This window comes from Xiphophorus hellerii, chromosome 23, assembly GCF_003331165.1.
Source record: "Xiphophorus hellerii strain 12219 chromosome 23, Xiphophorus_hellerii-4.1, whole genome shotgun sequence".
Lineage (NCBI taxonomy): Eukaryota > Metazoa > Chordata > Actinopteri > Cyprinodontiformes > Poeciliidae > Xiphophorus > Xiphophorus hellerii.
The window spans coordinates 15063406-15348634 of NC_045694.1; the positions used below are offsets into that span (position 1 = coordinate 15063406).

The following is a 285229-nucleotide window of genomic DNA, read 5'->3' on the forward strand; positions in this document are numbered from 1 at the left end:
AACTTGCAAATTCTTTTTGTTCTCTCTCAGATCAAGATGTATAGTCACCTAGCAATCAGACTTCCTCTTGGGTCTGCTTGTGTGACTACAATAGATAGCGGCATCTCCAGCAGATCTGAATCAGTAGTTGTGTCCATGTCGCTCTACAAAATGGATCGGCACTAACAAAACCCCCAAGTAAGTACAATTTTCATGTCTAACAGTTCACTATTAGACACTTTACTTAATTCAACTATTTAATTTTGTTTTAGTTTATAAGTTTATTCGTTTAACACCATGATGCCCTTACATGAACATAGAATTATGTGAAGTAGATTGTATAGGAAAAACTACTTAAAATTTTTGCTACGTGTAAGTAGTTCCAGGGAATCAGCTGTAGCAAATCGTTAAATGTGTTCGAAGGATAATCGTTATTTTTGGCATTTAGCTGGTTTCAGTTGATAAGAAGCATGTGAACTGATGACAAGCTGATTTTCTTATGGAAGCACAGTAGCTTTTTAACAGCATGACTGAGTTTTTTCAGACCACAGCCTGTTTAAAAAAAACTCACCTTTATGTTTTCAAGCAAAGAATTGGGTAAAGTCTGACGACACTTATAAGTCAATGTATTGATGCTAATGCTAACAGTCCACTGTTGCTGTGTGCTCTTTCAGGAGAAGTGAATGCTGCATGCAAGTCGATAACTCAGTGCCATCTGCTGGGTTTCCTTAGATAGAAAACTTTTTAAACAAATTTGAATATTGAACTGAATTTAACTCACCGCTTGATAACTAGGATCAATTGGAATGTATGTGTGACTGAAATGAAATGATTTTTTTGGTAAGTGCCTCGAGATGACATTAGTGGTGGATTTGAACTATGTAGATAAAAATAAACTGAATTTAATTGAACATCCCCTTTTTGTACTACTTTTGCCATCAAAGTGTAATTCTTTACTAGTTAATATAAAATGAAATCCTCTTCAAACTGATCTAGACTGTGTGATTTTTTTCAGTATCATAAAATAGCATGTTTCCTTGAATATAATTGGTATATTTGCAACAGGTAAAACTGAGCTAAACCTAATTAGTGTCCTGTTCAATAGTCTTACACTGGTCCTACCCAATCCTAAAAATTACATTTGTAGTTGGCACTTTTTTAATGGTTCCTACTCCACTCTTCTGCTTCTCCACCTCCTTCTCTCCTCCTCCTTCTTCTCCTGTCCCTCTGCATCTGTCTCTATCTCCTTCTCCTCACTGCTACTCTGACTGGCATTATCCTGTCCCTCTTTTTCCACTCAATAACCACAGCTAACACAATCCTTCTCTACTACCTAACATCAACAATAATTAACTTTGTAGCCCTTTTTTCAAGAAAAATAAAATGCAGTGTTAGAACATAAATAAAATGTAAAAGTCAAGTTTAAATCACTAAACACACAGAAAGTGAATCACTGACTTTATTTGTATCTTTCATGAGCTAAGAAAAAAAAAAATATATATATATATATATAGTATATATGAACATGCCCACAATCTGTTTTCAAAAGTATGTATATATGTTTTTTTACACAAACATTCTCATAATAAATTTTCTTCTCGAATAAAGAAATGTATGCGTAGATTGACTTTAAGTGAACAAACACATTAATTTCTTATGGACATGGAGTAACATTGCTGATAGGTTGCCTTTAATTTTCTTTGTCCCAAATCACAGACACACTAGAGGGCCTATGCCAAGTGACTTGGATGGGATGATTGATGGGATTATATAGCCATGTAGGCAGTGTCTGCTAACCTGGTGTAGTCTCGCTACATCATCCTGTCGTCATTGACCAAAAATACTACTTGTTAATTTGACACATGTGGCTGCATCCTGCTCAAATATCTTCATTTTTTTTCTCACAAAGTTTTTCAGCCCCACCCCTCATCTTTCTCCTTTCTTTTTGGCATGTTAGCTACTTTAATCCCCACCTCCTTTATTTTCAAATTAGGAGTGGCTGCTCATCTCCCCTTGATATGCAAAATACCAGATTGACACTTATAAACAGAAAATAAAAATAATAAAAATACATATAATCAATGTAACACTATGTATTATCTTTATTTTCCTTAGTGTTTACATCTGCTAACAACCTTACACCTGAAAGAGTGATAACAGCATAGAGCACAATCCACTTGTGATAACAATGCAAGTGATATGTTCCCACAAATAGTTCTAAGGAGACATAACTATAAGTTCTTCACATCTGTTTTTGGTTAAGGATACAGAATAAATGTACCGTTACTTGTGTCTATCTGACAATATTAGAATTTCTGTCTTCAGAATTCATACGCAGACATTGTTAGAGAGAACTACAAGACTGATGGTGAATAAAATTTAAATAAGGTCAGTGTCCTTCCCCTTGTTATGAGAGGAGAAACTGCTGTCACACTGTGTATTTATGCCCTGCTAGAAACAGTAAATAGATTAGATCTGCCTGGCTCTTTTGTAGTACAAGGCAACACATAATTAACACAGTCCTGGACACCAATGACTACTTAGAGTTTTTATTGTCACTTGTGTGTGGCACATACACCAGCCCATCCAGCCCGATGTTGCATAGGGTGAGACATAAACTGAGAAAATAGTCATGCATTTCAACAATGTAACAAGTTTATTTTTGATTAATTTGATCCGTATACCAAATAAACTAACAGCAACTATTGCCTAATGTCAGTTTATTGTAGGCGTTTGTTCTTTAGAGAAAACAGCCATGTTGTTAAAATTCATCTTCTCTTGGCTGCCACAATGGATCATCTGCCTCAATCTCATCCTATCCTGAGTGTCCCCATCTGTCACAGTGACCATCTGCATGCTATCTTCCTCTTTACACATAAACCTTCTCTGTGGACTCCCTGTTTTCATCGTCCACGTTCAGCTTCACACATTATAATTGTCCACTATATAGAAAATATTTAATATTTGACATGTCCAAACCATTTCAGTATTGTCTCTTTTTGGTCCTCCCAACTTTTTTGGTTTTCCACTGATTCAAGTCAAGTGCAAGAATCTTGCGATTAACGGATTAAAAGTTGGACTCTTACCTAATGTATTGCTTCAGATGCGTTTCTGTAACACAAGTGCATCTTTAAAAAATGAAAGTATGAATTACTCAAATAAATGAACCTTTTAAATTGATTTGGAATTTAGATTATAAAGAGAAACAATATGTTACATACTGTAGATTCCAGAAACACAAGCATTCTTTCTGTTACTTTTGATGATTATGGTTTGCAATTATCCATCCACCCATTCATTCTCTGTATCTGCTTGTCCTTGCAGGGCCATAGGGTGGAGTACATCCTGGACAGATTGCCAGGCCAACGGTTTGCAACTAATACGACAAAGTATTTACAAGCTGTGGACTGCAGCCACCCCACACAGATGTAACCAAGGTATGGGCTGTAACTGAGTTGTGTTTGTTGAAACAAACCATCAACCGCATTAGAGTGTCTAACCTGGGACAAGGAGAAAAAGACTTAGACTGTTATACAGTGATCCAAACTCCTATTTACAGATGAGAGTAATGTTGTACTTAACTTGGAAATCAAGGTCAAGACCAGAGGAAGAGTGCAGAGGCATGGTGTCCACAATGCTTGAGGTTCAGTAAGAAATTTCTATAGTATGGTACAAGTTGGGGAGCAATGTCATCTGCCAGGTACCATTCTTTTTAGCAAGTACAAAATAAGCACAGCTGTCAAACTGAAAGTTTTAGAGCACTTGGTGCTATGCTGACAACCTTATGTTGCTGATTTCATTTTCCAGCAGGACCTGGCTTCTGCCAACTCAGCAAAAAAGTTCTTACAATTGCTTTAATAACAGTGATATTACTGTGTTTGATTGGCCAACAACTTCACGGACACCGGACACTTCACAGAGAATATATCATTACTGCATTATTATTGATAAAATAATTAATGCAAAAGGAATTATTACATTATTGCAAGTGTTGAGTGCTTACTCTTTTACAGACAGACATATTTGTTATTACGCTGTCATTGCTACATTTATTCATTTATTCTTTTCTGGTCTCATGACACTTACAAAAAACAATTGCCAGGATAAATGTCATTAAAATGTATTCAGTTTTCCGTTGTTTTTTGAATTGTGTGTTTTTGATGTGATATTTTGAGCGTCTCTATTCTTTTTTAAGAGACACATCAATTTCTTAGCAAAGCGCGGAGAGCAGAAAAGCTACAGCCGGATGTGGAATCTTTAGCATCAACAAAGCTCCGGTGATCTTTCATTGCTTTCATCTTGGCCTGGTTTTTAATGAAAGCAGGGGTTTTCAGAGTCTGTAAGAAACCAGGTGTAAACATAGTGGTACATTCCAGAAAGTGAAATACAAGCAAGATATAAAAAGAAAGAAAAAGGAAAAAAAGAAAAGGCCTCTGGGCAAATGTCTGTTTTACACAGGCTGAGCCTCTGGGTCGCTGCTGGCAAGATACTTTGACAAATGACAGCACTTGGTTGGTTGTTTCGGGGCTTCCAGGCCATTTGCTTTCATATGACAGTGTGTATATCTTTTTCGACACTTTTAGGAATAACCTTGTTAAATGAAGTTTGTTGTTTTGTTTTGATTTGCTATAATCAGTGGAGGATGAGTGGGAATGCTTTTATGCTCCTCTTCTCAAATTTCTGCTTCCTGATTGTTTTTGGGTGCCAGCAGTGCAACCATAAGGATAGTAATAATGGAGAGAAAAAATCTTTGTTCTTAAACAAGACATTTGTAATCTGGCACATTATATGCTATGCCACAGATATTCACATACCTGTAATATTTTACACTGTTATTTTAGGCAACACTGAAAAATCAACTTTAAATAGTTTTTGTTCATATGGGAAAAAAACACTATTTATGTCTTTATTTTTGGCAATAACAATGCAAGTGATAGTCCTTGTAATTTTTCTTCTGTCATTGGATGTGAGCTCTACTAAATATATGAAAACATGTCTAGAAGTATTTCACATCCACTGCTGGTTAATGTTGCAGAATAAGTGTACCGTAACGTGTACCTTTCTACAATAGTACAATTGTATAATTGTGCTATTCTACAAAAGTATTTTAAATACATCTACTGTATAAATACCTTGCTGATGACAGATAGTGTTTGCTGTATAATATGTAGAAAGCATTTGCAAAACTCAGATGGACACAAAGGCAGTGGACATATTTTAGTAGTTGTTTAAGGCTGCAATTCAGCTTCCATATGGGTTTGAGCTGACGAAGGGTACTAGATGCCAAAGATGAGAAAGCACATCAAAGGTTTTATCAGTGAAATATTCAAAAGGCAGCAACTATGGGGTGCATCAGTGCCCATGGCATGGTGTATTTGCAAGATACCTTTGATGCAGAGGAATTCTAGAGAACTGTGCTGCCCATGTAGGTAACTTCTTTCCCCCTGGAGATTATTTCAGCAGGAAAAGCTTGCCTGACTTACAAAATAATGTCAAAGTGCATTTTAGATGGCAGGTCTAGACTAGACTTGTCTCCTTTTTTAAAATTAATGGGTCTTAATAAACAGGAAAAAATACTACATCATTAGAAGATGAAGTCATGAACTCTGCAAGGATACGGATTGTTGTTATCAAAAAGGCATGAACAGGTTTCCAATTTCCAGTTTTAAAAATGTTATGTAACACAATCTTTACTATTGTGTCAGTCAGTCTTTTGCTAGAATCAGAAACATAATTGTACTCTTTTTTTTTTTTCTAAAGCACATTGAATTAAGTAACAATGTCTTTAGATAAGTAAAGACATTATTAGTTTTATTTTTTACTCTTCAGAGTTTTGCACCAAACAGTTTTCGAATGGAATATAAAGCTCAAGAATTAAAAGGTAATGTGCACATAATGCAATGATTACGATATGAGAACAAGTAGATAACAAAACCAGAAGAATGGGTAGGCTGCTTGCCTCATATCAGTACAGTGTGATGGCCTTTTTTTTTTGGTCTGAATACAAACTGTTTCGTGCTACAGAAGAGATTCATAGAGCTGTTGGACCCGCTCCTGAACTAACTCAGCCTACAACTGTGGTGAGAACCCATTAGTCTAGTTTATGGTTGAAATTGAAGTCAGTCAAAGTCTATTTATATAGCATATTTCATGTGCAAAGCAACACAATCTGCTTTCCATCAAAAGACAAAAACATCAATAAAGTGCAAATGCAAAAACACATTTGCTTTTTCATAAAACAAGGTAATAAAATTTACAAATATGCATCTACACCTGCATGCACCCCCACCCCTCACACACACAATATTTATCAAAACAAGACTATAAATACATTCTTTCAACAATTAGATCAGCATATTTTTAAAAATTAACCATAGGCTTGTGACGACAGTTTATTACACCTATTATATACTGAGAAGCAAGACCTTATTTAGGTTTGTATACAAGTAATATGACTTTAATAATGATTCTTGTTTCTTTAGGTAACCAGCTGCAAAGGTTGGAGAGATGGAGTTATATGTTCATATCTCTTAATGCCTGCGAGAATGCAGGAAACTGCATTTTGTTTTAACCATATTCTATGTATTAGACATTTGGAGAAGGAAGCGAAGAGGCCATTAGAGTTATACAGGACAAATAAATGCATACTTTAGTATTTCATTCATTTTTTGATAAGAAAATGAATGAAAGATAAGAAAATAATAAATGACAGATTTCGTTATACAGTTATTTTGATGATTAGTTATTGAGGCATTTGACATTTGGATCAAATTTCTTGCTCTCTATTTGCAATTCGTAGACAGTAAGCTGAGATGTTTTGTCTGAGGTTTTACACCAAAGAGTTTACTGTTAAGTCTTTGCTCAACTGTAAGAAATTGTCCGACCTCCACGTTTAAGAATAGAGTAGCCTTTACTGTCCCAGAAAGCAGAATTCCCACTTTTTTGTGCAAACCCTTAATCCTCAGATATATAGGTATGCACAAAAGTTACCAAACTAAAAACTGTCTTCCTGTTAGATAAGCTTCATCAATGCTGGTCACATGGCAATCAAATGCCACCGATGACCGTTTGAAAGTTGAAAAACATACCATTGCGATTGTTGGACGTGCGTGTCGGCCTGATTCAAAGCTGAGAGATGGAGCTTCATACAGTCTGCACTACCAGCCAAAAGCTGCTGATGCTGCACCAACCAGAGCTAAGAAATTTCCAAACATTGCTAGCCAGGCATGCTCTTTGCTGTTCAATTTGTTTGTAGGTCTTGAGCTGAGGAGGAGATTCTGGATGTAGATGTCACTACCAGTCTCTTGAAGAGTAAACAATCCCCTGAAAAGTGCTGCGGCCCTTTTTTGGGACTTGAGTTGACCAAACCACATTCAGAGCTAACGAGCAGTTAGCAGTTTCTAACAAGAGCTGAGCCAGCTGAGTGCCAAAGTTCATCTCGCCCATCGAAGATCTATTCACAGTAGGTTTTCCCTGGCCAGAAAGAATAGATTAGAATGATGAATTAAGTGTTTTGTGTATTTTAATGGTGTTTCCAGTGGTCTAAGTGGGTGCTTACTCTTCTTGTGGGTCAGGTGAGATGCGTTGCGGTTTGTCAGCCACTCCATAAAGAGCTTCATCTTAGGGGTGTCAACTCCCTTTTACCACGGGCCTTAATTTGCAGTGATCTTGTTTGTGTTGTGCACATTTTGGCAGCTTATTGTGAATAGCACTGTGTGAGCAATTGTTAGTGAATGGTTAAAAAGAAGTTGTTTTTTGTGTGTTCACAGTGGAAGCTGGTAGGGGTTCTCTGCCATTTTTATTCCAGACCTTTTTCTCCTGTTTTGAGGATAGCCTAGGAGCTCAGCTTCCAAGGCCTTATTGAGCAGATATTTATGAACAATAATTAACACTGAATTATGTAGCTATTTTCTGAATAATCAACTTAGTAATTTTAACATAAATTACTAGTTTTATAAATATTCGCCCTGAGCAACTATTTATAGTTGTTCATAGCCCAAACTATGCAGCCTGTTGTTGCACAACATTGTGAAGTTAGAAAGGGAATAGTTTTTGCTATGCTTCAATGTATTGACAGACTCTTTTGAGTACGTTTTGGGTTTGTCTGGTAGCATACTAGTTAGAAAAAGGGAAAGTGTGATGATGAGAAAAAAGATACTTCAAGAATATCACAACTAGCCAACCAGTACACATGCTGTTGGTGCACATTAAAGCAATATTTTCATAGTATTTTTTTCATGATGCACGTCAGTGTCTCAAATTCCTTAAAAGAAAGTCGTAGTGCAAATTAGAGCTTTAATTTCAGTTTTGTAAGGTTTTGTGGCACTGGTGACCTTCATTCATTAGTAGCTGGACAGAAAAAAAGTGGAGTAGTTTAGGTTGGAAATTATACCATTACAGCTGTGCAAATCATACCTTTGTCATACCCATCACTGGTATGCATGAGTACCAAATCATATTCTGATAAGACCATTTAAGTTTCTACTTTTTTTAAGCTATGAATACACTTAACAAAATAAGAAACACTTTGTTCTTTTATGAAAGTCAAAAAATTATTGTGCCTTCCCATATATTTCCCTGAAGTCAGGTCAATTCTTGTGTGCCTCCTACAAACCAACTCCCTGCCATCCACACACAAAGTTTTGAAGGCAGTCAGACACCCACAAGATTTTATTACTGTGCTGTGTGGAAATATGTTCAAGAAACCTGATTCAGCAAGATGCAAGAGATCGAAAGTATACAAACTAAGGTAAACAAAGATAATTTCATCATCCAGCATTTCACTGGCTATAGCAAATGTCATATATTTGTTGAGGAATCAAAACTGAAGAAAAATAAAACGTTTCTGATAATGTCAGAACAATTAAGAAAATGTGTTTTAAGACATTAATTTGGAAAAACAAAAATGTTTTTGCAAATTATATGAACTAAAGGAGTAAGCAAATACAAACCTAAATAGATTAACAGGCTAAATGGATGCGTTATTTCAGAATAAATTACCTACAGATTACCTACAACTTGTGATCCCTAAGTTACAGTCACCAGGAATAAATTACAGAAAATCATGGAATAGATTTACATTATCTATATGTCAACAAAACAAGAAGTTTCTGAAACCAACATCAACCACACTCTATAGATCTAAATTAAAAATGTCTTTGAATATTTCATGTTTTATGCATGCTGACAGAAAATGAATATCATATATTGCATCACAGCCTTGTAGGATTTTATAAAACTGTGAGCAATTACACGTGACTACAAGCTGTAGGATTTTGGAATTAAAACTGCAGATTAATGTTGTCACCACACAGAACCGAATTATGAAACCTTGTCTAACCCAAAACACTTTTAGTTAGTGTAGCGACAGACCAACACTCTGAGTTGCTACATTTAATCTTTACAGTTATGTTTATATATTACATACACAAAAAGTCATAATGTTCAATTTACTTAGTCAATATAGGCAGTTAAAACTGATAAAATCTTCAGTAGAATGATTTTAGTTATTTCCTTTTGACACTGAGAGTGAAATAATATTGTAATATGACAGACAGAAAGCCCCAAAAAGTTATTACTTAATAATACTTTTTAATTGTGAAAGTCATTGTAAAGAGAAAAAAAATTATCATTTTATATTGACAAAGTAACTTCAATGAACATATTACAGTTTTGCAGATACGCGAAGGAGAACTGATAATGACTTGTTATAAATCAACATCTCACAAAATGTGTCTGTGTGGCTTGATGAGGGTCAAACGGACAAAATCACACATTAGATCAACCAAGAGACGGCAGGAGCTGAGTTTCCTCTCTGACTCTAATGCAAGTCATTTTTTAAAAATCCTGATACACCTAGAGGTGTATCAGGACATCCGCAATAAGGAATGTCCAACAATTTACTCATTGGACGGATGAATACATTCAATTTGTCAGTGTATTGTTGTCATTATAGCTTACACTGCAGCCTTCAGGTAGACAAAGGATAGGACAGCTGCTGCTCAGCGTCTAACAATGCAATGCCCTCCTGCAGTGTGGATGAAGTGCTTTCTCTATTTCTCCCTCTCTTCTGATTTCTATCTTTCTACCTGTATGTTATATCCATAAAGCAGGGCCCATGCTCGACTGCATTTTGCACATCTGTACATAAACCAGAAAGGACTTGAATGTGTAGATCACGAAGATGTGATCCAGCCACTGTCACAGCTGTCGGCTGAATCCCTTAGGGAGCGCTCCACCAGCCACCCAGTAAAAAAGTGCCACAGCACATCTGGGACCCAGCAGGTGCTCTGTAGTCCCATGATAGATTGTTGTTTGTTAGTAAATCTTTGGGCTTGTGTCCTTGTACAACTCTGTGGAACTTTCTTTAATTTTGTCAAATAATAGAACAGTTTAATGGACTGGTTTAAACAACAGCATTTTAAAAAGTCCTTCATGTGTGAGTAGAAAAAATAATACCAGAAAAAAAAAAAAAAACAAGCAACGCTTATGCTTATTTATGGTCATCAGCCCTGTTATAAAAGCTGCTTAATTTTTTTTTTTCAAGTCTGTTGTTTTTAATGTTTTGCTACTATCCACAAATTTTCATTGAGACATTGATTTAAAGTCATCCGTAAACCTTTTAAGGGCAAGACTGTGTATGATCAACTCAGAAAAGGACAAAAGAAGGACTGAAAATTATTTGATGTCTTATCATGATTCTCTGCTGCCATGTGCAAGCATCTTCAGAGATAAGAAACTCAAGCATAATTACAAAGATTACTTTGATTTCAGCAAACTCTAAAACGTGTCTGTATTTCTTAATAGGAATTTTTTTTCTTCTAAGAGTCACTGACCCCTTTATCACAAAAACCATCAAAATATTCCTGACAATATCAGTGATAAAATGCTTGATTGAACAATTGTGAAAGTTAATTTTGTACTCAAAATATATGAAGAAATCACCCAAAGAGAATCTTGGTGTACATAAAAGGATGGCAATTTACTGGTAGCATACAGATGATAGTAATGAGCATGATTTCCACAGCGAGTAACAAAACACAAAGGCAATATTAACTGGTATCCAGTCTCTTCAGGTACCATAATCTATTAAAGATAAAATGCTGAAGAATCAAAAGTGTTTGCTGGAGTGAAATGCAAGACTTATTCCTAACAAGAACGCGCAACTTAAGTTTTAATTTAGGAAATCTTTCAATGTGAAATTTATTTAAAAGATTCAGATTTTTTTTTGTCCGTCTTTGATACATCATTTCAATGTATCACAAGCTTACTTTCAAAAAACAGATACTTTCAAAATAAATGTTTAATAGTATGTTTTAAGTAAATAAATCAGAGCTGAAACAAACAAAAGCTATTCTGTTTTTCTCAAAATAATTTTTTCCTCTTTTATCTTTCAAGGAATACATGGTGTCTGTCTTTAGGCTTAACATGACAGATTTACACATAAGTGGGTCATTTACAAGCCAGGCCATCCCATTCTGAGCCACAGCAAAAGCAGCAAGAGCATGCGAAAGTATGAAAATAGCTAAGCGGATTTTGAGCTGCGCTCCTCCACCTCTTGGTCTCAGAAAAACAGTGTATGTTTGTGCATCTGATCCCTCTTTTCTCTTCAACTTGTCTGGGCTTTGATTTCTTGACACATTCCCTCACCGCTTTTTTGCTTCAATGCGCTGCGCGCTGTGTTGTTTCCCCGTCTTCTTGTTTCTGTCGCCTATCTCATCCCACGTGTGCTTCCAGGCAACGCAAGGCTCACAGACTGCTTTCCATAAAGATAACATTGCTCTGTTAAACAGATGGAGTGTACATGTTCTTTCAGTCATAAGCATAGGCTTAGATACACCAAGAGATAGAGGAGATTTTTTAGAGCATCTTGAATTTTTTAACAAACATATATTCAAAGTACTACTACTACTTTTTGGGCATTTGTACATTGCATGTTTGAGAAGTTTTTTTTTTCTATTTTCTTAGACAGATGTGAAATTGCAACACAAAAGAGAGATTCTTTACCTTTAATCGTTATCACAATTAATTTGATAATAGAAGTATGGCCATTCTGCATAAAGGTTAATCACTGTTGTATGTGCCAAAGAAATGGCTTTGTAAGCCTTTTCAAACTACATATTAGCTGCTGGGGTTTTTTTTCAGACCAGCTTTGTTTGTCATCTGTTCCTCAGTTTCTTGGGGCATGATGTGTTGCTCTTAATGATTTTGAGTACTTCATATTGTCAGACATACTATTTAGTAGATCTTTGATTAATGGGTCTGACAGTAATCACCAAGATGTGGCCAGTTGAAGTCATAAGTTGAACTTGGGTTTCTAAAAAAAATGTGAGTAATCACAAATTAGCTTGGATATGTTTTTTTTTTCTTTATTTAAAAAATATTATTGGTAATTAGCATTTTTATTAAGTCTTGTTATCTTTTTCAGATACTAAAAGTTTTAGCTCAAACAGACAAGTGTGGCAAAAAAAAAGGAAGAAAATTGTACAGGTCAAATACATTTTCAGAATACTGGGAAACAAAATACAATAAATATAATATTTTCTTGATCTTTAGTACAATAAAGATCACATTTCTGTGTAGATACATAAAAAACCCTGTTTGGAGAAATTAAGTTACAAGTGAATTTAATCTAAAACATCTTTTCTTACAGTTTATACAAGCGATACATATGGAGGCAAACTAACCACACAGTCTTGTCCTAAATCCATTCTGTCGTAGCATTTTTATTCCACTCTGGTAGCTGTAACTTAATTCTGAATTCCCTGTCAAACATTTTGTGTTGATGAATCTCCTAGTTATTCTTAGATCAATATGAGGGTAAGGTGGTGGGTGAAAAACCTTTTATAATCCTCGCCCTCAGCAAACCTTTGCACACAGGCCAATTTCACTCTGGTTTTATCATTTGAGCCTGACAGTTTGCCGCTTGTTGAGTGGACCAAATCCATATTGTTTGATACCACTCTTGGCTCACGCCCATAATGTATTCCAATCAAAGTTGCAGCAGCATGTTTTTAGTGTCAGTGGAGAACCTCGCTTGTTTGTGCACTTGTAAGATCTCCGCATAGAATATCAATGTGGGCGGCAGTAGGGCAAGTGCTGATCAATTCCCACCATCATGACAAATGTTGCAGGAGCGTTTGCAGTAGCAGGAAATATTATATTTTTAATGTTACTGTTGAATTTTGAGTTAATGAGTAATTTAGGAATCAGAATAACTTGTACAATTCTCTTTCATCCATGTTAGCTGTGGTGTGTAATCTGAAAAATGTACTTTTATCTTCATATTTATGAAGTTGTGATATGTCTTTTAAGCTTGATTGAGAGACCAGGATCAAGAAGGGGTGTAAAGTTACACTAGAGCAAATCTGGATTTTTAATGCCACCCGGACTACGTTCAGATGGTTAGACGTCCTGGACTCACCTGTGATAGCCAACAGAAAATCCTAAATACCAACTGGACTAACAGAGTCCACGTGCAAATCTAGATGCCATTATTTTGAAGAAATGGACTTTCACTATGAAGCCAAATGCTGTTGCTTTCTATGGCTACTGTAACTGTAAAGAGAAACTGCTGAATGACTTTGAGTTTTAATTCATATGGACATCAAAGCATGGGCTGCAACATAAATCATCATGTCAATATGAGATTGCCCATTGATAATATTGCAAAGGACTGTAAATGCAATATTTGTCAATCCTTATTTCCACTTTACATGCTGATATGTTGTTCAGTCTATTGGATGTCTCACTGCATCATGCCTCGTGTCATGCCTTCCTGACACAAGCCATGATGCTTTAGATTGTAAAGGTCATAGAGTGGGCTCAGTCTGATTTCATAATGTCATACAACCCTACTCCTAAGTGTTGATTTACTGAAATTAAGGGGGACGTGTCTGTTTGTTGAGAACAAACTTCTATTCTCAGGGAATACAACATAAATTTACATTTATTAAGTTAAACACACAGTGGGATGAGCCAGAAAGTGGAAAAAATTCCACTTTCTGGCTAATCTTAAGCCTCACCACAGCATACCAGAGCAACACCTGCATTACTGGGTGGCAAGGCCCCTGTCTGTCTATTCAATCATCGATTGCAAACAAATCATCAAGATACTTGAATTCTCATCCTGACTATGAACTGCTTTACTGTATGCTAAAGATTATGGGTTGAAGAAGCCAGAAGAACTACATTATTTGTAAAAAGTAAATGTTGCAGGTTTTATTTGCTGCTTCCGTAATTTATATCAGTTAAATAATAAAGAAAAAACTCTCAGAAGAGAAAATCATTACTAAGTTAGTGTTTCTAACTTAGTAACTTCTAAAAGTGAAAATGAAATGTTATTTGTTGCTAAATAAAAATAAAAATTAGTTCAAAACACATGAATAAAGTTACAGGTCAGAGAAATTGCAGTCACTTCTGAAAATAGCATAACAGAGTCAAAACACAGGCACTGCGGATGCTGAAGATGACAGCCAGTTTACTACTTGAAGCAGCAAAATGAGTTTTAAATATTTCAATAATCCAGATGGGACACAGCGGGCTAATATGGTGCAAGATGGAAACAGCAGTGGTTATGCAGAGCAGAAGCAAAATAACAAAAATCTAAATAAATAAAGATCCAGATTTACAATCAGTGAGCGAAGTTTCTTATGTATTATTATGTGACTCCTTCATGTTGTCTAGGCAAGTAACTTTGATTCAGAATCTCTGCACCACCTGTCAAACATGGGTATGAAGGAACATGAAGGAAGCATTAAAGAGAAAAGAGAATGAGCCTCGCTCTTTGGAGATTCAAATCAGCATTTACAGCATTTTCTTCTGCCGCACGTCACATTAAATAACAACTGCCGCTGCGCTATCTCGCCACGTCAGATTGCTCCATCCTCGTCCGTCTCGCACAGAGCATTTGCAATTTGCGTTGACAGGTTGGCAAGTCTTCAAGAAGTTGCATTGAACATCATTGGGACGTCTTGTTAGGGTTTCTTTTTTTTTTTTCTTTCTTTTTCTTCTTCAGCTGAATCCCATCTCACAGGTTGCAGGAGACAGAAGCAATCTTAAAAAGCTTCTCTTAGGCTGCAAAAAGCAGCATCAAATGAGTGAAGGGTCAGTGCACCAACACTTAGAGGGAAGCCTCAGGGACATGTATAAAATTGGATCTGCCATTTTCTGAAAAATGTGCTGTTGATTTGATACTTTTTGGGTCTGGATTTTGTTCCTGAGGACGTCCATAATACTTGATGAAGATAAATTACATGTGCCTCCCTCTATAGTAAAGGAAAGGAACAGAAAGCAATAGGGTCACTTTCATCTTTTTTTATGTATTTAAAAAGGAATGTCCATACTGTAAATTGGGGTCCACAAAAGAGCCCACAAAAGTGTAATGCCAGTTTTCAAGTATTGGTGGATTATTTTAATGTCCCAGGATAGTTTGGGCAATGTCTGTGAACTTGCATCAGTATTTCTTAAAGCCTGACATCAAAGGGAAAAACCCTTGAATTTGTGATGTCACTGGGGTTTAAAGTGCTGATTTGTGGGTGCTGACTGTCTGCAACTATGCAAAGCTTTCAACAAAAAATTAAAATTCTGTCCCTCTGAAGCAGTTTAAGCATCATTTGAAAGTAAACTCAAAAATAAGTTGGAATCAAAGTCAGAGCATGCTTTCAACACAACTTTCCAAGGGCAAAAGAATAACACACTGTTCTTGAAATGTGTTTCCTTTCCTCTTTAAACTCACAGTTATAAACTCTGTTTGTTTGTTGCTGTGTGGAGTTGACAAGTACAGAGCTTTCTTTAAACTTGTCCAGTGAAAGTCAATGGGGGTTAAATTAAAGAGAGACGGCGCCCTTATGATATGCCGAGCTAAGACCGATTTACTCTTCAGAAAACGATATTTATATCCATGTTGAATAAGCCAGAGAGTTCACAAGTAAAAGCATATTTTTTTGCCGTCTGTGTGTATAATTTTCACTGCTGATGTGTTTGAGTGTGAGCCCATGTCTGTAGCTGTTGGCTGACAGCCTTATTGGCATTTTCTACGGTGATTTCTATGAGCTTACTCTATTAGAATCACAGAGGGCTTCCATCTAGTCAGCAGCCGCCTGCATGCAAAAACAGTGTCCCTGGAGCCTCTGTTTACCAACCAAGTCGGATTTGCTGCTCTCTAACACAGCCAGGCTAAAGCTCAGCTACCCAGCAACAGCAAGCCCTTCCACTGCCCCCCATCCCTCTTTCGCTTCTCGCCCCGGAACCAACAACCCATCCCCACTACACACAAACGCGACTCCCCCATCCCCACTCTCACCCGCTGGGCCTTGAGGCTTTCATTTTGTTGCTCATCCTTAGTCTACTTTCACCAGAATCTGTTTTAAAACTTTCCCAACTGCAGGCTTTTTATGTAAATGCTGTTGCACGAAAAAAAAAAAAGTGAAGCTTTGGTTACAAATCAAATCCACATTCTTATATACAGAAAAAAAGTGACACTTCAAACAGAATTGTTTAGGTCCCCAAATAAAATTGAAGCAGGATTGGACTGTTGTTTTGACAAAAGCGAAAGTAGGGATTTCAACAACCTGTCAATAAACATTGAATTCAGCCCCTTAGCCTCTGTGAAAACGTCTTTCTTTCTTTTTTTTTAAACAGAAGGAAAAAATATATTTGTGTATGTTTTATTGCATATATTCAAAGCATTTTTATGTTAAATCAAATCTACAAACTGACTTTGACATTTCTGTGTCTCTCTCAGAAAAAAATAGAACATGAAGAAAAGAGTTGCTGGCACTAAAGCTCCATAATAATAAATGATTAAACAAATGTGAAACTATATGTTGGGCACAGTTACAACTAAAAGTTTAGACAGAAAATTTGTGTTTTACAAATTTTACTGATTCTGTGTTTTTAGATCTCTTTTCCTGGGTAAGTTTTGTGAGATGCTAAAACATTTATTGATGAAATATTTATCATAGAACTTTAAAGGCTTCTATGAGAAAAAAAAATTTAACTGGTTGTTGAAAAATTGAGCCACTGTCTTTTGACAATTTCCTCCATTGTTTTTAAAAAGCATTGTTCATCACTAATTTGCTCCAAGATTGTATTCAAAGTTACCTCTAGGTTACGTTTTTGATCCAGTCTTTTGTTCAAAACAGTGTTTTCATGTTAGACTATCGTTTAGCTGAGAGGCAACCAATTATGCTTCCCAGTTGGCATGACACAACTCTATTGTACCAATCGCCTTCTTTTCTCGTCAATGGACAAAATAACTTCAACACAGTCCTCTCTAATATTTTCTAATCCTGGTATGTACATCAGTCTGACCTTCATGTTTTTTCTATTTTTTTGTTTCATGCAGACCCCCGTCATATCTATAAGCTGCCTTATATTATCAAGCTTTCTACTGGTGGCCAGTCTGTTGAATCCTCTTTAAGAGATGGTCTTGGGGCATCGCCTGGAAGTCGTGCCTTGAAGTACTATATTTTTCTGCAATCTTTCTGGTAGCAACATCCTTGTCTTTGAGTTTGTTATTTGTGTAAAACAATGAGGACAGCATGTGTTTTACTGCAGTAACAAAGTTTGAGAACATTTTTTTATTACAAATCCCACTTCTTTTTAAATCAAACATTCTGGTCTTCTAATTTAATCATGTCTAATTAAAAGTTTCTCTTGAGCTAACATTGATGGAAGCAATATTTTTGGCATTATTAGAATAGATTTTCTGATTAAGTATTTTTTTTTACTTTCTTCAAATTAGAAAGTCTTAATTTCTTACAAAACAAAACAAAACAAACAAAAACACTAACATCTATCAATCTTAAAACTTATAACCTTAGTAACTTTGAAGAATCCCCAGTTGACCCTCCAGAACATGCTGTATTCATTCCTTTGTCTATTTAAATTATTTAAAATTTGTGTTGGACTCTTTTCCAGGCGCAAACTGAATTTGAGTGCAAAAATAACAGTGAACCATCTAAAATATAAAAGATGTTGTATCCTGATATGATTCAAAAGAACATTTATCAAATAAACACATAGAATCAGTAAAAGTGGAACAAATTGCTGCTAAACTCAACAGAACGCTTTGTTTATCATTTCTTTTTGGCAGCTTGTATTTAGCGTTTAACTTGACAGACAGCACAAACTTGGCTCTGTGTTTCCACACTGTGGCCTTTCTGTTTGCCCTCATTATAAAGGTTTGACCTGCCAACATTCAGAAAACAATATGAAGTAAACATAAATAGTCAGCTAGCAATATGGATGGCAAAAAAACAATTATGAAAACAGGTTGGTGCTGATAACATCATTTTGTTTTTATTTATTTTTTTCTCGTGTTTTTTTCTCTTTTTTTTTGTTTTGATTGTTTTTTGGCAAGAGGAATACTTTGAATTTACTCAGAGCTGCTAACTTGGCATTCACAACTGGCAGATTTCCACAACCCTGGTAAAGTATTGCCAGTCGTCTTATCAAAAAATCAGACAGTTGTGAGTTTGCATATGCTTCTTTAACTGCCTGGCACCAACTGTTTGTGTGACACTATCAGGAAGAAATTATTCTTTATCTGAACAATAAACATCTGCTTGATGGCTTTCTCATTCACCTCCGGAGCTGTTTTTCATTTAGCATTAAGTCTGTCACCAGAACAGATCTGAGTCACTGACTGCCACTTCCAGCTTCAGTCTGTAGGTTTTCCAGACGTGTAATCAATACAACATTTTCTTTCTGATGGACACACACTGCGGACAGAAGGATTCTTTTCACAAAGACTACAGCTGATTGAGCAGCGCTTGGACTGCTAATGTGACTGATAGACTGACACATCTTTACAGGAAGTTACTCTTTGATCTATCATGGCCGCCTCAAGCTGAAAGCACTGTATTTACACAGTATCTTACCCTCAGTTTTTTTTTCCACCCCTTTCTACACTCAGGAAAAATCTTGGCTGTATTTCTTTTTTCAAAATTACTGCTGTTCAATGATTAGGGAAGAAAAAAGTTCAATAATTAAGGTTTGTGTAATTGGCATTGAGTCTGACAATAAAGAGGCTTAGTACATAATAACAACCCAACACAGAAAGCATTCTTAAAGTAAAGGAATAGGCAGTGTTTTAGTGACTCATTAGCTGCAGCATCTGCTGTCTGGTGAAGGAAAAAGCAACACCATATACAGTACCTGGAAACTGCACTGAAACATTCAGAAAAAATTCTGAAATTGCAAACTGTTGAGCCTTTAATCATTGTTGTTGGCCAAGCCTTGTGGGTGATATAAATACTGTATAAGCAACCGTATTTATATCACCCACTTCTTATCCTGTGCTGCACAGGATAAGAAGTTTTTTTTTTTTTGCATATATAGCTGCTACACACAGAGAGAAGCTGAGAAGACATTTTGCATTTTTGAAAATCATCTGAAAGCTGATCAATTAGAAACAAGAAACTTTTTGGGAGCAGTTTGAGCAGTGCTCAGCAAAAGTCCCATTGTATGCTAACAAAATACCCCTCACGCTATTACACTACATCATCATTTTGATTTCCTTTTCATGTTGATAACACTAAATTCTGTCTCCACCTTCTTATTATCACAGCTGAAATCAAAACTTGTTACAAAAGGCAACTCAGATCCCATCTCTTACCATTCTGATTCTCTGCTTTTACTTCAGCTAGTCTTCTTCACCATGTCTATATGCCACCCAGCATTAAGTTACTTTCATTTTAACAAGAGTGTACATTATTTGCATTATTGATGCTTTCCTCTGAATAATGCTTCCTTCTATGGAATGACACATATTACTGGAATGTGAGCTAAATGCTTTCATGATGTCAAAGCCTGATAAGATGGAAGTTGTGGGAACTATGGTAGTTCTTTTGTGGAGGAAAACAGCTGTGTTGAATAATTCATTCTAAAGTTAATGATCATTAGTGGATGAGCATGATTTTTCCTGTGCTCCTTGTTTATCTGCCAATTTATAAAGCACATTGTAAACAACCCTGGCTAGACCAAAGTGCTGCACAGCAAAGTCAAAATATAAAGACATTATTATATATATATATAATAGAAAATAAAAAAAAAGGTCAGTTCGAAGAAGACAAAAATATCTTGGCTACACCAGGAAGTCAAGTCATTTTAGAAATAAAAGCCATTTAAAAGTATGATTTTATGAATTGTTTTTTTTTAACTATCTAAAGTCTGATTTTTTAATTTGCCTTGGCAGTACAATAAACTGACATTAATCTATGCCAAAGTGTGTGTATTGTCAGTATCTGACAGTTTTCTATAAATCGTATCTACATCTGGAACAGAAATTCTACGCATTTGGCTCAACACATTTATTGCTTCCTCCCTGCATTATGTTCATAAAGTTCCAGATTTGTACTATATATCCTGGCATTATTTATATACCATGCAGCTCTTACTGTATTATGCTTCCATATATTTTTTTCAAGGTGTTTAACAATTTATTTTCAAATGTTTATAAACACAGTGACAAAGGCATTTTTTTAAAATGTAAATTTTATAATGTCAGAATTTTTTTACTGTAAGTGATTTTTATACTGCCATTATTATTATTATTATTATTATTATTATTATTATTATTATTATTATTATTATTATTATTATTATTATGTGCGTGCTGAGAAACCAGTCTTCTAGTATATAAAGTATAAAGATTTACATATCTAGTAATGGTTTTAGTGTTTCACTCTGCATGCATCAATTACTGTTTTAAACTATCATTCAAGGTTGGATTATACAGCATAATATATCTGATATTTTTTCACTTCCAAGTACACAGAGAGATGACTCTTCCAATTTGCTCATGGACTTTAATTATAGGGACGTACCATCACATCCAGTGAAGGATAGCCTTACAGATGGCAGCAGTGGCCCTGAAGGGAGGTATCTAGCACAACAAAAGTCTCCATTCTGCCGTTGGTGCAGACAGATTTTATTCATTTGATCATCAGTGTCATGGCAGTGGCATGTAGCCTATTGCCCTCTCTCCATTTTGCTACAATCTATTCCTCTCCATCTTCAGTTCTGTCACCTTCCTGCCAGTTTCCAATGTCACAATAATTCTGTCTACAGTTTTAAAAACTTTTTTTTACTGTAACAGAAGGAAACAAGGTTAAAAGTTTAGACGTAGATACATATTAAAAAATTTATATTTTATTTGGTTCACAGAAAAAAAAAACATTAATTTAGTCAAAATTTCAATCTAGGCAACAAGTCAAGGAAAAGATTTGCATTTGACATGACAGTTCAGTCACTTTGCACTTTGTAATTAGAGTGCTTGTTTTTAACTCTTTGTTTAACAACCTCTCACAGCCCTTAACACTTTATACATTTATAGACATTTACTTATTTACAAGCTTGTTCTGTTACATACACTCTTAGATAAATGAGACATGAGTGGCAATTTTGGCATTCAATGTCTTCTGTATGTGGACCATCCACTTCTCCTCCCATCAAAGCAAACCTCTTGTGTGTTAAATATAGAAAACCAAGAGCAGCGATAATGATGATGAACACGTGGATCAAGATAAATATTGCAAAAAGAAAACTAATAGAAAGAATATGCTCAATGCCATCTTCTATGTTGCCTGTAATATCAGCAATAGTGGTTTAGTGCTGCTTATTGATACTACATTTTAATACTAAAATATATATATTTATATACTAAAATATAGCTTATGCTCATGTAAGTTGAGGCTACTCATGTTCTGGTCTTGCAGTGACAGGTGACCCTTATCTTCCTCTCAGTTTAAACAATATTGCTGCAGAATCAGAAGAATTGGTCTGAGTTACCATTCTCCATATGTTGCCTTCAGATGGGAGTTGAGGGAATTTGCTGTTGTGTCCTCAAACTAAAAAGTGTTTTTCTTCTTTACCTGCAGCTCTAACTTCTGCCATGAACAGAGGGAGAAAAAGAAGCAGAGACCAGGCTTCTCCATGGGCCGCCCCCTTCCAAAATGGTAGAAAATTATTTTGTAATCTGCAGGGCCTTCTTTTACTGCCTGATTTCTTTTGTGTGACTTTTTTTTGTCACCTGCAGAAGAAAAAGTTGAATGGGAATATGTTTCATCCACATTGAGTCCTGCGTAAAATGAATTTGCGGTAGTTGTAGATATTTATCAGCTTCAGCTCTGGTGGACAGCGACAAGAACACAACATGCACACAGTCATTTTCTATAAGGGCACTGTACTCAGGTCTGCTACAGTGAACACCTTTCAGTTTTACTTTTCAGAAAAACAAATTTACCAATTGATCAGTTGAAAGAACTCCCTCTTGATCCAGCTGTTTAGGGCTGATGTCTACAGCCTTAGTCAATGTAAAATAAAAAATGTTCCTAATTATTTCAGAAAGGTATTATCAGAAATTGTTCTCATACAATATGCAGGATGCTGTGCAACGCCTACCCCACATGTAGCTCTCAGGCTTGCCCCTGGGAGGTAGCTCTGGCTCTCCGTACAGTGGAGCTGTCAAAACCTTAAAGGTGAACACACAAAGGAATGGATTTAATCACCTTGGTGTAACCCACATAAAGTCAAAAAAATCTCATCTGAACTCTGTGCTTTTGGTGTAACTGTATATACAGTGTATGTCCTCTGTGAGAATATCTCTCCGTTTAATTCTCTGGAGAATGTTTGCTGGTGAATGAATGTCAACAACATAGTGGTCAGTGCTTGCACAACAAGGACACAGCTGTAAAAAGGAGGGAAAAAAAACATGCTTGTTGAATGGTTCAGTTGCCCTAAGGTTAAAGTGTTTGACTTTCATGGACAGGTGTTTTCATGAAAATAGCCATGTGAGTTTTTGTCAAAGGTACATGTGTATGTACTGTGGCAGAGGGCGGTCAGATATTTGCTCTCAGCTCAAGCAAAGGGAAATTAAGCCTGGTGCATTTTTTATCGAAAAGGACATTTGCTGTAGCCTGCTTGCTTTATGATGACATTTTGTATAAACAAGATTGAATTGAAGTGAATAAAATTTCACAGTCCTAGAACATGATCAAATATTTCTCGATTCACAAGGACTTCAAATGATTTAAACATACTGTCATGCCATTGCATAAAAGGTGTTGTTTGCATGCTCAGGCTTCTGGGAACTAAAACATGGCAATTATATAAAGCTGTGACAACTGATGTTACTGATGCAGTCCTCTAGCAATTTATCTGATTTAGGACTTCAAAAGTAAGCTTCGGTTTCCAGAACATCAAATAATACTTAATAATAATAATAATCCTTGCTATTATGCGGCAGGTTTTTATGTTTCTTTTTAAATGACTGCCTCTTTGTCAGATCGGTCAACCACTGGGAGTCATGATCCACTAATAAAGCAAGATTATGGGTCTTTTAGAGATAATCTGAAATAACTGTGCAGTCTAACCTCAGACAATACACAAAAGTACATTACAAATGCTAAATAGGTGTGCAAATCAGAACACTGAGTGCACTCTTCTGGCACCACAAAGTAAATCCTTAGAATCAAAGTATCTTGTCCTTTTTGCCCTGTTGGAACACCAGACTGTGTACTTGGATCAAAGGGGCAAAGATAGCATTCACATGTTGGCAAGTTATGTATTGGTCTCAGTTTAAAAAAATATCCTAAATGTCTTTGAGCTTTCTTCAGATTCATCAGCTTCTGAACACCTGAGACAGTGGTCAGCACTGTGTAAACTGAACTTTAAAGTCATTTATGTAAAGTCTGAATTCATAGACTAAAATTAAACTGTTCCTTGTTGTCTCCTGTCTTTAACACGTTATACGTATATTTACAGACTGTTCTGTGCCAATTAACGTTTTTATCACTTTGCAGGATTCTGCTTTGTACCAACTCATCACCTTGGTCTGATTGCCCTGGTTGAAATTCAACTGGAGGAATCCAACTGAATGGAAGAAAGTCCAGACTGAGCTGTAAGCCACGTTTGAATCGAGCGGAATAACACAGGGAGGCAATGACCAAACCAGTGTAGTTCAGTAGATAAATACATTTTCTTGTATCCCTTTTGATTATTTTCCTTTGGGTTCTCCTTATGATATTCTTGCCATTCTCTCTCTGTGCCTCGAACCACACTCTCTCACAGCTGTCATATATTTAGTTAATTAGCCTCACAATTTTCTTGTAATCACCAGTAATTACTCCCTCCCTGTCTATATATGCTTCCTGTTTTTTTTTTGTCAGATCATCTTCTTGACATTAGCCATTTCCCAGTTGTTATTATTTCTTTTGTCTTTCCCATTTCAAAGTTCATTTTGTTTTTGGCTTTAAGGGTATAAGAGAAGAAGATAGTGACTTTTGTTTTGCTGTCCCTCTTTATGCAGTCTGCATACTCTGATTCAGTCAAACCTCTTTGCTGAAATAACCTAGGCATTCACCCACCCTACTGTGCACCCTCAACTTGTCTTTTAAATTTAATTTAGCTGGATTTCTCACAATTTACTTTTTCTGAAAAAATAAAGTCACAGGGGAGATGACAGCGAGGAAAACCATAAAATCCTCAAATTGTCTCGGATACCAAATAGTATCTTCACTCTTACATCTCCTGTAGTGCATACTTTCTTAAATAAAACTTTTTTGTAATTTCGTATATGATCAAGCATGTCTGAAACAACATCCTGCTTGTTTTTGTTGCTCCCGCTACTCAAGAAGCCTGGAAAGCTGTGGTTCCGTCACTAATCTGGATAAAACAATAAGATCATAGTTCAAAAAGCCTATAATGACATACTAGGGTGTTGCAGACCGATCCCCATTGGTAATGTGATCAACTTGACTTGTAATGTTGTGGAGTATTTGCTGGCAGTGATCATACTTTTCACATTATTCTACTATTTAGGAGAATAATGTGTACCAAGGTCTGTGCTTTTGAGCCAGTCTTACAGTTGTTTGTTGTCTTTTGTTATTTTCAGCCTGTCCTCAGTGGGGTTCAGATTAGAACATGGTAGCATACCTAATTTGATCACAAATTAAACCAGGCTACCACAGCGTTTTTGTAGTTTTGAAAACTTCCACAGCACAAGTAGCGTCTGTAGAGCTGAAAACGCAATGTCAAAAACTGCCGATCAGTGGGTGGCAGTGGGTGGGGTCACAAGAGTGACCTTATCGCTGATATTGCTCCATGATTTTCCACATTCTCCTGTATTTTTAAAGGTTTTTGTGGCACAAGTGGACTTTATTTGCAGTGTGTTAGATAGGAAATGGGTAGAGAGACAGCTGATGAGATGCAGCAAAAGTACCAGGGTTTAAAGTCAAACCACAGAGGGTGGAGTCTAGGACAAACTGTTAGAGACGTTCCATATATGGAATGTCTGCTCTACCTCTATTCCACCTGACAATTTTTTGTCTCGCTGCTTGTAGCCTACTCTGATTCTCTTTAACTTTGAATGCTAATCATAAAAAGCTGTGTGTGTGTGTGAAAAGTCATGCAACAATCCTCGATGTGTTTCTTGTAGAGAACAAACGATGTCTCTAAAAATAGCTATAAAATTAGCTAAATCCCTTAGAAATATATGATGCTTTAACTTACATTTGAAGGTGAGAGTGTTTTCTCCAAGATGACTCTTAAAATACAGCAAATTTTTTTGATAACCTAAATGCGCAAAGGACCTTTATGCTGTATTTGATTAGATTTTAATTGGGCATTTTATGAACAACCTTGGACCATTTTACAATCCATTGCTGTTAAATCAAGACACATCAAAATGCATGCCACACATCCTCACCTCACCGTCACCCGCCTTGAGTTTCGGATTAATTGGATAATCATTTAGTACATTTGGCTACTCCTCTTCTGTGACCAAGGTCAAAAAAGTAAACTCTGCCCTCAGTAAAATGCCGATAGTCCCTCCCACTGTAGCAGAGACATGCTGAAAAGTTTGCATTGCTGATGATTAAACACACTGATTCCCCATCAGGCAATCACTTCATGAACTCCTCTACTTTTTTTTAATATATCTAGATCCAGCAGTCACGTAGAGGAAAAGTTTGCACTATAATTTCTTTATGTGTCTTTATGAACTCAAACATTCATACCATAATTTCTGACACAAAATAAACCACAGATATACTGGATTTAATTCAGATCTTTGCTAGCCTTTCAAATAGTGTTTTTCTCAGGTCCCAAAGCATGTTCAAGATTTATTAAGGTCTACGCAAAAAAGTATTTTACAGTATTACTTCTGCAGATGTTCAGATTTCTTAGATGAGGTTTTGAAATAGTAGGTACTAAAATGTTCTAAAATAATCGTCTAAAAGAACAAGTAAACATAAAAAACAAAACTTTATTCTAAACTGTCTAGTTATCTTGTACCAAGTTATAATAGGTATCTGAAGTCACATTACAAGGAATTTTGTCCAAATAACAAAATTATACAGAATACATTCATCCATCCATTAGCTAAAACACACTTATCCTTGCAGGATCTTAAGGAGGCTGATACTTCTCCATCGGGTGAGAGGCAGTGTACACCCTGCACATGTTGCCAGTCTATCACAGGGCTTCAGAATACAATTACATTCAGATGAAATTCAAATCAATCCACTTTATTTCAATACAATCCAGTCAAGCATAATGTCAAATTGAATCCAAACTATAATAAATACCAGTATTGTCTTTCTAGTTTGTAACTGTGACTTGGAGATAGAGTAATTGTCTTGTAATTGGACATTTGTAGGTTTCATTCCAGTTTCCATATATCAATATTCTGCAGGACAGGGATCTTAAACTTAAGTTTCCTACATGTGAATCTGTGCGTGAATGTGTGTGCGTTTCTGATTATGAATGGGTGAATGTAAAATCCAGTGTATAGTGCTTTGTGTGGTCAGTATGGCTGCGTTCACACTGCAGCCTGAAGTGACCCAATTCCGATTTTTTGTTAAACCTGATTTTTTTTGCCGGGGCCGTTCACACTGCCAAACATTTGCGACCTGTATGTGTTCTGCAGTCTGAACGTGCAACGACCTGAAAGTGTCATTAAAAGAAGTAGTGCTCAGTGTTTGCAGAAGTAAACATACAGTAGATGCTAACGGTGGAGCATAACTTACACATTTGAAGTTGTTGTCCGACCAGAACATCATATTAACAACTTAATTCTCATATAGTCCATCATAGTTGTTGCTTTTCTTCACGCTTGCATATATCAGGACACAGAATAGTGAGATTTGTTGAGTTTCAGTGACGTTCAGTTTGGATGAATGCGACCTGGACGTTAGGTCGCATTTGAATCGGATACGAATCAGATATGGGTCGCATTCGAAAAGAATCCGACCTGTGCTGTTCAGACTGTCATGAAAAGATCGGATACAGGTCGCATTACGTCAAAAAAAATCGGAATTGGGTCACTTCAGGCTGCAGCGTGAACACAGCCTATGACTGGAAAGGCCCTATATAAATTTAGTCCAAGTATGAGTCCAAAAGTAATTTGAATAAATGCAAAATTAGGCTTAGGGGTATATAGTGGATGCAAATGTTTACATGAAAAAGTTGGTGGACCCTCAAGTCAATAAAGTGAACATATTTTTTTTAATCACTTACTCCAGATATTTGTTTTCATTTGACCACAAGAGAAATTCCAGGGGTATTACAATAAGTAGTTCATTCTAAAAAGTTTTGCTGGGTGGGGCTCAGTGTTCAGAACTGAAATGTCATGCTGGACATTATTTGCTGCATTGTGATATTTGAGGATTATGTTGTTATAAAGATTATTCTCCTATTTTCTAAATCAGCTTTGTCCTATTCAGGGTTGCAGGGGCAAGGGCCTTGAGCCTCTCCCAGCTGTCACTGAGAGAAAGGCGGAGAACAAATGGTATAGGTCATGAGTCCATCACAGAAACAACCCAGATACACACAAGACAAACAGCTTTTAGGATGAAAGTGTGCACGGTCACACCCACTGCCGAGGTCAGTATAGAGTCATTGGTCAAAATCAATCATGTATGTTTTTCAACTGAGAAAAAGATGCACACGCCACACTGTTACCATGATTTTACACATTTAAAAATGTATGTGTCTTTTATTTTTTATTTTTAATCTGATTTTTATATATTTGCACTTTGTACTTTGGCACAGAAAGCTAAAACAGAGGCTTTAATAGATAAACAGAGTCAATGGATGATGATGTTGAAGACATCATTTTAAGTGAAGTTTATTGATATTAGTTATGATGTACATTCATGCTTTATGTTTATGCAGTATTTGCAAAGACTCCAATTTCAGTAGGAATACCTGATAAATTAAATTAAATAAAGTATACATAAACAATAAAAATGATCAGATTTTCTCTCAGTGGCTCTGCAAGATATGCAGCACAAATAAGTAAACCTGATTTCTATGAATTGAGAGAGTATTACGTGAGTTGCAAAGAGTCAACCCCATTCTAAGGAAATCATTGGCAATTTTTACATGTCATTTTTAGTCACTCTATATAGTGTTAGGGTAGGTGAATAAATTGTACAACATTAAATTTAGTGTAAATTATATTGACCAAGACATGAGGTCATAGAGCATGAGTGTCAAACTCATTTTTATTTGGGACCACATTAAAATCATGAATGTCCTTCACAGAAGGTTTTTAGCTGGAAAAACATTGTTTATCAAATATATTAAATATCAGTGTTTAATTGAAATTGCTGTCATTTTAGCTAATGTTTGCATTTTAATGAATGCTAGCACTCAAGTCACCCTTAGTATGTCAGATAATGTTAGTGACTTTGAGTTAACATGTTCTTAGTGCCTTGATATTTTACACTTGCTCATATTAGTTAATGTTTGCTACTGTTAGATGTCTGTCTTCATTGGTTCTATGGTACTGCAAGTTTGCGTTCTGATATTAGCATTTTCCAAAAATAGTCATTCTTTCTTATGGATTCACTATTAAAAAGGTAGGCACCAAGTTTCTAATGTGATCTAAAGCCAAACATCTATTTTTTGTTTCTCTCTGCAATTAAACCTTTATTGCAATTAGGTATCACAATATTCAGCAAACAATCCGATTTGATTTAATACATTTTTAAGATTTTCTGAAACATTTTAGAGGGACAGCGTGATTTTAGTGACATTTTGTGGCTGTTCCATAGACTTGGATTGAATTAATTGAACTGATGGTCTAATCCTGGTGTAATAAATGTTATTTTTGTTATACATTTGTTATACATTTGCTTTGTTTTTAAATGTTAATTGTGTGGTTTTTTGTATTTGGTTATGCAAAAAAAGAGCCTTTTTTGCCTTATTCACTTATATTAGATAATGTAATTTTTCTATTTCACTTTATTATTTAATTAATTGTAACAGGTTGTTTCATTACATGTCATTTTAATGTACATGTGCAGCTGGGTAAAAATGTCATGTGTAAAAGATGTCATTTAAATTATGTGGATTTGATATAAAACTCAAAGTAGGATTTAATGCATCGACACTTGCGGATGAAAAATGTATACTTTCTAAAAAAATATATATTAGTAAATATCATAGAATCAATAAAATTACACAGCTCTAGTTGCAATGTTGTCATTGGATGGTATCTCAGACACCATCAGTTATTTTTCCTGAATTCCTTTGGCCAAACTTTTTCAATTGATGTCGGAATTGTTTTTGATGCATGTTACTTGCATTTTCCCGAAATGACCATTTTGTGTTCAACTAGTAATTATAGAAACCCTGATCTACAGGATTTTGAATACCTTAAAGGTCTTTTTTTGTACACACATAACAGTGTACAGTTTTTATGCATCTTGCTCAGAAAAAGTTGACACATATTCCTGCACAGAATACAATCATTTCTCCTTTTTCAAACCGCAATTTGAGTAGCATTACATCTCGAGAGAACAACAGAGATGACTGCACACATTGTCTTTGCAGTTCCATGTCTTTGGGAAGGGGGCACCCACAGTTTACAAGCCTTGCCTTCAATTTTACTCATCAAACACTGGTTGTGTACACAGCCCATTGAAGACGGAGAAAACGCAGCAGAACGTGACAAGAACATCAAGTGTTCGGCTATCTGGGTAGGAGGGGTTCTAAACTATCACTCCTAAGTGATCATGGACATGTTATTCCTATTTTGGCTTGGCACACTCCAAGAATATCTTGAAGGACAAATATGTGCAGCCTCTGATCCCATGTGTTTCTATTACGCTGGTCAGATTCTCTGTGTAAAAAACATGACATTTAATGTTTAATGAGCAGCCATTTTAAAGATGATGATTGATTTAAAGTGCCTGCTACTATCTGAAATCTTCTACAATGCAATTTAATTTCCCCTCCGTTCTGTTACCAGTAGGCCTGTCTTATTTGTGACCTAACAAAGGCTCATCATTAAGATTGAAATCTTCTGCACATAAATTTTTATTTGAAATCAATGCAGTGACCTTCACCACGCACAAGCAAGCTCAGTGTCAAACATATCTCAATTGGAGGCACTGTGTTAAACAAATGTTGCATATCTTTATTGATGAGTTCATTATGAAAAATAAAGAAAAAGTTAAAATCTATTTTAAGAAATCAAAATAAAGCTCTTTAAAGAGTGTTTTATACTTTCTTATATGAACAAGAAAGTAAGGTGGAACATCTTTCAGGCTGAACATATAGAGCCAAAAATATTGTTCCTGTTTGAGTGTTGCCCCAGGCTCTGCTTCATAGTAGACAGATGGAAGCAAGCACTGCCACAGCATGTACTATTGTCTTCATCAAACAACACACAAAGGACAGTTTAACAGTCAGTTACTTCCATGGAAGGGCAACATTTTCCAGAGAGATGTGCCGATAAAACTTAAATATCAGTTTTAGAAAACATGTATAAAAATGACAACAGACTTTGTTTCTTAATCATTTCCAAGCATATGTCTTCATACGACAGAGATAGTAAGTGGATGAAAAATGTTCCTGTTATGACTGCTGTCTTAAGGTGCTGTGTTTTTTTTCTAACATGTAAATTTAAGTGTGTAGGTGCCCTTCTGCAATTAGTAGATTCAGAAGGAGAAGACAAATTGTGGCTAAAGTAAAGATGATGCATAAGGACTGCTGTTCTCTGCACAGAGATCTCAAAGTTTGTTCCTGGAGTATTTTAGCCTTTCTATCAGTTTGGATTAAATCTTCCATGCATTTTGAATAAATTCTTTGTCTTGATATCAGTGACTTTTATTTCCTCACCTTGTCCCTTCTGCCACATGTGCTTTAGTCCAAATGACATTCTGATATCCTTACTGTCTATCCAGGTTAGGTGGATCAGTGAATTGATGTCTCACTCATTCTTGGCATACAGCTTAATGTTATCCATGTAAAGGAGGTAACTGATGGTTTTAACAAAATGAGTATCTATAACAGCTCTTCGCGATGATCTGATAGAGACGGTTCAGATCTATGCAGAACAGTAGCAGAAAATGAGCTTCGCCTTGGTATAACCAACACTTGATGATAATTTAGTTCTCTATGAATGAGCTAAGTAAATGATCTAACTGTTGATGTTAAACAACTTCAAACACTCCAGGATCCATTTGTGTGGCATTAAGACACCCTTTCTGCTCTTGCAGTAGTTAGTTTGTAGGGTTTCAATGGTTCCATAGATCACATATCCTCTGCATGTACCCTTTTTCATTGAGCTGAACAGGCATTATTTTGGGCTTTCAGACATTAAAAATGGCAAAAATCCCTCCCCTTTCACATAGAGCTGGCAATGGTCTGTCTAATAAAACTTACAGTTGACTTGTTTAAAATAGAGCTACCTCTTTAGCTAATATAAACTTAGGCTGCAGAGGAAGGTACTTACCATCTCTCCTCAAAATCCTCTCTTCTCCCTTTACATGTTTGAAAATAGTTTTTATTGATGTCATAAACTTGTTCTTTTTTATGTCTTTAATTTCCTATAACATGTGTTGCTGATCTGGCAGTTCTTTATTTTGTATTTGTGTTTTTTCTGTTCTCTCACTCTCCCAGCCAGCCAAGGCAGATGGCTGTCCATTATGAGTCAGTTTTGCTGGAGGTATCTTTCTGTTACAAAGGAGTTCTCTTCTCTCCTGTCACCGCCTGTCCATGCAGACACAGGATGGGAGGGTTGAAACAATGTGAAGATCTGATGAAATCTGGGGACCTCCTTTGTCACAGTGTCTGGTGAAGATGGAGGACCTAAATGCAAATCAGCAGGTGGGAGGTGTAGATAAGGTGCCAGCAAACTTGCATGATTTATAAGAAAGTGGATAAAAGACCTAGAGAATGACTGGAATGGAAAAAAAAAACCAGGAAAAATCCAATATAAATCCTTCTTATAAAGTGTGTTATACAGAATCAGTAAAAGACAAGCTAATCACTGATAAAGAACAATTAAGTGAGCAAATGAGCTGACGTATTTGTTAAACAGAAACAAAATCACATCAACTAACAAAGGAGGGATAGACTTCAAGTAAACTGGAATGACTTGTAAAGAATGGATTGTGAGTAAGTGGATTTGATTTCACACCTGATAATATTTCACAGTACTCTCAAAGAGTACACACAGTTTTGTCTCATTACAAATGCACACCTTATTGTATTGTCATTTGGATTTTTGCACTGACCAACACAAAGTGCTACATAACTGAAAGATGGTAGAAAAATGATGCATGGTATTGCATTTTTTACTTGTAAAAGTCAATGGAACCATCTGGCTCCAAAGGTTTCTTAATTAGTTAAAAAAAGTGCACTTATATGTAGAGTAATCTCACTATAAATACAGTTGGTATATGAAGTCCTTAGAGATTGGCTAGAGAACTTTAGTGAACAAAAAGCATAATAAACTTTAGGAGAACACACCAGGTGTGTTAGGGAGAGCATTGTGGAGAGCTTTAGAGGAAGAATGGTCTTGTAAAGTAGTTGTTCAAACTCCTATAAAGCACTTTTCATGCTATCATGTGACCATGGGAAGAGAGCGGTCCACCCTGGACCAGCTGCAGAGACCCACCACTCAGGTGGATATACAGATACTGGGAGAACTATTAACTGTACACTTTAAAAAATGTGTTCAGTATGAAAATATGACAAGGTGAGAGCCATTCTTGAAAAAGAGTCAGAAGGACATCCCTCTTGCAGTTGGTCACAAGTCATACAGGGGACATGGCAAACATGTGGCGGAAGGTGCTCTGGCAAGATGAGTCCAAAACTGAATGTTTTGGCATAAATTTTAAAAAATGTATGACAACAAACAACACTACACATCATCTTTACCCCTCCATTTATATGGTAAAAGATGATAGTGGAAGCAGGAATTTGGTCAGAGTGAGATGATGGGAAGATGGATGAAGAAATAGAAAAAAAGACTTGAGACTGGGGTGCAGGCTCACTTGGCTGTGGTTGTAGTGTGACAAGGGTATTAATTCTTTTGAAAAGCACCATATTTAAATTGAACTGGAATTATAATATATTAGACTGGTCTAGGTGGGAGGGTTTATTGGCCTTGCATAATAACTAGGTTTACTTTCCTGGAATAGTGTGGTCAGCTTCATCCCTCACAAAGGCAGTCTCACCAAAACAATAAAGAATAGATTGTCAAAAAAACCCTGTTTTAATAACCAGTCTCTTGAAAACAAAGTAAACAGAAACATAATTAGAAACAATTATATTTTAGTGCTCTGGTTGAGTTCCTGTGTTTCAATGTCAAGGTGCATTGATGTGTTTTGGAAACCTGTAAAAATACCTTGTTGTAGCCTTTCTTTGAATTTAATTTTAAACCCTCTGTGTGCAGGAAATGGAGCAGAACACCAAAACACTTTCATGGAATCATTATTTATTTATAGTCATTACATGGTCATTACCATGCATGCTTTCTACCCGTGCATTATAATCATCACTTGTAGCTTGCACTATTTATAACATGGAACAGATCTTAAAATACCGACCATTTTTCGGTTTTCTTGTAAATAGATAATTCATTAGGTACTCTTGTTCATTTAAGGAATTCAAATTATTTGAAAAAAGGGAAATGTGTTTGCTCTACAATCAGAAAAACATAAGAAAAGAAAACAACTACACAAACAGCCCTTTTGATGAGATTACTATAACGTGCTGGTTTGTGAAAAAACAATTAGCAGTTTAGCAATAACAACTGTCAAGGTCAAACATGATCTCACTCAACTGCACAGAAGGCATGAATATGTGCAGACAATGTTGGAATTTCTACTCGGAACAATCAACAATATAATACCTGTTTCTCATTGTCATCTGCATACATTATTTTATGACTGTGAGGACATGCAATGTGACAATAATAGTGGTTTGTAAACTGGCTGTAGTCTAATTGGTGCATTTCAGCTAGATAACACTCACTGCTGGACCCTTCATTAGCCTCAAGAGTTGTTTACCTTCTAATGAAGTCTGTCTTATGCCGGTTTAGTGTGATTCAACCTTCTGTGAGTGGACATTGTCGACAGAGGTCTTCTCAGCACTGGGATTTAATGTTGTCATTAGCTCCACTGGTACCAAAGAAAATAACATGTTCAATGTTTCATACAGAAAAACAACCACTTAGATCTGTAGAAGTTCTTTGCTACTTAAATTTCGACAGTAGCACATTATCTTCCATTTATGGTCATGAACTAATCAGAGTTTTGATTTCATGGTGATACTTGATTAAATAGCCCCCAAGGCAAGTCCATGAATTTATGGGATATATTTCAGCAGAGATGGACGAACGGACGGACGGATTGAATACAAGCTGATATCCTTCAAAACCTGTCAGTCTTTTAAAGTACCATTAGGTGCACCCATTTATTTTACTGGCAAGAGTAAGTGATGTTGGAGCCAAGTTAGATTTTTTGTTCTGAAATAATGTAAAGCAAATATAACACAGAGTTTAGCTTAAGATAGCTGTATGTCTACGTTATCAACATAGATACCAATCTGTTCATGTTCAGCAGACATGAACAGATTGAAAAAAAAACAACAAAAACACTGTTCGCACATGGTCAGCTAATATCAAATAAAATAATCAAACAGTCCTTTAAACAAGAGATTACACGAATTCCTGTCATAGAAATAGTCTGTAGTTTGTAATTTACTTTTACTGACAATTGCATGAGATGAACATTGTCTTCTGCCTCCACTATAACACAAACATAAAGCAGCTGAAATGGAAACCGTTTCAGCAATTTGCAGAATCATACAAAACCAACTATGCATTTTGCATATTCATGCCATGTAAAAAACGTTCAAATATAATTTTCAAAGTATGATTTCAGACAGAATGTCTTTTTGTCTATCTTTTATTTCAATATCATTTCATCTCTTTCCCAATAAGATGAAAGCAAATATTGAACTGTCCTCGCTATGTCCACTCCATCTTTCTCAAATCTGTTACTTTCTCCAGAGATCCTTGAGAAACTGTGAGATAGAGAAGCAGAATGAGAAAAGAACAGAGGCAAAGCAATAGTTTTAACTCAATGTGGTAAATCTCAATGCATCTTGAAAGTTGCCATGGATACAAACCAGGCTTGTATGAATGAAAAAAAATGTTTTGTCAGTATGTCTTCAACTTTTGAAAAATGTCTACAATATTTTTAAAGAACAGCTTTGGACTTCTTCTGCAGTACTTTCAGAGTGACAAGTTTGGGTAACTTTGTTCTTTTTTAGTTGCTGGAAGTAATCCAATATTAACAATTTAGGTTTAAATGTTAAAGAAAAGTATCCATGGCAACTCACACAGTGATAAACAAAGATGAAAGTACAGCAGCTGCTGCACTGTGGCCCCTTTAAACAAGTTATGCTGTTAAAGCTGAAAGGATAATACAAAATAAAAGACTGGCATTGAGCAGAGTATGGTCGACAAAGAAGCTTGTCTTATTCAATACCTCTGAATGTTAATATAGAGCAACCTTGCTATTTAGTTCTGCAGCTTCATCCCTTTACTTTTACTTTTCTGAGCTGTGCTTGACTGAGATAAGCCATATTAGTTAGTGAACTGTTCGTGAGGATTTTACCTTTATGCAGAGCAGGCCATGAATTCAGTTGGAGAGAAACAGAAAACACAATCAAAGGTACAATTGAAGACATTTTAAAATTGTACCCTCATATGTAACGCCCCATCCTGTTTTGCTACTTTGGAGTACTGCTTGAATTGCACTGATCACTTGTATGTCTTGATCTTAATTTTGCTCTCAGCCATATATTTGGTTCAGTAAAAGGTTATATGCTACTGTATAAACAAAACACGACTTTTTGTGTCTCGAAGATTCCGTTTTACAACGAATCCACGCAAAGAAACCATCAGGATGAAAGCATAAGGCTTCCTAAATTCCAAATGGCTTGAAAACCAGACTCCAGAGTTAGCAGAGATGACATGTTTTATGCAAGCCTCAGTGAGGTCATAACAAACAGTAACCAACTCTGCACCTAGGATGATAGTATTGTTTGGAAAATGTTTTTATTATTATTATTATTTTTACTTCAAGTCAAATAGCATTTCTGTTGTCTTAAATACAGTGCTTTGCAAAAGTGTTCACATCTTGTCTTGCTAAAGATTTCTAATTTGCTAATACTTGCTTCCACAAAGTGACCCCGATTTTCACAACTAGATTAGTGGCATCTGGTGGAACTGCGAGTCTGCTGAACTTATCACACAAAATACGTTTCCCTCCAGTGCTACTAAGAACAATAGTGAATGGCATAATGGAGTTGTGATGACCCGCTGATGGTGGTGTGTTGGGCAATGTCCAATCTTAAATTGTCAAATTGCATAGTGAATTTTGTTTTAAGTTATGTTTGAAATATACAGTGTTTTCATGGGAAGTTGTTACCTTCCTTATGAATTCAGGCCAGCCTCCAGACCCTGCAGAAGAAAGTTTAGGCATTAAGGGATTAAGTTTGTCTAAATCATATAAAATCTGAATGGAGTACACTGATGTTTGCGATTGTAAAATGACAAAATGTGGAAAGGTCTTGGTAGTATAAATACTTTTGCAAGCCTCTGTACAACAAAAAGTATGTAATTAAGTTTTATCATGAATTTGTGTTGATTTGATAGAGCATCATTATTATTATTATTATTACCAGATTTTAAGAAGCAGGTGATGAACTGGTGGTTATTCAGTCAATGTTTCTTAATGTTTGTGAGTTTTACTGTTTTTATTATGACTACAAAGCTTTTTTGTCTCGCTCACTAATGGAAAACAGGAAGTAAAATGATGGTGTATCTTGAATTTTCATAAAGTATATGTTTCTTTGTTTGGCTGTTCATATTTGAATAATGTAGTAAAATTTCCGTTATCTTCCTTATTGATCTAGTATTCTTTTTTTTAGAGCGATAACGAAACCTGTTTTGAAACTTCAAAGCAGAAATCGCCTTCAGGTTAGTGGACACCTTTATGCAGTTGTTCATCAATATGCACAGTCTTGTGAAAACAAATTAAAACCTCAAACATAGTGGTCATCCATCTTCCCAGGATGCTAAATATTTTAATTACATTACCTTTTAGTAAACTCCTCAAACTCCTTTTAGCATAAGGAGTTTTTTTATTTGTATTTTTTTAATTGTGTTATATCATGGGTAGCTTGTGTCATGGTGTTAACCATATGGCACATCAGCAAAAAGCTTTTCTTGAGTACTAGAATGAATTGTAATTAGGACATGTCAAACTTCTGACAACAAATAAACACTCATTATTATTATTATTGCTATCATTAATATTTATAATCAGCTAGAATTGTTGTCTCTCACATGGGTACCTCACCTCTCGCCCAAAATGTCTTGTTGTAGATGGGCACCAGCACCCTCCCAACCCCACTAGGGACAAGACTGTAAAGAAAATGGTTGGATAAAGAGAAAAGCTTTAGTACTCACAGGTTTACATGCGTCAAGTGCAAAAATGAGTAAGTAACATCTGTGATGTCTATATCCAAGAAACCTACAAATTACCTGGAACTAGCTGCTCTAAAACAGCTATGAAAATCAACATGCAAAGGACATTTTGGAGGGTATTAAATATTAGCTATTAGCATTATTAAAGGCTTAATCAAGCATATTTGTTTGTCTTATACCGTGTGTGGTGTAGGGCCCAAATGCAGGCATGAGGCAGGTAGATTTATGGGGCAGTGGGATATTTATTAAAGAAAATAGTATATTCTAAACTGGCAGGAGACACAAAGGGAAATAACAAGGACACAAATCAGTGACACATTGATGATGGCAACAGGGGGCTCTGAACAAGACTGAGAGAACCCAGGGAGTTTATGCATACACAGGGAGGGAGTGATTACTGGTACAAGGATCAGGTGAGACTAATTAACTTAATGCGGAGCAGCTGGGGGTTGGGAGGACTGAGGCTGGTATGGCATAAAAACAGAAGCAATATCCAAACAAAACATAGCTAGAAAAACAAAGAGCTAAATAAGAAGTAAATAGCTTAATAACCAACATAAACCACAGAAGAAACTTAGTACAGGGAACATTTTTGATTGTTTTGGTAATGTATCCTGCCAAAAGAAATGTTGATTAAAATTTAATTGACTGATTTTACTTCAGTCAACTGTTAGAACAGTAAAGTGGTAATAATAGTGCTTATACAGGTTGCATTAGGAATGCATCAACTAAATTTAAGACCTGTCTACTGACTTGTGGTTTGTACCAGACTTTAAGCTAACTGTGCTAAGTAACCAAGGAAAGGATTTGCATGTCAATTTACTATTTCATATATATTTCATACCCTAAGCACAGATTTTTGTTATATTTTTAAAGTAAAGAGGAAACTACATGACCTCATGAAAGGTGTTCATAATTCTACTGCCAAGGATGGCCCAGCATAGATGTCTGTTGTGATAAGAGGTATCCCCTGCATTATAAAACTTCCGTGTCTGCATGGCCGATGTTAACTTGCATCTTTTCTACTCCATTTGCTCAGTCAGTATTAAGCAGTTGATCTAGATGAAAATAGTAAAGATAATTTGGAATTAAATTATTCTGAATACATTTATTTATGTTTCCTGAATACATTTATTTATGTTTCCTGTTATCCAGATGTTTATTGGTCAGCTATTGTATGATTCCACTTGATTATCAAAATTAACAAATATTGTCATTATCTGTAAATCCAATACAAAACATTACAGTTTTATCCAATTTATTGCAGAAATTAAAGTAAGTGCTTGATGTCTTAAAATATTTGAATTCAATTAATATTTGGTATATTTTATGAATTTGTTAAAGTTTAAGTCTTTTAGCTGTTAAATTCACCTCATATTTTAATACAGGGAAAGGCCAATGTCTCTTAATTGCAAGCATGAACAGAGATGAGAGGTCTGCCAACGGCTGACCTCAATGGTACCAGTTGCCAGAGCTGCCATAAATGGGCGGCCATTTTAATGGGTAATGGACTCAGCACAAAATGTTTTAAGACAGAGAGCAAGTGCAATGACTTGCCTTAAGCTGTTTTGTTTCCCCAAAAATAAAACAAAATAGAACAAAGACTGTAATATTCCTGATCCCACTTTTGACAAGTAAGTTGACCAGTTTAACTTTGTTTATTGTCTTTATTTTTTATGGTTAATTAATATCTCACAAATGCAATGCTTGCAATTCCTCAGTGTCACAGTTAAGGTTTAATTACACTATTGTGATTAAGGAATGCTGTATCTTTCTTTTTTCATTCTTTTTTTCCCTTGTTTCTTTTTTATCTCTTTTTTTTAGCACATTCAAAGATGCAAATTGCTTGTTTAGATTAAAAACATTTTTATTTAAATGCTCCACTGTATTCTAGTGTCATGTACCCTTTTCTTGAATCAGTTGCAGTTGGTATAATTAATTTCCAGCTAGATGTAGTAAATTTTTACAATCCCCACAATTAATGCAAAGGAAATAATATATAATTTCATTTGCTTGCAAAAACTACAAGGTGATTAAATAGACAAATCTGAGTTCGGAAAAGGTGTAGGTAGGAAATTAGATATGCAACTTCCTTCTGATATTTAAACCTTCACAAAGAATAATCAATCAAAGCTAATAAAGAAACTAAAGTATGCTTAATTTGAGTTTTTTTGTGTTCTCTAACTTATTGATGGACTTTGGAAAGTTACAGACCTGAATGTGTACACACATTGGAGTTGGAATAAATATATATATATGGGGGCGGCGGGGGTGATGGCGTGTGGGCGTGTGTGTGTGATGGGGTGTGTGGGCGTGTGTGTGTTAAGTTAAGACCAGGGTGAGAAGAAATAACTTCTTGAATTTCTCTGTGGAATAATTTTATGCTCATAACGTCCTAATGTCCTTCATATATTTATACCTTCACAAAGAAGGTTTACATATCAGAAGGATCCTGTTTCTTTCAATAAGACATGATCAATCTTCTGAAGAGAATTAGAACTTCTTCATCCTATAAAGACGCCAAAGTTACAGTAGACCCCTACTGGAAATAAAAGACAAGGCTCGATGTGAAAGAGAACAGTGCCCCCACTTAGCTTTCAGGCAGACTTCTAGACTACGCTGGCTACAGTGCTACAGCAAGCAACCCAGGCATCTCTGGTCCTTACACCTCCACGTCTACCAACTGTACTGTACATCCCCGACGAAAGCATCTCTCCAGCGCAGTGCGGCTTTAAGAGCACCGGTGGCTCTTAAAGCTGCGGCTGGCTCCTCCTTCTGCCTATGATGTCAGTCGGAGGGAGAGCGAGAGGGAAAGAGAGGTGGGCAGCATTGAGGAGCTGAGTTCATACTATACTACTGAGACATCTACAGCTTAGCAGACAGATACGGTGAACCGCCTATCCCGGCTCCTGTAAGTGATGCTGCACTGAGGCACACTTTGATCCAACTCCACTGGGGGGGCGATGCGCTCTCTGCATCCCTCATTTAAGAGTTTTTTTTTTTCTGTGTGCGGAGCTTTTAAATCAGTCCAAACAAGTGACTGTTGAATAAATTAGCTTCAAGCTTTTTTAGTTGTTTATTAGAGGCATATTGTTGTTTTTTTTCTTTTTCTTTTCTTGATTCTCCTTTTTGTTCGCCCTCATGGATTGAAGTTGTAATGTTCGCACAAAGAGGCGTTTAGCACACGTGTGGGTGTTGTTTCAGCGTGAAAACCGCTGGTAGATTTTCCAAGTCAAATTAGGTTAGCGATACAAAGTTTATGTAAAGCAACCATGGATCATTGCGTGTCTGCGGCTGTGGGATTGTGAGTCCAAGAGACCCGAAGAGGAATTACAGCCTCCCTTTTTAAAACAAAACAAAAAATAAAATAAAAACACGAAGTTGTTTTTTCTCTTTTTTTTTAAACGGAAGGATCACATTTTTAGCACAAGGATAAGTTTTTGTAGTGGATTTTTTTCCTGCTTCGCTCGTGCTTCACTCCCGAGTCAGATGAGGATCCTTTCTCTCCGTTTTCCCCACTTCAGATTAATTCATGGCACTTCTTTTTTGTGAGTCAGAGATGTCTCATCGCGGCAACACTCACGGTTAATTTTTCATCATCTCCCAGCAGAGAAGGTGAGATTTTCTTTTATTATTGTTCGTAGTCCTGATTGTTATTGTCACAAAATGTGCGTCTTCAAATTATCTGACCGCTCGCACTGCTCTGTCTCCTGAGCGCAATTGGAAACATCGGATGCTGTGGCTTATTTGGTCCGTATTAAATCAAATAGCTGTCCCAGTACAGCCACGGACCATAGTTTCTCTGCACAATTACTCGAATTTGAGAGAAGGTGAAGTGACATTCTTTAGGGTGTTTAGATATGCATTTAATTTATTTATTTAGCGCGAGTGATTCAGTTTCGGAGAGGCTCCAAATATACAACAGAAGGAAAATGGAGTTCACTGAGAATAAGTTGTCGCATTATGAAAGTGTAATGCGTAAATGGCAACGATTTCGGGCGTCATTTGGCCGTGCTTTGTGCTATAATGCCCAGATAAGTCGGCCTCCTTTTCATGAGCATCCAACTGCAGGACTTTTCAGACCGGTCTCTCAACATCTTGGCCGCTAAACTCGATGCGTGGGTGCGCGGCAACAGTGCGCTCCTGCTCGAGCGGTTCACGTGTCGCAGACCTCAGGGGCGATCATCTTATTTTGTGCCTGTGCACACTGGTTCTTCAGGGAGAGCGTAATCATATATATATATATATATATATATATATATATATATATATATATATATATATATATATATATATATATATATATATATATATATATATATATATATATATATGACTGTCAGTTGGGATGAAGAGTGATGTCTCAGTGGGTTTGTTTGCGAAGCCCTTTGAATAACAACAGTGATGTAAAATGTGCGTTGAATATCCCTCCTGAATAATCAACAGTGCTTCAGTTAAAATTCTCTGATTAAAGGTTAAAAGAAAAAAAAACACACAAAACAATAGGAAGGAAACGATCACATATTGTGAAAATATATTCCCAATAATATGTTGCATATTTGCTTAATTTAAGTTAATTTTGGTTTATCCACTTGCAAGAGTACATTTGCCATGGAACTCAGATTACCCGTGGTCATATGCCTGTCTTGTATCTGAAATCTTATCTTTATTATGCTGTAATCCTGCCTAATCTGAGCCTCTTCTTAATCCTAAAAACATAACTAATTTAAATGATTACACAAAGTTTAGCCTATTCTAGGTATTCCAATGAAAGAAAACATCACAGTTTTACTAGAATATACTTTAACATCAAGGTCCTTCTCCATCACCCATATGTGTCAATATATTAAAATAACTACAAAACTTGCCATTTGTCCAGGCAACACAAGAAAACTAAACAACAATGGATTTATAGTGTTTCTCTAAAGTGTCAAATATGTATTTAACTGCATATCAGTTTTTTGGAGAATTTTTTTGCTTTCAAAACATATTTTTTTTTGCATTATTTAATATTTTTTAATAATTTAATTTTAAAAATAATACATGTAAAAGTCATATTCAAAAAGTAGTTACAATGAAACCAAGATGATAGTTACAAATACATTAAACTATAATATGGATGCATGGACTTTGCGCTTCAGGTCAATGTAAAATGGAAAAAATTGTCTTGTTTTGCTGCAAATGAATATGTTTATGAACTATTACTGAATGTATCAAGCGGTTGAACCCTTCAGGATCCTGTCCTGTTTATGAATTATCACACTGACTGAAATCAAACTTGGGTTTCTTATGGTGTAAGTACTGTATTAAAATGCGCTCTTTTAAATTTTAAGACCAATTTCTGCAAAACACAGTTACATCACAAATTGTAGTCTGAATTTGGCTACATAGAAGCAGTGTTGGTTAAAATTTTATTCCTTTACTGTGTGGGGAGAATAGTTTTGTGTTTGTGGACTGAAAAAGAACTGTCTGTGGTTGACAGAAACATGTTTTGTCAGCCATCTGTGATCCTTAAGGCTCTTAGACGGAAAGAAAGAACAAGGAGAGACAGTGAAGCCATGCATTGACCATTGCCATTTCAGTATTAATAGATGCAACTGCAACAATTAATAAATAAATGAAACTCAAAACCTGACTTTGACAGATTAAAGTACTCAATATACCATGAGTTTTGGTCTCAGGGCAACCACACTAAGAGTGTCCAATATGCCCATCTTTGGGGTGAAGGCAGGGAGTGACAGTAGGAGCATCTCACCTCTCACTGCCACCCTCTGTGGACGCAAACACCAAGAAGACCTGCCCATCATGCTGTCGTGTAAAGAGGATCTTGGTCTGGTCAGCCCCTTCTTCACTGTTTCTCCCAAGAGGGAAGTTTGAGTTTGCCTACAGGATTCAACCTGCTGTCTGGGGGCTCAAAATAGAATTTCAGGAGACTAGTGAAATGTAAGCAATGGAGACACTCTGACTGACACCTCGAATCTCCCCACTTCCTTTTTTCCCTGCAGCGTTATTCCTTCTCTCACCTAGCTTATCCCTCATGGACAGGTTTGTAAAGAATTGTGACAAGTGAAAAGAAGTGCAAATGTTGGGGAAATCATGGCACCGAGAAGGAAACTTGAATTAAGTTAATGAAATGCGAGTAGCAAATAAGTTTCGACCACAATGCGCTTGAGAGCACAGTTTCACATTTTAGTGCACACTTGGAAGCAGACTAAGCTCTCATGTCTCATATAGTAGAAAAATTTACCTCTTTAAAATTACAATGAAGTGCAAAGGTGTAATTTTTGTCACTACATTTGTACTCCAGCATGTTCTGAGTGTGAAAATACACACTACAACCTTTCATCCAGCAGAACATTATTATCACTTACAAGGAAGAGGAAATCTAGATCATCCTTTGATCTTTTTCTCCTTTTTTCTCTTGAGCGAATCACATCCCATTTAGGGATGTAATTTAAACTTCATTATACGTGGTGCGAGCTCAGCCCCGGACCATGTGGTGATCATCGCAGTGAAGCAATTGCTGCTCACTTTCCAAAAAGGTCCGCACTTGTGAGTAAAATGTGTCACTTCTACTAATAGTAAAAGTGACACACTAGTTACTAATAGGATATAATTCTGTCAGTATTTTTGACAGAACAACACTGCCCAGGCTGCATGTGTAGAATGAATGAAAAAAGACGCAGATCAATGTTGGGCTGTTCTTTTCTCTTTTTGTCCAACTGTACTGTAATGAGTCTCATGCGACTGCTTTTTGAGGCATGTGAAGTCTGTCTTTACATGTTTCATGAAGCGCCTCACAATAGTTGCATATTTAAAACTGGCTTAGTTATTAATATTCTTTTTAAGTCAATCCCTCTTTGTCAGCTGGACGAGATCTTCAGTGAGCTATGAACATTTTTGATTTGGCAATTTAGAAGACCCCTGTAGTGCTTTTCAGGTTTTTGAGGTAGTCATTGGTTTGAGGATTTGACTCATGTAGGTAGATGGGAATTTCATAAGGAATGACAAAAAAAGTTCCACAGTAATCACATTTCCTGTTTAGTTTCTACAGTCATAATTTGTATGCAGACCATCACAGAATGCAGGCAATTCATTGGTGGAAATGCATGTCTGATTTCAAGAATACACAACAGCATTATACCAATAGGAAAAGTCATATGTGATTAAAAAACACCCAGCGGGGCTAGACTTAAACACACAGTGTGAAATAGATGATGAAATTAGCTCTCACGTATACAGAACTACAGACGTGCAGTCGGTATTAATATGAAGAGGAAATATGCTATACCTATGCACTGTTGGGTCCTTCAGTTATAAAACGGATCCAGTTTCTTGCAGATGTATAAATACCCATTGAAATATTTCAAATTTTGAAGCCACAGACTTCAGTATATTTTGGGTGATTTTATGTGATAGACCAACATGAAGTTACCTATAACTGTAAAGTTGAAGAAAAAAATTATACATGGTTTTAAAATGTTTTCACTCATAAAAATCTAAAAAGCATAGCTTGCCTATATTTTTAGGTCCGTTACTGCTGTACATGTTTTGGGGTATATTTCTCAAAAACAATTATTTTTGCCCATTCCTCTTTTTAAAATAGCTCATTCTCAGTCAAACTTTGATGGAGGCCCTTTGATAACATCACTTTTCAAAGTTTTTTCAAACAATTATGAAAATTAGATCTAGATTCTAGCATATGAACATATTTTAAAAGAATATATAGTAGATCTGGATATGTTTAAGGTTGTAGTCATGCTGTAAGGTAATCCTTCTTTGCGATCTGAAGTGCTTGAAGCCTCTAACAAGTTTCCTCCAATATTTCCCTGCAAATAGTATCAGTCATTTACACGCCAAGCGTCAGTAGTGACCCAGTCCTGTTGAAAACGACGCATCCCCACATCATGATGCTGCCACCATGTTTCATGGAAGTAAAACATGTTTAGGGTGTTCTGCCACACAGTATTTTGGCTATAAGCCAGAACGTGTCATTTTGCCCTCATCTGAACAAAGCGTCGTTTTCCTAAGCTTGTTGTGTCCCCTACATGCGTTGCGGCAAATGACATAAAGTCTTTTGGCATTTTTTTAAAACTATTTTTCAAAGACGAAATTTATGGAGTATATGTCTAATCTTTGTCCTTTACAACCCCACCTGGGTTGTAAATTTCTGCAGATCCATCAGAGTTGCTATAACCTTTTTGGCTGCTTCTTTGATTAATACTGATCTTACTCGCTGTGTCACTGTTTAGTTGATCGGTCATTCCAGGACTGATCGGAGTTCAGTCCTTTGTGATTATGGACTGAACTCTGTAAACTCTGGGTGTAGTGTACCCAAATAGCCTAACCCCACTGTAAAGTTTTCCACAACTTTTATCCCTGATCTGTTGCGTTTCTTTTTCTCTAATAGGGACCACACAATATCAGGAAATCATGTAATTACAATACCGTTGTGGAACATGACCACATCAGAAACTGAACACACACTTTCCTGACCCATTTTTTCCTTCTCATTCATTCATCACAGTGTCTTCACAACACTGTGCAAGCTTTATCATTATTTCCTGGCAAGAATAGAAAGCCACACAAAATTGTCCATACTCCTGGCAGTTTTAGAAAAGTAATATGTTTGAGTTATATTCTTTCAACCAAGAAGTTTTTCTTATAGGAAATGAGAAAAACTACTAAGATACTAAGACAACATTCAAAAGGTATTATTTTAAATAAAATGGTATGATTTCACAGATATTTTTGACGATTCATTGTTCGTGATGAGCTTCAAGTGGAATACATCTTACCAACATCCTAATCAAAAGCTCCCTCTACACTTTCTCTATCAGATTCAAGTCAGAACTCTAGCTGACAGAGTTCTCTAGAAACAGATTGGTTTCCAACGGCTAGATAGAAATATTAATAATTAGAATTATTAATAATTATTAATAATTATTATAATTATTAATAGTATTTAAACCAGTTCCTTGGAATTGCAATATTGCACACATCGATTGAGTGATGACCATTGTGCAGCTAAATTCTTCTTTATACTTCTTTATAGTGTTTTCTACTAATATTCTCTACAAATTTCTGAAAACTTCACAAACCAGCTGTTTGTTTACTGAAACTAAATTACACGCAAATGGAGTCGAGAGTAATTTGTTAATATGGTCACTTTTTCCAACTGTATATTGCGCTGACTTTTATTTAGGAATAAAAATGTAAACTGGGCTAACTATCACTGAAAATCCCCATAAAATGCTCTAATCGTTGTGGCTGTTGCATGACAAAATGTGAGAATGTCCAATTGTTGTCATTTCCTGTGCAAGCTTTGTATAAATCTGCTCTCTGTTTATATAGGTCCTTCATACTTTACATATCATCTGCCAAAGATTTATGGAAGCTTGTGGTGCAAATCTGAATCGACCTGTGTTACTGTGATGGAAATTCTAGAATAAATTTGTTAAACATGCTTGATAATGGGTTCAATGAATGGATAAGTCGTAATGTCAGCTAGCAAACCACACAAAGTAACTCCCCAGTAACCTACTAATTGGGTGGTGGAAAGCAGTCAATATTTTATTCTAGCATGCAGTGGTAGCGAGGCATAGCAGAGCACGACTCCTTTATCACATTCCAATGACCTAGTTGGGTTTTGGCAACTTGGGTTCTTGCCCCTTGGCATCCATTTACACATATCAAAGAGTCAAGATTTTTGTCAAACACAACAAGGGTTTGTCATTTCATGCAAACAGCCAGCTGGGGATTGTTGAGATTTAATGTCAGGGAAAAAGTATGTTCTGAAGTTGATTGATGGTGGCTTTAACAAAGAGTTCCACTCTGTCGTCTCTTTCCGCTGTCGTTAGTCGTCTAAACAGAACTCTTATCATCCCGTGCTCGCTTACACACATGGGCATACGTGAAATATGCGGGTGCTCCATTGTTTACATTCAGAGCAAATGAGGTTTTCCATTAATAGCTTCTGTCAGGCAGTACAAGTGCAAGTGTTCATGTGTGTTCTTGCATGAAAGCACTAACGCTTAAGGCTTAGTTCTGCTTCCTCCAAATTAGCTGGGATCTGGTTGTGAGGTTGCACTTCATGAGGATACTGCTGCACCATTTTCACTCATTCAGATCTAATCTTTTTTTGCAGATCACTTTTATCAAGCAAGGTGATGCATTAATATGGGCATAAAGCGACCATTGACTCAACAAGTTTCATACTTTTGTATTAATCATTTATTATAATGATGAAATGGATTTATGGCATGCATGAACTGCTGACCTTTGCGTGTGTCCTTGCTCAGCGGAAGTCATCAAAGGTTAATTGTGTAAAACTGCCATTAATTTGCTCTCAAAGACGTGGGAAGGATGTTGGCTCATAACTAGTGAGAATAAAGAGGTCAAGATGAAGCCTCTCCATATGGGAAAATATCACTAATTACAGCTGAACAAGAACACTCTTTAATTTTCTTTCCTTTCTTTTTTCTCTTCCTTTTCCCCTTTCTTGTGTGTCTTCAGAAAGAGTCGCAGCTGTAGAAGTGAAGCTCACACCTAATTTCGAGCATGAACTTGGCAAGTCAGGTGCATGTTCTGGTGGCCTTGCTCACCTGTTTGGTCTTATTATGCAAGGCCCAGGAGAGGGACTATATCGTGAAGGAGGAGCAGCAGGAGAACGTTCGCATCGGGAATCTGCGCAAGGACCTCGACCTTAACCTGGACCCCAACATCAGACTGTCCTCTCCGCTGCAGTTCAAGCCTGTGTATAAGACGGGCGACGTGCCTTTGGTGAGGGTCGAGGCCAGCACAGGGGAGATTTTCACCACCAACCACAGGATTGACCGGGAGAAGCTGTGCTCGGGGATCTTCACGGAGAAACGCTGCTACTATGAGATCGAGGTGGCGGTGCTGCCCGACGAGATCTTTCGATTGGTTAAGATCCGGTTCCTGATTGAGGATGTGAATGACAATGCACCCCTCTTCCAGTCCACTGTAATAAACATCTCCATCCCTGAAAACACAGCCATCAACACCCGATACCCAGTGCCATCAGCATTTGACCCTGATGTGGGAATTAATGGGATCCAACACTATGAGCTGGTCAAGGTGAGGATTTATTCTTATTTTAACTCACATAAGTAGGATGTAAAATAAATAAATAAATAAAAAGTTTCCCTAGTTTAAATCAGAACTCATTTTTTTTAAATGAAAGAAGCAGGTAATTAGGGAAGTATAATTAGAGGAGCGTAAAAACTGAATATAAACATGTTTCTGGAGGTCGAAATATTATTATTTATGATGGTTAGCTATGCTGTTATTAATTACAAGCTTTGGTCAGCCAAGACTTTTACACTATGTCTCATCATCTGCCTGTTTAGTTCGAACTGAAATTAAATACAGTCACTAAAATCCGTCGCACACACCTTCTTGAGGAAATTTTTAGCAATTTGTGAAGAATAGCTTGATCTCTGCTCACTTCACATTCCTGCTAGAAATATTCCTAAATTTAAATCACTCATCTCAGTCATTCATTTGTCCTTTCAAACATTTTCTATACTCGCCTAATCCTGTTTAGGGTCACAGTGGGTTCTGGAATATATCCCAGCGAACAACAGGCTGCATTCAGCGTACAGCTTGGACAGATCTCTAGTTCGTCACAGGGCCAAAACAGAGACACTGAACCATGGATTCAGTCGGTCACACCTAAAGGCAATTTATAGTCACCAGTTAACCTAACACGTATGTTTTTGGACTGTGAGAGAAAACTGAAAACCCACCTGGAGAAAATTCACATATGGACAGGGAAAACATGCAAAGTGCGCAAAGTCCAAGCCAAGATTTAAACCAATGGCCTTCTAGCTGTCACACATAAAAGCAAATACATTGACCACCTTGAAGTCCGTTATGTACATTATTGCAGTATTATTAATACAATTACTTAGCTTTTTTCCCTCTCGGATATCTAAGATAAATTTTAATTTTAATTTGCCAGTATTAACTATTCTCATTCCAATACAAACAAACCAAAATTACCATAAAGACAATCTTGTGTTTCACATATTACAGAGCTTCTTTAGCTAAACAGTTTATAGGAATTGTTGGAAACAGAAAAACACATTTAAAATGTTCTCAACAACAATGCAGTTTTGCAAACCGCAGAAAATGAATTCTAAAGAAATTGCAACATTTCCCTATCTGTTCTCTATAAGTGGTGGTCACTTTAAAATAAATCTTGCTTTTTAAATTGAAGTTTCTTTAAACTGATAATTTACTGATACTTGATTATGATTCTATTGGATTGGTTCTTCAATTTAATTCATAAATGGAATTATCTAACTCATGTTACTAACACATATATAGTATAAGTTATTTTTTAATACAAAAGTTATAAATCATTTTTGATACTTTGTTCAAATTGGTTCTTGTGTAAATCCTGGAGTAAATAACCATAAATAACTATGTAACCAAATAAAGTGGGTATGTAAATAAAATATTATTGTAGGAAACTGAACTGAAGATGAACTGTCATATAATGTTACTTGGAAATCTATTCTACAAAAAATATAGTGAAAAATGTTATTATTAATGCAATTTAGTTAAAAGCTATTCAAACTGATTAAAAAAACAGTCAATGATTAATGGAAATTGCTGGTATAAATGAGGTTTTTTGTTGATTATATCGAGTTCAAAGTTATTCCTTAGCTCATAGTGGTTATTATGTTAAATGGTTTTAGATGGCATCAGTGACATCATCATATATGATGATCTATAGAACAGTTTACATGTAAATTCCTCATGGACCTTTTCATGATGTCTATGTCTTAGATTACTATAATTACAAAAGTGTAAGTGGAAGAAAAATGTCTTATTAAAAATCGATCACTTGACTGTCATTAGTAATTGAAAAATGTTTAATGCAGATGGTATTGATTAGTCATTGACTGCTTTCAGAATGCCACATGTCTGACTAATTGAGATTTTTTTTTTTGGTGGGCGCTTGTAATGTTTTACTTTGCCATTTTAGATGATTTCACTTGATATGAATCAGGTTCTGGATTAACTGACTCTACAGTCCTGCTGCCATGCTTTGGTTGTGCAGCATTGTTCTCTTTGAGGGAAAAAAAAAGAAAAAATGCTATTAATTTACATCCTGCGTTGAAAATGTGACCTACTTTTTCATAAAGAGAAATGTGTTGCAAAACCTAAAATATTTAACACTAGCCATAAAACTTTCTATGTGCTTTATATCATTTTGGCAGAAGGCTGTAAAAAATGGGCCACCTTTCTCTACGTGCAGATATATCTGAGAATATGCATTGAAGAGTGCAGACGCAGCATATAGAGTCCCACATGTCCGATTTCCAGCCACAAGTTACATGTTACACAAGTTATAGTCTGTCTTAAATCTCTGCAAAGAAAAGCATGCAGCGGCGCATAGTGATTTAATTTGCTTTCTTTTTTCCTAAAAGGTGTTAGGTGTAATTGCAGATTTAAGTACAATATTATAAAATCTTCAACTACATTTAATTTATATCTGTATATTTCACTTGTTACAAATAAAGAATAAAACTAAGAATTAGTACAATGGAGGAACAACTTTTGCATTCAAAATGAGTAAGATCAGTGAGAGCATAGAGGGGTGTAGATTTAACAATTCCCTCAATACTGTGATAGAATGAACAGAACATTTGCTGTCTGTATCTGTCTCGCTTACCAATAGGCATTTTTAAAGCGTCTCTTCCCTGCCAGGGCCTCTTCGATGCAGTGCCCTGAATTGTTCATGTCTGGAAAATCACCAACCAAATGTTCAGCTCATTACTGTGATCATCTGCAATCATTTTCGTTGCCCTTTTCACAATATATAGCGCCATAAACCCCTGCATGTAGTCATACATTTCAGAGCATCTGTGGCTTTTGGTCCCTGATTCAATTCTTCTCATTATATTCTCATTGGACCTGAGATTAATTTCCTCGTGCCCCAGGTTCTATATGAGTTAAAGCATTAAAGGAGCCTGAGTCATTTTCATGCCTTTGGTATCGTTCATTTCAGAAGTGCAGTAGAAAGCTGGAGGTTTAGTGGGGAAGGACTGTGCAAGCATTTCCTAGAATAGCTTTTGGCTGCTAAGCCACCCGTGGTCTATCTCAGTTTGGTCCTGGGAGATTTGTCTCAGAAGCTTCGTAAGAGTGATAGTTTGTCCAGTTTTCCCGTGTTGTTCAGGGCACATTTCTAAAATTGCTACCATCATATGACAGAGTCAGCCATACTCAGTGTTTTGTCACTTCCAGGTTTTCAACATACAGAAACAAGTAAAAGAAACCAGGCAGCCTCTTTGTACACTTTTCCTTTTTTCTAACATTTAAAAGTAAAAGAAGTTTTATTTATATAGCACTTTTTTAGCAACAAGGCAGTTCAAAGTGCTTTAAGGAATTATTTAATTTTGTAATATTTATTGTGCCACCCTAAAGTTTTTACTAGCCTGGTCTGGCCTCCGCTGTGTATTTTTTTCTGGGGGTACCACTGAGCCCCCTGGGAAATTATTGCAGATTATACTTGCAGACAAATTATCCCATGTGTGAAGAATTTTTTATGTCATGAATCGCAGAAAATTAACCCAAAATAATTGTTCAAGACAAAGAAAGCAAACACATGTGGAGTTACAGTGAGATTTCCTAGAACAGTACATGTGCAAGATATTCTGCTTAGAGATGCACTCCTCAGAGTTTTTGCAAAGCTATGCATATCAATAGAAGAAGATAAGGGCACACTGTATGTATATGCATGTAAAAGAGACAGTAGTTGTTAATAATGTAATTATATAATAACAGGAGTTAATCGTCTCCATCAGTAAATTATAAATTAACTGCAATTAACCACATTTTTTGGACAACTGAGTCAGTTAAACAAGCCACACCCAGGCCTAGTTACGGTAGAATCAAGACAACATCGGCTGAAAGATGTCAAAAAGCAGAAGAGAATTCAAGTTACTAACCGTCACTGTAAAACAGGGTTTTTTCTATTTTAAAACAAAGATAGTCATTATGGAGTTGGTATTTTGAAATGTGTTTATTTTCTTATATTGGCATGGTAAGCACTGCTGGATTATTGAAATAAAGATCTCATTTTGTATATTCAATTGAATACATATCCATTAAACTCTAACTTAGAGAGTCTGATACTACACTGATACTATACTGTATTTCTAAATGCAGGATGCTTCATGAGATAAAGAAGTTGAAAGCCTAAAATAATAATACTGAGTAATTTAGCTGCACCCATTTCAGTCTTCAGGTTATTTGCTTAAGTTATGTTCTCCATTTTTTCCCTTCTATTTTGGAGTTGATATAAAATGATCAATATTTTGGGCTTTTATTGTCTTATTTATAGACATGTTTCTGGCCATCAGGAAAATTGACGGGGATCAGGCATGTGGAGAATAGGAGAATGGGTTAAATGTGTCCATCAGTAAGGCTAACATTGTAAATAAGTGGTTGTTCATAATGTTTTGCCTGTGGAACGGTTTAACAAATTAACTAATACAAAGAGAAACATTGTGATAAAAACCTCTAAATAATTTTTTCACCACTCAGCATCAGTGACATATTCTAAGTTTAATCTGAGTTTTATTTCAAAAGTGGAGTAAAAGATAAAATCAATGATAATCTCAGGCACTGTTTGTGAAAATTATGTTCACAGTCATCCTTTACATCATCAACCAGCTCATCTTCTGTCAGTGTCACTCAATCACTGTCATAAAAATTAGCCAGTTCTCATATGCATTTGCCCTGTGTCAACCCCAAATTCAGCTTTCACACAAACCTTTGGACCTGTAATATAAAATTACAGTCATCAAGCAAGTTCAGAAAGGCATGCACACTTTGTAGTTTAGAGAGCTTTGTCCTCTTCCTCAGCCTTAAGATTTCCTGCAAGTAATTCATGCTAGTATTTGGCCTTTTCTTAGCCTGCCCCAGATCTTATCGCAATCCACCAGACTAATTCTGCATTCAGAAGAATGCACAGTCTCAGGGAAAGCTCTCTTCAACTTATTGAAATGCAGTGAGGGCTGTCTTGTCAGTTTTAAAATTGTTTGAAACCAAGACAAAAGCACAGTGGAACTGCGAGCTCATAAATCACTGTGCAACATTCCCTTTGACACATGCTAACTCAACATCCTACTATTATCAGGCTTTTCCAAATATCACTGCACAGATACTGAGCGACTGTGCAGAATCAATGAACTAGTCAAACAACTGAGGATTGAAGAGCTCTGTATGGATGGAGAGGATGATAACTTTACAGCTCCCAGAATGTTTCCTCGCCCCTATAGTTTACCTGAGAAATCATTTTTCAGCATGTATAAAGATTCTGCAGAGTTTAACCATGTGGCAGTTTCTCTATGTTTTACGTTCCATGTCCACTTATTTTTGTAAGATTTTGCCCAGAAGTATCCCGAAGTAAGGCCTAGAAGATCAGTGCTGCTGCATTGACTTTTTTAAGTAGTTCTGTCAATCACTAATGTGTTGACAACATTTCCTCTGCATGCAATTTCTCAGAGTACACAATAATTTACATGCTGCAGCTGCACGTTCTTGTGTCGGCTACAACGCTGTGTTGGCAGAAGGACAGCTCCACATTTTGAAATATACTGCACACTCTTGTGCTTGCAATTTGGTTAAAATGGTCCCCCCTTGAATAACGAGAATGTACATATCTTAATCTCATTTGATAGCTATGCCTAGACAGAGTAATCTCTTCCAACATTATGTGCAGCATGAAGCTTATCTCTTTAAAGAGGATGCTTTTTCTTGTTTTACCATGAAACTGCTTCTGACTGAGAGAGCTTCAAAGGGCTTCTTTGTTTCATAATGTGCATGCAGCTCATTCATAGGCTTGATCTTCTTATTTCCTCCCCCTGCTCTCCTTTTCTCCTCTTTTTGTATCCCTTCTTTCTGTCTTTTACCTGCTTTATTCCTTTCCACCTCCTTCTGATTTATGGGTCTATACCATACACATTTTACTTTAAACATTAGGAAGGCATTTACTCTTAACAACTACTGCCAGTTCATCTGGTTTCTCATGTGGATTACTCATGCATTTGTTTTCATTTTCTTCCAGCTGTACCTTTGCGTAGATTTAGCTCCTCTTGAGCAAAAAGCCTCTCTAATATGTAGGATTTTTCCATTCTGCTCTTTTTAATTTAAGGTGATCCCATCTTGCATTGTACCCAAATATAAGTTTATTGGTGTGTCTCTTTTCCCTCAATCTTTTTCCCTCTAATAATGAAGCTGAAAATGGTGCCAGGTTCCCTGCTCCATTCTAACATGACACATGATAAGAGGATAAAGTGAAATCTCATTTTGGGGAAGGCAAAAAATGTGAAGGCTAAAGAAGTAAATGGATCCATTCGAGCCTGTAGTTATGTAGAGAGGATGAACATACTTGATTCATTTCAAAGATTGGCCACATTTCAAGCAGATTAATTAGCTTCATTTTGATCTTTCACAAGCAATAAATCACAATATGGAATCAGTTTTTGAGCACTATTCTAGCACATTTGTATGGATTCTACTTATCCAGGCAGAGTGGAGAAATGTCTTAGAATTTTAAGGAATTATTTCTATATCACTACAAATGTAATTATTAACAGCGAGAAAATATGCTTTTCTTACATTTTGATAGACAGTTAAGTCCAAAACCATCCATGTCTCTGCTAGATCAAATTTTAAAGTAAACCCTTAATATTACCAACATGTTTCTTCATTCAACGGCCTGAATGTAATACTAGCATTTGGAGTGGTCTAACCATAGTCCCAACTTGAATGTGTTAGAGAATTTGTGGAGGGAGGTAAAGATCAGGGGGATGACAAGGAGACCTTCCATCCTCAAAGATGTATCACCAAATATACATCATTAAAAATCTAGTGGATACAGCTTATGAACAGTTGAAAGAAGAGTTTGATTGCTTTGATTCCAGTAGAGAGTATTTCATTAATTATTGAAAAGTATCAGGAACCAAGCAGAAAGGTACAAGGATAAAATATTGTTTAATCTTTTTCAAAAAACAGCCGACACAAATCCACCAAAGAAAATTTCTCCCAGTTCTTTAAGTCTCGACAAAAATTAACAATGACATGTAATGATCTAAACAAACTCAGGAGCTGTTTACCAAATGTGTGCACATATTGGCAAGCAATATTTTTTATTAAACCAAAAATAATAATCATTGGCAGCCTTTAAGGATTCTTCTCACGGTAACAACTTCCACGATTGATAAGTGTTTTTGTTTGTGTGACCTGTTAGCATCTGCATTTTACTTTCTCATTTAATTGGAAAGACTGTAATTGTGACCTGATGGTCAAGCTGAAAATTGGCCTGTTCTGGTTACCAGCCAATTTTTTAGACTAGAGTTTTGAATTTGTTCCCTTAAAGAATATACTCACATTGTCATGTGTAGCATCAGTATTAACCACAGATATTTTCTCTTTTCAGAGTGTCAATGAGTTTGGCTTAGACATCATTGAGACCCCTGAAGGTGACAAGTGGCCACAACTCATTGTTCAGCAGAATCTTGATCGGGAGCAAAAGGACACCTTTGTGATGAAGATCAAGGTAGAAGATGGTGGCAACCCCCCTAAATCTAGCACTGCCATTCTCCAGGTTACCATTTCTGATGTCAACGACAATCGTCCTATCTTCAGGGACAGTGAGTTGGAAGTCTCTGTTCCAGAAAATGCTCCGATGGGGACTTCTGTGGCTCAGCTTCACGCCACAGATGCAGACCTGGGTTCCAATGCACAAGTCCATTTTTCATTCAGCAACCAGATCTCCTCCTCAACAAAGCGTCATTTTGCCATCAATAGCTCTACTGGACTGATTACTGTAAAGCAACCTCTAGACCGGGAGGTTACTCCTGTTCATAAACTCATTGTTCTCGCAAGTGATGGCAGCTCAACCCCATCAAGAGCCACAGTGATTGTCAATGTCACAGATGTTAATGACAATGTTCCTTCCATAGACACTCGTTACATTATCAACCTGGTAAATGGGACTGTTCTACTGTCTGAGAATGCTCCTCTCAACACCAAAATAGCCCTTATTACTGTTACTGACAAGGATGCCGATCTGTATGGCAAAGTGGCTTGCTACACTGACCATGATGTTCCTTTCCGGCTTAAGCCTGTCTTTAATGATCAGTTCTTACTGGAGACAGCTGCCCCTCTAGATTATGAAACCACTCGTGAATATGCTATTAAGATAGTGGCCTCGGACAGAGGAACGCCTCCTTTGAACACTTCTGCTATGGTCTTAATTAAAATCAAGGATGAGAATGACAATGCACCCATTTTCCCTCAGCCTGAATTTCAACTGTCAATACCAGAGAACAATGACCCCTTAATGCAGTTAATAAAAATCAGTGCCACTGATGCAGATAGCGGACACAATGCTGAGATTATTTATACTCTTGGCCCTGATGCACCGGATGGGTTTAACATAGACAGGCGATCAGGAATTCTCTCTGTTGGGAAACGACTGGACAGAGAGAAGCAAGAGAGGTACTCATTCACTGTCATAGCAAGAGACAATGGCTCAGCACCCTTACAGAGTAATGTCACTGTTAGGTTAATTGTTCAGGACCTCAATGACAACAGCCCAGCTTTCACTCACCCTGAGTACAACTTCTATGTGCCTGAGAACCTGCCGCTTTATGGGACAGTGGGCTTGATCACAGTGACAGATACAGATGCTGGAGATAATGCTGTTATCACCTTGTCTATTTTGAACGGCAAAGACAATTTCATCATTGACCCTCAAACTGGTGTGATCAAACCAAATATCACCTTTGACAGGGAGCAGCAAAGCTCATATACCTTCATGGTCAAAGCAGTTGATGGAGGACAGCCTCCAAGTTCCTCCTATGCCAAGGTCACAATTAATGTTGTCGATGTGAATGACAATCGCCCTGTGTTTGTTATCCCTTCCTCCAATTATTCATATGACCTGGTACGAACCACCACCTCCCCAGGTTCTGTGGTGACCAGAGTGTTTGCCATTGACAATGACACAGGTATGAACGCTGAGTTGCAGTACAGTATCATCAGCAACATCATCATCACATCTAGGGTCTCCCCTCGAGGTCTCTTTTCCATCGACAAAACAACGGGTAACATAACGCTGCAGGAGAAAATTGTACTAGCTGATCAGGGACTGCATAGACTGGTGGTCAAGGTCAAAGATTTAGGCCAACCTGAGTCATTACATGCTATTGCACTTGTACACTTGTTTGTCAATGACACTGTGTCAAATTCTACCTTTATCCAAGAGCAGCTACGAAAAAGTATGGAAACACCATTGGATCGTAATATAGGGGACAATGAGATAACGCCTCAAGCCAATGGATATGTAATTGTTGTTATAGCGATCATAGCAGGAACCATGACTGTTATTTTGGTGATATTTGTCACCGCCTTGGTGCGCTGCCGGCAGACACCTAGACATAAAGTAGTACAGAAAGGCAAGCAGAGTGGGGAGTGGGTGTCACCCAACCAAGAGAACCGTCAAATCAAGAAGAAGAAGAAGAGAAAGAAGCGATCTCCTAAGAGCCTTCTCCTAAACTTTGTGACCATAGATGAATCCAAGCCTGAAGACCCCACCCATGAGCATGTTAATGGCACCCTGGATCTTCCTGTAGAGCTTGAGGAGCAGACCATGGGAAAGTACAATTGGGCGACCACGCCTACAACCTTCAAACCTGACAGCCCAGACTTAGCCAAGCATTATAAATCTGCATCCCCTCAGCCCACATTTCAAATCAAACCAGAAACTCCTGTGGCCCCTAAGAAACATCACGTGATCCAGGAGCTCCCCTTGGACAATACTTTTGTGGTGGGCTGCGACTCACTCTCCAAGTGTTCATCGACTAGCTCCGACCCATACAGTGTCTCAGAGTGCGGCTGTCAGGGGGGATTCAAGGCTGCAGGGCAAATCGCCACCCGGCAGGTAATTCATGAATTCTTTTTTAAACCCACCCACACTAGTCTCCACTCACACTCCCCATGCTTTTCCTTGGTAGTTGATGTAAAAGGGGGAGGGAGGGAGCATGAAGCCAAGGGGTTTTCTCACACAAACCATGACCATGTCTACATAAACGCCATTTGCACCTAAAAGTGTGGTCACAAAATGAAAATAAGACATAATTTATCAAACTAATAGCCCAAACCTTGTTTTATACTGTTTTTGCATCCTAAAAAATGCAGGTTAAATCAATTGTCAAAGACTTTGGTAATAACATTTTTTTTATTTTTTATTTACCTTGACTGTGCGTAGTTAGTGGCATAAAGCGTGATTTAGAGGCCTGGACGATAGGAAACAGTGATTGAACTCTCTGTTGCATTTGAGGTCAAGGGCGAATTAAGCTGTGTATATCTGGCTGATATGTTTAACAATGTATGTAAAATGTGTCAAAGGGTCCTTATTTTATCAGGTATTCATTCAGCCATAAAGTGTGAAAGTAATAGCTCAGAACAAAAAAAAAGAACTTGTGTGTGTGTGCATGCGTGTGTGTGTGTGTGTGTGAGGCTTGACAAATGACCTCACTGTTTTGTGGTGTCTGTCCTTAAAATAGTATGTGTCTTAAATGCGCCAGTGAGGATTTGTGCAAGTGAGGCTCATTTGAATACCAAGGTACAGCAAAGGGCTTATGATTCCCTAAAAGATATGTGCCAAATGCGAAGTGCCCCAATAAATAACAACTGGCAGGGGAAATAAATGTAAATCAGACATGAGGAGAGGTGGCCTTAGTCAGCCCTGACAGCACAAGCCCAGTGCTGTTTGGAAGACTGAGTACTTCTCGGGACAGGGGAGGGGGTCATGGAGATCAAGGTGATGCAGAGCCTGGGGACCAATATACTTAAACACCAAGGGTGCAATAGTCCATAAAATGCCTGCCTGGACAACTCTGCATTAAGCCCATAAATGTTCCACTTTAATGACCCCAATTATTTTTATAAATGGCATATGCAGATACACATTCTTTGCATTCTTTAAATTGTATGATTTGGACGATGACTAATCTTGTCAAAGCTGTCTTGCCACTTTGATGTGTTTTAGTGTGCGTTTGACATGACATCGAAGAAAGCCATTGTTGTGTCTCTAATGACTAAGTATTTGACCTGGCATCAGCAGCATATTTTAATTACACAGGGTTGACTAGCTTGAGCACAGAGAAGTAATTTATTCCCACTGGCATGACGCTTCATTTAGTTTTACTTCAGTCTAAAATATTCAATCAACTTAGACGTTTTTTTCAACTCTTTTCTTATATTTTGCTTTTTACCAATTTGATCATGACTTGGTTTCAGTGGCTTTTGTTTCTGTTGCAGTTTTGATCACTCATATATTTCTGGGTCAATTTCATGATGTTGCATCAATATTGTTTGATGCTTTTTTTCCATTAGGTGCTATCTTTTGTCTGTGTCCACACCATCATTTTCCTTATTGTTTTCCTCATTTCTGGTTGTGTTATGCCTCTCTTTTTTTTGCCTCGCAGCATATTATGTGTGACAAGTAGCGAGCTTTAAAATTCTTCATAGTGCCGTTGTAAATGACTGTTGATCCTGTAAAGTGTAGTGCTTAGGCTAATTTATGAAGACACCCACACAGAGCTGATAGTCTTTTCCCTTCTTACACCTTTTATTTGAAACCTCAGTCAAAAGCTATGCCCTGCCACACCACATCATGCATAAGCTTACTACATGCCCCTGGTGCTGAAGATTAAATCCATAATGTGTTTATATGACAAACTGACAACTTGTCAGAATGATTTTCCCTTCTTACTTGTAATGACTGCCAGAGAATATGCAGAAATATTCAGTGTGTGTCTAACAATTCAAAATTATTATTATCCCTGATGTATTTTACTCATCACAGATTTAAATTGATTTTCACTTGTGTTGCTGATCAGAGTGGAGTATTTTTGAGCAGATAATTTAAAACCCATGAATATTTGATTAGTAAACATTCTTCCAAATCTTCAGGCTATGTTTATATCTCATTATTTCTAAGGTATTTATTTTCTCGACTTTCTGAAGATGGGTTTCATGTTTACAATCTTTTCATATTTCGGTGTCACAGGGGTCCCAGCAATTGAATAATATATCAGAAAAAAAGTGCTCTCAGGGGTTCTGCTTTCCAGCAGCCATCTCTAACGGGGTTGCAATGACAACACACAGTCTCTAATTTTTGTGTCCCCTTAAGCAACTATCATGCAGTTCCTCCCACTTTAGATGTTACATTTCCCACAAGTTTAAAGTGTGCTTATTTAAAGCCTGTGTCACAGAAAAAAAAATAGCATGGAGCTATGCCCAATGAGAATCAGTGGCTGCAAAGGTTAATTAAATGCACTAAAGGGTTAATCACTTGTAATACAGTATGATTAAAATCACTGTAATTGGTTTGCGAATAAGGCTGATAAGGATGAGGGGGAAAAAAAAGGCAGGCAATCCTTTAAGATTATCAGGGATGCCACAAACTATCCTTGGGCAATTTGTGCTCAAGAGATGTGAGGTAGATGACCAGCAGCCCTGGTTTGCTAGGACCCAATTACATTTTCATCTCACTTTGATTTAATCTCCATGCTTCTTCGAAGAAAACTCCATTTTGCAAGACTAGAAACAAATACTTGAAACCGGGCCATTTCTTCAAAAGGTGTGGCTTTCTCCTTTTATCAGATGAAACAAAAAGAATAAGTGAGCACTCTGGTATTTGTCAAAATGATTTCAAGTGCAGTTCTTAAAACAAAAAGCGGCATTTGTTCTTTAAGTTCTATCTCTCATCAGCGCGACGTCATGCCAGAGCTCCAAAGGCAGAGATCATAGGCAGGTTGTTAAGTTTCTTCCTTTTGCTTTATCAAAGTGACAGACAATGCTTTAGTGACTTCACACTGAAAAGCCAGAGAAAAAATAATAATGCATTGACAAGAAAAAAAAACTCACCCATGGAATAACAATCAGGAGGGAACACAGGAGATAATTATGGTTGAAGGTCACTAAAATGTTTTCAGGGACTTACAGATGTAGCTGATAATAAGGAAAGCTTGTAAAAATACTTCAGAGACTACAGATTTGTGCCACCATATGGCTTCATTATACAGCGAGAGCTGTATTTGCAAATGCCAGCCTCTGCCTTCCCTCCCTTCTTCTCACAGTCTCATCATTTTCTTTTAACCCTTACCCCCTTTGATATTAGAGGTCAATCTGACTTCAGTGATGAGGAGCTCTTGTTAGAGCATGTGCTTTAGCGAGGGCAGATCAAATTACTTTCACCCTGTTTTAGTGGTTTCAAAAAGCACACTTAAAATACGAAAGGAAAAGGGTTAATGAATGCGTTTGTTGAAGGGTTGCTGTTTCTTAAATCTAACGTCTAGTGGCAAATCTCCAAAGAAGATTTTGTTGTTGCATAGTCCATATTCTCAAATTACTTTAATAAAAATGTTTTTATAGCAATAGTCATGTTGTTTTACCTGTCTTTCTCTGTTGCATTTTTCGATTGTCTTTGGATAATACAATTGAAAGGCAATGGAATAATGAATTTTATGTTAACATCCTAGAGAACTACTATATGATTTGTTTGCGTCCTGTTATCTATTCATGGATTGGGATCAGATTCTTACAGTATGATCACCTTGAGGAAACGCAAAATAATTTTATTTGAAATAAAAACAAAATTGATCGCTGCTACTGATAAAATAATTAAATTAAAAACATATAAATGACCAAACATATTGATTGATATAGTAATTAAAATATCTAAAGCAGACTAGTTTTGAAACAGTTGCCCTTAAGGGACAGTGTGGATTAGTTGAAGTGATCTTCTGTGAAGATGCCATATTTAGAAAAGTGAAACATTTTCAGAGCTGGAAAGCTAACAGACAGACCCTCAAGTCTAACTGAAAATGTTCAAATATGCAGGATTCAACACTGTATTAGAGGATATTAAACATCTCCACTTTCACAAAATACAGCTGTTAGATTTTTCACCCCTTTCTAAGCCAAGCATTCATGCTACTTTGCTAAATTTATTTTGGTCGATGCTGCCAGCTGTATAAATCCGCCTGATCAGCTGATGGGGTACCGTTTAGGTTTTTGCATTTGCATATCATTTGTGAATCAGTGTGTGATTTCTTATTTCCATTTTCAATTGACAACCATAAATCCAAACTTTCTTTGTTTGTTTTTGAACCTGCTCATACTGACAATTTTAGTCTCTGATCAAAAATATGAAATGGAAAAACCGGATTTGATTTTAATATTTCACTGCTTGTGTTTGCGTGACCTGGAAACCGTTCTGCGTGCAAAAGTGCAAAGTTATCTACTGACACCGTGACAGTTCTGGGATCACATACTAGTCTGATTATGGACTTATTAAGCACAGGTGTGACATGCAGAAATGTTGAATATTCTGCTATGCTTTGAAATGAGCATCTGAAGATTTAAAGAGAAAAAAGACATTGGTTAGATGCAGGACGAGAGAGGGTTTGGGCTGGATAGATTAATATACAAACTAAATTCACATTCAGAATTTCACAGTTCATGTTGCAAACATTGCTTTTAAATGTGTAATTCCATCAGAGAAGGGACCATCGTAAGGGTAGAAGTTTTGACTGGGGTTGCATGCAGGAGAGGGTCGTGTTTAAACAATCCCACTGGGAAACTTAGTTTGACAGACTGTGAGGGGAAAATAGCTGTGCTTAAGAATAATTTCCGCTGCTCTTTATTATTTTTTTCCCTACTGAATAATGTTTAAAGTTTTGCATTTAAAGTACTTTTGACTTTTAAAATATATTTTTTAGAACACAATAGGTTGCTTTTCCCTTGTGTTTCACTACTTTAATGGCTATGCTACTTAATTTTTACACTATTTTATGTTACAATAACAATAATAAACTTTATTTAGGAAGGGACATTTATTTAGCTAATTAACCAACATGCTGAAGGAGAAAGGAGAAACATATAGAAATCAAATTCAGCCCTACAATTGTTTTTTTGTTATTGTTTTTTGTTTTTTTAAGAATTTTTGTTTCAAGACTAAAATTGAAAATATGAAAAACAATAACTTTTTTGTTTTTCTGTACCCAATTCTAAAATAAGTAACTGAAAAAAAAATCAATCACATTTTCATCTTTTGATTTTTGGCTGTCAGTTAAAAATGGAAAGAACAAATGATACGCAGACTTTTATGTAATGGCTTTGAAAGCACATTCCTGTGCTTCCCTAGGTCTGGTAGTTGTCTGGAAATTTTCCTGTTGGAATGACAAAAGGCTGATTGGATGGACTGACTCAGACAGCAGCGTCAAACATTCAATGCAGAGACTGTTCAAATAAGAAAGCAAACTTAAATATCTCGTGTGAAAATGTAGGTGGTTTAATACTTTCCAAAATTGGATTTAGTGTAAATGGATATCTTTAGTTTGAGTTTAGTTGCTAAATTCAGCCAAAGCATGGTCTGTCTGAGTAGTTGTTCACTTTTCATCACAATAAATATTTCCTCATTTTCCAGTTAGTTGGTTTTCAAACCTCGACGATCCTTGGTTTCTGCACCTGAAAATATTCCCAAACAGTCAGATTTTCAAAATAAAGGGGTAGAAAACTTCTTTCATCGCGATGACCTGCAGTATGTAGCAAATCAAGGGTAAAGGGCTCCATGAAAAATGATTAAACTCAGGTCATTCCATCACTATCTCTGGCATTGTAAGAAGATTTTATACTGTAGCAACACTATGAAAATTATTTGGAAATATATGTTTTTTGCAGTTTTGAAACCCAAAACTGCAAAAGACATATACGACTTGGTATATTTGGATATTGAAAAATTGGCATGGAGATGGACTTCTTAATGGTAGAGTATCCTTTTAATCTATCAATTAAGTTTATTTGAATAGGATATTTCAGCAACATGTCAGGTCAAAGTACTTTACAGTTATGACTGTTGACTATACATGTACTATAGAAAATATATATGTGCTATAGAAAGGTTGTGAATTAGGCTGTATGCATAGTGATAACAGAGATGCATTTTCTCCATGCTGAGGACTGCATGGTGAGCTGAAAGAAAGCTACCTCACTTTCCTATGTTTTCAAGAAAGACAAATTCTGCTGTTTGGAAATATTTGCAGTCAGGAGAAACACAAACCGTAATGGTGTAGAGTCTAAAGGTGCACCACCCACCACCTAAATCATGTTTGAACATTTTGTGTAAGCTCCATAAGACAATAGAGCCGTGGCATTGTCAATCTTACCATAATTATCGCCCATGTTTGTTGTCCTTAATTATTTTTTTTTGGTTGCTCTTTTTTATTTATACCTTTCTCTTGAAATACTTCATCCATGATCACTATGTCTACCTAATATAAGCACTGGCAGGCCAAACTGATTATCCCATTTTTAAACACTTGCAGATGTGTTTGATAATGTTGTGAGTAACAGTGAAATGTCATATTCTGTACATATCAGAGGACCCACTGGCAAGGGTCCGAGCGAAACAGTGGGCCTTAAATTGAATCAAATGTTTGTTTTAGGGGAAAAGGAGAGTGCTGCACTAGTGTGGTGGGAGACAAAAAAGACAAATTGGGAGTGACAATTGGATAAGATTGCATGCTCTGATAAGTACAGGAAAATACACAAACGTGTGACACCTGGGGCATTCTTCAAGGCAACCTGACATGATAATGAGTTGATTGCCAGCAGTGCCTTGAAGAACGCCTGTTTCCTTTTTCTCCACTCTCTTTCCAGAGATGTTTTTTTTTTTCCTTACTCGGTGTTCAATTTAACCTTTCACCAATAAGGCTACAGCTTAGGTTGCTCGGAGCTCATTGACATTGTAACTACAATCTCCCTATATCTGTCTGTCTCTCTATATTTCAGGAGATGGCACTGAAACCACCACACTATGGCACACTCTGTGGCACAGGTACAGCTCGCTCCCACAGGATTAAAATCAATCTCTAGCTCCCACTTCCTAAAGAGAGGAAAAAAGGGAGAAAAGAGGGAAAGAGGGCAAAGAAGGAAGAACTGAAGAGGTGAAACAAGTACTTTACTGTCTCTACAGCCTCAAACTGCACCTCTTCATTCAATTCAGTTTCAAAGATGAATTTGGAAGTCGGGAAAGGGGGGAGGGTGGGCTGTCTTAGAAAAAAGGAGACATGCTTTTCTAAAACTTGACAAAGCTCTTCTTGTGAGTCTGTTGGAAAGCTACAATGCTTTATTGAGCTCTATGCTACATTTTCCCTTCTTGAGTGAAAATGATTTGGCCTGAACTTTCCCCCCTGAAAATGTCTCACTCACTCAGCCGATCTGTACAATAGCTGTTAAATACAGTCCGTATGTGTAAAGTATGTTGATATGTATGTATGTATATCTATCACAAAGTTGATGGTGTTTATATTTATCGACTGCATTTCTTTGCCTTGTTTTCGAAAATTGCCTAGTGGCTATTTTATTTTCTTACCTGCTATGTTTTTTAGTTGTTTTTTTTTTAATCAATTATGACTTAAAATGTATTTATGCTGCAAGGGCCTTCAACCTGCAGGCTTACATTAGGATTGAGCCCACTTGTGTTATTTCACCCTTTTGCCTGTTTTTGTTCCACTTTTGATGCCACTGAGCGACAAGTGAGGCTGATGTAACAGAAGTACACTTGGCCCCACAATACAACTGCATTCCCTTTTTTAATACAACTGTGCTAAAGATCGACCAAGCTGTTATTACACTGTAAGAAATGGTAGGACAAGTTTAATACTTTGAGCTAAGCCACAATCACAAGGGACTAACTGCTCGGGTCATAATCAAAAGCTGTTTATGTAGGGCAGATTTGAAGCGTGCTAAGCCTAACCTTTTGTGTGTCGCTTTCTACTCCTAAATCAGAAGTGATTTACCCACGAGATCCACATTTAAATGACTCCAGATGGTTTAAAAAAAAAGAAGAAGAAAAATAATAATCCTCGGGCAGTGGTTTTGTGTGAGCTGATGGTAATGTGAGTTTGTGCGCCTGATTATGGAAATGCAACCACGACTTCTCTTTAAAAACAGCAATAAATATAATTTCGAGAAAACAAAATCAACAATACTTATTGGCTTTTGTTCCAGCATAATTTTTCCTTTTCTTTATGTCTAAATCATCACAAAATGTTCTGAGTAGAAAACCCTCCACCGTAAACAAAGTAATTGATTAGCTGCATCGATGTTCAATATTCCTGTTAAATGAAAAGCTAAAGACTTATTTGTTAGGTAAGGCCGAACAGGCGCCTTCAGTACGTACATACGACCATAGAATTAGAGTCATTAATGTAGACATAGACTGTGTACTCACTCAGAAATGTACAGAAAGGACAGGAGCAAAAGGCTGTTTCCCCCTGTGTGAGAGGCTGTAAATAGGTAAATCAAATTACTGCACGGACCAGAAGGCCATTTCTGATCTAGTCCCACTCCTACTTTGTCATGGTTGTACAGACTATGCCTATTTTAAAGCTTTTAATTTTATGTGTGTTGCCTCTCTCTGTGAGGCAGGCTGTTATTATTTAAGGAAGATATGTTCTTGCAATTATGGTATCAAATGTATTCACTGCTGCGTAGGAGTCACAGTATAAACTACACACAGCTTTTTAGCACTGTGTAATAATTAGATTTACCTGATCATTGGGGAAATGAATATATATTTGGAGAAAGGAGACAGGAAACCTCACTTTTATTTAATGTGAAGTAAAATATGCACCTTAAATGATCTTTGTAATTGATTTTTATTTGCCTGTGTGGAGAAAAATGTAAATGTTTTGTTTATGTATGTGTGAGCTTCTGAAATTTATTAAAGTCTTTTGCATTGTATGGAATATATGGTGACTCTTCTTACTTACTGTTCTTGGCATTTAATGTAGGTATACTGCAATAACTCAGAATATCATCCTAATGTTAATCAAGCTCAGGAATTGAATTCAAAAAGTGAAACTTGACGATTAAGATTTAATGAAAAGCTCAAACGTTCCTCAGAATATCAGAATATTACAAAAGACCAATAGAAATAGATTTTTAATACCAAAATGTTACTTTATAGCCTACACCATTGTGGGAAGACCACTGACTTAACAGTTGTCACTAAGACCCTCCACAAGGAGGGCAAGCCTCTAGGTCAATACAAAAATGCTTGTTTTTCGTAGTGGGCTATATCTGAGCAGATTAATGAAACTCTAAGTGGAAGGAAAACAATACTCAAGCAAAATGGATAATTGCAACCTTGAGAGGATTGTGAAACAATATCAGATTTGATGCCTGTCCCACTTCTAAACTACCAATACCAGTAGAGAATCTACGTGGTATTCTTAAGAGTAAGACGAGACACCATGGATCCAATGATTTAGATGAGGTGAAGGTTGCTGCTAAACCAAACCCATGCTTTCTTAATATCTCAGCAGTAGTTCATACAAAAGAACCCCGACTAAGAATCCAGTACATGTACTGCAGAGTACATGGACGTAGTTGTTCTAATGTGATATTAACATTTTCAGATAAAGACAATTTTTGATTGTCAAAAGTTAGAAGCTTTAATCATCACAACTTACAGGGATGCACATTTTATATGCGTGTGTGTGTGTACTAAATATACTTTTTAATAAGAAATACTGAAGTAAATTAGCTTTTCATTGATATTCTAATTTATTGTATTAGTTTGTGCCACTCAGCTCGGTTGTCATTTTAGCTGCCCGGTCTGCTTTGTGAGAGCACTAAAACACTTTAGGGAGCCACCTGCCTTGCATTGCTCTTTTACTGTTAATTTTGGAGCAGTTGTTCAGACAGCTTGTGGCCACTGGAAGTAAATGTAGCCTTACTTGTTTGGACACCATTAATGGGTGCTATATACACTAAGAGCAGAAATTTGACATGCTCATTTTATCCACAGAAAGATAACCATGTACTGATGTGTGCTGCAGCAGTGCTGCACTCAAGTAGGAAATGAAATGAAGAAATAAAGTTTTAGATATACATCTCTAATTAGGGACATATTACAGATAAAAAGCTATGTAAATGCGGCGCGAACACTTCCTTTGAAGTACACAGACAAAAAAAATACAGAAAAATTGGATCAACATTGTTTATTGTTATTATTTTCTTCCCTCTGCGAAAAAGCTGGTAATGATCATTTGATAATGATACCTTTTCTATTATGATGTACAGCGGTGCACCAATGCAGAGCTTTCCACATCTAAGAGAGATTGATGCGAGAAGGTACAATAAGCACCCCTCAAACATCCTGCGGTGCAGTGTTTATGCAGATTTGATCCAAAAATACAGACTTGAAAGGCATAAAACAAAGCCTGACAACAGAAAGTATTTAATTGCTTATCAAAGTTACTTCACATTTTGAAAACTGAGAGAGAAAGAAAGCTAATCAGTTCCCTTGGGAAAAGTGTCCTTGGTGATTTAAGGAAAAATGGCGCAGACATAAAAGAGTGTTCTGGTAAAGAAGGAACATAAATGTCACATTTCTAATAATAGATAAACCACAACATTCTAAATGCATCACCTTTACCTAAAAACAACTTCAACACATCTTCAGTACAGCACTGTCCCTTTCAGTTAATTAAATGAATGGTTCATTTTCAGTTGTATTTATGGGTATAATGAGTCAGTTTCAGAAAAGCTCTAAATTTGCAAAAAAAAAAAATATATATTAGGGCTATCAAACACAGAACATTAACTTCAAACATTTGTGGATGATGTTTGAGCGGGTGCTTCTATGCAAAAGATAAAATAAAATCAGTGAAGCAGTGAAGGAAAAGTGTGTTCTTAAAGCTAAAACTGCTGGTCAGTTTTAGGCTGTTGCACCTTATAGGTGTGTGCATTGATTTTAAAATGCATAAGACAACACGTTGAAGTTGTCTCATCATTTTACCGAAGCGTTTCTGGGAGGGAACTGCTTCCAGAGTTTCTTTGTTGACACTTATTGATTCATGATTTATGAGGACACATTATTCAATTTCATCCAACAGGCCAGGAGGCTGGTTATATGTGGTGAATGTGATTACATATAATACAATGATAACTCTGCAGCACATACAGACCAACACACAGGAGTTTACACACACAGATCTATGTATTCCTTTTGTTGTAGGGTGAGACTGTCCATATGGTCTTTAATAGAATTATTTGGTCATATATATTTCTTTTTATCAAGGTCCAAGTTTTTGCTGTTGTTGTTGTTTATGCTATAATCATGGGAAATATACAGTGCCCTGCAAGAGTACCTTTTAATTCTTTGTCATTGTATTAGAATTGTACTGTGATAAAACTGTGCAAGGTGGCATGCTTTTGACTTATTACTTTTTAAAACCATATATCGCTTCAATCACAGATGAATCTTTTTGGGTGTGACTTTCATAGCTTTGCTGAAATATTTCTTAAATCTTTCCTAACTAGCAATAGTTTAGTCAGGCTGCATAGAGAGCATCTGGCAATAAGTAATTTCAATTGTAGCTCTGGTTGTGTTCTAAGTCCAGTTGTCAAGTTAGAAGGTGAACTTTTGTTCCAGTGTCACTGCAACCTTCAGTAATTCTTAGATAAATTTGATTTCCCAGTGACCTCCGACTTTACCTTTACATCAGGTGGTGTGCTTCTTTTTCTAACAGGAAACCTAAAAAAAAATCACATTTCCAACTACAAACGCACAATTAGGTCATTTGTAATTAGCACAATTAGCTTACTAGCTCCCCTTTGTTCTGAAAAAAAAAAACATTCCCACATAGACAATAGTGTCACCAACATGTTTCAGTGTCAATGTGCTGTGCAGAGGGCAATGTACAGTGTTAGTTTTTCACCACACATAGCATTTTGCACATGCCAACAAGTTTATTTTGGTCTCATCTTACCAGAATTCCTTCTTTGACATTTTTGCTACATCCTCTTTACAAACAGTGACAAGCAGCAGACAAATTCTTGTTGCTTTCTTTCAATAATGGCTTTCTTTTTGTCACTGCTGCATAAAGACTAGATTACTGGAGTGCATAACAACATATTCTTCCTGTCAGAGCTATGGATCTCTGCAGCTCTTCCAGAGTTACCACGGCTGCTTAGTGACTTTTCAGATGAATGCTCTCTTTTGCCCAGACTACCATTTTAGGCATCTTTTTAAAGGTTTGCATTACAAAGCTTTGAATATTGTTTTATAACCTAACCTGACTTTTACCTTAGCCCTGATTTGTATGTCATGTTCCTTGTTTTGAGTTAAGCTGTTTGTTCAAATGAAACAAATTTCGAGGCCTCTAAACAGGTGGACTGTATTTCCTAATAATGTGATTTCTGAATGCAATTTCAGTGCACAAGATTGTGCTTAGTGGCATTAGATTAAATGGGGTTGTGTGCAAATGCAGAAAACACTTCTTAGATTTCAATTTGTAAAAACATGTCAAGTACCATTTTTGTTCTACTTCACAGTCGTGGCACATCGTGTTTATCACATGCAATCTAAATACCTCCATGTTTGTGGTTGTAACATGAAAACATGTGGAAAAGTTCACAAATGTTTTGACAAACTACTATTTTTTCTCCATGTTAACAGATTGAGAATCTATGCTATAATCAGGCAGGCATGTTTGTAATTAGCTAAGAATAATGACCCCTCAAGATTAATCAGAAACCACATGTAAAGTTTGTTATTCTAGACCAAGTGTGCAGCTCTACTCCTGTGACTTTCTTCAACCTTGAGAATGCAATCAGTGCAATCAGTACCTCTCCGTTATCAGTCCCCTGCCTGAAACATAAAACCCCAACATATCCGTTATTAATCTGGGTAACATGGAGAAATATTGAGATGGCCAAAAAACATGCATTTCTTACATCGATTTTGCAAGTCGCTAACATTCTCCACTGAGATTACTGTCTTCAGCCACACATGGTATAAAGTGTCTGTTTAAGATTTCAGATTGTTTGAGCCAAGTGAATGCTGCATTTGCTATTTCAGATGATCCTTTAAGAGCAAAATGCGTTTAGTAACATCAGCATCACTATGCATATTATATAATACAAAAATCAGCAGTTGTGAAAAATTGGATTTTTGTTTTTCTCTTTCTACTTACTACTTTGTAATCTTGATTAAAGCTGTCCTACATTGTGTATGTATAAAGCTGTAACATGATCTGCCCTGGTTCGGTACCTGTTTCAGAAAAACACCTAACACTGTTATGTTAGAGTCTAAAATCCAAAGCATTTAATGTCATGGGCTGCTGTGGGAAGGTGTGAGTCAATTTACCAAGCAGCAAGCATGTTTAAGGTGTGATGTGAAGTTGTCCCAAAGCGATATTGGCTGTCTAAGCAAAAGCTATTTATGCATGAGCTGTGCAGTGATGCAGGAAACAAGAAGATGCTGTTTTGCTGTCGCACTCCAAGGCAACACTCCACACAATTGCTGCCAAATCTTTGCCAAACTGAATAATTCAATCATGGCTGTGGAGGGCTGGCTACCTTTCTTTTTCTTTGTGTGCAACAATCAAATCTGTGTGGAAGCCCGCCGAGTGGTTCTTTCGGAGACACTGAATGTAGCTGTACAGCCCGGAGATTGTTTTCATAGAAAACAATTCTGTTGATTAAACGAGGTGTGACTGTGGAGCGGGGATCTGAAAAACATCGATTGCCTGTACAATTGTTTGTTCCTTGTTAAAAGTGTGATCTAAAACTGTGGTTGCTGATAGTGTGCCAGGAGCACATGGCTTGCTGGGGAGCCTGCAACATAGTTATATCTTCCATAAAATGTCCTAGGTAGAAATTTATCATCATCTGTTGCTTAAGATTGAGAAATACCTAAAAGATTAAGACCAAGAACTTTTTTTAAGGGATGTCTGGACTTGTTGGACTGCATGGTTTTGTCAGACTCAGGTTCTATGCATGTTAATACAGTGATTACAATAGAGAGTGCTGAGCTTTAAAAGCTTCTGCTGGGTGAAATGCCCGCCCCCCCTTCTCGCCTTACCCCATCCTACTCTCTATCCCTTACCCCTCTTAGCCCCCCTCTACACACACACGCAGTCGCACACATACCGTCCAGCCCCCAACCGCCCTTTGGGGCAATTACATGGTTTCAGCCTTTGTTTTACCCATGTACTTTAAAGTGTAATCCACTGGAACACAAAGACAAATTCTGCAGGGATAAGACAAAATTGAAATAACCAAGGTTTCTCTGTGTATTTCTGTTTTTGTCAGTTATTGTTATTATTTTAGCCAGCAGGTAGGTGTGTGTGCGCGTGAGGAAATGCACTCAAAGGATCTTTGCATTTAAAACCCTCAGTCATTTTATATTCACTCAACCATTCAGCAAGAGGCATTTGCAGCAATGTTGCATGCAACTGAATCCTATAAGTGCTCTTTACATTACAATTTAAAAGTATGTGATACCATAGGAGTTGTGTGAAGCAAACGATTATCTCGCATGTAGCCAGGCTTGATGACCGATTAATAAAAAAAAAAAAGCATTTAACAATAGTTACAAGCACAAAATAAATGTACTGTTTTCAAATAGGTGGGTCTAGGACAGGCTCAATAAATCAACACATGAGATTTGGATGTTGACTGTGAGTCTACTTCAAGAGCCATCACACACATTCATGTACAGGACCTTTACAGCAACTGTTGCATTCGTTGTGTTAAGCCACCAATAAGCCAGAGACAATGTCAGCAGTGTCCTACCTGGGCTACGCTTGAAATCAAAAAGCATTTTTTTTAGATGGCAGTCAGTTTTACATATTATTTTGCAAACAGAAATGTGAAAATCTGGAGGCAGACTGAAGAGACTGGGAATTTAACTTACTTGAAGTCTAAACAAAGTTTTTGCTGCATGATTTTGGGAGTCATCATCTGCTGCTCTTAGTCCGATGTGTTTTATCAAGTCCAAAGTTAGGACAATGGTCTACCTAACATTTTAGAGCACTGAACGTTTTCCTGTTGACAAACTTTAGGTGGATCCTGATTTCATTTTCCAGCTGGCTTTGAACCCTGCCCATTCTGTCAAAACACCAATCAACACTGTCTTTAAATATATGTGTGTGATGAATTAGTATAATATTTTCATAGTATTGAATTAGCAAAATAAATTAATATTTCACCCATTTTCCAATTTATCTAGATAAACTCATATTTGCACAATATGAGACATCTCCCCTGGAAACTTTAAATAGTCTGAAAGGAAACTGATGGCCATCTCATGATAAGAGGCAGCCGCTTGTTTGCAAGCTGAAGGGAAATAGACTTAAAGACAAGGCAACAACTTATAGACTTTGTCCAAGAGGGGTTATGTCTGTGTCCTTCCTAATCCGGGTAATCCTTGAGGAGAATTCTTGATTTGCCTTTGTAAAAGAGATTGGGAGATGATAAGATGCTCGTCCGCCTCCTTAGAATAGCTGATAATCTGGTTTGAACAGAGGACTCAGGGGGTATTTAGCCTGCCTTAACATTTGCCCAAGCAGATGGCGCTGACGGAGGAAAGCACAACCTTAGCCTCTAAACTCCTCCCTCGCTGTATGGTCCTCTTTGGGGAGAAAAAAGAACAGTGGGATGACAATCAATGTTGTTTATTTTGCTGCTTGACTCTTTAAGTACTTTCAGCCAGATTATAAGCTTTTGCAAGAGATAATCGGGAGAGTGCAGACAATTGCCTTTTTTTCAGTCTTGACAGAATTCCCCCATGAACACAGGATGCAGATGCCTGTTATTAGTTCCTGATTGCTTCAATTGCAAATGGTGTAGAAATGAACTGGACATTCTTCTAATTCCTGGTTTTCAGTCGGCTGCACTTGAATATGCTTTATTCAGTTTTCGAAGTACAGAAAATAATATCCTAATTAATATTAATATTTATTCTTACAGATGTAGTTGCTGCACTTGCTCTCCTTCTTATGCCAGGGAAAATTTTGTTTTAATTTGAAATAATAGCTGCGATGCAATTTTTAGGAACAGTTGCTGTGCAAAATCTTTGACAGCATGCATATGTGCTGGGGACCACTGCTGCATACTAACCATCAAGTTGTTCATATTGGCTTTCTAAGCCTACCACCCTAACCTAATGCCGCGGGCAATCTTCTCAGCTTGGACCGGACACCTGCAGCAAATGCATTTGAACAAATGAGATCAGCCCATTGACTAATTAGACCTGGGAATGGCATAAGTGGGCTAACTGAAAGGATTTGCACATACTGAGAAACTGTTTAACCAAAACATTGAATTTATTCAATCTTTTCTGTTTTGTTTTGTTTTTTCTGAGCTAACAGGATATCGCACATAGCTGTCAAGCACAAATCTGGGGGTAGAAACACAATAAGACAAGCAGTGGACATAGATGTATAACACTAAACTCTGCAAAGTTAGTCAGCACATACACACAAAGACATACGAATCGTCTTTGTCCCTTCTCAAGCTATAGATAAGGGAGCAGAAAAAGGGTCAAGAGTAAACCCCTTACGCAAGCATTTGAGAGTTGACGATTTACTAACAAGAATTCATAAGCAGACATAAAAAAATACAGGTACAGATGGATCTCTTTATCTGACTTGTAATGATTAATGGTTACATTTATCTTTGTCATTAGTCTGGTGCTACTCAAAGCGTTGGTTAAGATAAAAATGTACGACATGTCATATGCTTGAAAATCATTGCCAGCAAGCGGGTTTGTGCAGAGCCATTAACTCTCAGATGGTGAACCACATTAAGCTAATGCCAGACAGTGGTAAAACATCCTGTGGTTCAGTTAGAGGCTTGGATTTTTTTTATTTATTTATTTTTTTGTCAGTGTTAGAATGAAACCACATATCTCAGAGAAAACCAAAGCCAGCACCTCTGTGCTTTGACTTAATCACTTTTCTACTTAAACAGATTTTGCCAATTAACAGCTTGCTTCAAAGTGTGGTACTAGGTATCTTTGTGCTTCAGATGCTACACCATACAAAGCATACACACCACAGTAAAGCTGAGTGCTGGCTGGAGCTTAACACATGAAAGGATAATAGAATAGAGGATATTTTGAAGAGTCTTCGTAAATAATGCGTGTGATATTCACCAACGTTCATAAAGAATTCATGCACATGCAGTCTTCAAAAAAGAACAGCAATTCATTCCCAAGATCACTCATTCATACTGTTACATATTTTTCAGATAGTTTTCAGTGATAGAGGGAGTGCAACACTTGAATAATGGGACAGTCATTAAGAGGTGAAGTGGCTTTACGTCTACATTTCTCACACTCACTTAGGGATGCTGGTTATTTGATCCCCTTGGCAACTTATTCTCAGATTTCAGCCCTTTTCTCACATTGAAATATTTAACCTTTCCCCGATCTTAGTGCGACGCTTAGGAGGACCATGAAAAATGTCACAGTCAGACAGCAAGAAAGCAAGGGGTTTGTCCCGTTAGACCATCAATTTCTGAAACAACATACAAAAAAAAAAAAAAATACTTATGGGGTCAGTGTGAGTAAAAATCTAAAAGACCCCATCCTCTTTAGACCAGGGAAGGTTAAAATATATATCAGTTTCAATATCTTAATGTAATTATCTGGTTAAAAACAACAGAAACAAATTGTAAAGTTAATGTCAAGAAAAGTACATTTATATTTGAACCTGAATGGATTTTTTTGGGTGTCCACTTTGCATGTTCTCACTTTAGCTTCTTGTGTTAGAAAGAACAGTCAACATCTTATTAGGTTGTTTCCACATCTGTCTTGCTGTTTCCGTAGGACAATAAGTATAGACTCAAAAAGTTATTAATTGAGAGAAAATGGTAAAAAGTGCTAAAACAAACATAAACTGCAATTATTTTGGGGGGATCTTTAGCCCAGCAATGCTTTAGACATGGTTTAGCGGTTCTAAAGCAGTGATGTTCTTCTTTTAAATTATCTGCAATTCTTTTCATAAAGCTTTAGCTTTTATATAGTTAATGCCACCCAACCAACATTGAGATAAAAAAGAAAAAAAAAAGATTTTAAAAGCATCCAAATTCGTGTAGCTCAGGCCTTAGTTTACAAGGACTGTGTGACTAACTATATGCAAAACCAACCAAATGCTTCGTCATTTCTGTTATTCAAAAATGATGCAGTAACAGTAAAGACAGTCTGTGGTCTTTTTTATTTTTCATTTTGTGACATCTTGGAAAGGCAAAGCAAACTGATTTACCGTATTTGTCTAGCACAATTTCAGAAACAGGGAAATTCAAAGTGCTTTACATGATTAAAAGGAAAATAAAACAACAAACAAGCAAAAACATTTCATTGCAAAGTAAAGGAAAACAATGACAGGTCGGAAACAAGAGTCCAGCTTATGATGTTCCAGTTGGTATTAATCAAAGGCACTTCTAAACAAGTGTGTGTTCAGCCTTGATTTAAAGGAACTAAGTGTTTCAGCATTTTTGCAGTTTTTTCTAGAAGTATAATTCCTCCATTTATTATGACTCACTTATCTCACAAAATTCTCCTCTTTGTTCTCTCAGTAAAGTTCTTATGTCCAGACTTCAAATATGTTTTTTCTGCAAAACATAAATTGTCTTGAGAGTTGCACATATGAAGTACATTATAGACAGGTGCTGGTGGATGGAGCACACATGCTTAAACCCAAAGGTAATGGACAACACTTCACTGACTTCAGTGAATTGTGCCGACCTTATTGTATTGTGTGGATGATTGCGTTATGCTCCCTCAGATAATGACTGTGCCCTACTTCGACTTTGAGGCATTGACCTGAAATGAGGCACACAAGTGAAATCCGAGTCTGGATGAACCTGGAAGTGATTAAGGTCACCCAGACACACCACATTTGTGTGACCCCCTACACCACCACCCCCTCACTCCTCCAGTGACTCACAACAGCCGCCTTCTGCAGTTTTATGGCCCTCTTTTGTAGGAATCTTTCTAAATGCAAGCATTAGCCATTCATAATATGTTTAGGTGAAGTGTCAAAATGATTAAATATACCCACAGAGCCATGAAACAGAGCCCACATTTTCCTATTTTATTACTGTGTGGAAACAAAGAAGCAATATTTCTGGTAACATACTGTATATGTTTAAGCCCATAAGTTACTAGTTTCCTTCATGATTTTTCTTTATTATATTCTAAATCTAATCACATCTTGCAAATATTTAACACACATGTCCACAGTCCAAAAGACTACCTCCCTAATTAATTTTTTTTATGGCCAGAACCAGCTTGAAGCATTTCACTTACAGAGACTTTTCACTTTTGTTTTAGACCAGATAACAATATGACTGTGAGTGCAATCAATAAAATCTGCTTCTCATGTGTCCAATATTGCAACATACTTTTTGACTCAGAATCCTAGCTGCACCAGTCAAGATCCGCTGAGGTAACAAATAGTTCAAAGATACATGTTAGTGAAAATGCATAAGTCAGTTCCATATCACAGAGTCCTACTGTATGTTGACTAAAGAATCTACAGCTAAGCAAATATAAAATCCATCCGAATATTTAATCATTTCCCTAACTGTGTGCTCGTTTAGGGAAAAAAATAGTAACATCAGGTGAAAGAAGAGTGGGGGGGGGGAAATGATGCAACGCTGCATCCAGTATTTGTGTCACATTAAATTCTATTTAGTTCCTTGATACATTATTTATCACAGAGCCTGTAAAGGCTGAGCTTCACAGTCCAAATCTCAGTGACATGATGCACACATATCTTAATGCTTAAGGGGAAACAGGGATAACATGAGATCATGTCTGCCTCTTGAGGGTGGGATGCCAGTGAGTTTCGGGCTTGTTTTTAATGTGTGTATGGATGTGTTTCGGTGCGTGCGTGTGTGTGTGTGTGTGCGTCGCTCTGCTGGGGATCAGTCCACAGCTCCTCTTCGCAGCTACGATACTCAGATAAGAATTTCTCTTCCTCTGGTGTGTATGTAAATCAGAGTGAGGGAATATAATGAAATAATGAAGTGTGCCTCTGCTTTTTTCCAAGACAGACCACTGGGAACCACTATTTTTAGGCACAACAAAGCAATTGCCAGGGGTGTCCAGTTTATCTGGTTGACTTACAGTGTTCTTCCATCCACTTGTCGGCATACAACTGCTTATCTCTTAAACAAATGAAGAAATGTAGCCCAGAGTCTGCCTTAAGGTAATGTCAGTTAGGACTCTGTGGAAGTCAATGTATAACTCTGCCCTTTAACAGTCATTTCTGCTACCATTATAGATTACAAAAGCCATCAACAGGATCAAAGGAGCCAGTGTATGGCCATTGGCTACGTACATGTCAAACCTGTAAGATGACCCTCTCACCCAGCAGGAAATGCTTTGTCACTCAGACAAATGTGGCAGATGAATGCTCAGCATGATCCTTGGGTATTTGTCATCTGGTGTTCTCTTTCTAATGAGTTTACAGTTGATGATCCAGGTCAGTGAAGGACAAAGTGCTCCACAATGCAAGTTAAGGACACATTCTTAACCAGTTTCACAATCTTAATGTTTAAGATGACTCAGTTGTATTGCAACTTCAAATGCAATTGTAGCCATCTCTAAAACTTAGTTTTCATCTTCAAAGAGATTGTGGTGCCTCAGTATATTGCTATGTAAGAATGGCTGAACATCATTCAACAATATTGCTCACTTTAATTAGCAGCCCGGTCAAAAAGCCTTTTCAGTTTTTTGACAGAATCATAAGGTTTTATAAATCCGACCTTTAACTTGTGTTACTTTTTAGTAGGGATGACATATTATGGTAATAATATATATATTTTTTAACCTTTATTAGATTTTCTTCGAAAATTTTATATGTAATCTATGATTTGTTGTTTCCCTTGGGTATAAGTATAAAGCTCTATTTATTATGCCAACGGTCAGCATAAGGTAGCAAATATTGCTAGAGCTCACTGTTAGAGGGACGTGGCAAAGAATGGCGTCCAATAGTCCAGATGTTGCCTCAAAGCAAATCAGTTGTTTTAAACTTATACCAAAAACAAAATATGCATATCAGTACTAGTACTATGCATATCCATCATCAGTACACATTGTTACACCACAAGTGTAACAATGTGGAAACTAAGGTTGATTTTTTATTATTAACACACCAGGTGAATGTACAATAGCATCTCATCCTCACTTTTAAGTATAATGAAGAATCTGTAATGCTGTGGTTGTGTTTCTTTATCCCAGGCCCTGAGAACCTTAAAAGTGCATAGCATCATCACTTCTTTATTTCAAATAAAGCACTTTTTTCCCCTGTAGAAGTACCGTTCTACAGGGGGAAAAAAAGGTTGTACAGCTCATTGGTAATAGGAGTACCAATAACTTTGCAGCCAGTGGTTTTGGTGATTTCTTCCCATGGGATATTTTAAATTAAAGGGTGCTATGTGGTATTCTGCATGTTAAGTGTGAGATTATGCTGCTGCAATAAAAGATTAAGTTATCTGGAGATATTTATAAAGCTGGTGTCAGTAAACATAGGCTTCTGCATATTTGGTGGGATCTGTGAAGCTAAAAAAGTATTCTCATAATTTATCTTAAACCCATTATACGCCATACACCCAACACAAACTCTGACCTTGAAAATGTAATGTGATGTTTCAAATCCAGCTCGACTGACTCTTTGCAAAGTCAGATATTTTCAGGCATCCTAGGAAGTGGGAAGGAGAGGAAGAGGGCAGGTGCGCTGCCATGTTTGCCTTTTGAAGATAACACCTTAGAGGTCATACAAATGACTCGGTGTAATGTGGGTCACCTTAACAGTCCACAGCAGCTAATTCTCTGACGTGACTTTTTTTTTTCCTCCCTAAGAATTTATTTTTTATTTTTTTTAATATGACAGTGACTGCTTGCTTTAATATGAATGATAGCTCTGTAGGCTATTTTCAGAGTGCAGGGCCTCACACATGGAGCTTTGTGATAACATGATGAGCTACCTGCCATATCAGATTGATTTAGCGAAAAACTTATAGCAACATCCTCTGTTAGGGTTGACAAAAAATATACATTATCGTACTAAAAGAAACGTGTTTCTTAATTCTTAGGATTTAACTACCTCTAAAAGTATCTGTCCTTGACTACTTTAAAGATAAAACATAAAACCCAGGGTACGTCAAGACACATTCTGAAGCAAAGCGAAGATTATTGTGTGTTATCTGTTTGATTTCTATTTTATTTCATCCTTTCTCTTCAAACATCAAGTGCCAGTCATTTACATGTGGTGGGGCCAACTGGAGTTAACACACAGCCACACAGCTTACTGCTGTCTATAGGTAGTTGACTTAAAACATAAGGACACACTAATGATTGGGCTGGGGTGTAGGGTGGAAGAGAAAAAGAAATGAGGAAGGTAGGGGGTAATAGCAATGAAACACAGAGAGTAATTCAATTTGACTAGAATTCTCTGTCGTCTCTTACAGCTGGGGGATTGACCTAACCACCACAGATGAATTAAAATTCATGAACTATTGAAGAGTGAGCTCCCGGTGCAAAAGGGGAAAAGATGATACTCTTTTTGAAGCAGGATATTATTTTTTCTAATTGCAAATAAATGAAGCTATTAGTTTACCTTAAATTAAATGCAGGAGGAATCCTACAAAGATATCTGATCCCATGTGTAAGTCATTAAAAACTGATTTGGGCTCCCATTGAACTGACAGGCAGAGTGAAATGAGGGTAGTGGAACATAAGTGGCTAGTTCACCTGCATGGCATTGTCTAACTCCTGCTGGCAAACAGCCCTTCTTTTAGAATGAAAACCAGCTGAAATTGTGAGGTCTGAAAATCACATCTGTAAAGACACCTTTGGTAGAGTAAAAAAAAAAAAACTAAACAAAAAACACAGTAGACAAACTTCTGGCTAAAACTACACATTGTCACGCCTCATACTTGTCTATGCCACAGAATCTGGCTGGGGGAGTGCATACAGAAGCCGATTACGATTACTTGCAATGCTTCCCAAACCAGACAAATCAAAAGAAAATCCACTGTTTGACTTTGATCCATTTACAATATAAATAACTAATTTATCAGTTGTGCTTAAAGAGGCATACAATGGGCAGAACAGAGAACATTGTGTAGCTGGGATAATCCCTCAGAAGATTTATCCTTACACTGCCTTCAGGGGAACAGTAGCAGCAAGAAGCAGATCCCATTCCCTGCCTCTCTGTCTCTCTATCTCTGGTCTTTTGGATACATGGTTGCTATCTGAGCTCCTGATCGGCCTTATTTAGTTATATAGTATTGTGTCCTTTGATTTTCCAGTTAATCCGTCAAGTGAAAAGATCCAGGCTAAGATTGGAATGATTCAGTGAACTTTTGATTCCTAATATATGGTGCCCTGTGGCATTTTCTCAGTCCACTTTATGTCTGTGTATTTCTGAGCGTTAAGCACGGTAGGTCCGCTAGGGATGTCCTGAACAGGGTTTTTTGTTCCCAATACTGGTCTGTCATTTCAGAAAAGGTATTTGATGATACTGAGCCACAGACCTTTACTTCACTGAAGTTAATGTGATTAGAATGCTGCAACACTCAGGTTTTTTCAGTTTTACATGTCACTCTCATAAGGCTAATATAGGTTCTCTAATGTTCAATAAAACATAAATTGGGCATAGTTTTATTATTGCACATATAGTAATACAATCTTGAATAAACTCTTACCTTGCTCCTGCTGCCAATATTTTAATGGAAGCAGTTTGCTAAAGTGCTGGGCTAATGTTATAATGTTTATTCTATGTTTTGATATAACTATTGGTTATTTGGCTCATAACATTTTAATGTGTTTCCAGGTAATTGAGTGCAGACAAAGTCAAAAAATGATGTCCTGATAGCAGTGTTTCTTAATTCTGGTCCTCAGGAATCACAGCCCTGCATATTTTAGGATGTATCTCTGTTCCAGAACACCTGATAAATATGATTGCATGACCACCTCTGCATAAAATCACAGCTTACAGAAGCTTGTTCACCTACTTATTCAGGTTTGTAGCAGAACGAAAACACCTAAAACATGCAGGACAGTAATGCCTGAGGACTGGAACCAAGAATCACTGGCTTGGTTTGAATGCCATAAAATGTAATGACCAAAATTTCTGCTGCCACAACCATTACTTGGGATAAGATTGGTTAAATAACTTTTTTGTTTGGAAGAATTTTCGTGGATAGTAACATGTTTAACAAGTTTGTTCAAAAGCTGTAAATAATTCTAAAAATGAATTAAAAGGTCAAGTGCACCCTCTACTATTGTGATTTGTTGTTATATAGACTTTGATTAAAACAGATTCTATATGCCAATTGTGAAAACAAAAACTTCTAAGACCTATAATTTTATTTTTAGCTGAGAAAGAACTGAGTACTGAGCAAATGCCACCAGTAAGTCAAAAGATTTCCATGGTTTGTTTATAGAATTTGGTTACATGAGAAAAGATGTAATTCCACTCTTGAACCACTTAGACCCAGCTTTCAAATCGAAGGTGATGTTTTTTGTCTGGCAACAACACAAACACACCAACATAGATTTAGATAACATCTAATTTGAGTTCCTGATTTCAATCACTTTTTGGACCATTCTGCATGTGCAGTTACTTCAACCAATCACATGCAAAAGCTTATTCAGTCTGGCTCCTTTAGTGTTGTCACTAGTTATTACCATGTGTGCTATTTAGCAAAAGTGCATTTGCAGTTTAAAGAGCATCCCAAGATATTAGTGGCATCTAATTGCATTACCTGAAGGAGACTGATGGCGCCAGTTAAAATGGCTGGAACCTTTTTCAGACTGTGTTGAAGTCAAGTGCTTCTTTACAGGTTGTACGTCATGTTTCTAACTGGAATCTTTTGTGGACTAAGTGATTTTCTGACTGCTTTAAGCCTTCACTCGCACTGCCAAATACTCCCATTCCCTAAGCAATCATACATCTAACCCATAATCCACTTTTCTTTCATGTGAAACTAAAACAATGTCAGAATTATAATGGCAGCAAATGCAACTAAATTCTGATTGTATACATCAGAGTTGTTTTCATTAATTTGTGTGAAACTGATTTGTGAATCTGTACTTGTTTATGTGATTGTAGAACCTCCCCACAGTATGATCCGTACTTGTTCAGACAGGCGGGGGACGCTGCAGCATTTGTCCATTTCAACCCAGAAAACAGCCCCGATTGCATTTTCCGTCTTTCATCATTTGATTGTGTCTAAATAACCACTGATCAAATTTTACATCCTCTCAACAATCCATTAGACTACAAATATTTTTCATGCATAATGCATGTCTTAGAAAGGCACTTGACAAAGTGGGGGAAAAAATGGCTCTTAAAATGTTCAGTTTCAGAGCGACTAAAAGAAGTCACCTCTTGGGCAGCTTAACATAATTTTATATAAGGCCAAAGGCAAATCTAGATGACTGAGAACACAATAAGTTGGGAACTGCTTTTTGACCCCTCAGAATATGTCTTGTGCTTTTTCTGTCTTCCATTTCTAGATTTAGTGAGGACTGGAGGGGTTTTTATCTCACAGTCCTCTCTTATTCCAGAGGGAATCTCATCATGGGAATAGCATGCCAGGCCATTGTGCTTTATTGTGCAAGGAGTGGCAGCAGAGAGACACAGGGGCCCTCAGAGATGCCTGGATGTTTTCCATATTAAACTGGAGAGAAAAATACTTAAGCTCTTGCTGGTGAAATGAGTAATTTTTAATATCAAAATGACAGTTCAAGTAGATAATCATGAAAGCTGTGACATATCCTTGTCTGTTGGTCTGAGATTTTATCCCAGCAGCCTTATCTCTTCTGCCTTCGATTTTCTCATTTTCACTTTTACCCACCTACACATTCCTCTAATCATTTCCCATCCTCTTTCTTTTCCCTAGCCCCACCCTTCTGCCTGTGGCCCTCTCACTAATTCCCCATCCTCTAACACCTCTTTTATTCTGCCTCACTTCCTACGGAGAGCAAAACGTCTGTGAGCATTTACATTCACATTAAAGTGAGCCTACGATGTGAGGGGAAATATAGAACGCTCCATTCCTTCAATGAGCCATAAGACGTGGTGATAAAAACAACTTTTTCCTGTTGTTGTGCGCTTTTTCCCATGTGAAGTGGAAAGAAAAAGCTGTATTTGAAGTTCAGATTAGTCTTCAGGGAGTCCCACCTATTGGGACTGTTAACCTTTAGCCATTCAGCCATAAAGCAAGAGAGTTCCATTAAAATACATAATGCATGAAGTGCAGAGATTGCATGCCATTGATCAGCACTTGAATAAATTGAGTTGAAATCCTATTAACATACCCAGGTACACATAAAGTGAGATGAATAAAGTGCACTGTATCACTTGCACAATTATCCGCCATCAGCCACTGTTTAATGACTGGAGAGGTGGCCAAGCAAACTGAAGGTGATCTAAAAATTAATAATAATAAATTAAAAATAATAAGTGTGATTTTTGATCATTTCCACATAAGTTATCATTTATTTATGTTTCTGCTGCCTTTCAGGTTGCATTTTACACCTCTTTAATACTCTCGTGATCTTAAGAGACCTCATCTCTTTTTATTTTAGTGTTTTTACTCTGTGCAAGGGCCAGAAGGACCTCACATGTGCTTTTACAAGTTTTTTTTGTGTGTGTGTGTGTGTGTGTGGTTTCATTAAATGATGGTTTGAAGGGACATATCCTAAAGGAGCAATAGCTACACAAGGAAGAGTACTTGCCTTTTTTTTTCTTTTACGTATCATTTGTTTAACAATAAAAATAGCAGAGATTTTGATTACTTGTAATGGCATCTCAAAAACTGTAAAAAAATCATTTGACATACTAAAAGTGAAAGTCTGTAGCTCTTTTTTTTAATTCTCACTAAAGTTAGGTGATTTTATTATTCTATTGCAATGTAAGTGTGGTAAGTACTTTAATATTCAACCTGAAGATAACTGAACGTTGTGCTGAATAATAAAAATATAATTTTTCTAATATTTTATCATTTAAAGTTATCAGAAAATATGACTAAACTGGGAGAGCACTGAGAAGACTGCAGGGAATACTTAATCTGGAATAAATGTTTAGCACTTTCCCCCCACAAAAAGTCCATGTAGTGAGTACTATCTCTCTAGCTGGCATGTTATTGCAGTTTAGAAAAATTGCCTCATAAAACTGCCCAGGTTTCTGGTGACTAAACTTAATATGGCCCAATTTAACTCCATGCCAATCACCATAGGAGGAATTTTTGTCACTTTGTTATGGAATCAACCAACAAGTAGTATCAGTTTCAACCTGATCATTCTGTCACCATTTTTTATTTTACATTGAACAAAATGTGCTTTTCCTGTGCAGATTAAGTTACACTGGAGATGGTATCAAGGGGCTACTTTTTCCTGTTTTCATCTCTGCTTGAGGAGAATTTGTTAGCTTTATTGTTGTTGATTAGACAATGTGTGTTGGCCCATGGCTGTGTGTGAAAAGTTGCTATGAGACATACATATGCGCTGTTCAGCTCGGTGGGTTGTAGTCTCCAAGGCGCCATTGAGTCAAAGCGACAGGCTGCTTCAAATGTGGTAACGAAGATGTGTCCCTCCCCCTCCAACAGTCACACGCTTTGGAGCGTGTCCCCATACACACCCTCTAAACACAGCTCTTAGCTCCCCCATTGACAGGTAGCTTCAGTTTCTTTAAATACATGCTATTTGTATGAGTGAAATGCTATTTATTTCTTTTTATTTATAATTTTTTCCTTACCTTACATGGTCCCTTTTGTCTCCAGATTAGAGCAATTAATTCAGCATATGGGTTTACAGATTAGGTGCTGTGGCTCTGTCATTCGACCCCATGCAGACTGGGAGATGACCCAAATTACACCATATTTCCTCTCACCAAAAGCCCACCTCCCCCTCTTCCTTCTTACTTCCCCTCTTCGCTATCCTAAGCCCTCATCCCTCCCTCCTTTTCTCATCTTCCGGTGCCATGCCAGCCTCCCCACAACAATGCCAGAGAATGCCTGCCAATGGTTAGCAGCTCCTTAATGAAATAGTAATTGTGACTGTGACTCGCATGCCTCGCTTGCTTTCCTGTCCTGTCCTGTTTTATCGCGCCGCACAGACAGGAGTCTACTGAGTTCCAACTCTGTAATTTCATTAATGCTCAGTGTTGCACCTCTGCGTATAGTTTGTTTTCATTACAGCTTTACATTAGGCATGATTGCTTTACTAAGTCCTCTGCCTCATTACTCAAGGTCCTGATATTTTAAGAAATGCTGTGGATATTAGGTCCAGCACATGTGCCAGCAAGCTGCTTTTGCTGTTGTTGAACTCTCCCGACATCCATTGATCTCACTTAAATAAATAGCATGAAAATAGATGTAAGTCTAGAATTTTTGTTTTACTGCCGTAGAGACAGTTCAGAAAGCCTCAAGCGGGTGGATTGTTTAAAATCTATCACACACATCTGGATGTACCATTTATTCATCGCTGGGAGTCTATTAAAAGCATGCAATTGTATGCTCCATTACTGAACACAAGGGCCTAGACTGCTGACCAAGCCCATCTAATGAAAATAAATGTACTTCTTGCAGCCTAAAGAAAAGAAACACTAGAGTGAACTCTCCACTGTTATTCTGTTTAAAGCATCTAGATCTAGATATACATCACTGCGTCCTAATAAATTTAAATATCAATAAAAACCTAATTATCTTTAATGGCTTACTTTAAAAGGTAAAAAAAACAACCTTTTTAGAAAGAGTAATATATTTCAAGCATTTATTTAGTTAAATTTAATGATTAGGGTTCATAGCTAATGAAAACCTAAAATTGAGATTTTCAACAAATGTTTCATATTAGGTATATTCCATAGGAAAAAAAGTGTTTTAATGCAGAATTGTCCTCTTTGTCAGCATTATATTTTTCTAATTTTGCATGAAGAACTAACATCAGTTTTGCCTTTTGATCCTGTGAGCAATGGCAGAAAAATTAAGACGTATTTAGTGATTCCAAATTAGAGTATCTCCTCTGAGGGGTTTGATGAGAACACACCAGCTGCTGATGAATGCAATCCATCATCTTGTAGGTAGGAGTAATTTATGACAATTCGGTTTTAGTATCTCTGTCATGAGCTACGACAATTTCAGGTTTCAAGAGGGGCTTAGAAACAACAGGAAGCAAGAAACACAAATGCAGGTTTCACAGGGTGGCAGGTTTTGTGACTATGTACTGGAGCTTTATTTGTGGCCGTGACATAGATTGAAAATGCACCAGTCCCCATCTAAAGTGCCTTTTTTTCCTGTTTCCTGCTTTTGTTTCTTCATTTCACCTTTTAGCCTTTCTACTACCGGCAAAACAAAACATGTGGCAGTTCCTTTTTATCGAGGAAATTCAGAGATAAAACACAAATAAAGCTGGGTGTTTTGTTGGATGTTTCACCACTTTATTCCACGTTAGGAGATGACAACTTCTTTGAAGTAGAAATCCCCCCATGGTGCTGCTGCTGTGTAACCCACGAAGCAAGTCTTCTGACTGGGCACCGAGGGAGCCGGCTGATCAGCCTCTCAACACAAATGTTTTGTTTTTGTTGTTCGTGTCACATTTCTGTCAGGTGTGGCAGCTCATCAAGCTGAAATAATGAGGCCACGTTCTATGATAGTCGACAAGGCTTGTTAGATATTTATGTGACCATACGTGTTTTCTTTTGTCGCAAAGTTTCTTGTAAAAACCGTATCATTTGTTTCTTAAGCCATTTCTTACCACAAACTGGCTTACAATGTTTACTGAAAGCAACAAGAAAATTAATTCTGGCAGAAAATATCTGCAAATGTTTATGCAGATGCTGGAAGTCATCACTTTAAGAATCTACTTCATAAGTAGGTGAATTAATTTAATTGAGGCAAAATCTACTGTGTGGCATGGCAAAGAGAGGTGGGTGGGAAGTTTTAGCCACCAAAGAAATTAAATGATTATTCTTTGGGTTTTAGGCGTATTAATTTCCAATTAGTAATATTAAATAATAATTTATTTTGAATTGCATATATTTAAACATAATACCACTCCTACTGTTGTTGTTTTGACTTAAGGTAAAGTGTTTCTTAGAAGTTTATAGATGATCAACATATCCATAAATGCAACTACTCTTGAACCTTTACTGGTTCATTTGAACTTTCCTTTTCAGGATGAAATAATAACAAGGCAAACAACTATAGTGAATTTTAAAAACAAGAGTCTAGAGCGCAAAAAGAATCTGCTGTTTGTCAGTGAATAATGTATCTAAACTGCTTATCACCTGGCGCTATAGGTGATAAGCAGTGAAATGAGTAAAACTTGATGTCTTAAAGTGTCTAACTCAAAAGGCATGAGCCAAGCAGCAGATTTGTTTGAGTGCACCAAAAACTAAATGCATGTTTTAGATAAACTCTTTGTACGCTGTCTGCACAGACAACAGCTTGACAGTTGGCTTCAAAGACTGTCTGAGCACCTGAAGGTGTTCAAGGAAGGAGAGAAACACAAAAGTTGTTCAGCCATGCGCATCACATTGTTCTTGTTCTTATTAATCCCCAGTGTACATCTCGGTAGCACTCAAAGCAGACTTTAGCCGTCCGTCTTCTAACTTGCATGAAAGTCAACACTGACTAGTTGTGTCATTTAGAAGTACATGGTTTCCTTACAAATGATAGTCAATAACACCTTGAATGCAAATAGGTGTAGATGAGGTCTAACACATTTTTCTGTAGCAGGGAATTGACATCAGGTTACATTTAGAGAAAAGGTGGTACAGTTGCTAAAAAACCTGCTCCAGTATGATAATAAACCAGAGCACTCTAATCTGTACTCTCATATGTTGAGATGTAATGTCTTAATAACTAGCCAAATTGATTAAACACCCACCTACCTCCACCTTTCTGTAATGACATTTCTATGTGCCTCACCTACAGTTTCAGTAACAGTCCATTCGAATCGGATTTTCTTCATTTTGGTCCACATGTCACATAAAAACTTAATTAACTCCCTTCCACCATCTTGAGGAATGCAGTGTGATTGGAATGCCAATGACATGAGGAGCTGCAGTGAGAGCTTTGCAGAAGCGCAATGTGCTAAAATCACGCTAATTTAAATAATTGATATCACACATAGTGCGTTTAAATAAATATTTAAATAAATAAATAACACCTCTGGTTCATAGCTTGAGTTTCTCATTAGCAGGCAAACTGTGCCGCTCCGATCTCAGGAATGAAAGTTGAGTGAAGCAATTGCAATAATTACAGAAGCGGGCGTGTGTGTGTGTGTGTGCGTGCCTGCATCAGGGAGGGTATTGGGTCCTCACGGAAGGCTAATGAGGAAGGAGGCGCTGGAGGTCTACAGGTGCGTCTGATTGAGGGTAATCTGGGTATCCCTCCCCTTTTTTTTATTTCTGCAACAAGCTCTGCTTCTCCTGGATGCCTTGGGCTCCGGCGGCTGCCTGGCGTAATGAGCTCCACAGCCACACAGTGGAAGATGCCCTGCAGGACAGTCCCTACAGAGCCATAATGAGCACTCCAGTGTACCAATTCATGTTCCCCACCAAGGGGCCCCAAAGCCTGCCTTCCATCAGACATGGGTGGGCACGGTTTGTTCGCCAAACCCTCCACAGCCACCATCCACTTCAGCTCCCTTTCTGGGGTAATGGCATCGCTTCTGGATTCAGCATGATGTCCCTACGTGTGCAGTAGGAGGGATGGCCCAGAGCCTCTGCTTGGCATCAATCACTACATCTGGAGAGAGGTGTAAGGCAAAGGGGGCGATTGGGACCCGAGCTGCTGAGAAAAGCGAGGAAGCACAGGACACCGGGATGGAGTGCTGGGTGAAGAGTGAGGACAGCTCAAGTTGCTGGGGATGAGAAAAGGTAAATGATGATAGAGGGATGGTGAGAGTGAGATAACTGACAGGTTGAGTGAATGCGAGAGAGCGAGCAAAAGATAAATTGTACAATGAGGGAGCTGCACAGTTACAGTAGACGGGAGAAAGAGGTGTGGAGGGAAACAGAGATGACTATCTGGGTTTAATGAGATCTATGGAGGGGGAAAGAGTGGGTGAAAAGGGGGAGAGGAGTGAGAGAGTCAGAGTCCAAGGTAAGAGGAAAGAAGTGAAAGAAGCTGGGGATTGAAAGCAAAAGAGTAAGAGAGGCCCTTTTTCTAAAAAGCAGACCGTTGGTTGGTACTGGGGTGGATCTATGTGTTTAACTGCACTGCTGAGCTTTTGCTCTCTTAAACAGTTGGGAGGTGGGTGAGAGGAGCGTTGGGCCAGACCATAGAGAAACACTTTGAAGTTCTCTCATGCTGTGAGAAACTCTACTGGATTCAGAAAGACTGCTTTTCAAATAGAAAAAAAGTACAAACTGAGAGCCAACAACAGAATTCAAAAGTAATAAATTTGACATAAGCATAGATGTGTTTTTTTTTTTTTCTTTTTTGCAGTGAGTGCTAAGGATCAATATAATTAACATGTTTCACTTGTTTCTATGCAGATAATGAGATGGCAATTGTGAACGTGGTGCTACAGCATTCATTAGGATTAATCACCATCATTAATTGTAGTCATGAAGAGTTTTCTTGGCTATGACAGATTCGATCTTTTTCTCAAGTTTGCTTTAGAAAACGTCATGCTTGCCAGTATTTTATTTTTTCTGGTTGCATCTCTCAGTGTGAAGGCGTGTGTGTGTGTTCTTAGACTCTTGTGAAGTCCAGAGGTAAAAAAGGCACCCGTCATTTTTCATCTGTGCTGCATTTATTCTACAGTAGAAGAGCAGCAGCTGGTGCAACCAAGGTTTTTTTTGTTTTGTTTTGTTTTCTCAGTCCATCAAACAAATGTCGTAAATTCTACTTTCAAACTTAAAAAAATTGCACATCTTCAATTCAGATCCACAGCACTCTAAAAAGAATATGTTACCATTTTCTGAAAAAATACACTCGGGAGCAGAGTCAGTGCACAACACTATACACAGATGCAGAACAGATACAGAAGAATAAGAAACTTTTTTTCACTACACTCCTTACATATGTATCAGACAGGATTAGCATGGTGGAATGAACTGGATGCGGTCCCATTGTAAATGCAGTGGTTTTTTTAAAGTAACTTTGCATTGCTTTTCTTCTTGAATAAAATTCATGTTGAGCAAAAAAATGTCTTCGCAGGAAATGTCTCCATCTGGGAACAAGGATTATGTTATTGTTATCATCTTGTGAAGGATTAAGGATTTGTCTCAATTTGTCCCAGTGAGTAGTGTTGTACTGCAGAAACAAGCAAATCAACAGAGTGCAACAATATATTGTGATGAAAAACCAAAACAAAACAAAACAAAGATAACACACATACACCTTTACTATAAAATAAGTGTTTTAAGAAATGCACACATCGACATTGTTCTCAGTTGTTATATTTCAAATGGGGTTTCTGAAATAGTATTCACGCCAGAGGTCAGAACAACCAAAGTAACCCACGTGTATTTAGACATCAAAACAAATTAAACTATGAGTGAAGTTGAGGGAGTTAAAGTGGAATGACACAGGGCAAAAGTACTGTACATGCTCAGGGTGATGGACACGACTTGAAGATTTCTCCTGCTTGGAGAAACCATCTCATAAAATACTCACATATGATTTTGATGCATATCCACACAAATGGTCTTCAAATCTTCAGTCCTTTCCATGGTGCTTCAATATTGTCCTGCTTAAAAATTTATTGAAATTTCATCTTCAGATTCTTGAGAAGAATTATCAATGAAGTATTGGCAGTCTATTATGTTTAGTCTTCCAGCATCCAATATCACAATTTCCCCTCACTAAACTTCATATTTGGTATGTTTTCTGGGGGGTTAAGTCCAGAGCCTTCCCTACTCTTGATACATGCATGATACATCCAGATATAAAATTTAGTCTCATCTGGCCAGAACATTTTCCTAGTAGTGTAATGGTTTCTCCAAGTACTCCATAGTTAACATTAAACAAGGTTTTTCAGCATGCTTTTTCTTCTGCTGTGGAACCTTCAGTCAGTGGTCATAGAGAACAGAAGGGTTGAGTACAATATTTATTCTTTCCATGGAAAAACGGTCCTTGCCAATTTTAGGTCTTTCTGAAGTTCTGATTATGATTTTGATAACCCAAACAGAAATTGTGAAGTCAAATCAGAGGAAGAGAATAAAAAAGAAGAAAGAAAAATAAATAAATAAAGTGAAAAGAGAAGGGAAAAAATCAAGAAATAAAGTGAAAAGAGTTAAACTAGCTAAAATAATAACTTAAAAAGAAAAGGCTTGATGCACTAGCTCAAGGGTGCTCAAGTCCAGTCCTCGAGAGCTACCGTCCTGCAACTTTTAGATGCATCCTTTCTCCAACAGACCAGGATCAGCTCTGAACAGACCTGCTAACAGGCCATTCATTTGATTCAGGTGTGTTGGAGCAGGGAAGCATCTGAAAGTTGCAGGATGGCAGCTCTCGAGGACTGGACTTGAGCACCGCTGCTGTAAAGAATGCACAATCAGAAAAAAACATGGCTGAACAGTGCTTGTACTACACGGACCATAAAGAGGGACGGACAATGTCGGAAAAATTAGAAGCAGCAGACAAGGTTCGTCAAAGCTAAGGGGAATTTTATATCACTTCTGAACAAAGATCTGCTCATGTGACGGGCCTGTGCGGAGCTGGATGCATCTACAAACAAGCAGAGAGGCAGCCGGTAAGGCAGATACTGTATTATTGTGAGACCCATTGATGGATTGCTATATTCTGGATTAGCTTTAGCCTAGCCACCGGCTCGTTAACGCGGGTGTTGTCGGCTTTATCTGAACTTAAAACATTAAATTGTTTGGAACGAATATTGTATTGTAATTTTTAACCAACGTTGATGAAGTTAACAGTTAAACTATTTATTCATTAACATTAAATAATTTAAACCAGGTAAAAATAATAACTTGAAAGTTTCAAAAAAGTAAACATTTGAAATGTAAATATTAATTTTAAATGTTGCACTTTAAAGAACTTAAGTTAGTTTTTTTTTCCATTTAACTTTTTAACCACTTTATGGGATGAGTGATTTGCTTAGTATTTTCATAGTTTGCTTAGTATATTTTTGCAATCAGAGTAAAATTAATTTATGTGAACTTAAATAATGCTAGTTAGTAACAAATATTTACTTTTCCTCCTTTTTGGGGTTGTTTAAAGGTTTTCATCTGCTACTGGACCAACTGTAAGAGAAATGTCTTGACACACTGATAAATAAATGGAGGATAAAGGGAAAAAACTGCCTAGCCCTTTGAGTGCAATCCAGTAGATAAAAATTCTGCGTAGATGTACCCATCCCTGTTCAAGTGGGGAACTGTACAAATTAAAGGACAATTGACAGAAATCTTACAGAGAGTAAATAGTTGTGGCTGTTTTTATTTATATTTTTATTTTTGCAAAAATATGTTCTATTTACATATCAAATTAAAAAATTTAGGAATACGTCTCTATACCCAACTTCCTCTGTATGTTTTGCAACACCATTGTTGTCTAGGTCTTGAAGGGGCAGTGTTTTTTATATATATATATATGTATAATTTTATAACAACTACAGATATCATAGTTAATTGATTGTGCTATAAATGGCACTATGTGCCTTAAAATACATAATACTGTCCGTTTAAGAGACACGTTATATCATTCAGTACCTTAGTAATGAGAAACTCTTTTTATTGGTCCTCAATTAAGACTAAACCATCAGATATTATTTGCACTGATAATAAGCAATTTCATCTTAATACAATTTATGCCTTGTGACGTATTGTGTATTACGTAGATCTGTCAACATGTGGAGTGTTTTTCTTTTCTGTCAGTACTCTTATTAGAAATATATTGGAAAAAAAGACGTTTGTTTTTCTCCACTTCATATCTGCTTGTGTGAGTGTCTTTTAGAGGTGTGAGATAAACATTTGCAACATTTTTACTGTACACACCGATAATAATGTGCAGTTTTTAAAATAGTTTTGCAATATGTATAGGATTATTTTCTACATGATGCAATTCATTGCTTGTATTTGCCTGTCACTCAGCTTCAGAGCTGGATAAACAGACAGGACACCATAATAGAGTACTGCCCACAGGCACAATTGACCTTTGGGGTTCTGATCTCTTAATGTGTTTCTCTGTGTTGGTGCTGATAAAATCCTCCTCTGCCTTAGTCCAAATCTATAAAGCTCATTCCGAAGATGTTGGTAATACAGAGTGGGAGACACAAATATCCTACTCATTCATTGGTCATAACCTCTGTCTCTGTCATCGATTACTCTAATAGGTGTTTAGCAGGCCTTGCATGTACCTTGGTTTGATAGCCCCTTGATGTTTCAGTATGTTTATTCTGAGGAAAAGGATTTGTCTGGAGGAGGCAGTAAGAAAATAAATGATGCTTTTTTATTTATTTATTTAGGAAAATATCTGGAGGGGGTTTGGACTAGAATGTCTAATTAAACTGCTCCCTTGCAAAACAACACGGTTGCATATATTTCTGACATTTTGCCCACTTGAAACACAAGAAAAATACTGATTTTACAATCCAACTCATCATATGGGCACTCCGATTAAGATGTGGACATGTGGAGATAATCCGTACATCCTAAAACAAGAAACTCCTTGTTCCCTGTTTACTGGTATTGAGCAGTTGTGAGCATAGAAGTCAAAAATGACTGTTATGGTTGCTTTTGCATTCATTTCTGCTGTCCCACCTTACCCTCATTTTATGTAGTTTGCTATAAAAACAGCATTTTTTTGACAATATTTCTCCTACATGACTGAATCTAATAAAAATACAATTGAACATAGTGCCAATAAGCTGTTTTTTTTTTTCTTTCTTTTTTTCTCCCATGTTTAAGCCAAAAATTGTTATATTGATGAAATAACAGGGATGGTCCCTCTGTGTGTTTGCACAGTCTCTTTATCTCTAATTGTAAATGTGACCTCTGTGAAAACAAAGATAAAACTGGCTGCCACATACATAATATACTCAGTGAGTTATAGTACCTCTCCCTTGTACAATATTGCATGGTACAGTGTGATACCCGTCCTTATTTTGTATTTTCTACTGCGTACCATGCGCCACTGATACCTTACCAGTTGTTACTGATTAAAAAAAAAACAACAACTGGAGCCGCACAGAGTAAAAAAACTTATGGGTCCAAATGACCCCATTTCGTATTAGAACACGGATGGGTTAACAGTGTAACCACTTTAAGAAAATATGTCAGTCTTCCATGCTTTAATTATTTATTTATTTCAGACAGGTTTTCAAAAACAAGCAATCAGTAGGACAAGAAAACTCTTGGATAGATGATCAAGAACAAAGTAACTGGCTGACCACTACTTTTCTGTTTGAAAAGGAGTAGGAAGGAGTGAACACTTATTTAATCCTAACCCTTATCTCAAATGCTTGGATAATGATGCTCAAATTGATATGTTATTTGCAGCTTGTAATATCACACTAATTTCTAGGTTTTTTCCCCCCCAGAGTCTTTACTAAATATTTATTGCAGATTACAAATTCCTTGAAACTTACTAAAAATGAACCATATATGGTTTTTGCATGGTAGATGTCAATGGTTTGGAAAGAGAGGCTTTGTTACTAATTTATTTATGCAACCGCCCCATTTTTTGGTAGGGCAATTTAGACAAACACATGTAAATTTTTCACTGGCAGATTTAGGAGACTCTAATTGTACTTGATTAGGTAAATTTCCTTAAAAGAATTGAAAGTCATGTTTTTCTATTAGTTTACAATTTCCACTTTTAGTATAACACAAAAATTCAAAATCCGCTGGTGAGAATTATGTCCATTCGAAATTAAATAGTGAATTGCGTTGGCTATAATTCAATCATTTTATTATTTTTTTTAATTCATAGGTACTGCTCAAAATTACAATATCATAAAGTAGTTCAGTATTTTTTATCACTCATTTCAGAAAGTGAATCTCATATTATAAAATCATAATAGACTGAAATATTATGGCTTAATTTTTGAGTTTGGTAACTATTGCTTACAGAAAATGAAAACCCATAAGTCTCAAAAAAACTGAACATTATGTAATATCAGCTCTTTCAAAGCAAAATGTTACGTAATTACCATATCATGGCCTAAAGTCATGAGGAAGACTGATGTCCAGAAGAGTGACTGACATCAGGTAAACCAGAAAGGTAATTGCTAAAGTAGCTGTTATTTCAAAGAGTGCTGGCTCCAAGCACAAGCATAGAAAGTTGGTTGGATGGAAAAAAAATGTGATGGCAAAATGAACACAAGCAACAGAGATAATCACAGCCTTGTGAAGGTTGCCAAGAATAGTACATTTAATTAATTAGGAAAGCTCCACAAGGAGTGGACTGAGGTTGGAGTCCACAGTCATCTACCAAGACGTTTAAGAGCACTTCCTGCTGCTTTCTGACAAAAACCTTTATGGAGATGGAGCAGATTTTATATTCCAACAGGATATGGCACCTGCCCACACTGTCAAAGACACCAAAATCTGGTTCAATGACCATGGTTTTACTGTGCTTGTTTGATCAGTGGGCTTGCCTGACTACATAGATTCTATATGGGGTATTGTCAAGAGGAAAATTAATGATACGAGATGCAACAATGCAGATGACCTCAATGCGGCCCACTATCAGCTGCCTGGGCTTCCATTAGACTTTAGCAGAACCACAGACTGAGCGCCTTCAGACCATCATGCCACAGTGATGCAGTCATTGTGGCATGAATTGATGCAAAAGGAGCCCCAACCATGTTTTGACTGCATAGAAATGAACATAAATGTACATTTTATTTTAATTTTCATTGATTTTATCTGATTTTCAAATTTTCTGAGAAACTAGGTTTTGTGTTTTCATTATTTGTTTGCCATAATAATCAAACTTACACAAACAAAGGCTGGAAACATTTCACTTTATGACTGACTCTACTTAAGGAGTTTCACTTTCTGAAACGAGTGACAGAAAATGTCAAACTTTTTCAAGATATTTGAGTTGCTTATATTTTTATTTTCTCAGAGGTTTGTAAATGACACTTTGTACTTCAGTGTTATTTTTTGATTAGCTTGAATAAAAGGTATATCTAATTTATCTAATAAATAAACGCTTGTTTGTTAATTAAAAAAAACAGAGTTGATATACATGTACTGTGGCTTAATTCATATACATTATTAAATGGAGATTATACAACTTAAACTGAGTTAATTCGTAATTCAGAACCATCCTGCTTTAAAATTTTACTCATATAAAACTTGGACTCATCTCTCACTCACCCCCTGTATTATCACTGCTTGTTTTCAACTGTTTTTTTTGTCAATGCTTGCTTTCCATTGAGGGTTCATTGCAACCAGTGAGATTATTTCTGCTTGCATAGCAGCTCTGCCTCTGATAAATGTTTGTGTAGCTAAACCCCCAATCTGTCTACATGTCCTGGTTCATGTGTGGCCCTAACTCTCATGACTGGGGTTTGGTTTGGGCCTCTCTCCCCGCTTCTAGTGTGGAACAAATTCCTGGCACAGTCAGGACCACAGGGGAAATGGCACACAGCTGGTTTGATTGGACTCTGGCCTTAATCGCCCACGTCCCTGCCATCAGCGCACAAGGAGCAGTCGCAGACATGTTAACTGTGCCCGTACAAGGGAAACTGATTGAAGCTTTCTAGATTCATTCCCAATCAAAAACTGAATTGTGCTCAGACAGATAAAAGTCTGATGTTGCTTTGTGAGATGTGTATCAATGTATAACAAGAACGGTTTGGCTAGGCATTTAGTTAGCTGCTATAGGCTCTCGTTTGTCACACAAAGTGAACAGGACTTTTTTTTTTTTAGAGAGAGAGAAAGCTGATTGTGAGATGGATAATGGTAGATGACAGTTTACTATGAGGAAATAATTCACTTACTTTTGTGGAAATTCTCTTAGCCATGCATGGTTAAATTGCTGGTATGCAAAAACAGTGTTGAGATGGAGCATCCCTGCTTAAAGGTGCAGGACCGCACCAAGGCTGAAAGGGCCCCTGAGCAGGTTTTGATTTGAATATCCTGTTGCATTTAAATCCATTACTCATCCACCACCACAGCATCATATTTCTCAAATACTTACAAAATGAGCATTATCTTTTAAATAGACTTGGAGAGTCAACAATGAATTACCTAAATTAAATGGACTTTTGAAGTGGTGTTTTGTTAGTTGATAGTTGTAAACAAATTGCAAAAGTGTTAATTCTCTGACTTGCTCATCTGCACTTGCAGTCAAGTCCAGTGTTACGACCCGTCTAGGGGTGGCCAGATCATAACATGAAGGTCCCTCCTCGTCCCATCCCAAACAGCCAACACATACAAAGTTAAACATTTTACAGTGATATTTAAATATATGTGTTTGATTTAAATATAACAAAAATGGAGCATATAACTTCAGAATGAGCTAGTGCCAAAACAACAAACAAAAGGAACTATCTAAATAATAATCAACTTACTTAACTGAAAATAAATAAACCAAATGACAAAACTTACCTCCCTAACTAAAAAATCAGGAAAAAACTAAGGCAACATAAATGGCAGCTCACTCCTACAAACTCCAAACCAAGATGTTTAACAAACAAAACAAACAGTGTGGCCGGTTGAGATGAGCAGAGGAGGGATCCTTCAGGAAGTCCACGTCAGCCGTTTTTATACTCGTCACATCCGGGAAGCCACCAATCGGACGTCCCCCGTCGTCCTCCAGGCACCAATCAAAAACAAGTACCTGCACACTCATTTACATAATCACATTTAACGACTCCAGTCGTAACACCAGTATAGAGACTCAGTCCAGTAAGAAAAGGCCTAATTTCTTTCCTATGAGAATGAATGCTTTTCTAAATGAATGCAAGCACTCAATTTGCCTGCATTCACATACAGTCATACTTAATAAATTAGAATACATATGCCAATAAGCCTCGTTTCTCAGAAATGTCTTCTGAAAATAACCTTTAAGCAGGTAATAAACAAACCTGTTTATTGCCTTTAGTTTTTAAACAAAATAATTTAGCAATTATTTTTGTTTTTAAAAGTATATATTTTTTCCTGGTTTGGTGAAATACTTTAATTTCAAATTTCATACTTTTAGCTGCAAGTGAAAAATTATCATAATTAACTGAAATAAAAAATTTTAAAACATCCATCTGGACGTAATTAATCTATATAATGTGTTTCACTTAGTGATAAAGTTCCTAAAATAAATCTGCTTTTCAATAATATTCTAATTTATTAGATGGGTCTCTACATAAAAATGTCAGATATTTATCTAGATTTACTGCAGTTCTATTTCACATGATGTGTGACTCCTGTTCACCCACAAGCAACTGACAAGATTAAGCTGCAGTACGACTATTAAATTATATCTCCACTAGCATAGCTAAAGATGAAAAACTGGGAAAGCTTTGCTGTGTACAAATTGTACTCTTTCAATTTTGGAAAAAGATTTTCCACTGAATTTAAACATTGTATTAATTAGTCTAAATAAATTCTACTAAAATATGAACATCTGCTATTTAAAAAAATACAGGAAACATAAAAATTTCACCATACTTATTAAAAAACCTGAAAGCAGAATGTAAATTCATGGAGTCTTGGGGGAACCCCTGCTTGCGTGGAATCCCCAGGCAATGGCTTAGTTTACTTGTGCTTTGGATTGCCTCTGTAAACATAAATCAGATGTTCATCAGAACAAAAACACTTGTCCAAAATTGTACCATTTGGACAATGTTTGACTTGTCTACGTTGCCATCATTTAGTTCACAATGTCATTCATTTTACTGGTTTGTTTTCAATTTCAACTCTTTATGACTTCTTTATTGTGCAGGAGGAATTTGTCTTGTGATACGATAAATGTAGTATATATTTCTGCTGACTTGGGGACACTAATTTTTTTAACTCCTTGGCCAGGCTGAGAATTCTGACATAAAAAGTGAACAATTCAACCATTTGCTCATTTCTGAATGATTTCTAGAAAGGCTACAACTCTGATAGATTTTTGTTATAATATATGTAGTGTATTGGCTCATTTACAAAGTGGCAGCAACTGTACCAGCTCTGTTTGCATAAAAATATACAGTAGAACATAAAAAGTGGATGGGAGGTCAAATTGGATTTTATATTAAGCATGTTGAACTCTGCGCTTGTAAAGCATTTTTTTCTAAGTAGTTGCATAACTTTTTTTTATTTAATTCCACTGTTTTAGATCATATTGTCAGTTTTTCAAACAGGTACTTAAATTCAAAGAACTTTGGGTGCTTTTCTTGCTGAGCTTACGGAACCAAGTAATTTAACGTGACTGAATGCTGTTAAATTTATTAACAGAAAGTTTTGCCTGACCATGAGAGGCAATAACTTGCTGCTAATAAAAAATTTTAATATTCTTAATTCTCTGCTCAACCAACTAGAGAAAGAACTCCAGGAGTAAATTGAGCAACTTGATGATAAGCCTAACAGCAAAGCAGCATTCAGGCATTTAAATGAGGCCATTAACAGTTGCTTAAAACAAGAATAATGAAGTGGTGACAACGAATTTCTGTTTCCTTTTGCCTTTATAGAAGACTGTGATGTAGGAAAAATTCTAACCTCTTAAGCACATTGGTGTGACAGTAACTCTTTAGATCATCAGTACACAGTGAACATTGTAATTGTGAACCAGAAAAGTAAGCCTTAGCCCCATTTCAGCATAACCTCATCTTTATACTTAAAGCTGCTTCTTACTCATCCATGCACAGACGTACAGAGAACACTCAAACATACCCTCTTAATCTGTTTTGACACACACATGCATTTTCATGCAAACATGCTATTGCAACACACAAACAAGCACAAATGTGGCACACGCATGCACAAAGCAAATGTTCCCACAAAGTAGATGAGCTCCATTCTGTAACGAATCGAAAGCATCTGCAAAGCTAGTTCTTCTCAGGCCATGGAGGCGTGCATCAGGCGGCGAAAGCGCCGGCTTGGTGTCCCAGGGTGGCTCGTGTAACACTTGGCCTACTCCCTTGCCACTGCCTGGATCAGAAAGGCCTACTGCTATCATCCCGGCGCTGGCAGCAGCGAGGCTGGTCTCTGAATGACAAATTGGTTAGAGAGAACGAGCAATGAGAGCAGGCCAAGAATCATACTTTGAAGAGAGAAATGCATTCCTGCTTTTCGACAAGCATGGCACATTATATGGTCAAGTGTACAAGTCTGACTCCCATCATGTGGACTGATCCAGATCCCAAAGACACTTAAAATGAGGCAAGGCTCTCTCATCAAGACAATGCCAAAGTATTTATCTTAGAAAGTCACCCAAACTATGACAGGATTAGAACGCTTTTCATCAGGCAGTCTCTCGTCGCATGGCCTCAATTTGTGTCAAAACTGCTGTTACACTGTTTGAGAAATTATTATGTTGTCACACATTTTATATATAGAGCATTTAATTTTCAAAATTGTCTTTATTACTGTTTGAGGTTACAGGAAAAAAAAGTTTTACGTTTTCTTTTTTTTTTTACTGACTATAGACTAACTACATATTTCATAAATGGTTCATGTGTTCAGAATTAACATATGAACTGCCTACATTAACACATGAAACTGTCACTGTCAAAACACATGCAAGCATTCAGTGTTATTGATCTCACACCTGGCATAAAGTCTTGTTGTTCTCATAAACTTTTGTTTTGCCATCTGTCTGTCTTTCTTTTTTTTTTTTATTACAGTCAAGACAGTAATTAATAATTTGAGAATTTATATTACCATTGTGACCAAAAAAGCCTGTGGGGGAATGTGTTCTCATGACACCAAATCCAAACTTTTGAGCCACAACTCTAAAAGATATGTGTGACACATAGAATCACTGTGCATCACTAAAAGAATCCCATGACTGCTGTGGTTGCAGCATCGGATGGGTCTGTGGTTTTTTTAAAGGCACATAAAACCAAGACATTTTTTACATGCTAGTCAGTTTAGACGTGAAATATTAGGTTGTTGCAGTTAACCTGATGATAAAGATGAATGTCATTTTGTAGCACTATTTGAGTGCATACATACTGTACCTCCAAATAAAAAAAATCCAAAATAAAAATTAAAAAAAAGATTTGGAACGGCCAAGCCATTATCCTAACCCAGGAATCAAAACTAAATCTGACAGAAAATCTGTGAGGTAACCTAAAGAGGACAGTGGACAAGTTATGCCATCAAAATTTAATAGATTTGGAAGAACCCTTGTAAGTCACAGAAATAGCACATCAATACTTCTGAACTTCATTTCTGGTTGATCAGATTCAGTAAAATGGTTGTCTTTTGTGAACTTTATGATTTAATGCTGAAATTACATTTAAAAAACTCTATTATAAAAATAAAACATGTTGCAACCTAGCTGTAGTTGCAGCACTTTGACAATTACTATTCAATGTTTTTTTATTTTCTTGTGTGTGTATTACATTTGCTTATTTGTTTGCTGTTGACTGTACAGAATATATGTCATGTGAACAGTGGAGAGAGTTTAGAAATTATTTATTATGGTCTGAAGTTTTATAGCTTCCAAAACAAGAAACTTTAACAGTGAGGATGGAACACCATTGAGGGCCACTGCAAAACAATAAAAACCAGAATCCCCTGACAAAATAAGACTGTGAGATTGTTTATGAGACATTAGGGAAACGGAAAGCTTTAATGAAGCACCAAATACAGCAAATGACATACGCATACAGAATGTTTGATTATTATGTTAGGACATAAATGGTTTTAGCAATGTTGTTTGGTATCTTTTCTAAAAGTATATAAAAAATTCTAAAGCAAGAACTCTAGCAGCAGCATTCTGTGGGCAATAAAAGTAGTACTAAGCTGCCTTGTAAAAAGAAAAATAAAATCCCCCAAACAACCAAATCCTGCTTCAGTTAATCCAGAGAGGCGCTGCATTTTAAAAACAATCTCCTGCACAAGAAAGAGGCCGTTTCTACAAAATAATAAAAAATAATGTCCCTGGTAAACAAAGAACAAAGAGGAATGGATGGTGACCATCTGCTTATTATTGGAAATGAACTGGATCTTATTGCACTTGGTCAGTATATATTTAGAATCAGAATCAACATTATGTACCAAGTGTGTGCAAATAAACACAAAACACTTAAAATACTATGAAATATGTTGTGTTTTAAACACAACGGCTGTGTGTTTATTAATTACACAGTTTTTCAGTAGAGCTTTAGCTCAAATGCAAGCTCCCTCTGTCTTTGGGACTCACCCCTCAAACAGAATGGTTATGCCTTTTCTTTACCAAATCAGTCATGACATCGCACTGATGCAATGCAAGGTCTGCAGACTTGCCATGTCAGAAACACACACGCCCGTGCACGCCTACGCAAGACACCGGATGTAAACCACACAAATTCCCTCTCTCAGCACCTCCAGAATTGGGTTTGAGGTTGCAGAGTATTTTACTTTTGTTGTCAAATTGCTTTGCAAATGAGGCCCACCCTGGCAGAATTTCAAAGCACTTGTGCTATATGTGCAGCTTCCTTCAGGCACTGGTTTCTGAACCTTCATCATTTTGTATGCATATGCACAGTACTGCACTAAGCGCACATGGAAGACTAGATAAACATGCCAAGCTGGGAGGAAGATGGAAGCCGGCATGCTTATGTCTCGTCAGCCTGTCTGTGTTGACTTTGTGTTCCCCAGCATGACTGACATGGTCTATCTAATAACATGGCAGGTAGACAGTATGAAAGCCTTGTAGGGATCTACCCATTAAAATGATATTCAATCATTTTTTGATGGGCTTCTTTTTTTCATCGCCTGAAACCACGCCTTGTAATGATGCAAGGTCCAAGCACCATTCACACTGAAATGTTGCATTGCTTGGAGAGTCATCAAAATAATTATTGTGATGTGTTCAATTCTTGCCTTGGCAATGACAGTAATGTGAGATGATTGTGTGAGTGTATGGAACATTTGTGTTTCACGTTGACTTAATTTTTACTATATATCTTCCTGCTCCATGGTCATATGTTTCTATAATGGGCTTGTCTTTGTGATGCAAGTATTGGACACAAAAATGCTGCTTTGATTGCAAGTCCCATTCAGTCTCTAAATAATAATAGTGCTTGAACTGAAATATTGCAATGTAGCTCCAGGCTACTGTTAATGAACAACAGCAGGGCACAGTTTGAGCTGAAGTGGGGATTAAAGAAATTCAAACCTAACTTTGTCTTTCAAAGGCAAATAATAAACAGTGGGGTCACTTTCTTTAAACCCCAAACAACTGTGTCATTATCCTCAAAGAAGAGAGGCATGATGTCTTCCATCTGAGCTTAGAAATCTGTACAGGTTTCTAAACCTACAGAGGTCTAAAAACAACCTTATGTTTTAATAAACATATTACAGTGATAAATAAATATGACATCAAACTTCATCACCCAGTGTTCTCACCCTGCCTAACACATGCAAGCTTCATTCCTTTTATTACAGTGTTAATAAAAAACACATTCAAGAGATGTATGTGTATTACACTTGTTACATTCTGCATTTTCACTGCCTGTCAAGAACTATTCTCAAATTGCAGAGAATAAGCAAGCCAGGGGAAATCCATTGAGAGGGATGGAGACAGAAGGCACGAGAAAGAGAATATATTTGGAGCTATGTTCTGTAGATCAAAAACATGGCAGTCACATGATCAAAGGCATTTGATAATCCTTGAACTACATTGCTCCTTTAATCCTAGTCAAAGAACTGTATTTTATTGGTCAGGGTGAGGAAGGGGGTAGGGTGCGGTGCAGTGTTGGGGTAGCAAATGGGGCTAGAAAAGAAGTAACTAACTGGTAGGAATACAGTTTACTGAATGCTGTGCTGCACTTTAGCACAGGCTGGGCAAGATCACAGTATAAAGCCTCCTTGTATGTCCACAAAATGGAGGCAGAGTCGTTGGGGGTGATGAGCACAAATGTGCCACAAGTCCCTGTCCACTCAGCTCTGAATGGTGCTTTTGTTTCTCTTCCGTGAGGCTTCTTGGGGAAGCAATGAATGTGACTACATTGTTATATATTACATCTGCTACACGAACCTGTGTTGGGGTTATACATCACCCTCCACAATTATTGCCAACCCTGGTGAGGATGCCTACAAAAGCCCGAAAATAAATAAGTGCAATAGAGACTTGGTGGCCCCAAGATGAAAATCTTTTCTGTAGTTCTTTTACTGAGAGTTTTGGGGATTTTATATGTCTTCTATTTTCCTACTCATAATGGTGAGAAAAACTTACAGTAGATCCCTATTGTGTCTCACAGTTAAAGTTGTTTCTAAACTTTACAAATATTGTTCTGATTATAGACTCAGGCTATTTTATTGTAGTCATTTCCTGACCTATTAGCATTGGCACATACCTGCCTCATACTTGAATGACTAATTTTGTTGTCTTTTCAACTTTTAAGTATTGGCTACAAGAAAGAGGCACCTGTCTTACCATATTATAGGCTTACAAAACCACAGACGTAGGCTAATGAACTTTTCCACATTTTGTATTGCTACAAACCTGAACACATGTATTGGTATTCAGGGGTTCCCTGTTGGTTTCACGTTCATCCAGTATTCCCTGCAAATACTGCATTTGCTTGGAAACATCATAACCAACAAATCAATAAAGCAACAAAGGGACAGACATTACGAAGCAAAGAAAACTTATGTAAATTTATGTTCTCAGACACTTTCCAACCAATCTGACACATCTTGAGTTATTTGGTAAAGAAAAATTGACAAACGTTTATATCTCTGATTGTGCAAAGATGCAACAGACCTGCCCTAAAAGTCCATCCATCCATTTTTATACACTATTAAAGGCAAAAGGTTCATTCTTCAGTGGTGTCAATAAGTGTGCAAAGTGTTATGTCCCCTGTTTTTCAGCACATGTAATTAAGACTGTATGAGTTGTAGGAGCCTTTGATGGAAGATATCAGGTTGAAGAGAAACAATTTTTTGAGGAAGAGCAAAAGCATTTTTACTAAATCAGCATGTCTCCAAGAAGTCAGACGAAGAAACCTCATATTTCAGTTATTGTTCCATTTCCTCAGTAAATTATTTCTGTTATATATCATAGAATTGTGCTCTCTGGGCCTCATCAAATTACAATAACCACCCGCAGCACTCTGAAAATACAAAAACATCAATATGTGGTGTAATCAAATGCCCTCTGTTGCAAGCTCTGTCAATGTCGTTTCTTTATCAGATACAAAATGTCCCTGACCAAAGTTGAAAAGTGACAGCTGTTTTTCGTGTTTTGTGCTCTCACTTTGGTTTTCTCCTCTGAATGTGCCATCCTTCATAACTCTCATAAATCTGAGGATGAGCCATTAGCTGTTTCTCACAAAAGCTGCATGGTTTCCCACTGATGAAATACTAATCATTAATAATCAGTGTCTGCAGGAGTGGGATTCAGTAGGACTGGGTGACAAAGGGATGATGTGGGAATTAAAAGTGACATTTTACTCAGCTCGAAGAATAAAGTGAGAATAGAATCTTTAAAATAAAACAATTATCACCGTAGCTAAAGAGTGCATATTTGTATGTACAAACAAAAGGAGGGATTTTAAATCATTTCTGGCTGGCATCAGGGATTCTTATTTAAATGAACAAAAGTCCATTCTGACTTTAGAAACACATTTTATACCGTCAGTCTTTATTTCACCACATTATTTGTGCTTTTTAATGACAGAAATGAACCATGTGAAACTTAAAAATATGCCTATTGTTTTTTTATTTAGAATAAAATTCAACTGAATAAAGTGTTTTTTTCTGTTTTAACAGAAAATACAATATATTTTAAGTTATTTACAAGCTATGGTGGAATGAGTTGTGTGAGGCTGTTCTTTTTCATTTCTAACTTATTGATTAACCTTCAGTAGAAAATGGCCAAATTTTCCGTATTGAAAAGCCTTGGTCACTTCATAATTAATAGGAAAAAAAATCACTTTCTTTTCCATTTTTGCTTGTGTAAAAATATAGCAAGGAATTTAAAATTCATTATTTTGGAAGCAAAGTTTGGAGCCAAGGTCGGGTAATTTCCTCACATCTCTGAGCAAAAACCAGAAAAAAAAGAACATTGAGAAAACAAACAAAGCCCATTTTTTGCTCATATTCCAAAAGAAAAAAAAAAAGTGTATTTGCCTTGTCGTCGTTAAGATATCATGTCTATATTACATCCTCAATCTGTAGGGAAAATTTTGTCTGCTAATTCTACCGTCACAGAAAGACCCATTTAGTCATTTATATTTTATACCATGGTGTTTACGCTACGCTGAAAGCCTGCTTGTTTTTCTTTTTCTTTTTTTTTCCTCCTTCGGCTGCTGCGGCCAGTGAGGTGTTCTCCTCCTACGCGGCAATGAAATATAGATGTTAAGAGTCTGGAGAGCTGAGTGTCTCATCTGTCCTGGTGATACCATAAGGCAACCATTAATAGTGTCACAGCGCATCAGACATACCACAGGCACATAATTGGATATGAGGACATAACTGAAAGCACCTGCTTGGAAATCAACAGGGCCTTCCCAGGGGGTAGACCCTTAGTAGATTCCAAAAGACATTTTCCGAGCCCATCCACTTTCCTGCTGGGTTTGGCCTCACCCACTGCTCTTTTCATTTCTCACCCAGGTCAGTTTAAGAAGGCTTGTTGTTTACTCTTTTTTTGTGCAGTTGCTATGTGAGTATGCAAATAGTTTGGATCTCTGCATAATCACAAGCAGCAGGACCATCTGTTGTTGCCTTGTTGACGTACCTTGTGTGTACTTTTTAATGGTGTTTTCTTGTGTCTGAGTGATGTATTGGTGTATTAACAATGTGATGATCATTTAACCTCAAAATGTGCTATCAGGCGCTTGTGCAAAAGTCCTGAACATATGCTCAGTGGAATCTTCTGACAAAGACGGATTTATAATCCATGCGGAGAGATAGAAATATGGGGAACTGGAAAACAAAGGCAAAAACATGGGATTTATAATCAGGATAGTAAAATGAGAGAAAATATTTGCAGATTCTAGTGTTTGGGCAAAACACCAAACTCCATGGCAGTCACACACTGGTGCATCTTAATAACTTAAAAATATCCAAAAAAAGTGAACTTATTTAGGTAGTTCAGTTAAAAAAAGTGAAGCTCAGAGATTGCAAAGATGCATTTGCAATGAGTGACGTACAGCATTTATTTCTGTTAATTGTGATATTTCTTGATTGAAGCTAATGAGACCCCTCAATTATTCTTCTCATAAAGGTAGAATATTACAGAACACCAATTAAAGAAGCCCATTTGAATACAAAAAATAGCATTGGCCTGCTTATTTAAACTTATATGTAATGTAAACTCCAAATAAGATTAAGCTACAAAAGACCATTATAAAAGTTCCTGGCAGTTCAGTGCTGTATCCAACATCGGAAAGTTTAGTGAAAGGTAAAAATCTGATAGAAAATCATGCTTATACAATAGCAGTCTTCAAAAGATTATAAGTCAAACTACATGATTATGTTTGATTTAGAAAATTATCCCACCTCCCACACACTGTAGGAGGTATTGTCAAGAGTATGATGAGGTACCAGACCCAACAGAAGAGCTGAATTCTGTTGCTCAAGTAAACTAGGGTTCCTTGATGCCTCAGCTGTGCAACAATACCTTGTTGTGTTGTGCTGAATACCTTCATGCCACACTACAGTAGCTCCTGCAAAAGGAATCACAACCCATCAAATATTGAGAGCGCTGTGCAGTACTTGGACTTTTCTGTGGGTTGACAAATTACTACTCCAATTACCATTTTCTGAAAAACTGGAATTTGGTTTTGCATTAGCTGAAGGTCATAGGTAACAAAATTAACGGAGAGTATTATATGCACAAATTTAAGTTTTTGAATTGAATTACTGATATAATTAACTTTTCGTAGACATTATAAATTTGAAAACCTGCATGCCACTCATTTGTGAGACGCTCTGGATAAAAATGTCTGTGAAATGTTACGTGAATCGCCTTACTCCCCACTAAGTGAGGCACGGAGAGATGAGGCTTCTGAAACATTTAAAATGTGACGATCAACAAAAGCTGCTGCTTCTGGATTAGTGGGTGGCAGAGAGTGGAAGTGGAGAGCCACTTAACCCCCATAAAAAAATATAACAAAAATGCTAAATAGCAGGCACCAGGACATAAGCTGCAACTTCTGTCACTAAAGATTTGCCTGGAGATGCACTCTACACGTCCCTGATAATGTGTTTTTCTTGTAGAACCCCGGCCAGACACCAGAGAAGACTTTTAACTCTCCACCACCCATTTGTCCTCATAAGGTAAGCTTCTGCTTTATTTCAGTCAAGGGATAAAACATAATTCTGTAAAATAATGGCAGATATTTTAGGATGTTCTTAAGTTACAATGTAAATCTGTATTTTGTTTTTCTTTTTTTTCTGGAAAGGCTACTCTTTGGTTTTTGCATACCTTGTATTTTTTGTTTGAGTTTTGTTTCACAAGTCTGATCAAAGCCTCAATGAGTGTATTATTCTTTGTGAAATGATGTATAAACTCTAACTTTTTACCGGAGATTCTAACAGAAGCTGCTTTTATTTCAAACCAACAATTTCATTTTTGGCTCTTGCCTTGAGCATTCTGTAAATCATTCAAGATCTATTTAACATGAGGTGAGAAGGGCAAAATTATTCAATACTAATTAGTAGTTATCAGGCACAGTCAAAGTCATTATTTCTCTCTGATAGTCTCAAGTCATCTCTGTGCAGTAAAGTTATTCTCCCCTTCAACCTTTCCTCTCAGTGCGTGCTTCTTGCAAATGTGATAGGGTGCTATCCAGTGAAGTTCGCACAATTTTACTTCACTTAGCACCAAACACATCAAAAATGCCTATGTCCTTTTCTGGATGAATGGCTGTTATGGTGGAGAGTGGCTCATTGCAAAAGTGGACCTTGGTAAAAGGAGCCCAGTGGATGGAGGCTGTCTGACAGCCTGTCATCAACTGTTCAAAGCCTAGCACTGCTCTACATCCCTAATGCACAACCAGCTGTCTAAAATGACTCTCGGCGCATTCATATCCAAAGATAGTTGTTAGACAGTAAATAATAACAAACCAATGTGTTTCTCCTCCCAGTCTGTTGATGAGAAATCTAATGGAAAGCAATTTAGCTCTGTCGTTTATATGTCAGTGCCAAAATAACACGTCTGGTCCTCAACCCCATGGCCTGAACTTTGAACGTGGTTCCCTCTAAATTCGCCAGATTCTTTCACTGTGTCAAATTTCTGATGTGTTACGTGTGTGAAGCAGGGAGTTTTATGCAGTAAAAAATATTTCTAATTATGCGTTGTTTTTGCCTAAGTATGTTTTTCTTTTATTTTTTGCCTGATCTTGTTTTAGTAACAAGACAAAAACAAGAAGCAAGTGAAAGCTAAACAGATAAAGAGAATGAAATTACAGTCCTCCAAAAACTGCTGTGCAATAGACACTAGCTTGGGTTCTTGCTATTGTACTCTTGGATTCAAATATGGACCGATCCAGGCCTCAGTTGCTTTAACACTGCAGGTTCAGGTTACTGGTCTTTAACCTAGAAGATAGGTCAAAGTGACAAATGTTTAACAATGAGGCTAACAAAAATGTCATAAAAAGAATAGGCCTGTAAGAAAGATGGTTTTCAAAACAAAAGTTTCACTCAATATATGAGTTATGGTGGTACTCAAACATTTTAACCTAACACAACTAAAGTTGACAATGGAGAACCAACTTAAGTCAATATTTTGAGTGAGTCTTAATGCTAGTGTTAAAACCACCTAGTGTCTGATCCAATAGCATTATCCCAGCATTTGGGGTAAAGAAACAACCCAGCACTTTTCACTGATTTGTGACTTGTAAAGGCATGATTTAATACAGAAATAATTCCTTTCCACAAAAACACTGCCATATAACCGTTTCCTTATTATAGCACACAACTGAACACACCCTTTTTATAATTTAGAAAACAGTAACCATTGTAAAATACTCACATTGGATAAATGTTTTTTTTTTAAACCAATGTGCTTTTCTCTGTGCTACAAATTGATAATTGGCATAATCTAATATAATTAGGCATTGAAAAATGTTTTTGTGCAGGAGCTAGAGCCTTACTTTGGACGCCTGTACTATGTCTGTCTGCCATATTTCTATCTGATTATATCCTGACTGGACTTCTTCTCTTTCCATCTTCAAATAGTTAATCGGGGCTGATGTAACAGGGGAACACCGTGGGTTTGTGGATGGTGTTATTCACGTTTTAGCTGTTAGCACCGGAACATAATCTCCCTCTAGTCAGCTCACATTAGTCTCCATGATCCGCACCAGCCCAATATGTGCAGTGAATGCAATGGGGCCAGCTGGGGTAATTTAGTATGTCAGTCAGCTCAGGAGGCTGGTAAAATGAGTAAATGGCTGAATACGATTTATATGTAAAGAGTATTCTGATTATTATGGTTCTCAGAATGGAATACATTCTCTCTTTTGAAACTTTTTTTTTTCTTCTACATTGTGTGAATCCCCCAGATAGACATTGAAGTGAACAGAAGCCTTTAAAACTGACTGCTCTATGATTATATTAAGGGTTTGAGAGGGAGCGAGGAAAAAAGAGGAGGGAGGAGATCTGATGCCCAAGCACTAAGTATATATAATTGCTTCTTGACACACTGGCCAAATTCTGCAGTGCCAGGATCTGAACGAAGATGATTAACGGCTGTCCAAGTGGGTGGGCACTACAGGTCGTTCAGGGCCTTTGGTTTCCATAGTGATACTAGTCTAAAGGCCACATATTGCATAGTGAACATCCCCATGGTCCACATATTATCAAACTACAATTATAACTTGCATCAAGAGCATTGACAGGGCAATGCAAAATTCTATTTATCTACCGAGCATTCATTCCACTTTTCTTTCACCTCTGCTTTTCTTAAATGCTTCTCCCTTGCTAGTGAGAAGATAAAAAGTGAGACATCTTGCATTATGTGAATAATTGATGTGTGGGTTCACCTCACATCATCATTACAGTGCAGCATTCAGTGTAAGAGGTGAAGGTAAGATCATATTTCTGACACAGAGCTTGAGGCAGTAGAAATTGTGTTGGTTTTTCACAAGGTATTATGCAGTATGCATTACAGGTTCACATCACTGCATGACAGGTAACTAAATGAAATATAATCACTGATGCAAGCATAGAAACATGCTATCGCAGCTGTAGAGTTGTAATTATGATCTGTTCGTTTCTTTGTCAAAGTTGAATGATTTTAACTGGAACTATTTGAAGTGGCCTGATGCAATGACACCCACGCACCAGCCAATTTATTAGGTACACCTGTTTAATTTCTTGTTAACACAAACAGCAAATTGATTTGATCACATGGCATTACCAAGAAATCTAGACATAGTGAAGACATTGTTACACCAATGTAGAAGGAACGGCACTTAAAGTGACTTTAAGCCTACTGGGCTGTTTGTGGGATACAGGCGAGTCAGAGCATTTCAGAAACAGTTACTCTGTGGAGACTTTTACTTGCAGAAAACTGTTAATAATGAAAATATCCATTGCATAGCCATTGTATGGACCAAAATGCCTTGTTAAGGACCAAGAAAAACAGGGAGAAGACAATGAATAAACAACATTAATTTGGATAAAGTTTACCAAACACCATATTTAAATTCACAACATGTCAGCATGTCGCCAGGATGCACATGAACTTCAGCTACAAAAGAGCATGTTGGGTGCCACCTAAAACAGCAAAGTGTGGTCACAGCTTGGATAAACTAACCAAAATTAATCCAAATCGATTTTGGACAATCAGTTTGGACAATCAGTTATTGTCTAAAGTTGGACAATAACTGATTTGGAAAGTGTTCACTCATCTCATGAGTCTCGTTTTCAGGTCTAATCTGGTGTCACCTGCTAAAAACCAGCCCCTTATCCTATGCTATTTGCTTCGTACAGAAAGTCTGGGCTCTCGGCTGTTGAGACCTGATTGCTTCCTGGAGGCGTGGACTGTGTTGAGGTTTTAAATTTTACCCAATTGCTAACATTTGTCAGTGACGTATGGAATGCGGCAGTTCAATGCTAAGGAGCTTACCGGTAATTGCCTGCACTGTAAACAACCATCCTCCACTGCGAAAATTGAGAAATTGCACAGGAATGCAATAGCGAGACTAAATCAGATGTAAACAGCATAAAAAAGATAGATCCATCCTGCCTTGCATGAACGCTAAGGTGCTGTAATCATGTGGGGGATGGATATTTTCTGAGCCCCTTAGTAGCATGAGCATTTTTTAAATGCCACAGGCTACTTTAGTATTACTGCTGACCATGTCCATCCCATTAAGAGCACAATGTCCCTATTTTTTATAACTGCTACTCCTAGCAAGACTATCCAATGTGTCATAAAGATCAGATTATTTCAAACTGGTTTCTTGAATATGACTATGCGTTCACTCTACTCCCATTGTGTCCACAGTCGCCAGATCTCAATCCAGTAGAGCACCTCTGGGATGTGGTGGAACGGGAGATTTGCATCAGGGATGTACAGTCAAGAAATCTGCCTCAACTGTGTGATGTAAGCAACTGCTGTCATGTAAATAAGGCGAAAAATCTCAGAGGAATGTTTCTGAGACATTGTTGAATCTTTACTATTGCAGTTCTGGAGGCAGTACTGGCGAGGTGCATCTAATAAAATAAAAGAGCTTCTGTGGTCCATTCATAAACATGCACATGTTTGTAAACATAAAAAGATAACAGATGCAGAGAGGGTTTGGGTAGAGTTCATTCACCCCCTGACAAAATGAGCTTGCACTGCAACTTGTTCCTGCCATTTCTGAAATAACTTAACTTAAATCTTGCATCTCATTTTGTTACTAAAAGAGAGTGCCTTGTAAAGTGAAGTGAGTAAGACCCTTTACAGACACCCTACTCCTTGAAAGCACTTTACCCTTGTGGTCTTGGATAAAATGCCTACCAGCTGCCATGAGTAGTCATTCTGCAACTAAAAAAGGCAACAGAACTTGCACATCTTGGTGAATAATTCTGCATGATAAAAGTGAATCTGTCAAGCTTCTGAACTAGATGATCAACATGTAGCAATTTAGCTGAAGTTTAAGCATCACAACTGTTGGTAGTTATTGAGGCATCTTCCTGCAGACCAGCATTCATGTGCTTTTACATTAAAGTGCACTGACACACATATATTCAATCAATCCCCCTCTCTGACATACAAGTACACATAGACACAAGCACAAAAGTCAGCTGAGATAAATTTGAGCTCAAAAGACAAGCAGTAACAACCCACGGCTCCGTCACAATGCCTGGGGTTGCATTGGTGGCTATCGTCAAGCAAATAATGCTTTGTGACTGAAAAAAAAAAGGCAATCCAAAGGTCATTTGTGACCTCTGGGACCAGTACTGTGCAGCATCTGTCACTAGCTAACAGCACATGTCTGTGTCAAATGGCAAAAGGTATGCAGTGCAGTCATCCTGCCATGTAATAAAGGCAGTGGGGCCTATATATACCTAGCGTTCCTGTCACAACCGCATTAACAATCCTCTGCACTTACGCTGGCTTATCGGCAGAACATTCAACATGTCACACTGTACACATGACTGCATAGGTAGGCTGGAGCTGGTTATAGCTTGGCCTGCATTATGAAAACACTTCATATGTATACACACCTTTAAGGTCCCACTTGAAATGTTGTAAGGATAAATATGGCCCAATTAAATTTTTTATATTCAGTCTATTCCAAATGAACTTTTGAAAAAGTTTTGTGTCATCTTATCACCAAACTGCAAGAGAGCTTCCATTAAAGATGGAGGCTATGCTGTTGGGAACAACTTCAGGTTAAGTGTCTTTCCCACAGATAGTACTGGACTGAAAAGGACTCCCTGTGATTTTTCGATGACCTACTCCTTTTCCTTTGACCAGTGCTAATGATTAAATTATATGATTATCATCTGTGAATACTGGTCTGCTGTCAAATGACAGAAAACCTTAAAATTGTTAGAAAATATTGACAGATTTTAACACTCTTTTGCAGGGCAACCTTTCCCATACTTTGAAAATCCCCTTTACAGTAAATTTTACAAATCTCCTGCACTGTAGACTCATTTCTCTCTTGCTGCCTATCCTTGAAATTCTTACACTTGCCACCACATCTCGGCCCCACATCCTGCTAAACCAATCAGGGATTTGAAGTCTTCACTTCCAATCAATTACCACCCAAATCAGTGCAGAAGCCTTTGATATAGAATCATTTGTCAAATCAGTGCAGATGGCTGAGGGCAGGTACCTCTGTGCCATAGGCCATATCCATGTGGAAATCAGTGCATAGCTTTGGCTCTCCTCACACTCCCCAACCTAGTTAAAGGGAAGTCTTTGTGTGCTCCAGAATTGCCATCCAGCTGCCTGGATAGCTAATGTATAAGCATCTTAGCTTGTCCAGGAGCTAATACTTGAATTGAATTCAGAATACTTTCAAGAAGGCCAAAATCTGATTTTTGTACAGATCCTGGTTAAATTGATGGCATAAAAGCTACAGCAATGGCACCCAAGGTGCAATTTTAAAATATATGACTATAACTTTTGACTTGTTAGGATGGAATATACCTTGGTGTTGAAGTCAGCACAATGAAGCAAAAAATAGCCTACAGCATTTTCAAACATGATGTATAAAACTGAACTTAAATGAACAACTTCACAACTCTTAAAATCAATACCAAAACTACCACTATGATACAGAGGAAATACATTTATCAATACTAGTTAATACCATTAATATGGGTGGATGATAGATCATGCAACCAAGATGAAACAATATAGGAAGGTGGTTTTAAGAAGTTAGATATGATTTAAGCAATCTTTGGGGGAAAACTAAAAATGTGTCATTAGTTCAGAATCCCCATAATCATAACCTTGTATCTTCTGTGCATTATTGATTTTGTTTGCCACTAGCAACCAAAGATGGTGCCATTTTCCTTCATATAGTAATGTTTTTAATAAACACACACATTTGTGTTTATTTAATATATACATGTTTTAAAATAAAAGTTGAAGAGGCAGGCGTTATGAATGATGTAAGCTGAATGGTATACTTTTTTAGAACATTTGTATCTGCTGTACTTAGTTAACCAGCAAGACAATTATTGTTATTGCTCATAAGGTCAAAATTTCCCTGACAAGTTATATTTTACCACATGGAATATTTAACAGAAATTAGCCTACTGTGATCCTGAGATGTGGGTGACAGCTTAGTCCAGGACACTGCTAGCACTGAATATATTTGCTAGCACTGCAGTGATTATATCAACAAATTCACTGTCAAATATGCTGACAAAATACTAAATCCAGACACTATTTCTTCAAATAAGTAATTACACTGCCTGATATGCATACATCATTGACAAGCACATTGTTTATACACAGGAAAATCAGTGTGCACACAAACCCTTAGATGCATATAATTATTTTTTCTGTGTGGTTTCAAGAGATAAAGTCTTCTAACACAGCATCATAGTTTTATATTTTGAGACATGAGGGAGACAAGACAGACATTTTTGCAGATATTTGGACTCCGAGGACCAGTGTTAGCTCATTTTGTGGCTTGGACCAACAATCTTCTGCTCTTGGCAAATGCTGTGATCATCTCAAAACACTGACTAGTGTCCAGCCATCATTTTAGCTTTTTGCACAGTTAAAGGCATTTTTTCTACCTCAGTTTATGATGTTGAAACTGGTATACTATCGGACAAGTTTTTGCTCCAAGCTGATCACGCATTTTGGGAGTGATGATGCACAAAAGCTGCTTTACTACCTAGAGAATAAATAATTAAATGGTATGTGACTAAATATCTGGTTGTTAAATATGTTATATCACACTAAAGTGAAAACAAGAAATAATAAAAGTTTAAAATAAATAAAAAGCAAAAGGAGAAAGTAAACCTTATAAATACTATAATTTTTTTATATTTCATTTATTGTATGTATCTTTTTCTCCCTGTTCATTTAGTTTTTGTACCCAAGTTTACAAAGATAATGAGAATGGGGGCATGTATGCATTTGTTTTTTATGTTGCTTGACATCTTAGCCATTAGCTTGGAGTAAAAAGACAGATACACGCAACAGGCTGGAGTGGCACCTTATTACAGTGTGTACAGATCACACTCTTTAAGTATGCGGGTTGTGCTGGAAGAGTTGCTGTTCTGCATGAACAAACAGTGTGACCCGGAGAACATATCTTGTGAACCGATCATTTCAACGTATTGATCACTTGCAGATGTGATGTCAAAAGTAAAATTTTTCTATAGCCTAATTAAAGAACCTTATTACTGCCATCTTATACCTTTCAAATTGTTCTGTTTCTGCCAGGAAATATAGCAAATTCACCTTAGAATCCCTGCTCCTCACTTGTCCTGACTTTTGTTATATCTATCCATAACAAAAGTGACAATCAAGAAGTTAATGTTAAATCAACACAGATCCCTAAGTGCAATGCCTTGTATAACACTTTTGTCATTTTGCATTGTTGTTCTGTTGTTTTGCTGCCGATTTGGTTCTGGAGGATTATTATTATTAAGTATTATTATTAAGAAAAAATAAAAACTTTTCTCTTTTGAGAGGAAACCATTGTTTCACAGCAGTTTGTAAAAGTAGTATGCATGAGACTATTGAGAAAGCTGCACAGTTTTCAGTTTAGCACAGATCCGGACTAATGAAGCTTTTTGCTTGTTAGAAATAACCAAAAAGCTTCGAGGTAAACCCCAGTCGCACATTGCAGACATTAACTACTGCAGTCATGTTTTGCTTTTAATCCTGTTTCACATAACTATTTATTTAGGCAAAATGTATTTTAATAGCTGATTCATTTTGTCTTGAAATGATACAATGTTAACAGGCTGGTGGAAGGAAAGTCAGTTCAGCCATGATAGGATTTTGTCTCGTAATCCTATATCTTTTGCATGAGAGTTTGTTTGACTGCCAGGTTCTGATTGTGGTGATTCTTAACTTGAAAATTTAAAGTACACTTCTTGGGTTTTATGAGTGTTATGCATAGAGTGAGATACTGTAGCTAGAGGTCAGCTGCACAGGAAGATGTTTTAGTAAGTTTGCTTCTGGCATTAATATTAATATTAGGTAATAACATTGAATTATAAGAAGGTCAAGAAATTTTGATGTCAGATTCACAAAAAAAATCTACTTTAGCAATTATGTTTCTGGTTCAACTAAACTCTACTTGTGGGCTTTTAATCTTCGCTTGTGTGCATGCAGTTTTTACTATAATTTACTTTAGTAGAAAAAACTGCAGGATACAGAGATATTTGGTGCTTTTACCATGGTTACAACATTTTTTCACAATTGTTTCTTGTGGGGGAAAACAGTAATGGGCAACTGCATGCAGAATAATTGCAGAACTGACTGGCCACTATGAATTTTTTTTCAAGTAGATTCGATCATTTTACCTACATTTTCAAATGTTAAATGGTAAGCTTAAGAAAAAGGGTTGATGTATCTTGGTTTTATCTCCTTGCCTCTTCACACATCTCCAGAATTCACTAAGAATTTGACTTGTTTGTTTAATAGGCCTTATCAAAGACTGTGCACAGTTGTGTCTGTTACCTTTGGTAAGCATTCTGTCTCTGACACAGTGTGCATTTAAATGAAGTGATTGGGTTAATTTTCCCTTATTGGACGGGGACAGGGCATTAAATTGAAATCGATCCACGGAACCACAGATTTTGTGGTTTTTTGACTACTGCATCAGTGGAAAACTAGGCAAAACAAAACATTTTTTTTTCCTCTAGTCAACCTGGAGATGTGGTAGGAATTATGTATGTAGGAATTATTTTGATAATTTTCAAATTTTCATTTCAAAATTACTGTAAGAACCATTAAGAAAGTATCACTGTCCAATTGAAGTAATAAAAGTTCCATAAACAATATAAAAATTTAACAACGTGAAAAAGAAAAATCAGTTTTTTTGCTATTGCTCGTTTTGTTTTCTTCAGCTGTAACAGTGATTACATCTAACAGGAAGGCTAATCAGTCATTTTTTTCCTCAGTATGTGTGTAGTTGAATATGAATAACAAATCTAACAAGTATTATGTCAGATGTCAGTGGTGATGTTTGTTCTGTGTTCTCCAGATCTCCTTCCAGAGTCAAAAACGCTCCAGAGCTTCGCAAAATAGGCCATATATGAAAATGTGTAACGTATAATAAGATATGTTATTGCATAATACCTGTTTAATGCTAGGCCATAATATGCAGAAATTCTAAATCTTACATTATAAGCATAGAACATTGTTTTTTTTTTAACATTGTATAATTTTCTTTTGTTTCAGAAATGCAACCCTCAAAATTTCCACTTTAATCACTTCCTTCCTAGATTTATTTAGATGTTTATTGGTATCAGATTTGGTCTATATTTAAGAATTTTATGTGAAAACAATGATAAAAAATAATTTAAGATGCACTCTGTAGTACATAAACTGATACATATGATCCACAGTTCAGAAAAAAAAGAGACTTTGGCTTGACCTCATTCTGTTTTTACTTTTGTTTTGCTTGGCCAATAATGACGAATGCACTAAGAGAACAGCATTCTGATTCACTTTTGTGTGCATGTGATTAGTTTCCTTCTCTTGTAAAATAGGTGTGCAGTTTTTACAGACTATAGTGTTTTAATCTTTTTTTCTTTTTTGCATTTTAATAAATTAAGTAAGAAAAAAAATCCATAGACGAATGGATACAAAAGAAGAAATAATAACCAATAAGAACATTGTAAAAATCAAACATGGTAAATAAATAGCTTTAGAGTGTAAAATGTTTGAGTTATGAATGTAGCAATGATCATAAAAAAACTAAGGATTCATAGATGTGGTCTTGGAAGAAACTTTCTTGTAATGATTTTATTCATGAGCAAAGTTTTGTTCAATGCCTTCACGTTTCAATTATGTATCCTCGCTCTTTTTTTCCCCCCTTCCTCCCATTATAAATCAGTGAAGCGCTGTGTGCTGACACAGATGCCCCTCTTAGTTGTTTGTGCAAAAATAAAAGTCTTTCTTGCGTTCGATGTACATTCTTTTGGAATATGTTTTCATATCAAAACCGATGACTGTCTCTGGCCCAAATTAAGAATGAATACCATTATTCAAGACCTGTAGACACACCTGTTTAAAGTCCTACTGTTTTAGGCAATCAATGTATTTGTCTTTGCATAATTATTTGGAAGCTAATTCCACAAATAGAAAAGTGGACATATTCATTAGTTTCACAATATACGACACTTGTAGCCACCTCTTTCTTTTTATTTGGTTGCAAAAGACAAAGAATATTGGTTAAATTCATTTCAGATCTTTGAAATACCTTTCCGCAAGGGATAAAAAAAGGGGAAATTGAAATGATGACAGGAAATTTGAATTTTGAAATGATTATAACCATGTAAGCTCTCAAGGCAAGAACAAGTTGCATTGCTCAGGATATTTTTCTCGCCCTCTGCTTTTGCATATTTCACACAGGCAAAGTCTTTAGAGATGCAAGTCATACTGAGAGAATTTGACTGTGCATGCTAAAAAGGCATAAATACAAGAGGAAAAAAAAAACATAACCAACAGATGACCTTATTATGCTCAGTATGTACCAAGCAGTTGCAGTATTGCCTCTATTTGTCATTATTACCACCTGCTATAACTGTGAGTGGGAGGAATATCAATTTGACAAAGACGGCCTCTGACTAAATGTTAAGGAGGCCCCCTGTCACGTGAGACACATCCCTACTGTTCTGAGTGGGTAGATATAGTTGTGTTTTACTACTTATGGATATTCAATGGGAGAGCACAAAGCGGGTATTGCTGTAATAAGGCATTTACCAATGCAGAACAGCGCTGTGCACGGTGAGAACATATGTTAATGTGTTTGACTGTGGCCAGAGAAACAGCAAGATATTTGGGCAAAAAAAGAACACATGGGACAGACATCCCGCAGCATACATTTGCCTTGTACCAAAATATTTCTGATGCATAGCGGTGGAAGAGAGGCTAAAATAACTCTGCCACTGAGGAGGACTTTGTTCTAATGACTAATCTCAATTTAGTAGGACAGGCCTACTTCGAAACAGACAGAAAAACTCAACATATTTAATGTGCGTTTCAAGTAGTGTGTGCGTTTCAAGTAGGAATATGTCTTCCAGTGTTCAGATCATTTATCATTTACAGGATTCAAAATTGTTTTCTTTACCTCATTAGAAGTCACCATTGTAAGAGAAGAGGTAAAACACAATGTGTTTTGAAATCTTGTATTAGATATTAAGTAAGCTTAGATTGAAATGAGTTTTCACAGACGTAGATGATAAAATGTTTTGAGGAGTTAAAAATCTACTTTTGTACTGCTAGAACAGTGAAAGCTTGTGTGGGTTTGTGATATTTTTAATCATCTACATAAATCTTGTTCTTTGTTGACTTTTATATATATTAGGAACACTGAATATTAGTGTGGATACAGTTTAGAGATAGAAATAATTAAATATATTAAATTAAAGTATTCCTGAAACTAAGTAAGAATAGTGTGAATACTTATATTCATAATTCATTTAGTATCTGTAATCTTTGAATGTAAAAGCAGCAGCTCTCTGTTTCCAGTATTACGTGAGAGATCTAATGTTAAACAGATAGCCATGTTATGAGCACACGTTTAGATGGTTGTAGTTTGCCGTATTGCAGAAAGCCATTATGCTGCTATTTTTACTCCTATGACAATGCCGTCTTTGGCAAATTAAAGCGAATGTATTTGTGTCACAATTTAGTTTTTTTTCCTCAACCAATCTCACTGTTTAACATACAAATCTTCTTTTTTGGTTAGAAATACTCAAAAGATTGAAAAGTGGTGCACAGTGTTTATGTAAAGCATTTGAGAATGGACGAACATGTTTAGAAAGTATATTAATTTTAAATGTTTTGTTAAAACCTAAACTTTATTAATATCCCATCAACAAAATTTAAGTTCTGTGTACAATGATATGCTGTTGAGACAAAGTAAACCCACAGACTATATTCTTCATGCAGACTACATGTACAAAAATATTGCAAATATTTAACTGTGGATTTAATCTTGTAATTTAGAAAAATGTCAGTTTAATGCAGGAATTCATTAAACATACAAATAAAGCTAATCCTAAATAAGACCTGTCAGCTTTGCATTCAAGAACTGTTATTTTCAGTCATTATTAAACTATTATCACTTCGTGTTGCATCCTCATTGGAATTTATAATGGGGCCACAGACATTTGGATTGTTAATTTTTCAGAAGCTTTGTGAAATCTTTATGCCTGTGGTAACATGTGAAAAATGACAGTGAATACATTTTGAGACCCAGATGACTTCCACTGAATAACATTACAGCTAACATCTGTGTGTTTAAATTTAAGACAGAAGCAACTCCCTCTCTGCAGGAGATCAGTCCCGTGGATGTTTCAGGAGTCATTAATCAGTATCATCATTGTGCTTTTTGTTTGTCACTGACTGACAGTGAGACAGACTCTTTGCTTCAAACACGAGCTTGCGATTCAGTGTGTCACTGCACATCACAATCTATGGACAATACCTCTGTCAGTCTGTATGAAGAACACTGTCAGATATTTCAGTGGGAGACGGATCAAACAGATGAACAATTCACAGTGCTGCTGAATCTTTTGACACATCAAGTGGGCTACCCATCCTCTTTTCCATATTTCCTCCTTGATAGTACACTTAGTGATCACTTTGTTCTGTGCACCTCCCTGTTTAATGCAGCTTTCTCCGCAGACACTGAGTCAAGCTGCTGTGACTCATTGTATACACAGCCAGGACAAGTAGGGGTTGAACAGTTCAAACATTTCTGGTAACTGAGCATGTAGTTTGACATAATTGAAAAATGTATTTATCTTTATTCTACTTACATAATGGCTTCAGTCTTAATTTATAACCAGATGTAAAACATTATCAACAATGGCAACACTTGCTTTGATCAGCTTTGTTCAGCTTGTGCAAAACTGTTGAAACTCCTAATATATACAGGGACAACATTTTGATTTGTGACATGTTAAAGTGTTTTATTATTATTATTATTATTATTATTATTATTATTATTATATTTTTTTTTTATTCAATTCATAATTCAAAGACTGGAAAATATTTTGCTTTCATCCATGTTAATGTTTCATGTCATAACAAATTTACCATGAACATAATATTTACCCACAACAACTTCCGTCTCTGCCGGAGGAAGGAAATGGCTCATGATCCAACTAAGCTGATTCAGTTTAGCAATGGCATCATATCAGTAGGACTATTATCATCTGTTGTGATGATGAAAGGACAAGAGATGAATTCAATAAATCCAGCACTAGATTGTCAAGTGTTAATCACCCTGAACATTAAAAAGATCTCCTAAGCTAGTCTCACCACTTAAAAAGATCAAAGTAAAGATTCCTAAAAAAAATACAATGAAAGGAAAGACTAAATTTAAATGTAAAAAGGAATTCCTTTAAAGTCTTAAAACCTACAGAATCATTCAGAGGCGTTTGCACAGTAGTCTACTTTTTTTTTTTTTTCTTTACAGGTTTTGAAAGATGCTCACCCTGCGGTCTCGGCATGATAAATCCCTGGACTAAGACCACCTCTACCGCTGTAATACTCCTGCTTGCTGGGGCGGGTGTATCAAAATGCTGACACTGAAGAACACCTTGTTCCTCTCAAACAATTTCATGAACCTGCATTATTTGACACCCTGAGAATAAGAATTTCGGTGGTCCCCCACTTGGCTAATTGGACAGCGGCAAAGGGTGTTCCATTCTAACAGCATTTATTCCCCACTGGGATTCCCTGACATAGATTTCTATTTAGGATTATATTATATTTCTATTTAGGATACACAATTAAGTGGTTTATCCCTGTCGCATCGTTTCTTTCAGGACAAATCACTGGCTCACCTTCTGCGCGTCTCACAACTATTTTCTTAATCTTTTGAAGATATACATGTTGCACATGTTCACTAACATGGAAAGAGATGGCTAATTGTGACATGCCACAGCAAAACCAGTAACAAGTTGCAAGTGCATGAGCAGAGAAAAACAAAACAGACAAAAAGAAAACCTTAATTTCTGAGAAAATAGTGATTTTGTGTCTTCTTGCTAAATATACGAGTTGAGGTCATGAAGAAAGCATGCCATACTTTAAATAGCACTTTTGGAGGTTGTAAAATATGTATTTGAATTCAGCTTGTCTACAGAGGAAATCTGAGCTGTTTTGAGGTGCTTAGGGGACTCACAGCTGATTAACTTTAATTAATGCTTTGTTTTGCAATTCACACACTTTTGTTATTGGTTTTGGCCAACAGGACAACAGACTTTCTGAATCTGCAAATAACTCAAATTAACCTTTTTGTGAGAATTGTCCCTGATTTTGTCATGGCCAGTCAGGTTTGATTAATAGTGCAATATTATATAAAATATAAAATATATTATAAAAATGCAATAGTTCTACTTATGTAAGAATTAACAATAAGTAAATGTGTAGTTGGACTTGGTAAACGTTTTTGTGTGTGTTACAATAATCGTGTTAATATAAATAAATAAAAGAACTCAAAATGATACGGTAAATTTTGGATTACTGCATTTCCCATGTCCTAACTGTCATATATAGATGTTTCAAAATATTTGACTTTAATTATACTAATCTTCATTCAAAGGTATTCTTTCTCTACATCAGGATAAACTAGGTATTTGAGGGCTGTTTTTGTTTTCTTCTAACAATATATTTTAAATTGACAAAAGTTAATTATATTAATACGCACCAAAATAAAGTGACACATTAACAAGCATATGGTGTGAGGCAATAGTTTGGCTGCAGACTACTGTCTCCAAGGAGGATTTTTGAGAACAATGATGACGCCTTATGAGCCCAAGTGTTTCAGGCATCACAGCTATGGCAGATTCAAGCATTCTTAGACATGTATGATAGAATCCAATAAAACGCAGGGTATGTTTTTAAATAAAATTAAAACAGATTATAAAGCTAAAAAAAAAAAAGATTTTACACAATATCCTCTGCTCCCACACACTTTAGCATTTATTAATAGAGACAGCAAACATAATTAGAAATCATCCAGCATGAGTTTCTAAAAGTATGATAAAATACCACAATTTTCTGTATTTAGACGACAGCAAAACTGAATAACATGATTGAATTGCTTTTAAAGAAGATGGCTTTCCACATAATTTATTTCGAGAGTGTTCCCTTAACAAGCAAAAAACGAAAGATGGATAGGACTCTTTTTAAATTTATACAAATTTTGTTGGTGTTTTTGCAGCTAGAAATTTTTAAATTAGTTAATTTTGTCTATTCTGTAAAAGAGAGAAAAAGGTAGCAGCAACAGATGGGGAAGAGCAGGAGAAAACTACATCTATGCTGCACTTTCTCTGGGGTTTTATTAATGGGAAATTAAGCTCCATGAATATTATGACTGAAAAACTTTGCAGTTTTAAGCATAGCTTTATAAAATCTTACTGGAGTGCAGTAACCAGCCTATGTATAAACATATCAGAAGAAAGTAGTTCACATAATCAATTGCTTTAAGAATAAAGGTAAAGGTAATTTTATTTATATAGCACATTTTCAGCAACAAGGCAATAGAAAGCGCTCTACAGGAATTAAAAGGAAATACAACAAAAAGGAACAAGCAAAAAATAAATAAAATAGAAAACAATAAGTTGAGATTTAAAAATTTAGTCTATGAATTAGGGTCAACATGGTGATTAGGGTTCAGTGTTACTTTTTCTTAGGACTAAGTGTTTATCCTTAATAATCCTTTGATTATTGAAGCCTGAATACAAGCAGTAAAAAATCTCACAACTTGATTTGTGCTTTGCATATTTATAGTAAGTTTTTCTCTATAAATACAGCAATGTTGTTGGCCAGGCTCGACTCTTCATTCAGATGATGTCGTGATTTCAAGATGATTCCACAAAATTTTGTTTCCTCCAATGACACATGTACTCCCCCATATCCGAGTCCAATAAAACACTTTAGTGATGAAGTGAAATGAAATGTTCACAGAATAGGAAAATCTAGAAAATATGAAAAACTAAATGAAAAAAAAAAACCCTACATCTCCTCAATTTTTCATAATGCTTCAAAAGAGGAGGAAAATAACATAGAGCTGAATAAAGGTTCTGCGTGATATTACCCTTGATGTACCTAATAAAACTGTCAATGAAGATATTTACAATACTGCTAAAGGACTACGGTTCAGTCAGTTACCACTGACTGAAATATTCATTCCCTTACTTGGCTTCTTAACTTTGAAACCATGACATCCTAAATTTGCATAGTGGTAAAGATCAATGTAGCTCTTAGAGAATTCCATGGCACTTATTCAAAACAGTTCCCCTTTTCTCCCCCTGTGCAGTCTGTAGCAAAAAAAGGGTGAACAGGCAGTGAGTGATGTGGGTAAAGAAAGTCAGACGCCTCCTTAGTCGTAGTCAGCCTCAGAGGATTTTGTCATGTTTCTTCACTTGGTAAAGTACCAGCAACTCACCCCACATCACTACTGAGTCAGTGCCTGTTTTTCACTATGTGATGCTGTTTGATGTCTGGTGAGATGTGAAACATTAATAGTAAGGCAAAAAAATAAAAAATCTGTAAGACTAGTGTGGAGTTTTAAATCCTCTTTTAGCGCATGAGTGACTTAGGGTAGGTGATAATTGTTGAGTTAGATGTTGCTGTGTTATGAAGGATGTCCTTCAAGCTGTTTCCTGATTTTCAGGGGACAGCTTGACAAACCTCACTTTGAATTTGGCTGAAAGCATGTCTAATTGAATTTTGATACGTAATTAAATCAAGCAATAAATCAGCCCAGATCCCACTGCAACTGACAATTCAAGACTCCTGAGTACCAAAAGCTAATTATGATGAAGTTATTATCTTGGCCAAAGGGAGTTCTCTGAATTGCTTCCACCCTGTATTGTGTGTCTTTCCTAGTAGTACATACTCAACCTTGAAGATAGGGCAACTCTCGCATGATAGTACTGACGGATCCCATAAAAGTTGCCTGCGTGGTTTGTAATGTGTCCTGGCCGACACGCTATCCCACCTGAAAGCAGGTGATTTCTTTGCACTGAGAAAAGAGGAATTTTTACGGCATCACATATTAACGCACCAAGGCGAAAAATAATCGTATCTGTTTGCTGGGAGCAATTAGGCCTGGGTGTAATTTCTGTCAATAATCCCTCGATGTGTAGGAAGTGGCTTTATTGATTTACCATGGATTTAGAGCCTCATCCTCATCATCTGTTTCCCAGTCTCATATGGTTAATCAATTACATCCCCTGTGATTTGAGCATGCCTTCAGACGCCGCGCTCGGCGCATGTAATCTCTTGACATAGGGTATTAAATGAAGTCTAATTATAACTTTGCAGCTATGTGCCACATCACACTGTTTTAATACCTTCACTAAGAAGACAAATTGGTGCGTCAGTAAATCAAGGTGTTTCAGTTTGATTCAGTACTGAGTAACATTTAAGTTTCTTGCTAAGGCCATCACTTGATCCTTGTAAATAAATACGCATGAAAGAATAAAATATGTTTTAATGATCTATCTGCATAAGAGCGGTCCTGAGTATTTGAGGAGGGGAAATAGGTGTAATTTTCCACCTCCTAGACAACCGCACTAGAGCTGTCTGGTATGGCTTCATGAATGAAAAGTCCTATACAACAATTACTGGAGTGGTTGTCTACTACATAATGATGAGTAAAGTGAAGGTAGATGATATTTTTCTTTTTTCTTATTTTTTTTCCCCTTTTTCTCTTTTATCATCTTCTATATTCCCTTTGTTTTTAAATTCACCCAATTTGTTAGTCCAATTGAAACAGCAAAAGGTTAGGTTGTGGAGTAATTAACAGCAGCTAGCCTAATGAAATCAGTAGGGGATGGTTCACTGGAAGGATCAATACCTCACCAAGAGTGAAGCAAGAAAGAGGGTTGTCCAGGGGAAAAACGTATACACAGACCACTTAATAATAATAAGCTGATGAAAAGGCAACAATGTGTCTACTTGTAAATCAAATCTGGTCTGGACTCAGTGACATTATCGGCATCTTGTAATTCTGTTGGAGAAAATTAGCGTTTGTGCTCGCTCAAGAAGTTTACAGGATTTACACTGCTCTCTGTGGTTTGCTGAAAGGGTTTTCCTTTATTGAATGTCAATAGGAACATCAATACACTCTGGACAACAACACCAATGCAGAGGTAAATGGGTATTCTATTTATCTGAGGCTACACTTAAGTATATTGAAGACTTTATTAGCCCCTTTTGATGAGGAGGTGTTTTGTTTTGCAACAGTTTTATCACTGTGTCTGAGACAAGCTTCACTTGCCAGAAAAACAGGGGATGCAGAACCTGAACTCTGCTGTGTGTTTCTTGGCCGAGGCATTACCGTTTCTTATTTCTGTGCAACATAAGCAGATGGCACACACATCCAAGGTTTCCACTATTTTATTATGCATGCGTATGTCTGAATTTGTTTTGATTGTGTTGTGGCTCGCCTGGCAATTGTCACTTTGCTCCGATTGATAGAATTCAGACGCATCTTTCCTCATCTGCAGGGAAATCTCTTGACAGCCAACCCATGTGTTTTTCCACAACCTTCTATAAACAAATTAGGTGGTAAACTGTGGCTGCATTGACATTTTGGCATAATGAAGTCTAACAAGTCCTTCTTGACTATTATTTTTGCAAACTTTGTGCAGCAGGAAAGCTGAAATACGGGAGATTCTGGTGAAAATAACCAATGAACCATGAGGAGAAAGTCAAAACAAATTCAGCAAGTCAAGAAACTGTAGCCGATAAGATCTTTGCTATGCTTTGTGCATGCGTCAACTTTCAAAGGTATTTACACTATCAAATAAACTGCTATGTAGGAGGCTGTAGAGACAGAAGCAGCAGATCTCATTATTTTACAACTATTAGGAGCATACGGACCCCAGGGAGACAAGAGGGCTTAATAGTAGAGCTACAAGTTATTACATTATGAAAAATCTTTAAAGCATTTATTTTTTTCTTCTTTTTTACAAGCCAGCTCCTTACATTTCACAAATCCTGTAATAACACAGGTGTACTTAGGTGAAACGAGGTAACAGAACGTGGCAACCATCTGGAAAACACAGATGTGGCATGGGACTAAAGCAACTGAAAGAAGCAGCAAAGCAAAGACTATGTAGAATCCAGCTTTCTTAAACTTAGACAGGACTCGCCTTGTAAAGTGTAATAACTGATGTGGCATCTTAATAAAGATTTGGGTAAAATCCTGCAAATTTTCAAACCCAAAACTGTTCTCTAAAATGGACTGGAATAATGGTGTTTCTTTTGAATCTGAATCATCTGCTAATAATTGTGCTTCATTTGTATTTTTTTTATCTTAACGTTGAAATGTTAGAATTGTTCTTAAAGTTTTGCTGTTGACTTTTATCTCATCTCACGAATAAGATCCTGCATATGGCTATAATAGCTTGGATAACACCCTGAACTATAATCAAAAAGAAAAAAATAAATAAAAAGCAAAAAGTAAAACGGCCCTTTTTTTTATGGCAGTGCTGAACCTTCGAATCAGATACCAGCAAGTGCCAACACTGGGGGTGTGCCCACATCCCACTCATGAAAAATGTAATAGAAAACTGTTTGTAGCACAAATGACAAAAACCTTTTTTAATGGTTAAGAGTGAATTTCATGTGCCTGCATATTTCTCCGTTTTTTTGGGGTCTTCTATTTCCTCCAGATCTCTCAGGTCTGACGATCACTACTCTTGTACAAAGGTCCAGGCTGATACTCAGAGGTAATCTGCAGTTTGCAGATTAGGTGGTAGATCCAATTACCCCTGCATAATAGGAAGACTCTTACTCTTACTATTGTTTTATTTGCTCTTAAAACTAACCCATATTCAGTAGCTATTTTACTTAAACAGCTTTACTAAGTAGTTACATTTTATTTCCTTTACTTTTGGCAAAGTAAAGTTCTTTTTAACTGACCTTTATAAATAAGTCTGATTTTCTTTTTCTTTTTGTTTTACTTTTAAGCCAAAGAAAAAAATATTGATGAAAATAATACATTTTCACATAAACTGACAAAATTTAGGTATCTTAGGGAGCGTATATTTTTAATTTTTACATTTCTTTTAAGTAGCTTTTAGTAGCTTATCTATATCAAGCAAATACGTTTTTGTTGTTGTTTTTTTTTCCAGAGTGACTGACACATTTTTAAATCTTTGTCTCCTGCTTGAAGTATGATTACAATGTTTGGACCTGACAGACAACACCTCACACAGAAATTGTTATAAAAATATATCATCATGATAACTATTACAGTATGTTGCTATATGCATACACTGATTCAGATACTTAAACAAATGAATGTTCCAGATGAATAACAGGGCTCTCTGACCCAATTCTCTCAGTTGGAACAGAAATGCATTTTGACATATTTTGATTCTTTTTGTGCTCTAAATTTAAACTTAAATGTATACTGGGTGAGTCAGATTTATTAGCTCATATCCAATACTAAGCTGAAATATTTTTTAATATCCTGGATATGAAAGCAGTGGGATCATTGTCTTACATGCTGCATATCTAGTTTCCATAGTAAATGTAATATTAACTACCCCCACTCACCTACGCACTGTTGGATTGCACTTTTTTTTTTTTACCTTTGCCTATGATTTTTGATTATTCTACCTCTATGGCAAACTGCCATGCTGTGGCTCAGACCTTTAGTGGTGAAGAGGAGTTGTTGCTGCACTTCCAGTTCATACTAGAGCTACATTTGTACTATAGTCAGTTCAGTCACCATATTATTGCAGAAACAGAAATAATCGCTTCTATACACTTCTTATGACATGTAGTAATGCTACAGTACATATCTGTTGCAGTGGATGTTCATTTTGGTCCCATCTACATTCAGTCTCATACATTGAGCAGCTAGAATATCTGAAAATTGTGATACATTTGGATAGAGAAACAGAGCACAATAAGGCCTTGGTGTTTTTAATCAATTATTTATCCAATATTTTAATGATCAGAGTGCCTGGGGTGATCAAAGGCAGGGCTGGAGCTTCACTGCCTTTGCTCGCTAAGACATCTCTCTGTACTTTGATGTGGTTCACCAACAAATGCACTTATCCAAAGCATAACTCTCTCCCTGGGTTGGAATTGAGTGCTTTGAAACTACTAATTTCAGAGAAATACAACACAGAAAGAGACAGCAGAGAAGGTCACTGACCAACCAAAGCTAAGGGAGAAAGAGGAGATTTACACTTTATAGTCTCAAACAATCAGATGTACAACTACTACTTTGAATGCCAACTAAATAGGAAGCGACCATAGGTCAGCTTTTCAGATCCCTCATGTACGTTATCATATATTTAATTGGTTGGCAAAGTCTCTTAGATGAAATACATGTCACTGGTGTTGAATAAAACATTAGTTAGATAGGAAATAACTGATGGTAGTTTCTAATAAAAAATGGTGTCGTAAAAAGCCTGTCAAATGATGCAAATGAGAATTTCTCAGGTGGACTTGGCACAGTGCTGGTGTTTAATATGCAAAAAAGTAACAAACATTGAAAAAATAATTAATTTTGCAGTAAAAATATTGGCTGGTTAAGAATAGTTATTTGTTCTTATTACATCATTGATAAGAGTATGGAGTGATAGTGTTCCAGCCACTCTTTCCGTTTAGCATAGTGAAATATGTGTTGAAACTTGCCTATTTAGTATTTTTTATTGCCAATTTCAAGTCTGAAAATTTCTCAAACACATCTGTCCTTGTGCAACCTTCTCTTTATGCTTCAAGTAAATACATATATGAATACAAAATATAACTCAAGGATAAATGGAGCAGTAGAAGTAACGATGTCCAAACCCAGGTGGTGAGCAGAATGGAGGACTCAAAGACTTTAAGCCAGTGGATTTGAGGGTTGTCTTCTAGAAGCACTTTTCAATTCTAGACAGACGAAAAGATATTTTATTAATTCCTAACAGGAAAATTCATGTATCCAGTAGACACACAAAGAAATGCACTCTGCCATAAATGAATAATAGGTCTATATTAAAAGTTATTTTGCAAGAGTGTGGTTTTACTTAAAATAATTGCAGTGTTGGACGATTTAAAATTAAGTTATAGTTTGGGAACACCAAACATATTACATAGTTATAGACAAATCTCAAGTATGACTATCAAATGTTTTTTGAAGTATTTCCTTGATTTAATGTAGTAATTGGATACACGCCTATATTTGTTTTTAGAAGTGATACAAAGAATGTTTTGCCTTTACTTGTGTCTTGTGTAGGGTCTGTATAAAAAAAGTGGGATTTATCTTGAAGAAACAACTAGACAATAGATCTGAGGTCCTCAAACTAAATAGTCTACAAAAAAAAAATTGAAGTATGCAGAATCAGTTGAACAGACTTTGATCAGTCTGAAACCTAAACTAATGATTTTGATTAATAATCTCAGTATGTGGAGGTCTGACAGTTTTTATGCCTTTATTGCTCTCATAATAAATATTGCATTTGTTGGTACTAACTTCCTAGTAAGAAACATATTTGTCTAAAACGCTAATGTTGATGACAAAAGTTTTACCTCCAGTAGTTTATTGGAATGGTTTATTTTGAGAAACTGCTTCAGACGTAGCCATTTGATTTTGGTCTATTGATGTGTTATTTTTGTGGGCCAATACATTGACTCAGCAAATAATTAGGCTTAGGAAAAATATTTACAGGACAATATTTTATGTCTATTATTTATAAGTATTGCGAAATACTACAAAATATGTTGAGCAAAGGGTGTGTATTTATAGCATTTCACATACCTCAACATGTCAAAGCTATGCAATTTTAGGACATCTAGGCAGCAGAGTGCTGTTCACTCAAATTCTCTTATACAGCATGCTATAGAGCATAACGCTGCATGCTACTTATTCTTGTGACAGCAGACTTCTTCCACCTGCCAGTGGGTTTTTTTTAGACAGTACATGCATGAACCTATACATTTAAAAATATCTAAACTTAATATTTTTTGGCATTCTGGGTAGGTCAGGGAGGATGTGGACAGATATTGTATCTTCATGAGGTTTTTCAGCAGATAACTGAAAAGGTAACAGTGTTTCTTATAAAACTTTATGGAACATGCTTAAGTTTGTTCAGTTTTTTTGCCTCATACAAGGTCAGTACTGGTGGAAACACAAGAAGCAGCTAGTCAAAAAAAAAGGATTCATTGACCTGACTCTGAAATATATCTTGGAGCAATATAAGTTGTACTTGTGCTGTTTATTCAATGCATGTCTACCTATGGATAGCATGGACTTCTAAGTTACTGTCAATTATTAGCAGATGATTTTTGACACAACAGAGACAGGGAGCCAAAAAGGCAATCCCTATGGTCTTATATAATTGACTAACTAGAAAAGCAATTTTATTGCTGTATTGCCTCTGTTCTTTGTCCCACACACCCTTAAACAAAAACACCAGCGCTATCTACTACTTGGTAATTAGATTGTGGTTAGATTTCTTAAAACATTTTTGCTAAAGACGCATGCCTTTCTTACTAACACTTGGAAAGCGGGGCTACTGCAGTTATTCATTTCATCTCAGTCTATATTCACAGCAAAGGTCATTTTAGGGTATTTTACAAGTCAGATAACTCCATTTCACATACAGTCTTATTGCTGTATAAAATTAATCTAATGCTACTTAGGAATCATAGCATTAACACAGTTAAATTATTTTTGGTGTATAATGTTCTTTGTTAAAATATCTGTTTATGAAAGCTCTAGTGATTGCATTGAAACATTTAGGTGGGAGCTAGAATATGGCAACTGTGGAAAGAAACAAGTGTCTTTTAACAGTAGTAGCCATCCATCATGATCAGGTTCACTATGAACAGGCATGAGTCATTTAGTATCTTGATACTGAATGGAAATTATTTTACTTGTTCTTTAATAAATAAGTCTTGCAAGTACAATGCAGCCTCCATCACTTTATTTTATTATTTCTGTTTTTAAAATTTGATAGTCTCATTTTGGATTTTTTGTTTTTTCATTTGTTGGTTACCATAATGAAGCCTTTTGTTTTTAGTGAATAGCTTTGGTAGCTGGTTGATAGTACTGTAGTTGCTGTTTCTCTCTCAGCAGCAGAGTCCTGTGATGGCCAATTGTATTAGAATAAAGCATTGAACTGGTTTCCTGTTCATTGTTTGACCATTCCCCCACAGCAGTCCTCTTGGCTTCTCCCCTTGACTAAGTGGGTCTTCACTGCCAGACTTCTTTTATTTTCTTTGCAAATAAAGTTGCATTTTCAGATTATTATACGCAGTACAAAGAAAATTAAATTGGTGATTAAAAATTAAACACTCTTATCTCTCTGTGAGTTATCTCAGTCCCCAGAGAGAGAGGATGCTATTTTGCAGGCTTGCGGGTGTCTTTTGTTCCCAATTTAGAAGCTTGTCGCTGTTTATTGTTAATTTTTGATGCTTCATTTGATATTCTGTTCACTTTCCTCTCTGAAATGCAGAGAAAACATCTTTATCAAAGTGCCAGATGTATTTGTTGTGTTGTCAGAATGTCAGGTTTGCCTGAGTCTTCATATTTCTGAGATTTCTACTACCTTACATGTTTTGTTGGGAAGCCAACTGAGCACTGAAGTGTGCTACCAAAACTCTGCATTTGATTTAAAAAAACAAAAAAACAATATATATCCTTATTCCCAATTTTGACTTAAAAATAACAGTAAAATCACAAATCAGTAAAGTTGTCAACTGTGAACTCTAGCTGACTCTAACAGACCTGAAATGTTCCCAGCACATTTTTGTTTGTTAGCTCAAACTATTGGTTTCCAAAGTAAATATTGAAAAAATTAAAGCCAGTCACTGATCCAAACTGAATTGTTCTTGTCTTTCAGGAGGCCTGTCAACTTGGCAAGATAACCTCTGTGAATGTAAGTCTCTTACATGCACCTTTTTTGTTACATGTACTCTCTTAGGCATGATCTGTGTGTCAGTGTGATATATTTTTTTTTATATATCCATACTGCATATAGGAGTCATAGGAAATAAATTAAACTTGGCATCGATTATCTTTGTTCAATTTCAATGTTTGCATAAGAATCACTTATTGCTAAAGGAATATCTCAGGTTTTTTGAAGCTGGGTTATGAAGATGTGAGCAGGGCTTGTCAGTAATGTGGAAAACTGAAAAATTTTTTAGGCCTAGTTTCTTATTTGATAAGAGGAAAATGGAGTATGGAATATCCTTTGTATTTGTTTATTATTTTTTTAATTCTTCTTTGTTCTGCAACACTGTGACATTGTTGGAACATTATTTCCATCCATCCATATATCCATTCATTAAAGTTTACATGCAATAGATATAACTTACATTTCAGGGGAATGTGCAATTATGATCCCAATGCTGAATATTATGTTGATGATACAGCCTGTAACTGACAAAAATGTTTCTGATTCTTCATTGTTTTCAACAATACCAACACCCTTACCATTTCCTGTGAGCTTTTCATCTTAGCCACTAAACATACACATCTGAAGTTGTGAAGTCGAAGTTGGCGTCGAGAAAGTTGCTTTAGCTTGCCAAAATACATTGTTGCCATTCAGAGTTGGAATGTTTTGTACTTGTTTTGTAGATATGAGATCTTAACACAAAAATGCAATCAAGCAATCTATTTCCATCTCAATCTTGCAATGACAACTGTGAATCAATATACTGTGCCAGTCAAGTTTTCATTTCCAAGAAATGAAAAAACAATTTACATAGCATATGGAATCTCAACATGGAAACACGTGGACCCTATTAGAGCAGTCACTATCTTATCCACAGTAGTAGTCAAAGCGGACCCTGTTCCAATGCAAAGTTTTCTCACCTTAAAAAAGAAAACCCACTGATTTCAAATATCTCATTTAAAATCTAAATGATGATATAAAATGTTAAGCTGATATTATGTATTATAGAATGAAGTTTTCTGAAGATATTTTTAGGGTTATTTTAACTGAAAATTGCACCAGTACCAATATGTCTAATATTTTTCAATTTTATACTGTTTACCATTTGCTTAAGATATTTACCACAGTATTCTCCAGCCTTCCAACAAATAACCGTAGTCTTATTTATATGTAATAAAAAATATAGGGGAGGTAATGTTTATAAGCTAATGTGTGTCAATAATTGTGCAATTAAGGTGGTGGAAAAATCTTTTTTTTTTTACTGACCCCACTCTAATTTGCCTTTAGCTTGACTCTGTGGTGAGAAATATGAGAAATCTTTCTTCAAACCTGGATTTTTCAGACAACTATCTACTGCAGGTAAGATACTGCCTGCTGATAACATCCTAAAAAACCATTTTAAAATATCTGATTAATACCTGCAAACTTTTTCTGAATAACTAGCACTGCAACAGAGTATTTATAGACTTTTTGAGAAAAGCCCACTCAACACTTCCTGAGACTGACCATTGAAAGTTGTTCACAGCAATCACAGCATTAATTAAAACTCAGGTGTTTCATTTCTGACAAAAATGTAAGATTTAATTTTTAAAAAAACTGAAGGAGAAGGGAATATTTTTTAAGGTTATTTTTGGTCAGGTAGCACACTTTCTTAAAAAGAGACAAAGGTCAGATATTGATTTTCAGCTGAGGTCAGTAGGTTTAGAGAAGTAACATCAAAAAGATTCTACTTGAAACAAAAAGAAACTTCTTCAGGAATAAGATAAAAAAGGCAAAGTACAGGACATCCATCCCATGCTATCTCATTTATGTATAATATTTCTTACTGGAAATGGGCTGTAATGCAACTTCCAGCTGTATTGATTGTGTGTTATAATGATGCATTTCATGAATGGGACTGATAAGAGTTGGGTACTTTGTTCAAACGATGCATTAAAAATCTGCAATAGATCAAAATAACTTTTTCTTACTACACTTCTTCTTGGAAAGTTAAGAAAATTTATAATGCATCTGACTGAAACAAACTGTGCTGGTATTCATTTCATTAAACATCTAAGTATATACAGCTTAGCAGAATTTCATACTTAAACTATCATTTATCCTGATTATGTTGTGGCATCTGGCAATTAGAGCGTTTTGGCTCCATTTCATTTGTTGTTTTATATATGGTAGTCTGAGTCTAACCTTATTTATACATGGTTAAACAATCCTTTGTCAATGCCAACAGGACAGAAAAAAAAGTTTTTCTCTACCTGAAATTCGTACGGTGGTATGCAGCTCCAACTTTTATTCAGTTTCAGCAAAATATTGATGAGGCTCTGTACAGAAAGGTTTGTTTGCTCAGCTTTTCTAGCTTTTTTTTTTTAGCGCATTGCTTCTATTGTCTGTAATCTGTATTCATTTATACTGGCAATCTGTACATTGTATCCAAACATCTTGTATCTGTCACATTACAAAGACAAACTCAAACATCAACATATTTTATTAGAATTTTATGTTATAGACCAACATAAAGTAGTGGAAAGACGAGTATATGATTTTTACAGAGTAATGTGCATTTGCATTCAACCTTATCTTAGTCTGATAGCTCTGAATACAAGTGTCTTTAAAAGTTATCTTAGAGTAGTCTCCTGTAAATAGAGAACGGTAAACCTGAAGTCTGAGAGTGAAATGCTTTGTTAGGAACATCTGGATCAATCAGATGTATGATGGAGCTTGATTATTATAGCTTGATTATCAAGGGCTTTGTATGTTAGAAGGAGAATCTTAAATTTTATTCTGGGCTTAAAAAGGAGCCAATGAAGGGAAGTTAAATAGGATAAGTGCGATCTCTCTCTTTAATTTTCATCAGAATTCTTGCTGCAGAGTTTTGGATTAGTTGAAGGCTTAACTGCATTTTGTGGACTTCGTCATAGAGAAGAACTACAGAGGTGATAAATCCATGTAGTAGTTTTTCAGAATCATTCCTGGAGAGGTTGTTTCTAATTTTGGCAATTCTGGAGATGAAAGAATGGAAGAATTAGTTTGGGATTCAAACAAACAAAAAACACACAGGTTCTTCACTTTATTATAATTCCATCCAGATCAAGAGATTGACTAAGCAGTTTGTTTTTCAGAGATGCAGGGTCAAATATGACAACTTCTGCCTTGTCAGAATTGAAAAGCAGAAAGTTCTCATGGTTTCAAGACTGTACACTACTTAACTGACTTGGATTAATCAGGATTCATGACTAGATATAATTATCTATATCTAGTCCTATAGCTGAGACAAAGTTCTTAAAGCAGGAACAGATAAAGCCATATCCAAAAGCTTTAAATAACGTACAGAACACTGAGATTAAGTCAAGATGGAAGGAGGATGGCACAGAGCTGAATACAGGACACAACAAACTATGAAGAAAATCCAATAAAGACTTAAGACTGGGACTAATCTTCACCTTTCAATAGAAAAATGACTCTAAACAGAACTATAATCGTGACTTGCATCATAATAAATTCTTGTGTTGGAATGATCTAGTCAAACTCCAAACGTGTCAAATTGCAAATCAGAGGGGAAGCTAATCTATTTTGTCTCATCATAAGCTATTCTACAGATAAGAAATAAGATGGATACACTCCAGATGCTCAAAGTTGGCAGGATATGCCCCCAAAAGTTGTAGTTGTAACTGTAATGTAGTGTATTTCTAAAAATCCTTGATTCAGTAGATCTATATGAATAACTATGCCACAGTTTTCAGATTATTTGTAAAAACAAAGATTGTTTTCCTTCCGCTTCAAATTTGTAATTTATAAAAGTTTTTGGTCATAGCTCATAAAATTGCAATAAAATCTGTTAATCTTCAAGCTGTAAACTTACGAAGCCTGTGGTTTAGCAGTTGTATCAAAACTCTCATGTCTTCTTATTGGCAATGTGTTTTGTTTTGTCATAGTGGTCAGTGTATCTCTATCGCATATGAGTCAATAGCGAATAAATTGATGAGAATTCATTTGATTCGTCACAAATCACTCCTCATTCTCCCAACGCCCTTGTCAGAATCACCACCTTCACTCGTGTTCCTGCTAAACCATCAGCTCACCCCCAGACACACATTTCCTAACACCTATTGGGCTGCAATGGAACAACGTGTAACAGAAAACACTCAGCTCTGAAAAAATATAATCTGCCAGCAGATTCTGTTGATGCACATTTTTGACATCATAGAATATGGGGAGACACTCCTCTTTGGATTGAGGTATTCCTTTATAGTTTGCTGGGTTTTTTTTCCTTCTTCCCTCTTCATGTGTGATGTAACAAATCACCATCTCCTCTGAGCAGATTTATGCAGGTCTAGGTGTGCCCGTGAGGTGATCCTTATCTGAAATGGCAGAGCCAATCTCCCCTGATTCACTTCTAAGTGGTCCCTGTTTATCACTCAAAGTGAGGTGGTTGTCAGCCAAGTCCTTTTCCGTGCTGCGCCGACTTCTTTGCTGTTTGGAGAGAGTGATAGTCAAGGTAAAGTGCATGGTATAATAAAACTCAAAGAGCTGTGGTCAGAAAAGGACAAGGTGGCAGGCACTTAGCCTCCAGTCCTCTATCTCAATGTAACGGACTCCTAATCTAGTAACCCGTGAATCCTGCCTCGTCTGCGTGGTTACTGGAGGTGTTTGGTGGTGGGGTGCAGCGGGATAGGATTTTCTGGCAGGTTACATGCTAGAAATTGGCGTGCATTTCTGCTGTTTATTTTATCTCTGTGTACATACTTCTAAAGGCAGTGTTTTGTCTGACTCAAAGGGCTTTGTTTGGTCTTGATATCTCTTACTGCAGCTTGTCTTTGCTTTATGGATTTCTGGCAGCTTCTCTAAATAAGTGATCATGCTTGACAAAACCCTCACCTTGACTCCTGGTTGTTTGTTTTCCTCTGCTTTGTTTGTCTTAATGTTTTATTCACATCAATCATTACCACTGGGAGCAAAAGTTTTATTTATTCAAGACCCAATAATGGTAGTTAATCCTAATTAATATTGTAGCTCTGAATAACTTGGTATTGAGCACATCATGAAACCAAATTAGGCTTTTTTTCACATCTGGCATCAGCTTGAATGAGCTTGAATAAACAAAAGTCTGAAAAAAAAAAACAGGAAGACACTCCCTTTACGCAAAGTGATTATGTCCTAATTGTCACGCGCAGCTGTTTGTTCTAATAGATTCTGGATGTCATTGTTGGAGCAAGTTTTTTAATAATTGCAGTCACGTGGAGAGGGAGTCGTGCTTTTTTTGTGGTGCTGCCAACCCTCTGTAGTGGGCCCTTTCTTTTCCTGGAACCTGGGCAATGCTTTAGCTTGCATCCTCCAGCAATTTCAGAAACAGCTGCCAAAGCTGTTTGAGAACAAGTAGATATTTAGACTACTTGAAAGCTTTTGCAAACTTGGCACTCAGAGCTCTGTAACTTGCCAGTAAGATATCTGGCTCATTTTTTGTCTTAGGAAATAATATGTAAAATTAAGAAAGGAAAAGATTTGTTTTTACAAAGTCCATTAATTGTTTTCATTGTGGTCACATAACATTTAAACCAGAGAAAATAAGAATACTATTTCTTTATTTTCCCAATAGAAACAGCACAACATAAAGGTTTTGTTTCATAGTTGTCAGTTGAAAGGCACTTTGTTTCACTGCCTGCCCTTTCCTTCTCCCTCATTTTCCTCATTTCTTACGTTCTTACCAATAAATCCCGACAACGAGAGATTTGCCTCAGGATCTTGATGAATCACGTAAATAGAATATTTAGCTGGCTGTTTCAACATCACGGCGTTTGAAAATCGCTCAGTTGAGCTTTCAGGGAGCTAATTGTGTGGATTTAGGTTAGTCGACCCTTTCTGATAGTTTTCAAATGAGGCTTTTTGCTTGGTTTTTGGCAGCCTGTCCTTCATTAGAGCTTGAGTTTATTTTAATCTTCCAATCACCTGCTTTACAACGCTTGTTTGTTCATATGGAGAAACAATATGCATTTATCAGTGCATATTGTAGCTGAAGGGGGGAATATGTGAGAAGAGGAGCATCACCTCCTCCTGAGCTCAGAGAAGCATGTGTTAATGATGTCTTTAATTCAGGACTTGTATCTTGCTTTTGTTGCTATAGCAATGAAGAAAATTAAGATAGTCATTTGCACACCCGTTGTATTTACTTTGAAAGACGTCTTATCAGTTTGAACAAAGCTCTGAATAAAAGTGCAATGCAATAGCCAAAGCAAAAAGTACATTTTGCACTTTAGCAGTCTCTATAATGTGATATTAAACAAGTAATTATGTGGGGAAAAAGGGGTCAACTGTTTTACTAAAAATCTCAATTTGTGTGTATTTTAATCTCAGTATAAATACAGCTGTTCTGTGAAGACATTTGAGGTTTCCAAGGGAACAGCAGTAAAGAGACATCCTCATGGTGACCAAGAAACAGACCAGACTAATCAGGGTAAATCCGGCCTTTTAAAGAGTGCCAAGAAGGGAGCCATTGATAAAAAAGTCTTAAAAACTCTTCTTTACGGTTTCTCACAAGTCATGTACAGGACACCTGTGAAAGAAGCTACTCTGCCCGTATAAGGCCAAACTTTCAAAATCCTACATATTGAGGGAAGCTAATAATGCACATCACCCTAAACGCATCATACTTACGGTACAAAATGGTGCATCATGCTGTGATGAGGCTTTTCAAAATTAACGGGAACATTGTTCAGAGTTGAGGTAAAGATGGATGGGGCTAATTACAGTCCTGTTATAAAACCTATTAAAAGGCTCTAACGACTTGAAATTGTGTCAGAGACTAGGACAACAAAATGAAACACACAGTCAAAGCTACAGTGAAATGGTTCTGATCAAAGCATATTCATGTGTTAAAATAGCTCAGTCAAATTCCAAAGTACAATCCAATTGAGATTCTGTGCCAAGACTTAAAAATTCTTTAAAACTGAGACATGCTCCATCTCGTCCTGTAATTATGTTTTACAGGACTGCTAAGCTTTTACTCAGCGAGAGTCAATAGTAGTGATTTTTAGTGTAGATAATTTTTTGCAAAAACAAACAAATACGTTTTATTTTTGTGAAACTCTGCAATCACTTATTTTATCACAAACTCCCCTAAAATACATTAAGAATATAATTTTTAAAAAAAATATCATGGCAAATTAATTATTTTGCAGATTTGTCACTGTAATTCCAAGGTGTTTTACTTTGACAGTACAGTTTGAGAAATTGTTACTGGATTATGAAATATCTAACTTACCCATCATTAAAGTCAAAGTATTTACCTTTGTGTCTATTTGAATGTTGTTGCTATATCAGTGACCAAAACTGTGTGGTTCTTTCACTCCAAGAATTGTTAATGTGTTATCACACATTGCCACATACAGGACCCGTTTTCTTTTCTAGCTCCAAAGAAAGGTCGCAACATGAACTTCTGCAAACCTCTGGAGAAATCAAAGAGCCCTGCACTGTTCAGAGGAAAACACACACTCGCATGTGATCCCAACGACTTTTACAAATCAAAGTCTCAGCCTATGCACATGTTTTTTTCTACCTCCTTTGTGCCTAAATTGGGTGAGTGGAAAAATTAGGACATGGTTCAACCTGTTAACACACATCCCATCTATTCTCAGGAAGAGTATCAAAGAGGTCCTCAATTATAAGTCTTGCAGTTACTTTATTAGCTGGAAAGTAATTCAATAGACTCAACAGACCAGAAGCAGTTCTGGGTTATGAGGTCGCTCTCTCAATTTCTCTCAATTAGCGGCTCTAATGACAAGATAAAGTTTGGTCATATTTCAGCGTTGGAAGGAGGTGACGATGATCGATGCAGTGTTAATCATGCTACTCTTAATACATTTAGGCACTTAATATCTTCTTAATGTTCCCATCCACCCATCAACAACCATTGCTGCCACCGTTCATGATGATGTTAATAGTTTTTGTTTGTGGAAGTGTGGAGAATTTGCCTCTTTGAACTGAGGAATTCGCTAGAATGCTTTTTCAATAACAGGCTCTACATATCCTAAAACAGCACACTCCTGTTATGTTTCCCTCCGGTGACCAGTAAATGAGCCACTCAGTATTTTTTTCAAAAGAAACACAAGAAAGTCAACGTAGTAGAAACTAGGGTCAAGGGTTACACTTTGAATTGATAATTACATTGATTTAGAGACACAGTGGGGCTTTTAAGATGGTATATTCATACATACCCACGCACACACACAAACACACCCCCTCATGGGCACAGAAGAAATGGCTACCAAGACAAAACACTACTGTTTTTTTTCACCTAGCTCAAATGATAAAATACATGCAGATAGTTTTTGGAATAATGTGGCATTGTTTTGAGATAAGCTACCTCTGTTTTTTCTTTCTTCTCCTTAGTGTAACTGAGGTGACTGGAATTGTGACTACAGCACTCAATGCTTTCAGATATTACATTTTGAAATATTGAACAACAATGTTCCTCGCCAGAGGAGATTTCTCCCTCTTTTTCTTTAGCTTAGTAGATCTTGCTGTGAGTTTCTCATTTAAACCCCGTTGCAAGAGAAAAATACCATCCAATTTATAGTTTGTATGTTCTCCAATTCAATGCTTATTCTCAAACAAAATGGAGATGGTATTTTAACGTCAGTAAATTAATTACTAACCACAAGACTATGAGTCCTCTTTAATGGCTTGTCTCTCATAAGACTGTTGTCTATTTATCTTCCATAGACCCAACGTCGTGTGACCTTCCATCTTCCGGATGGTTCCCAGGAAAGTTGCAGTGACAGTGGGCTTGGGGACGCAGAGCCCAGCAGCACAGCCAGTGCCACCCAGCCTCTCCCTCTAAGCTTCCCCCAAGAGGAGTACTATGAGCAAGCGTCACCTAATAGTCGCACCGAGGGAGACGGAAATTCAGATCCTGAATCTAGTGAGTAGCGATCTTTTGCATTTTTGAGAGAGCAAGCAAACATTTCACTTTGTGTTTTTTTGTGACTTCAAATGCTGATAATTTGATTTTACCAGCTATGATTTTAGATGGCACTAATACTCAAAGTTACTGTTTAAAGTTTGATTATGACAAATCAGCCTTGCAAAGATTAAACATGCAGACAATTCTTGTCAAACATCTAATACAAGACAGCTGCACATTTTGGACTGCTCTTCCAGTGTTAAGAGCAGATATGTTTTTTGATACGGAATATATGGCTTTCGGCTAAGGATACAGACACTGCATGCGGGAACCACGAGTCAACATGAAAGGTTATCCATCAGTGTCATAACAATTAGATTTTCTATTGAAATAGACTGTACGACTGAATGTACATTAACTAATAATAATGCCCATTTTCCTGTGATTTGACAATGTAACCACTTTAAGAAAATATTGCTGTACACCACAGGTTGAAAATCGTGAATTGCAATGTGATCTGGCATCTTGTGATTTGGTAAATAAGAACAGACAACATTGGACAGTTTTTGTCTATATGTGTCAAAATATAATCAGCATGGTCTGAAGTGTATTTTTCAAAACTAAAGAAAGGTTTAAACTCAGTTTGAGAATTTTGAAGCCTATGCTATGTTTATAAAAGCCCACAAGAGACCATTTTCAGTAATTTCTCAGAAGTCTGACACCACATTGGGAAAAGTGTGAGACACAATATATACTGACTGAACCTGACTGAAGTATTCCACAGTGATGCACATGCTTCACATTTTTTAACTGCACTAATATTCTGTGTGTTCTATTTCACAGTTTTTTCTTGAAAATAAACCAAAAACCACCGCATTCATTTTAGATTCACAAATAAATGGGTTAATTAGCACCAAGCTACAGTTATTAAAGAAAATAAATTTTGTAGGGCTGATTTTTGTAAATGGTGAGAGCTTGGCTGTATAATGAATGCTGTGAATTGTACCCCTGAGGTGGGAACTTTGTTGCTGAGATTTTCGTAAATGATTCACAAGACAGCTGTCACTGCATGGCTTACTGCCCAGCGATGTTCCCCATAAAAGTGCGTCAACTTCTCCCTCATGCATATACAATACTTTCTCTCTTTTTTTTTATTTTATCCCTGTTCAAGAAACTTGCTGGAGGGGAAAAAAGAGGAAATTTTCTACCACTGGCATTGGCAATCCAAAGCGTTTTTATCAGCAGCAATGATATTGACGAAATTATTTTGCCTCACCACAGAATGGACAAGGTTATTCTGAGTGCCACTTCCTCTGTTCAAGATGGATATTCCAGTTCTAGTGAATCAGATTTTATTTTCTTCAGGTCACCTTGCATCACATTCTGCAGACAGGACAAAGGCTCATTTCTGCACATGCCGTTGGTCCTTCTGTGGTTCTGTGTGTGTAATTCTCAGCATTGCTTTCAACATAACTCTGAATTACCTGTCAAAGAATGTTTTTCATTCTATGTAGCTGAAAAAAGGAAAAAGAATACACAGGACAGCAACAAACAGATAGCTTTGCATACACCCACATGTAGTACAGTCACTGTGTCATTGTTGTGAGACAACAGGCCCTGGTTCTTCCCTAGCAGCTGGTCTGGCATTTCTGAGGCTGGAGTGTCGGTTTGACACCCTTCATCATTTTCATACAGAGGTTTTAGCAATATGGAAAAACTTTCCCCGTAGGAAGTGCATTTTATAACTTAACTCACCCCATGTTTTTTAATGCACCTATACCACTTCATACAACAACAAATACTTAAACATACATCCTTGGATCAAACCACTTTCTCCCAGACTGTTCGTTTTAATGCATGCACAGTGTCGACGGCGGTGATTCATGTATGTGATTCATTTAGACGCAGATGCAATTATTCAACGTTTCATTAATATTCAGAGACATAAACATGTAATACTTCATAAAACAACTCAAACATACAGTTATTATCCACATTTTTCCCTGGGCCGTGTTTGCCGAAGTGCATTAGTTTTTAGGTCAGGAGCAATGCTGATGTGATAAATGCTTGTGTATTTTTACAAATCACTTCACTAAGAAGCACCATAAAGTGAGCGCAATGCCTGAGTCTAATGTCAGTAATTGGATATCAGAACAGCTATTTTTAGTTACTTGACCACAAAGCTCCTTCTGATCCCCTGTTATCACAGCGATTTTACGGATGTCAGTGTAATTCTCACTGATAAAGTGTTAAAAGCTTGTTGAAGCTGACAAGACGTGATCATATTCAAGGACAGTGTTTAAAGAGAATGGGGAGATTTATTAAATATCCATACTCATATTGTTCACCAGTATCACAACACATATATTAAAGTTCTGGAACCTACAAGGCTCTTTGAAATCCAGACACTACATAATTTACAATCAATGTGAATTCCAGCTAAACATTTACGATCAAGTGCAACTGAATATCGTGCTTACTCTGACATTTTTTGCATCATTCTGAGACAGTCGTCTGAATCACCCTGCTTCGTTTTGTCTTCCACAAGTTAAGTCAGATAAACTCTTGACTCTGTTCTGCTCAGTTCAAAGTGAAGACAGCTCTCGTGTGCATTGACGGTCTCGGAGATGAGTGCGTTTGGTGACAGAAGGGGGCCTAAGATGGATTAGATATGGTTTTATCAATGAGCGCCAGGACGGCACGGCGGCTTCAATTTCTTATCATATTGTCTCAATTTGTAAAGCAGGGAGAACCAGAAAAAAAAGGAAATGTAGCAGAGGGGTTGAAAGTGAACCAAAAGAAATAAAGATATTAAACCAGAGTGGTAGGAGCATAGTTTCTGGAGTCACAAGTTGTATTGTTTTGTAAAGGTGCAACTTGGATCTGAATGTCAACTCGCACTGAATAATTTTCTGTGCCAAAGGCAAGCCACGTGGCCTTCTTATGACAATGAATTTCTCGACTCCTCTTTAAACCTGCATCTTTATTAGACCACCTTCTCTTGAAATAAAGTTCATATGACATTTTATGTTTCTATTATTTATGAGCTGGGTGGCTGTTCATTTTATGGGCTCTTGCCTCCCCCTCCAGGCCTTATTCGCCACCCTGCCATCACTCTTGTGCCGTCGCCTTTTCTTGTCACATTTTGTTTTGAAAGGTTTGATTGCTCCATCTCTGTCCCAACAAACAGATTAACATAATTTGCATCCAGCCTCCTCACATATTTGACAACCTTTTATGGCATTAAAATTTCCAACCATTTAAATTGTATCTGACCTTCTAGATTAATTTGAGCTTTGTGATGTAAAAGACAGAAAATTATATATGCCCTCCCTCAGCAAAGGAACAATATTTATTTTGCTTACTGTGCATTTCCTTTATATTTTGAGTTACAGTTGATTTTACTCTCCCACAATTTAACTCAATTTGTTTTGACACATATTTCCCAGGATTGCAAATAGCACAATGTCTGGATATTAGAACATAATGCTTGACCCAGTTAAGCTAAATCATTTTTATCTGTGGCTATGTTGATATTTGTCTTAACAGTGACCACTGACTTCTTGGCTTCTGTTAAGCTACTTTTGGACTGAATTTTTTTTTATTTGTTCTTTTATCTTTGCTGCTCAGTTAATGCCATCCCAGCAATTCTGACATTCAATGCAATAAAAAAATGATACAAATCATCATGTGGAAAACAACAATCACTTTTAAGCCTTGAGACAAAGTCTACCAAAGTGGGAACAAATCCCTGACTCTAAATCCCCAACATTTTTCTAACAATACATGTTTTTTATTTTTTCCTCTTGATGATTTGTAATACACTTATTTCTTTCTCCTGTTGTCTGAGTTTTGGGGATTTAGGAGCTTGTGCTTTTTGCCCACTTACAAGCAGCTCACTAAAAGCGGTTCCGATGTGGGGCATTAGTCTCCCAAAGACACATGAGAAAAGCCATACAGCAAAGTGCCGTATGTTAATCTGTAGCATATGGCTTTCAAATGACCACTTTGTCTGTCTGAGATCTAATCTGCTATTAAAATAAGCCAATCCCGTTTAAATACTGCAAGTTTAATAAGATTAAAGTTTTAAACGTAGTCCATGATGCATTGCAAATCTAAAGACTTGACAAGAAGGTTCAAGTTTTTCAACTTACAGATTGTGATCAGTTGTTTGTGAGTGATTTTTATCCACAGAATATTTTATGATTTCTGATGCCAAGAGACAAGTAGTCCGATAAGACGATAGCACAATTTGAAGCCTTTTAGTCTTTGGAAAAGGCTGTTTTACTTGGTCATAGGAGCTTAACTTTTGAAACTTCTTTTGTAAGAAAATCTACATAGCAATATATGGTAGTCAGTTTAAATCTGGATCATGATTGAAGTTCAACTGTTTTTTATTTTATCAAGCATGGATCTTAGAGATGACGGCACAATGAGAGAAACAGCTTTTTCTGGGAGAGGTGCTCCCGGGCCAGATGAGAAACATAGTACCGCCAACTTGTTCTTAGATCTCTTAGGTTTCTTCTCCCAGTGACATGTCCCTGGATAACCTCCAATGGGAGGCCTTCAGGAGCATTCCAATCAGATGCATACAACACCTCAATTTACACTTTTTACATTCAGAAAGGCAGAAGCTCTACTCTAAGCCGACTCCGGATGCCCAAGCTTCTTGCCATAAATCTAAAGCTGAGTCCAGCTACCCAATTGTTAAAGTGGGCTTTAACAATTGGTTAAAGCCCACTTTAACCAATTGTATCCATGATCTTGTTCTTTCAGTCATAATCCACGTCTAATGTCTCATGACTGTAGGTAAGGGTTGAAACATAAAGACAGCAGTAAATTGAGAAGGATGTGGCCTTAGGTCTTTCTTCACCATGACCAGAACGTAACAGCAGACAAGGCTCCAACTCATCTGTCCACCTCCTGTCCCATCTGAGCATAACTCATGAACCAGGTACCAAGATAGACCAATTCTTCAGCATAAGGCAAAAACTACCTGCTAACTTGGAGGGAACAAACTGCCTTTTTCTAAATAAGTCTTCTCTAGACCCATAAAACACGTGACCCGCAAAACCAAGTTTCATGACTTCATTAGCAACGCCATGAGAATAAGAATTTGGTCCACTGTTTGACAGCAAGGACAAAAGCCACACTGCTGCTCCTGAATCCATAGTTTGAAAATGATGTCTCCTATCCAAACCTAGATTAAGCTTTTCCAGGGATGTTGACTCAGGTGACTCCTCAATACCCAAAGCACATCTTCTGACCTCCTTTACTTAACTTTTAGACCACTAACCTGGTCTTCCACTTCAGTGAGATTCTCCCAGTACTCCATGTGTCATTGAAAAAAGCATTTTAACAATTACAGTCTAACACTGAATTGTAATAGTCTTAATGTGATCACCCAGCAAAAAGGTATTTCTAGTAGAGGAGACAACAAAGTTATACTGCTTCCAGAAAAAGCAAAGTGCATTTTGTCATTCATAGAATTTGCTTAGCACGTGATTGTGTAATAAGAAAAATGTTACACTATTCGGTACAGTTGGCTATATTAATTATTCATATGAGCCCAATCTCAGTTTCACTTTGAGGGTTCTCATATGCAATTAGATGTAATGAATGTGCTTCTTAATTACATTCATTTGTGCAAATTTCCATTCCCCACTGAATTTTTCTGGGGAAACATTGTGACACTGACCAATGCCATATCATTTGCAATGTGACTAAATCCATTCAGCATAGAACAATTAGCCGTAATTAGTGTTACAATGTCATCAGCGACCAGGGGGGAAGACTAAGCTGACATGCAAGGAAAAAGAGGACCCTTGTTCAGAGTCAGAAGTCCAGTAATGCAGCAAGAGCTAGATAATTGGCTGACCACAGGTTAGAAATATGATGAACTGTTGTAGGACTGTTGAGGGTTTTTTTCCACACTTTTATTCAAGTGAGGTTGGCTGAGCAGGCGTTCTCTTTAATAGCAATGCCACACTTAATAAGTGCCAGTTCAACCTTGTGCTTTTGCCAGGCACTCACATCATCTACAGCTGACAAATGAACAGTTTCTCCACAGTAATTAAAGAGTGAAGTGCCTTGCTTAAGGGTACATCGCTGGTGGTTGAAAGATTGGAGAAAGTTTTTCTCATTTGTTTCATGCCGTGACCTTACATATTCTCATGGTATCAGATTTATTCGTAAAGTGATGTGGATATTTAATTCATGCAGCACATGAAATCATTATGCAGGCTATTCGTTTTTCTACAGTTATCTGACAATCTACGCAGTAACTTCTCCAGATCATTTTCTTTTTCTACATTATATACACCAGTATGCTTCCAGACATATATTATCTCTTTGATATAAATAAATAAAAGCCTGTGCCTTATGGCTCCCAAAACATCTTACTACTGTGACAGTGGGCATACAAGAAGCATCAGGGGAGATATACCTACGTAGACTGGACCTCTCCTTTTAAGATTATTTCAGATAATTTTTTCTTCCTCTGTCCCTTTTTTTGTTGTTGTTTGACCGCCAGAGTTAGAAAGGATTTAAATGGACTTGTCTGTATCCTTCTCAACCAACTGGGATTTGGTGGAAGTGCTCTGTTCTCAGAGGTAAGGTGGAGGGGAAGCCCCATTTTATCTGGTTCAAATGCCACACCAGTTGTCTTGAAATGAGAGAGAGACAGACAAGCTATTGATCTGGAGGAGTCAACTCAGTTTGCAGAAATCTCTCTCTAGCCTCCTTCAAACCCTTAAAAAGTGTCATTTTAGAATCCTTTTTGGAGCATTAGGGTATTGTCTTTGCTCCCTTACTGAAGGCGACTATGAAGTTGAGAAGGCCTCTTTCTCGTGCCAATAATCCAGATCTCAGTAGGACAAGCCCAGCAGAGATATTAGGGAGAATTAGTTCAACTTGAACAATAACTGTCATGTTTAAGCATTAATTTCAAATTGATTTAGCACCACTATAGCTTGAGTTTTTCTTATGGACAATGCGCAATTAGAATACTCATCCCAAAGTTGTTACCATGTTCAGTAAGTCTTGTGTCTGGCTTGAAGAGGGATCAATAGGTGCCAACTTTGATCACATCTCGGAACAATGTATTCTGAACTCGGCAGGGCTGGAGAGAGACTTCAAACAAGGATAAAGCCTCAAAGGGCCTCAGCCAACAATTCACTTTGTTCCATTCACTGACTCTGTGATTCTTAAACTGAAATGGCCTGAACAGAATGTTAAACCTCATAAAACAGTGGATAAGAATTATGAAGAGAGATGAGTTATCTCACTCTTTAAACATATCTGATTTGATCTCAGTTATGTCATTTAAAAGTCCAGTGACGCACCAGAAACAACCGTTCTAGAACGCTTTAATAGATACTAAAGGTGACAGTGAATATTTTCAGTTGTTGCCATTAAATGCATCAAAGCTCTCAATATAATAAGTTACCAGGAGTTTTAAACTCTGAGGGAACCATCACCACAGATCTCTGCAGAGCAACATTTGTTAAATCCTATCAAATCCTATTTTGATGTTACAATGCACTTGGTTTATACAGCAGAAACTTTCACTCCTTCAGAAGCAGGAGGAAGACAAGGGAAGCTATCAAATATAGATGTTGTAATGTTTTATTAAACAACTTTTGTTATAGATAGCCTCTGCAAAAATCCCAATCGTTTTCATTGTTGGGCTCCGAGCTTGGGAAGGCATCAGCATGTTGGCCCGCGGTAAAGCTTTTTCTGTTCCTCAATCCAACCTCTCACAGCAGTGTATACCCTAAATTTATATATTCAATTTCAGCTGTGTGGACTGTGTGTGAATACATGAGTTCCTCATTTTAGATGTGATGCTTGTGTGTAAATTCTGGCATGATATTGGAGGTAGGCCTCTGTTGTATTTTAATAAAGCCCATTACGCTCCGGTTTGGGAGGTCTCGTATTTCAGTATACCCATTAGTATGGTTTATTGTTTATAACAGCATTAGAGAGGACAAAATGGGCTTCGAAGGAGTGTAGCTCTTCTCCTTTTTCCTTTCTCCCCACTCATCCCTCCTTTTCTTCTCTCCTTTGAGAAATCAAGCAATAGATACATTAGAATGCATGGTTTCATCCCTTTCTCATTTTTCACATACAGTTGGTTTCAAGGATAAGGATGGCTTCTGCTCAGAAGGACTTATTGACCAAAATAACTCTGCATCAATATGTCTCCTGAAGGTTGAGCAGACCATAGCATCTCAGGGGTTGCATTTTCACCTCCTCTCTATCTTTAATGTTATTGACCTAGGAAGCTACAGCCACATGACCGAAGCCATTTTAAGCATCTTTGTCCTAAAAGAGCAACAGTATTGATGCGTCAGAGCAAACTGATTGTTACAAGCACACCGACAAATGAAATTTAGTGTGCTGATGGCACGCTGTAATCAATACAGGGCATTGCAAAAGTATTGACGCACATCAGGTCATGTTCCAACCAGAAACCCTCTGTGTATTTTATTTGGAATTATGTAACTGGGCGACATAAAATAGTGCATACTTGTGAAGAGAAGGGGAAAAAAATAAAATATTTTCTAATATGTTTGCAAAATAAAAATCCAAAAAGTATTTCAGTCATTTATATTCAGCCTCCTTTAGATTCTTCTGAATAAAAGTCTTAGCGTCACCAACTGTCTTTACAAGAAACCTGATCAGTAGCGAGATGAACCCAAAATGTAACTTTGTGACTGACATGCAGGAGGCAAAAACCTAACACCATACATCACCCATAACACACAACACTTACTTTGAAACATGCAAGTGGCAGCATCATGCTGAGGGAATGCTTTTTTTCTGCAAGGACGGTCAAGCTTACCAAAGTCGATTGGAAGGTGAACTAAATGCCACATGCTACAACCACATGACCGAAGCCATTTTAAGCATCTTTGTCCTAAAAGAGCATGTTTGAAACTGGTGTGGAGGTAGTATATTTACTGTATATTTATGTCCTGTATATTTATGGCTTATTTAAAATCCGATTCTAAATATACACTTGAGAATGTGAACCAAGATTTGAAAATTACTGTTCTTAGATGCTATACCGATTGGAAAGTCAAGTGACTGGTCAAATGAAAGTTGAAAGTGACATATTCCAAAATATTTAACTGTGGGCACTGAATGGAAATACCACATTTTTGTTTTTAAAATTTTTTAATGTGGTGCCATCTGCCTAAATGTCATGTATTATTTTTTTTATCTGATAAATGCTTAAAAAGTACTACTTTGTTGGAATTCTTTCTGTCAGATGCGTCGCATAAAAATGCAAGAAAACTAGAACACAAAGGCAAATACAAACGTACACTGCTGGTGATATGATAACACATGCAAGTTACAGTTTGTTTTTAATTTGCATCCTGGGCTCTTCGCTGACACTTAATACAGGTGCTGAATGCACAAGCATGTATGGGATCTCCCCTCACTGCGCTGTATGGGACCCTATCCCGACCCGATCAATGTATATACTGACTGCTTGATAAATTGGGTATTTGTGGACAAATAGATCACGTCAGAGACCACTCACGGTTTGGTAATGCTGACAAATGGAGTGAGAGTATGGTGAGACAAAGGACAAGGAGTAGGGAAAGCAATAGAGAAGGAAGAGAATGAGGTTTTTCAGATGGGAAACGGTGAGTGAGTGAGTGAGTGGATCCTCAGGTACAGTGGGCCCTTCAGGACATTTGGCTTATCAGAAAATGAAAAGGGGATTTTGAGGGGCTTGACACTAAACATCCAAACCTGCTTGTTGTTTTGCCCTCTCTGACAAGAGAGGTTGCGTATTCAGCACATTCACCATGGTGTGTGGTGTTTTCGGCACTCATGCCCGACCTCTTTGAGAGGCACCTGTGGGGACCTCAAGGCGATGTAGCACTCATGAGCTCAGTCAGCTGTCGGCAATTCTGTGCATGAAGAAGTAAGGCGAAAAAAGTAAAGCAAACAAGATACGTACACACACACGTGTGTGTGCATGTGGGTTGCATATATATATATATATATATATATATATATATATATATATATATATATATATATATGCAAGCAAGGCAGTACATGTCCTTTTGTCCCCATTTCCCCTGAGACACCTGCAGGATTGCATTGATTTGTCCTGATTCCATTCAGTCAGAGTCCCTGCAGGATTTCAAGTGTCAAACATCTGTCAAACTGAGGCACCCTCATGCTGACTGATTCAGAACACGTGTAAGAGCTAAATTTTTACAGATTTCACTTTGGAAAAGGGCAAGGGACCAAGGAGAACCAAACAATGTTTCCATGGGTTTGGGGGAAATTGATATTGACACATTGTTTCAGGATAATAAGTTTAAAAGTCTGCATGTGGAGAGAGGTAGTGGAACTCTTAAAGCTGCTGACACATGGTCTCTAATTTTGCTATGTATGCTAGCGTATCTAACATATTTTTCAAGTGGTTCTAAATGCAAGCCCCTCCTTTTGCTGCACTTCAATCAGTTAAAATGCAAGCAATTATCAGATTTTTTTTTGGGTGGGGGGTGGGCGGTTACATCCCAACTCAGGTAATGTAGTCTTCCAGGACTCAACAGCAACTAAGGGAGACTTACTCATCTACACATTCATACAAGTAGTAGCAAACTTGTTCAAGGGACAACAGATGGATAAGATATATTTTATTTTTTCTTGGGTGCCCCACCCCTGACTGATACTGCCCTGGGCAACTGTTCATATAACCCATTTCAAAAACTACAATCTCCAGATTCTTGTAGGTGCTGCATTCATCTGTGCAAACAATTACATTCAAGTATAGACAAGATGGGGATGTCCAACCATCATACCTCTCAGGAAGAAAACAAGATCTGTGTTCCAGAGATGAACTTGGTTTATTCCAAAATGTGCAAATTGACCCCAAGCAAAAGTCAAGATGCTGACTGAAACTAGTAATTCAGTATAACTATTCAGAGTGAACATTCAAGCCAAGGGGTATTTCTACAAATCCAAAATAAGTGGCAACTTGACATAGCTAAATAGTTTATACTTCATTGTCAACTCCATTGCAAAACAATGATAGTTATTGAAGATATAATTATCGACTCTTTAGATTGTTTTCTTAACGTGTGCTTTAAATTAAACTAATAGAACAAAACAGATGACTTAGTAAAAGAAAATCAGAGAGAGTTAAATGTCTTTGCAGAAAATAGACTGAAACATCTCCTGAATCCAGTTTCAGGCACTTGTGGTAGCTATGTCTTTGTTATGATAAAATCGGGGCCCTCTGTGACTGTGCCCTTGATTCTGCAATTGACTTAACTCGGCAGGTCACCAAGGGGAAGCAGATGTTGTCTTGAGGCATGTCCCGGTGCCACTGTAAGGACTCTGGCTGGTCTTCCTAAGCTTTACAGGTGCAGAGGGGATGGTGGATGGGGGCTTGAAGTGCACCAAGCCATGGCTAAGCTGCCACAGGACAGAGCTGGGAATGTTTCAACGAGCAGATATGCTCATTTTGATCCACTGAGGTATAATAATTGATGATCAGGCCTGCTGTCACATCTGGGATTCACTGGTCCATGTTATAAAGCGCCCTTACAGCAACACATGGTGGTGGGGACAGAGGTGATATTGAGTCTCGTGCTGACTTCTATCCCATGTCCTTTAAAAATGAAGATCAGAGGAACATAGGTCCATACAACACATCACAGAAAACCTCCCCTTTCACCTTCTCGTCTTACACGTGTTAGATGTACAACTGAATTCACCCTTGAGGGAACACAAAAATTTGATCACTAAAAGCTCTTTTGAAAATGATGTTGCCTTGAAGCCTCTTATGGTTATTACGCTTGTCTATATAATGGACAGGAAAAGCACACGCAATAAATGTCTGAGATGAAGGACAGGGGAGATAAAGAGGGAAAGTAAAAGACAGCCACTAAAATGCCAAAAAGAGTCCATTTAGAAACGTTTTAGCCCTACAGTAAACAAAAATGCAATTCAGTTTTCTCTGTGCATCTTAAAATGGATCTTGCAGACCACACATGGGCAGCATTTAGGCTCTTTTAAAAGAAAAGGGAAATGTCCCTGTAATTGCTCTTTTAATGAATCTACAGAGGATAAAAGAAAAAGGGCTGCAAGGAGGGCTAGAGTAAAACCCACTCCTTTTTAAACTCCAATATTTCATCATGCTTTAAGCTCTAAACCTGACCCACTTTTTCCCCCTTTCTCTGTATATTTGCTCTTGCTGTATTCAAAAAAAATAAATAAATCTCACTGTTTTCGGGGGGGTATCTTGATTAATTGTTATTATTTATACTTGGCAAAGCACTGGGATTTCTCATATGCCAGATAAGAAAAGAATAAAAGGCAAACAACTACAAATACACCTTGATCAACATGAGCAAACCTCCCACATTGCAACAACAGCTACAACTAAGAAGAGAAAGTCTTGCCACTGACAACCTCAGGGCCTTTGAAAACCTCCCTTCAGTTGTGCATGGTTCTGCAACAGATCAAACAAAAAACAACAGACCAAAAGGAGATCAACCACAGCCCAGGCAAAAAGGCTCCCAGCATTTCTTTTATAAGACAATTATAAATGTAGTTTCTCGGTATACATTCCAAAAATGATCAATAGATTTTCATTATCCAGGCCAAGTTGGACCAAATTTAAACCACTGACTGGCTTTGTGAGTTACAAAAAAAGAGCTCTCATCCATGTCTGTTGTCATTGTTGGTCCTCAGTGATCCGATCAGATTTAAAATGCGCCATTCAGCCTCATTGATTTCAGTTTACCACAGATTGCAATGAATGAATTGTTGCTTTTTTTTTCATCAGTAGCAATTACTAAACAAAGAAAGCCTAATATCGCAGCATATTAGAAACCATACAGTTTGTGAACAACAAGGTCTGAGCTACTTCTATAATGTTGCTTAAATTTTAATTTAAAACATATACATTGACTTTAGCAGAGATTATTGTATTTCTATGTGCAAATGTTTACCAGTGATAGAAGAAGGACTGGAGACAGAAAATGAATGCTTGAATTGGTGCTTTTGCACATTCAGACGTATTGCTCTGACCTGCATTCTTATTTTTACTGCTACTCAGGAACGTGTGGTGAGACACCGGTTTTCAGACTCAGGTGTTATCTTAATGACCTAAATAAAATATGATGCACTTAGAAAGCAGAGTCAAATTAGGAACTGATCTAACAACTTCAATGATAGTCATATTTTTAATGGCAAACAAAATACTAAATGGTAAGAACAATTATTATTTAGATTAACCTACAGAGATGCACACATGATTCAAATCGTATGTGTTGCAGGGGATTTTTGCCCTGTATTTTTCATTTCAGAGTGCAAGAAAGTTCTTGCATTAAAGAAACAAGACACTGATGTTCGAAGTGAACAGTCAGAGAAGTGTGCGCATTTCTGTCGGCGTTTCATGTGTGACTTCTCACCATATGGTCTTCTTTAAAAGCTTTGTTAAAAAAGAAAATGCTCATAATTTTGTTTGCAGTAATGCAAAATTTATGCTAATGTTATAGTGTTTTATCCAAATCAGTCTGAATCAAATAGAGATAAGTTTTTATATGAACAACCACATGTGAATTAAATGTTTTCATAATCAATATATCCTTTTAAAAGGTTTACTAGCCGATTGTATTTTTACCCTTGCATTTCAGAATATATGCTGTGTTAGGTAATAATGAACCAGGATGCTCTGGATATTTTGGGCATCTTTAACATTTTCGCAGCATGACTGTCACAGCTGCTGACAATGCACATATGCACCCCTGCTATAACATTTACTCTACCGCTAAAGTATTACAGCAATGACTTAATAACATCGCTTAATCTCTTTAACCATTGACCCGTTGCAATATTGCAACATCTTCATAAATTTTGGGACTGATCATTACAGTTTGAATTTAATTCTCAGGCAGTCAGTTGATCCTTAGATGGAAACTTTCTTTCTTTGAATGTTGGGGAAAAAAGACGTGTATTTTTGCCACAAAGATTAAGCGGAAGTTTTAGTTTTTCAATTTGACATATTGAAATTTAGATTTTTAGATTTTGAAGCATAGTTATACATTATTTTATTTCTTTTTGTTTGGACACTAAAACCAACTTACGCTGAATTGTAATACAGTTGATGATTGTTAAGCAGTGCCTTTTAGTGATGGAAAATTATACACCACCGCAGGAAAATTAGGGTGTTAGCCTGCCATCATAGGAGCTCAGTTATGGGGTGTAGCTAACAGCCACTGAAGTGGAAGAGTACGTGAATGAATGAGTTGGCACATTGGAAATGAGGTAGGGATTTATTGCACTGGTTTGAGATACCAACTCAGTGATTCTTTCATTCTGTGAGTCACCAAATCTGTCATTTATCCATTTTGAGTGCTTCTAGGCTGAGCTGTTTGTTTATTCACAGCTCATTGAAGGAGGGGAAACGGTGGGTTATGTTGTTTTTTTTCATAGGGCTAAATTGAAATGTTAATATAAATAGGTCAGAGTTACAATAGCAGTTGCAAAGTTACATATTGTGTAAGTTTCCTTGTTTGTATAAAGAGAAGGAAAATTATTTGATAGAGATTCCCCAAGTCAATAATTCATGTAGGACCCACACATCACTAGTGCCTTGCTAATTGTAGTCTGTACAATGAACACCACCAGAAACACTGAACAAAACCATGGCGTAAGTAACACAAGCTCTCTACAGACAGGTTTTTCCTGCCTCACTTCGTCTTTGATAAGCAGTGCTAAACATAAACCCAATCAGGAAAATATATTATCTCTGCTATTATTTTATTTAAAATTCAAGTACATGCAAACATTTTCTTTAAAGTGGTAAAAAGTCAGGAAATTAAAACAATGTGTTTGACTGGATTCAGGAGTGAGGGCAGTAGTAGAATCTTATTTGGCATCTCTCATCTGTGCAACATCAGTGAGAGGGATCACAGAAATTACGTTTGACTTAAATAAATATAAAACAAGCACAAAGTTCTTTGTTTTTAGAGGTTCTTTTGCTATTTTTAAGGACTTGTACTTTTTTATATGACAGTACAACAAAGGACTTCAAAGTTTTTGCTCTGATTTATTTCTGTAATCATTACTGTTTTTTGTGAAGGATTCATAGAATTTTTTTTCAAAAGTGAAAAATGCACATATTTTACAGAACTCCGCCAAATTCCATCTGTCTTACCTTCAGAGCATCTGCCATTGCTTACAGGGCCATCCACCTCTCGAGTCACTGGGACTCTGTGACATCTGTCCCAGCAGATAGAGAATCAGGATAGGGCCATCCATTCTGTTAACGCTCCACTGAACTCTGTGTTATGTTCACCATAATTTGCTTTTGGTTGCTGCACCATCCCGGAATATTGCTTTGCAGCAGCTCAGACAAACTTGGCGGGTAGTAATGTGTCCCTTTTCGGCCATTCTGCGAGCAGATAATTTGATAAACCTCCAGACGTAATGGCTAAGCTGGATCCCGATAAACGTGGGTAGTGTAACAGGGGACTGGCATTTTCCCTAATAATTTCTGAAGAGAAGTTTTTTCCTATCAGGGTGGTATGATATTGTCAAGAGAGAACATGTTTGGTCTGAAGGGAGTTGTGTTTTTTTTGGCTGTGTATTGTTTTGTTTTTTTTCAGTATTGGGAATTGATGTGCATATTGTCTGTTTTGTTACCATAATTATGAAGATGCAGGTGAATGCTGCATTTTTGATTGATTCAGGCAATAATTTCTTCTTCTATTTCTTTTTAAAATTTTACATTCAAAATCTATTTTTTTGAAGAGGAAAAAACTAACTAGGTTTATGCATGCAAACTGTTTCTTAATGCCATAATTTATGTCCCAGCAGTGCTTGCTCTTGCACTTCTTTAAACCAATAATACTCTTTGCTGCACACATATTATTCATTATTCCTTTTTGTAATATTTTGCACATTCAAATCAGAGCAAACTCGATGAAACTGACCATCCTGTGACCTAAAAGCTCACTCAGCTAGCGCTCACTCACTTATGCTTTCTCTCAATCTTCTGAGGGTACACGCGTCAGCTATTCCTCATATGGTAAAATATGCAATCTGTGCCTGCCAGTCTATGAGCGAGTTTGGGGTTAATCCTCATGAATACGTGACTTTGTCTGCATGAATAAATAAAAACCTGCTCACTGGGTAATTGAGGTGCTGTGGCACTAACAAACGAGGACACAATTTGTAAATAGGATTTTTTTTTTTGCTCCTGCTGATCTAGACCGTTGGTGATTTATATCACATGAAAGGGCTTACTAAAATTATATTGATTCACTGTACAAGGAAGACGTGACATTGAAATGTTGAATTCTCCCCTCAGGACTCTGAAAAAGATCTATTACGTTTCTGTTTTTCATTTCTGTCAATTTAGTAGAAGCTCAAGGGTAGAAATGCCACTGAATTTTGATGGCTAATTTTGTGGCAGGTAAAAGAATTTTTTAATAACCTGTGATTTAGAATCATATAAATCAGTATGAATGTTTGACAGCAGCTGAAACTCAAGATAGAGCACAGAGTGAAACAATAAAGAACGACAGAAAGCTATAGGGGACCAAGACTTATATAGCCCATGACTGAATCACGTCTTCTTTTCACTCTTCATCTTAAGTAAACCTTTCTGTATATGCTGGTAGACATTTTTTGTAATATATGAAACATAACATTAAAAAGAATTCTATGTTTTTAATATTTTGTATGATATTGACATTTTAAGTATAATACATTTAAATGTATCTGTTTGCTTATGTGAAAAAATTTTATATTTAAGGTCAAAGTCATCTTGTTTATTTTTTCTATTTTTCATAATATACATCTGATTTATATATATATATATTTTTTTTTTTCTACCAGGTGTTATAAAAGTTTACAATGTGACACATACTTTAAGTACTGCATGCCACAATCTTCTTGGGGGCCGGCAGTCGGTCTGGTTGGTGGGATGGAGTGCGCTCTTTGGTTAATGATTGGAGAAATGCTGCGGCATCACAGCTGAAAAGGTTTGCCATCCTTTTAGTTATCATTGCACTTTTAAAACTAATTAATAACGCCTGTAGCGGTTTGCTGTCTATATCCTGATAACTTTTAGGACCTTTCATGTGCTCACCTGATATAAGAGCTCATGTTTTATGTTCTTCTGAACAATGAAAACAAAGCCTGATTCTGACTCAGAACAGCCAGCCTGCAAATGTCCAACCCATTTGTCAAACACTTATTTTGCAGAAGTTGGAAGCTCGTAATGGGGGAACGCTCTCAAGCATGTTTTGAGGTGTTTTACATTCAAAAAGAGAGAACTACTTACTTTCTAGTGTTAAATATGTGAATGTATGACTAATTTTATGAACTGTTGAATTCTTTTCTTTAACTGAGATGGATGTGCATAAAAATAAACAAATTAAGACACCGGCTCATGAATAAGAATTCATGTAGTTTGTTCAAATCTGACATCAAATGAAGTAAAATTACAGGCCGCAGTGCTGCAGGTGGCTTGATTGTTATCGTGCAAACACTGAAGCAAGCTGACTAAGGAAATTTTATTTATTTATTTTGCATTTGGGGCAATAGCTCACACTGAGTGAAACTGCATGATTTATGTTATATTCTCACTTTAGTGTTAACCCAGTGTGCACTAGAAGTATTTTAACTGGATATTTAAAAATTGTTTTCTGCCACACAGTACAGGAGACGTCAGTAGTGACTTTTGATATGGGTGAGACGGCTCTTTGCCCAGAGTGACTTTGTCAAAGAGGGCAGCACAAGCACTGTGAAATAGAAGTTCAAACCTGTCTGTCATTTGAGATGTCAGGACTTCAGACACAATTTAGAATTGTGCCCTGAATACTGGAAACTTGAAATAGACTCTTGATCCAAGGCTAGAAAATTAACAGAATTTTGTTCTGCTTGGTCAAACATTTACCTCTTATTTATTTACTTACGCTTTGCCTTTTTTATTATATTGTAATATAATAAACAAGTGTTAACAACAGTTGTATAACAATTGTTAACACTTAGTTTGCCAACTTTAAAAAAAATCTCAATTTCATAGTGAGAAGAAAACACTCAAGACCATATTTAGCACAGTTTAGATTTGAATGGGAAGTGTGAAGACAGCGATAAAACGGTGTTACCTTTGCCATGACAGACAAAAAACACTGATGCTGATTTTTGACATTAACGTGTTTTGATATTTTCCTGTTATTTGTCTTGCAGCATACATGTCTATTTAAAGTTTCTAATGGGGTACATATCAAAATAATATGCTGCTACCTTTAGCAGTTTTTTGGGGAGGAGGAGCTGGGGGGGTGAAAGGAGTGAATTAAATGTTAAAAGACTAAAAGATAACTGTTAAGAAGTAGTAAAAGATAAGTATTAAATGTTCATGCAATAATTTAGGCCTAGGGACAAACAGTGCAGGTTTGGATTTCTTGCCTACTGCGGGTTAGAGGTGCACCAGGCATTTTAGATTGAATGAGAGAATGTTTATTTCAGTCATTAAAGACTGTCTGCAGTTGGACTTGACCCTCAAAAACCCAAGACTTAACTTAGACTTGAATGTCAAAGACATGACACTTGACATGGAAAAATGACTTGTGAAGATCTCTAGAGGGAGGTGAAATTATGGTGAAGCCAAGAGTTCTTCCAACCTCACAGCCTTGGAGACATTTAAAATGTGAATGAAAACATTTTATTCTATCGATCCTGCTTGTCCATATAGTTTTCATCACATTTTGGTTGGATGATTTTGAATCTAAATGTGCAAGGTGTTTGAAGATTTGTGGGCTTAATTGTGTTAACCTTCACAGTTGAGCACAGAAGGGGATCTCACCCTCCCAGGTTGGTTCAAGACAAAAAACATCAATAAGAATCTGTCTCCAAGCTTTTAGAAGTTTTTCATTTGGTGCTGCACAACAGGACACCTGTTGAATAGTGTGACTTTAGAAAACATTTAACTGCAGTGAAACTAAAATGCTTGATAAGAAAAAAAGAGAAAAGAAAATGATTCTGTCTTCATTTATATTGACAGATGTGGGTTCATAGGCCACTAGTTTTTACATAAAATCCACAGTTTAAGCAGCATTTAGAATGACTGTGAGAAATACAAATTATGTTTGTGATTGTTCAGGGTGTAACAGTCTTCATTCTGTGCTCAGTTGAGATAAAGATAAATCAAAATTGGAAAATTACAATTCATTCAGGTCATTCAGAGGTTATAATTATACATTATCTAGATATGTTTGTTTTCTGCAATTCTTTGTTTTTTATATATATATATATCTGATAATTGTTGTGATATCCAGTCTGTACTGCCTTTGACAGAAACAATTACCCCTGTTAACACCAGAAGATGCAAGCGATGTATCACCGTTTGCATCTCAAGAGACAAAAAGGTGTAATGGCTGACAGTTTGGCTAACATTTACTGTAATAGCAAAAAAAAAAAAACACATGGCTATTAGGATACTTATCTCACAAGATATGATGACAAACAATACTTTGGGAATTAGATAATCAAAGTCAGGCTGGACACCTACAGCTTTTAGCCCATCATTTACCACCACTGGTACACTTTTCTGTTGTTCGATATCCCACCAAAGCAAGCCTGGAGATGTGCATTGATTTCAGGGGGGGTCCTCTTCACTGTCCTGCCCCTCACAGCTTTTGCTTGACCCACTTATTTTCTCATCTTTCCTTGTTTTCTCATGAGACTTATGCTTTGCACACCGCTTTTTCCATTACAGAATCAGTAGATGCAGGGCAAGTATGATTGCACTGCATAGTGCCTTTCTCATGCTCTCTCTTTCACTCTGTGTAAAACTCACACCAACAATCTGGCTACCTGAATGAGTTAGGTGATACCAGCTCAGCTAACCAACAAATAAATCACCTTACAAATTGACATATATATATATATATATATATATATACACGACACAAGAGAGACCATCTTTAAAAGAGTTGTTAAACATTGTATTTCTTATAAAGATCTCAGCCATGATTGGTATTGACAAAGCAGTGTGCCCATTCAAGAAAAAAATATGGCTGACCATATGGCTCTGGACAGCACCTTTTTTCTTTTTTCCTGCATACTGTTTTGGGAGCGCTTTCTGTCCAAGCTCAGAGAAATTCAAAGTTTTTAGTGCATTGGATCACATTCTAAAATCCACATAACAATGCCTCCAGGTAGCAGTGAAGCTTGTTTTAGTGAAGGTTTGATCTTTTAAACTAAAAGAGATGCAAGCCGGTAAACAAAACACCCTGATGAAATGTGATCTTACACTTTCATGTCTGTTCATAGTAACTCGTACAGAACCACAGACAACATTTTTAAAGCAGCGGTTCTGAAAGTGTGGGGCACATTCCCAAAGGAGGCACCTTGTGGTAACAAAAAGGGTGTATTAGATCCTTCCACAATTTTGTTTATGCTGATTTTTCTTCTTGTGAAACCTTTGTTAATGGGATTCTACATAGCAAGCAACGTTTTTAATCAGTCTTTAGTGCATTTAATTCAAAATCTGAGTATTTCAACCTGAGCTGCACAATTCTACACTAAACACAATTGAAACTTACATTTTTTTAACACAAGTGGGAGGTGTTTTGGCTACTATCTGACAATTAGAAAAACATAAAAACTACAATATAAAGAGCAGTCAAATCTGATAAGAACATGTCACACTGATTAAATACTTTGTAAAACACTGTTGGTGAGATAAATCTTTTTTTCTATTTGTAAAAACAAAAATTAATTCTCCAGAAAAGCATCGCCTAGATGTCCCCTTAGTATGAAATATAAATTATGGTTTAATTTGTGATCAAAAATTTTATATCAACATGACAAAAAAATTCAAATAGGAAGAGAGGGGGAGGAGGCTTGCAACTACCAAGCAATATAGCACACTGGAAATTTAAACCTTCTGTCTGCAGTGCATTCTAACCTGGTAACCTAGACCCACAGCTTGCCCAAGGCTGTCTTACATATGTTGCGCAGCTGCAAGCAGAGCATTTTTTTCTGTGGCACTCTCTTGAGATTTGGTGTGGCAGGGTGAGAAACCAAAGAGCAATATCTTCATTCAGGTCAAGATAATATCTTTGAATTCTGTCAAGCTTGTGCAATTCCTGAAAGAAACACTAGGAAGTCAAAACAATGAAAAAAACACATTGAAAAAAAAACTGTGTGAAACATTGTAAAAACAACAACTTGTAAATACTAATTTGGCTGACTCTTGGAGATTTTCTCTTTTTCTGTTATGTTGATTGCTCATCCAGAAAGGATGAGGCTGCTGAAGGGATGCAGGAGGCAGAGAATACGGAGTTTAAGGCTTGAGTTTAGGTTTCTTTGGAAGGCTGCTTAATATTTCTTAATAGGGTTGAAAGGATGCTTGAGGCAAGTCAGTGGAGATTCTGCCTTCCTCCCTTGGATTATCATTTTTAAGCAGCTTCCTTGGGAGAATCCAGAATGAGAGTTTCAACAGCTAAGGATAGGGGGGAAAAGACCTTAGCAATTTAGTTATTTCACCAATTTACCTCATCTCAAAAGACTGACAAAATCTGCTCCTGATTCAGGCAAAGAATAGACAGTTCTTCCCTAAATCCAAAAGCTTTGAGAAGTTCACTTTTTTAAGCTAGATATTATGGTTTGATATAATTGTTAATCCACTTGACATGCTGATTCTCAGCATATTGTTGATTTATATATAATGTTTGTAAAACAGAGGGTAATCAGTGTCACAGATTCTTGATAAAAGAACAAAAGAAATCATCTCACTTTGGAAATAATATTATTATACAATTAGGATGGAAAAGCAAAACATTGCATTGCAAAAGTATTGGTAACCCTTGAATATTTTTCACTCTTTGAGGAACACAAAGTATACCAACACAAAGTATAGCATAATAGTGAAGTGGATGGAGAATTATGGTTTTCAAATAGTTCTACAAATAAAATTATGAACAGTGTTCATAATTCAGTCCTTTGAATTGATACTGGGTAGAAGCTTTTTTTTTTTTTTTTTTTGCCTGGCCTTGCTTTCTAAAGACAGAGGTCCAGCAATTTTGCAAAGTAGAATGAAAATAAATTTCAATCAATCTAAATGTGTCTGTTAATAAACCTTTTAAGTTTTCAAAAAAATGTGGCAATTAGATTTTGGCATATATGCCATTCTAACACAAAGTATCCCAGCAAGACACCACCAACATATCTATCCTTCATAGGGTGTTTTTTTGTTTTTATTATATTTGTTTAATAATGCTTTCTAAAAAACCTCTGAGGACTTCACAAAACTACTGTAGTTATACTGAGATGAAATTACAAATAGGCCACCTATGTTTCATACTTAAACTGTTCACAGCAATTCATTGGTCTGGATTTTATTTAGTGGTAAACTAGTAGTAGGGGCTAAATACACATGTACACCACACTTTTCAGATTTTATTTGCTAAATAAAAAATATACGAAATATTATTTCACTTCCACTTCACAGTTCTGCACTACTTTGCATTGGTCTAATATACAAATTTCCAAAACAATGCATTGATGTTTGTGGTTGTTTCATGTCAGAACCTCAAGTTGCATTAACACTTTTGCAAGGAAGCGCACAAATACACAGTGATGACAGCTCAAGAGAAAGCTGCAATTTTATACTGAAACAGAAGGTGAAATCACAATTTTGTATTCCTATTGATCTTCGGCAGAAACTGAATTACAAAGGATCCACGCAGAGGGGCTGCATTTTCACCCCACTGAGCCATGGTAATACACATAAGACAAACTCTGTTCTCAATAGGTGGAAAAGTCTGAACTGTGGAACTACAGGTTGCCCCTTTTCTGATTCTACCTTCAGAGCAGTAGCATTTGCAATTTTCAACTGTGGCAGAATGTGAGCTCTGGCTGTGATTCCTCTCTTTGCTGGTTTAATGTTTAAAGAAGACATGCAATTTGAATTGCTGCAGAGCTCATCAATATGAAATTGGACTAGTGGAGGGAAACAAAATGTAAGGAGGCAGCGCAGCAGCTGGTATGCCTCCTTCCACACACCAATACTCTATTTCGTACCACAGAAAAACAGAGGAAGCCTTTATGGGAAAACAGAAATCCTCAGGCTTTTCAACCTTCAGGGGATTTCCTATCAGCTGCAAACCGTCTTGCATCACAGATCTGAGTATCTCCAGTTTAAATTTTGAAAGAAAATGGCTTGACATGGACAGGACAGGCGACAGGACAACCCGTTATTACATTTATAAAGTAAAAAACAAGCAAAACACATTTTTTTATTCATTTAAAAGGAAGCTTTAAAATCTTTTCATAATGATATGCGCGGTTTCAATCAATCCATTCTAAATTTACAAAGTGTTTTAATATGCTAATTATATGAATAAACAGATCTGTTAGCTTGCATTTAACACTCTAAATCTATGATGCAAAAATTTCTATGGGCATCTGAGCTCGTTATCTGTCACTCAAATGATGATCCAGTAGCATCCATAATGCCTCCAAAGCCCACCCGTTGTTTTCTGCTCACAGATCCTGCTGTGCCTGAAGATTTGTCTGCAGCAGCAAATTATTAAATTGTATTTTTCATTCTCAAGGGTTGTCAGCAGTCGGGCAACAAACAGAATTTCCCAATACAATGTTGATTACCAGAGGGAATGTAAAATAGAAGGGCCTAACTACTAAACAGGAATACCCCTGGCAAATTTTGACAAGTGTTACCTATTTTAAATCGGTTTGTTAATATCACGCCAGACTTCCATTTGGCTGATAATCAAGCTCTCTTATAACACAAATGTTTCTCAGCAGAAGGAAATAATTTGTATGTAGAGACAGTCAGAGTTCAATAGACTTTCTGTCATTGACTCCTTCAGCTGATGAAATGTGCAAGGCAGCAGGGCGAGAGGGAGCCATTTGCAGAGTTGACAGATCCCATCATGGATGACTTTAGCATACCTAAGAGCTGCTCTTTCCCTGCCTTCTCTGTGCCCTCTGCAAGTGATAGGGGTGATGAATCAGGCTTTATGGGCCTTCAGGATGCCGGCGAGGCCAATCCATGTGAATCACTGTTAAAATCTGACATAACTTGACCGGCACCTTTTAACAAGTTCCAAGCTGTACTACACCCACAGACCAGGTGCATTCAGAGCACTCCCTAATACACTTTGCCCTCCTGAGCTTCCCACTGAGTAACTGTGTGTCAAACCTGGCTCTTACCATAAGTAATAATGAAACGCAAATATTTCTGCTTGCAGCTGGGATCAGGATCTCCTGTTTTCATTTGTTCGCTGATGTTTCATTGGTGTTTTTCCAGTGCTGGGAGAACAGCAGCTTTTGATCTAACAGCTTAGGTTATGATGGATTTTTCTATAACTAGGGCCGATGGCAGATCTGTGCCACTGTGTCGTTATTCTGAACTCTTTCCTTCTTAAAAAGACCACTAAAACATAAAACAACAAAAGCAAGTGACAATGGGGATGAGAAGAAAAAAAATCTAATCGCATATCTCTATATGTTCTTTTCTGGTTCCTAATACATTAACATGAACAGGGTTTAAAAAAAACTAAATAGAAAAGCCCGCCGTAGTCTCTTGTTGTTTCATTCTTGTCAGAGGCAGATGAGTTCATCTTTTTTAAATTCTCTTTATTAAAACCTCGAAGAGACTGCTGGCAATGACAACTCATGTAAAGGCAAATAAAGTTTTGGAAATTATAAATAAGGAAAATGGTAATGTAATAAAAGCAAATAACTGTGCAACAACTGTGGTGAGTTAAGATAAGTCTAATGGAAAGTAAAATGTAGTTGAGGGTTTTTTTTTTCTTTTAAAAAACATCAATATTGTCACCACCTGAGTGTTTTTTAAGTTCTTTTTTCTATTAAAAATGTAGCTGTTCTCAACTCAAACGGAACAAATCTTCTTTCACTGATGTTCTGTGCTTAAACCATTTTGCTCGTGTTTTGTGCCGTTTGACTGAGACATCGCCAAACTTTAAAGGGCATAGATAAATATTTTTATAGCTTTTCCTTTTCATCTGTGCTCAGGTTCACCTTCTGATAGTTTAATTTCCATGTGTTAATGTAATATATAACTTTTACTAAAATATGTTGGGTTTTTTTTACATTTGTGTGAAAACTGTCACCATGTTGTAACTGTTTGGTATGAGAATGGTAATCTGTGAAAAGATCGAGCTCCTCCATCTCCTCCCTAAGCTAATATTACCATCTAAAAAATACACTGCTCCTGATCACTAACAACTAAACGGAGTCCTGAGGAGGCTCTTAGCGCTGCTAATCAATCTCAGGTATGTACAGCTAAATGTGCTAATGGTGGAGAAACAGCTTGCTATTACAAGAAAACTGTTTATCGGTTGTTATTGGTGGCTATGCTAACTGGCCTGAACATTCATGGCAGACTCTGTTGTAGCAAGTCAGCATAGCAGAAAGCAAGTAGGAGGATGTGAGCAGCAGGTACACCAGGATGATTGACAGCATTTAGACCCTAATCTTGGCTCTGATTTATTCTTTCTGATGGAGCAGTGTATTTGTTCAGATGACAGCAGGTCCATAGGAGCGCAATTTTTTCACAGATTATCTGTATCATATTATACTGTCACAACATAGTGATAGTTGTAATGAATATGTAAAAAACATGTAGTTTCTTTAATAAAAGTTGCGTACTGCAGCTTTAAGGAAAAACGGTGAGCACAGAACAGCTGGCAAAGCAGCCAAAACGTCCTGAAGAGCAAAGATGTGACCTATGCAATGCCTAAGTTGGGCCTCATTGGAAGATAGAAATGTTCGCCCAATACAGAACTAGTGGCAGCAAATTCATGCAGTCTGAAGGTGAGTTCAAGTGAGGGAGATTTATGCACTGATGTTCAAAGTGAGGAGGAAGTCAGGAAAAACATTGTCTCAGAAACCACTGATCTTTAATCTTCTGGGACATTTGACCCAGAAGATTAAAAGAGCTCAGTGGCTAGATCAGGCTGCCTGTAAATCAATGAATGATGGAGCAAAAAAACAGTAATTCAAAAGAGAAAAAAATATTTTACCATTCAGAATTATGCAAGTTTATGGACCAAGAGCATCAGCAATTAGATTTGTCCCAGCAACTGTTTTTTCCCAAATAGCATACTTTATTTTTTTTATATGAAAATAATGAGAGTAGTTGATAAAAGCAACTGAAAAATTACTTTTTCTACACATAATTGGTCCAAGTTTACTTGTTAGAGTTTACACAAACTACGCTAAAGTAACTGTTTCATGTTATTTGCAACAGTTACTTGCCAACTGTTGCACATAACAGTTTGCAAGTAACAAACTTACAGTTTGAGTGTCAGACATTTGGATGAAATGGCAAACATTTCACCCAAACTCTACAATACATGTTTACAAGTTTTTTATGAGAAAAGTGTGCATGAAAAAATAATGGACAAGATCATTTTAATTTGTCATATGTTTTACATTTGAAGGGTTTTAAGGTCTTGTGGCTTTAAAACATAAGGACATTTCAGCTTTAATATTTGGTGTCTATGTTATCTACAATTTTGAGACAAGGTTTTGCAATTGAACAAATAAAATTATTCTATGAATTATGCATTTAATTTGGGTAATTCAATAATATCTCAAATAGGAAGGATCTAACAGTGAAATGTAGCCTAAGTTATGGTGATAAAATAACTAATGCTGGATACAGACTTCAATTCTACTTTTTCCTCTAATTGTGTGAATAATATATATATATATATATATATATATATATATATATATATATATATATATACAGTACAGACCAAAAGTTTGGACACACTTTCTCATTGAATTCAATGAGAAGGTATGTCCAAACTTTTGGTCTGAACTGAGTACAGACCAAAAGTTTGGACACACAGTTGTGTCCAAACTTTTGGTCTGTACTGTATATAAATGAGCACAGCTTAAGGAACGATCGCTCAGTGCACCAAACTGTGGGATTGCCTGTGACCTGGGTATCTGATGTCTCTCAGCTCTGATCTTGTTTGATTTCTCTGTTGATGCTGTGAAGTCTCAGTACAGCACAGACTTACCACATGTGTGTATGTTTGTGACTGTGTATATGCAATTCTCTTATGGTTCAGCAGCCTTGGAGAATAACACAGCTTCATGACTGCACACTGCCCTTAACAAATATGTTTTTTGCAACTGAAATCAAAACAGCCCAAAACCTCTTTTATTTCACTTATATATTCAGCCACAGGTGAACAAAAAAGTGTCTTCTGTGTAGCTTTAAGAAAACTAACAAATTGGTATTCCTAAAAAGAGGCTGGAATACTTTGTAATTGTTGTACAACATTAAAAACTATAAAATTCAGGCTTTTCAATGCATACAACACTCTCTGCATTTCAATATAAGCAGATAAGTGTGTCTGAGGCTACAGAGCTGTTTTCGTGCACAATTCAGCCTCGTTGGTCGTTTTATCTGGAAGCACTTTTGGTCTGACATGCTTTTTCTTCTTGTTAAATGTCACTGACAGGTTTTGACATGAAAACTTAGGTTAGCAGTATCCAACCTGTCATACTGTATTTGTAAACAGCTTACGTTTCCTTCCCGGCGCAAAGAAGAGAGGAGGTGAAGCCTGACAGCAGACAAGGGATTTTAACAAACATCCTTGCATGCATACATAATGCCCCATTTCAAAAGAGAGACAGTTTGCCGCTCCATTTCATATGTAGCATTTCTCAGAGAGCCCCAGGGATACCTTCTGTCCACACTGTCTATGGACTGCATGCACTATACTTAGCAGCTCTGATTCATACTATATGGCATCGGAGTTCACCACACCTCCTATCTTTGCATCAAGGGAGTGAGTGATTTAGTCTAATGAGATTCTGCCTCCTGAGGAATCCACGTCTCCATGCAGAGTCAAAGTTTCTTAGAATAATCTATCTCATGATGAATTACTCCAAGTTTTCCATGAAATGAACTTTGGTTCTCTGGACAAACTTTGGACAGCTACATTGGCTACATCAGCAGCTACATGCTGCGCTTATGTTGTATGTATATTGATTCACGCTGCTGAGTGGTACCATTGCTGTCCTGCACAGCGGCAGACAAGGCCAATAGAAATCCTGTGGATTTCTATGGCTCAAACAGGTTTAACTGGTCAGCAGAATAGGGATCTCCTGGGACCCGGGGGAGTTCAGCAGAGGGATACATCAATTTCAGGTGAGAGGAGACAGGTGACCCTTGACTTTTGGCTCTCGCTAGCTGACCTTGAAACAAGATTTCTGTCTCTGAGCTAAGGCTTAAATCTTTCTGACTAGATCAATGTAATGATGTATAGAGTCTTTTACAGGAAGCTGGGCATAAGAGCTCAATATCTAAGCACAAAGGGACCGTTGGGACACCATGTGCTTTTAAGTCCCCTCTCTGCATTCTACATCTGTATATTTGTCTGTCTATCCATCCATCCAGAAGGCCTAAACATCATCGCTGAGCCTACAAATAATCACTTATTATATTTCTCATAGTGTTCTAAAAAACATGTTAAATCGCTAATAACTGCTGTAAATTAAACACCTAAGTGTAATAACTGTCCAATTAAAAATAAAAATAATTTTTAATTTAAATTAAAAATAAAAATAAGCTTTACTTTAAAAGCGAACTAGTATAAAAGCTTAATAAAATCTAACATAAAATTTCTGAATTAATCAAGCAAGAACAGTTTTTACTTTTCATGTCTGTTACTCTCTTTTCATTGTTGGGATTCACAGAAACAGCCTGTTCTCATCGTCCCGTCATCACTTATCATAAAGCACAACATGTCAAGTTTAAATGCTTTTATTTCTTTTGGAAGATTTTCCAGATTTTCTTTGAAGGCATTTACTAAATTTTCACATTAAAAAGTTGATAAATTGCAAAATAAAGAGTGAAGAGTGATGCAATGCGAGAATTAAGATGTGGATGAAAAAATCATGAAAATGCCTGTATAAATAGCAATAGAACAATCTGGAGGTATGACAAAATCATTTGTTTTAAAATGACCTGAAGTGTATAGACAATGGAAACATTAATCACTTACTCAAGGTGTCTATATTTTTTGGTCTACTCTCTAATTGTGTGAAATTGACTGTTTATGATACTTAAGTCATAATTACGTTATTTTATTTAGTTCAACTCAATTCTCAAGCCTAAGTCAGTCTAAAGTTTTAGTGTTTGTGACGTACAATCAACAACACTCTCTGTTCTGCACCATACACTGGTACGTTCTTGTGTACTTTATCTTTCTAAAATGGGGCAATATACTAATCTTCTATTCAGACATATACAGTATATCTTTATTTTGAAAATGTAAAGAAAAACTAACTCTGTTCCAGACAAGTCAAATTAGTACTGAGCAAATCCTTTGCAAAACCTGCTAAAATCTTACCCTAAAATATAGAGAAAATAACATTAAGTTACATTGACTTTGTAGCTGGATGGAATGAGGATTAAGGATGGCTTGCTTGTCAGAACACAATCACTCAACAAATGGATAAATCACAAAAAAAGCTTTCGCACACTGAAAACTTTTTTTTTTTTCGGGAGCTTGTTTTTCACCAATGAGCAGACAATGTGTGATGCATTATAACTGAGGATTAGACAGCAGGATTTGCAGGGTTACTAAATTTAAGTGTTGCACTTATGAAAATGTAGTCATTTTACCCAGCAACTTCAAACATTTTTTGACTAGTATAAAGACATTCACACACTCCCTCGTGTAATTACAAGTGCATTTTAATGAATTGCTTTCTCTGGTTTCTTTTTTTTTTCTTTTCATTTTTTTTCAAGCTGCTTAATCTTCAAAGGTCATAGAGATAAAACAATGCATGCTAAAATATTGTGATCAAAGGAATAGAAAACCCAAAAACATTACATGTTTGGACTCCACTTTTAAGGGGTGAGGAGGAGCTTCTGCTAACTCTTATCTCACTTTATTTTTACTTTATTCTATTCAATGGTAAAATTAAAGAGATTGTATTTGTAGATTTGGAATTTAATGAAAGAAAAAAAAACAGAAACATGAATAATTGTTTAAAATCCATATTGAATATTCAGTATGATTATCCAGTCATCAGTGACAATGTGGAGTTCAGTTTCTGATTAGACCGGTGATTATATTTCAACTATTGACAGTTCAAAATACTTATGTACAGATGCAAACAAACTGCCATTGGGACCATAGCCCTTGGTACCAAGCATTGCTAAAGCAACAACCAGGTGGAGGTTTGTATTTTCTCACCTTTGGAAGGAGCGAAAGTAAGCAGATGGCAGGCCTTTAGGGTCCATAGCACATTGTCGACAACGAATTACAGTCCAGAGGGGAATGGAATGGCTGATAACCTCCATCCCATGGTTCCATCTGCTGAATCCTAAGCAAGGAGAGTGCATGCAGACATGCAAACACAATGACATCCTATAAATGTGATGAATAGGAAAAGAATTAAAGCAGCTTTACTATTGAATTTTCATAGCATTTTCATAGCACATTGCATCATTGTGAAATTGGCTGAATTCAAATTAATAATGCTGTCTTCTTATGATTATTTGAATAAAAATAATTGGCGTAAAGCTTTTGACAATAGCTCATAATAACAGAAATTGTGATGTAACAAACTAAATTATAGTCCATCAAAAGGATGGCATTTGTACCTGGGATACAAAGCAACCTTGAGACTGTTTGGCTCTTTGTAGTGATCCAGAAATTAAAGGCTTAGAAATAGCAGGCAGGCTTTTTCAAGAAGCACGTTTCTTTTGTGCTGTTGAAACAAAGTGGGTTGTCGTGCTCTATACATTCACCAGGTCTCAAAATAAAGCTTTCATGACAATGAGACTAAATCTAAATCTTACAGTGGCAGAACAAGGCAGTGTTCTCAGAACAAGGAAGAAAGGGAATAATGTTGTATCTAATTGCAGTTCCTCACTTTTCTTTCCCCCTTTCCAACTGGGTTTAATCTAGCTCCATTCATGCCCGTGCTAATCACAATTTAGTCAGAGCAGCAGAATTGCTTCCACACATAATTCACTGTGTTATAATTACACTGTGGGCACTGTCAAGCTTCTCCAAAGCAACCAACACAAACAAAATAAATACAGTTATTTGACTTTATTGAGATCTTTAATACATCAATATTTCAAGAAGTAAAGAAAAATGGAATTTATCAAGAATTTTTGCCTGCTCTCCATACAAGCGTTGTCCGTGCTGTTTTTGTGTGATGGGAGTCCCCTCTCCCTTCAAGACACAGTATAAAAAATAAAATAAAATCAAAGACTCTGCTGAAACAACAGCTGTTTCTACTTATGTAAGGGCTGCAGGACGACTGTTCATATCCTGGCTCATTGAAGCTGTCACAAATCATTAATCTCTGGCCTGTCTTTGGGGCCACGCTGTCAGGTTTCCTTGGACATCTGTGGCTAGACAGACGCAGGACGTACTGTTTAAGCAGGTGCCTCACACCTCTGTGATCTCACTGAGATAGCCAAAATAAATGAACCTCACCTGAAGCACTTGTGCCATTGAACTTCTTGGTTAGAGACATGCGGGTGAAGGTGGTGGCTGTCACATGGAGAGTAAAATTGATACCATACCTGCAGCATGAACTGTAATTGTTCCAGTTGCGTGAACTTCATGGAAAAAGAAGAATATAACATAGAAGGCAAGAAAGAAAGGAGGACAGATGTTAGGAGTATTTTATGTGATGTTCAGTAAAAGGAGCCGTTGTGTATTTCATGAAAGGTTGGGATTTACACAGTTTTCTTGAGAGTGTAAAGTTCTACTGTATTACTTGGCAAATATCGGATACAGTTAGCATTAGAAATGTTTTTAGAATGTTTCAAATAGGGCTAAAGGTGGATATAAGATACTCTGGGAGATCATATGCCATCTACTGGCGGAGAAATGCAAATAATACTTTGGAGATTTTTATATCATCCTGGCTCATGTACAAAAATAATATATTGTGCATTGCCAAAATATTCATAGCATTTTAATTAATGCTACTCTTTATTCATAACAGAGTTGCACATACAAGAACAGCTAAAAAAAATAGAATAGCATGAGAGTTACAAGTTTCACTTTCTGAAATGAGTGAAAACATTTTTTTTTACTTTGTCATTTTCTAACATTTGACTCATAGGCATGGACTGGAAAGAGAATCATGCAGTTTTTGAAATACTTTACCTTTGACCTGCATATGTACTGAAGCCCTTATAACTCGATAAGCCTTAATAAAATACTGTGGAACCAGCTTTCATCATAAATGACCCACCTACTAAACAGAGTCCATATGTTTATAAAACATACCGGCAGCAGTATAATTTTGTGGAAAGGCTTTTTTTATAGCAGGTACAATATAATTGCTCAAACTTGATGGAAAGATGGATAAAGCTAACTGCAAATTTGTCTCAGTTGAATAATAATTTGTTAAAAAAACAGTCATACTGAAAGATCTAGAACAAGACAATCTATTTTTTTTGTTTGTGTTATTCATCTAGTTAATTGTGATATTTCACAAATCAGAAAACTGGACTGTATGAGGCAGATGCACATTTGGGCCGGTTCTTTTTTCCAAGGCTTGCCTTGGAAATATTAAGAGTTTGGATTAAAAATAGGTGTTTAGATAATCAGTCTGCCATTAACATCTTGGAGATCATATTCTTTTTAATCAGCTTGACCCTACTTGTATGATCTCCCCCATTTGGGTTGCAAACATTACTCTTTACACACAAGATGTTTCTGGATTGATTAGAGCAAAGGTCGTCATGTAATTATCTCAACATATTTGTAAGCTGGGAAGTTATTGACCAAGTAAAACAGGTGGCATCATAGGTTTCAACAAGACTGCTGTTTTGGCAGGCGCATATTGAAACAAGAGAGCTAATTAGTGTTGTTTTTTGTTTTTTTGGTTTCTAGAAAATAATCTTTTTTTATTGCTTAACCTTTACACTGACACATTTGTGATTGAGTGCAAAAGTTGCATATAAACAGACATTAATCTTTATCAAATTAGTATTTGAGTTGGAGAAAGTTGTAGTTTTATTCATTCCCTTATTGAAAAAAACGCATAGCAAAATTGGGCTGCAGTTCTCCCTAACAACATTAATTGTAGCTCTTAATTATTTAGTTATGTACAAAAGTATTAAGCTGACAAACTAATGGACCAAACTTGAGCTTATCTGTGGAGAAATGAATAGTGAAATGTACCCTCCTGGTAATACTGTGATGATGGGTGTGTTGTGGTATATCATTGAGTGTAAGTTTTTTTTGTGTGTGTGTGTGGCTCAGACACCCAAACACACCCCCACACACAGTGTACTCCTGTTTTACTATTAACATCTGATTCAATACTAATTAAATGCTATATTCCTCTTCCCTTGCTGTAAAGATAAAACTCCTTCCTTTTTTCTGTTAAATGCAACAGTATAAACTAAAGGATTGTTCTCTAGCCACCTTAATGGCACCTACATTCTTTTGTTTCTGTGTGGGAGTGTGATGAAGGCAGGGAGTTAAAGTTTTTCCCACACAGTCACGGCAAACAAGAAATAAAGTTGCAGCTTTATGCAGTCCCCTCTAACTTTGTTCTCTGAACATCATATAGTTAAATATAGCTGAAATAACACCCCAGATGTTGTCTGTAAATTACAAGAGTAAATCATGAGTCAGTTAAAGTATTAAAACAAAACCAAGCTTTTATATATAAAAAGGCTAACTTTGTACTGCTTTAAGTGTGATAAAAAGTAGAACTTGTCCTAATGGGCAAATTATCTTTGTTTTGCTTTTCACAGTAAAAACACAAAGATATCTGAATTCAGACAGTTTGTATGACCAAAAAGAACAGCAGGAATAAATAAGCTGGCTAATAAGTTCAGGTTCTAAATATTAATATGCAAGTGATGCATGAGCATGATCAAACACTGAAGTGAAAATCTTAAAGGGCTCTCAACTATAACCCTTTAATTCAGTTTTAACAGTAGAAACATACAGATAGTTCTTGATATTAGTTAAAAAGTACAAAAGGGGAGACAAGGCATGTTCCACACATGTGGATTAACTTTCCTTTGTGACTGTTTTCCACATGTGTTTCTCATGGCAGGATTATAGGATGTAGTAAACTGGATATAGCATAAAAAAGTCTTCTGGGTGTGCTCTGAATGAATAAAATTTTATTGTTAGTATAAACACACATCTTTCATATATAGAAGGTATATCGTATATCATAGAAAGCACATATTTGCAGTGTTGGGTAAGTTACTCTTAAAAAGTAATTAGTTGTTGGTGCTAGTTACACTTTTGAAAAAGTAATTGAGTTAGGAAATCAGGTACTATTTTGTAAAAGGTAATGTAGCATCACTGGACCAGAGACAGTAACTATTAGAATATGTGTTTACATATATAAAATCAATTTAGATCTTCTCTAGAATTTTAGAATATATATTCAAATGTTTGACATAAAACTAAATGAGTAAATAGAGAATTAATAGAAGTTATTTACAAACAAGAATATCTGTGTACTAATTTTGTGGCTGTGTTATATCAGTGAAATCACATTTATACCGCCTGAACAGCGTCGCCCCATCTGCTTAGTTCCCTGAGTTTACAGTATATTAGCTCCACCTGGGTTTAGACTGCGCCTGGTAGCATCAACACAATCGTTCTTGGTGACTAGTTTTGTTGACGCATGTGACGTTGAGAGGTGCTTCGTGAGATTTAAGTTGACTGTAACTAAGGTAAAGAACATTGTTGCTACTGGGGCATAAATTGCTTTTCACTTATAGATTTGTGGCTTTTATCTCTTCGAGACAAAATGACGTCTGTACTTGCAGTTAACGCTGTCTTAGATTGTCTGGGCTCTCTCAATGCTCAGCTGAGGGTACTTCTCTCTGTCTATCTGCTTTGTTTATTTGTGATCACTGTGCATCACTGCTTGTGTGTGGACACTCACCCAAGTCTGCCTCTTATTGGTTTATGACAACTTATGCACGTATGCGATTCTTTTCTCCCCCTTACCTCCTGGTCAAATGAAGACTGCTTCAATCTTCTGTGTGCTGAAGTAAATTAATGCGCTGCCTTTTATTGTCAGTAATGGAAACAAGCATTGTAACGATGGGAAAGGTAATAAGTTTGATTACTGTTTACTGAAAAAAGAAATGTCATTAATAGTGTTGTTCATTTTGCCTTTATTCCCATCACTACATATTTGACATCCACCCAAATATGTTTCTGACATGTGTTTATGTATGTAAGTAACATATATTTTTGAATGTTACACAAGTTTCGTCTATTTCTACCTCTGGTTTTTGGCGCAGTCAAATGTGAATCATGGGAACTTAGCATGTTTCTTTTCCATTAGGTAGGCTAGCCATATTTTTATCCAGCAATAGCTCCTGTAGAATTCCTTATGTTTTAAATTAGCTTCAGTGAATTTGTTTTGGCTCAACTCTGTGAATACATAAAACTGTCTTGGGAATGTGAGCATCCTGTTTAAACTATACAGTGACTGTCCAAGAATCCAATTCCAGCTCTGCCTGAATAATGTTGCATATAGTTTTAATAATGGCTTTATAATGGCAGAAAGAAAATCATACACACATATGCTTGAAGTCTTATCATATGGGATTCATAACTGTTTGGCAATATAAGGCACAAATAACAGTGAATAATTTACTGTACGTCTTCCCCCACATGTCAGTGTTATGACAGCTAGAAATGAAATACCTTTCTTTTTATTGGGAAATCATTCACTTTTATTCACGGTTAATTTAATTTATTTACAGTATTTCAGCTTCAATGGTTGATGTAGCATCCCAGGATCATTCTTTTCAGGACAGAAGACAGCATTTCATTTAATTTTGTTATTTTCCCATTAAAAAAAAAACAGAAAAAACATCAAAGACTGAATGATTTAATTAACAATATGGGGACTCTGTGTACAACCGTCTGCATTTTGCAAATTACTCTTTGCTGAGAATAAGTGACTTATCAGGAGCATGCAGACATCACTGTACACCTCAAAAGAAGTTGTGTTGACACATGGAAGGAGAAAATATGAGTCTCCCCCAGACAGAATTATCCACTTCACAGGTATTTTCAGTTTACAGTTTTTAGTTTGAAAAATTAATACCCTTTCTTCTCCTTGCAGTGGAGTTTAAAATCCTTTGTTGTGTTTACTGTGAAGTGCAGACAGAATAAGGAACAGAAAGCGAGTTTTGCCAATAATGCATAATACTTGTGATTTATTTTTTGCTGCATTTAAAATTTTTGATTATTGTTTCTGATGAGAAAGTGTTTTAAGAAAGCAGTTTTTTAAATGACTATTCCCTTTGCAGTCTCTTGTATTTAGCTCTGTCATTGTGTTTCATTTTTCAGGCAAAGACTGGCAACTTAGCCTGCAAAGTCCTGAATAAAGGTGCCCTGCAAGATGTTTATTAATGAAACTGACTAATACTTCAGATCAAAATAAAAAGTAATAACCATTGGACCATGTTAATAACTATAAATGTAATTGTCCCACCTTGGTTTTTAAAGGTCTTTATGAATTAAAGACAAACTAAAATTCAGAATAAATCCTTGCAGTCTTTTTTTAATCTAATAGATATGCAACACCATGAAAGCTGTTGAGTCTATGGCAGGTAAAGAAATAGAAGAGATGGAAAGCAAAACTTTGATGAAGAAAACCATTATCGGCAGACACAGAATGTGTCTTCTGCTTCATTCCCAGAATGCTTTTGTCTTGGGTAGGACAACAAAGACAAGAATGGCCCTTCTCCAAAGCATGCCGCAGTAGATCAGAGTAAAAGGGTGAAGCTAAGGGGTGGTGTCTTAATTCTATGTATCAGTATGAGCACATTAGGATCTTTAATAAGGCTAAACAAGTCCCCAGGTTGCAGGACATTTTACAACGCCCCAGACAATGTCTGGGGGATTGTAAAATGAGTTTTCTCCGCAGGGTGTCTGGACTCTCTCTTAGAGGGTGAGATGCTTGGTCATGTGGGAGGGACTGAGTGGACATGCAGCTTCTCAACCTTGAGAGAATGTTGGTGGCATCTGGTTAGGAAGCCTCCTGGAATGCCTCTGTGGTGAAATATTCCAGGGACGTCCGACTGGGAGGAGACTCAGACGGAGACCAAAGACATGTTGGACAGACTGTGTGTCTCTACTGGCCTGGTAACGCCTTGGGCTTCCACCGGAGGAACTGGCCAAAGTGTCTGGGAAGAGGGAATTCTGGGCCTCTCTGGTTAGGCTGCTGCCCTGATGGATGGATGGACAGACAATTGAGAAATGAATTAAGCTTAAGAACTGCTTCTAAGCTTATTTACATTAGCATAGTGTGCGTCTTGGTATATAAAAAGGAAAGTGACATTACCATGACCACTCTGATAGACATTCACTGATGGAGTATATCTGAAAATGTCTTAAGCCACTGTGCTTGAAATACAAAGAGATGAGCTCCAAAATGGAAAGCTGTGATGAGAGAAAAAAACAAGATGGAAACAGACAGGAAGGAGATAAAGATGGAAAGAGGAAGATAAAATTATTCCATTTCTAAAGGTGACACCCCCAGTCAGTTCAATATCTTACGTATATTCTTTCCGCTTTCCTCCCACCGCTTGACATTTCTGGGTTAGAAAGTTCCTGTTGCAGGTTGCCATTGTCATGTTACACTTAAATTCACATTAAGATGCTTCCACAGAAATTATCTTCTTCACGCATGAGGGGTGATCTTTGTATATTATTCTGGGCATGAACAAGTCACCACAGGTGAAGGGAAAGGGAGGAGGAAGGTAGCGGATTGTGATGATAGAGATGTCACATTTGATTGTATCACTGTAATTACAGGTAAGTCATTCTTCGAATGCTGGCTAATGTTGTTCTCTGAATGACACATTAATTCATTTTATTTCATGGGACGATGAAGAGGAATGATGTAGTGTTTGGCCATTTGTTTTAATAATCACTTTAATTATGGCTGAAATCAATCATGGGTGACCTTTTTGATGCATTTGATGAACGAGTCATTTCAGGAAAAAGATAAACAAAGTCGTCAGACAATATACAGACTTGAAGTTAGTTCAGAGCACCAAGCGCTACCTACCAAAGACGTGTCCACTCTTACCTCGTAATAATAAAACTGAGATATTGTCTGTTTTGTTGTTTAACTGCTTTTTTTAGAGTGTGGTGAGTGTCCTCTTGCAGGCTTGGAGATGGAGAGATGAGGTGTATTGAATGTCATCAATCAGAATTAACCATCAACTCTGGGCTATTGACTGATGATTCACTACAGCAGAATCTCCTCTGACTCTAAAATGAAAGAGGCAACATGAGGCAGAGACACTCAGTTGATTGGCACCTCATTGAGTCTGGCAGGGGAGCCAGTGATTGCAATAGCTGTCAATATCATGTAATTGTTTTCTTACATACATGGTCCCCTGTGCTTCTTCTATCTCTTTTTGCTGCATAAGTCTCAAATTTCATTGTGGGTACATTTTGTTGTTTGCACGTCATTGTAAAACTCAGACCATACTGATAATTTATGTACCATTAGCAAATATGTCATCTCGGCATCAGAACATTAAGATTCACTTGCCCATGCTAGACAGCTAGATTAGCAGAATGGTTGTAAATCTGTCCTTTCCTGCTACCCCAGGGTGTGTTAAAGTAGCCAGTTATGCCTGGAAGCTTCAATTTGACCACTCTCAATTATCACATTAAGTATGTCACTGGAATATATACACTGATCACACTTCTGTCTTGCTGTGTGTTCACTGAAGTCAAGCTCAAATTGAGTTTAAATCTTAAATGGCACCCATAACGGCTCGGGGGAATATTCGGGGCTGAGAGAGCAGCGCTGTTTTCCACCCCAAGGTCAGCAGGGAAGAGGAGATTTAATTGAAATAGAAACTGCCTACCTGATAGTTTGAAATAATTAGTAATGTCAGCGCAGAGAGAGGAAGAGACGTGTATGAGGACAAATAAAAGGGACATTGGTTCTAGATAAAAATGGCAAGTCATCAAGTCGAGTGAATTGAATGTCATGGTGATTGACTGGATTTGACTCTGGAAGTCACAACGGGAAACTCAAACAAAAAATGCAAACTATAAATTAGCTTGAAACTTTGCAAAAGATTTACCAGCACCTTGCAGTAGTATTCATGCCCACTAAACTTTTTTCTTTTTTCACCTGACAACCCCAGCTGCCTCTGCATTTTAAAGGGGTTTATGTGATAGACCAACATAAAAAAACACATAATTTGGAAGGCACAAATTTAAAATGATATATGGTTTTACCAATAAAAATAAAAGTGTGGCATGAGTTTGTATTTAATCTTCTTTACTCTAATATATCTCAATGAAATCTAGTGCACCAATTAGCTTTATAAAGTCACCCAATTAGTACAGAAAGGTCAGTAGTGTGTACTTGTCAGTATAGAAAGATGCTATATGAAGTCCTAAGAGGTTCGCTAGAGAATATAAATGAACAAGCAACTTCTTGAAGCCGAGTTAACACAGCAAACAGGTCAGGAATGACGTTATGGAGAAGTTCGAAGTAAGGTTTGGTTGCAAATCAATACCCAAAGCTTTGAACCGGTCACAAAGCTCTGCTCAGTCTCTCATCCAAAACTAAATAAAGAGAGCACTACCACTAACTTATTAAAACATCCTAAACAGGCAGGTTTAACACAAAGAGTATTAATCAGGGAAGCAGACAAGAGACTTTGACAAAATTTGAAAAGGTTCAAGTACAATACAAATACCTTTGCAGCGCTGAACAATTCCACTTGTTTTTATTTCTGGTACTCTGAATCAGGGCCTCATGTAATATTCAAAAGTCCACAAAAGGTTCACATGGTTCCCAAAATCGTTCACTCTGCATGAAAAATAATCTTCCATCATTAAAGAAAACTCTGAATCCCAATTCTGATAGACCCTAGTGTGCACCTCTCCTTGGCCCTGTATTTCTGAACCAGTTAATAAAGAGGAAATGAATTGTATCAGTGTTGCTGTCTGTGCTCATGCTGAAAAGTAAATTATCATAGAGATTGGTACTGGTGCCTTCACACATTGATTATATAAAAAGCAACTGTGTTTCACTCTCACACACATATACATAACAGCTTGAATTTTCTTTATTTGGATCAAAATTTCTGTCTCCACACGTTGTCCCCTGGCTCTGCTAAGACATGTCGACAACAGATAAAATACTACACAAACAGTAGTCTGACACTTACACAATATCTTAGCTCTTTGTTGGTATTTTTGTGTGTGTCGGCTTGTGCGTGTGTGTATGTGAGCATGAGGGGCCAAAACAACTGACAGAAAGATGATCGCACCACAGGACAAAAAGAAATGTACATACAAGTGTCCTCGGGGCATGACAGCCACACAAACTCAAAGATATGGGGTGTTAATATCTGATAGTTCTCTCTGGGCTTAACAGCATAAAAGACACCAAGGTCAATGGGTTGCCAGTCGTTGCTGTTGTACAAAAATGTGACATGGCTATTTTTGCTGTCTCCTCTTCTGTGAACAGCTTTAACCTCTGGAGCATTGTTGTCGTCATCAAAGACAAAATTTGAAAACTTACTTTCTTCGTGTCTTTTTTTCTTTGGACACAAAATTTTTATTAAATGAACAACTGTAAGCATAGCCATGAAATAAATAAAGTATATTTGAAAGTACTGGAATAAAACATCCGTAACATGCAGTGTAATGACCTTGTGGCAAGAAAGGTATTTTTATTTTTTTTGTTTAATTTTTCTTTGGTTGCTTCTTCACAGATTTCTATGTATTTTACATAAAAGAATATTTCGAAAAACCACAAGTGGCAAGCTAAAATCACTGCAGATTAACAGTAAGTGCACATTGCGGCTTAAAAATCCCTTTGGAAACAACTCTTTGAAACTCTTCTTGTGGACTCTGAAATACTATTTTGATTTAGAAACTGTAATCTTTGGTTTTTATAACTGGCTAAAATTATGAGATTATAAAATTAGGATGTGCTTGTCATCCTAAAGATAGTATCTTTGTTAAGTTGTCAGTTGTGAACAGACAAGATATTGGTTTGCCTCTTGAGTTTAGGAAAGTTGTTATGCATTGATGATTTAAAGTTGTTACAGTTTTGCTTCAAAGCAGAAGGGTTTTGAATAGTAACCAAGGTCTATGGAGTTTGTATGCTCCCTCTTTATACATATGATTTTTATAGGTAGTTTAATTTCCTTTCTCAGCCCCAAAATGCATGTTCGGTCTTTCAGAGAGCCTAATTTACAGCTCTGGAAAAATGTGTCGGTGTGTCTGCTAGTTCTGTGTTCAACTGTCAACCTGTCCATTTATTGCTAGAGCTAGGCGCAAGCTAGACCCCTTCTCTGGGTAGCAAAATGAAGAATACAGCAGATAAATCATGAAATTTATTATACTGCATCATAATGACTGTGTAAGACACTTCAAACCTATTGTTTCCCTTACCATCTTGGGCTGTCAGTTTAACCTTAAATACACAATCTATGAGTGACCCCAAATGGTTAAATAATCATTAGCTTGAGAAAATTGAAAACAAAGCAAAGATCCCTGCCAGGTGGGCTACTTCAAGCATTTGGATTGCTGGAGGGGAGTTTTTTTTTTTAGTACAGTAAAAGCATCTGTGCACCACTGCACAACTTTAATTAAGAATGCTATAATGGCCAATGATACAAGTTTCTGTAGCATTTGCTTAAATTTATATAGCATATGAGCAGTACGGGGAATCTTAAAGTGGCACTGCTTGTGCCATCAAAATTTTCAACATATTCCCAAAAAAATCTGTGACTTTTTTTTTTTTTTTTGCCAAAGTTTTTGCAAATTGTGGCAAATTTGCCAAAACTTTAATGATTTCTGTTTGACTTGATTTCATAAAGGACTTTGGACTTGACTAGAAATTTTACACCAAAAGGGTTTTACAAAGAAACGTGCCGGGCGCGCAACAATGGAACCAGGTGCTCGATCCAGCCCACTGAGTGCCCCCTGCCATTTGCCAATATCCCCCTCTTGTTTCTGCACCAAACATGCTGGATTTGCATTTCTGTTTACATGTTGGTTTTTTTTATCTGCATCCTACGGTGACAGCAAAGACTCCACAGTGGTAGAGGAAAGCTGGGAGGGCTATCAGGAAGATGTGTGCAAAGTTAAAAAAAGAAAAAAAAAATTCACCTGGCATCCAAATTACTGATTGGCTACTGTGCAAGATACAGTAGCTGCACCATAATTTTTAGACATTTTAAGATTTTAGATCTAGCTAGAAACTAATATGTCTGATGGGTACTTAATTGCAAACAGTGATGCATGTGATGCCAGCAGCTGTATCAGTATTTAGTTTGGGTTGTCGCAACTGCCATGAATGTGTGGCCATTGTGTAGAGGGATGGATGCATCACAAAATATTCTTAAAGGAGAGCAATGATTATGATTCTTCAGTATCGTATAACATTGTTAGATTTTTGCCACTGGAGATGATTCACATTGAAGTAATACTTTTAAAATAAATCTGTGAATTTATTTCACTATGGATCATTATTTTCTAAATTCGCTGAATATTTTGGTTTTTGTGGAGGCAAAAGAAACACCAGAACTAATTTTCGAATAATTTTGAAGTTCACTTCCAGTTGCTGGGTATTCTGACAAACAAAAACACGTTTTAAAATCATTTAAAATTCTCAACATAATTATCATTCAGACTAAAGTGCATATTTCGCCAAGTGACTTATAAGACTTAATAAAACCTTAGGACTTGACTCGATTTGAGACTTGCATACTTTATACAGTTTGGCCTGCTTGCCTTCACTTGGGCTTCGACTCAATACTTGCAGTACAATGTCTTGGTTTGACCTCTCATAAGCAGTGACATAAATAAATAAAAATATATAGATACAAGTATAACTAAAATCAATCATTATGTGCTCTATGTGAAAAGAAAACTTTTTATTCTCACTTCCTGACATCATCTAGGACAAAACTTTTTAGCACAAGTTTGTATATAGTACATTTATATACACTCGTTAATGTAATGTGTGTATTTAGTCTGGCAGTGTACAGTACCAATAAACACAATATTTACTGGATCGCTACAACTATTTTGACTTTCATTTTGCCCAAAGAGATAAATTCTTCTTTTTAATTAACAACCTTGTACTTTTAGCTTTTCAAGGAGGCCATGTTGCATAATCTAAATTTAAAGATTTTACTTGTTTGTGTACAGTACTTATCACAAAGTTTATGTTACGTATTAATGTTTTGCAATTATTTTCAATTTTAGTTTGTTTTGAAACCTCCACTTCTTTCTGGTCTTGAATTTGTACCTCTTTTTTTAGCTTTTTCTATGTTGCTATTTTACACATGCTCTTCCCCTCTCTCCTCTCCATGTGTCGATCCGTGTCTGTCGCTCTCTGTGCTGACAATGTCTGCACTCAACACACCCCAAGTAAAGTGCGTGGTGACAGAAACATTAACACAAGCCACTGAGTACCTCTGTGATTTTAGCGAGAGTGTATGTGTCAGCTGGGGCCCGGAGGAGTAAAAAGCACACATCTGAACTTTTGCTGGCTGGTGCTTGGGTGGAGGACTGTGACAGTCAACATCAAAACAGTAAAAGTAAAGCTGTGATTTATTGAATGTGCTGCTTGTGTCTGCTTTCATGCTTGCCAGTGATACATTTTATGACTTTTCTCCTGCTTTCAGGGAACATGGCGATGTGGATGAATTAAACATGTTAAGCAGGAACAGGTCTCTCTCTGAAAGCCTTACCCTTTTCACGATAACCCCTTTTTAGACATTCAGTGGACTTATCGCAGCGTATAAATAGGACAGAATTCATTATTCAGGGGAGGTTTCGGTGAAAAATTAATAGTTGTCCCCGGAGGAGGTTCTGTGGCACTTCGGAAAGGGAAAACCTTTAAAGTGTACATGCTCTGGGGAATCTGGAGAGAGTCTGCCCTTCATATTAAAACCTTTACCATGCTACACTTCACATTGATATTGGAAATGTAAGTTTGCTCATCACTAATGACTGTGACTAATACCGTACACAGACTACATTCATGCCTAAGCTGTCTGCAAAACATTTTCAATGCAGAGGGAAGAAAAAGGGGGACCCGTCTGCTTCTGACGATGACAAGTTCTGCAGATTACGCATTTTCTGTGCTGCCTTTTAGGACAAAACACCACGAGTTGAGCCGCTGACATCTGTAAAGACTCCTTTTTGTAACCACATTGAATTATTTCTCTCAGAAGCACTTCACAATACAATAAACCGTCACGCTAGAAAAGCACGACAAAAAAGTGTGCATCATGTCCTCCTCTCAACACTGTCATAAAAGAGATTACATTTTTCAACATACCCAGATTAGTCATGTCCTGAAATCTTACTGATGCTGCTGCTGCTGCTGCTACTGAGTTGTTTTCAGTCTGCCTGTTATCACTTGAAAGATGGGCTTCACAATGCCTTTGTATCCACTTCCTATCTGCCCAGCTCTGCAGGCAATAACAATAATGTATGGCTAAGGGAAAACAGCTAATCATCAATGACTGCAAGATATATGGCATATAGAGTGGCACCTTGTTTATTACCCTCTCTTTTCCTCCTGCGGCATCCTTCGGCTATACAGAGAGACTGCTGGAACTGAGAGCTTCTTCAATGTTAATTTGATTCATTCTTGTTTTCCATAATAATTGGGGGCAATGGGTCAGTGTGATGAATTTGCTTGTTACATGACACAGGATGTAGCACATCACAGGATGCTGTACAGTTTGTCTCTCCTGTATTTTCCATCAAGCAAAACAGGCGACACATATTTAATAGCCATAGAGTTAGAACATACACAACCTTGCAAAAATATTCCCACCCCTTGACATTTCCTCCATTGCGTCTGGTTGCAGCCACTGATGTAAAGGTATTTACCTCATATGATAGACCTGCACAAAGTAATGCACAATGGTGATGTAGCAGGAAAATTATACAATCTTAATTTTCCATTTTTTTCAGTAAATGTGAAAAGTGTGGCATGCATATTTTAAATTCAGCTTCATTATTTCATCTTTCCCTGCAATTACAACTGGGAATTTTTAGAAATTATACATCAGTTTTCCTTACATTTTAAAGATATGCTTTGTTTGGCTGTGTCACATAAGTTGAAATAAAATATACTAAAATCTATGGCTGTGAGAAAGTTGAATAAGGAAAAAAGTCAAGACATGTTAATATTGGCTCCCTGTTAGACAACAGGTTGAATTCTTTGAGGAATTCTGCTTATGCTTCAAATCGGCTTTTAATTTGAAAGCTTATAGTGTTATAAATGACATTTACATTTTTAGATCAGTCGTCTCAAAAATAATCAAGATTGTTTTGATAGTATTCCAGCTGGAATAATCCAATCTTCTCGCAAATATCAAGACTGCTTTGTCAGCTCTTACTTAATCAACCTATTATTTTCCTTTCTTTCTTAATCCCTCCAAAACATTTTCACTTCCCTTTCATTCCTTGCTCTTTATTTTCATCTCCCACAGCTCATATTATCTACACAATATGGAAATGTTCAGCCATTCTTAGATGTGCAATGAATTTTAAGACATATTCATTTTTTTTGTCTTATAAATAAACATTTATGTATTGCCTCCTTGTCAGTACCAGCACACCTGCACTGTATATCTGCAGTATCATCCAGTGCCTGCACAAGTGCAAATTTACAGAAAGGAGAATGAATGGATAGCCTTGTATGAGATTTTAAACTGCGAGCAATCACAAAATATGTGTGTTCACCTTCACGAGCGTGTCTTGTGTTTTTGCCCCCCATGGAAACTCTGTGCCTCCTCCTCTGTGTGTCATTGTGGTGATGAGCGCTGATTGCAGATTGTTACGGTGTTTGTACCTCTCATCTATCTGGCCCATGCTGCGTATTTGGCCAGGCCTGATTGTGTTGATGGTGACACCGGCATCTTGTCTTCAGGTAGGGAGGCCCAATGGTAGCCTGGGTATAATAAAAGAGATGTAATCAACCAATGTCAGACACGAACACAGGCTTTGAAAGAAAAAAAAATCAAGTATAAGAAAACTGTTTTTGTGTTTTAGCTACCAAACTGTGCCTTCTGTTGATGAAAATCACATAAAAAGGCAGTTTTAGATGTCAGAGTGGGCTTTTTTTTTCTGTCTGCAGGCATTCTGTGTGATGGTGAAATAACATTTTAAGGTGCTTTTTCCTTGCTTGACAACAAGGGTGAGTGAAAGATAAAGGATATGCATTACATTAAATCTGTACATTCTTTCTGAGTTGTATAGCCTCAGTGGAGGAATGGGTGCTTCAACCTGCTACATACTTTTAATCAATGGCAACAAATAGAAAGAAGCAAGTGTTTGGCACTTGCTTGTTCAAGAGATCCTTTCTCTCTCTGTGCACTTTGTCCTCCCTCTGTGCTTTGTTATTTGTTTTGGTGTTCTAATCTTTACCAAGTCAATAATATTCTTTGTAGTCTGAAATTGTGTGTCGGGAACAAAAAGGCCTCCTCCCTTTGTTGAAAGTACCTGTCTGTGACTTTTTATGCTCTCTCAGACTTCCAGATAGGAGCAATCATTAGATGTTGTTTTCTGCCTGCAATTACTTTCCGTTACAATGGGTCAAACACTAGGAAAGCAAAAGGGGTCGCGGGAAGACAAGGCTAGATGGATTACAGGCGAGGAGCTGTATAGGTCCCACGAGCGCTGATAAATACGTATGTGGCTCCGAGACTCGCTGTTGTCAGAGGCGTCTTAGTAAATGCATCAGACATAATTAGTCTAGAGTATATATGGACAACCTCACTTCCTTTTTATCTTACTCGCATTGTCTCCTCTAAAAAAAAAGGGCCATCCATTACTCAGGGTGCTATTTGTTTTAGGAGGCAAAAAACAGGGAGTGATGGCTTTGCCATTTCTGATATCTCACATTGCATCAGTGCTCCATAGAGTTGCTTTGAAATATATGTTTCAGTGCAAAGAGCTTCTTTTTTCCAATATCAAAAGTATCTGATTTAAACTGTTCTTTGTGTTGCAATTGTTAAACTTTTGTCTCCCTGATGATAATAGCCAAAAGGATGAAGTCTGGGGTCAGTCTTTGCTTCAAGTAGAGGAAATCAAATATCACAGTGTCTTTTTCATGTGTGATGGTAGGATAGAGCTAGGGATTGATGGACGCTGCATTGCTCCTCCTGTGTGTTGTCGTGAAGCCAAGCTCTCGATTTACCAGTTGCTCAATCTTCCGATCTGTGCTCATAGTCTTGAGATGTTAATTATGACCAAAAGAACAAGATCCTGGACACTAAGCTCTATCATTCAAGAGAAACTCAGGGTGGAGCTGCTCCTTCTCTGCATAAAAAGGAGCCACTAGAAGTGATTAGGGTGCATCCTTTTGAAAGTATTTGTGGACATTTCCCACTAGAAGGGTACCCTGAGGCAGACAAAGAACTCACAGAATAGAAATACATATTGAATAGCAGATCAGCCAAATTCAAAGCATTTAGGCATCTAGTCACAGTGAGGACAGCTTGTCGAAGTTCAATTCAAGCATCAGGATGCACAAGAGTGGTTATTTAAGTGAATCTGAACATGTCATGGTTGTTGGTGCCAGATGGGCTGGTCTGAATATTTCAGAAACTGCTGATCTAGAGGGATTTCCATTCACAAATATATCTAATATTTAAAGAAAATGCTCCAAAAAAGATAAAATATCCAGTGTGGATACAATTGTATTAACAACAAAAACAGATTTGTTGTTATAAAAGGTCAGAGGAGATTTTTTTGAATTTTTTTTTTTACATAAACAACAAGCTCACTGCACTCTAGTGTGCAAAGAGAAGTAATGGAATGGAAGATTCCCATCAAAGATATGCAGATAGCAAATCTGTAGAAACTAGGAAATTCTCCCAACACCTTATGATTATTTCCATTGAGAATTAAGGCAGAGAGTGTAAGCTGAATTTAGCAATATAAAGTAATGGATGGACGGACAGATGGATGAAGTCCTTTCATTGTTTACTCTTTGAATGAATTTGCTTAGCTGTATTTAAAAATGTGGCAATGAGTTACATGCTAGAGTAAAAATTTATGTATCTGAGAAATATGACTATTGACCTTGCTATTATTCCTGACGTCATCAAAACACATACCATGTTTCTGTTGTTCCAATAGAGCCTTTATTTCTTCTAAATGTCCTTGACCACAGCGACACTGACAGTCTTTACTTGGGATTGTACTGTACCTTCAGCAGTTAAAAGTAGAAAAAGAAAGCAAATAACATTTAAGTCTGACATAAAAAGAAAATACACATTCTAAGCGATTGCCATGGCTACAGGTTTTTTTCTTTTTTCACAGATGTCAAGGATTGTTAGCAAAGAACTTGCAAACTGTTACTTTTATCCTTATTAAAGTCCCACGTAAGAAGAACTTTCAAAGTATGTTATACAAAGTCCAAGCCATCAGAAATCAGTCTCTGTAGATTTTTTTTTTTTTATCAGAATATTTTGGTTCTGTAGGAGTTTAAACACGTCACCAGACTCCTGCACAAATTAGTTAAATTCCTTTTCAATAAGGCTAAACTAACAAAATTCAAGAGAGACGTTAAATGTTCATAACTGGGCACCTTTGTATGTGTATTTCTACGTAAATAAAACAGTCACTCATTTTTCAGATAATTGTATCCCTCGTTTTAGTGGAAACCGAAGGCTTTCATAGGCACTAATTTTATTAATAACCATTCTTTTGCTTGTTGAATGTTTGTTGTGTGTTTCAGATGGAATGACAAATAGCTTAATTATAAAACCAATTTCTTTCTTTGAAATAACTTCACATTTCTATATTTGTGTTGTTTGATTTCATACTTACCCTCACTTGAGAAGCCAATATGTTCTTCTTGCATTTACTTTTTTTATTGATGTTTTAGTCACACAAGCTGTTATGACATTGTAGTGTTAACATTTTTTCCCTCCTGATAAATATTAGCATGTAGAACTTCTTAATAACTCAGCCATTATTAGTCAAAGATAAGGTAACTTATTTTATGTGGCTGTTGATCCCAGTTTTTTTTTATAAGGTTTATTTTAATGACATTGTAAATAAAACGTATAGCCTCTAGAATATACTTGAATTTTTGGGCACACAATATCTTCTATGACTGTGGAAGATAGAAGATTTTCACATTCATACACTGCATATACTGTACATGCTGGATGGTATACTGTAACTTTAACAATTACTATACAACAACTATATTTTCTTTTTAAGAAAAACAAAATTTTTTGGTAGGTTAATGTATTAAAAGCAAAAGTGCTCAGTACAACTGCATGTTATGCAAAGCAATAAAAATACAAGATCACATGTAATGGTACAGACATACATTTACTCAGAACACCCTACTGGTGTTTTTATTTGTAAATGCATTGTTAGCAATGTATGAAAGGTTGAGGCCTAGTCCACCTTCCTGATAGCTCTTCAAAGGCTCTAATGTCCTAGATGCATGCAATTATCCTTTTAATTAGCAATAATGAGTTTGTGCATGCTGAAATAATGAGCTGAATCGTGAGATGTGTGCAGATCTTAATGTGAAGCTCATCAAGATGTAACAAGTTCTGTCACTAAATATCATTAACTGTCATGTTACATTTCTCATACCATTATGCTGAGATGGTCCAGTCAGATGCGTCCTACCTACTTTTTGTGTGCACGTGTGTTATAGATAGATAGAGTTTAAGCATTGAGGATCATGTGTTTATGGATTTTATTACAGCAAAAAGTTGAAACCTAAGAGTACAGCTCTTAGAAACTAAAGGAGTATGTTAGACATACAGTACAGACCAAAAGTTTGGACACACCTTCTCATTGAATTCAATGAGAAGGTGTGTCCAAACTTTTGGTCTGTACTGTACATGGAGTCTAGTGCTGCATCAGTCATATGTTTATGGCTGCTTTCTGATCTCTAAAATCAGCCTAAAGCCTAAATTTTCTCAAAATACTGTTTGTCCCACCTGACAAGAGGTTAGTTTTTTTTTGTTTTTTTTTTTATTTGGAGGAGTGACAATGTCACATTGTTGTTTGTCAGAGTGGGTGCTTTAAAATATGCGTTTACCATTTTAAAACAAAGGCCAAATGTTTATGAATCTTAAACATTTTAGCAATTAGCACTGTTAGCAAGGTTAGCTTAACTGAAACAGCACTCTATTTTTGATTGCCTTCAGAAATACAGATATTTCTCAAGGAAATGCGCATAACTACCATTTCAAAGGTTCTCATTTTCAAATATACTTTCAAATATTCTGTAAATGCAGTAGTTGAAAAGCGTGGAAACATAAAACAGAGAAACTTAGCTGTGTTCATTTATCTTCTGATGCCTCACTCTCTGTTATTCTCTAGTGCCTGAATAAACTTCCTGTCTCAATGTGTAAAATAAAATGCTGTTTCCCTTTTAAATACTAATCTCAGTGGTTCCTTAACTTCCTTTTAAACACCCCACTGATACTGCAGCCTGGGTATGGTGTGTTCAGCAGTTCAGTGGGATAAAAAAAAGTTTGTGCTTCTGAGTTTGAAACCAGTTGATTGGTGGTCAGGGTCAATGAAGCTGAAAATCAACCAATTTCAGTCACAGCGCAATTTCCTGACACATTTCTGACAGGGTCGTGTTTTGCATTACAAAGCTGGAGAAAATTTATTTTTATATCATAGACCATACATTTCTATAAGTATGTCGAAGCAGGTACCTGAACATTTGATTCATTTCACTTTGTTTCCCGGATTCCAAGTTGTTCTAAGGCAGAATGGACACTCCAAAGTTAATCGAGAATGACAGAGATATGGTTGCATTGTGTCACCTCCTCCTTCAGATCAATCAGGGGTTCAATAGTAATTTAAACAATATTTACACTAGAAGATGACTTTCTTGCATATTTTGCATACCATCTAGGAATCCTTCATCTGTGCATTTTTCCATGAAATGTTCAGTGTTTTTGCCAGTTGTGTTGCGCCACACAAACAAAAGTCCTGGCCAAAAACCTTTAAGGTGTTAAAACAGGTTTATTTGAGCTGTGGCAGGTTAAATAATGTATTGATGCTGCAGAACAAAATGGCTCTGGGCTATTAAAAGTATTTGCTTTGTAAATGATCCAAAGATCAAGGAGAAAACATAATGTCATAGGTCACATAATGTCTTCAACTACTTTAAAAAGGAATTTTTCATAGATTCCCCACTGGGACAGACTGCTTTGAATCAGATCGTGAATTGATTTTTACAGTGAGATTCAGTGAAGTCTGAGTAAGACTTTGATTGGATGTTCAGTGAACATCAAACAGTGTGGGAAACTATTTTAGCCACATCACCAATACCAAGTAAAGCTGAATCTTCACAAATGAGCAAAGTAGGCCTGATCTCAGTCGCGTTGTCTATGACATCCCATTGTTTGCTCTTATCCCCGCTTGTCTGCCATTCAAATTTCCTTGAAGGGAACACAGGGAAGAATGTTCACACCACAAGGAGATCTGTTGCATCACTGATGTATGATTTCTTCCGTAAGCTCCGTGGGGTACAGTTGTTTTCCCAGAATACAAAAGGCAGCGGCATCACAAAGGGGCTGTGGCACACCTCTGGCTGACAAAAGCAGCAAGAGCTGTCAGCGACATCACTCAAGTCTTCCTTGTACCCTCCCAAACCCGCTGCAGCCTGTCTGAACTATCCCACCGGAATTGAAAATAGTACAGGCTCATGTCTTTCAGTGAGGCAGCTTAAGAAATATTTTATACAAAACCAGTCTGTTGACATAAAACTGTTATTAGTTCAAGCTGTGCAAAGAAGGCCAAAGAGTGTTTTAAGTTCTATTATGTAGCAGAGTCCATGTTCTGTGGACATATACATATATTAAAGAAAAATAAAAGTTTTAGAGAAGTATTGTAATTTGTCTCAATGTTTTACACTGATTGTTTAATTTTTGAGAAACATTGACGTTAATCTTGTGTGATTAATTCTTTACTAACATTTCAATTTCTGCAAATTTCAATTGCAGATTTGTGATCTGCAATTTAGGCAGATCACAAATATTTGGTAACAGAAACATCCACTTTGTTCATTTTACCTTAAATATTCATATTACAAATAAATAATTTAATTATATATATTTATTTAAAGTTTTCTAGAGCTAAAATTATAAAATTATGGTGCCGATTAAGAACATGCAATGACAAACATTGAATAATGCATTTGCTAAAACATGTTTAATATGGATCAGAAGCAGTGCTTTGATTTTATATCTCATTTATCGATTGGAACCAAAATAGTCTTTGTAGACCCCAATCTGCAGGACATTTTTTTTATTATAGATATTTCTTGAGATGAGTTTGAGTGATTAACATGTCCATAAGCGAGGAATATTTATCACATATGGCTATTGTAAGAATGGAAGCAAAAGAATGGTTATTAATTTATGTAATGCAGGCTGGAGCCACCAGTGAATTTGCTCAGACTTGGAGGAATTATTTATTAGTAATCATAAAATTGTTCCCTATCAATGGAGATTGATGCTTGGTGCAGCATCTGAGGGCTATAGATCACTGTCCTTATTCTGTGCAGACAACAATGTCTTTAGCACTGCCTCATTTGATTTTATAGATCAGATTGATATAATAAAGAAGATTCAAAATGCAAAAAGCAACAAAATTTGTCAATTTATCTAAATGTACGATTTAATGCTTATGCTGCCTATCACACCCTGATAAAAACCATTAGTGACCCAAAATTGCTACAGCAGCAGCAAAAAAAACCCAAAAAAAAAACCCAGTTAGACAAAGATTGACTGAGGCTCATGGCGGAGACTTGGTTCGGCCCTATTGTTCTAGCTTGGAGAATGAGAAAGCAGCATCCATTTTAGCCTTAATGAAGTTAGTGACCCTCTGAAAGGTGACACATTTACCGCCCAAGGGATTTATACACTCCTGCTCTGTGACTCCAGTTCAATATGGAGAGGACAGATTTGGCTCTACGGGGGCAGTCCAAATATACCCTCACAATTTATACTGTGCGACTCATTTTCAGACGCTGCTCTGATAATTAACGCTGGCATTATTGATATTCAATTCTTTGCAGCACACCCCTAAAAGAAAGGTATTTTGTACCAATCTTCCTGAGGCATCAATATCAAGACATATAATCAAAATTAAATTACATTTAGTTTTAAAATTTCTTTTTAATTTCATCTAGGCTTTGACAAAACCCAAAATATTGTAGCAATCTTTTTTCTAAAATCAGTGTATAAGACCTACATTGAGTGTGTACAGCTGATGAAATAGTCCTTACTTTACTTTGCACCAGGGTCTAAAGCATCTTAATTATTTATAACATTCTTACTTATGCAAATACACTAAATAATTTCTACATGACAGCTTGAAGCTGGGGCCTAGAGGAGCAGTGTGATGTTTGAATGAAGACCTTTCTTTCCTTTGCATGGCCCAGGAAACATAACACTGCAGGCTCTGGGTTGCCTTGGCGCATACTGTTTTACATTCTAATTATCTGCCATGACAGGCTTTATTGCTAAGTCTCCATGCTGAAGCCTCATCCCAGACTCATTCCACATGTGATGTCAATGTTGGGATAATGAGATAAGATACTCGGAGTCCTTAGCTTTGCACACTGGTCTTGTCATTAGCTCTCTTTTTTTCCTTCCGTCTTTCCATGCAGGAAACATAAATGTTGGTTCGGTGTGTCTTAGATTGAGTCTCCTAGATTCTTTGTCTTTTGTAGATCTTTATTTATTTTGTTTATCTTTTTATATTTTCATTTGTTGCATAACTGTTTCTTTTGTGTGTTATCCTAGAGTTTTTAATATTCCTGAAGCAAGGCAATTTCTTATCTCCAGTGTTTGGTCTTTACATTTTCTTATTTCACCAGATTTGTTTTGGATTCTGAGAAATCAAAAGGGCATTGACAGTGATTAAAATAAACAGTGCTTTGTTAAGATGTTCATTAAATATTTAACACACTACAGCCAATCTGAGACACAAACAGCGAGACATATTTCTTCAAACTCTAATTAAGCTACAGGGAATTCATCGCATATTGTAGGTAAACAGAAAGAGTCAAGGGAATACCAATGGAAATTAAATGCTCTGCTGGTGTTTTTCTCATTACAAGATGAAATGAAACATTTATAACTGACTTTCATTTCACTAAAAGGCTGACATTTTGTGGGTCAACCCCAGATAAGACTGCAACTTTTTTCTGTTTATTTTATGATTCATGAGTTCACTTAGTGCATTGACTACCTCAAATCGATGAATTCCAAGCTCACTCCCTGTACTGAGTGAAAAAGAGTACTAAACATAAACTTTTTATTCCATAAATATATTTCTGAAGGGAGCATTGATATGAAATTCCCACCAGACATGAGTAATCACCCAAGTAATACACCTTTTATATTCATATTCTATAGTCAGACTATGTTGAAACAGTTCAAATTTATCTCTAGATATAAAACTGCCTTGCTTCTTATCAGTGCAAAGTAACACAGGCTAGTGTATTTGACAGATGGCCTTCAAACAGGTTTCTTATAACCAAGGCATTGTTCAAGATGAATCTGATAATTGAAAAAGATCTATCCAATAGCAGGTGTCCATATATACATGAATAAGGGTTGATTCATTTTCTAGGAACTCAAAGTTCAACAAAACAAGGAGAAGTAAACTACTGATGTTTTCCAGGGAGAAAATCTAGTTGCTTGTTTGAGTCTAGATGCAATACTCTATCCCTCTATTTTTTATACACTTAGTATAATTTATGGAATAATTTGTGTTTATTTCTGTATGCATAGATTATTTTATTTGCCTTCAGCATAGTGTGAATTTCATTTTAAATCACCTCAGAAATATATACAATATATACAGTACATGTTCAGTGCCTTTAGTGTTTAAAATTGTTTTATTAACTCCCCCCCACGTCTCCTTTCTGTTCTTTTTTGCAGCCATTGAAGTAAATTTGAAGAAAGCTCTGGCTGAGGCATCTGAGACCTGCACCCAGGAGTGTCTAATACTGGGCCACTCTGACAGCTGCTGGATGCCCCCGACCCTGGCCCAGTTCCAGAGCCCTGGCAGCAACAGCCCCACCTCTACCCCTACCACCACCACCATCACTGCTGCGCTCCCCTCCTTTGGCTTCCAGGGAGTAAAAGCTAACATAGGTGGCATGGGGGTCATGGATGGCCGGCACACTCTGGGTAGATCTGTGCCCAAAAGAGATGAATTGGACAAAGGGTTCAACCGACCACAGTTCTACAACACCCTGGATAGACACTGCAGCAGTAAGAAGGAAGACCCAGTGAAGGTCATTCCACTGGCAAGCTTCTCCTCGCCTGGGCAGCACACTCCTACTGGTGGCAGCAGCTCTTTCCTACATGAGCACCAGCTGTAATTCTAAGAGACATGTCTTCACTGGCCTGACTTAGAGTAAATAAAACTCCATCTACAGATGGCTTGAGACTTAATGGTTGCTATGTTTGCATACATGTAGATGTATGCAGAATTTCAGTAACTTTGATCAGCCCAAGCTCAGTTTTACCAATGAAGACACTCGAGTATGAATGAAACCATGATAACGATGTTCAGACACAATCAAATGGAATCAGACCGACAGCTTATGCATTTGAAAGAAAATGAAAGTCTCAACTCATCACATGCTTGTATTATAAATAAAAAGTAGTTGTATACCAAAGTAGATTATTACAGGAAAAAAAGAGCATTCGTTTGCTTTCTGTTTGGTGATGTTTGCTTAGTGATAAGAAAAAGGGACCCACACACTTAAAGCTTCACAGGCCCTGCTTACAGAGACGGTGTCCTAAAAGACCAATTCCTGGCAACGATGCAAATGCAAATGCAGTACTTTGTGTTATGAGTGAGCTAAATCAGGCTAAATGTTAATTATGAGCTCTGGGCTGGTGGTGTTTCTGTTTAAGTTCTAGTGAAGTATTGCTCTTTATACCAAGTGTAACAAGCTCCTTTGGCAGTGAGAGATGCTGCTACCCAAACGTGTTTCAGAAGTCTATTTTGGGCAGGGGCCTGCAGAAGGGTTACAAGAGAGAAACATCTACAAAGCATATCTAGGGCAATGGAAGACACATCTTAATCTTTTACATTCTACACTTTCACCATGGACCAGAAAACAAACAACATTTTCAAAACAACACAAACTCATGCTCATGCACAAATGCATACTCACAAAGTTTTCCATGTGGTGATTGCAGCAGCACTGCCAACCCTATTAAATGTTCACTCTCAGCATTACTGCAGTTGCTTGATCTTGAAAGGCAAAAACAGATGTGCTTTGGAAAAGTAGCTTTTTTTCCCCCTTTTGTTTGCATTTTCAATTGTTCTTCTCAGAAACCCTTCACAAACACATCTATGGATGCAATTATGGCATTCACAGCCTAATTACTTTGATGTGTGATTTCCGCTGTGAACCTTATTGTGGTTAGGAAGCTTAAAGAGATTTGGTTGGTAATCCAGTAATAGATACAAGGGCAGAGAAAAAGGTGACAAAAGCTCAAAGACTGTAGTGTTATATACCTCTTTTGTTCTTACGTTATTAGCAAAAGTATTTCACACATCAATTGCTGCAAGTTGGTGAGTTTCTAAGATCAGCTTTTACATTTTGTTGGCACTAGAAAAGAAATCCTAGCCTGCCAGAATTTTAACAGCATATAGAGTCTAACTGTATTATTTTGCTTTGTGTTCCTTCTGCATTTATTATAATAAACACTGGGATTTCTTTAAGCGGTGCACCCAGAAGGTCATTCCTCACAGAGTTTAAAATGGCATCTTTGCCCAAACATGCAAATTTTCTCTGATGATAATAACTACTTCTGACTAACTTGTAACAGATTGGGTGCAGCATAATGTATTGCCACAACAATAAGTAACTTTGCTGATATCCATTTTTCTTTTCTGTACCATCCGAACCAGGTGTCGACATCATCAGGTATATGACTCATGCAATTCATTTTCTTGTAGCATCTTGCAAATTGGGAGCAGGCCTAAATCTATAATGTAGCACCATATCCTCAAGGGAAGGTGCGAGGCAAATTGTGTTTGTATGCTCTTAGCTATTTTACTCTCTCGAATAATGCCTCTTAAAGGAGATTTATCTGATATTCACTGAAATGATCACTTAAGGGAACAGTGTGTCAAGGACAAAGAAAGGGCAGTTCAATTTCACCTCAGTCAATTATGAAAATGAATTGAATTCAAATCAGTCAACTTAGCTATACCCTCCCATACACATCTGTTTGAGAAAATGTCCCCATCTGAGAACCCAATTTCAGCTAATTTACCAATACTTTGACTTTTCTTCTATCTTGTTCTACTTTCTTTTCTTCTCTCATTGTTCTAGCAGTCTGAGTGGTATTCCTAATGCATTTTTAATCAAAACGATGGCATATCAAAGGGAGCATACATCATAATGTCAGAGAAAATTGGAGTTTTATCACTGTGCCAAATGCAAATTCAACTCCACATATCAGACACCTGTAATATTTTATCCAAAAGTTGCCTGGAAATATTCATAAATATTTTCAGTCTCTTGCCACCTTTGAATTTACATGGCAGATAAATCTGTTAAAACTCTCTGCAAAATTATTAAATAAAGATTTTTTTGAAGAGAGGCTTTAGAAATTTTTTTTTTGTTGAATTGTTTATAGCTACATTGAAAATCGTCCCTTCTCTCAGACTCCCCACCCACATAGCAAGACTAAATCAAAGTTGAATGTATTTCTATGGCACATTTAAAAACAACCAAAGTGCTGTACAGTTAAAATAATACATTTATTGAGACTATATTAAATTGCCAATCTATTAGGTGCACTAAGTTCAAAGAGCATCAATAACAATCATTCATGTTCAACAAATATTAACACGTTAAACCAACTCTGGGGTGAGGCTGAAAAGGAAATCCACAAGATGGATGTACAACAACTGTATATTGCTATTTTCTCAACAGTGACATTGTATCAGAGGAATGTTTTCAATATTTTGTTGGGAACTAGTTCACACTGAATTAAGGACGTTCTGGAGATAAAAGGGGTCCAACTCATTACTAGGAAGGCTTACCAAATAAAGTGGCCAGTGAGTGTGTATGTAGTATTGGTATGTAATGATATACCCACAATCGCACTGTAATTAAAATTAGCTTAAACTGAAATATCCAGTCACCTGTCGTAAGTGAACATAATATTTCCTGTCTTTAAGTATAACAAATGAAGTCATGAATATAAACCAGTTTCATATAAAGCCCAATTCATATTTTCTCTTTTGTTCTTGAAAACTAGGCTGCATTTGGTTTTATCATGTTGTTCCTGATGTATATTGGGTGATTTATTATTTTTTTAAACAAAGTCATATCATTTGAATGCCTATTATTATTTTACAACATAAGGCAGCTATGGGGAAGTATTTTTTTCTGTGTCAAGATTAGCTTGTCTATAGAATTATTGGAAAAGTCCAAATGATTAATGGTCACAAGTTTTCACTTTGCATGATTGTGCTCTCAATGTTTTCATATTTTCTTTTGTCATTTCACTGCAAAGACAGAAAACTGAAAAAAAATATATATATATATAAAAAAAGCAAAGTCTTTCCTTCCTTACCAGATTCTTTAAGAGTGAGTGTTATAGATCACCATGTCAACTCTGTGTCATTGTTTGCATGAACTGTTTGGACTCTGAGACGACATTCTGACATTTTGTGGACTGTGTGCTTCATGCATCCACATCTTTAGAACCAGTGTCCGTGTAGATATTAACTTCTCTTCCTGTTCCTCCATTTAATGGAGCAAGACAAATGTTATACAGTGTACACATTCAAACCTTGTGAAGTTACCATACCACATATACCTCTACAGAGTCACAACTATCTATACAGTCACTTGATCTGGATTTGAAATTGTAAATAGCAGTACCCCCTCAGAAATGATAGTGGTTGCCGACTTGAAAGGACTGGAATTTACTTGGTTCGCAACAAACAAAAAGGGAAATACATGGGAAGTGATGAGATGACAATCTCTGTTGTAATGTAAATGACTGCATATGCATAATATTCATGAGATCGAATGTGTTTATAGGTGATCTTGTGTATGTGCAAGTGAGCATGTGTCTCCTTGCAAGTATGAGCGTGTGTATGCGAGTGTGTGAACTACCGCACACCTTGCTGAACGATTTTGTGTACACAAATGTATCTTGTACAAAAAGAATATAAAACATGATAGAAGACTTAAGTATATGCTTGTAAATTAGTCATCTGTGAGTCAGGTAAAGTTTGCTTTAAGAGACGGCTTCAATGCTTGCCAGCAAATCTGTATTAGTCCGTTAAAGCTATACGGTCTGTGTTGTCATGCCTTTGTAAGATACCCACCTTAATTCTATGAAAAAATACCTTGCTATGAATTTTAATTGAGCCATTAAATATTGAGACATCAAAGAATGCACGGATCCAGTTTTTTCTAATTGTTTCTTATTGTTTGATGTGATTCTTCTGGCAGCTGTTTTTGTGTTACAGTAATAGACATGAAGTAACAAATATTGTCAGTATTTTTGTCATGACAGGTGAAATATTGTGTAAACCAAGCACAAAATGGTATGAGGCAGTTTTAGATTTCAAAAACTTCAAAAAGACATTAATAAGGAGGAAGTTATTTGAGGTTTGGAACACAAGTGGAAGTTAAAAAACGTAAAAGATATTCTTGTGATTGAAGAGCTTTTGTTGGAAGAAAATTTAACCAATCTTGAAGAGGTAGTCACTAAGACTAACCTAACTCACCTTACTACTGAATGTTGACCTCAGAATGAATAAACAGCAGTTCTCGGAGGTTTAATGAACATTTGTGTACAAAACAGTATCACATTGGAAAGTTCCAGAAAATTAAAAATCTTGTAGAGCAGTGATAAGAGGATAATTGAGGAGCCAAAGAGCATCGTACAAGTCCATATCTGACACCATCAATACATGGCCATCCAACTAAACTGATATGCTTTGTAAAAATAAAACATTCATTAGACAAGCAGCAGCAAAGTGTATAGTAACTCTGGAGAAAATATGTCAACAAACTTATATGACTTATAAACTGACAGTTTGTTTTGAACAGACCGTATGTAATATAAAACATAGTGGCAGCATCATGTTAACTTGTCAGAGGTAAAGTTCAATACAGGACAATCCAGAAAGTAAACCTGATAACATGCAAATGGCTCACCCTCCAGTGGGACAATGACCTTAAACATACAGCCTGAGCTACAGTATAATTGTTTAGAGCTGCGGAGATTCATTGTTTTAGAATGAACCAGTCAAACTACAGACATATATTCAAAACTAATGTCTTTATAAAGATAGCAAATTGTACATTTAAACAACTTAATGGGATGTTATTTGCATTCATTTGGCCACATCATATTTCACCCAATCTCTTCAGTTCTAATATCAATCCTGCATTTTCTATATTAGGGACAGTAGTAGGGCTTCCTAAAAGTTTCTAAAATGTAAGTCAATTGCAAATAGGCACAACGGCTTTATAGACCTTAAAAACACAATATTTTTTCAAAGACAAATGAACAAAAGGCTTTTTCAGTTTGATTAACAAATATAACTCTTTTCTCCTTTTACTTGCACAAAAAATTACTGTAATGTCAACTTTGAAATGGATGAACCCCTCTGCAAGAGATGTTATCAAAGATACGTTTCATATTTTCACAGAAAAGTTATCTTTATTTTTATAATGCCATAATTGTTGAGAAGTGTGCAATACTGAATGGCCATAGTTATTCAATAAATTAGAAAATGACTAAAGTTAATTTATTTCAGTAACTCCATTTACCGAGTGAAACGCAATATAGAGATTAATTACAAAAACAGACTAATGTTTTCAAGTCTTTTTTTTCGGGTAGCTGCTTACAGGTAAAGAAAACATGACATTTAGTTTTTTGGAAGGATATATATTAATATAATATTTCATCAGACCAATAAAAGGAAAATACATATTTTCAGTACAGAAATGTGGGCTTCATGAATCAAATGTTTAATTCATGGTTAAAGTTTAATTTTCAAAGAGTTCTTATAATCTGACAAACAAGCCTCATCAAAAGACATTCTTATTTATTGAGTATGACGGTAAATAAGGGCATACACCTCTGACACAGTCTGATCTTTGCCGTATGTACTCTTGTTCTAAATGTTTATCAAATGTATCAGATCAAAACATACATAGATCTGCCAGTCCGAGTGGACCACTTAGCGGTGTTTTAGACACAAAGTGTCAGTTTCTTTTTGCTATAAAATGCTATTTTTGCAATTTGAGCTAAGATCCAAGCCATCAGTGTAGGTGCTGGGTGAGGTGGAGGTATTTGAATAATTTCAAAAGAAAGAATTAGGCCAAATAGAGTTAGTTAACCAAGTAGACAGGATGTGAACAGTAAAAAAAAAAAAAAAGGAAGACAGAAAAGATTATAATTTCAGACAGAATAATTTTCCACTGAGGAATAATAAAGAATATTTCTATTTTATTACATTCAAACTTTCCACTGATTGCAAAAGGTGATGCACGTACTTCTGCTGTCTGCTTTTTGTGATTCTACCTTCATGAGGCATTTGTTACTGATACAGAGTTCACAGTGAAATGTAGAGTGTGTGTGCTTTGGCCACACTGGGTTCAGAACACACTTCACATCATGCATTGCCTTTATAGATATAGAGAGTGAAACTTGGAGTACACACTAACGGCACAAAGATAATGTTATGTTGGAGACTTTCACTGTGTTAGTTGCCTTGGTTACACATGAACTCAAGATTTTGTTTGTTTCATTTTTAAACACCACTGTATGGGGTCACACATTTTTGGTATATAATTGTAGGTCATAATTTGATCTTACACAAACTAATCATGCATACCTAAAGGGTGAGTGTTTTATCTATTCACTGATTTTGTGCATTTGAAATGAAAGCAAAATTAGAAACGGCAGAAGTCTAAAATGATATGAGTCATTTTACCTTTCTGAAAGCTTTGCTCAAAAGCAACTTTCTGGTGTTGATTTAATTTTCCTTTAAAATCAACCCATCTTTAGCTTGGCTCTCTTGAGTGGAGATGTTACATTTAGAGCATTTTAAACAATGAATGTACATGTACAACAATGGATGTGGTATGTTTTTCCCATTACTTTTGTATAAAACAAGGAATAAAAAAGAAGCATATGTCAATCTAGTAAAAAATAAATGAACTGACTTTTGAGCATCTGTTGTTGAAATCCAAACTGGGATATGTATCCCTTACAGTAATATTCAATAAATAGTGTACTATGAGTGTACTGTGAGAACACTAAACCCCAGCCTGCTCAGCCTGTTCAGGCTGGGGTTTAGAATGTCATTTCTTTGGAACATAATTCCGAATTTTTGTATAATTTCTCCATTTAAACTGGACTTTCTATTTAAAACATGTTAAGTCTGATGTAATATTCTAAAATTGAACAGAGCAGGTTGTTTTTTGTTTTCTTTAAAATAAAAAAAAACATATATAGGCTGAAAATAGTCTATGTATTCAGTCTATTCAATATTCTTCACGCATGGAAATAATTAAACTTTTCAATAACATTCTTATTTATTGAATATGACTGTCCATTAATTTAAACAGAATAAAATGTTTAGTTATTTAGATCTAATCAGAAACAATTCACAATGAGCTACTACTTTCTATCTTTTTATTCATTCATCCTTCTCTGTAAGTCATTATCCCATCCATGTAAAATTTAAAGCCTCAAAGCATCTCTTACAGCCTCAACCCCTCAAGCTACTATGCTACCTGAGGCTTTTTTTTTACCCTAATGCTTTACCCACTATTCATTTATGAAAATATGTGAGTCCTTTAAGAGGAAACCTCCAGCACACATTGCAGTGCAAGGGTTGATGTTTACAGCAACAGGACATGACAGAATTTCTCAGTACTTGTGAGACACAAAGAGCCATGACACCTTGCTGGTAACTCTCCAAAGCCTCTCTGGACTGTGTCATCTCAATGTCTCCTCAGCATATGTTCAGTCCCCAGTCTCCTTACGGAGTCTGCTGTGACCTGCTCTGTTAGTTTTCCATGGTAATTGGCTAATAAGACAGTGACGGTCCAAAGAATATCTGCACTGTCAAAACACATACCCAACAACAACAATCTGTATTTCCAGTAATTACTGCATATTTTAGCAAAAAGAAAATGTGGTTGTACCAGCAGGCTGACACATACAAGCACAATACAAACTCCTTACCAATATGCTAACAAGCCCAAGTCATTGTACGCCTGCTTAGTTCTCAAGGTGTCATCTGTTCAAGTGTCAAGAGAACATATAGAGATCGTCAAATAGTACACTCATTTTAAATTGTAATTAAACTGGCCATCAGGTACCCAGAGGCTGTTTAGTCAACAGCAGGGTACTAATTACTATAAGATGACCTTTGGAATAATATCTGGTGAATTATTCATAGTTGAGAAAATTGCTTCAGAGATATGCCAACGACATCCAAGGGACGGACAACTGTATACACATAGAAATATTTTAGGCAGGCCATGAAAATGAGGTCATTTCTGAAATAGCTATTTTTTTGTAGGAGACAGTCTGACTCCCTGCACAGAGGCTTAGAAAGAAAAATATGGAGCTCTTCCTTATAAAGGAATGTAAGGGATTAAATAACTAGGCTGGTTCATTACAATCATCAAATAAATCTTCAGTTTACGAATTTAAAGTCTTACTGACTTAAAACCGTTGCCATGTGTGGTCATTGTACTACTCATTAAAGCTCAAGTTCAGTCTTCAGAATCAAAAGTCATCACTCTGCAATCTTTGGATTCTTTTTGGGCTATCTTGCTTGCTTTTTACACATTTTTCTCAATTTCTGTGCATGAAAGCTATTTTGTGCCACAGCCCCAAACACAATGGAAAAGCATGCCTTTTAATTATAAATGTAATCCTCATCAGTTTCTCACTTGTCTACATTTTTCTCAAATAAAGCATGAATACCTTTCTAATAGCAACTCAGTAAAACATCACTTATTATAAGTAGACATATTTTAAAATATTTCTCTTGTAACAGTTTAAAATTCACCCCTAACAATGTTGCTCTAAACTTACTAATAGTTTGGCTGTTTGTGTTTTAAAGTAAGTCACAAATTAATTTAAATCAGATATGGCAGGTTAACAAATTAAAAACAACTGCCTAGAGAAAAATATTGCAAATTACTATTTGTTTATGATGACGTTCAACAAACAGTAAGTTTGTAGTTTAATTGGAAGAAATGTATTGTTCCACAAAAACAGTGGAGATAATAACTGACACAAAGAGATAGGGGAAATGAGAGAGCAAGCTGCGATAAAATATTCCAACAAATTCATCTGCCCGAAGTGACTTTCACAACCACTAGCTGCATCGGCTCCCTGAGGCATCAGGCTGTATTTCTGTGGGGTTTTCCGCAAAGAGAGGTCAGCAATCCTAAAGAGTTTATTTCCTCTCTGCTCAACCTGGAGGGACACTTTTTGGAAATTACTCCTGAGACCTTCAACAAAACTCGTCTTCATATTGCTGTGTGACATAAATACATAAAAAGTCATAAAACTAGTTCTCAAAGCTAGATCAATGTGTGTTACTCGGTGACTGATTGTGGAATGTGGTTGTCTGAAACACTGGTAAACCAAAGAATGGTGGAAGAATAAAGGAGATACTTATATTTTTTATATTCTACGTGTCCTGCTTAAGGTTAAGTGTTTTATTTTCCCCCAATGAAATAACATATTGAGTGAGGCAACATACTGTGATAAAACAGTTGAAACATTCATGACCTTTTAAACACTTATCGTGGCAGGTGATGTGTTGAAATTACATGCCAGCGCCACAGAAATTATGCCAATGAAAAGTCAATTAGCAGTTTTTTGAGGTGGAGACGTGTCCTTATGTCGTGTCAGGCCAGCCTGAAGGAGTGACTTTCATCGTAGAGAGTCTAGTTTGACCCCATGTCGACCCACTAAGCTGTTTTAAGTTTTGGGAGCATTTCAGACAACCACTAAAATTAAAGATAAAGGTCACTGTAGTTTTTTTGTGGTTGTATTTATAAACGGAATATATATGCACATATTTTATTTGTTAAAAATAGAAAACAAAAGCATTACAAGTAACATTTTAGGCAAGCATTGGTTGAAAAAAAATGGACGTTTAAATTGTTTTGTCTTTGCTCATCAGTGTTAAAATCATGTTAATTAAGATGTATTTATATATTTCTTAACTGCAATTAAAATGCGTATTTCTAGAAGGAGTTTAGACATATCTAAGTGCAAGATTAAAATGATCACTGAATAATACTTTTGATTTTGGGCGCTTTAAATATTAAATAATAATAATTAAAGAATTGTGTCTAATTTGTTTACATTTTCTTCACTTTTTTGTGCTTCTTCACTTGCTTTAGCTCATCGGGAACAAATAAGACATAGGTCTTTATGAGGAATGTCTTATTTTTCATAATAAAGATAAAGGTAGGTCTTTATGCTTCACTTGGAAATCACTGGTTCAGCTATGCTTGTGGGGCTAAAATGTTAATGGCTTTCCACCTGGCTAAAAGAAAAGTTGATACATGTATAACACTGGCATGCCTGATAGGTAATGAAAAGGAACAGAGCTCATACCCTGCCCTTTTCGCAGTTCGGAAGTAGATCAGTGAAAGTGCTTTAGCTGCGAGTTCTTTGAGACAGTATCACAGGGCAGCCACAGTGCCTGACAAGCCTGTTCATGTTCAGCACACATGCAGCTTTCCTGCAGTTCAGGCTGGTCCCTGAAGCTCTTCCTCCATGGAGTTTATTGTCAGAGTCTATCCGATGATAGGATGCCTCTCCCTGCTCTTTGAAATCCGGAAGATCAAACGAAACAACAACGTTGAAGCAGACTGTGTTATGTTTGTACTTTGAATATCTAATAAAGTGTTATGGTTAGAGGTCTTATTTGTTGTTTCATTGTTGTAAGATCGCTAAATTAATGATAAAGTGATGATAAATTAAGCAAATATCTATCTATCTATCTATCTATCTATCTATCTATCTATCTATCTATCTATCTATCTATCTATCTATCTATCTATCTATCTATCTATCTATCTATCTAAAACATTACAGACATTTCTGTCAAAATGCTATTTTTCACAACATAAAAAATGAGACCATAATATATAATTTAACTTTGTCATTCTTTATTTAACAGACAACAAACAAATATATTGAAGTAAACTAAAAAGTTCTCAGAATCTGTCAGACTGAAATAACCTTTCTTCACATGCTTCTTCTTGTGACACCACACTTTTTCTATCAAATTAAATCTTGGCTCTGGCCAGACATCCCCAAAATGTAATTATCATTCTTATGAAGTCATTTGTTTCCTAATTTTGATACCTTTTTAGTGTCATTGTAACGGTGAAAACCAAAATCCCTCTTTAATTCCAGCTTTTTAGCAGATACTTGAGGATGTTGCAAACTATACTGGTATATAAAACTGTTTATGATTTCATCAGCCTCAACAAAAATCCCAGTTCCATCTTAAGAGCACAATGCTGCCACCACTGTGTGCAGTCATGGGTATGTTGCTCTTTTGCACCAAAAGTACCAAAAGTAATTACCTACCTACCTATGTATCTACCTATTTCCCTAGATTAAAAATAAATCAATAGTTTTATGAACATAGAAATGTTGCTGTGTACTTGCAAAGAATGAATGGGAGCCCCAATCTAAGGTGTGGGCAATATATCTTATGGCGAAATGTCACTAATTTGGTTAATCTTTACAAAGCAGTGCTATTCTTGGAATTCAACCTTTACTTTCAAGAACATCTTTTGCACAATAGCAACTAGAAACCATGGTGGGCTGAAAAGAGAGAAGCAACAAGGAAAATCAATATAGCAATTATGTGTGCAGATAATGGACATCAAGGTGTCATTTGAAGAAACAGAAAAGAAAAGGTGACGTAAAGCCAATTCAAATAGCAGTAACATTTCACTGGCTCAGATCTGGTGCTCCTGGCATAGATTTAGTGTCATCAGTCTCTGAAAAAGAACATACACTTTGTTTTCCTTTTTTTAGGATGTTGTTTTTCCAGCTTTACCACAGATGAATTAGCATTGTTTCACACCATCTAATCACTGAGCTTTTCTTTATGCTTCCACACAATGGCCAGCCTCAGTTAAAACTCAGATCACTATTACGTTTCATTGGCTGCAACAACAAACACTGCAATTACTTAATTGAGGATTCATACAAAAGTCACACACATACACACACGCGCCTGCACGTATTCAACCTTTCTTTTTACCTTCTCAGAAAGGGTCACCTCCAGCTCTGTCGAGCTTTGCAGGTGGGTCATAGATCTGGATGTGATAACTGGAGGGAGTTTAGAGAGCAGACATTTGACAAGCATGACAACGCTCTGACAGCCCTCATTGCGCCATGATTAATGACTGACATCCCTGTCGCCTGTCTCATTCAGAATGCAAATGCAGTGCTGTGAAAAAATGACCCTAATGTGACTTGCAACTGGATGCAGAAAGTAGCACATGAAGCAAGAATGTCAGTGATCTCTTTGCTGCTTAAACCAGGTGTATTGCAGGATACACTACAAAGATGATGGGCAAGATGTTCTGGTAAGAATAAAAAACTATAATAATTTTTCATTTCCAGAAACACATTCATATTTGGCAGTTTGTTCAGGAATGTATCAATATTTCTAAGTTAGAACATTTTTATAATCAGTCTCTCTTATGAAGTAATTCCTATTTGGATGCCTTGTTAAAAAACACAATTTTTCCCAACAATGAAGTGTTGGATGTCATTATGTTATAATTAAAAGAAAATAAAAATAAAACAAGTTTTAAAGAAAGGCAACTTTGTCAGCCCAAGTAAAAGAAAAAAATAGTTTTTTACATGTTGTTTAATAAATACTGGTTAATAAATAATGTATTTATTTATTTAATTAACATTTATTTGTGTAGATTTAATAAACTATGTTGTATTTTTTTTCTTCAAGATGTTACAAACAGTATAGTGTGACACTTAAAAAATTTAAATATCTCAAAAACCTTTCAAGCCATTAATATTATTTTTAAAAATTCCAAAAAGAGCAAAATGAATTACTTAAATTGCCACATCATAAAGTCTTAGGTGCTAGATAAATTTCTTAATAACTCATAACTGTGAGAGAATTACCGGATAAGTAACCTTCTGAATGACTGAGAGAGTGAGTCAGTGATTATTACTGACAGTAAAGTGAGCCTTCTTCTGTGTGTGAGAGATGGAGAGAGTGTGTGAATGACTGAGCTCGTCGACTTAGCTGCCATCACTGACAAGTCCCACTCAAAGTCAAAGTTCTCTTAGTAGATCTGACAACATGCAGGTTGACTCTGGCATCATCCTTTATTTTATCTCTCTCTTAACACAGTTTTGCCTGTGCCTTTCTCATGATATTTTATGAGTGATTGTCTGAACTGCATGAACAAAAGTTCATAGGTAAAGGTAAATTAAATGTGAGATTTATCAAACCTTCTTTGAATGATTTGCATTAAAATTAAGCTCACTCAGAGGGGCCCTCTGAGTGATGACGGTTGTCATTAACCTCTGATGGTTAATGACAACGATTTTTGTCATGAACCGTTCTTGTATGATTTTAGATCACAAGATTCATTTATTTGTCCATTGTTTATTTCACACATGGAATTCTTAAAAATTAAACACACATTCCACTTATTTTTTCCACCTGCCTAATCCTTCCAGTCAGGGTAGCAGGTGACTGGAACCTAAATCTAGCAGTCAATTGGCGAATGGTTTAGAAACAGCAAGGTTGCCAGTCTATCACACCAGGGCCCACACAAAGCATGGAAACTAAAATAAAAAACCTTGTTAAAATAGTCTGAAAAAACTACAAAAGATAAAATTAATTCAATTTTTGCCATTACATGAGAATAAGAGTTAAGGATGAATTAGTGATGTTAGAATCAGTGATGTGTGGCAGGAAACTAAAAATATAATACCACACCATGGTAAAACATGGTGGTAGCAGTATCATTCTGTGGGAGTCCTTGTCTGCTATAGGGTCCAGGAAGATGATCAGAGTTTATGGGAAGATAGATAGAGCAAAATATGAAGCATCCCTGAAGGAAAATCTATTACAAGCAAGCTCATGTATCAGAAGAGCCCATACAAACTAACTGAGAATCTTTGGCAAGACTGGAAAATTGCTGTCCACAGATGCACCTCATTCAGTTTGGCTGCCATGTTCATTTTGCAAATGAAAATGGTAAAAAAAAAAAAAAAAAACGTTTTCTAGATGTGAATAACTGTTAGAGACATATCCTAAAGCAGTTGCAATTGCTGCAAAGGGTGGTAAAGCATTGACAAAGGTTGGCAGAATGCAAATGTTCATCACATTTTCCGAGAGATTTGCAAAAGCCCTTGAAAAAGCTAAGAGTTGCATCATACATCAAAGCACTGTTGCCATCACAACGTCAGTTTGTGAAATGGTGTAATCACAAGGGTAATGCATTAATGCTACACATGTCTGTAGCATATTTGCTAATATAAACGGACTTTATTTTCCTCAAGAGATGAAGAGTCTGGGGGACATTTGGAATTACTAAAACAAGAAAAGTGACACAAAAATTAAGCTTATTTAAGCAATGTCGTAATGTTCAGCATCGCGACATTGCTTGTAAATCTTGCAATTCTTCAAACTATCATTTCCTTTCCACTTCACGGTTATGCATTGTAAAGCTTTACACAATGGCAGTGTGTTTGTGCCAATAACAATCCCAATAAAATTGATCAAAGTTTGTAGTTTTAACATGACAGAATTATGAAAAGTTCAACAGTTCATTCCAATTTTGCAGGGAACTGTGCACTACAATTTAAGAGGTTTTAAGATGTGGATGGAACTAAATCTTGAAAATGAACTCCAAGCGTACCACATGAAGAAATCATTAGCACAAAAATATTAGCATTTTTGGAAAGACTTGTCATTGAGTAGGTGCTCTTGGTGTTCTTTTGCAACAGCTGGCATCACAATTTAATGAATATGCATAACTGTGAGTATATTTGTCATTGAGAATTTTGACAGGAACTGCAAGTTCGTTTCTCAGGGGCATCGCGTTCCAGAAGCAGTAGCTCTGGTCGACATATGAACGTGAAAATAAAATCTAACTCCTAAAAAAACAAAACATTTTGTTACTAGAACAGCTGAATATATTTTCAAAATTCTTCACGCCCATATCACAGTGTCGGTTTGTCACACTATGGTGTTGCTATGTGCCTGGCCTTGATGAATTGCCATACAGCTATTCAATAGTCCCACGCTCAGCAGCACATCATATGAACAAGTGCCTTAATGAACTGTTTGAATTGTATATTTAACGCGACATAAAAAGCCAAGTTTGAAAGAGATCAGTTTTGACATACATGAAAACTGCCTTTTCTCACCAAATATTATTATGTTTTAAGAAATTAAAGCTGACACTGATGTATTCTGAATCCATCAATGAGTCAGTTTGTTAAATTTTCAGAACGATGCCATACCTAGATTTTCAAAACACTTATGAATTGGAGCAATTACCGACACAGACCAATCTACAAAGGCAAGAAAAGAGAAAAAAAATCATTGCGACCTTCAGTCGTGATCTCTCTTTGATTGTCTCTTTTGCAATTACCGAACAAACTGTAAAACCCACGGCAAGGTTTGGGGGTGTAGGTGAAAAATTCACCCAGCAATGCTCTTGAGGGGGTAAGGGGAGAACACTGTGACACCCTTCATCTAATGGGAATAAATTATTTTAAAAAGAGCAGGAAACAGACCTGCATTTAAAGACAGTCGATTATGCCAAAGTACAAAAAGAAGAGAGGAGTGGTAATGAGCAAACTTGATATTCTCAATGTGTTATTGCTAAAATCAGGCAAAGCCGCATGTCTCTTGTGAAGCTCCTCATTATACTGATTGTATAATAGATATAATCAAGTCACAATGTCCAATTAAGTGTCCATAAGCATTCCTCTGCGGAAAAAAAATAAAACACTAATATGAAAAAGAGAATAAATGTACAGCTGACATTGTGGATGTGATTATGTGAAACAACGGGGCTGGCCCCTAATCAGAGACTTATTTGAGGATCCAAGGGTGTGAGGAATACATAGCAGAGAGCTCTGACTTATATCGGGTATATGTTGGAGGCAGCAGGATGCGAACAAACCGTCCTTTCCAGGTAGTTTGAGTGATTGCCTAATCCCCTGTAGCTAGATGATTGCAGAGCAAGGTCAGTTGGAAGGCTCAGACTGATTGAGTGCTGTCTGTGGTCGGGGGCTTGCTTGAGTCTCTGATGCCATTAGATGGACAGCGGCTGAAGATTCACTCTGGAGTTTTTCAACAGTTGAGCTGAAAATGTCCAAACAGAATGATGCTGGGGTGCCGCTAATCACTGGGTCATACACATGGGAAAAAAACAAACAAGAATGGCCCGGACTGTGATTTCATTGAGATGAAAACAGGGAGACACATTTATATGTGATGCCAGATATAAATGAACATGCTGCACTAATGTCTACTTTTAATCTCCATCAAAAGAAAAATGTTTTCCATATCATCTTGTGCAGAATGTTCAGTTTTTAAAAATGTGATAAAAGTAATTCCTAAATGCTATATCCCATAGCGATGCTTGATTTTTATTTCTTTTTTGTGTAACTTCTGACAAGTCAAATGCTGTAGGTATTGTCAAGTTCCATAAAGCTCATAACTGGCACCATTTTTCCAACCTGCTGTGACTTTTACCTAAACTTCAATTTAGTTCAGTTTGTTTATACAGAGCACTTTACAAAACAAGTCATTTCAATTCAGTTACACATACATTCAATTGATCCTACTTATCAAACAGTACATTAACTTCAGTTCATTATTCAAAATAGTTAAAAAAATGTTCTACCAAATGAAACCCAGCAGATTGCAGCGAGTCACAAGCCTTTAGCAGTAGTGGACAGTCATTTGCGTTGATTGACTTTGCAGCAGTCCCTCACACCAAGCAAGCATTTAGGGACAGTAAAGAAGAGTAACTCCCCTTCAACAAGAAGATACCTCCAGCAGAACCTGGCTCAGTGCGAGCTGCCATCTGTCACAACCAACTGTGTGAGAAGTTGGAACAAATACAGAAAAAACCCAGAGGAACTGATGTAGGTCTAGTTTCTACAATAATGAAAAGTAAAACATTAATAGCAGGAGAGCTGTTGGCTGGATTATTTCAGCCAATGCCCCCCTCCAGGAAGGTATCACAGAAAAATAACGATTCATAAATTAACAAAAGTATATTTTCACAGCTAAATGGAGTAAGTGTAAGAGCTTTAGAATTGGGTAGATGTGCTCTAAAGCCAGGACAAATGTTGTGTAAGAACATTAGCTTGAAGATATACAAACTGGCTATGGTTGGACATCTTTTGACAAAAGTTGCAATTGAACTTTTGCAACTTGTGTTGCAAAAAGTCTGGCAGAATTAAGATAGATATTATTTCTGCTCATGTTCTGACCAGCATTATTACACTGGCGTGCACACCCCTGCATCAGTCCGTCCATCACTATGTCACCAGAAAAGCCTGATTTACTTTAGCGTTTATTTTAGCGAATCATAATGTTCAGGTTTCCATTTTCTCCACGTCACAGTTATACTTATGAGGATTTATCTCCACTATAGGATTTGACAATCTAAACATTAGTCTGAGTCTAAACATGCAGAGGGCACATTTAAAGAGATTTCTTATTAATTTTACATGATCTCCTGATGTAAGATGCTTTGTGTTGACAGAGGAGACAAAGGAAAAAAAGACAAAAAGTATTTTTTGCCTTGTAAACCTTATGTTCAGAAACAATATCTGTGGTTGCCTAGACGGCCAAACTGTTTATCTTCTGGCTAACTGTCTTAGTCATGGCATGAACTACGTTGTGTGCTTCTTCCTTAGGTTAGAAATGATTTTTGCCTTAATTTTTTTCATAAAAATCCCCACTCTCTAGAGGTTTACTTCACCCATAGAGCATCAGCATACATGATCTTTATTGCAAAGATTTACACAATATCTTTGATATTTGATCTGAAGCCTACACATTTTCTTTCTCTGTTCATAGCCATAGAAAGAAACAGGCTTCAAGACTGTAGTTACACACCATGAATTGTCATCTTGATGTTGATGTGCATAGCTGCTTTTCTGGATATTACTCAAAAGACTTTTGCATCAAAACTGCAATTTAAAGTTACTCATTCTCTTTTTAAAACAACAGAAAGGCCAAGACCAGTTTTTTTTAGGGTTTCTGGCTCTAAAATAAGATGCCATTTGTCTTTTTTAAAAGCCTTTTTTTCTCAAGCTGTCTTGTGTTTTGCTTAAATAGTTAAGTGATATTATACATGAGACTACAATAGAATAAACTACCTTCTTACATGTACATTAAAATACCAAGGGAAAGCATTGTTCCGTGTATCAAACTCCTCCAGTCTGCAGCAGAAATCCTTTCTGTGGACATCTCTGTGACAGCTCTTTGGCAACTTCTGCGCCTGTGCTCCACAAGCTCCCTAAGCTGACTGTTTGGATCAAGTGGGAAGAGGCAGCAATCCCAAAGAGAACAAAATAGCAGATCCCAGCAGCTTTCACAACCAATGCTATGAGATTTACGACAGAAAGAGGGAAGGATGTGAACGTATGAGGTGGTGTGTGTGTTTGAGGGAGAGAGTAAAAGGGGGAGGGAAAGAGATGTACTTTGAAATCATCTGAAATGTCAGACAAATAAGATTCGGGAGAAGTATTATGTTTCCCCTAAGATGAAGCTGTAAAGCTTAAGTATACTACAAACACAAAAATGCAAATGATTATCAAGCTCTACCATTTGTTTAAAAATCCTTTGAAAAAGCAGCGTAAGGTTTTTCCCTGCGCACTTGTCAAGTTTAAGAATGAGGCAAAATCGTATACAAGCTTATAGAAGAAACAAACCAAAATCATCCATCACCTTAATATAAAGTACAAAAAGTTGAATAACTCCAATAATATTAAACTTACTCACTTTTGTTGCTGTAGCTGCTTGAGTGCTTTACTTTTGCTACACTGACAGAATAAAATCCAGGACAATTTGGAAGAAAAAAAACGTCTGCAATAAATCTCACATGCATTTATTTTAACTGTTCTATTAAGCTAAAGCATTTGGAGAAAACTGAGCTGTATAGGGTGAAAATACACAGGAAGCAAGCCCACACAGAAAAGCTCTGTAGCCAAAATTCCCACCACTGGCTGTGAGACAAGATGTCACAAGCAGACATTTGTTATTTATGAAATATGATGATTTTCCATTATTTAAAGTACTGAGTTTTGCATTTACAGAAGGCCCTCAGCTCTAAGGAAAAAAAACAATATTTCAAAGACTAAAATAATTTAATTTACAAAGTAAAGTAAGTAAATATATCAGCACACCAAATGGAAAGGAGAATAAAATTAGTGAAAAAAAGAACCATTATTTTAACAAATTTTACTCTGGGTTAATTTGCTCCTTTGTTTTTCTCTACCCCCATTTCATAGTCATGTGCTACAATTTAATCCCCTCCTACTTTTGATACATACAAGTAAGTAAACTATTTCCTATCAATGCATTAAACCACATCATGTGAGTTATATTTTATGGTATTTAAATAAACAAATCATAGGTTATTCAAACCTCACATACAATCTATATTTGCATATTATTTTCAAAGGATTTTAGTATTACACTCTATTCTGAGCAGAAACATTTGGGAAGAAAATGCATAAGATTATGACCTATGATTATCAACTAATTGTAGCTATCATACCAAATATAATTATACTAGTCTATGACTAAAACATACATTGAAATTATAAGTTATATTGTTATTCTTTATCAACATTTGTCAAAAAATGCCTGTGGTGAGTACAAGCTGAGTCGTAGTGGGTATGAAACATCCTGCTCAATTCTGTATCCAGCAGAGCTGGCTGTAGCAAAAACTGCAAAGATGACAAAGGGTGAAATAGTCAAGTAACCTTTTATTTGGTGCTCTAGAGTTTTCTTTTTTTACAACTTTGTTTTTTTAATTATATATCTTCACTGTTTTATCCTTAACACTATTTTTTTTATATTCTATTGGGTTGCATGAGGAAATGGTAACTGGTTTTAAAGTTAGCGCCTTTTCAGGTCATACCTACCACATGAAGCAAGTTTTATTCCCCTAGATGCACTCGAAGCGTATTCATACAGTGCTGTGCAGATCATTTCATAAATTGCCCAGGACACATCAGCATATGGTGAGGGAAGAAGGAATTGAACCCAGACTGTTGTGACTGCAACACCACTATTCTTCCCCCTGAGCCAAAGCCTCAACAACTTGATGTGCTTCGGACATGATATTGAATGATTATTATAGAAATTATATACAATCTTTCTCCATGTCTATTTCTATTATGAAATAGAAAAAGACAAAGAAAGATAAAAAGCAATAAAGTGCAGACTTAAAATCATAGCTAATTTTAACCCCTCTCCAGTTTCATATTTCATTATTCATCTCTTCTATTATTCATCTCTGTTTCCCTCCTTCTCATAATCCTCTAAACCACATCCAGGTGTGCGCTCTCTGTTCTCGAGCAACTGAGCTTTAAAGAAACTGGCAGAATTGGTTTCACTTGGCTGGCCGCTCTACATCATTTAATGTATTCCACTCTATTACCACTTTTGTCTGACACCTCATTCCTTTCTACCAATATATGAGGGGGTCATTCAATAACTGACACCTCTCTTCCATACCGTAGTCACATCTCTGTTGCTGTTTGAGCATGTGTCACAGCTGAGAGGCCTGAATTTCGAAAGATAGATTTGCTGACAGAGACATCCCATCACTCCCTGTGTTGAGGCTAGCACAGGAAATGCTTCACTGTGAAGGTGCAGTAGCCTTGTCACTTTTATCTGAGGTAATTGATCACAGCAGACAACGGCTGATGTGTGTAAGTCAATTGTGGGGGGCAAAGGGATGCTGCTTATTCAGATAAAAGATCTCTTGTATTTCACTAGTCACTTTTATTGATGTGTTGTTGTCATGACTGACAGGAAAAAAAATCTCAAATTTCTGAATTTTGGTCAAACCCAAGGATGTCTGATTAATTTTATGACATCTTTCTGACTGATTTCCCAATAAGGGCATACAATCCCTAACAAGATGCAATACACACACTGGAGAGGCATTTAACTGTCATAGTGCAGGTGCAGAGGGAAAACCACTCTAGCTATAAAAAAACAAAAAAAACAAGCGTACCCTGGGAGTTCTCAAATGCCGATTAGCATTCAAGGACTTTGTGATTCATTAGTGGCCCAGCAGACTGGTTAGATGGAAGCATCTGTTATCTGGTTCTAGTCCTTATGCCATCAATGTCAGAAATAATCACATACAACAGGTGGTTTTCTGTTACAGATTCTACAGGTAACATGAAGCTTGCTGCAATACTTTCCATTATTTTGCATTGCTTATACTCAAGGTGATGACATTCTGAGGAAATTTGAAGGCTCTTTAAAGTACAGAAATACCTTGATTTATATAGAAATCTTTTTTCCTCACTCTTTTCTGGCTTGGAGTTTGGACTGCCATTTACGAAAATGGGATCAATGGATTAGCGAAACATCTAGAAACAAGTAGTTGATAAATAATTGTTTAAAAAGTTGCATACTATTCAGTATACAACTTTCATAACCTTGCACATGAATTCAGCTTATTAAGTTAATGAATAGAAATGTGGTTCATGGATCTTGAATCAACGTTGGAAAATTGATCTTTGTTAAAATGATTTATCCAACAATTGTCATTTTTAACAACAAAGTAATCTGGTAACAAGAGAAGTAATTTGTTTTGCAGTATATCTTAGGGATTTGAGTTCCCTGACAAATTCAACTCACTCTATTTGTTGTTGATCTAAGGTCCATGATTATGTAGCCTGGTAAAACCAGCCCCTTGTCCTACTCTATTTGCTTCGTACAGAGGGTGTGGGCTCTCGATTATTGAGAAACGATCAATTACAGTCAGAGAATGTGACAAAGAAGCTGCAGCAGTTTATTGTCTTTCTATGTAATGTGACCAGCTCTGTTTGCTCTGTTCGTACATCCAGGTACAGTTCCCTGACGGTAGAAACTAATGTTTTAATTATTATGTAGTTGTAACTGAGAGAATAAATGTTGAAAGTAAATGTCAAGTTTTGATCGTAAGATCTGAAAAAAATTAATAAAGAATCAAAAATAATGTTTGTTTTGGTGTGAATAAGGAGTTAACTCACCATTTTTATTAGACTATTTTAGATTTTTAATTTTCTTTTGATTTGTTTCAGTTTCTTTTTTAAATATGATAGATCTGCCTTCTCTCTCAGCTCCTAAGTCACTTCTTGCGTTAAAATTAAAGCTCAAGTTCTGAAGAGGGAGGGAAAGCTTTCTGTAATTTTTATCTTCGAAAATTAGATGGAATCACATTAAATCAAATCAAAAGATGATAATTTAATCCTATCCAAGATGTGAGATGTTGAATTGCAGACTGCAGCTTTGTTAAGTCAGATGTGTTTGGAAAAATTATAAGGATGCTCACTTCTTAGGTAATGTGTTTTGGAACATCACAGCTCTTTTAAGCAAGCAGTGCCAAGTTAGGGCAGAAAATTTAAGCTGACTTGCAGAAAAAACATTTCTCACTGTCAAGAAAGGAAATTATAGGAAGAATACGAGAGGCTGCAGCATCAGGAATGTCATTAGTGAACGAGCTGTAATACTGATAAAAAGGTTTTTTTACTGCACTTTGAGGCTGCAGAATTTAATTCAATGTCCTTGGCAATGATTTTATTAAATCTGATACCATTAGAATAACTGAATATTGGTGAATATTGACAGTACTACTCTGTCCTTTCTCACTAAAAACAGAAATCAAACTCCTACACCAAAATAAATACATTCCTAGCTTATCTCAATCTGCAGATTGAGCTCAGCTGATTTAATTGGAGAAGGACTGTTTGTAAAAGTTTTAACATAAGTTCTTAATATCATATTTACACTTAGCTCCCAGTTGTAATGCAGTTTTCAAGCCTATTTAGAAATATTTCTTTAATATTTGCAAGTCTTAGCTTTACTTAAACTAAATTTGAGTATTGATATCTCTGACCTTTCTTGGTGCCCAATATGCATCTGAGTCATCATAAGAATTTAATTTGCTTCACTTGACCAACATTTATTGTTCAAATCTGCCTTTTTATGCACCTCATATTTTCAGCAACAGTCCTTGTAAAGGGTAGCTGTTGTCAGTAAGCCACTGTAGTGTGAAGTTTATTGAAAACAAACAGGATTCTGAATATGTATTTAGTTTTTGAGGTAAGCCTTTTATAATCTACAGAAAAATATCAATATTTTTAATAAAATATAACAGCCAAGCAGGGCTATAATCATTTTTCTGCTGCAGACAAGCATGGCCATATGATCATAATCATGTCCTATTATAATAGCAGAAGAAACAAGCTGCACCTGTGTCATTGGTAAATAACCCACTCCTGATTATTAGCATCTCTGCTAATTTGCAACTCTGTCCTAATTTATTCTGCTCTGGGCAGATTGCTTTGGTTATTACAGAAATGAGATGTCGATCAATGCAATATTAGTATCTCATCCACATAACCAACCACACCCTTTCCGCAGTGTGACCATATAATAATTTTCTCTGCTTGCTGCATCTGACTGTGTAGCTGTTATAAGATTTGATTCTTGTACCAGTATTCTCTAGTTGTATTTTATTTTTCTGGGTAAGGAACTAATTACACAACTGATAATTAATATTATGCCTAAGGGAATAGTACCCAGGAATTACAGTTTACCCTTCAGTTTTTATAAATGCATACTATTCAGAAAATGATGGGGAAAATGATGTTGGGATAAACCCATCTGGTGCTATTGGCTGGTGTTTAAAGATCTGCTTGGCATTTAAGAAAATCATTTTAGAACTTAACATAGATCCCGGAAATGTTTAGGTTGTTCTGTTAGGATTCAGTTTTGCGTGAGTGCTCTTCCTACAGACGATCTTCGTGGGAGAGTTCTGGCAGGCTGGCGCACCTGCAGCTGATTCCAGCAATCGGCTGCTGGACTCTTAGGAAGCGGTGGAGCAGTCATTCATCGCTCGAGGGTCCCACTTGTTGGTCAGAGTCAAACCTCAAGTTTATGTCGCTGTTGTTTTTATGAGTCATCAAGTTAATCCTGTTTTGCCATCCCGATTAGCTGTTTGGATCAAGCCAGGAACCACGTCTAGCCAAGCTCGCATCGGCAACTGCTCCTTGCCAACCGGACACTAGAGCCTGCGACTCGTTTCCCCGCTACCATCTCAGAGCCTCTGCACTTACCTGGATCCTTTCCTCTCCCTCAGCGCCCCCTCTGTCTGAGGAACAAACCTAAGCCGGCCAGGCACTCCCAATCCCAGAGGGCAAATCTGGAATATATCATTGTCAAGATTTACTGTTAATAAATCATTGAGTCAAAGATCTTCCAGCCTTATGTGTGAACCTGCATGTGGGTGAAGAAACTCAAATCCAACATGACATGTTCATTCTTTTGTAATATGACAAATTTTATTTTGTTTTGTTTGGAAAGAGATTTACAAAGACTGCTTACCAACAAATAGTATGCCAAAATATTGTACAGTTGGTAAAAGAACTATATATTAAAAGTGTTTTGACTATTTTTGACTATATATATACTTTTTACAATGGCATCTCTAAGTAAATGAGGATTTAGCCTTGATTTAAAGAAACTCAGCGGTTCAGCAGTGTTTTAGAAATTTGTTCCAGATTAAAGAAGTATAAAAACTGAATGGTACTTCTCTATGTTTGTTTCTGATTCTGTGGATGCAGAGGTAACCTGACTGATACATTCAGCCATTCAGTGATTTATGCATAATTTTTTGAACATCTATTCTCCGAGCTATGGGGAGCCAGTGTCTAGGAATATGGCTGTGGCCAATATTTAAAGAAAATGCATGCTTTCTTTAAGGGTGGGGCAAAATAGATTTTTTAAAATTGACATTGTGTCATAATCACATTCTGCCATCTAAAACATACCGTGAATGTTGCTTTCACTTATTCATTGTTTGAGAAGTCTATGCATCTCCCTTGGCAGCCATGGCTGCTCTAATGGCTGGCCAAGCAAAGTCCCACCTATAACCAACACTCAGGTTTATTTCCCAGCTATATTATACACCATAACACGGCTTAAAACCTTCTGATTCTATTTCTGCTTCCTGGGGGGTATTTCTTAGACTTTTTATATTTGTTTATCATTATTTACATCTCTTTATTCGTTTGATGCTATTGATTTGCATTAGTTTATTTAGCGTGGCAGTTTCAGATTATTGTTGTTTTAAGAATGGTCGAATTCTGAAGTATCTATCTATGTCCAGCACACTGGCAAAGAATGATGGCTTTGTTACCTTGGGAAAAATAACTGGTTTCTTAAATGATTTTTGATTACTCCTTAAAAAGTAACTTGGTAGCTTAAAGCTGCAGTATATACTGTAACTTTTATATATATATTTTTTTTTACATATTTGTTGAACTATGTTGTGACAGTATGGTATGAGACAGATAATCTGTGGAAAAAAATGAGCTCCTGTACCTTCTCCCAGCACTAATTAGAAACAACCAATCTTAGTCAGGAGGCGGGTCTAAGTACTGCTCATCCATCCTCCCCTCGCCTCTTTGCTGTCTGTCTCTCTGTCTATCTATCTGGAAGCTGCTAATCTGGAAACTTCACAATACTTTTATTAAAAGCAATGATTTTTCTGCGATCACACTTTGCAGTTTTCCCTAATTTACCTTGAGGGACACAGTGTTGTTATCAGACCATTGGCAAAAAAGAGAAGTTAACAAAATAAATATCTTTGGTCCATAGTTTTAGGGATGAGAAGATTTGTGGGAGATTCTACGTAGGTTCTGAATTAAAAAATAAATAATTTGTTGCATATCATATGTGTGAAAAGAGAGATGTAAATTCTAAAGAGAAACGTTCACATTATATGAAACTAAACTTTAAAAAAAAATTTGGAACTGCACCTTAAGCCAATTACTTAATACACTCACTGGTTTTGTACAGAACTCCAGCTTTTGTTATTTGGGGAACCCAGGAGAAATAAAAAATGCTTTTATGATATCTATCTTTGCAGCAAATTTTGAATGCATGATTTTTCCTTCACTAAACTACTGTAACTAAAAGCACAGATGAGTACACTCATGAAGAGTTTATGGTTTTTATCGCTTATCAATAGATGCAATTTTCATGAAACAATTTCAAGTTCAATTTGAATTTGTTTTGAAAGCAAAGACAAAACATATTTCTGTTTCTAATCACTGTATGCCGTTAGTGGAGCCCATAGTTTATGCTTCACGGATACCTGCTCATCAGTCATGATGCGCGCTATCAAAATTAAACATCTGGTGGTCCGCCCATCCAAGCTGGTTGCCAGATTTCTGAGGTTTCGCTTCGTGTATCTTGCATCATGTATACAACACAGACACACCTTACCAGCTGATCATTTCACTTATTTATTTGTTTTGTTATCTATTTTTTTAAATATTTGTCCATATGTTTTACAATACATGTTTACGTCTGCCATGTTGATACATATAATGACCCGATTATTGTGTGATTTGATTTTCTCTATCACTGCTTTAATACCAGCATTGTTTCTCACTTTTCTTGTCAGTGGTACCTTGCACTTGGTGATATGTATTAAAACCCCTTTATCAATAACTGTCTAATGGAAAATAATAACTGTTGCAAAGGTTATGATGGCATTGCAGAAGTTTAGAAAGTAGCAAATCTTTTTACACAATTGCATTGTTTTAGATTTGGAGTTTTGGGGTTGCCATACTTCAAGCAGAAAAATAAAATGATACCAAGGATGAACCTTATGTTGCTTCTGTTGGGGTAGCAGCAACCACACAGCAAGGGATGCACTAATGATGGACTATTGCAAAGATCTGCAATGTTGACAACAACTATGTCCGCCTAACCCACATTTATAACCACAAATGTTACACAACGTTTTGACAAAGGACAACTAAGAATTTCTGACAAATATCAACAATAGGACATTTAAAGAGTCAATATGGAAGTGTCCAAAGAGTCACTGGGTTGCAGCTTGTAGTCATAAAATAATTTTCTAAAAAAAAGATGAAAAGATTTAAATTTCTGTTTAAGCCTTGCAAGGGTGTGATGGCTCTGGTATTTATCCCATGTCAGCCAAGAGGGAGAAATATGGAAGTCAAAGAACATAATTAAAGAAGTTAAAGAATGTAGAAAAAACCCAAACATGGATCTGACTATCTAAAAAAACGCTACTTATAATTTGGAGTAATATAGGGATGTTTTTCCCCTCTTCTCTTGGCCCCATTTACATTTCTGTCAAATAAAGTTCACTACTGCCAAGAATTCTTTAAAACTAATGTAACCCAGGCTTTCCCTCTTTAACCCTGCAGCTGCTGGAAGACACCCAATGGACTCTGCGTTGTGTTTGTGTGAGGGTGGGATGTGTTCCGTGCAGGAGAGGAATCAGACAGGCGGCTCGTCGTTGTGGGGAGACTTTGGCGCGTTTATTTCGTTCACCTTACAGGTAGTAAACACACTGTCAGCATTCAATCGTTTTTCTTTTTACAAAATAATCAACCATCACCAAAACACAATGTAATTTATACTTAACAGGCAAACTGAACAAACAGAAATGGATCGGTATATTAATATACTGTATATTTTACACCGAGCTAGCAGAGCTGCTGCTTACCTTACAGGCAGTAAACACACTGTAAAAAGTACGGCAGTTCGCGCGCAAAAATCCCCTGCGCTACGGTGTCCCCGGCAGGACAAACATGTCAGAATTGTGGTAGTGCCAGCAATTACAGAAAACAACAGCACCCTCTTTTGGAACATTTATGCACTGCTTTACACTAACAAACCCCAGCGATGGACGTTTTATCCAAACGTCCATCGCTGGGGATGTTTTATCCAGGTAGTATATTAAAGCCTATTTATTGCAACAATGAATTATTCTTCCACATCCAATTTATAAATTACACTTTAAAAATGTACATAATAATAATAATAATATTTTTTATTTTTGATGCCTTTTCTTGAGATCTTAGAGGGCTCCTTTAAACCTTGCTGAACATAAAACCCTGAAAAACTGAGACTTCTGGTTTGAAACAATAAAATTTTCCCGTAAACATGTTTTGATAATGTGCATCTTTCCATTTCAAGTTTACAAAGTTGAAAAAAGTGATTAATTGTGACTCCTCCTAGTGCTAGAGTTTGATTAAGCTGATAACATATTTTAACTATGGACAGCACTAGTATTTGCACATATATGCTGTCATGTATCATTTATGGCTGTTTATACACACAAAACATGTGGATTCATACACCTATTTACACTTTTGGTAGTCTACTCTTTTTGCAGATTTGAATTATCTCTACCTCACAGGTGATACTGTATAATTCCATCTATCTGTCAATCCTTCCATCTCTTGTCCAGCACCAATCTTTAACAATAAAAGCTTCCACATACTCGAGTGTACTTCACTTCACGGAGGTCCGTGCATACTTGATGAGGACTCAAAGCGAAAGACTAGCTGGTCAAACTTGTCAGTATCCTATGCGAGGATTGTGGTAAATGAAGGAATTTGTCAAGATGCATGCAATTGGTACGCTCAATTATGAAATTTGAACTGTCTGTGGACATTACGCCCAAAAATGTGGGAGCCATTAGGTTGAACGCCATCTCAAAAGGTGATGCCTACCACTGTTTCCCCACATTCCATTCATTTAGTGGTTATAATACTCCACTGAGAAATTGGATACTGAACATGATGCATCAGAATACTTCAAATTTCAAAGTAGTGTTTAGTGTGCCTTTAAAAAAAGTTTGTCAAGGGATTTGTAAGCACTGATTCTATCCCTTAGTGTGGGGTTCTGTGCCCTTGAAAGGTTCTTCTTCTTTTTCCTTACCCTGGATTTACACTGCATGCGTCCGTTCCTGATCACCATAATTTGTATAGCAGTACTATTCTGCTGTAAACCCCTGAAGTCCTTCAAGAAGCAAGCATGGGAAATGAGAGCTCACAGCAATAAGGCCAGTGATAAAAAGGATGAGTGGTGTCGTATAAAACACTGCAGTTCACAACTTCCAAAATTAATAATCTATACATCTATTGCCTTCTCACTTTGTCTTCCTTGACTAGTATGACTTCAGCAAGAGAACTTGATTAATAGGTTTCAAAATTTGGTCAGATGCGAGACGAAAGCTAAAGACGCTTGAATTGAGAGAGCTTATTAATATTTCTTGGTTGATGAAATATATATATTTATACACCAAACTTGGTATTGGTATAGTACAAATGCAAAGATTATAAAAATTATAGAAGACTTTTATTTACTTTTTTTTGCAAAAAATAAAAATGAGGCATAGATGAATTTTATCTTTGATGGGGAAATAAGACTATGCACATAAATGCACTGAGAACCTTATTTCCATAAGGCACATTAAAGGCTATAGGGCAAAATCTGATTTCTCACTTTTAAATTGCTGCGGACACAATAGCAATTTCATGGTTGTTCAAGCTGAGACGGCGTGAGAGATCTCTCAGGCTGGTCGACCTTTATCTCAGCAAACATCACAATCCCTATACAAAAAAGCAGAAAATGAGCTATTGATTTTTCTTTTTTCTTCCCCACCCACCTCCCACTCAGCCCCCTCACTTTCTTATCTCCCTACAGTATTGTCATTCTTTTGTCTAAATGAAGGTCAGCATTGGTTTCCTTGACACTGGCAACGAGATTGACTAGAAATATAGCAATCTAGGTTTTTGAAAGACAAGAGTTTGGCAAAAGGTTGTTTTTTGTCATTGGGGATTAATAGACTCTTTTTCCCCAAGTGCCACTGCTTTCAGTTTGCAAAATCTACAGACACTGTCTGACCAATATGAGCTCCAGACAGAGGGAAAAGACATAAACACACTTAATAAAGAATTTCATTAATAAAGTAGATTTAAATGGTAAAGGTTTCTACAACCCTAAGGGTATGTCTCAGACCTAATCAAATTATGCTCAGCAGAAGGTTTGAAATATTAGACAAACATACTTCCTGTCTCTTGCGATCTGAAGAAGGTTTTATGTTTGTAATCAATGACATTACCCAGACTAAAACTCCATCCATTTTGTTAGACTTCAGTGTAAGGGATTTAAAAAAGGGTTTTCAAAATGTTTCCCCAAATTGGCAGGGGAATGTATGCTACAGTATTAGGATAGGAGTATGTAATGCTAAAAATGTACCAAGGTATTGAGGGAGCAGCTCTTTTAAAACTTTAAAATCAAGTGTGACATTTCAGAAAAAAGTAGGACCAAGTCAGCAGAGGATAAACAGAAAGAAAAGAAGAAAAACAAATATTTCTGAGAAAATATAGATTTTTTTTGTTTTGTTTTTTGTAAATATGAAGAAACCACCCCACAGTTGTAAATAGCAGTTTTAAAGAAACTTTGTTTTCTGATTCATCTTGATTACAGAGTAATTTGAGCCAGCAGCGCATTTAATTTTGGTGGTGACGCACAGCAGATTAACATATCATCTTTGAATGACTGTTCACTCCACTAATGTGGATTTTGGCCAATAAACTGGCTAAAGCATGGCTAGCTAAGCTAATACGTCTTAGTTGGGTTTAAACAAATATGGACAAGCTGAACATGTTTCTCATAAACTGAAGTGTGGCTGTTACAATGTGTCTGTACTGAAATTTCTGCACCATGGCCTGAGTTGATTCCACTTGCAGTGGAGTTGGAATGCAATATATCAGAAGCCACCTTTGAAGAAGACAGATATAGTAAAATGGAGAAACACCCTGTTGAGCAAACTTTGCGGATGGATTCTTTCGCAGCACAAAGAGAGTGGAAGCACATGAGAATAATTGGGCCTCTTGAAGCTAACTGGCTTACAATCAGTACTCTGGAGATGACAAGCTATCAGAAAGACACCAATAAAAACACTCCAGGACTACAATGGGAGGCACTGAGGTCTACAGTACTAAATTTCAGCTTTTCGTCTTGGGGTGAATATCACAATTTTTATTGTTTTTAGAACAGATGATACATAGCACTAAAGAATGTTTTGTGAAATGTATTCAAGACTTGCAGCATAATATAATGTATTTTATAGCCCTTATTGTCCTAATTATTTACATAGGCTGAACTGGCTCCCATATCCTGCTACTGCCTCATGAATTCATGGTCGATGTGGAGCTGTAGCTCCCAAATGTACTAAAGTTTAGATATTATGCCCGAGTCCAAATTGATTAAAAAATCTCTTATTCAATATTACTTACAACATAATATCCCATTCTGAAGCGGAAGAAGCTTGGACCATTGGCAGTTCTGGAAAGTTCTTAATTTCACAATTTTACTGCCATGAAACTTTTAGTTTTTGTCTTATTGAGATATAAGATTATTCAATATCTAGATCAGAGGTCTGCAACCTGGAGCTCCAGAGCTCCAAGTTCTCTGTGTACTGGCCACAACTCCTCCCTCAGCTTCCCTTCTAAATTTGGCCCAGAATGACCACCAGGTGACAAAAGGGGTATTTATATATTAGTGCCTCTCTTGTTAATGTAATCACTTGTTATTGCAATCCACAATCTGAAAGTATTTTGTTTGTTTCCTTTACAAAGCCACATTGTCTGACAACATCAGGTACTTTGATGAGAATGGGGTAAGAATGTGTTTAAAAAAACAGGATAGAAATACTGTTTGCTGTTTCTCTTGAAATCTACATTATATTCATCTAATTTGCTTTCTTCATATTCAAGACTGATTAAAGATATTGTTTTGTTTTAAAGGGGCTATTATGTATTTTCCAGGCATGTAGTCCTATTTTAAAGCACAATCAGGTAACTATGTTACGTTCAGTTGTCATAAATATGGTGTCTATGTCCAAATTAACTTAAAAGAAATATAGTCACTTTATTGGTAGGTCACTTTCTTTGCCATCTTAATAGCTCTGAAATGCAATGTAAGCGATTCTAAACATTAAACCAAAGGGGAGCACAATGGAAAGAAAATGGGTCCATGAATTGATCCCTGAGGGTCACCACAAGAGAAATTAGTTTTTAAAGATAAAACATCAGTCAGTCTGACTGTAAATGTTGCAATACTGTATCTTTAATCTCTTAATTAATGAGGTAAATGTATATTTACCTGGAGTTAGTTTCTAATCACTGCACTTTGAGATCAAAAACATTTCATCTGTCAAAAGCTTTTATTCATCTTTAGTATGCTTTCTTAATTTTGATATTTAAGTTATAGGGGGGAAAAAAACAATATAAGCATATGCTTTTCACCTAACATGGCAACTAATTTATTGACTGTTTCATTTGACTAAGATAATTTGTTGTCATTGAGTTGACAAGAAAGCACTCCTGCTGTGCTGTTGCACTAGGCCCATCAAAATGATCAAAAGCTTCCTTAAATTTACAATGACATCAATACATTTGACTCATCATCTCTCTCATCTCACTTCATCACATTCCCATGGATAGCATATTTTCTTAAATGAAAGTAAATGTTCAGGTAAGAATCCATTTTTCTCCTTTTTTGACAATTCTTAACAATTGTTTGAGGTTTACTGGGCAGGTCATTTCCCCTGCTTGCTTAGACAGCTGCTACAGTGAAAACCCCATCCTTCCCTAAAAGGGATCGGAGGACTACTTCAGTGCAGCTTCCTGTCAAATATTCTTTTGCTTTTGAGGCGCGCTTGTGACCTCATGCACAGCATTTACTGAGGCCATATGAATAATTTATCCTTTGAATTTATCCCAACCCTGACATTTCGATGTTTGATGCCCACAGGCTTTGGCTTTAACAATATAGATAGCCCTCCTTTCCTCTGTTCGCCATCAGATAAAGTTTGAAAGCAAGGCTACTGCACTCAATATCAAAACCACGGGTATCTGAAATACTTTATGTTCCACACTCTGGATTTTCTTTTCTATTAACTGGACTTGTAGTACCTCCACATGTACAATTGGATTGTATACAGGTTGCAGATATTTCAGGTGAAAATACTCTTTTAGGACAAAAAGGAGATAACATAGAAACTTAATAATGGCTCTTGGGACAGTAGAAAACTCCACCGGAATACATGGAAGTAGAATATCATTAAGAAATGCAAATACAGAAAAAAGTAAGCCATTTAAACATACCAAAAATACACAATATCAGCTTTAAAAATAGCTACGTTTTTGTGTCCAGATAGAAGTTCGTCAAAATAAATTACCCTGTCTATTACTACAAATAAGACATATAACCTATTTTTTTACTAATGACATTTTAGCAGGAGATAAAGCTAGAAAAACATTACTTTTTAAGTTGACTTCTGGAAATAAATTAAAGTTCTGATGTTATTCTGCTGGTTATTGCAAGTGTATTAGAAGTACATCAAGATTCACTTGTAGTACTTTGAAAATAAAGTGCATAAATAGATTAATCTAAAATCTGTGATTGAAAACTGGTTTGGTTTTAATTGCTGGGCTGGCAGTTTAGCTCCTTTCTCAGCTCATTCATATTAAAACATGTTGAAGGTTGCTTTGGCTGACCACACAAAAAGAAATGATTGACTTCTTTTATGGCAGCTGATATAAGAGTAAGTGAATTTGTGGCAAACTTTTTTTTTTTTCATTTATTAGTCAATGAGCCATCTATGACCCTAGATCTTACATTTATGAGCCTACCACACAGCCTTGGGCTAAGATTCTTCATTAGACTGAGTGTATGTATTCAAATCTGCTAAACATCTCCGTTTCTTTCAGAGGCAAGTGCTCAGGGAGCTTGCTCAGGTCTGCCTGCTTGTCAATATACACACAGGTAGTTGTAGGTCTGGAGAATTTCCAGCTCCTCACACTGAATGATGACATGTGTCAGTAGCTTCTCGGTCTGTCGGAAATCCACCACAAGCACCTTGATCTTACTGACATTTAGCTGCAGATGGTTCTCCTCACTCCTACTATAACAAAATCATCAAAGAAGCACTGGAGGGTGCAAGATGCAGAGCTGAACCTGAAGTCAAAAGTGCAACAAGTAAATCATGAAGCAAAGTGACCCTGGTGTGTTTCTGTGGGTAGTATTTGGTTTTCTTGGTGATCGGTGCAGCAACATGCAGACCTAAAAAGCCAATTAAAGAGCAAGAGATATATTGTGAGTGGACTGCAGGTCATTGTTTTGCACAACACATGATTGACTAATATTTCAAATTTGAATATGGTATCATGTGTTTTGTTCTTTTTTAACTCTAACATTGTGTCCAAGATTCAGATAAAGTGGTATTGGGTAGCCAGAATAAATGTTTCTAACACAAAGATAACCAATGGATAGAATTATGGGGATACCTGCATAGTAAAAATAAAACAAGCAAGACTAGTACATCTCAAAAAATGTAAATATTACAAAAAAGTGCAAGTTTTTTTCCAGTCATCTCAGAAATTGAAACATAGATTCAAAACACCTACAGTAAAATATTTCATGCTTTTATTTATTTATTTTTTAACCATTTTAATGATTATGGCTTGGAGTTAATCCTCCCACGGTCTTAGAGAGCAGCAAATGTCACAGACAGACAGCAGGGAAGCAGGGGAATTGTCCAGTCAGACCAGCAGTTTTCAAAACTGTAAAAAAAAAGAAAAAAACTCCTAAAAATGGGCTGCACACACAGTAAAAAACTTATAGGGTCTAGATTACCTTACGTCTCTTAAAACTGCGGCAGGATTACAGAAAATTAGAATATCACATGAGACTAATCAAAAAAATATGTTTTTTCAGGCTTCTGAAAAGTATGTACATTTCTATGTCCTTGATACTTGACTGGGCCCCCTCTTGATTGAAATATTGCATCAGTGCACCGTGGCAAAGAGACGATCAGCCTCTGGGTCTGGGTCTATACTGTGTAAGTATAATGGAAGCCGATGGCACGACAGGCAGCTGCATACACATCTACGTGTCTTGCTGGTTCTGGTGTCTCTCAGCTTCCTATTGAGTACTGCTCATAGATCTTCTATGGGGGTTCAGGTCACAGGGGGTTGCTGGGTAATCAAGAACAGGAGCACCACAGTCATTGAACCAGTTTTTGGTACCTTTTGCAGTGTGGGAAGGTGCCAATTCCCACTGGAAAATAAAATCAGCACCTCTATGCAGCTTGTCAGAAGAGGGAAACATGACATGCTCTAGAGCTTGTCATTCTAGAGCATGAAAGGTCACACTGGACTTCAGTAAACATGGATATCCTTTCCACTCGTCATCCAGATATACTGGGATCTTGAATTCCAGAACTTACTTTAATCTGAAAACAGAACTCTGGACTGTGGTGGTGTGTGTGGTGTATTTCTGAGAGATTTAGTTGTTTGTTTGTTTTTTTTTACAAATGATTTGCCTAATATTATACTGTCAGAGTAAATTGATAATTTTAACAAATATTTACCTTTTTTTAATAAAAGTTACATGCTGCAGCTTTTCGCAAAATTGTTATAGTGGTTCAGGGTCTAACCATTAGCCTCTGTTTTCAGGAAGGACCAGCCTGGCTAGTTCATTATGTATCTAATCTAAATCAGAAAAACATTTTTCTAAAACTTTTTCCTTTAAAATGAAAAATTATTTTCTAGATAATTATGTGCATCTCTTTCAGTATGTTAAACATTTTATCTTTTAGTTTGGAGTTTAGGAACAGAGTATTACTACATCTATGCAATATTTAGTCACTTAAAGAATACATTAGGGCAGTTACATTGGGGAAAAATACCACTTTGACACACAACTAATTCTTCAAGTTAATTGTATACATAAAGACAGCATGTATGCTATAAAATTATCTGTCAATGCCTACACTACAGATTTCACATACCGTTGTTATAATTTACACTAATTACTTAATTTACAAAAACCCATAATACGTGATGAACTGTGCATTTAAGCATTTACCCTTTCAATGCGCCTGCTACTGGGTGTGTATCTCCTTTCTGCTAACACTATTCACTGTTTGATGGAAAACTTAATGCATAAATATGGCTTTTTCCACAGTGTAAATTCATTCAGCCTTTTCAATTTGCTCAGAAAAATAAAATGTTACTGACCATTAAAGTATCAAGAATATTGAAAAGAAAAAAAAAACTACATTATGTGCAACACTCTGAGCTGTTTATTTATTTATGTATAAAGTTGACCTCGCTCAATACTGAGAATACTTTTGTTTTATGAATAAAGGAATTTTGTTATGTTACTAGTTATTCTGCAGCTCAAACAAAGATTAACTGAGTGAATGGTGTCTTTTAAACTTACAGCTTCTTAAACTTTGGTGATACAATGGAAAAAGTTCCCTTAGCCTCAAGGATTTAACATATTTATTGAGCAAACCATGACATGCTTGTAATAATTCTTTTTCCTCGTAGTTCTATCTCTAGTCAAAGCCCATATAAGTTTAGTTTTAAAAGACTTGAAGGGATTTCTTTTATTTCTCTACAAGGTACTTGATAAAAAAGACAGGTCTTAGAAACTGTCCAGGCATTTTCTGATATCTGACTTTTTTTTTCCTCTGCCCCCAAGGACATCTCCCCCTGCTGTCAGGACCTGTCAAGCAGGAGCATCTCAAAGTAAAGAGGTGAAAGGACACCAATTAGAAAGCCATTCACGGCTAAGAGAGCCGGTGGCACAGCTTGCCACAGGAAGTGGGATGTCTGACTTCCTGCATGGGGTCACAGCTGTTTGTGGGGAGGTTACTGCTACAAGCCAATACATGGTACAGTTTAGCGTCTGATGAGGCAGGCCTCATTTGAATAGCAAGGAGCCATCTCAATGTCACCAATAAATTTACATGAACCAGGTTTTTTTCCAGGTGCGGCAGGGATCAGAGTGGGGGACTTTGCTAGAATTAAGGGAGCATGGTAAAGTCAAAAGAGCGGGACCAGCTCTTTTCAGCTTGGCTAGCATTAATGCAAAGATTATTTTAGTGTATTAGAAACATTTGTACATCTTATTCACCAAAGCTGCAGACGTAGACATTAGATCTAGTGTTATTCAAGTCCAAAAAGTGACCTTAAAATTTTTTGCCAATACCCTTTGTTTTCATTTCATGTTGGCTTTACTTAAACCCTTATAGTTTGTTTTTTTTCGTCCCTGTGTTGAAAAGGAATAAATTACCACGTGTTTGCTGAAATGAAAGAAAGGCTTGAGGGACAAAATAACTCTAGAATATAACAACAGTTTAAATGTTGTTACTTTCAACTATGGCTTTATTAGGTTATAACATATGGTAAAACAATGTGAAGGCAATTTCGTCCTGTGGAAAAAATCCCTCAGTAACCATGTAATTTAACTTGCCTTTGTGTTGTCATTATTCACTAATGAGCAGACCCGGCATTGTAGGTCTAAGTGATTGTGAGAACAGCTCAGTGAAATAGTAAGCCTGAATGTTTAGCCTCAATCTTCATGCAACTGACTTACCCAAATATTAGTCATAGCCCAAGATACATTTCTGTTGATCTTGATATTAAGTATGTATTTATTTATCTGTTATTGATATGGGGTGTAACAATTTGTGTTGCTCTGAAAACATGTGCTGTGATCTTTCTTCAGTATGTTTTGTTTATTTGCATAAGAGAATTGCAGTTTTTCCAGTGTTATTATTTAACAGATATACAGAGTGGCTCAATTTCAGATATTTAATTTTCATTAGAGGTTATCATGAAGGTAATCTACTTTACTCTTGAAGTAAACTACATTGTGGTATGTTGACAAATCATGTGGTGAATAAGGAATCTCTATTTATTTTGTTGTTTGCCAAATGCAGAGCCCCCAAACAGAAAGTTTCCTGCTATACCGGATTAAGGCTTAAGAAACACTGGCTGCTTTAAACTATCAAATCAAGGTTATCTATAAATAAATTTTTTTATATATTCTGTATTTTGTCCAGAAAAACTATAATTCCAGTGCAAATGCTTTCTTTATGTGAGTAGCTATTTTAAACATTAGAGAGGTAATTAAGAGTTTCAAACCACCTTTGCTGGCACAGAGGAGATACAGTAGGTGTATCTTTACTTGAGGCGGTAAACAACTGGAAGCTTCATGCAGATGAGAGCATGTGATTGGCTCCTGCTATGAGCAGCTGTCTAAAATGCCCATATTTGGGTTCAACCCAATTACATCCTCTGATCCCCAGTCACTGGGCTGATGCAGTCACAACCATTAATCTCCCTGGCTGAGCACTGCGCCATGTGTTAACAGCCAAGAAACCCCCCAGCCCCCAACAAGGTTCAAAGTCGTGCCAATCATATTGACTTCTTTGACTCCAATGTTCCCTTGAGCTCATCAAGATTATGGACAAACCTCTGATGACTGTGAAAAACACATAATGCGCAGTACACAGGAAACGTTCCATTCAACCTTGTCAAGTTTGGACCGAGGTTTAGGACAGAATAATGGTATGTGTTTTCAGAGAGTTGCTCATGTGCATTGCTGGCAAAAGCAAAGAGAAAGAAAATCAAAAATTAAAAAAAATGGAATGGAAAAAAAATAAAATAACACTTGTACGCATTTGGATCTGGGATGGAAAAGACAGAATATCCTGGAGCTGTGTCAAAAACCAATTCTAAGAAATCATTTTCAAAAGAGACAGTTGTAAACAGTAGACAGATTTTCTTTTGCAGCTGCCGATTTCAAAGAAAAGAAAGGCACCTTCAGCGTGAAGTTTGCTTCTGGCTCTCTGGACAAAGAAAAAGAATAAAAGAAACCATTATACTAGGTAAATTTTCTAACAGTTTTGAAGGTGAAAAAACCTTTTATTTAAGCTGCTGCCTCTCTGCTTCTCCAACATCAGATTGTTCTGACCACTGATTGACTTGTATAACAGTGATCCATGCTTATAACTGGGTGAATAGAGAGCAAGGCTAATTTAAAATTAGGGTGATGGTTTAATCAAGGCCTGAATTACATGGACCACGAGTTCCACTTTGGTGAGCCTTTTCTGTTCACAGAGATTAAGGGAGGAGTCGGGCTGTTCCCCATTGTTCCTCTGAGAAAAGAAACTCATTTGCTTTGAACGATAAATGTCTTTCGAGCATAAATCATGCCTCCTAATCCTTTTACCAATGACATGTAATACAAATTGTCTCTCACTTACAGATCAGACAAAAGAGACGATGAAGAGAATTTGTGGATATAGTTTGCAGTGTTATCCTTTTTCAGTGGTGGACGTTTACCAAAATCTGCAGGATTAACGTATTTGTGCGCATTACTGCTTTCTATGCGCAGCACCAACAATAAAACAAAACAGTTTCTTTCATAATGAGTGAAATATAGATGGCCCACTTAAACTGACTTTATTCTTAATAGGCCCAATTTCGTCATCTTTTAACTTTGGCCCAGCTTGCGTCTATTACACACCTTTCTACCCCAGTCTTCAAACACCATATGATTCATTTACCCATGGGAAGAAGGTTGACATTTAGCTTTGTGTTTGCCTGTGCTCCATTTTTATTCCCATGACAGAGGTGACTTTAGAAAACATGCAAGCATCTGAATATATAAAGGAAAACAGACATAAAAAGGGAATAAAAATCCCCCTGTGTTCATATTCTTTATTAGAAAGATTTATGAGATGTTTTATTTTTTTAATTTCCTGCATTGTTTGGCATTTGTTGCTTGCTCTAGCAGAACAGATGCACAGAGTCTATCAAACATCTCCACACACCTTGATTTTTATTTATCACATTAAAACCACAAATTTGACTGTTTCTTCAGTGATTGATCAGTGCAAAGTAATGCAACATTGTGAAAAGGAAGTGAAAGGGTAGTTTTCCTTTTCTTCCAATAAATACTGTAAAAGAGTGGCATGCATTTATTAAAATCCACTTTGTAGAGCTATCCTCCTCTGCAATTACATCTGTAAATATTTTGACGAATATCTCCCTGGTTTGGAAATTAGACTGAATGTTCGCCAGATATGCCAGTTGGATGTGTCATGTTTCAAGGGAGTTTTCTGACCCACATAAAGGAGACAATGATAAAAGTTTAACAGCATTTTTGAAATACAGAGTGGAGTCCTTAAGAAAATTATTCTCTCAGTATGATGCTGTCACCTCTATATTTTATGGTAGGGACAGCAAGTTCACTAATGTTTTCTGAGTTATTGAATTACAAACAAATGTTGCTAGTGTGCTTTTTACTAATTTGGCAACTACTGAAGGGAATTGTTTGCAACGTATTTCAAATAGGAGTTCCAGAGCAAATGGGCGTGAATGCATGAGATAAAATACCTATTTTAATGAGTAGAAATGTTTAAAAACCATGCAGCATTTTCTTCAACATCACATTTATGATCCACTTTCTGTTAGTGTATCACATAAAATCCCAGATAAAGACATTATAGTTTATGGATGTATTGCAATGAAATATAAAATGGTAGGCACTTTAGTAAAGGCGCTCTAAATAATGTTAACTATTCCTTCTTATTTAAGAGATAAACTCTTAATTAAAATGAAATTGCTTGCACCTGATTCTGTCTATTCTACTTTGTAAGAAATATTTCTGACTTTGCCACCCTGCCTGTTGCCTACATGTGTTTCCTAATCTGCACCTGCCCTCCTTTCAGAGAGTTTACATCTGCGTCCTCCATCCTGTGCTTCAGGACATGTTCTAGAAGATTACATATGAGGTCAGAAGCGGGGATATATAAATATATATATATATATATTTTTTTTTTGCAGTAGGCACTTGCTGTCTGTAACATGGTGTGACCTTAGCGCTTATTCTAAAACAAACACTACAGGACACAGTGATTTTATTGACAGCCTTTCTCGGTGTGATGTCCTCTCTGTGGTTGAGAATAAAACACAAACAAATAAAGCCTGGGTGATGTGTGTTTTGTGTGTCAACAAAATCCCGGAGAATATCTGTACCTGTGGTTGCCTGTTTGTGTATCTGTAAAATAAAAGGAGATTATGTGTGTGCGCGTGCGTGGTCAACACACAGTCCGTGTAATAGATTAAGATCAGCATGTGCTTGTGTGACTTTTATTTGGGTCTGCCTCTGGGTGCGCTTTTGTTAGTCCGTGAGGATCACATTGTTTTCAGAGTGCCCTGTGTGTGCCGACAACATCTGCTTTGAGCGGGTGATCCATCTCCTCTTAGCTGCCATATAACAAGTCATGAGGGATTTTACTCAGTGAATGCCCAGTACAGAGGACTCCATCATAAAATTTACTGTCTCACAAGGGCATTTTAGAGGTTGTGTTTTTTATCTCCTGCTGCTGAGTGTTAATTCGAGTTTTCCTGTTCTGTAATTACTGGAGTTAAACAAACATACTTTTGTCTTGAGCAGAGACAGGTTTTGCATTTTCTTTTGTTATATTTTTATCCTAGAAAAGCAGCTCTTTCAGTTGCTAATAAGATAGTCTGAGCAACAGAACATGGTATCCCCTGCTGTTTATTATCATTAGTGTCATCTGTAGTTGGTGTGCATTCCAGGATGTTTGTAGAGAACACAGGAACAGTGTCAGCAGTGCACATTGATAGCATAGCAGGAGTTAAAAGTAAGCTTTCATCCCTTCTTTGGACAGAAGACTGCTTTTAAATGCCCCTGGCTTTTTTCCAAGCTGCCAGCCTCAAGCCGGTGGGTCTAACAAGCATAATGCTTTGAGGATTGACTTGTGATTCAAACCAAATTTACAAACTGATAACTATGCAAACACTGAGTCGAGTCAGCGCACAAAACGCTCTTTTTTTTTCCTTTTTTTTTTTTACCAACAATCTTCAGAAGGTCCAGAGAAGGAAGTATCCAGGATTTATTTTTATATTACTGTGTGAGCATCTATCTAATGGGGACCATATGAAACTTTGATGTAATTGATAAAAGAAGCTGTTCCCCTAATCCTAATGGCACAGTTCTTTATGATCCTTTATGCACCGACTTGCAGAGGATCAAAGAAGCGGAGTCTTGCCCAGGGCAATAAAACATGTATTAAAAATGAAGTTGAAGGATACATTAGCTGGATATAAATCATGCAATTTCTTCAATTGATAACTTTAGCATTGCCTGTAGTTCACAAGATTTTTTTATCATTATCATGTAAGATGCTCTAATCACAGCTGAGCCAATTGTTTTTTGCTACAATTAAATGGACAAAGTTTTGTATGGATGGAGTACAAGGCTTTTCTGTCTCTAATGAGTTATTTTTCAAAGTGCAACTCACCATGGGTTTGGGGTTCATTACATTTTTAAATGTTTTCAGATGTATGTTACCACAGACAGTCAGACACTCTGCACCGTACATCTTAATGATTTTTTCCATACACTGGTGCAAAGGTTTTCTTATATACTCAGTATTATAAGTCAGCAACAGAGGAAGAAGGCAAGAGAAAAACTCAGAGACATTCTCCTACTTCTAACTTTTCTCATTATCATATAGGCGCATTCTGAAACAACAGCAGAGTTATTTTAACTAACAGATACAAATTTGTTCAAGTAAAATATCTTTTTGTTTTTAAGGGATTTAAAGTGACTATTTTAAACCTTCTTTTTAAGCCTAAGTAAAAATTACTGTCATACTGCATCTTAATGATTTCCTCATTTAATAATTCTCCAGTTCTATATTTTGTAGTTATTGTATGCATGTTATTGTAAACATGGATCTCATAAAATTGTCTCCTTAAAGCTCCCTGTAGCTTTAGGTCAGCTACAGGGATTGTATAGCTTGAGAGAACCTAAAGGTATTCAGTAGTGATGAACATACTGTCAAATGGTTACATGGAGCTATTTTAGCCTGCATTTGCATCATGCACTGTCTGGCTGCTACATAAATTGTAAATACACTTTATTTTGTTTGTATTCATGTTTTTGAAACAAAGCTGTTTTGCTTTGCTACACATGGTTGCTCTGCTTATTTAATTTCAAAGCAGAAAAAAAGTCTGTCAAGTTTTATAATCTATCCACGGGAAATATTTTCTGATGGTATTCCACTCATAAGGATCTGGTAATATCTTATTAGGAGGGTAGGTTCTGTCTTTTCATTCTGGCAGCGCCTCACTTTGACAACTAAACTTGAAACACATTGATTCCTCTGCCGCCACGAGCACGGCTTAGGATAAAAAATGCTGCAAGTGATGAACAGTAAAAGATTTTGAGCTTTGCTGAAAACATTCAGGGTTTAAGCCCTGTAAGCCGGACCCTGGCAACGCCGATGCTGAGTCCACAAAAAAAAAAGTAGCTTCTATTAAAACTAAACTCGCTGTGGGGGTGAAAATAACAAAGTCACACAAAGGGACTGCTGTACCGTTTTGTCTTGGGTAGACCGATTCCTTCAGCTGAGGAATAGAGTGAGACAACTCCTGGTAAAATAAGGTGCTGCTCCCTCACAGGTGATCTATAGTTTGTCAGCACCAATCAGCCCAGAATGAGAGAACAGTCCATTCATCTGCTCATGGCTTATTGAAGATGGTGGGCTGCTTTTGAATGCCTCAAGCTCAGAGCTCCTTCCAGAGACATTATTGGATAGAGCCTATTTATCTTCCATTTTATCAGATTATAATGCACTTTTTGATTTATTCATCCATATGATTCACTTCTCCGTGAGAAATCCCACTATATGGTGCTCTGAGGACAGAACTTAGCGTGAGAAGCAGTTGCAATTAATATGTCTCTCCAAATATTACAGCATAGCAGTAGGTCTCTGCAAAGCTGATGAGAATTGCAACATCTCAATAGTTTCACCAGACTGCAGAGCAAGTGATTAAAACGAGGACGATTTTCTGCAAGAGAAAACTAAATGTTCTAAAATGGAAACATATGTATATTGCTTCGATTTGCATTTAGACAAGGTATCTTGAGGTCAGCAGTGGATTCCTTTAGGATCATAATAGTACATGTTCTCACCAATAAATTAAATTTATATTTCTTGTGCACTTTGGGATTTTAAGATTGCATGAGTCCCAGTTCCCAAGCTCAAAATCTGCTTAATGCCGTTGTTGCATGTATAAGTCAAGGCAGCTCTCTCTCACTGTGCAGAAAGTCAAATAAAAAAATATGTTTTTTTATGAACTGGCAGAAAAAAGAAGGTATTAATACATCCCAGCTTCTGTTGAATCAAAACTTGAAGTTACTATACTCTAGTAATATTGTGTAGTTTCAGGCAAGCAATTTGGTCAAAGTTGTGCTCCAGCTGAGCTGATAATTCCTATAAAGAACATCCAGCAATGCTTTATGGCTTTCCAAGTCAAATTCCTTGAGAAACCAGAGAGCTTGTTAGTGGCATTTCCTTTGCTCTTCTCTTTTATAATATCTGTGAGTTTTCCTTCAGAGTAAGCCTTTCACCTGGAACAAGAGTTTGTAGCCCCACATCAGTCTTAATGGTATAGTTTGGATTTTCTGAAGTGAGGTTCTGTGAAGTTAAGGAATACTTACTATACATGTAGTAAAAACATGCAATTTCACAGTGGGTTTAGTATACAAAAAAGTCAAGAGATTCCAACACCTAGGCAGACAGATTGCTCATTTTCAATGATTCCATACATGCAAAATAACTCAAAATGAAAATATTAATATCTATAAAACACTATATAATTATTAGTAACATTTAATATAAATACTATTACTATCTTTTTGCTGTTGCCCAAACACCTTTCATGTCTTTCATGAAGTTTTATGAATTACTTATTGGGAGAAGGTGCCAGCTGTGACATGTCAGTGGGATGACTTCCAACAATGGTAAGCCCTTGAAAAACACAGAAACATGCCATCATTCATGCCTTGCACAACTGACTGCCTGAATGAAAAGCCAGTAGTTCACTCTTAGCAAACTTCAAAAGGATTCATGAGTTGGAGGTGATGTGATTGTTAGACACAGGAGCCAGCCTCAATCGACTAAATTTGAGCATTTTAACATGCAAGCTGCTGCTTTAGGAACACTTGTGACAAAATTGACATTATGTATCTTGTGAAAGTGTAGAAATTTAACCCTCTATTAGAGTAATGTGTCCCACTTACAAACACTGAATAAACTGAAACAGTAATTGTCTGATTCACTGTTGGACATCACCATTCTACATGCTCACAGCAATATGACATTGTTTTATTACAGAAAACAATGTCATGATAATATATTTTAAAGAATTTGACTGATAGTTATGCAGGACGTCTGTTTTAAAAACTTGATCAGTCACTTTACCTGTTGTTGAAGCTTAGCAGGAGTTGCTACATTAATATCATTCTGTGCACTCTTCCAGATAATTTTTTTGCCAAAAATTATCTTTTGGAAAGAAAGACGTGGTGATTTTTTGTTGTTGTTGTTGCTTGTTGTTGAAATCACTTATGGCAAAAAAAAGACAAAACCATTATTTTAGGAAAGTAACAATCTTCAGACATTGACTCTGTAGCTTTAAGAGATCGAATGTCTGTTTTTAACATTTTTAAAGAGGCAGGCAATCACAAATCTTTAAACATTGGAGGCAATTTGTACTGTAAGGTTTTTGGGAAACATAAGTATTTCTGACTTTCATAAAATCAGCTTGAAAGGTTAAGTGCCATAGATGAGACTTATTTAGATCATGTGATGCAGTTTGTGAGAGAATTATAATACAATGAAGAATGATAGTTTTTAGCCTAAAAAGATACATAAAGAATTCAGAAAGGCTATTTAGCGGAGAATCCATGACAGGCTTGACTTCCTTTGCCCAATACACAGCATACAGTTAATCTGAATGGTTAGACTGACCATACGAGTTATCTTTTTTAAAATGTCTTTTTTCCACTTGAACCCAGCGGAATGTAATTTATTTCACACTATATATCTATCTAAATATTTATTCAGTGTTCAGTTTTTTGATGCTGTGGCTTTATTTTGCAATTACGTGTCACTAAGATAAACGCTCCTCTCACTATATGTCACAGTGAGTATTGTGCTGTAGTGAAGTCTGTGAGGAAACGGTAAAGTATCAATTTTCTGCTATTTACTTGTGTATATAAAATGCATCATTTTGCCAGTATTTTATTGTCGAGCATCAATGTTAAATTGGCCCACATTCCTGTGGGAAAATTGTCCTCCTGTACACCTGGTTGAGTTTAAAAGCTTTAAAGCCACAACATGAATCTTTAAATTTTTGTGAAGCTCAGAAAGGTGAAACTGAAATCTCCTTTACAGAATATCCAACAAAGCAAGGTTCCAGTACAGTTGTAAGTCAAAATCTCAGGCTTTTCTCTACTCAAAATTTTAGGTGTTTTCAGTCCATTTTATATTTTTTTAAGAAAGGAAACAAAAGACTTTATAGCTGATAAATGTGCTGCTAATATGATTAAAATATCTATTTTAAAAAACAAACAGGAAAAATTAGATGGATGGATAATTATCTGAGAAACTCCAGAGACTTTAGACTACACTGGAATGATGAAAAAAAATAGTATTTTGTTGAAAATTATATTTTGAGAATCTATCAACAACCCCCAATACACCACACAACTTCTAAATTCAGCACATGTCCTCTGTAAATCTCAGCACCAACATTTTTAAGTAATCTAAGATTTCATCTTAAAAGAGTGAAATTTACAGCTTTGCTATAAAAGCAAGCACCACCAGAGAAGCACAATGCATGTTCAATAAAACAATATGAGATCGTAAAGGGTGAGCAGGAATGCATCTCGGAGGCAGATTAAACGAAAATCAAGAAACCAATAAGGCTTGTAATAACACACACTGACAGGCCGATCCTAAAATATGACAAGCAACCTTACTTTTCATTAGGACTTATGAATTAGAAAATAAGTACATTTTATAAACTTATGGAAAGGAGTTTGGGAAAAAGAAAGCAATTTAGGAAAGGTAAAGAAATGTGACCAGGTACTCAGTTGATATACTCTGGTGTAACACAGATTTGTTTTTAGGTCCAACACAGAGTTTCTTGGTCAAACAAGGGATTTGTATCAATAAAGATGAAGACTAGGATCTCAGCAGATTAATCTCATCACAATTTTTATCATGAAAAAAATTAGGTTATTCCAATGTCAAATGCAAAATATCTTTCATGAAGTTTCCGTTTAAATGCAACAGGTTTGAAACTGCCGAAGAGGATAACAGTGATTCAAGTTGCCTCCTCGTTCTGAAGGTGCAGGACTTGAATCTAAATGCATACAGTCTGTCTCTCTCTTCATCATTCTAGGCCAAGATGTATTAAAACCCCTCACTGTTGTCATGGGAACCTTTCACCATTCATATTTCCTCTTGTCACTTTGTGCAGTTTTCTATCTCAATTAAACACAGACAATCAATCAAGATCTTTTTGTTTTATTGTTTAGTAGTACACTGCCAAATTTACAGCAAATCTGCTCTCCCAAATATGAAATCAAAAAGGCCTGATTTTTTGAGTTCTCTTAAATCTTTAAGATAAAAATACTTGCTTACCTGTAAGGAATATATTTATGCCCGTATGGCAGTAAATTTCTTTCAGTACAATTTGTGTTACTGTGTCACTTTTAAAGCAGATTGATTTGCTAACATTTAACAAAACAAAAATTCAAAAGACTTTCAAAAACATGCCTTTGGAATATTACCTTTTGTTCATTTTGTACCTGAACAATATATATTAAAAGTGTTATATCAATATTTTTTAATTTTCTTTTTACTTTTCTGTGGTTTGGGGAGGTATTGTCAGCCTTCTGCATGCTTTGTGATATTTTAAACATTCAACTTTAGCAACAGTCAGTATATTTAACTTTCCTGAAAGAAACATTTCTATTAAAAAATAAATAAAATAAAAACATGGTAAAGATTTCAAATCAGTTCAAACACCTTGTCCTATTCGAAAGCTATCTACTTCCAAGTACTTTCAGCTGCCAAATTTATTTAACTTTAACCAGATGACATTGAGGAAGAAATGCAACTCTAGTAGTTCATTTTATCATCAGGTGTAGAATCTACCCTTATTTCATCATCTTTCTTTCCTCCCACAGTCAACATTTTGTAATATTGACAAGATTTCAAAGAGCACTTCATGCTAATCTTTCAGGTTTTCTTTACGCCCCTGACTTGTTATTTTAGCAACTTGTTACAGATTTCTACAAAACAAAAACTTGAATGGATTGGATTTAATCTTCGAAGAATTGTTCTGTTGTTTTTATTTTTTAATGTTATCATTTTGCACATACTGCTAGTCATTTTTGCACTTCTTTTTACTTTTTTTTGGCCTTGTTTTTGTGCAGGGAATACGCTTATTAACATAGACTGTGATGCTTATTACACAAGAGGCTTGTTGGATTCACTCCTCCCATTCCGCTAGGGGGCTCTGTAGTTGTTTTGCATTGGTAGCGGAGGGGAGGTGAAATAAGAGAAGAAACTTACGGCAGGCCAGTAATACATCGAGACTGCCGTTAGCTGAAGCTAACAAACTGAAGCTACAATAAAAATCATATTTTACTGGCGTTCATGAGTGTTGCCCAACGTGGTGAGTTATATTAATGCTGTAAGATGTGGAGAGATGAGTTTTTTGTTATCTGTTCTATCTGTGAGCTTGGTGAATTTGCTAGCGCTAATTAGCCCAATGCTAGCTGTGTTTGCTGCGCTGTGATAGTTGAATGCCGATGTTTATTATATGACGAAGTGTTCTAAGAATAAACTGCCGTATAAGCTGGTTAGTCAAGCCTAGCTAATAAATCTATGTTTAAGTTTGTGTTGATTGAATTCTGCGATACTAAGTATTGATGTTTTGTTTTTTCTTACTTTATTTACAGTTTAAACGGCACCCGTCAATAAAATTAACAACAACAACAACTATCTTACGTTCTTTGCAACAAGGCTCTTTGTTTGAGAAAACCCATGTTTTATTTTTGGGAAAAAACTCATGTTAAAAAATATATTATGACCATATTTACAAAAGTGTCCAATAAGATTTTCTGACAGAAATCTAACGTTTCACACCAGTCGCTGTCGCAACTGAACTGGTGTCCTTCTCTCTGTCATGGGATTCGTTGGGACAAGTAAAATGCTGAAGAAAGTTAAAGAACAAAAACTTTCTTGTGTTTATCCTACATTCAAACACACAGACTACCGGTGGGAATATTTTGGTATCTGTGGGACAATAGCCTAATCCGCAGAGGATCCCTGCAGGGACAACAGAATTTATTGCCAACATTCTGCACCCAGACAGTTTAGGACGGCCACAGATGATATTTGTCCATGTCCTCTGTGGTCGGAGCATTGGTGGTGGCAGAAGAAGGATCCATGCATTAGGGGAATTTTTTAATATTGTGTGTGGAACATTTTCAGTCAGATAGTAGTACATTAATACTATAACTAATACTATCCTAATTACTAATAAACGGTGTTGACATACACATGACAAAGAATGTAGAGGAAATATAATGCCACTATGATGCATAGAACGCGTTTTTTGTGCTGGTTTAATAAATAGGCTTTATAATTGCTCCTCTTCCAACAGCACAGCAAGAAAAAGCCCACCAGAGGGATTCTTAGGTCTCAGCTACATTACTCTGATTTATTTGAGAGTTCTGCAAATTAAACATATTATGTTAACAGGTAGGTACAATGCACTGGTGACCCAGTTTCACTGCAAAGCAGACAAAAGAAAAAGAAGAATTAATCAACTTCACACCAGTCCACACAAACAGATACAGTATAATTTACTTTCCTGTTTATCTTGAAGCTGCTCATCCTTTGTCCAGCTGTAATTATTTAAAATAACAACCTGTTAAATGAATCCGAAGAAGAATACGAAAAGAAAAAAAGCACAAAAAAAGTGACTGTTCCAGTGTTTATATAAGCATCTTGTTTTGGTCAGAAGGAACCGGTGAGTTTAGCACTGATAAGATTTTAATTTGTAACATTTCTATACTGTTGAATCAAACTTTTAACTTTTTAGATTAGTTTACATGTAAGGTTATTACACTCTTTTCTAAACCTGCATTCACTAAACACATATTTACCTGCTACAAAGTAATTTGTAATGTAATTTAATAAAGCATTTAATTACGATCTGGCTTCTGTGGAGGACACATTCAACAGATTTTGAGCAAAGCAGTTTAACACTGCTGAGTGAAGCAAAAATGTTGACGACTATATTTAACAGTCACTCATCAGTCCATTCTTCATGTGTGACATAGAAACAGAGGATGTTGAATTTAGAAACACAGTTCTACTGAGCTTTGGAGAACTCAACTCAAGGGTAGGCACAGACCTGGAGATCGTTGCAGACAGGAGGTCTGTTAACACTTTGGGGAACCAAGTTTGACAGCTCTTTACTCATCTGGCCCCCACGGGGAAGCTTGTTCCCGCCCCAGCAGTGTTCTGATGGTCAATAACAGCGCTTGCAGGGGCACGTGGATGTGCGCTGCGATGTTCGGTCACTGTAACGGTAACGCTCCATATGGGATTTGATCCCCTATGAAGCTGGAGTGGAACGGCGCTTTGCTTTCTTTCCCCAGAAAGGGAAAACAATAGAGGCCTTTAATATTTAACATGTTTGTGGCATGTAAATCTTTTTGGGGTCCTGTAAATGCAAAGCAATATGCAGCAATCGTTAGACCATCAAACAGATTGTTCTTGTTATGCAGATACAGCTGGAGGGTATGGTGATAATGTCAGTGCAGACTACTTCACATTTTGCTGCAAAAAGACATTACAGGCAATCTGTTGAACGGTGTGGGCTTTGCTGAGTTAACTACATACAATGTTTTAGAATTTTCATCATATTTACCTGATTTAAACTGGGGAAACGATCCATTAAAGCTATACAAATGATAGCACTTGTAAACAAGGGAGGTTTAATATACTGACTGTCAGTCAAAGCAACATTTTCTACCAGCTTTCTTTGTTAATAGCAAAGAGAAGATATAAATTATTTGGTATGTAAAGTGACAACAGCACTGAAGTTGGCAACCATTGAGTTTACAATTAACACTAAATTAAAGTTCTATTTACATATTTTATTTCAGTGACAGTGGACAGATACAGTCATGTTGTTACATATATATGCTTATACTGTATATCTGATGCAGTTATGCGGCCTTACAGGGATTTGAAACAGGAGCTCATCTTTATATAGTTTAGATTCGTTGCTGTCTAGTGCCTCAAACTAATGTACGTGTGAATGTTTGCTCCCGTCCTTATGTAGATGTGTCTTAATGGACTCTGACAGCTGTGCGGCTATTATTGATAGAAAAACATAATGAAAGTGAAATTACTCCCCAACAATAGTTGGCAGCTAAATGGTAAAAATATTCACCCACTCCTGACAGGTTAACACATGCTGAAAAAATTACCTCTGGACTGGAGTCATTACTGAATGAGAAACATCAAACTCATTTGATCTGCGGCGGCTTTTAAAGATATCAATCTTATATATGTAATGAATAACTGCAGTATAATCATCTCGTGTTTCCTACACAAGAGGATGTTTAGTGACATGTTCCTAGACGGAGACCATAGATTAGGGACTTCTCAGCAAAAAACCCCCCAAAAATAGCACTTTTGTGAAAAAACTCATTATTTTATACATTTTGTTCATAGTTCAGTGAAGTGTGGGTGGCAGTCATTGAAATTCTGCACTCCTCCCAGCTATGGCCATTGTTAATTAAGGTGGCTATGTTCTGACTTATTGACCCCTCATAGCTCAGGGGATTTTGATGGGTTATGGAGGAGCTCATGGAATCTGGCCCGTGGCCCAAGTTCTTTCCTTTTTGGTCATCCGCAGTGTTTGATGCATGGCAATTTAAATCCTCTTCTCTAATTAAATGTGATCTGCACTCGTGCTAAATTACTTTTTTTCCTGCTCAGTGAGAGAGCTGCCTCTCACACAAGGTGACATTACACTTTTCCACTATGCAGGATTATAACAGGTAGATAGGACTCAGAGGATATAGTGCATGTAAAGGACTGCTACTACCCTGGAAGTCCTTTTTTTAATTTTATTTCTGGTGAATAAGTAATGGTGATGAGCATAGTGCTGGCCAAGGGAATCAAAAGGATTTTAAGCTTAATTCACGGCTTAGCTATCCCATCTCCGGTGTCAGCATAATGTAAAGTTTAATATGAAATCATCAACGTTAGGCCATCACTCTGTCAACAGTCAACGTGAAAATGGAGGATTCTAACACCTTTTAGTTCAATACTTCAAATCTGCAGTACTACAGCATAGAGTAAAAGAAAGAAAATCTAATGATATTAATCAACATATACTGTATATCACCCAGACATACTCAGTATATTTTTTTAAAGGGACAGTATTATGTAACATTGACGTTTTGAGCTTTACATCATGTTTGTGTTATTCCCTCATCAAAAACATACCTGGAGTGTTGACTTGATATGTTCATGTGCAAAACGCCTGGGTGAACGGAGCGCCGCCTTGAATCATGTAATGATTTTCTTTCTACTTCACAATTGTATGCAACTTTTTTTGGCTAATAAAATTCCAATGAAATAGATTTATGTCTGTGATTGTAACGTGACAAAATATGGAAATGTTCAAGGGGCGTGAATACTTTTGCAAGCCAATGTATGTTGTTTTCTTGTTATGCAAATCTTAGACTTAGTTAGACATTTGCATGCCAACTAGAATGCCAGTTGTTTAACCTATCATGTCATTTGTTATTCAGCTTTTTTTGGTCTGTTTTTTGGTGTCTCTTTATCATTCTGTCAAATCTGCTACAAGCATGGCCCCAAGATTGGAGCACATCTTGGATTCTTGTGTCCAAACATCAGAGTCTGGTTTTTACTGTCATAGGCTTCTGACATTCTTCCCCTTTTGGCCTTCAGTGCACTGACCTTTTACAATCAACTTATTCTTGTTGATCTTCCAGTGAAGCTGCTGAGCAGGAAATAACAGGCTGCTGGGCTCTGCCAAGTTTAGCCCTTCATTGAAAGAAAATCTTCACCCTGCTGTAACCAACCATGATTTTTCCTGTACAATGTGTTGTTATAATCTAAGAACAATTTGTCATGTGTGGTGCCTAGAAAACATCTAAACACTTGACTAAAAAAAAAGCAAAAACAAACATGTCACTTGGAGGCAATTGAAACTTCATAAGACTTGCACTCAGTTGACAGGTGGAGCAAATTACAAAAACACTCAGGCAATGAATTATTCTGATATTGCAGTTTAACCAACATTTTTCTTTTGCACTTTAAAATTTATGGCCTTAAAATATTTCTCCAGGGAATTGTGAGCAACCTGCTGCCTAATTAATAAAGTGTGTTTTCATTAGTGTCAGCCAAACTTAAGTAAACCTTCAATATAAGTAATTTTTCCTATACATAATAGTTTTTGTTTTAGTTCTATCTGTAAAATAGTGCCGCACATTACATTGCAGTAATGTCAGATTGCAGACTCAATCCAGGTCTTTAAACATGTTACTCTTACAAAGTAATATCTTTTTTTACATATACAGTATATAACATATTTTATTTCTCTCTATTGTATGTAATGTTTTAAAGCTATAGAAAGATAAATGTTATTCTTGCTCTCTACTCCCAGTTTTTAACTGCTACCCAATTTTCTTCCATTGACTTCTAATAATGCCTGTTTGAGTGCAACTCATTTAGGGAAATTACTCTATTATGTGGGTTGAGGCCCTTTGTTATTGTTTTCTTAACATTTTTAAAATCTGATTTATTTTACAAAACAAGAACTGTGGAGCTGCAGAATTTGATCAATATTTAGACTCTTTTTAAATAACAAGTACAAATTTAAGAATTAAACCTTTTAACAAATTATCTGCAAGGTGCTTTTATGCTGCAAGCCATAATTCAAAATCAGGACAGTCGATCCTATCATCCTACATAGTCCATCCAGACTCTTGAATTTATTGAACATTTACATTATACTTTATAGTAAACTCTATGTTTTGCCCCCCAAATATTGGACATCAAAATGTTAACCTTCCATAGTAGCAGATGAATAACTTTTCTTAGAAGTTAGCTATCTCTACTAGTTACATGCCCTTCTGTGTGCATTAATAACATAGTGTTTCTAAAAAAAAAAAGAGACTTTTAAGATAAATAACCTCAAGCAATTGAAGAAAATAAATGTTTTTCTTTTTTACTTCAACTGCTCAGGTTACCAGGAATTTATCAGGAGGAAAGCTTTTATTTCCATTCAATATTTCCAAGACAGTGAGTTTTTCAAACATGTTTTAACACATCTTCAAGACATGAATTGTTGCCAACAACATAAAATGCAGTAGAACTGTTTAAGGCAAATGTGGTAAAAGATATTGTGTGTATTTTTCCTCATTGGTGCATTTTATTTACAGGTATATACATTACATTATTCTTCTTCTGACCAGTTTTCGTGTCAAACATGAACCAATATTCAAAAGTGGTAAAACTTTTAATCCCTGTTTGAACACAGGGAACACTGAAGTAAAAACAAACAAGGAATTATGAATGCATTCATGAACCGGTGTGGTAGATGTGTTCTTTCTTCTGCAAACCAGAGCCAAACTCTGTGTTCTTTTTAAGTATCATTAGAGCTTTGCAAAGTGGCACAATGCTAAAACAGCCAGTTCTGTCCATCTTGACAGAAAACTCAAAACAAAGCAGAGCAGAGCTGAGTCGGGAAGAGTCTTTTTGATTCAAACAGCCCCATTCAATGAGAAAATGGCCCCAAACAATGTTTTCTTTGAACAGCACAATGAAATCAGATGATTATCAAGCAGTTTTGATCTAAAGCATATCGCTCAGTGTCAGATAGCTTTGACACAGTTACATGTCATGGTCGGTCTAATATAATCATAACAGAAAACAGATCACATGTACTCTGAAAAAAAAAAAACATTGATCAAGTTCTGCTCTTTTTTTCAAGCTGTAATTTAACAAAACAAGCCTAAACTTACATCACTGGGAGATTGTTTTGCAAGGACCCAAAAGGGACAATCAACCAGTTTTGAAAGTAATAGATTTAATTAGGAGCTACTGCTGCAGTGATTGCTCTTTGGAAGAACCCAATTTCTTGTCCTTATAACAGTAGTTGAATTATTAAAAAACATGTTGTTAAATCAAAACCTGGTAGACATGATAAACATCAGTCACTGCTACTGGGCATGCTGGTATTATGCTCTATTCTACCATAATATCACAGAGATTGAGTGATGATCTATGTACAATTGACTTTGAAGAGGTAGGGAGGGAGAAAGCTTTAAATTTCTGGGTATGAGCTTCAGCAAGGATCATAAATGATATGTGAACACTGTTCAGGTTCAACAGAGGCTCCAGTCTCCTCAGAACGAAGAGTAAAACCTATCTGCCTCCACCCGGCTACAGTCTTTCTTCCACAGGTCAGTGGGAGGTGTTCTAACTTAATGTAAGTGATCTGTAGCTGACAGATCCGCTCTACAGAGGGTGAGGAAAACAGCCCAGGAGATCACTGGCCTTCCTCTGCCCCCTCTGGATCTACCATTCCAGAAGTTGCAGCAGAACTTTTCCTATTCATTTAGACACATGTTTACTCTGCTGCCCTCTGGTAAATATATGTCACTTTAAATATGCAGATTTCTGAAGAGTTTCTATCTGATATCAATCAGAGAGGTGAATTTTCCCCATCTTGTGCCTGTTAAACTCCCCAAAATTAGCAGTGACAATTAATGGTACTTTTGTACAACTTGCAGGTTTTGCACTTAATCGGAAACTTTTGCATTTATTTCTTTTGGTTTTTTATTTTAATGTTTTTTATTAACTGTTTATATGTGGGGCTTGGATATTAAGAGGAATAATTATGAGATACTGTTCTGTGTGCGTCAGACAGCAAGTTCATTTTATGTGACACACAATGATAATAAATGCATTAGATTAAATTTAATTCTACTATTCATTCATTCAATTTCTTTTCTGGGAATGCTGGAAAGCATTATGTGAATTTCCCTATATAGCTTCTTCTTTTTTTACTCACATACAACAGGTGATGCTTATGAAGAGAAAGACAGAAACTCTTCATGACTTGCAACCCACAACATGAACTCTTGAAATTCACCTGATTTATTCAGCACGCTTTCACAACAAATGTTTGCACAAATTTACACAAAAAACACTTTGTACTTAAAAAACATATGGTCAGTTCAATCAAATCACGGTGAGTAAGCTGTACATACCACATTACCATTCAATCCTAGTTATAAGACAATGTAGTGAAGTTACAGTAATTACTCCTCCTGAACAAGCATTTAGCAAGAATAGACAGTCGATTAAATGGTTAACTTTGCAGCAACCCCTCATTCTCAGCATGCATGTTGAGACATTGGAAAGAAGAGAGTCCCTTTTAATAAAGAAACCTGCAGCAGAACGAGGCTTAGAGTGAGTGGCCATCTGCCGTGACCTATCAGGGATTTACAAAAAATAGAGCAGACACATTAAAAAAAACAGAGAAGCCCTTGTCCCAGAGTACTTCCTGTATTTTTTTTAAGTTATTGGTAACAGTAGCTCTATTGGTGACTTTATGTAGGAGAGAAACACAGCTAAACATAAAAGCTCTAAGCAAGCAAAAAATCCATGCCATGAAAGAGAATGTAACAGAGTTAGTAGGGCAATTTGTCTAGGAGAGAGAGAATTAAGCACAAAACGGGAAAAAACAGGACAAAGTTTAATTCATTACATGTCACGCCTTCAGCTTTCATACTGCAGTTTTCATGTGAAGGCCAAACATAATTTCAGCAGTTTATTTTTTTCCTGTCTTTTGTCTTAATTTGTTTTAAATGTGCATTTCACTGTTTCTTTCTTTCTTTCTTTTAAAGCAGTTGCTTATTCTTTCAATGTTTATTGCTTGAATATAGCTTTGCTTGTAAAGCACATTGATTTGCCTAATAAATAAATGTTGACATACAAATTAACGTCTTTTGAATCTCCTCTCAACATTTAGACATTCTGCTTAGCATTCTGCTGAGTTGCAAATTAAAACCTGTTTGTAATTAGCAAACCACTAGTTGTCATAAACATAAATTCAGTCCAAAAATATCTATCTTTAAGAAAAAACATAAAAAGTTGATGAAATATTCTGCTCTGGATACTTCTAACGGAACTGGACCTTTTCCAGATAATACTTATCTGTATGAGAAGTCAGTCAGAAGTCTGGCAAGTCTCTCAGAGTTATTTTTCATCAGTCCTCCTTAGAAACACATTACCACTTGAGCATCACAGTTCCTAAAGGGCCTTTTTGAGCACATTTGGTACATTTCTCATGTCACTAGCAATTAAGATGGTGTAATTACTTGCTTTGACATTCACGAAGAGGGAACGTGTTTCTGAGTACCTTTCAGCAACTCTGCAATGCAGAAAAAAGTAGGTCTAAGTAGTGCATCAAACCAAATTCTTCCCTCTTGTTTGTGAACATTTAACTTTAACACATCAGGAGAATGCAATCAATCCTCTCACCTGAAAAGACGACAAGGGCAGATACAGAGAGATGGTATAATTTTTTCAGGCAAGATGGTGTATATAAAAAGAGGCCACTATAGTAGATTCTTCCTCAAGAGTTGTTCAGGCATCATACCTTCTTCTTAGTAACCTGTGTGGTGAAGATTTGTGCTCGATTCCCCTGCACATTCATCAGCTGTTGCTGCAGGACATTTCAGGGCTTCTTCAGGGTTGCACTAGGCATTAAAGGATGTTTTGAGAGTTCAAGATACTGGCCACTGCAGAAGCACTTGTATGTTCAACACAAGGGCCACCCTATTTTGGTCAGCTTCTTCTCAGAGAAGGCACAGCAAATTATTACTGACTGACCTGCTGCCCTGAATTCAGTGGGGATTTGATGTCATGTTTAAAGCAACAAGTGAACAGACAAACACAGATTTGCTAGGTGAGCTGAAGTAAACACCCATCCGAATAAGCTGACAGCATCTCAAAAAGAGTGTAATTTTTTTATATGCTATGTTCCTTCTCAGAACTGTTTGCAGAATATAAAGTTTGCAGAAAATTAAAGAATTAAATATTAGTTGAAATGATTTAAAGTTTTATCCCTGGAACCAATGTTTCTGCTAAGAAAAAGCCACAGAACATGCATACACACACGCATGCATACACTCCCATTGTCCTTCCGCTGACTCTAGTATCTGACCTTAATTTAATTAACTTCACCTTCACAATAACCAGTTTAAAACATTTGCCAGTCGGAGGGGATCATTATTCACAGCTATCAAAAGTTTAATTTCTACTCTAATTTGTTTAACTGAGCTCGTCCTGCCTAGCTGTGGGAATTCCTTGGAAATCAGTTAATATGCTCTGGACTATTTGAAAGGGATGAAGCAAAACTAGGGAATTATCAAATTTTCATGAATACAATCACCTGGCACTTTATTGCTAGAAACTCTTTGCTAGTAGAAGATTGTATGGCTTTAATTTATTATGGCATTGATTCATTAGATATCCATAACCTACTTTTGGGACTTTTCTCCATATTGAAATGACAGATTTGTTCTATGCACCTCCATGATTTGAATATGTTGTTTGTTATGTTGCTTAACCAAAATTCAAGCTCTGCTAGGTTTAGCTCCTATTTGAGTGTATGGGTAATCTGTTATTGTTCAATTTTGTCGAGCCTGTGTAAACTGCAGTCCAAGTTTCTGCTCAGTAATGGACAGCAGCGGCCCAGTTGTGGTCTTTTGCTGCTGTAACCCATCTGCCTTAAAGTTTGATGTGTTGTGCTTTTAGAAATGGCTTTCCACATTTGCTACTTGCAACAAATGGATCTTTGAGCTACTTTTTGATCAGCCTGGCCATTCCCCTCTAACCTTTGACATTCACAAGGCATTTTTATTCCGAGATGGAGTTTTTTGTTGTAGTTTTTTTTTTTTCATGGAACATTCTCTATAAGCCCAAGAGGTTGTGTATTAAACTCCCAGTGGCACCACAGTTTCTGAAAAACTCAAATACCCACACCACCACCAATAGCCATCTTCAGAGTCATTTGATTTCCCCAATTTAATGGGGGAAAATGTTCAAAATTTAAACAATGGCAACGTCTTATATATTCTTAAATAACCCGAGTTGGCATGTGAATGACTGATATGTGTACCTAATAATGTGGCCAGTGGGTGTATATTAGTGATATGTCAAAATTCCTGAAGCTACTTCAATAAATATTGTTAACAATTGTAAAAAATATAAATGTACATCACTGTTGTATATTTGTGCATTTAACATGACATTTTAAAGTTTTATTTCATTGCTATTTTGAGATTCAGTATTCAGTTCCACATGGAGTGAAGATTTTATACAATAATACACTGAAATATACCACAAACACCATGCAATACATCAAAGTCTGTTTTAACTATAGGTCTTTGCTTACATCATAGTTGTTGTCTTAAAATCAATATTACATTAGAAGGTATTATGTTCTTCAAAACAGCAGATTAAAATCCAAAGTTTTGCTCATGATGATTAAGCTTGTACTTCTTCTCTATCCTTCTCCTAAAAATCAGCTGTCTTGATCATCCTTCTACTTTTTCACACCCAAACAGGAATGAGACAGTTCTTTATTCTCTTCAGGGGTTTGGGCCGCACTGTCAAAATCGGTGACGTTTTGGACCTACAATAGAACAGTTACCTGATATACAAGCTCTGTTCTGTCTTAAGAGCCTCTACGCAAAGCCACGAAAAAATGAATTTGACTAAATGGAACGGCAGTGTACTCCACAAGTAACTCAGATTAGACACATCAACGGAGCCAGAATGTGGTACTTTTTAGCAGCTGTACATCCAACCAAAAAGCGCTTGTAGATTGAAGTGTGCTGTGTGTCACAGCCAATTTTGAAATGAATACCCGCTCTTGACGTCCAATACCAAGATTAGCAGGCAATTGACAACAGTAAGTGGAAAAGTGGATAAACATTATCTATCACTTTTATGAAAACATAAACAGTCTGTAGACATAACTGTGCCAAGATTCTATGAGACTGAAACTCATTCTCTAGAGAAACCATTAAAAGTGTAGTTCGAATTTTTTGAAAGGGATTTTGTGGAGTCATTAAACGTCGGTGTGTTTTACTGTCAGCACACAAATGTCAGAATAAAAAAAAATAATGTTGACAAGTCAGAATAGGGTGGATTTATAAACTCTTACACATCTAAATTTCATAACTTTGATAGTTTTTCATGCAACCACTACTTTACATTTATGTCACTTCTATAACTTATGAGTTAAAAAAGTGAAAAGAATATTTTTGCCACCCGTAATTCTGTCCAAGATAACCAGTATTTAGCATGGGATTTACTTCCCCATTATATAATGTTTTTGTTCTTGTTGGTGCCTCTTTTTTTCATTTTGAGAGTGAGCTTAGGTTACCACAATAAAACCTGAATTTTTAAAATGAGTGCCATGAACTGTGGTTACTTTGAACAGCATTAGTTTAGCAACAGAAAGTTACTAGGATTTCTTACCACACACTGAAGTGATACAGACTTAACTCTGAATAAAACTTCTCTTTGCTTTTCTAAGCTGAAATCATTTAATTTAAGCTGCTTCTATTCCAGTTGGTTGCGTTGTACTGATATAATTACTTCATATAACCTCTCTTTATGAGCCACAAATCAACATCTTTTGGAAAAGAAAATAGTAATTAAAAACAATTTAAACAAAAACCTTTTAGCTTTAATCAACACTTACTTTTACTCTATCTGTGACACAGACAAAAAGAAAATTGTAATAATAATTAGTTCATTCATTAATTTTCTTTAACATAAAATCTTTATGGTTTTCAGCATTGCATTAACTTAGCTGTTGTGTATGCCACTGTGATCTAGTGCCAAAATGTGTCCATGTTTGATAGTAGTAAGCATTTGTTTGCCAATACTTTCAACACATAGCCTCTCGAAGAGAGAGGTTGCATTTGACACATGCAGTATTTATGTGGTATTGCACTTAAAACGTTACAGAGACCCTTTTTAGCGTGAAGGATCTGAATCAGCACACAGTGCCAAGGGAAACAAAACAAATGATCCTAATTTCAACAAACGGTTGAAATGCCAGCGGGCCTCATCCGAGCAGTTCTTTTATAAATTAGGACATAATGCGGCTGTAAGTCATATCATCCCTCATTTTTTATGGGACAAATTCTGTGATCTGTCTGCTGTGAGCTCATTGCAGCCTAGAACACACACATACCCAGAGTACATGCAGAGTTTTGCAAGCACATGTAAATTCTACACCTGCACAATTGTAGGTCCGGCTCGCTGTCGATTGTGGGAGGGTATCTAAATGGCCTGTAGCAGAACCAATCCCTGCGAGCAGAGAGCAATTGGCAAGCAAGTTCAAGGTATAATCTGTGCTGGCCCTGTGAGGTGGACTAATGAGAGACTGGAAGAAGAGGGAGGAGGATGATTATACTTTACATACTAACCTTGGCAACTGGGCCTGTCCTTTAATGACGGCATAATTCAGCGTTCACCTTGGGAGACTGCCATGGGTTTTGGTTTATGAGGTCACCCAGGTAACCTCAATCATTCAAGTGCACGCTCTGTCTTTGCTTCAGTGACTTCCCTTCACACACTCTCGTACACAAGTGCAAGCAGGCAAACGCATTGCCCCTGTGTTAGAAATAGGCCGATCGCCTCCTCCAGCAGTGAAACAGGTTAGATAGCAATCGGACTTTTCAGCATGTCCCTGCCAGAGATCCTTGAGCCACACTGATTTGTGGCCATGAGAGGATTGATAGATATGAATATAACTCAGGACTAATCTCACAGTTTGAGTGAAAAGGCAGGGTAGTAACTTTGAAAAGTGGATTGCATAACCCTTATACCAGCACTTTATAATATACTCATCCTGTATGGTAAGTTGATTTGTTAGTCATCCAGTCATACTTTTCCATATGTAATCGCTTTGCTGTTTTCAATTTAGAAATAAAGTTTGTGTATTGAAAACTCAAGCAACATTTAAAAGGAAAAAAAGAAAACTGGTCATAAATCCATTTAATATTATTAAAAATGGCTTTATAATCACTTTCTCCGAGGCGATCTTCTTACATATGGAAAGTATTTACTACATAAATGTGAGTCGGAAACCAAACAGACATAATTCCTTTAATCAATAGAGTGGGCATAGCTGAGCTGTACACACAATGATGCAGTAAATCTGAACTTTCAATATTGCACCTTATAAATGGTGCATTTAATTCTTTATTGTGTGATTAGTTTGCTCTGGATGCTGCAGTAGCTTTCCAGCAGTTTTACTTACCTTTTAGAGTCGCAATGCTCCTGCCGCTAAATCTCCCCTGACCATTACTAATTGATACTAGATCTTATTACATATTGATCAAAAACAGGCTGTGCCATGTCCGAGAACATTGCCTAATTAGATTATGTATATTTCATATGGCTGTTTTGCAATACAATACAACGTGCTCATGTATTAGAATATCCATTATTCATGCTGAATGCCAATACGTTTGACATATTTATTTTTCAGTCTGTCTTTTCTAGCCAAGCCATTTCAAACTCTGCATGAATTTGACACTAATTTTTGGATGCATTGTGCGGGTGTGGCAAAGTGGCTCCCTTGTCTACATTATTAAAGACCTCAGATGTATTTTTCTTGTTTTCAATCTGGTGGAAATATATAATTGTGAAGCTGTGGACAGCTGGAGAAGCACAGAAATGTATTAACAACTCCTGAATTGCTCTGGTGCAGTGCACAGGATGAGCATACTTGACTCTACAAATACTGCCATGCTGTTCTCCAACCTTCAGTCCACAGAGGGGTCCAAGTGTTTTGTGACCAGAGCAGAGGATTTGTTTCCAATGCAAAAAACAATAATAATAGTTGCGGGCATTCTCTGTTAAAGGTATCAATGCTAACTTCAAGGCTGAGGATATAAAGATAAAATTAACAACAAACGTGAAAGAAAAAATATTGCAAGTTTTTTTTTGCTATAGCTTCAAAAAATATTTTAATGTATATTGGAAATAAAAAAAATTATCACATATATAATAAATTTCAAAACTGTCAGACAAGTTGATATTTTAAAGCACTACGGAAAAGTTTTTAAGGAGTTGCAGACACACTGTTTGTTAGCTTACCATACACATGAATGTATTTAAAATGAGTTGTAAGTGTCCAAACATTAAGGAATAAATTGCATATTGTGAAATTTAAATTGTATGAACCAAGTTTCTTATTATTATTCTACATAACCCATGTGTTTTCAGATAAATTGTGCAAAGTTCACATACAGGGTATTTTAGTATTAAAATGTCTTCATTTTTTAGTTGTTTTTACAACATTTAAAATATGTTAATCTTTAATTGTTTTATGTATTAAATGTTACTACAATTCAACAAATAAACATAGCCAAAAACTATAATGAAATTTATCTTAATGTCTTGTTGATGAATCTCAATCAACATTACCTCCTTCTAAAGAAGGTGTTTGGATTTTTTTAAATGATCTTAGCATTATAAAAATAAACAACTGTATATGTGATTTAAGGTGTAAACAACTAACCCAATATATTTATCAACCGAGATATTGGAAAACTGTTATGATATTACTTATTAGTAAATGTAAAAAGCAAATTAAATTATATTTGTTGTTTTTTCTTCTGCTTTTATTCCTGACTTCTTGAGATTCAGTTCAAGCAGATATATTCAGCTCTGTGGTGTCAAGGGCCTCACCTGAGAGAACATGTGCTCCATGCAAAGACAGTAGAAGCTGCAGTCAGCTCAGTCTTACTTGCTAGTATTTATTTGGCACCCAATATTTGAATCTCTGTTAGTGCAGGCCGAGGATCTGGATAGTGTAGTTTGAGATTAATTAATGTTATTACTGGGGCATTGCAGCAACATTAGAGTATCGTTTGCATCTACTCAGTAGCAGTAGTGGATATGTAAAGTGTAAACAATGTTTCAGGGTGGCATCTCTGATGCAATGGAATTTTTCAAAAAGTCCTACAAATCTAGTGCAGCCTGGTTTAGCTGGGGATAAAGTGGTGTTTGCTGCAGATTCAGTTGTGTAAAAAGCCAAACTCCAAGGTTGATTCACTCCAGAATGAGCCAAATGTGAGCTGGAAAATATGTTATTTTTTTATCAACAGAAACTCAGAAATATGCCCAGAATAGTGTAATCCCTGATAAACTCTCTCTTATTTATGAAATAAAAATTACAATAAAAGTCTGGATGGCACAAAATCCAGACTTTCAAGACTGCACAAGCTGCAGTCTTGCGCAGGCAAGACTGCAGCTTGTCTCCACATTCTTTACTTTTCCACCAACACCAGCCAGATGCATTATGCTAATCCACACAAACTGTACTGTCAGTAGTTGTTGATGAGGAACATATAGCACAGTGACAATGAATTTGACTGCAACTCCTTCACTCAATCTGCTGCCATCTCAGTTACAGACAGCACTTAGTCTTGTCAGATGTAGCCATGCAGAGTCTCTTTAATGAAGACTTTCAGTTCCTCTTTAGGAAACGTTGAGAGCTTTGATGTAAGTTGCCAGCTCAGATTGCGCTGAAGCACCTGTCACTGCTAGACATTTGAAAGAAAGAAGATGGGGAAACACACAGACAGTGAGACCAGCAGGTGTGTCCCGAACCTAGCCATGGAGACAATATACTGTAGCCAGAAAACAGATACAGGCTGCCATTGACAGAGACACTGCTATTATTATTGGCAACTGCTGCTTCTCAACAAGAAGTCTCACTTTTATTTGGCTCAAGGTTTGGGCAAAACAGTGGAATTGATCTGGCATTGATCAAAATGCCTGTATGGCTCTCTCTCATCTAAAGGGGATTTCATTGATCTACCAAAGTCTTTTTCTATAACAGCTTCAGTGAAGTGTAGGAACAGCAGTTTCAGGTGGGTAGATATCAGAGGAAGGAACACAACTTGCGCAATTTACAGATCCTTAAAGTAAAAAAAGAGAGACAGAGAGGGAGTTTCTCCTCAGCAGACCTACTGCAGCCAAGTCCAACCATGACAAAAACACTGACAGTCTGATGTACAATAAGAAAAACAGATGATCAGCCTTGTCAGAAGCCCTTTATCTAAACTTATTTCTTTTCTTTTTAAAAAAAAACAACTAAATTATTCATTTTGATACAACCATAAAACAGAGAAATGTTATTAATCCATATTATCAGTCCATCTCTCTTCTCTTGATATATGCGTGGAAGCATATGTTAGCCAGCTGGTTTGATGTTACTTGACTGCCACCTAGTGAATGTTCACCAGGCCTCCTTATAAGCTCCACAAGTGCAGCGACTGGGAGAGGTAGTTGCTCAGCACATGGCATCTGAGTCTCAATTTTACACAACCTTTTTAGAGGCATGTTGTTTGAGTTTCTTAGGAGCAATATCTGCAGAGCTTTTAATCAGACAACCTTCCCCCATTAACAATTACAGTTATTCGGTTAATACTAATCAAAATAAAGGGGACAAAAGCAAAAATATGAGCTAAAAAAAATCAAATCTGCATCCTCTACATACAACCTCATCCCTAACATGTATTTATTTGTTCATTTTACTCCAGCACTTTTACTTTTAGATTAGCCAATAGTCAGTCAAAAAATCTAATGTAAAAAGTATTGACAGGCTGACTTTATTTTCTCATCTGTTCTGCATGATTGGTGTATATTAGGCAAATAAGCACCAAGAGTTGTGACTAACAAAAGCACATTCTAACACATTACAATTGTTGTAGCACAAAAGGAAAATGGATAACAGAGGAGAATATGCAAGTGCAAATAAGAAATGTAAAAGAAGGCCATTGTTCTTTGTCTACCAGTAAAACAATCCAGAGACATAGCTTTTGATCTTGTCTCAGAGCTGGAAATATCCAATATCTACACGAGCTAAAAGAGAAAATAAAAAAGTAGAAAGTGACAAAATTAGAGGATTTTGGTTTCCAGCTTGTCACTACTGTTTGGCAGTCTAAAACAAAGAATCTGTGTTTCGTGGCCAACATTGGATCTTAACTTGGTAAGATCTCAAGGGAAGACAATAAATATGTAGGTGGTTTTAATAAGAATTTTAAACATTTTTGATTAAGTTTTGTGAAAATCACTAATGATATTAAGGCAAGACCACAGTGGGCATTACCATATATTTGTGGTCCCTTCCCTCCTCCTCCCCCACAATCAGACACACTTAAATGTAAGTGGGTAAAGGACAAGCTTTTAAAAACTGCAACATTTAATGCTTTATTTTTTATTATTACTCACTTTTTTGGTTCTTTTCAGTGCCTGTTTTTTAATATGTGTTTCTTATTTGTGGGGCTGCTCTGAAATGGACAGATTGATTGATTGTCTATGGGCAATGGTCAAAAATTAAGACTGGTTTTAAAACCCATGGTTACCAAGCTTTCTGGACACTAAAAATCTTTTTTGAGATATCATACAAGCAGAGCTTTTGTATGTATGTATTTGAAAACATAAAACTTAGAGACTGATGATGGTTTTTAATTTTAATATGGCTTCCCACTCAGGGCACCACAATCCATGGGGTGCTACAAGTATTCAGGGAAAAAATAGAAGATAGTGACTCAAAATATGGATCAGCCTAGTTGGGATCCATTTAAGAACCACCACTGCTAACTCCTATTAGGTTGTTTTAAAAAAATATCTAAGTTGGATCTAATTTTACCACTCCTAAATAAAATTTCTGAAATTCTGTTATAACTATTGGTTTTGGTCTTCCACCCAGGATTATTAGTGACGAAACCTTTCCAAAGAAAAGAAAGAAATTGTAGGCATCCCTGGTGCAAATTTGAAAATGCCTGTCTCTTACTCTTCACAGGGAGCCCCAGGATTTGAGATAATCTTTATCAGACTCTGTCTTATCCCTTCTAAATATGCAGATGGCAGTCCCTGTCTTGTAGAACTGAGTAATGACTAGGCCGAGTAAGTATTGTTAAGGGACTGTTACAGCAAAGCCAATGAGTTGCACAGTGGGAGCTAATTGAGAGAAAAGGGGGAGGGGAGAGAGCACAGGAGAGTGAGGCCCAATTGCTGCATTCTCCAGAGATGTCTTTGTCTGAGGCCAGAAGAAGCAGAATGTAGCCTTGTCTCTGCTGTGATTACCATGCATCAAACGCATATTACACTCTTAAGTTTAGAGGTTAAGGATATTATTTATTAAAAAGTAACATTGCCTGGCAACTGGATCCTTCTCTTGAGACTAATCAGACTTCTTATTCATTCACGATTCATTTCAGATTCTTGAATTGATCTTAATAATGGATGAGCTTTAGAATCACAGAAAGAAATGGAAGAAATAATAGTTAACTTTCATGCCGGCTCTGGTTTTTTGATGTTGTGCAGTAGAAATGGGGTATTTGTGCTGGTAATGTTATTTTTGCAGGCTCAAATCAATTAAAACGCTTTAAGGGGTGAATTAGCCAGCATTTTACTGTAAGCATATATTCTGGCAATCTATTGAACAATGGCACTTGTATAGACATAATTTAATGAACATCTGGTTTTCAGAGGATGCCTAATGATTTCACATTCATCTTCCTCTAAATGGGTAAAGTGCACGCAATTACGTTTTTAATTAGCTGTGAATGTGTTTCTGTCATTTGGATTGATTCATCTCTTTACCATGAAATGCATCATGTGATTTCAAGCAACTGCTCTGGTTCTGATTTTAGAGCTTCAGTGAGTTTCTGCTTTGCTAAAACTTCTGTCTTTAAAGTTCAGTCCTCTGGATGTTGCTTTGTTCTGTGGTTACATAGGGTTACTGTATGGTTCTTAAAAAATGGTTACAATGTTTTGATATTAGTAATCCGTGGAAGTTCGTGTAAGAAGTGAGTTCCCTGATCGCGGTTGGGTAAGGATGATGCTCAGAGCTGCTGTTCTTATTTAGGTCAGTGTGTGGTTTGGGGTCATCTAGGAGCACAGAAAAAATACAAGGTAAGTATTGATTAACCATATAGCAACGTTCAGAGGCAACGACTGTATCACTACACCACTGAACATCAGGTAAAACAGGATGACTCTGTAGTCCCATTTGCCACTTGATGGGGATAGAAGCAGCCAGAACAGCACAGCTCTCCTGGATTTGATCAGCATAGCTACACAGGAGAAAGAAAAAGTTGCCATAACTTACAAACGACCACTCAGAATCAAACATTGCAGAGAAATGCATGCAAAAAACTCACTAAGGAGCCCACCACAAGAATCAGAATTGATGTGTTCCACACACAAAACAAACAATATTCTAGTAATCCTCATCCTGCAATATATGCAAGTGTGTTTTATGAGAAAAGTCCAACAAAATCCAACATTGTAGTCCAAGTTATCTGCAAGTGTTGAGCATATGGTAAGTGGGCTATGCAAGTGTTTATATTTCTTGGGTTGAAATAGGTTCATTTTAGGTTAGGTAAAAATGAATACTAGAACTGATGTTACAATATTTAGAATGATGAGTAAAATCCAGTGAAAATGCTTAAAATAAAAATGATAAGTCGTAGCTAAGTCAAACCAGCAAAGTTCCACCGATGTGAAAAATTGGAAATGATCTGTACAGATAGTTTTATGAATCTTAAAAGTGAGCTGGAATTTGTAGATCCATTCTTTATACATTTAAAAGACAAAGTCCTTTTTTTTACTAGGAACTACCATACCACTTAGTAGTATTAGGTGGTTCTCTTCTCATTCCTGTTATTTTCACCTTTGGATTTTACATTTTTAATTGAGCAAATTACTCAAAAAAGATGTTTTTCAGGGAAATATACTTTTCTTTGTTCGTTTCTCATCAGAAAAGTCTCTAGACCCAGCAGATTTTTTCTTGGTTTGAAGAAGTCAGCTTTTCTCATCCCCTTGTGCCTGTTCTTTCAAAGTACAAGAAAAGTAGTAGTGTTGTGTGAATTTGAGTGAAACACAGCAAAAACAAAAACAGTTGGACCTCCCACTCTTTATTGGCAGGAACCTCTCATTAGATATGTTTAATTCATGAATGGCACAACTGTAATTTTTTTGTTGAGTGTTTCTTTTTTTTAGTTTTAGTCAAAAACTAAAACTAAAAAATGCTTCTTGGATAAAAGACAAGAGCAGTATTGTGGTGGACACAGCAGATGCATGGATGTCATGGAGAGCATGTGTAGGGTAGAACTAGGCCAATTAGAACTTTAAATATGAGCAAATAAACTCCAAAAATGATGCAATGACAGTAAGCCATTGAAGATGGTTTTCATGCTTCTTTTTTACCAGTTAGAAGTCAAACCGCAGTATTCTGGACTATTTGTTAACGCTACAGGGATGATTGATCTAGACCAATATAAAAAGAATTACAATAATCCTGAAGAGACGTGAATAAAGCATATGTAACCTTGTAAAAAACATTTTTTCAAGATGAATTGACAAAGTTAAAATAATGAACAGAACACAGATATGTTTTTTTATCGTTAGGGTTTCCTGCACAGCCGTTAATCCCTGTCATCTGCTGCTCAAAAAATCTCCTGCTCCCATGTGAATGCAGTTTGGCGCTTCTCAGTCTCCAAGAGCTTTTGGACTCCTTAATGTGCTGCTGACAGTCATTTCTTCTGGCCCAATCACTAATTCCTCATTAGAAATGATGAGCTTCTTTATCACCTCTCCCTGCAAAAGGTTAGGCCCAGGCGCACAGAAGAGGCGGGAAGTCCTTCGCTCTGGACCTGACGGAAAGCTTCACAGGGTTGCAGCTATTGATTGGGGGCTTCAAGTTGCTTTCTCCACCAATGTAGGGGTCTGCACTGCAGCATACTAAGCTGATGTGTAATCAATGACTCATACCACAGCCGGCCTCCGTGCACAGACCCGCCAAATTATACAGTAGACTTCAATATCTGACATAGTGTGTTTCTTAAAGTGCCTTCCGGAAGAACAACATGGGTTGCAAGCACACCAGGTAAGTACACACGAGCTAAACCTTGCACGCACGCAAGCAACCCACGCACTCAGACGCAAACAACAACCCAGTCCTGCAGGGTTACTTTGATTTTTCTCCCTCTGTCCAGATGAAATGTTTATCATCTCAAATACTCGGTGAAGAAAAAAAAGAGTATACAAGCTATAAAACCCTATCCTCTTTCACAAACCTTTCGTAGTCTGAGCACCAGCTGTGAGATGTGGCCTCCCAGTGCACTTGGCCACGCAGTAGCTTCAACGTGCCCTCCTCCTCCTCTTCGTGGGCCTTAATGATATGCACAAGCACACTCTGGGGCCAGCTTCCCAGAGCATTTAATCCACAGAGATATGATACTATGCTGGATGTTGGGTCATCCATCACCATCTCTCACTTCTCTCTTCCTCTTCCCTTTTTCTCTTTCCACTTGTTCCATCACTATCATCGTGCCAAGTCAGACAGTTCGATTACACGTGCACTACCCCTTCACCTTTCCAACTGACCATGTATTTTATTGATCGAATAATCCGACTTATTTAAAAGTTTAAATGAAATGCAGAAGGGTTTGTTTCTTTGTATTCTCTGGGTTGTGCTCATCATTGAGCTGCACTGATCCCTCAGGGAACATATTTTTAATCAAACAGTAATTTTAGCTCTGTTGCAAGTTCCTCTTTGATTCCTCATTTATTGTGTTTGAATGTCTGTTTGCAGAGTTCTCCTCTTTATCTTGTGAACTTCACTTGGCATAGCCCCTCATTATAGCACTTTCTTTTTTGTGCCATATTTGTGCTGCTCAAGAAAACTTAAAGCGTGGCCCTTATACTCCTACGCATTTCATCTTCATGGTCCCTACCAGTTTCCACATTATCCTCCATTATCTACTCTTTGCGCACATTTGTTTCTATGGCAATGTCATCGATTATGACTCTGGCTTTTAACTATTCATTGCACACAACAACAACAAAAAAAAAGTTGCATTTGTTTCTCACAGTAACATCCTCTTCCATTTATCAATATAAATTCTCCACATCAAAATTGTTAAGTCAACACATGCCAATCAATATCATCCTTTATCCATTACACGGTCCATTACATATCCCTAAGGCTTCCCAAAAAGCCATTAAGTAACAAAATCTTGCAGAAGAAACCCAATCTTCCACATCCCAGAAAGCTCAGTCTGGAAACTTCATCATTGCATTTTGCCCTACATCTCTTCCTGCACAGCATGAAAGACAAATGGTCGGCCATTAGTAGTGTATTAATTACATGTGAGGAATGAGTTTGTTCATCAATCAGGTAATTTCTCCTTTCACTTGTTAGTTAGAGACACAATAAGGGCAAAAAAAAGGAAAGAAACATAAGGTCTGTTACAATCTTTTCCGTTAACAGTCTGTGCAGTGTTAACAGGCTGTGACACTGAGTGCATCTGCTTCTTATTTCTTCCAGAAAAAGAGACGCACACACACACTCACACACACCCCGTCATGCTACCCTGCTGCGTGAAGGTTCTCAAAAACACCTTAAACAGAACCAACAGGAATTATCATGTCAACACAGATTAATGACAGATATCCTGATAGACTGATGATTAGCACCATCACAATACCGGGATGCATGCACACAGTGTGATAATTACTTTTTTAGAGTGCATCATATGTGTTTATCCCTTCTTACCTGAATGGGTGGAAATAAAAGGAGCAATGCAGCTAGTTAAAATACTACAAATGATGAGGATGCATGGGGATGTCATGTAAGAATAATGGTACAAAGCTAGAAAGTGTTTCCATAGTCTCTTTGTATTCAGTTGCTACACCTAAAATGATGTATCCTTGCGTTTGTTGTTTTAATGATATAGTTCGATACTGGTTGATTTTATTAATCATCATTTGGTACCAGTTACAAATATTATTATAAATATGTGTAGTTGATCTTGAGATTGTGTGAGCCCTCTTTTATCTTTTGATGTGTCTGCACAAGTCCAAAGATAAAAAACAAAGTCAACTATAGTTAAACACAGTTGACAAGAAAATGATCCAATAATGCACATTTGCTCTGAGAAAAAAGTGTGTAAATCTCCAGGATTAACAGTTAATTTTGTAGGCAAGGTCAAATGCAATCGAGTTAAATCAAAAAAACAGGATCAGATGTGACCTGGCATCATGTTCTCTCTAGAGAACAAAGATCGACAGTCTCTTGCAACAGATATGGAAATATCTCTTTAACTGATGAAGCTGAACTCTTTTGTTGAAGGAAAAAAATAATTTGTTGACATGTCACTGGACAATTTCAAACCACTGCAGAACAGCTTTAGAAAAAAATGCTGAAATTGTCCTATTAATGATAAATCAATCTTAAAAGGTAATGTACAAGAAAACAAATATGAAGAAACCAAGTTTATCCTGACCATAAAGTAGGAAAACAGAGGAAGGAAAAGCATGAACATTTCTTAATGAGGGTTACATAAAATTAACTTTTTTTTATCTTTACATCATATACTAATGTAATTAATGTTATTCCCCAATCAAAAATATACCTTGAGCTTTGCTATAATTCTTTCATGCATGTTTGAAGTATCCTTGAACCTCCTGTGGCAGCCATACATGGTGCCTAAATGCTTGCTTACACAAAGCGCTTCCTTTTCCACACAGCTCCTCCTTCTAATTGTCGTCTCCAGTTGAGCTGCCGCCTCACAGAGCAACCCTCCAAAGCAAATTTACCACACAGCACCTTCAGACTAGTGGCAGTAGTAATTAGCAAAAACCGGGTGGAACTGCAAGCCTACTGAGCTACCTCTCTGTCCAACACTCCTAAGAATGGCTGTAATCAGTTTGATGGACTGATTACAACCATTTGATGTGACGGACATGATGAATGTGGAGTCGGAAAGAGTAGGAGGTTCTAAAAGAGACAGAAGTCCAATTTTAATGTGTCAAGTTGCGAAGTCAGGTTTCTTTTAAGTTATGTAAAACATATACAGCTGAAGGCAATATACTTGATTGTGCTATAAAATGGCAAATCTGGAAAACACATAAGACTGCCCTTTAACAACTTATAGATATACAATATTAGATCAGTATTTTTAGTAACTCAAATTTAAATACAAATATATTTTTATTTCTGCTTTGCATAACGGAGATTATCATTTCATCTATTTTAGTTAGACAGGAAATAAATCATCATTAGCTCTGTGACATAATAACAATAAAAACTCCATCCACTAATTTCTGTACGAAACAAAAATATCAAACCAGTGTTTTTTTTATTGGAACTAAAATGAACCTTTCAAACTTGAAGACAATCAACAAACTGTTTCTCGTTCACTTGGGATTTTCACATAATGCTCTCTTTTATGTGCTATTTTCAACCACATAGCAATATTTTTCAAGTACTGCAGCCTGTTTGAAGAACTGCTTCTACTGAGGACATCCCAGATTGTTCAATTAAAAAACATCTGGCATTTAGAGTGTATTTCTAAGGTATTACAGTGAAATTTGATTATGGCTTTTTCATATTTAAACATAAATATGACATAATCTATACATATGTAATTATACAGTTATTTATATATTAAAATATATAGGAAAACATATTTTTAGTAATTAAAATAAAAAGTGACACTCAAATATTTTACAGATGTATTACACAGAATAATATTTTTAAGTGTTACATTTCATAGTTGCGGCTTACAGCTAATAGAAACCCAAACTTGCAAATTAACAGAAGACAGAAATGTCTGCAGACTCAAAAGTATTTCTATTTATATTATATAAACTTGATGCCTACTGGCCTCCTGATGTGTGAATCACTGTTACAATGTGGCATGGTGAAGTTCAGCCTCTTGCTCTGTTGAAGAGCGAAAGAACCAAAGGGTGATTTAATGGCAGCAGTAGACCATAGAATCTGTGTGAGTTTTAAGGTCAGGTCATTTTGCTGGTTTATCACACTCAGTAATACCATGGTCATTAAAACAGGTGTTAGTACTATTGGCAGTGTGGACAGGTGAAATCCAAAACTTACTTTTTTTCTGAAAGCGGGACTTTAGACCTACTTTAGTTATAATCCATTTCTTTGTCTGCTTAGTTAGGGTAGCTCCCAAATTCTGAAATGGCTTTTGCATCACAATAGTATTCTTGTTGGCTGCTTACCTTTTTTTCTGTCACATTTTTTTTTCTTCCACCCAACCTTCTAATTATATGTTTCATAAATGTAAGCAACCATATTACAGGTTAATGATATTTTGAGGCTTAATCTTATTGTAGAGGGAGATAACTAGACAACTCCAAAGTCAACTTTGTGTAGGCCATATTGTTTCTGTCTGAAAAATTGTTTTATTTGTTCTATTTAAGATTTGATTTATGAAAGGTTTAATTTTTCAAAATCTGTGACAGTTTGACCTTCCGTGTGACAGATTAGTGAGGTCACTGTCTACAGTAACCAAACAGATACACGTTTGGTTTGAATGTGGTCAGATTTAGTCTGGTGATATGAATAGAGTTAAAGGCAGACTGTTGGATTGTCTCTGCTGTTGTAAGAGTAGCAATGCTGTAGGCCTTGAAACATGAGTATAACAACAGAGGTAAGAACAAACATTTTTTACCTTCTCTGAGCCTCTGTACTGCTTTCTTGGCCAGTTTAGTGCACACTGGGCCCCCTGTGAATAGACCGTGTGATACCATTGACACAGATTATGGATTTTACCTGCTTAAAAATATGCTATGTGGGAGTGTGGAAATGTCAGGGAAGGCACCCAGGCTCTGAGATTTACTGGGAATTTATAGATCACCAAATGCTGCTCTCTAAGGAGAAAAAGAGGAGGAGGAGAGAGAAAGTCCATGCAGAAGCCTCGTCAGAATTCAACCACTGTTTTCTATTTCACCCTGAGCAAGAACTCATGTCTGGCAAATTTGCATATACATGTATTTGCACAGATCCAATCAAAGCTCAAGGTGCCGACACAATTCCAAGATTCAAAGCGGAATACCAACCAGTGTTTCAACTGTAACTAATACCCACAGCCTGGGGAAGTGGAAGAAATGGTGCATTATCTTTGAAACAGATAACATTTAAATCACAGAGGAGTTTCGAGCAGACAGAAATACTGCCAGAGAGGTCAGGTCACTTGTTCTTGTTACAGATGGAGTATGTCAAGCAAGTGGAATAGATTAAGGATGGACAAGCCCTGCTGTCATGTACTTATCAGTTCAATAGTGCATCTAGTGATTACACATAGTGGTGAGTAATTAATTATTTATAGAAAGCATCACATTCCCTTACAGTATGCAGCCTGCCTCAAAACGAGATTATAATAAGTTTTCATGGCAGATGTGTTGCCAATTTGGGATCAAATCAAGTCTACTTGGTAAATCCTGTGGCTTTATTGAGATAAGAGCTTATTTTTACATGAATATTTCTTCCAGTGAATCTTTGCAGAGAAAATCCCGAACCCATATGCGGCTTATTTTATGATCTTCTGCTGATGTCTGTGCAGCTCGGCCAGTGAAACCAAAATGCATTACTTGTTAAAATCATATAAAATCAAAGTGTGATGATTTTCAAAACATATTTTCTTCTACCAGAAGTATAGTTAATGAAAGCAAAGGAAGGAAAATGGGGAGAAATGTGAACGAAAGAATATATTAAGCCCTGAATGGGGAGATAGAGGAAAAAAAATATTCCCCACTCAGAGCATTCAGAATGTGTTATTAAGGAGTGATTTCAACAGGCTCTTAGTAGCTCTCATTAGATGGTGTATCAAACCAGAACAAAAGTCACTTCTCCTAACTATGTGGGGGAAGTGGATTGGAAAATTAAATGGGAAGAGGAAAGTGAGGGAGCAGTCTGTGTTACGCTCTTGTCACCGTGGCCCTGCTCCCACTAACAAGTCCGCTCAGTCGACTCGCACCAAAAGTCATTCACATGGTCTTTAATTTCACTTCATTGATTGGAATTTAAAGCTTCAGTATATAGCGAGGAAGACATTAAGATTATCTAGTCGCTAAACCGTGAGCTGAGCATTTGTTTTTAAATTGTGGTACAGTACAGCTGAAGCCTCGTCTTTTGAGTTTGCAGCCCTGAAAGTTCAGAAAGTTTCCTAAACGGAGACAGCACACCCACCAACTGCTGGGCACTACATGTGTCCCTGCAGTTTTTAAAGGCGTATATATTTATATACTGTACAGCATGCCGTAGATGAATAAGAGTAACATTTCATTAAACTTGACGTGCTGTTGCCGCTTGATGCCAGATGCTAGGGACACAAGCTGTCGAAACAATAGACGAGCTCTTCAGCAGTTACTCTCCCCTTCCTGCTTTTCCTTTTGTTTGCCCAGCCAAAGACACAAAGATGGCATTACATCTGTCAGCAAGATATGATTTACATAAACATCAAACTATTGTGCTGAATATCTGTCAGAGAAAGTTTCGAGACTCGCAACAGTATTAGCATTTCAAGGTTGCGTTTACAACATATTCTTATCTGTTTTGCATATACTATTTTTGTGTGTTCCTAATTTGCTCCTACACTGTTGGTTGAAAGTTGAGGTTTATGGATGAAATCTCTCTTTTTTTTTAAAAATAATTATAGCATTAGTGTTCAAACGCGAGCAGCGGGTTTATGTTTTGCAAATTGCAAGAAAAACCTTCCAAATAATGTGCTGTCCAGCAGGCTGATAAGAAAAGCACTGGAAAAAAGGCACAACAACAACATTCCCATCCATTCAGCAAGTCCGTGTAATCACATCGTCAAGTGGAAATTACAATTCGGACAAGAGCTTGGCCATTTAAGACTCATTTTCAACACTGACTGGATATCAATCATGTGTGACAGGCATTGTGTGATGAAACTGCAGCTTGTACAGACATTCAAAGACTACAGTGTACGTTCCAGTATGAGTGCTTGATGATTTTCTGTTGACGTGTGCACGGTGTTGGAAGATGCATGTGTTGTGTACTGTCATTTATTGAAGTGACAAAAGTGCCACTTCCAAAGCTATTTGCATGATACCTTGTTATTGGCAGGCAGGGTAAATTACTGACATGGAATTATAGTTATACAGACTGAAACAAATTACCATTCTAATAAATTTTGTTTTTTACATCCTTTTACACCCCCAAAAAAATCAGAATAACATGACTGGTTATTCTGTAAACAGTAATCTGAGCTTGTTCAGATTGACTCCTTGATTTATTTCCATATTTTTTTGTCATTTTGGTTCTTGTTACCCACAAAAGCAAATTCAGACATACAGATAAAGTAAAAACTGCACGTATAAGTACACTGCATAAAAAGACATGTAACCAGTTAAATCAGTGGGAACTTTTGTAGTTTAGGTTAGTATTACCCAAAGTATTTGTGTTTGCTAAATTATAGGATAATAAACAAAATGAGTTTTATTTTCAACTTTCTCTAAATTCAGAGTTTAACCTACAGTTCCCAAGTATTTGGTAGTTAGTATTTTTTACTAACTACATTACATTATTTTATCGAACACTTTTGGGATCCTCCCACAACCTTTCTTCTCAGAGACTGAAATCAGAACTTTGTGAAGGCCCTGCATAACCAACTTTGTAACTGATCTGCATGTCTGTTTAAGTTATGCTTGGCCCCCAACAGTGACCAAGATTTAAATTCCTGACTGATGTCTTGAGCAGTGGCTTCAGTATTTCCGTATCATGTTCTTTCTTCACGACGCTCCCTCCTGCATTCCCAGACTTGCAAGATTCTTACACTTTCCTCCAACTACAACAATGGTCAATATGCCCAGACATTTCCAGTTTAGTTAACGATGGGACTTGTCTCCAATTTATGTTACTTTTGGAGCAATTGGTTCTTTCTTGCTCAGTGGCCAGTTCATTAAGTCTGCACATAACGATTTATCATTATCTGGCTGAATAACTAGTAAATAATTTCAACAAATAGAAATAGTTGTGTTAATCTAAACTGACATAAACATAAGGTGTAGTCTGATTTTAGGTGAGACAGTGAGAAAAAACTGATTGTGTCTTAATACAGTGTATATAAACATCTGCTTTTAACTTCATTTACTTATGAAAATTGTAATAAAACATTTCTTTTATATTGTCCAACCATACAGAAAGATCAACACCTTATCCCACCCTTGTTAATTGTCACCATCAATGAAAAACAAAAAGGGCTATAGAACTATTACATAAGTAATAGCTAAGACCCCAGTTGACCTCCTGATGGATCAACAATATATGCCTCCTTCAACTCGTACATTAAACATTGTACTTCAGGTACTGTATACACCGATACCACCCTTAAATCTACTGTTTTACTTTGCTGGACAGAAAGGATCGATACTCTATGAATTTTTAAACTCATCTTAGCCGTGGGTGTAGCCAGTAAGCCGCACTGCCACTCTCATTTATGCCTTCAGTCTTCTATGAAGCTCTGAACTTAATTTGAACTACCCAAATTCTCTTGATAGGTTTCTGTATTCTTTTAATGCTCAATATATGAGCATTGTTACGTGAAAGACAAATATTGCTTTTCCTGCTGTAGCTTACAGTTTTCTGTAGACATCTTCCATACATTAGGAGAGGTTGTTTCATGCTTTACATTCACATACTTTGCATTCCAGCTAATAGACATTATGGAAGGGGTGAGTCTCCAAAACAGGCTTCATTTATCTGTCACTAATGGAAAAGAGACAAACCAAAGAGTTGAATTTTTTTTTGCCTGTATAAACTAGAGGCAAATAGTGAGGAGGACTAAATTGCAGATTTATACTCAACAGAGCTTCAGAATTTAGGAGGATTTCAATAAAGGATTTGAGCTTAACTCTTCTGCTGAATCCTTTTGATTGCTGACCACTTCACACGAGCCTTAAAATAAAGTTTGGGTGGCGTTACGTTTTCAGACACTGGCATGTCTGTGATGTATTTTAGACCAAGTTGGACTTACACAGACTACATAATTGGCTAATTTGCATTTTGTGGATGTGTTCAGTTTTATTCTATTTAAAGTTGACATCGTCAGCAAGCCTTTTGTGGAGTTTTTATTTATTTTTTTATTTATTTAACTTTTTATTGGTTTGGTTTTCACTCTGAAGAACATTGCTCAAAGCGTCATGTGGAAAACATGCAGCAGAACTGTATGACCTTACATTACAAGATAGAATAATGAACTCAGCAAGGTGGAAAGTAAACAACGAAATATTTTGTTGCTAAACAAGAACAATTTTTAAGAGATAATTTTTTTAAGCATTTTTAGGCCGCACTGTTAAGCATTTTTGCATTGTCTCTCTGCTTCTATTACAGTAAGATATGATGAATTAATGTAAAATGAGATTTTCTTGGATCTAACTAACATGGTAGAAAAGGTTTTGCCAGGTTAAACCCACAGGGAAAGAATCTCATTATGAAATTATTATAAATACACAGTTGAACATTTAAAATAAATTATCACAATGGAGAGAGTTTGCATTGTAAAGCATTAAATGTCACTCTGGTAAATTAGTTTCCTTCACTAGCCTGCTGTGATTTCAGTTATTTTGATATTCTGTTCAAGCAGCATTTGATAATAATTTGATACATGTGTATCAAATTATATTATATTATATTATATACGTATATATGTGTATCTTTGGCAGTCAAACTGTGTAAGCGTTTATTTTCACAACTAAATTTGTTTTCTATTGAACTTAATGTTCTGACCTGTTTTTCTCCCAGGCAGGGAAAATTAATTTTTAGTTAAATCAGGTATTTTGCTGTGTCTTTAGCACGATTTTTTAAGGTGAAGCTGTAAACTAAATAATAATACATGTTTTCTGTATATCTTACATTTTTCAGTGTGCTTGGCAGTGTGCCTTATTTGCCTCTATGCTACATTTAAAAATGTGTCAGAGCATGTTGCTTTTTTTAACATTTAAAAAGGAGCATCATAAGGAATTAACTTTGAGGAAAATGCTTTTAGTCTGATTAAATAAAAAGGTCAATAAAAGTTCACCCCATCACTGAAGAAAGTCTGTGTACATGATATTAACAAATAGGAAAACATTCAAGATGTAAACATCCTCGTAGAGTCTTCAGAAGAAGTATAGAAAGCTAAAGTAGCAAATGTCAAACCGTGAAGCTGCAATCATGTCCCTTAATTACCCTTAATTTTCTATCTGTTCTACGGTCAAAGTTTTATCCTTCTTTTTAATATGAATATTCATACTGAGACTACTGGATGTTCGTTGTCTACTAAACATGAGACAGTATATGGACACATCTTTCCATATACTTACTCTGGGTGAAGGATTGGTGCATAATCAACAAGTCAAAGCAGCTGACTGGACTTCCTTCAGTAAAAAAAAAAAAAAAAGAAAGAAAAAAAAGCTATTGTTATTATATTGTTGATTTATTCTTCTTGTACTGGATCATTATTATCCAGTTACTCTGTATGGTGTTGGTTAATAATAATAATATGTGTGATCATATTACTCTATTATATTGCTATGAGTCAAATTGATCTGAACGCAATTTGGACTCAGTTTAAATCTTACATGAATTTGATCTTTTTTTTAGTGCCCTTTGCACTATTTAAACAAATCGGACGGAAAATCTCTTGTGAAGAATCTTTGTCCAAACTTGTTCAGAGAACATGACTCTAATGCAGAAAACTATTCCAGGATTGGACCTCAACATGGGCGAGCAGTTTTAATAAATACCCACAAAAGTTCATGTTCAATAGAGGTTTTTCTGACAATATTTCCTCCAGATGTTCAAAAAGTGTAACAAAAAGTGGTAAAAAAAAAAAAAACTACATAAAAATAGTGCTAATGAAGATAATTCGAAATTTTTAAGGGTTCTTTGTTTTTTATATGCAGTGTTAACAGTTTTTTCGTCAATAAGATAAAATATCCTAAATTCATGTGTTGCTTTTAGAGGTTCTATTTAATATGAGGAGTAAGTATGAAAAATGTTGTCTAAATAAAAGTTGAAACTGAAAGAGGTTATACTACTTTAAATTAAAGATTTTTTTTCAATATTTTTAAATTCTAATTCTAATAATTTTGCAGTTTATATTATCTTACTTCATTTTAAAAAGCCTTAGTAGTTCTAGTAAATCCAGCAAATCTATTAGGGCAATTGTTGTGCTTTAAAATGGAGTACAGACATCAGTGTCAAGGTGTTCTACCTTCAATTTGATGTTCATGGTATTTATTTAGGGATGCTAAAATTAAGCATGAAATAGGAGCCTGGATAAGTCAGAATTTGTGCAAGTTTCCTTGGCGGAGAAAGGTAATACAAGTTGGGATGGGTTCGACTGTAATCCCTCTGGATTCAGTGAATCTACATTGGCAAAAGGACAATAGTAATGATATTCACCTAATCTCCTACTGACAGATTCAGGACATGCTTTTCATTAACACAAAAGTGGATAAGAGAGCCATAAGCACTGTTTCAGAGTTTACCTAAATCCTTTGAAGCTAACTGAGATCCCCATTCCGGTGTCACCTGTCTCTGTCTGCTCGGGTTTAAGCCGGAGCAGGTACCGTATTTGCGGAGCTCTTTGACACGGTTCCTTTTTTTGTCTGGTATTTTCAGAAAGGCTCTGACTACAACTCTAACAGACAAAGTTAATTTCTCATCTTGTTATCAACAAACCTCAACAATATCCAGACCATGAAAAATTATGCATGCAGGGCCCCTTCTTAGTGTGTTTTGACATACAGTGTGAATGAAAGAACCATTTCTTACTATTTGTTCCCATCTCTTTCTTTTCCAACATTTGACACATTTGTGCTCCTTTATATGAAGATAAATAAAAGAGCACTGTAGCTAAGTAGTAAAACACTCTTACACTCTTTCATCCTCCCTCCACCCCCAAGACAAAAAAGCATCACACTGTATCTAATTATTTGGGGTGTGTTTTCACAAGTTACAAAGAAACATTTGATTTCCCTCTGTCTTTGTCTATTTTTTAATTTTTATTTTTTTGAAGATAAAGGGTGTCCGCAGAGTTTCCAGTCAATACTGCAAAGGAAGCAAGACGAGGGAGGATAGCACTTATTTTTCGTTTTAATTAGCTTCATCTGAGGAATTATCCAGCACTAATATAATGGCTCGATTCATCTCCCGCGCCATCTGGTGTGAGAGAAGTGTACCTCTGGAGCTGATTGCTTTCCCTTGGTGATGTGTCGGGGTAATAGGCTGTTCAAAGGCTCCTCTGAGCTCGGACAGCTGAGCGGAGGTGGGGCAGCGGCAGCTGGCCTTGGCGTCATCACCTGCTGCCTGTCAACGAGCTTTCGGATATGGTCCACACCAAGCTCTAAGAGAATGTACCAACGTGTGTGTAAATGTGTGTGTGCGCGTGGGCTTGCATAAATGTGTGAAGCACCTCAGAGTTGTCTTGCAGACAGTGCATAAATTTCATATTCTTGTTGAAAAGGGAAGAAAGAGACAACAAGAAAGCCCTTCTCTGGGATTCTGGTTTGCACTTTTGCATCATATGTCAAACGATACAACAAAATACATGTAATTCATCTTTCTGGTAAACAACTTTGCCTTATGTTGTACCTTAAAGATACCAGCTACTGTATTTCTTTAAACATGTTCATTTTTTTAATTATTTTGCTGTCACTTGAATTGCAGTTTCACCAACTGTATTTGTCACATAGGTAGGGGGGTTCGTTTGAAAACTTGACAACATCTGGTTGTCTCTGAGTCTTTCAAGCTCTTCCTGCAGTGCGGTGCACCCAGAGCATCTCTGCATGGTTGAAACCTGTTGACTGTGACCCACTTTTATTAGCACAGTCTGTTTGGAGGATGGAGTTCGCAAGGTTTGCTAAATTAACCCCTTAACTGTCACCCCCACAACACTTACATGTCAGACATAGGTTCTGTCAGGACACTAGCATCCCCATGACTGTTTAACTGTGGAGCTATTTTTATATTCTACACAGTGGAAAATTACTGCTTTTATCAACTCGTCTGTCATCAGCAGAGAAATATCTTTTGCAAAAATGGAGTTCATCCTCGTTTTCTACATGATCTCACCTTTTGTCTATCTCATCCTTTCATCTGTTCATCCTCCAGCCTCTCTTTTGTTCTCTGTCATTCTCCTCATGTCTCTTATTTTGACCCCTTTCACAACTGATGGCAGGTTAGTTGTTCCCAGTTTAGTAATATAATAGTAATTCACAGAGAAAGTGCTCCGGAGTAGTGCACAAAGTAAAATCACTGCAGGATCATTTACACCCTGTCAAATTCATCAGATTCAGTTCAACTTGACTTAACAATAAATCGGTCTGGAACTTCATCCTCTCTCATTGTTCTCATCCTTTAATCCTGTTTTCATCTCTAAAATGATCCATGTCGTTCAGAGTATGCACGCATCCTAAAAAGTCTTTAAAAAAAAAACATAAATTCATGTATCTCAAATTAAGGCATTAAAATGTCTTCACTTCATTAGAGAAGATGAAAGTTGGCCTTAAATAAATTGAACTTAAATTTTGTCAGGATACAAGGGTTACATTTCAGTAAAAAATGGTCTTAAAAATGTCTTAGAAAACCTGCAGAAATCCTGTCATCCATCATTCCCTACCTTAACGATGTGTTTATTGAATGTGTTGATTATGTTAAAACCAGTACCTTTAGATGGTTTCAATTTTAGTGGCCATTTTACTTGCATTTCCATAAAAACCCTGCTGCACGAATATGATTATAAATTGCAATTCCTTTTTGCTGGCCTTCAAGTTAAAACTTAAGATTAAAAAGTTGGGCGGGTCAGGGGGAAATCTAAGTAATGAAAATGAGGGCACACTTAAAAACAAGTGCTTAAATTTGGGATGTGTGCATATTTGCTTTTTGAGTGGGATCGAGATGAACACTGAGTTATTTAAGGTATCGTTTCTAACAGCTGAGTAGCTTTAAGGCTCATCAGATTGAATTGTAAATATGGAGAACCTTTGTTCATTCAGAGGTGTAGACATACTCTGCCTCATTTGCCGCATGTTAAGTCATGACTAAGCAGGTTATTATACCATGCAATCTACAATTAAAATGAAAAAAGCTCTACAGCAATAAAATGTTTTAAAAAGTCATTTCCCTAAGCTCAAACTGCACTTACACACCAGGCACAAATTTCACTTTTACTTGAAAACTTCCCATGCATGCAACACATTATCATTTGATTTCCAGCCAGAGTTCTCAATTAAAATTATACAGAGGTTGCATTTCATTACCTGAGCTCGGAGCAATTTGCAGGCCATTAAGCATCTACCTGTATCAGTGGAGATGTTTTTGAGGTGAACATCTGGGGTCGAGGAGGCAGAGCATGAAATGAAATGCCCCTGGCTCTTTGCTCTGCCTTTTGTCCAAGAAAGGCCAAAGGTATTAGAACGCCATGCATAGTAAAGAGCATGTTTCTATGGACTGCAACAAATTGCTTGGGGATCTGAATAGAAATAGAAAACTTTGAAGGTTTGATATCAAGTTTGTCACAGTACTTCAGAAATCCCACAGAAGTATTTCATTTTGAGCTCTTCTGCTTCATAGTGCTGTTTTTAATAATGTTTGCACTTTCTTATCCTTTGAACTATTTTTTTGTCTTTCTCAATTATGAAGACCTGTAAAAATGCAAAGTGCTCCATGCTGAATTTCTCATAAGGGATCATGAATCTCTATAAAACTATAATTGATTTCTGTGCAGTGCAATAATAAAGACTTGCCATGAAGGAAAGTATCCTTAGGAGACCTTTTAACAGCATCAAATCATTACAACTAGGATCTAATGATTTTCTCTAAACCATAATTGAAAATACAAACTGCAATTATGTTTCCTTAATGATATAATGTAATTTGGATGTTAGCTTACGGTTTACAACATGTATTGGAAATCTCTTCCTTGCACGTGCTTGTTCCACATGGGATAAGTCCACAGACTGTGGCTAAAAATACATTTATCAGATTTTAAATTTTGAGTAATTTCAATAATGAATTGAACATATGTAGGTTGCACAACTATTTTGAATTAAAATGAATTTGTGGTTTGAACATTTTTAAGAAACATTTTAACATAATGTGGATCTACAGTGCCTTGAAAATATTCCCATACCAGTATTTCATCCCAGAAAAAAGAAGGGAAAATTTGGTTGATTTAGCAATTTCTGCAACTAAAAATCTAATAAAGATACCTCCCCTTTATATTCACCGAGCCACCATTGAGTGAGTATTTTGAAGAATAACCTTTAGCAGCAATTACAGTGTTTTGGTGTGTGGTGTTTACTAAGCTGCACGAGGTCAGTTAGATAGGATGGAGTGCCTGAACAGTAAATCTTACCACCAGTTCTCAGTAAGATTTATTGATCTGGAAATTTACTGGTGTATTTGAAAACATTAATACTCTCTGTTTTAACTGTGTGCTTGAAAACACACAAATTACTGACAGAAAATAACTACTATTTACTTTTGTCTTCTGTTGAATTAGTGTTGAAATTTGTTTGACAGTTTGCTGTCACATTGTAACACTTGCATAGCCTATTTTCCTT

The 285229-nt window shown here is 36.5% G+C and overlaps 1 protein-coding gene across 5 annotated transcripts; it reads left to right on the plus strand.

Moving 5' to 3' along the window:
- The first annotated feature begins 40569 nt into the window (after nucleotides 1-40569).
- pcdh11 (protocadherin 11) lies at nucleotides 40570-204207 on the plus strand. Of its 5 annotated transcripts, XM_032554871.1 has the most exons (9): nucleotides 40570-41398; nucleotides 48299-48883; nucleotides 56265-58772; nucleotides 109996-110055; nucleotides 114233-114331; nucleotides 135742-135777; nucleotides 137083-137154; nucleotides 144508-144706; nucleotides 199704-204207. In XM_032554871.1, exons 2-9 carry the CDS (start codon nucleotides 48344-48346, stop codon nucleotides 200147-200149), a joined length of 3960 nt encoding a protein of 1319 aa, XP_032410762.1. In that variant the 5' UTR covers nucleotides 40570-41398; nucleotides 48299-48343; the 3' UTR covers nucleotides 200150-204207. The 5 variants fall into 5 exon arrangements, with proteins under 5 accessions (XP_032410762.1, XP_032410763.1, XP_032410764.1 ...); XM_032554872.1 differs by lacking the exon at nucleotides 137083-137154 and having other exon boundaries at nucleotides 40571-41398; XM_032554873.1 differs by lacking the exon at nucleotides 114233-114331 and having other exon boundaries at nucleotides 40571-41398.
- The last annotated feature ends 81022 nt before the right edge of the window (nucleotides 204208-285229 follow it).

What these genes read in the sequence shown, in the direction of transcription:
- pcdh11 (XM_032554871.1), top strand. Translation starts at nt 48,344, where the DNA reads ATGAACTTGGCAAGTCAGGTGCATGTTCTGGTGGCCTTGCTCACCTGT. An exon ending in AACACTATGAGCTGGTCAAG is followed by an intron (nt 48,884 to 56,264) that starts GTGAGGATTTAT and finishes TTCTCTTTTCAG; the next exon opens with AGTGTCAATGAGTTTGGCTT. An exon ending in ATCTGCCTCAACTGTGTGAT is followed by an intron (nt 114,332 to 135,741) that starts GTAAGCAACTGC and finishes CTTGTCTTTCAG; the next exon opens with GAGGCCTGTCAACTTGGCAA.